The sequence below is a fragment of the Ranitomeya variabilis genome, chromosome 4 (genome assembly GCF_051348905.1).
Source record: "Ranitomeya variabilis isolate aRanVar5 chromosome 4, aRanVar5.hap1, whole genome shotgun sequence".
In the NCBI taxonomy this organism is placed as follows: Eukaryota; Metazoa; Chordata; class Amphibia; order Anura; family Dendrobatidae; genus Ranitomeya; species Ranitomeya variabilis.
In genome coordinates, this window is record NC_135235.1 from 471792694 (window position 1) to 472081051 (window position 288358).

The 288358-nt window shown below is 43.6% G+C and overlaps 4 protein-coding genes across 9 annotated transcripts; 2 read left to right on the plus strand and 2 right to left on the minus strand.

The window, feature by feature from the left end:
• The first annotated feature begins 48844 nt into the window (after positions 1-48844).
• Positions 48845-159080, plus strand: ITGB4 (integrin subunit beta 4). Of its 3 annotated transcripts, XM_077251754.1 has the most exons (42): positions 48845-49160; positions 104707-104784; positions 112536-112618; positions 113404-113505; positions 116806-117010; positions 119687-119783; positions 120669-120840; positions 121264-121527; positions 124231-124320; positions 127636-127758; positions 127861-128028; positions 128253-128329; positions 128528-128739; positions 129233-129336; positions 130406-130504; positions 130983-131112; positions 131519-131641; positions 134937-135043; positions 135235-135268; positions 135745-135930; positions 136040-136143; positions 136734-136792; positions 140345-140368; positions 140983-141131; positions 141217-141396; positions 141804-141952; positions 142065-142272; positions 142361-142512; positions 143050-143230; positions 144241-144378; positions 145888-146070; positions 147434-147565; positions 147824-148015; positions 149707-149868; positions 150107-150247; positions 152949-153065; positions 153153-153302; positions 153458-153646; positions 154821-154976; positions 155080-155244; positions 156699-156815; positions 157805-159080. In XM_077251754.1, the coding sequence occupies exons 1-42, from the start codon at positions 49145-49147 to the stop codon at positions 157942-157944; spliced, it is 5658 nt and encodes a 1885-aa protein (XP_077107869.1). In that variant the 5' UTR covers positions 48845-49144; the 3' UTR covers positions 157945-159080. The 3 variants fall into 3 exon arrangements, with proteins under 3 accessions (XP_077107869.1, XP_077107867.1, XP_077107868.1); XM_077251752.1 differs by lacking the exon at positions 150107-150247 and having other exon boundaries at positions 48847-49160; XM_077251753.1 differs by lacking the exons at positions 147824-148015; positions 150107-150247 and having other exon boundaries at positions 48849-49160.
• A 62-nt stretch (positions 159081-159142) lies between these two features.
• Positions 159143-180476, minus strand: GALK1 (galactokinase 1). Its single transcript, XM_077251755.1, has 8 exons — positions 180249-180476; positions 176103-176292; positions 175594-175713; positions 174838-174973; positions 164306-164487; positions 164079-164229; positions 160364-160526; positions 159143-159273 (listed from the first exon to the last, which is right to left on the minus strand). The coding sequence occupies exons 1-8, from the start codon at positions 180402-180404 to the stop codon at positions 159202-159204; spliced, it is 1170 nt and encodes a 389-aa protein (XP_077107870.1). The 5' UTR covers positions 180405-180476; the 3' UTR covers positions 159143-159201.
• Positions 180477-213313: 32837 nt separating this feature from the next.
• LOC143765273 (uncharacterized) lies at positions 213314-279772 on the plus strand. 4 transcript variants are annotated; one of them, XM_077251759.1, is made up of 16 exons: positions 213376-213657; positions 226982-227092; positions 232179-232254; positions 233457-233613; positions 236708-236753; positions 236901-236959; positions 237263-237298; positions 239827-239879; positions 259153-259285; positions 259714-259910; positions 259989-260034; positions 263975-264040; positions 275678-275737; positions 275849-275931; positions 279512-279603; positions 279682-279772. In XM_077251759.1, exons 1-16 carry the CDS (start codon positions 213621-213623, stop codon positions 279714-279716), a joined length of 1287 nt encoding a protein of 428 aa, XP_077107874.1. In that variant the 5' UTR covers positions 213376-213620; the 3' UTR covers positions 279717-279772. The 4 variants fall into 4 exon arrangements, with proteins under 4 accessions (XP_077107875.1, XP_077107877.1, XP_077107874.1 ...); XM_077251760.1 differs by lacking the exon at positions 237263-237298 and having other exon boundaries at positions 213314-213657; XM_077251762.1 differs by lacking the exon at positions 232179-232254 and having other exon boundaries at positions 213355-213657.
• Positions 279773-279807: 35 nt separating this feature from the next.
• H3-3B (H3.3 histone B) lies at positions 279808-283316 on the minus strand. Its single transcript, XM_077251765.1, has 4 exons — positions 283179-283316; positions 282511-282646; positions 280638-280791; positions 279808-280517 (listed from the first exon to the last, which is right to left on the minus strand). Exons 2-4 carry the CDS (start codon positions 282636-282638, stop codon positions 280389-280391), a joined length of 411 nt encoding a protein of 136 aa, XP_077107880.1. The 5' UTR covers positions 282639-282646; positions 283179-283316; the 3' UTR covers positions 279808-280388.
• Between the last annotated feature and the right edge of the window lie 5042 nt (positions 283317-288358).

Sequence of the window (288358 nt, forward strand, 5' to 3'; positions counted from 1 at the left end):
CGCCATAAGACACAATAGATTTCCCAAATATTAAAAAAATGGGCCCCCTGTAATAAAGAATTCACAACACCATTCACCTAGTCCCCTCTAATCACAGGAGAGAAGGAAAGAGAAAGAAGAAAAAGAAAATTGGTATGAGAAGTTCTCGGGTGGCTGACAAGGATCCCTCCATTGCAATGGGAGAATTAACAACTGCAAAAGAAATGTAGGCTTGGAATACAAGAATGTTTTATTAAATGTAGAATTATTAGAAACGTAATTAGAAGTAAATAGCGTATATTGTGTATTATTGGTGGATATAAAGTTGGTGCAATTGTATTTTCTTTAATAATAGGTAATAGTATGTTTATAACTGTTTAACCAGATAGATATTTTTATTGTTGTTTTTTTTTGTTTTATTTTTTTGAGAAAATGAACTATACAGCATTTACTCCTGTTTTTATCCGAGATTTGGATATACCCATTCATTTACCCTTCTAATCCCTCCCCCGCTTAATAAAAATTGCTGTTGTCCTTCCCCTGCCTATCTCTTCCATTACAATAATGAATATGTCTTACGTTTAGTAAAATATTGAGAGAAGACACTTAAAAGACAGAAGTGATATGCTACATTTATAGCTTATTGGTGGTGTTAAAAAAGTTTTCTTTTTTTTTCTTTTTGAAAAAATAAATAAAAATCTATTGAAACAGAAACATGCTGCTCCATTTCAGTTGCTTGAGATCTGGTTGTTAACCCTTCCTATGAAACCTGGCCAGATCCTCTCTCTTGCAGTGAAATCTCTGCTTCCTTGCTCTTGGAGACGTTGTGCTAAATATTAGTTCCTTGTAGCTATTGGCAATTTGTCTTTCATGTGCTGTGTGCTAAAGCTAAGTGTTTTGGAGATAAGTTGTTGTAGAGGTGTGTTTATCCCCTTGTCCCTTTTCCCCTTATTTTATTCCTCCCGGTCCTTATCCTCCTTCCTATTTAGACATGAGCAAATATCTTCGGCTCCCTCCTTATTCGGCAAGCTATTGCGCTTACCAAAAAAGCTACAGCGGGAACCCGGATACCTGGAGCACTACGATAATCAGCTGTCCGGCGCCGCAGCTGCATGTGCCGTGGCTGTGTGACAGTCACAACACATGCATGGAGAGCCTGGTGATTGTGACCTTCACACAGACACATGCAGCTGCGGCGCCGGACACCTGATTATCGGGAGCTCTCCAGGTATCCGGGTTCCCGATGCAGCTTCTTCGGTAAGTGCTATAGCTGCCGAATAAGCACGGAGCTGAAGATATTCACTCTTGTCTATTCCTATTGTTGGTGGGTGCTTTTGTATGATGAAGAGGGTTCCTGTTATCCCTGTGTTGTCTTGTTCACATTACATTTATGTTTCAGAAAAACCTGCACTGTTATATGGCGCTCCTTCCCTTCTGAGCTTTGCAATGTGTCTTAAAAGTAGTTTTCGACCACTTATGGGGGGGGGTATAGGCAAACTCATGAGAAATGGAGTAACAAATTGTACTGTTCGTTTTCCTATTACCCCTTTTGAAAATTGCAAACTTGGGGTCAAAGCAACATTTTAGTGCAAAAAAAATAGTAATATTTAATTTACTTAGCCCAATGTTATACAAGTTTGTGAATCGCATGAGGGTTAAGAATATTCACTACTCCCCTAGATTAATTCCTTGAGAGGTGTAGTTTATAAAATAAGATCACTTGTGGGGATTTCTGCTGTTTTGGCATGACAGCGGCTGTTCAGATATGACATGATATTTGCAACCTATTACAGCCAAAACAGCGCTAATTCCTTTTCCAGCCCTGCCGTGCATTTGTTATGGAAATATTAGGGTTGGATAAATATATCCATGTGTGTGCTGCGGCCGCTCCCAATTAGACTGAGTATTTTGAGCGCTCATCAAGAATGGACTGTACACAACTGTGACAGAACAACATTCCATCAATACTGAAACTTTATTGTACATACATAGTTTTATATTTTCACATAGAAAGGAGTGGTTAGGGGTTGTCAGGGGTGGTTAGTTAATTACCATATTGTCTAGCTCCTCTGTCATTGGTTATCTAAACATATATGGAATATTGTGATTAATGCTCATATGACTGCTGACTAAGCAACTAAACTTGAGTTCTGTGTCTAGGACAAAGTGGAGACATCTGACACTGTTGGTCTGCCGTTTCAGCAAGATTCAGCTAGATTCTAGGCATTATTTCAGACATCTGACCCGAGTTCCTGTTTTTAGGGATGGAAAACCCCATATGATCTGTCTGGGTTATATTAGTTCGTGTCAGACATTTTAAACCATTGATTATAATGTATATATTAGATGTGAGCATATAAGTATATATTTGATTATACATGCAAGTGAGATCTACATGATATATATATTTCTATCACAAGCCCCCCTTAGATATCACTTGCCCTAATCCTAGCCTCCTGTCCCAAAGCGCTGCAACTCTTTTGTGCTGTCGGCGAACTGACACAAGCCTAACGCCTGTGCCCCACTCCGTACAGACTTTTCGCAAATGGGCGGTCAGGAGATCTGTCCCTAACGGGGGTTCATTGCAATCAGTCTCTTAGTCAATAGCAGGTGTAGTGAGCGATGTGCAGTCTTTATCAGGTAGGTCATCTGTTCGGTCAGGCAGGGCATCCACAACATCATTCTGGCTTGGGTGTCATCTTCTGGTAGGGGAGCTTTCTTGCCATGCGATGAGTGGATCCAAGCGAGTCTTCCCTCCAGTTTCACAGAGTTTGGTGTCATCAGCAGCACTCGAGCAGGACCATCAAATCTGGGATCGAGTGGTGTTCTCCTTACAAACTTTTTCACCAACACCCAGTCTCCTGGCTTCTAGGAGTGCATACCGGACACTGAATCTGGATCTGGCAATGAAGAAAAAACTCGAGAATGGATGTTAGCAAGTTTCTTGGTGATTTCAATTACATAAGCAGACAAAGTATCATATTACATAGTCAGCTGCTGAGGGAAAGGATACCCCTAACCTGGGACTAGACACAAACAAAATTTCATATGGTAACAGCTTTCCTGGGCCTCTGGGAGTGTGCCTGAACACTGAGTAGTGTGATTGGGAGTGTGTAGGCCTAAGTCTGACCCTACTGCTGACTAGATCTCTCATGTGAGGTTTGCTGTGAATGCGGGTCCCTGGTCACTCTCTATCACTTCTGGGACCCCATGGCTGCATATCTCGTCTCTGAGAGTAGCTTCTTTGCAGTAGTCTTTGCTGACTGCTTCCTCACTGGGAAAGCTTCTGGCTGTCATCCTGAGAACATATCCACGACCACAAGGGCATATTCAAATCCTCCACTTGGCGGCATCTGGATGTGGTCTATCTGGATCCTCTGGAAGGGGGTACAGTGGTCTGGCAAGACAATGTGTGGGAACTTTCTTCATTCTTCCAGGGTTGCATTTGCCACAGGTCAGACAGCTGTTTATGAACTTGGCTGTTAGGGTGGAGATTTCTGGAGCGAACCAGTAAGCACCAATCGGAACATTCATCTGTGTCTTTAATCTGTGTGTGGGCCCATGTGCCCACTTGACCACCATAGTGTACATGCTTCGGGGTAAACCGGGTTTGTAGTCCATTTAGTATACCCTTCCTTCTTCGTGTGCTGCTCTTTTCTGCATCCAGCATTCCTTCTTGTCCTTTGGGGCTTGCTCTTGCAGCTTTTTGAGCAGATCACAGGACGTCATTTGGTCAGGTTTCTTGTCTTCAGTTGTCATGTAGTAGCCGTCTGGCTCTGCGACCTCTTCCACTTTTCCATATTGTCTTGCCTTGACTGCTTCTTTGGCTGCCATATCCGCCATGTTGTTGCCTCGTGCCCCTACTGTGTTTAGTTTTCCATGCGCTTTGACTTTTAGTACTGCCACCACTTTTGGAAGTTGAAGTGTGTTCAGCAGGTCCTTAATGGCTCCATTGATGCTTCACGGTTGTTCCGCTGGCTGTTATGAAGTCCCTTGCAGCCCAGATGGGTCCGAAGTCGTGTGCTATGCCATCCAAGTACCTTGAATCGGTATACATTTTCTCAGTCTTGTCTTCTGCCATCTGGTAGGCCTTCATCAGCGCTATCAGTTCTGCTTCCTGGGCTGACAGACAGCCCCACGTGGGGCGCCATTCTGTTATGGAAATATTAGGGTTGGATAAATATATCCCTGTGTGTGCTGCGGCCGCTCCCAATTAGACTGAGTATTTTGAGCGCTCATCAAGAATGGACTGTACACAACTGTGACAGAACAACATTCCATCAATACTGAAACTTTACTGTACATACATAGTTTTATATTTTCACATAGAAAGGAGTGGTTAGGGGTTGTCAGGGGTGGTTAGTTAATTACCATATTGTCTAGCTCCTCTGTCATTGGTTATCTAAACATATATGGAATATTGTGATTAATGCTCATATGACTGCTGACTAAGCAACTAAACTTGAGTTCTGTGTCTAGGACAAAGTGGAGACATCTGACACTGTTGGTCTGCCGTTTCAGCAAGATTCAGCTAGATTCTAGGCATTATTTCAGACATCTGACCCGAGTTCCTGTTTTTAGGGATGGAAAACCCCATATGATCTGTCTGGGTTATATTAGTTCGTGTCAGACATTTTAAACCATTGATTATAATGTATATATTAGATGTGAGCATATAAGTATATATTTGATTATAGAGGAGTATACATGCAAGTGAGATCTACATGATATATATATTTCTATCACACATTCAAGCAGTCATTTTCCAACAAATAAATATAGGGTATCGGCATTCACAGGAAAAATTGCACAGAAAATTTTGTCATCAATTTTCTCCTGTTACCATAGTAAAAAATTAAAAAGTTGGGGCTAAAACATTTTTGTGGGAAAAATGTGATTTTTTTGTTACTATTTTCACGGCTCAACAGTATAAAATTCTGTGAAGCCCATGAGGGTTCAAGGTGCTCACCACACATCTAGATAAATTCCTTGAGGGGACTGATTTCCAAAATGGTGTCACTTGTGGGGGGTTTCCACTGTTTAGGCACATCAGGTGCTCTCCAAACGCAACATAGCATCCTCTATCGATTCCAACCAATTTTGTATTCAAAAGTCAAATGGGGTTACTTCCCTTTTGAGCCCAGTAGTTTTCCTTCACATATGTGGTATTGGCTTACTTGAGAGAAATTGTACTACAAATTTTGGGGTCCATTTTTTTTTTCGTGCTATCTTTGTGAAACTTAAAAAAAATGGGCTAAAATACCATTTGTATGAAAAATGTTTGGTTTTTTAATTTTTACATTTCAACATTATAAAATTCTATGAAGCCCCTGATGGGTCAAGGTGCTCACCACACATGTAGAAGAATTCCTTGAGGGGTTTAGTTTTCAAAATCGGGTCATTTGTGGGGGGTTTCCACTGTTTAGGCATATTAAGAGCCTTTCAAACGCCACATGGCGTTAGCTATCAAGTCCAATTTCACATTCCAAAACTCAAAACTATGCTCCTTCCCTTCTGAGCCCTGCAGTGCAGCAAACAGTAGTTTTTCACCACATATGGTGTATTGGCGCACTCAGAAGAAATCGCAGAACAAATTTTATGGTGCATTTACTCTTGTTCACCTTATAAAAAGGAAAAATTTGGAGCTAAAGTAACATTTTTGTGTGAAAAAGTTAAATGTTCATTTTTCCTTCCACATTTCATTAATTCCTGTGAAGCGCCTTGAATGTGGTTTTGAGCACCTTGAGGCGTACAGTTTTCAGAATGGTGTCACTTTTGAGTATTTTCTGTCATATAGGTGCCTCAAAGAAAGAAAAATGAGAAATCGCTGGTCAACTTTTAACCCTTCTAAGGCCGGCGTCACACTCAGCGTATGTAAATACGGTCCGTTTTTTATGGCCGTAATACGCAGAAAAGTCCCCAAAATAGTGGTCCGTATGTCATCCGTAGGCAGGGTGTGTCAGCGTATTTTGCGCATGGCATCCTCCGTATGTAATCCGTATGGCATCCGTACTGCGATATTTTCTCGCAGGCTTGCAAAACCGACATCTAATGGATTTATGTGCTCAAATGTTCGTTAAAACATATATACAGTATATATATATATATATATATATATATATATATATATATATATATATATGTATGTCATTGAGACACATATATATATTCTGTATTTATATTTAATTCAGCGCGATATGTAGTTACCTTGAGTTGCGGTGAGGCGCCCTCTGCTGGATATCCTCATATGAACTCGAGCGTGGGAACTTTTCCAAGGCTCCAGTTCATGAGGACATCCAGCAGAGGGCGCCTCACCGCGACTCAAGGTAACTGCAGATCACCCAGCTTTCCATTCAGTACCCGGGGTTTTACAGGCACGAGCGAGTGCATTAGCACAGCTCCTGGCTGTAAAATTATTTAACCCCTTCAGATGGATTTACATCGTGGGACATAACGACGGAAGGTATGGGATATTGTTGTTTGTTTTTTAACTTTGTTTCAGGACGATGGTGTTCAGCTGGATTAAGAGTCTAATAAAATATTACAACAACCTGTGTCTTTATTTCATTAAAATACTTTGCAATAATGTGTGTGTGTTTTATTAACCATTTAGTACTATTGGATTAATAATGGATAGGTGTCATAACTGACATCTCTCCATTATTAATCTGGCTTAATGTCACCTTACAAGAGCAAGGTGACATTAACCCTTCATTACCCCATATCCCACCGCTACACGGGAGTGGGAAGAGAGTGGCCAAGTGCCAGAATAGGAGCATCCTCCAGATGTGTCTTTTCTGGGGTGGCTGGGGGCAGATGTTTTTAGCCAGGGGGGCCAATAACCATGGACCCTCTCCTGGCTATTAATATCTGCCCTCAGTCACTGGCTTTACCATTCTGGCGGAGAAAATTGCGCGGGAGCCCACGCCAATTTTTTCCGCCATTTAACCCTTTATTTTAGCAGCTACAGTGCCCAAATTTTGCACATACACACTACTAACATTAGTAGTGTGGAATATGCAAAAAAAAAAAAAAAGAATATGAGATGGTTTACTGTATGTAAACCATGTCTCATATCATGTCAGGTTTGTGAAGGAGAAATGAAAAGCCGGCAATTGAATTACCGGCTTTTCACTAACCCCGCTGTGTATTTCTCGCAAGTCACACTGCTGGTCCGTGTGGAATCCGTATCTTTCTCGCCCCCATAGACTTTCATTGGCGATTTTTTTGCGCAATACGGTGACAAACGCAGCATGCTGCGATTTTCTACGGCCGTACAAGACAGTATAATACGGATCAGTAAAATACGACTGATAGGAGCTGGGACATAGGGAATCATTGGGCCGTGTGTTATGCGTATTTTCCGGGTGTATTTTCTGCGCTCATACGTCCGTAAAACTCGCCAGTGTGACGCCGGCCTAACTACGTATAAAAACATTTTTTCAAAAATTGTGCTGATGTAAAGTAGACAAATGGGAAATGGGAAATGTTATTTATTAAAGAAGTTGTCCACTACTATAACTTTTTTTTTTTCATAAATCTTGCTATTATGTGCCACTGAAAACATCTACTGTGTTTATTTTAGCAATATTACCTTTTATCATGCAGTAGCAGCACATCTTTAGTGCTGGATCCAGCTCTCATGGGGTTAATCGACCACTTCCTTTCTCCTGACTTATTGTGCGCTAATACTACAAGTTCCATGATGCATTGCACTCGCCTGTAACTCTGCACCTGGCACACCCACTCCAAAACACACCCCAACCCCTCCCTCCTCTCCCCCTCTATCTTCAAAAAGATTTGTGATGTCATTTCTGTCCAACCTCCTCTTTTACATTTGTCCAACCCACACTCCATTACACACAGATAGATAGATAGATAGATAGATAGATAACAAATAGATAGATGAATACATACAGATATATCTATATATCTGTCTATTTCCATAGATATGTCCATATCCATGTTTCTAAACCCTTTCACCCCTGGAGCTTTTTTGTTTTTGTTTTTCGCTCCCCTTCTTTCCAGAGCCATAATTTTTCTGTCAATATGGCCATGTGAGGGCTTATTTTTTGCGGGATAAGTTCAACTTTTGAACGACACCATTGGTTTTACCATGTCGTGTAACAGAAAATGTGAAAAAAATTCAAAGTGCGATGAAATTGCAAAAAAAAGTGCAATCCCACACTTGTTTTTTGCTTGGCTTTTTTGCTAGGTTCACTAAATGCTAAGGCTGTGTGCACACATTGCGGATTTGATTGCAGATCCGCAGCGTTTTTTGCCGCACAGAATTGCATCAAATCCGCTGTGTAGTGCACAACCAATGTAAGTCTGTGGGAGCCGCAGACTTGTTGTGCACATGCTGCGGAAAAAGCCGCACCGAAACGCAGCTTTTTTTTCCCGCAGCATGTAATTTATTTTGTGCGGAAATGCAGCGTTTCTGCACCCATAGACTTTCATTGAGTCGGGCACATCCGCAGCAAAACCGCAGATGTAAAAAAGATCTGCAGTTTTGCTGCGGATGTGGGTCCGAGAAACGCTGCAGTTCGGGAGGAGGGAAGTGTGTGGGCGGAATGTGCGCAGTGACTGTGCGTGTATGTGTGTGCTGGGTCTGCGGGCTGTTCGGATGTGTGCAGGACTGTTCGGGTGGGTGCCTGGCTGTTCGGGTGTGTGCGGGACTGTTCGGGTGTGTGCGGGGCTGTGCGGGGGGTGTGTGTGCAGGCATCATCCAATGGGACTACAAGTATGCAGCATCCAATCTGCAGCTCATTCGGATGTAATCCAGACAGTGGACACACACCCTACGCTATCCATACATCTATCAATAGATATATCTATCCAGATATATCTATAGATTGATATATGAATAGATAGATGTATGCATCTATAGATCTATCTATATGTAGATCTGTCTATCCATTTCATCTATCTGTCTATCTGTGTGTGTAATGGAGTGTGGGTTGGACAAATGTAAAAGAGGAGGCTGGACAATAATGACATCACAAATCTTTTTTTTTGTTCAATAATACATTTTTATTTAGCTTTCAAAAACGCACCAAAACGCATAAAAACTGCAAAAAACGCACCAAAAGCTAATTTAAAAATGCTTCAAAACCGCACAAAAAACACACCAAAAACTGCATAAAAAACGCATCAAAACCGCACCAAAAACTGCATCAAAACCGCACCAAAAACTGCATCAAAACCGCACCAAAAACTGCATCAAAACCGCGCAAAAACCGCATCAAAACTGCACCAAAAACTGCATGAAAAACGCACAAAAACCGCACCAAGAACTGCATCAACTGCACAAAAAACTGCATCAAAACCGCACCAAAAACTGCATCAAAACCGCACCAAAAACTGCATCAAAACCGCACCAAAGACTGCATCAAAATTGCATCAAAACTGCACCAAAAACTGCATCAAAACCGCACCAAAAACTGCATCAAAACTGCACCAAAACTACACCAGGTTTTGATACAGTTTTTGGAGCAGTTTTGATGCAGTTTTTGGTGCAGTTTTGATGCTGTTTTAGGTGCGTTATTTTGCGCGGTTTTGATGCAGTTTTTGGAAATAAATAAATAAACGGAAAATGTGCATGATTTGAATGGAAACATGCATGAAAAAACTGATTTGGAGGCCGGATTCATCATTTCACATCTCAGTTTCATACGTTTTTCGCCGGATCCATCGCTGTGGGTTTTTTCGCCAGACAGAAAAAACGTTCCTCTGTATGTGTTTTCCATCCGGCGGAAACAGCTTTTTTGACGGATCCGGCAAAAAACGGATGAAACATGTGGCCATCAGGCACAATCCGGCGCTAATACAACTCTATGAGAAAAAAACGGATCAAGCGGAAAAAAAGGATCCGTTTTTTTCAAAACTCGCCGGATTGTGCCTGACGGCAAAAACCTGATGTGTGAAAGCAGCCAGATTTATGGATAGATACATCTATGTATCTATAGATATATCTATAAATATATCTATAGATAGATATATCCATAGATATATAATAGAAAGGCCGATATTTCTAAGGCTACTTTCACATTTGCGTTTTTAGCAATCCATCGTAATCAGTCTTTTTGGGGAAAAAACGGATCCTTCAAATGTGCTCGCAGGATGCGTTTTTTACCCATAGACTTGTATTAGTGACGGATCGCGACAGATGGCCACACGACACGTCCGTCGTGTTTTGGCGGACCATTGGCACGAAAAAATGTTCAAGTGAACGTTTTTTTGTCCGTCGCGTCCGCCATTTTCTACCGCTCATGCGCAGCCAATACTCCGCCCCCTCCCCCCCCGGATTTCAGAATGGGCAGCGGATGCGTTGAAAAACTGCATCCGCTGCCCACGTCGTGCACAAAATTCACAAAGTGCATAGGTACGCAGGGACGCATAGCGACGGACCCGTACAGACGCAAGTGTTAAAAAGGCCTTAATGAGCATTTAATTTAATAAAAAACAGAAAAAAATGGCCGTGGGCTCCCGCGCAATTTTCTGCACCAGAGGGGGAAAGCCAACGGCCAGGGGCCAATATTTGTAGCCTGCTATGAATATCAGCCCGCAGCTGTCTGCGTAGCCTTTACTGGCTATTAAAATAGGGGGACCCCCAAAAAAATGACGTGGGGTCCCCCTATATTTTATAGCCAGAAAGGCTACGCAGACAGCTGCGGGCTGATATTCATAGCCTAGAGAGGGGCCATGGATATTGGTCCCCCCCGGCTACAAATACCAGTCCGCAGCTGCCCCAAAAATGATGCATCTGTAAGATGCGCCAATTCCGGCACTTAGCCCCTCTCTTCCCACTCCCGTGTAGCGGTGAGATATGGGGTAATAAGGGGTTAATGTCACCTTGCTATTGTAAAGTGACATTTAGCCGGGTTAATAACGGAGAGGCGTCAATAAGACGCCTATCCATTATTAATCCAATACTAATAAAGGGTTAACAAAACACACACACATTATGAAAAATCTTCATTTAACCATACTTACCATACTTCAGCGCCTGCAAAAAACGTAAAATAATAAACGGTATACTACCTGTTCGCCGTAGTCCAATTAATAACGAGTGTCCCACGACGATCTCCCCTATAGAACAGTGACATTGGGTGATGTCACTGCTCTATAGGAGCTTCAGTGACACACTGACAGGAGACAATGGCTCCTGCAGTGCATCACTGAGAGGTTACCTTAGGACAAAGTCTCACTTTATGGCAATTGCTGCCTGGGAAAATTTCTCACACAGCAATGCCATAAGTGAGACTAGGGACTATTTTGTCACAGGGGCGTAGCAATGCATTGTGAGGAATACATTGTGAAAGGATACCTTCCATCATTGTATTCCTGGAGCCCCTGGAGAACGGTCGCATCAGCTGATGCTCCTGCTCTTCACGGGAGATCGTCGAGGGACACTCGTTTTAATTGGATTTCTGTGGATCATGGAGTATAGTGTTTGTTTATTATTTTAATATTTTTTACAGATGACACTGGCTTCGGGGATCAAGGTGACAAGTGATGGTGAGCATGTATTCTATGTTATATGTACTGTATGTCTATATGTATGTTGTATGTATGTATGTAGTGTATGTGGCATGTTGCATGTCACATGTTGCATGTCGTTGCATGTCGTATGTTGCACGTCGCATGGTGCATGTTGTCACATGTTGCATGTCGCATGTCATCGCATGTCGCATGCTGCATGTCATCGCATGTCACATGCTGCATGTCATCGCATGTCGCATGCTGCATGTCATCGCATGTCGCATGCTGCATGTCATCGCATGTTGCATGTCGTCACGTCGCTGCATGTCACATGTTGCATGTCGTCGCATGTTGCATGCTGCATGTCGCATGTCATCGCATGTTGCATGTCATATATTGCATGTCGCATGTCGTCTCATGGTGCATGTCATCGTATGGCGCTTGTCGTCGCATGGTGCATGTCGTCGTATGGTGCATGTCGCATGTCGTCGCATGGTGCATGTCATCGCATGTTGTCACATGTCGCCGCATGTTGTCACATGTCGCATGTCATCGCATGGTGCATGTCACATGTTGCATGTTGCCGCATGTTGCATGTCGTCGCATGGTGCATGTCGCATGGTGAATGTCGCATGGTGCATGTCACATGTTGCATGTTGCCGCATGTTGCATGTCATCGCATGTCACATGCTGCATGTCATCTCATGCTGCATGTTGCATGTCATCGCATGTCACATGTTGCATGATGTCGCATGTGATCGCATGGTGCATGTCGTATGTTGCATGTCCCGCATGTCACATGTTGCATGTTCGTCACATGTTGCATGTCGTCGCATGTTGTCGCATGTCATCGCATGGTACATGTCACATGTTGCATGTTGTTGCATGTCGCCGCATGGTGCATGTCGCATGGTGCATGTCACATGTTGCATGATGCATGCTGCATGTCATCGCATGGTGCATGTCTCATGTTGTCACATGTCGTCGCATGTTATTGCATGTCCTCTGTTGCATGTCGCATGTTGTCACATGTCGCATGTTGTCACATGTCGCATGATGTCACATGTTGAATGATGTCACATGTTACATGTCAAATGGTGTGTGTTGTATGCATGTATGTACTGTATGTGTATGTGTTTTTTTTTTTACATTCAACACATTAGCCGGATGATGGGACTACTACTGTCCCATCATTGTCTAATGTGTCACTCACTGTCACTGTAGCAGGCAGAGCCCGATGGGACTTGTAGTCCCATCCGACGATGCCTGCACACAGAGACACATACACACACACACCAATGACCACCCCCCGCAGCAGACCCACCACAGACCCCAGCACCGCCCGCACATACCGGCGCCAGCACGCAGACCCCCAGCGCCCGCACATACCGATGCTGGCACGCAGACCCCCAGCGCCCGCACATACCGGCGCCGGCACGCAGACCCCCAGCGCCCACAAATACCGGCCCTGGCGCCCACACATACCGGCGCCGGCACGCAGACCCCCGGCGCCCGCACAATCATCCCTGCCTAGCCCCACCCTTTCCCAGCACAGCCCCGCCCACCCCCAGCACAGCCCGCAGGCAGCCCCGCCCACAGCCCAGTCACTCTTGATGAGTGACTGCTGACTGTGAGGCTGGGTCACGCCTGCTGCTGACGTCATGTCAATTTCCAGAGTCTGGAAATTGATGTGACGTTGGCGGAAATAAGCGGCGGCTTATGACCCGGTCACATGACCCGGACTCAGCCGCCGGAATAGCGCCGCTCACAGGCGAAAACGGCAACGGAAGGTATTTGCACAGTTCATTAGGGGCCCCGGGGGATACATTGGGGGGTTAATTGAAAGTAGTGGACAACCCCTTTAACTATTTTATATGCAATAACTCTGGTTCAAGGGCATAAAAATTAAGTTTGAAAGTTGCAACATTTTCACCAAATTTACAATATTTTCAGAACTAAATATAAAGTCATATCGAAGAAATTTTAGCACTATTGTGAAGTTCAATATGTCAGGAGAAAACAGTCTCCGAATCAGTGGGATCCGTTGATGCGTTCCAGAGCTATAACCTCATAAAGTGACAATGGTCAGAACTGAAAAAAAATGGCCTGGTCACGAAGGCGAAAACAGGCTCTGGATGTGCACACTGTTACACACTGAAGGCAAATGTACTGAGATATAGAAAGAGGGACACATTTATGACAGTATTATGTATATATTACCTTTCGCAATCGATCAAACTGTAAAATATTTAGAGCTGTTAACAGAAAGAACCTCGGCCTTCTTAGTCGCAAGGGATGTACAGGCTCCATGGTCTGCCAAATAAATCACGGAGAAAAAAATATGGGTGCTTCAACAGGAAGTTGCATCATGTTTTTTTTCTGGGGGCACTTTATCAGCATTTAGTTCAACCCTATTAGATGGAACTTGCATCCATTGACTTGTGCTTGATCATGGAGTTCCTATTAAAAGTGCTCTGTCGAGACAATGCCACTGTAGTGATATCAGGTATGTAAATGAAGCAGACCTTGCCCTTTTTGCAGGAGAGCCCTAAGGTAGCACAATGTTGAATCATCCTGTACAATTAGACAGTCTTGACGTGTGTCAGACCTGTTCCTCCTACATTCCTCAGAATCTGTCATCTCTGGCAGCTCAAGCCCAGACTCATCCAACATAACATACTGTACATCCCAAGAGGAGGAAGCGTCTGAGTAATGCCCAATGGACACCTTGTTCCAATAAATGAGGGAAATAAAATGCTTTATAGACAAATATAAGTGAGAAATTCCATTTCTTGATCACATTTCAATAGAAATAAATCAACCTTCTAAGACTTTGCAGCTTCCTAGCAATGCTACTATTTTCACCGACTGCATTTGCAGTGGGTCCATGTATAATTGATCTCATGTGTAAGACATTAGTTTTTACAACAATTTTTTTTTAAACGCATTGTCTGAACAACATAATTAGCCTGTTCTATTTGTTCTGTGTATGTACCGGTAATTGGCATATTGACTTACAATTTGAAAGACAGACAACCTACATTAGGAAGCATAAAGATGGCAGCAGCGCTGCAGTCCTGTCACTGTATTTCTCTACACAGCAGCACTCTTGTGCACCCATTATGCTAGGAACTTTAATGCAGAACCATGTACAGTTTCGTCTAAAAATATTTGGACAGTGACACAAATTTTAGCTGTTTACCAAAACAGACTCAGATTTAATTTGAGGGTATTCACATCCCAATAGGAGCAAGAGTTTACTAATTACAGCTTTTTAATATGTAGCTGCCTCTTTTTAAAGGAACCAAACAACCAAAAATATTTGGACAATTATCTAAAAAATGCTTTATGGGCTGCACAGGCTTTTCCCTTGTTAATAAATCATCAGTTAAGCTCTTAAAAAGTCTGGAGCTGATTGCCGGTGTGGCATTTGCATTTGGAAGCTGTTGCTGTGAACACATAACATGCGGACAGTGAAGCTTTCAACTGAAGAGAAACAGTCCATCATTAGGCTAAAAAAAGGAACTCATCAGAGAGATAGAAATGTTAGGAGTGGCCAAATAAACAATATGATACATTCTCAAGCCACATATCCAAGCCCTTGCCTCCTTCTGCCGACTCAAACTCAAAAATATTTCCCGGATCCCCTTGACCATGAAACCACAAAAACGCTAGTGCACACCCTTATCATCTCCAGCCTCGATTACTGCAACCTCCTACTCTCTGGCCTCCACTCTGGCACCACTCCAATCCATCCTACACTCTGCTGCCTGACTAATCCACCTGTCTCCAGGTTATTCTCTAGCCTCTCCTCTCTGCCAAGCACTTCACTGGCTTCCTGTTGTCAGAGGCTCCAGTTCAATCACATACAAAGCCATTCACAACCTGTCTCCTTAGCAAAAAATGAATCCACCAGTCCAAAAAATAGTAAATACAAGCAGGGTGTGACTATAACTAAAATATAACTTTTAATAAATAGGTTTAAAAATGGTGTAGTAAACCAATATAAACACACTAGAACGGACTCACAAGAAAATCACATTCATTGGAATGTAAAACTACAATAATCCCCGAGATCTTACGCCTCTATTTCACTTCATCAATCTCAAAGGGGAAAGAAGATTCTCATAAGTGTGAGAATCACAATAAAAAAGCAATCAACCATCGCATGTCTCATATTCCCAATACCTTTTTGTGGAAAGGAAACACAGTAGTGGTGATTAACATATGCAAATGGCACGATCTCACCTCAAAGTTCTCTTTCTTTGATATGGGAAAGACCGCTTGGCGCTGCATCTGGGAGGGGGGGCACATTCCAGCCGCACATTCATCCACCCACGCTGCCAAAAGGATTTTTGCTTAGCCCCAGAATAAAGAAACCATTTCCCATTTCCTATTTATTAAAAGTTATATTTTAGTTATAGTCACACCCTGCTTGTATTTACCATACATCTGTGACATGGTCTCCCGGTATTACCCACACGCAACCTTCGTTCCTCTCAAGATCTCCTTCTCTACTCTCCTCTTATCTCTTCTTCCCACAACCGCATACAAGACTTCTTCCGTGCTTCCCCATACTCTGGAACTCTCTACCCCATCACATCAGACTCTCGCCCACCACGTAAACCTTCAAAAAGAACCTGGAGACCCACCTCTTCCGACAAGCCTCCAACTGCAGTGATTCTTAGTCTGCTGAACTGCCGCATGACCAGCTCTACCCTCTCCTAGCGTATCCTCACCCATCCCCTGTAGACTGTGAGCCCTCGTGGGCAGGGTCCTCTCCCCTTCTGTACTTGTGTGTACCTTGTATTGCTCATGTTTATTGTGCTTGTCTATATTTGCCCCTTTCACATGTAAAGCGCCATGGAATAAATGGCGCTATATAAATGTATAATAATAATTCTGGGAATAAAAAAGAGCGCACAAGTGAGCTTGAAGTCAAAAAGGCCTGGACGTCCACGGAAGACAACAGTGTTGGATGATCACAAAAAACTTTTTAAGGTGAAGAAAAACACCTTCACAATATCCAACCAAAAGAACACGCCCCAGGAAGTGTCTTAGTATGTACCGTATTTTTTGTACTATAAGACACACCAGACCATAAGATACACCAAGGTTTTAGAGGAGAAAATTAGGGGGCAAAAAATTTGAAGCAAAAAATGTGGTCAATTCTGTACTAATATCCCATATCCTGGTATATATGGTCTCCTCATCCTCATCCTGATAGACATGGCCCCCTCATCCCTATCCTGGTAGGAGGTCCCCTTTAACACCATCCTGGTATGCAGAGCCCCCATCTCATTCTAGTATGCATGGCCCTATCCCTAACCTGGTATGCAGGGGCCCCACCTCATCCTAATATGCATGGCCCCAACCCTATCCTGGTATGCAGGACCCCATCCTTAACCTGGTATGTTTGGCCCCATCCTTATCCTGCACGCTACTGAAAAGCAATGAATACTCACAGCTCTATGTGCACAGCGTCCCGGCGTGCAGAGCAGTGAATATGGAGCAGGATGCTGCAAGGGAGCGCCAGGAAGATAAGTGTAATGTTTTTGTTTTTTTTTATGTTTTACGATGGGGCCATGCATACTAGGATGGGGGTTGGGGGCCAATCATACCAGGATAAGGATGGGGGCCAATCATACTAGGATGCTAAAGAGAAATTAATATTCATTGCCCTCCATGCCCATGGACGTGGAATGCAGTGATTATTAATTTCTCTTTAGCAGTGGGCACAGGATTTAGCAGCCGACTCCTGCCTCTGTGACCCGCTGCTCAGCTGATGCCACTCCCCCACCTCCACACAACAGCCAGAGCCGGTACATCTGGACTATAAGACGCACCCCCATTTTCCTCCACATTTGTGGTAGAAAAAAGTGTGTCTTATAATCCGAAAAATATGGTAAGTCTCCCACAAAGAAAAGACTTCATGAGAGCAAATACAGAGGGATTACCATAAAGTGCAAACCTTAATCAGATTTAAAATTAGAAAGGCCACATTAGATTTTGCAAAAAAAAGTCTAAACGAGCCAGCGCAGTTCTGGAAAAGCATTCTTTGGTACAGGTTGATCGTAGTTTCATGTGTCCAGAGCAATGGAAAGAAAAAAGTATGGAGGGGGCATGGAATGGTTCATGTTCCACATCCTCTGTAAAACATGATGGATGGCAATGTGATGGCATGGGCATGCATGTCTTCCAATAGCACTAGTGTTTTTTCACGATGTGACTGAAAAGAGAAGCAGTTGGATGAATTCTGAAGTGTACAGGGCTATACTTTTGCTCAGATTCAACCAAAGTTGATTGGACGACACTTCACAGTACAGATGGACAATGACCCAAAACATACTGCGAAAGCAACACAGGAGTTTAAGGCAAAGAAGTGGAATGCTTGAAAAAGACCTTTGATAGTTGAAACGTCGCCTTTGGCACAATAAAGGAGTTTTTTTTCACCTGGATTGGATGCTGTCCTTCACTTTGCCTTTAAAGAAGTGGAATATTCTGCAATGGCAGAAGTCAATTACCAGAGATGAACCCCATCGAGCATGCATTTTACATGCTTAAGACAAAACTTAAGGCAGAAAGACACAGAAAACAAGAAACAACTAAAGTAAGCTGCAGTAAAGGCCTGGCAAAGCATCACAAAGGAGGAAACCCAGTGTTTAATGATGTCCATGGCTTCCAGACTTCAGGCAGTCATTGTCTGCAAAGGATTTTCTAAAAAATATTAAACACGAACATTTTATTTAATCCCTTAACCTCCGGAACTTTTTTCAGTTTTGCGCTTTCGTTTTTCGTTCCCCTTCTTCCCAGAACCATAACTTTTTTTTTTTCCATCAAAATGGCCATGTGAGGGCTTATTTTTTGCGGGACGAGTTGTAATTTTGAAACACACCATTGGATTTACTATGTCATGTACTAGAAAATGGGGAAAAAAAATCCAAGTGATGAAATTGCAAAAAAGTGCAATCCCACACTTTTTTTGTTTAACTTTTTTGTTAGGTTCACTAAATGCTAAAACTAACCTGCCTTTATGATTTTCCAGGTCATTACGAGTTCATGGACACCAAACATGACTAGGTTCTTTTTTATCTAAGTGGTGAAAAAAATTCCAAACTTTGCTAAAAAAAAAAAAAAAATGCGCAATTTGCTGATACCCGGTAGCATCTCCACTTCTCATGATCTGGGGTTGGGTGAGGGCTTATTTTTTGAGCACCGAACTGACGATTTGTTTTATTTTGAATGAGGTGAAAGGGGGGTAATTTGAACTTTTATATTTTTTTTTATTATTTTCATATTTAAAAAAAATATATATATATTTTTGACATGCTTCAATAACCTCCATGGGAGGCTAGAAGCTGCCACAACGTGATCGGCTCTGCTACATAGAGGCAATGCTCAGATTGCCACAGGGTGGCGCTGATAGCAATTCGGCATCAACAACCATAGAGGTCTGGTTGTCATGTCGACACAGATCATGTGACGGGGGTCACCGGTGCGCACATTTCTGGCTGGATGGCCGGAAGCGCTTATTAAATGCCGCTGTCAGAGTTTGACAGTGGCATTTAAGTAGTTGATAGGCGCTGGTGGATTGTGATTCCACCCGTGCCTATTAACTACTGTACTGTTCCGTCCGATGGCAGAAAGGGGTTAAATAGTTAATTAGTCCGATTACTTTTGAGCCCCCGACATGAGGAGGCTTTGTAGAAAAATGGTTGCAATTCCTAAACGCTTCACAGGATAGTTTTGTTCAACCTTTTAATTAAACCTGAAAATCTAAACTTCAATGGCATTTCAGGTGTTTCATTTTAAATAAAAAATAGTGTCATGCAGAGCCCAAATCACGAAGATTTGGTCACTGTCCAAATATTTCTGGACCTAACTGTATATGAGCACCTGTGCAGGTGAACCAAAGCACATACTATATGTGCAGTAAAATTTAAAAGGAGACACTGCACTCAACACATGCTGCAACATCTTCAGTGTCAGTGGGGTCCATGACGGTCAGGCCTAGCAATATTCCATTATTGTATATATGGGAATAATTATTAAATGTGAGCTAACGAGTTTACAATTATAATTAAACTGTATAGCTAATCCCTTTTATAGAAAGGAATGGCATTAGGACTTACATTGTCCCCACTTTTCTTTCCTCTCTGGTTCCATCCTTGTCATATCGGAAATGGTGGGTCACCACTGCAGCTACTCAGTAGCGTAGCTACTGGGGGGGCAGAGGGGGCCATCGCCCCGGGCCCTGTCACATGAAGGGGCCCACCGGGAGCCAGGGGGAGGCCAGTGGCCACTTCTGTGAGGAGGCAGAACACCGCATAGGAGCAGAGCAGTATAATGTCTGCTCCCGTCTGACCGGAGACTCTGCACGCTGCTAGCACAGTGGCCGGCTGAAGTCTCCCCCCTGCAGTGAATGGTTTCGCCCGTCTGACCTGATCATGAAGCTTTTCCTGGCTGCAGTTTTCTTCACTTTGTGCACGCTGGGATTGGCTCAGGCACGCTGGGTCCTAGTGCCCACACCTCACATTTCACTTACACTTCCTGGTCTTGCCTGCAAACTTTATCAGTAAGTGCTGGGGATGGAAGATTTTAGGTTTATTAAATTCAGGTATGTCACTGTGAGACCGATGGGGTATTGTGGGGGCTGAAAGTGAGTGAGGGAGACAGGGTACTGGGGGGTGAATGTGAGACCATTTGGGGGTTGTGAGGGCAGAAGGTGGGTGAGGTGGGACAGGGCACTGAGGGGTGGATGTGAGATGATGGGGCTGAAGTGGGGGAGAGGGACAGGTCACTGGGGGCTGAATATTATAATGTTTTGTTATGACATTATATGTGATCCATCATGTAATATTTGCTGTCTGGGGAGGCTGGAGATGCGGGATAGGGGGCTTTTGATATGTACCACCTGGGTCTTTTATGAGTATTAGTATAAGGAGCCCCCATATAGTAACCAAGAGCTGCATCACATTTACAGCACCACTCCGGCATTATTATTTATCTCATTGCTGGAGCGGTGCTGACAATCCACGTCCCCTGCCCTCTGTCTGATACTCACCTTCTGGCGTCTTCATATGTTTTTGTCTCCGCTCGGCTCCGTCTCCTGCAGTTTGTGACCTGTCCGTGGCTCCAGTGTTTCATGGAGCAGCACAGAGGTCACTAATCAGTGTGAGTCTGTGGGAGCCTCGTTCTGGCCTCTTTCTCACTCTCAGGCTATGTGCACACGGTGCGGATTGGCCGCTGCAGATTTGCAGCAGTTTTCCATCTGGTTTACAGTGCCATGTAAACCTATGGAAAACCAAATCCGCAGTGCCCATGGTGCGGAAAATACCTCACAGAAACGCGGCATTGTATTTTCTGCAGCATGTCAATTCTTTTTGCGGATTCCGCAGCGTTTTACACCTGCTCCTGTATAGGATTCCGCAGGTGGTAAAACGCAGGTGAAATCTGCACAAAAAACACAGGAAATCCGAGGTAATTCCGCACACGAATCCGCAACAAGTGCACATAGCCTCATAGTCTTACATTGAGCGCTTGTGACATAGCTTCTAACTTCAGGCCTGTCAGAAACTGCGCTCACAAGTTTGAGCCGTGGGACTGCAGCAGTGCCACAAAATAGTGAATACGCCGGAGGATGAGTAAATGACCGGGACATCCAAATCATGACAGGGAGCTGTGAGTCCATCATACTGTGTATAAGGGAGCTGCGGGCCCATCATACTGTGTATAAGGGAGCTGCGGGCCCATCATACTGTGTATAAGGGAGCTGTGCACACATCATACTGTGTATATGGGAGCTGCGGGCCCATCATACTGTGTATAAGGGAGCTGTGGGCCCATCATACTGTGTATAAGGGAGCTGTGGACACATCATACTGTGTATACGGGAGCTGCGGGCCCATCATACTGTGTATAAGGGAGCTGTGGGCCCATCATACTGTGTATAAGGGAGCTGTAAGTCCATCATACTGTGTATAGGGCAGCTGCGGGCCCATCATACTGTGTATAAGGGAGCTGTAAGTCCATCATACTGTGTATACGGGAGCTGCGGGCCCATCATACTGTGTATAAGGGAGCTGCGGGCCAGTCATACTGTGTATACTGGAGCTGCGGGTCAATCATACTATGTATAAGGGAGCTGCGGGCCAATCATACTGTGTATAAGGGAGCTGTAGGCCCATCATACTATGTATAAGGGATCTGCGGGCCCATCATACTGTGTATAAGGGAGCTGTGGGTCCATCATACTGTGTATACGGGAGCTGCGGGCCAATCATACTGTGTATAAGGGAGCTGGGGGCCAATCACACTGTGTATACGGGAGCTGCGGGCCCATCACACTGTGTATACGGGAGCTGCGGGTCCATCCTACTGTGTATACCAGAGCTGCAGGCCAATCATACTATGTCTAAGGGTGCTGCGGGCCCATCATACTGTGTATAAGGGAGCTGTGGGCCCATCATACTGTGTATACGGGAGCTGCGGGCCAATCACACTGTGTATACGGGAGCTGCGGGCCCATCACACTGTGTATACGGGAGCTGCGGGTCCATCCTACTGTGTATACCGGAGCTGCAGGCCAATCATACTATGTCTAAGGGTGCTGCGGGCCCTTCATACTGTGTATACGGGAGCTGCGGGCCAATCATACTATGTATAAGGGAGCTGCGGGTCCATCATACTGTGTATAAGGGAGCTGTGCACACATCATACTGTGTATAAAGGAGCTGCGGGCCCATCATACTGTGTATAAGGGAGCTGCGGGCCCATCATACTGTGTATAAGGGAGCTGCGGGCCAATCATACTGTGTATATGTGAGCTGCGGGCCAATCATACGTATAAGGAAGCTGTGAGTCCATCATACTGTTTGTACAGGAGCTGCAGGCCCATCAGACAGTGTATAAGGGATCTGCGGGCCCATTACACTGTGTATAAGGGAGCTGCGGGCCAATCACACTGTGTATAAGGGAGCTGTGGGCCCATCATACTGTGTATAAGGGAGCTGTGGGCCCATCATACTGTGTATAAGGGAGCCGTGAGTCCTTCATACTGTGTATAAGGAAGCTGCGGGCCCATCATCCTGTGTATAAGGAAGCTGTGCACACAGCATACTGTGTATATGGGAGCTGCGGGCCCATCATACTGTGTATAAGGGAGCTGCGGGCCCATCATACTGTGTATAAGGAAGCTGCGGGTTCATCATACTGTGTATAAAGGAGCTGTGGCCCATCATACTGTGTACAGGGGAACTGTGGGGGACATCATACTGTTTGACAGGAGCTGCAGGCCCATCATACTGTGTATAGGGAACTGTGAAGGCATATTGTGCATATGGGAGCTGTTGGCCCATTACACTGTATATAGGGGAGCTCTGGGGGCATTATACTTTCTATAGTGGAGTTCTGTTAGCATTATACTGTGTATAGGGGAGCATTGGGCTCATACTATCTATAGGGGAGCAGTGGGATCATACTGTGTAGAGGGGAGCAGTGGGAACATCATACGGTGTATAGGGGAGTTATAGAATCATTATACTGTGTATAGGGGAGCTGTGGGGGTCTTAGACTGTGTATAGGGAAGCTTTAAGCTCACCATACTGTGTATAATGGAGCAGTACATGGGGGAACTTAGGGGACATTATTAAATGTTAAGTGGGCACTTAAGCATCATTGTTATAGGGGCACTCAGAGTATTGTGACCATCAAAGTTGCATATGGTCACAATATGGCGGTAAAGTTAACGTTCGTTTTTGTATATAGATTTATTTTCAATAACAGAGCGGTCATATTCTGAGGTTCCCCTATATTCACAATTAGAGTGCGCAACCGTAGCTGTAATCGGGGTTAGCTGGTTAGGGGCCCACTCAGATGTTTCGCCCCCCCTAAGCTGAAACCCTAGCTACGCCTCTGAGCTACTTATTTGCCTGCACAACATTTACTCTGCATATTAGGGGCAGGAACATGGACCAGAAGGGAACAAGATAGCACCAGAAAGGGACCTGTGGAGGATCAGGAAGGATATCTATTATTTTTGTAAAACTGCTTCAAGGACTTAAGAAGGGTTTTCCGGGAATGTCTTTTCCCTCCCCATTAGCATATTTTCAGGTGTTACTCACACACCCCACAACCAGCACTGTTTCTCGACCACTGCTTAGGTGTTTGTTGATGGGATGCAACGCATGGGACCACACCAGCCAATCATTGGGCTCAACTGCTCATGCTGTTTACATCAGCATCAAATCTATACATTTTTATACGAAATACCTCTGTAAATATTATAAGGATTTACTTTAGTTTTGTGTTAGATATGCATCTTGTCGTCCTGCAGGCACAAACTCCTGGTGCCTCGGGACCCTCTGATCAATGTGGGCACACCTACAACAATATAACTTATTATTTTTTTCAATTTCCTTTTTATTACTTCGTATAATTAATCTAAAATAAAAAATAAGCCACATGACCATCAGTTTAGATAAAAAATCTCCTTCCGATATCTGTATTCAGCTCCTGTTATTGGCACTGCGGTGGCAGTGCAGGTGAGTGTAAACTGCACATACAAGGTAGGAAATATATCAAAGCAACTCTGTACTTTAATTTTCACGCAAAAGGTACAATTTTGGCTGTTTTTTCCTTCAGTTAAATGTACATGTTGGGAAAAGCTCTTGAAGCTAACCTTATGTTTGACATAGCCTTGCATGTGTAAAAAAACAAAGGATGCTGTGCTATCATTTCATAGATCAAAAAAGATGTCTATGGATGTGTTTGACATATGCATACAGAAAGACATACAGTAAATATACACTGCCAACCGAGTGAGAAACCCAGTAAGAATAAGGCCATAAGCGTCATTCATATGTCGGTGAGACATGTATATGTGCAATCCATGTTTTTTCAAGGATGAAACATGTACCCATTATAGTCTATGATGCTGTTCACATATCTGTGTATTTTTGCAGACTGCATGGTCTGCAAAGAAAAACAGAGCATGTTGGTATTTGAAGCAAATCTAGGAACAAAATTACCCATACAAATCTATGGGTTCTAGAAAATCCCTGACAGCACATATTGTCAGTGTGTAATCCGTATGCTGTCCATGGTTAACATTAGGATGGGTAAGAAGATTTGAGGGTCTCCTAGCCCAAACTCACAGCCTCTTTTGCATACTTTAGGTTACGATGAGTATAATGGACATGGCTATGGAGACCTGTTGTTAGTCTAGACATTGAGGTTCATATTATTATTATTTAATGGCCTTCAGCTCGATCTCGAGTTATGGCGACTTGGTGGATGATCGATCTTTTGTAAGTCTAGATAGGTCCACAAGGGTCTTCTCTGCTGTTACCTTGATTATACAAGCCATTGGGTAGCTGGTCTTCCTCTTAACCTTGTTCCTTCTATTCTTCCGACCATGATGTCCTTCTCCAATGATTGCTCTCTTCGTATATGTCCAAAACAGGCAAGTCATAGGGTACTGTCACACAGTCACACTTTGGACGCTACGACGGCACGATCCGTGACATCGCAGCGTCGTATGAGTATCGCTCCAGCGTCGTAGACTGCGGTCACACATTGCAATCACGGCGCTGGAGCGATGCCGAAGTCCCCGGGTAACCAGGGTAAACATCGGGTTACTAAGCGCAGGGCCACGCTTAGTAACCCGATGTTTACCCTGGTTACCAGCGTAAACGTAAAAAAACCAAACCGTACATACTCACATTCCGGTGTCTGTCCCCCGGCGTTCTGCTTCTCTCCACTGTGTAAGCAGCAGAGCCGGAAAGCAGAGCGGTGACGTCACCGCTGTGCTCGCTTTCCGGCTGGCAGGCGCTCACAGTGCAGAGAAGCTGAGACGCCGGAGGACAGACACCGGAATGTGAGTATGTACGGTTTTTTTTTTTTTACTTTTACGCTGGTAACCACGGTAAACATCGGGTTACTAAGCGCGGCCCTGCGCTTAGTTACCCGATGTTTACCCTGGTTACAAGCGAACACATCGCTGGATCGGTGTCACACACAACGATCCAGCGATGTCAGCGGGTGATTAAGCGACGAAAGAAAGTTCCAAACGATCTGCTACGACGTACGATTCTCAGCAGGATCCCTGATCGCTGCTGCGTGTCAGACACAGCGATATCGTATGGATATCGCTGGAACGTCACGGATCGTACCGTCGTAGCGATCAAAGTGTGACTGTGTGACAGTACCCTTAGTTTGGTGATCCTTGCTTCGAATTACTTGTCTGGCTTGATTTCTTCCAAAATTGATTTGTTTGTTCTTCTTGCCATGGTATTGATAACATCATTCTCCAGCATCAAATTTCGAAGGAGTTGATTCTACTTCTGTCTTGTTTCATTATCATCTAGGTTTTGAATCTATGTAAGGAGGTGGCAGGGGACCTCCTTGTCTCCTCTCTTTCCTATGTGCACAGTGCTGGTATCGTGCACTTTATGTAGTACCCGTAGGGTATACCTGTGCATTAATGCCATGTGGTGAAGTGTCTATGTGCATTATTGATGTGCTATGTTTGCATTGTCTTACTGTGTGGAGTTCCCTTTAATAGTCTATGTAATGTGTAATGCATTGTACATCTCCTGTGTATTGCCTATGTTGGCTGTGCAATGTTAGAATAAGGTCAGTAAAAGGTTAAAGGAAGGAAGTTGGGCTAACAGCCCCAAAATGAGCAGGAAGTTCCTGCTCCCCAGTCAGTGCCCAAGCAGGCTTGCCCATGGCGGGTGCTCAGCAACAACTGGGAGCTTGTCAGACCCCAGAGGGGACAGAGAGTGCTGCCCCAGACCCCGGGCAGTGGAAGTGGGCACCTGGACTACGTAAGTGCCCCACCGAGGACTATAAGCGTCCAGACATCGGCTTTTGGACTTTCACTAATACTGTTGTTGCCGCTGTTGCTGCCACTGAAACGGCAGTGAAGGGTACTAGGGAAAGAGCAGAAAGTTACACCAGATTTACTGCATCTACTTTCTCCACTTCTTTTGCTCTACAATAAATTGTTTCCTTGTTGGATTACAACTCTGTTCCTGGATCCTGATTGCTCGTGCTGCAGAGACTGTGGAGAAGAGTTAAATTGCCGGGGGTTGCATCTGTCCTGTCTGTTTATGTGCAAGGGGCTGGGGTGCTTGTAGACTGTTGCTTTGAGTGACCTCGCCTGCAACTACCACCCCATGCCACCTTGTTACATCTATATGCTACTACAGAAATGAAAAGACTATCTACAAACCGGGTCTTCATCGCCAGTTTAATGTTCCTCGATTTGAAGACGTTGTCCAGTGACCTTCTTAATTTGATGTACCCATTGCTATTCTCCTATTGACTTCCGTTGTCATTGCTGCATCTTGAGTGATCATTGATCTAAGTAGGTTGAAGTCCTTTACAACTTCCAGTTCGTCGCCATCCATCTCTAATGTGTCCCGGAAATACCTGACAGTAGTTAATATCTTTGTCTTTGTTTGAGTAGGAGTTCCATGTTTAAGCTTTCCATCTTGACACTCCGTAGTAAGTCCTTCATTCCATCTACGCTTATTACTATCAATCGTCCAGCAATTTTGATTCCTTGTTCTTTTTCATCAAATCAAGTGTTCCTGATCATAGCTTCTGCATATGAATTGAAGAGACATGGTGACAGGATGCAGGATGTGTCTGATGGCTCACTCTACTTTAACCCCTTTCCGACATCGGGTGTAATAGTACACCAATGTCAGACACCATCCCTTTGATGTGGGCTACGGCGGTGAGCCCACATCTTTCCTGGCACATCAGCTGTTTTGAACAGCTGACATTTGTCTGGAACAGCCGCGGGTGGAATCACGATCCATCCGTGGCTATTGACCCGTTAAATGCTGCTGTCAAAAGCTGACAGCGGCATTTAACATGCGCTTCCAGCAATCGCACCGGAAATCTGCCCATCGGTGACCCCCATCACGTGATCGCGGTTCACCAATGGGTTGGCATGACAACCAGAGGTCTCCTGCAGACCTCTATGGTTGTCACTGCCAGATTGCTATGAGCGCTGCCCGGTGGTCAGCGCTCATAGCAAGTGAGTAATTCTGCTACATACAGGCGATCTGATCAACGGGTGATCAAAAGATCATATCTGCACCAAAATGGTATCATTAAAAACATCAGCTTTGCACACAAAAAATAAGCCCTCAACTAACTCGAGATCACTAAAAATGGAGACGTTACGGGTATCTGAAAATAGCTCAATATTTATTTTTTTTTAAACAACGTTTTGGAATTTTTTTTCACCACTTAGATAAAAAATAACCTATACATGTTTGGTGTCCATGAACTCGTAATGAGCTGGAGACTCATATTGGCAGGTCATTTTTAGCATTTAGTGAACATAGTAAAAAAGCAAAACAAATAACTGTGGGATTGCCCTTTTTTTTGCAATTTCACCGCACTTGGAATTTATTTCCCGTTTTCCAGTACACAATATGTTAAATCCAATGGTGTAGTTCAAAAGTACAACTCGTCCTGTAAAAAAAAAGCCCTCACATGGCCATATTAAGGGAAAAAGAAGGGGATCAAAAAACGAAAACGCAAAAAAAATACCTCTGGGGATAAAGGGTTAAGCCATGCTGTGTTCTGTCTGGACTGTTGCTTCTTGGTCGGTGAGACTGATCAAATGGTTTGGTACACCCATATACTGTACTTCACGATATTACAAAGTTACTGGTGATCAATACAGTCGAAGGCTTTGCTGCACTCGATGAAGCAAAAATAGATCTTGTTATATTCTTTGGCCTTTTCCATAGTTGGTAACATCTCCCTTCTTTGGAATCAGAATAAACAATGATTTTGTCCATCCCTTGGGCCATTTACCACTTGTTCATATCTGTTTACACAGACATATGATCACATCAACTGCTGTTTCAGAAGACTTTATTAGCTCTATTGGAAAATTGTCACATCCAGTTGCTTTGTTTTTTGACACAAGCTTTTATCACACAACTTTTTTCCCGTATTACTGAATCATTCTTGTAGAGGTACTCTGTATATTCTTTCCATCTCTCCTTGATCTGTTCTGGCTCAGTTAGTTTGTTCCCATTGGTGTCTTCAACATTCCCACTCTTGGTTGAAACTTACATCGTATCACTTTGATCTTTTTGTATGCCTTCCTGGTCTTGCCCTTCACATGTTCGCTTTTTATCTCTGTACATATTTTTGGGTAATAAAGTCCTTTGTCTGCTCGAATAACTATCTTTAGTCTTTTACTGATGTTGTCTGTATCTTGCTTATTACCTTTTGCTTTTGCCATTCTTTTTTCTTTGATGACCTTTAGAGTCTTTTCTGTCAACCATGGCTGCGGTGGTCTCTTCTGCCTCTTGTTTATTGTCTTTCTGGCTTCTTCAGTAATAATAGTCTTTATATGTGTCCATAATTATGCAGGCTTTCTTTCATCAGTGTACAGTGATATGAATTTTTTGTACACACCGTTCCAAAAAACTTAAGCTATGTTGGTCAAATGAAACTTGGAAACAACCTGTTGTCTAGTCCATTCACTCTTGAATCTTTGCTGTCAAAAGTCCATTACTAATTCAACAGTCAGCTCTTGACCTTCTTTTTGTGGTAATGATTGACGACCTCCATCTTTGGACCATGAAATATATATGGACGATGTATTACATGTGACTGCACCTGGCACACCGCCGGTGCATAAATATTCTTAAATATGCAGGTTACAAATCAAATAAGCAGTTATATTAGCCTGGCTGCATGTAACATCTGTCTTTTTGTGCTAATCTGGATTACATGAGATTGTTAAAGGGGGAAAAGGAGCAGCATACATTTCAGAGGTTGATCCTTTTGACCACCCATATAGGAGCCAAGCAGATTTACAGCAGAACCACTTTCAGATACAGGCCTCCAAAGCATGTAGGCATGGACTTGACAGGTCCTCCATCGATGCTCTTTGACTTACTGTGTCTCAACTAATTAAATTAATAATCAGGTTGACTCTGATCTTTTCCATTCTTCTTGTCAACAGGGTGTGTTGCTATACAGTCTGACACATTGAGTGTTGATTGGACTGTGTAAGAAGTCCAACTAGAGGATTCTGGTTGCTGTTGCTTCACTGGGACAGTTTTGATCCATGAGGCCCAGTGTGTGGCAGCTCTAATCTGGAGAGTATGGGACTGCCTCCTCCATTCAGTGTGGCAGGGAGGAATGCTCGGCTGTGACTCTAAATAACAAATTGGTGACTCAAGGACTGTGAATAAGTGAACGATTCGGTGACTCATATTAGTCCCACCACTGAGAAACACAAACATCTCCTCTTTCCATCTTAAAGCAATAAATATGGGAACTAACAATGTATTGGTGAATATCAGGAAAGGAAGAAAAGCTGCAGTGCCTCCTGTTCCCACACACTTGTCCAATCCCTGCTCAAAGGTCACCGCCTGCTCCACACAATAACTTCAAGGCGCTCAATTATTATTCAAATAAGTATGTCATGTGGGGTTAAATACTGCACCCCCTCTCTCACAAAAGGCCCACCCTAAGAGTGCAGCCAAGTAGTTAACTTCTCTATACATTTTATAGCGAAGTTAGAGTTATTGTTCACCTGCTGAATGTTATTGTAGGTCTGGGAATGTACAGTGGGTACAGAAAGTATTCAGACCCCTTTAAATTTTTCACTCTTTGTTTCTTTGCAGCCATTTGGTAAACTCAAAAAAGTTCATTTGTTTTCTCATTAATGTACACTCTGCACCCCATCTTGACTGAAAAAAAACCAGAAATGTCGACATTTTTGCAAATTTATTTAAAAAGTAAAACTGAAATATCACATGGTCATAAATATTCAGACCCTTTGCTCAGACACTCATATTTAAGTCACATGCTGTTCATTTTCTTGTGATCCTCCTTGAGATGGTTCTACTCCTTCATTGGAGTCCAGCTGTGTTTAATTTAACCCCTTAATGACCGCCAATACGTCTTTTAACTGACCTGAGATATAAGAGAATAGCCTCCCCATACAGGTGACAATCCAGCAGCTGTCGGCTGTACACTATAGCTGACAACTTGCTGTATCAGCCACGATCAGTGCTGGCACCGTACATATCTGTTTAACCCCTTAGATGCTGCTGTCAGTAGTGACTACATCATTATAAATGGTTAACAGAGTGTGGGGGCTTCCTCTTTATCCCAATTGGTGCCCTCAGATCATGATTGTGTGGTCCTGATGTTTGCGATGGCAATTCATGACCAAAAAGCGGCCTTAGAGTCTGTCGGCTGTTGTAACCTGTTCAGAAGTTACCGACATTTAGGTGGTAAAAATACACATTTGCATTAATTCCTGTAAAGCACCTGAAGAGTTAATAAACTACCTAACAGCAGTTTTCAATATGTCAGGGGGTGCTGTTTTTAAAATGGTATCACGTTTGGGGGTTTCCCAATATATGAGACCCCTAAAGTCATTTCAAACATGGATAGGTCCCTAAAAAAATAAATGTTGTAAATTTCCTTGAAAAATGAAAAATTGCTGCTACATTTTTAAACCTCCTAAAATGCTAACAAAATAAAAGAACATTTTACAAATGGTGCTGATGTAAAGCCGACATGAGGGAAATGTTATGTATTAATGTTTTGCTGTGGTATGACCATCTGGATTAAAGGGATAATCATTCAAACTTTGAAAATTGCTAATTTTTTAACATTTTTCTCAAATTTTTGATATTTTTTATAAATAAATAAAAAACTTATTGACCTAAATTTACCATTATCATAAAGTATAATGTGTCACAAAAAAAACAATCTCAAAATCACTGGGATTTGTTGAAGCATTGCAGAGTTATTACCACATAAAGTGACACTGGTCAGATTTCAAAAATTTGGCTCTGTCACTAAGGGGTTGAACTGATAGGACTTGATTTTGAAAGCCACACACCTGTCTATATAAGACCTCACAGTTCACAGTGCATGTCAGACCAAATGAGAATCATGAGGTCAAAGGAACTGGCAAGGAGCTCAGAGAAAGAATTGTTACAAGGCGCAGATCTGGCCAAGGTTGCAATATAATTTCTGCAGTACTCAAGGTTTCTAAGAGCACAGTGGCCTCCATAATCCTTAAATGGAAGACGTTTGGGACCACCAGAAGTCTTCCTATAGACCTGGCCATCCAGCCAAACTGAGCAATCGTAGGAGAAGAGCCTTGGTGAGAGAGGTAAAGAAGAACCCCAAGATCACTGTGGCTGATCTCTAGAGATGCAGTAGGGAGATGGAAGAAAGTTCCACAAAGTCAACTATCACTGCAGCTCTGCACCAGTCGGGCGTTTATGGCAGAGTGGCCAGACGGAAGCCTCTCCTCAGTGCAAGACATATGAAAGCCTGCATAAAGTTTGCTAAAAACACATGAAGGACTCCCAGACTATGAGAAATAAGATTCTCTGCTCTGATGAGACAAAGGTAGACCTTTTTGGTGATAATTCTAAGCGGTATGTGTGGAGAAAACCAAGCACTGCTCATCACCTGCTCAACACAATCCCAGCAGTGAAACGTGGTGGCAGCATCATGCTATGGGGGTGTTTTTCAGCTGCAGGGACAGGACAACTGGTTGCCATTGAAGGAAACATGGATGCGGCCAAGTACAGAGATATCCTGGATAAAAACCTCCTCCAGAGTGCTCTGGACTTCAGACTTGGCCAAAGATTCCCCTTCCAACAAGACAATTACCCTAAGCACACAGCTAAAATAACAAAGGAGTAGATTCAGAACACCTCTGTGACCATTCTTGACTGGCCCAGCCAGAGCCCTGGCCTAAACCCATTTGAGCATCTATGGAGAGACCTGAAAATGGCTGTCCACCAACTTTCACTATCCAACCTGACGGAACTGGAGAGGATCTGCAAGGAAGAATGGCAGAGGGTCCCCAAATCCTGGTGTGAAAAACTTATTGCATCATTCCCAAGAAGACTCATGGCTGTACTAGCTCAAAAGGGTGCTTCTACTCAATACTGAGCAAAGGGTCTGAATACTTATGACCATGTGATATTTCAGTTTGTCTTTTTTAATAAATTTGCAAAAATTACTACATTTCTTTTTTTTTCAGTCAAGATGGGGTGCAGAGTGTACATTAATGAGAAAAAAATTAACTTTTTTACCAAATGGCTGCAATGAAACAAAGAGTGAAAAATTTAAAGGGGTCTGAATACTTTCCATGCCCACTGTATATTTATTGGGGATTCTTTATTTTGTAGAGTGGAAATGTGGCATCACATAGATGCTAGTGCTGGATTTAAAGCTAAATTGTACAGCATTTATCTGTCATACTAATACAGGAGTTCAAAAACTAGTTTTTCAAGCCAGAACTGTTCCATTCCTTGGGGGAGTTTTTATTTTCCTGAAGCGCTTAATGGAACAGTTTTCAAGAGTTTTGGAATAATTTTTTTTTCCTGACACTTTTTTTCTTTTTTCTTTTTTTTTTTGCAGTCTATTGATTTGATACGGCCTAGCTTGGAACTGAGTTCATCAGGATTCGCTTCTGAAAGTGACACCAGGCGGCTTCAAAACACATTCAGGAAAAAAAATATATATAAACGCCAAAATGGATTTCCATTACAAATTAATAGAAAGGGTTTTCCAAGCATGTTTGAAGAGGATTTTGGAACAGTTCAGTTTCAAAATACTCTGTGTGAACATAGCTGATAACTAGCAAATAATCCAAAAATGTCCACCAATCCACAATAGTATAACGAAGCAGGGTGTGATTATTATTAAAAATTAACTTTTAATGTCTAAATTCTAAAATGGTATAAATAACCAAAAAGTGGAACCAATACAAATGACGGACTCACAGAAAAATTCACATAAATAGGAATGTAAAACCACAATATCCCCGAGACTGTGGAAACCAAGATTATACTCCACTCTCCAGGGAGAAAAAATTCTCACAACATGAGAATCATATTACACAATTCGTCACTCACCGCATAACCTATATCGCAAACTGATAGACCGCAGTGATAGTGATTGACATATAAATCAGAACGATCTCACCTCAGGACCTTCTTACTCTAGCGAGGATATGACCACTCCGTATTGGCACCACATTCAGAGGGGGGGGCACATTCCGGCCACGCACACCACTCACGCTGCCAATGATATGCTCAACCCCAGAACAGCGAATACATTTCCCTACGCGATTCATTTCCTTTACTCACCAGGGGAAATCCAGCATTGTCCCTCCAACTCCGTGGGGGACACAAGACGCGGGGGGTAGAAGGCAATCTCTGAAAGAGCAGCGCTCACTGCTATTAAATAGCCCGCCTTGTTCTTACCCATGATCGCGGGCTTACGTCATGTCCTAAGCGCCTGGCGTGAGACGCATCGCTGGACCGCACACGTCACTTCCGGTGATGTGCGCCAGTTAGTTTCCATAGCAACGCGCCAACGTGTTGATCCCTGAGACTATGCGTCTCCCCTTGAGGGGGACCAGGCCTTTGTGAACCTTCGGAAGGCAATAAAAAGTTGCCACCACTGGGTACTGTGGAAACAAGTAATCAAATTCGTTTTTGTCAATCAAACAATCAGCTAGGCCCCTATCCAAAATCTCTTTTAAGTTGTTTTTATATAGGGAAGTTGGATTTGAAGATATTTTTTCATAATTTACTGGATCTTTAAGGATTTTTTTACACATATCAACATAGTCCTCATGATTCATAATGACCGTATTTCCCCCTTTATCTGAGGGTTTAATTACGATTTTAGGGTCCTTCTCTAAGCCCTTCAAAATCTCGATCTCTTTTTTGGACAGGTTATACTTTCCACCCATTGGTTCATAAATTGCAGATCTAAAGAAGTAATTTACAGAGCAGTATGTCCATGTGGATTGGAATATATAGGTAAAACAATACGCGAGTTTAGAAGACGTGTTGGTGAACATCTCAGAGACACTGCTCTAAAAAGAGATACGTCCTTGGCTAGACATATAAATAACGAACACAATGGTGAATGCCGGGGGCTGAAATTTATGGGGATTGATAGGATTGGTGCACCCAAGAGGGGAGGAAATTGGGATCAGATCTTGTTACAGTGTGAGACCAAGTGGATTTTCCGCCTCAAAACTCAAACACCAAGGGGCCTGAATGAAATCCTAACATATAGTTGTTTTCTGGAAGGTTAGACACAAAGGATTTGATATATATTACATTTATTCTATTCTTCCTTCCCCCCTTTTTATCTCTCATTAGGGCCCGATAGGACCGTTAATAGGGTTAGCCTTCGTGGAATGGGGGCGCCATTCTTGCGTTTTTTCTATCCTAGGGTGCCAACCTCCATTGCTAGGTAGGTTATGAGCATTAGGAGTCTGCATAGGGAGAGATCGGATTCGTACACGACACTATCCCTCAGACTATTTTTTCGGTGCACCAATCCCCCTCTTTAAGGTTCAAGCCCTCCCCCCCCCTCCCCCATCTCTCCACAGTGTCCTCCTCCTGGGATCTTAATATCAACCATTATACTCTGAGGCATATATTTGTGACTGGCTTATAAAAAATTTTTAGGATACGGCTAGACTATTAGCCCACCTTTGACTTGCTTTTCTTTCCTTCCTGGTTTAGTTTACCCGCATATGTCTGATGTAAAGATTCTCCCTCTATCAGGAGGTTTAGGTAGAATCAGTGCTAGCAAGATAGGAAATGGCCCTGTAGAATTAGACAGTGAAATACGCTGTTCTTAAACAGTATTAGGGCTAATACATAGCTTTCACTTGAGCGCTTTTTGGATTCCAGGCTATTGATCCATGCGGCGCGATATTTGGACTCCGGAAGTCACCTAGCAACAGAGACGCTTTGACCCGAGGTATGATCTTGTGGCGCGTTGCTATGGAAACTAACTGGCGCACGTCACCGGAAGTGACGTGTGCGGTCCAGCGATGCGTCTCACACCAGGCGCTTAGGACATGACGTAAGCCCGCGATCCTGGGTAAGAACAAGGCGGGCTATTTAATAGCAGTGAGCGCTGCTCTTTCAGAGATTGCCTTCTACCCCCCGCGTCTTGTGTCCCCCATGGAGTTGGAGGGACAATGCTGGATTTCCCCTGATGAGTAAAGGAAACGAAACGCGTAGGGAAATGTATTCGCTGTTCTGGGGTTGAGCATATCATTGGCAGCGTGAGTGGTGTGCGTGGCCGGAATGTGCCCCCCCTCTGAATGCGGTGCCAATACAGAGTGGTCATATCCTCGCTAGAGTAAGAAGGTCCTGAGGTGAGATCGTTCTGATTTATATGTCAATCACTATCACTGCGGTCTATCAGTTTGCGATATAGGTTATGCGGTGAGTGACGAATTGTGTAATATGATTCTCATGTTGTGAGAATTTTTTCTCCCTGGAGAGTGGATTATAATCTTGGTTTCCACAGTCTCGGGGATATTGTGGTTTTACATTCCTATTTATGTGAATTTTTCTGTGAGTCCGTCATTTGTATTGGTTCCACTTTTTGGTTATTTATACCATTTTAGAATTTAGACATTAAAAGTTAATTTTTAATAATAATCACACCCTGCTTCGTTATAGCTGATAACTACTTTACTTCAAGAGAATTTTGGAGAAGGTAAGGCAGAAATAGAAATTAGTTCAATAACTAATACTACAACTAATACTACTTAAAAAATTCAGACATTGATATTGCCATATAATATTCATTATGACAATCCAGACATATAGCTATATTGGAGTCATATACAATAGATCTGGGTTTTATTATTGATTTTCATTGGGCTTAAAGAATATTTTTGTCTGTGGGTGTGTATATATAGATAGATACAGTGGATATAAAATGTCTACATATATCTGTTAACATGCCAGGTTTTATCATGGAAAAAAAATCAAACCAAGAAGAATGATTTCAGAATTTTTTCCACCTTCAATGTTCCCCGTAATCTGTACAATTAAGCTGAAATCTTTTTGGGTGGAAAAAAGAAAAATAGTTAAAATAATGTGATTGCATAAATATGCACACTCTTAAACTAATACTTTGTTGAAGTACCCTTTAGATTTATGACACTAGTCTTCTTGGGTATTAGTCTATCGGCATAGTGCATCTAGAATTGGCAATCTTTGTCCATTCTCTTCCTTGCAGTAGCACTCAAAATCTTTCAAATTGCAAGGACATCTCCTTTGTACAGTGCCCTCTGCAGGTCAACCAACATGTTTTCAATTTTATTCAGGTCTGGACTCTAGCTGGTCCATTCCAAAACTTTGACCTTCTTCTGGATAAGCCATTATTTTGTTGATTTGCCGGTATGCTTAGGGCTGTTGTCATGCCGAAAGGTGAAATCGCTCTTCATCTTCAGCTTTTTAGCAGACGCCTGAAGGTTTTGATGAAAAATTGACTGATATTTGGAACTGTTCATAATTTCCACCTTTTTGACTAAACCTCCAATTACAGCTGCTGAAAAACAGTGCCAAGCATAATGCTACCTTCAACATGCTTTATTGTGCGTATGGTATTCTTTTGGTGATGCACAGTGTTGGCTTTGCTCCAAACATACCCTTTGGAATTATGACCAAAAAGTTCCACCTTGATTTCATGAGACCATAATTAATTTTCCAACATGCTTTTGGCAGACTTGGTGTAGGTTTTGGCAAAACATAGTCTTGGGTGTTTTTCTCTGCACCCCACAGGCCAGACCTATGAAAAATACAGGAGACTGTTGTCGTTTGCAGTACCAAAAGGTTGAATCTTGGTCTCTTCAGTCCACAATAAGTTTCCAAACGTGCTTTTGATAGATTTGATGTAGGTTTTGGCAAAACATAGCCAGACTTGAATGTGTTCCTTTGTAAGAAAAAGCTACCATCTTGCCACTCTACCCCACAGACAAGACATATGAAGAATACGGGAGATGTTTGTCACATGCAGCACACAACCAATACTAGCTAGAAATTCCTGCAGCACTTTTAATGTTGCTGTAGGCATCTTGACCAGTTTTTATGTCTTTTCATCAATTTTTGAGGTATGTCCAGTTCTAGGTAATGTGCCAAATTTGAGCAACTTCTTGATGACCGTCTTCAGTGTTTCATGGTATATCTAATGCCTTAGATATTTTGTACCCTTCTCCTGACTGAAAACTTTCAAAAATAAGATCCCTTTACTGTGTTGTAAGCACTCTACAGACCATGGCTTTTGCAGCAAAATGCAGCTAAGGCTACTTTCACACTTGCATCGTTTGGCCTCCGTCGCAATGCGTCGTTTTGGGAAAAAAACGTATCCTGCAAATGTGCCCGCAGGATGCGTTTTTTTTCCCATTGACTTGTATTGCCGACGGATCGCGACGTATGGCCATACATCGCGTCTATCGTGCACTGGTTGCGTCAGGGAATCCTACTAGAGCAGCTGCTAAACCTTATATGAGGTTAATGTTTAAAATGAGTGTAAATGTGATTGACTAATTCTGAACACAACCACAACCCTTATTATAAGAGGATGTTCACTTTTATGCAACCACATTATTTTAGTTTTGTTATTTCTATTTTCAAATCATTTCGTTTGTTTCTCAGTGGATTTTTACAGATTATGGGTGACATTAAAGGTGGAAAAAAGTTCTGAAAGTTTTCTTCTTGATATGATTGTTTTACATTGTTTTACTGACAGTGGGATTAAACATGTGGCGGCTGGAGGTGCGTCATTAATACCACTCATTGGTGCCCCGTCATGTGATCGTGGGACGCCAATGAGTTATCATAGCTGAAGCATTGCTGTGTATAGTACATGCAATCAGAGGATCACAGCTTCAAGTCTCCTAAGGGAACTATTGAAGTCAGTAAAAAGTGTGAAAAAAGTTTTAAAAAATATAAAAACACAGAACTTCAAATCTTCCTCATTTTACCCCATTGAAAATAAAAAAATAAAAAAAATCAAAGTACATACAGTACAGACCAAACGTTTGGACACCTTCTCATTTAAAGATTTTTCTGTATTTTCATGACTAGGAAAATTGTAAATTCACACTGAAGGCATCAAAACTATGAATTAAAACATGTGGATTAATATATTTAACATAAAAGTGTGAAACAACTGAAAATATGTCTTATTTTCTAGGTTCTTCAAAGTAGCCACCTTTTGCTTTGATGACTGCTTTGCACGCTCTTGGCATTCTCTTGATGAGCTTCAAGAGGTAGTCACCGGGAATGGTTTTCACTTCACAGGTGTGCCCTGTCAGGTTTAATAAGTGGGATTTCTTGCCTTATAAATGGGGTTGGGACCATCAGTTGTGTTGTGCAGAAGTCTGGTGGATACACAGCTGATACTGAATATCTACTGAATAGACTGTTAAAATTTGTATTATTGCAAGAAAAATGCAGCTAAGTAAAGAAAAACGAGTGGCCATCATTACTTTAAGAAATGAAGGTCAGTCAGTCCAAAAAATTGGGTAAACTTTGAGTGTCCCCAAGTGCAGTGGCAAAAACCATGAAGCGCTACAAAGAAACTGGCTCACATGAGGACCGCCCCAGGAAAGGAAGACCAAGAGTCACCTCTGCTTCTGAGGATAAGTCTATCCGAGTCACCAGCCTCAGAAATCGCAGGTTAACAGCAGCTCAGATTAGAGACCAGGTCAATGCCACACAGAGTTTTAGCAGCAGACACATCTCTACAACAACTGTTAAGAGGAGACTTTGTGCAGCAGGCCTTCATGGTAAAATAGCTGCTAGGAAACCACTGCTAAGGACAGGCAACAAGCAGAAGAGACTTGTTTGGGCTAAAGAACACAAGGAATGGACATTAAACCAGTGGAAATCTGAGCTTTGGTCTGATGAGTCCAAATTTTAGATCTTTGGTTCCAACCACCATGTCTTTGTGCGACGCAGAAAAGGTGAACGGATGGACTCTACATGCCTGGTTCCCACGGTGAAGAATGGAGGAGGAGGTGTGATGGTGTGGGGGTGCTTTGCTGGTGACACTGTTGGGGATTTATTCAAAATTGAAGGCATACTGAACCAGCATGGCTACCACAGCATCTTGCAGCGGTATGCTATTCCATCCGGTTTGCGTTTAGTTGGACCATCATTTATTTTTCAACAGGACAATGACCCCAAACACACCTCCAGGCTGTGTAAGGGCTATTTGACCAAGAAGGAGAGTGATGGGGTGCTACACCAGATGACCTGGCCTCCACAGTCACCAGACCTGAACCCAATCGAGATGGTTTGGGGTGAGCTGGACCGCAGAATGAAGGCAAAAGGGCCAACAAGTGCTAAGCATCTCTGGAAACTCCTTCAAGATTGTCGGAAGACCATTCCCGGTGACTACCTCTTGAAGCTCATCAAGAGAATGCCAAGAGTGTGCAAAGCAGTCATCAAAGCAAAAGGTGGCTACTTTGAAGAACCTAGAATATAAGACATAATTTTAGTTGTTTCACACTTTTTTGTTAAGTATATAATTCCACGTGTTAATTCATAGTTTTGATGCCTTCAGTGTGAATGTACAATTTTCATAGTCATTAAAATACAGAAAAATCTTTAAATGAGAAGGTGTGTCCAAACTTTTGGTCTGTACTGTATATTTGGTATTGCTGCGTTCCAAAATGCCCAATCTATCAAAATATAAAAACGATTAATCCGATCAGTAAACACCGTAACAGGAAAAAAAGAACCAAAACTCCAGAATTCCTTTTTTTTTGTTGCCGCAACATTGCAATAAGATGCAATGAAAACATTGTATCTTCCTCAAAATGGTATCAATAAAAACAATAACTCAACCTGCAAAGAATAAGCTCTCACACAGTTCCATGTCCCGGTGAACGAAAACACTATGGGTCTCAGAAAATGGCAATATAAGCAAAAAGTGTTTTTCTTACAAATTTCGGAATTTTTTTATATCACTTAAATAAAAAAAAAGCCTATACATGTTTGTTATGTGCGTACTCATACTGACCTGGGGACTCATATTGCCAGATCAGTTTTACTATATAGTGAACATGGTAAATAAGAAACCTACAAAACCATTTGGGGAACTGCACCTTTTTTTTTGCAATTTCACCGCACTTGGAATTTTTTCCCCATTTTCTAGTACAGTATGTGGTAAAATGAATGGTGTCATTCAAAAGTACAACTCGTCCGGCAAAAAAAAAAAAAGCCCTCATATGGATATGTGGATGGAGAAATAAAACGTTATGGCTTTTGGAAGTAAGGGAAGAAAAAAACGAAAGCACAGAAACTGAAAATCGCAAAGTCATGAAGAGGTTAAATAATTCTTAACGATTATATCTGCATCCCCTTTGTAGTGCGGACATTAGTGTGGTGAAACAATCATGCGACTCTTTATTAAAACACGATGCACACTACCCGATCACAATCTGGTTGTTCATTTGTATGTAAATTATTATTATTATACATTAATAAATATGCCCAAATATCTAGAATTGTAACTTCATAATAAATCTATAAAAAAATGTGGTGCCTTTCATTTCTTATTCTAGCTTTGAACTACATTTTGGATAGATGTGTTCTACATTGCAGGTTAAAAGGTCTACATCAGCGGGGCCACTGAGCTCAGTAATTGGCTGCAGTGGTGAGCTGTAGATGAGGTGAGCTGTAGATGAGGTGGCACTACTGCAGCCAAAACACAGGGACTGGAACAGACACAAGCAGTTGGGGTGGGGCTAGGTGAGTACTATTAGACTTTATTTGTTATTTTAGGTCATTGGAGTTGTTTGAAGTCCACTTTTCTTAAAAGAGAAACCCCTTTAAGTAACCTTATATGCGCATTGCATTATAGTATGAGCTATATTTTAGGCATCTGTCTCAGCTAAAGGGACAGTCTTTGCTCCCTTCCCTTATAGCCGCCACCATTTGCAATGCCCTACATTGTGCTTTAGAAGTTGCCTGGCAAACTCCTGTGACATCACCATTTTTGAGCCGACACATAGAAATGTTAGTATTAAGTACGTTTAGAGTTCAGTTGTGTGCCTTGAAGGTATCTCACCAGTTTCCTTAGTTTGTTATCATCTCAGCAAAGTGTTTATTTCTAGAATCTGAATTTATTTTCTGGCTCAGATCTGCAGCTACTCCTTCATCTGCTGTAAACATAACAAACTCACTTGTGCACTTGTTCACATTACAACACTTCTGCATCAGAGCCTGTTGTCTATACATTCACGTTTGCCTGCTCTTTGCTGCTGCCAGAGGCTACGCATTTGTTTGCTGAGTAACCCTTCATCTGCTTTAAGCATTACGAACTCTTTTCTGGATACGTTCACACTGCAAACAGTGCTACAAGTCCTAAACTGTCTTTACATCATTCGATTCCTTTGTGTACCTGTTGTGAATTAGACTTTTTTGGCTCCCTCTTGTGGTCACTAGTGATATGACTCTGGGATTGTCTTTCCTCAGTTTGGCACCCACCTGGGTCGTTAGTCCAGGGGTGTTGCTATATAAACTTCCTGGTTTCTCAGTCCAGTGCCTGGCATCGTTGTAATCAGTTCCTTTCTGTTTGCTCCTGTCTGCTGGTCTTGGATCTTGCAAAATTAAGCTAAGTCCTGCTTCCTTGTTTTTTGGTTATTTGCTTAGCTCTTATTTTTTGTCCTGCTTGTACTAAATGTGATTCCTGATTTTGCTGGAAGCTCTAGGGGGCTGGTGTTCTCCCCCCGGGCCGTTAGACGGTTCGGGGGTTCTTGAATATCCAGCGTGGAAATTTTGATAGGGTTTTTGCTGACCATATAAGTCATCTTACTATATTCTGCTATTAGTCAGTGGGCCTCTCTTTGCTAAATATCTAGTTCATTCTTACGTTTGTCTTTTCTCCTTACCTCACCGTTATTATTTGTTGGGGGCTTGTATCCAACTTTTGGGGTCTTTTCTCTGGAGGCAAGAAAGGTCTATCTTTTCCCTTCTAGGGTTAGTTAGTTCTCTGGCTGGCGCGAGACGTCTAGAACCAACGTAGGCACGTTCCCCGGCTGCTGCTATTTGTGGTGCTAGGATTAGATATATGGTCAGCCCAGTTACCACTGCCCTGTGAGCTGGTTTTTTGTGTTTGCAGACTTGGTATGTACTTTTGAGACCCTCTGCCATTGGGGTCATAACAGTATGCCAGGCCAAGGTTGAATGTTTAATGCATTGCAGAAGTGGGATTACAAGAAAGGAAAGTCTGAGTTTTTTTTTTTTTTTTTCTTTCCTCTCTTTTTTCCTCCCCTTTACCTCTGAGTGGCTTGTGCTTGCTGCAGACATGAATGTCCAGACTTTGATTACAAGTGTGGATCAGCTTGCTGCTCGTGTGCAGGGCATACAAGATTTTGTTACCAGTAGTCCTATGTCTGAACCTAAAATACCTATTCCTGAACTGTTCTCTGGAGACCGATTTAAGTTTAGGAATTTCAGGAATAATTGTAAATTGTTTCTATCTCTGAGACCCCGTTCATCTGGAGACTCAGCTCAGCAAGTAAAAATTGTTATCTCTTTCTTACGGGGCGACCCTCAGGATTGGGCCTTCTCGCTAGCGCCAGGAGATCCGGCATTGGCAAATATTGATGCGTTTTTTCTGGCGCTCGGATTGCTTTACGAGGAACCCAATCTTGAAATTCAGGCAGAAAAAGCCTTGCTGGCTATTTCTCAGGGTCAGGATGAAGCTGAAGTGTATTGCCAAAAATTTCGGAAATGGTCCGTGCTTACTCAGTGGAATGAGTGTGCTCTGGCCGCAAATTTCAGAAATGGCCTTTCTGAAGCCATTAAGAATGTGATGGTGGGTTTCTCCATTCCTACAGGTCTGAATGATTCCATGGCGCTGGCTATTCAAATTGACCGGCGTTTGCGGGAGCGCAAAGCCGCGAATCCTCTGGTGGTGTTGTCTGAACAAACACCTGATTTAATGCAATGTGGTAGAATTCAGACTAGAAATGAACGGAAAAATCATAGACGTCAGAATGGGTTGTGTTTTTACTGTGGTGATTCTACACATGTTATATCAGCATGCTCTAAACGCCTAACTAGGGTTGTTAGTCCTGTCGCCATTGGTAATTTGCAACCTAAATTTATTTTGTCTGTGACTTTAATTTGCTCATTGTCCTCCTACCCTGTTATGGCGTTTGTGGATTCAGGTGCTGCCCTGAGTCTTATGGATCTGTCGTTTGCCAAGCGCTGTGGTTTTGTTCTTGAGCCGTTGGTAAATCCTATCCCTCTTAGAGGTATTGATGCTACGCCATTGGCGGAAAATAAACCGCAGTTTTGGACACAGGTAACCATGTGCATGACTCCTGAACATCGGGAGGTGATTCGTTTTCTTGTTCTGCATAAAATGCATGATTTGGTCGTTTTGGGTCTGCCATGGTTACAGACCCACAATCCAGTCTTGGATTGGAAGGCAATGTCTGTGTCAAGTTGGGGCTGTCAGGGAATTCATGGTGATTCCCCGCCGGTGTCTATTGCTTCCTCTACTCCTTTGGAAGTTCCTGAGTATTTGTCTGATTACCAGGATGTATTCAGCGAGTCCAGGTCCAGTGCTCTTCCTCCTCATAGGGACTGTGACTGCGCTATAGATTTGATTCCAGGTAGTAAATTTCCTAAGGGAAGATTATTTAATCTGTCTGTACCTGAGCATACCGCAATGCGTTCGTATATCAAGGAATCTCTGGAGAAGGGGCATATCCGTCCATCCTCTTCCCCTCTTGGTGCGGGATTTTTTTTTGTGGCCAAGAAGGACGGATCTTTGAGACCTTGTATTGACTATCGGCTTCTGAATAAAATCACTGTTAAATTTCAGTATCCTTTGCCTCTGTTGTCGGACTTGTTTGCCCGGATTAAAGGTGCCAAGTGGTTCACCAAGATAGATCTTCGTGGTGCGTACAACCTTGTGCGCATTAAGCAAGGAGATGAATGGAAAACTGCATTTAATACGCCCGAAGGTCATTTTGAGTAATTGGTGATGCCTTTCGGGCTCTCTAATGCTCCTTCAGTGTTTCAGTCCTTTATGCATGATATTTTCCGGAAGTATCTGGATAAATTTATGATTGTTTATCTGGATGATATTCTGTTTTTTTCTGATGATTGGGACGCGCATGTAGAGCAGGTCAGGATGGTGTTTCAGGTTTTGCGTGAGAATGCTTTGTTTGTTAAGGGCTCAAAGTGTCTCTTTGGAGTACAGAAGGTTCCCTTTTTGGGTTTTATTTTTTCCCCTTCTGCGGTGGAGATGGACCCAGTCAAGGTCCGAGCTATTCATGATTGGACTCAACCCACGTCAGTTAAGAGTCTTCAGAAGTTCTTGGGTTTTGCTAACTTCTACCGTTGTTTTATCGCTAATTTTTCTAGCGTTGTTAAACCTTTGACGGATATGACCAAGAAAGGTTCTGATGTTGCTAACTGGGCTCCTGCAGCCGTGGAAGCCTTTCAAGAGTTGAAGCGCCGGTTTACTTCGGCGCCTGTTTTGTGCCAGCCTGATGTCTCACTTCCCTTTCAGGTTGAAGTGGATGCTTCTGAGATTGGGGCAGGGGCTGTTTTGTCGCAGAGAGACCCTGGTTGCTCTGTAATGAGACCATGTCCTTTTTTCTCTAGGAAGTTTTCGCCTGCTGAGCGGAATTATGATGTTGGCAATCGGGAGTTGCTGGCCATGAAGTGGGCATTTGAGGAGTGGCGTCATTGGCTCGAGGGTGCTAAGCATCGTGTGGTGGTCTTGACTGATCACAAAAATCTGATGTATCTCGAGTCTGCTAAACGCCTGAATCCTAGACAGGCCCGCTGGTCATTGTTTTTCTCCCGTTTTGACTTTGTGGTCTCGTATTTACCAGGTTCAAAGAATGTGAAGGCTGATGCTCTTTCAAGGAGCTTTGTGCCTGACTCTCCTGGAGTCGCAGAACCAGTTGGTATTCTCAAAGTGGGAGTTATCCTGTCAGCCATTTCTCCGGATTTGCGACGTGTGTTGCAGAGATTTCAGGCTGGTAGACCTGACTCTTGTCCACCTGACAGACTGTTTGTTCCTGATAAGTGGACCAGCAGAGTCATTTCCGAGGTTCATTCCTCGGTGTTGGCAGGGCATCCGGGAATTTTTGGCACCAGAGATCTGGTGGCTAGGTCCTTTTGGTGGCCTTCCTTGTCACGGGATGTGCGGTCATTTGTGCAGTCCTGTGGGACTTGTGCTCGAGCTAAGCCTTGTTGTTCTCGTGCCAGCGGGTTGCTCTTGCCCTTGCCTGTCCCGAAGAGGCCTTGGACACACATTTCCATGGATTTCATTTCAGATCTTCCGGTGTCTCAGGGCATGTCTGTCATCTGGGTGGTATGTGATCGCTTTTCCAAGATGGTCCATTTGGTATCTTTGCCTAAGCTGCCTTCCTCTTCCGATCTGGTTCCTTTGTTCTTTCAGAATGTGGTTCGTTTACACGGCATTCCTGAGAATATTGTGTCTGACAGAGGATCCCAGTTTGTTTCCAGGTTCTGGCGATCCTTTTGTGCTAAGATGGGCATTGATTTGTCGTTTTCGTCTGCCTTTCATCCTCAGACTAATGGACAAACGGAGCGAACTAATCAGACTCTGGAGGCTTATTTGAGGTGTTTTGTTTCTGCAGATCAGGATGATTGGGTGACCTTCTTGCCGTTGGCTGAGTTTGCCCTTAATAATCGGGCTAGTTCCGCTACTTTGGTTTCGCCATTTTTTTGCAACTCTGGTTTCCATCCTCGTTTTTCCTCGGGACATGTGGAGCCTTCTGACTGTCCTGGGGTAGATTCCGTGGTGGATAGGTTGCAGCGGATCTGGAATCATGTGGTGGACAACTTGAAGTTGTCACAGGAGAAGGCTCAGCGTTTTGCCAACCGCCGCCGCGGTGTGGGTCCCCGACTTCGTGTTGGGGATTTGGTATGGCTGTCTTCTCGATTTGTTCCTATGAAGGTCTCCTCTCCTAAATTTAAGCCTCGCTTCATCGGTCCTTACAAGATATTGGAAATCCTTAATCCTGTGTCCTTTCGCTTGGATCTTCCGGTGTCGTTTGCCATTCACAACGTGTTCCATAGGTCTTTGTTGCGGCGGTACGTTGTACCTGTGGTTCCTTCTGTTGAGCCTCCTGCTCCGGTGTTGGTTGAGGGCGAGTTGGAGTACGTGGTGGAGAAGATCTTGGATTCTCGTCTCTCCAGGCGGAGGCTTCAGTATCTGGTCAAGTGGAAGGGCTATGGTCAGGAGGATAATTCCTGGGTGGTTGCCTCTGATGTGCATGCGGCCGATTTAGTTCGTGCCTTTCACGCTGCTCATCCTGATCGCCCTGGTGGTCTTGGTGAGGGTTCGGTGACCCCTCCTTAAAGGGGGGGTACTGTTGTGAATTAGACTTTTTTGGCTCCCTCTTGTGGTCACTAGTGATATGACTCTGGGATTGTCTTTCCTCAGTTTGGCACCCACCTGGGTCGTTAGTCCAGGGGTGTTGCTATATAAACTTCCTGGTTTCTCAGTCCAGTGCCTGGCATCGTTGTAATCAGTTCCTTTCTGTTTGCTCCTGTCTGCTGGTCTTGGATCTTGCAAAATTAAGCTAAGTCCTGCTTCCTTGTTTTTTGGTTATTTGCTTAGCTCTTATTTTTTGTCCTGCTTGTACTAAATGTGATTCCTGATTTTGCTGGAAGCTCTAGGGGGCTGGTGTTCTCCCCCCGGGCCGTTAGACGGTTCGGGGGTTCTTGAATATCCAGCGTGGAAATTTTGATAGGGTTTTTGCTGACCATATAAGTCATCTTACTATATTCTGCTATTAGTCAGTGGGCCTCTCTTTGCTAAATATCTAGTTCATTCTTACGTTTGTCTTTTCTCCTTACCTCACCGTTATTATTTGTTGGGGGCTTGTATCCAACTTTTGGGGTCTTTTCTCTGGAGGCAAGAAAGGTCTATCTTTTCCCTTCTAGGGTTAGTTAGTTCTCCGGCTGGCGCGAGACGTCTAGAACCAACGTAGGCACGTTCCCCGGCTGCTGCTATTTGTGGTGCTAGGATTAGATATATGGTCAGCCCAGTTACCACTGCCCTATGAGCTGTTTTTTTGTGTTTGCAGACTTGGTATGTACTTTTGAGTCCCTCTGCCATTGGGGTCATAACATGTACCACTCCTGGCTATATGTCTTTTGGAGAATCTTGCTCTGCTTGTCTATCGGCTGCCCTGGTTCTCACTCTTACATGTGTCATCCGACAAGTCCGGACCACACTGCCATCTGCTTGAGTCCATGTTGTCCATTTGAACCTGTGACTTGAGGAATTACCCTCACCAGGTCAGCCCAAAACACTATAAGTTACATTGTGAGTATAGTTCAGAGCTGCATTCAAAATTCTGCTGGTTGTTACTGGAAACAGTCATCTTGCTCATCAACACACATCAGTTACATTTATTCTACTGTGCAGGTGCCAAGTGTTGGAGTATACAACAGCTGCAGGCTTATTCTGACCGATTGTGTTAAACAGACAACACATGATGCTGTGTTAACTGCTATAGTTTGCTATTACTGTATTGTGTGACCTTTTTGATTTTTTGGTAGCAGTTCTCACCTGTAATCCTCTGTGTTTTCATAGCGTAGATGAAGGTACATAAAAACCCTCATTCTCCCACAATGTCTAATGATTCTACTGAAAGTTGAGATCTGCAACACCAAAACTCTACTTGTCAGAATGCAAATTACTAAACCAGGCTAACATTAAAGGGAACCTATCAATTAGATTAATTCAGCCCAAACCACATGTAGCATAAATCAGAGCCTGCCTATTAGATTGCAGCCAGGTACGTTTTACTCTGAAACGCAACAGCGTCCAATAAGATCCCTGGCTGGATGGATTGACCGGGGACAACATCAAAGCAGTCAAGCCTTTCTCTAAAGTCACCGGACAGCTTTTAAATGTACCTTTATTGCTGCCCTGGCGTTAAATAAATGTGTAACTCATGATCATCAGTACAAAGTTATGCAAATTTTGGCACAAATACTAAGTGTAAATTATAAAATGTAGAGTATATGTTTTATGACACATTGGTCAATGTGGTCTGACACATTGGTCAATGTGGTCAAATTCCAACAAAATCGCACTGTGTATTAGCTCAGAATGGTTGTAGGGACTTAAGAACACAACTTTTACAGGTCTGCAAAAGCTATCATGTATTGCCCAGCATTCAGTGTTAAGATCAACTCGGCATAGCTGTCCTCTTGATCCAAATACTGCATTCTGGGCAGGGGGAGGATGGTTTCATTCACTGTTTTGCCTTTTGTTCTCTCCATGCCCCCCCCTCATGCCTCCACCTCCCTACTAACAATCATTTTTTTCAGTAACTGTGAACTGAAAGGCTGAGGACTCAGGCTGAAATCTCTGTCACTTCCAGCATTATCTTCCATGGGTGTGCAGAGAAAGTGAGAGGGATCAGAAGAGGGGGAGTTCATGGTTAGGGGGAGGCAGGGTTGTTCCTGCATTGTACCTGCCCTCCAGGTGTGCTCACAAGTCTATGGAATGTCAGGGACAGCAGAGCAAGGTCTGAGTCACGCACAGGCGTCCATAAAACTCCTTTTTCTCTCCCTCTCTCTTGCACTCTCCACAAAAGGGGAGGGAAGGACCTGTCCCTCCTGCAGGAGACTGAACTCCAAATTTTCTCTCTGGACCTTGTTTTGAGTAGGATACCATCAACCGTGAAGGATTACAAAAGGGCAAAGCGGAGAGTTGGCATACCTTTAGTCCTCTTCTGCGCAGGATCACGGTCGCTGGGATATCAAATTAAACCGTTTGGGATTTAATTCTCTACTGGATGAAACTTGTTTCTGGTAAGTCAAATTAAAAAAATAGTTTTAAAACATTTTTTCAAGTTTTTGTTTCAGCAATCTAACTTTATTACGGTATGTGTTAAAAATTAACTACTTCTAGGTAGTTGAGAACAAAGTGCCAGCCTCAAATCTATAGGTAGGCAGTGCCGCAAACATACAAAGCAACTACATAGTCCATAACAATGCTCAAAAAATGGAGGAAATCTAACTACAAAGGTGTCAAGTTCAAAGAGTACAGTCAGTCTGCCCAGGCTGAATGATCAGGAAGAGTCTCTTATCTCAGGTGTTAGGAAAATGAATATGTGCTCCACAAATTGACTTTGTTTTTCATCATTCTGAATTTGCTGTTCTATTATTATTTTTTTCTCACTCTGATGTAATTGCACGAATGTCACTTCTTAGTTTCTTGAAGTGAATGGGTTAACAGAATATACCACCATATTACGGACTTGCACTGTTAGTGATGCAGCGCTTAGTTGTAAAGTTTACGGTCAGTTATTGCACCACTGCAGTAAACACTTAAAGTTTTACTATATTTTCCATAAACTTATGACAGTGGCAGAGAGTAGGGAGAAAGCAGTCCATCCTTATGAATGTTAGGTTCTCCTAATCCAAGATAGGGATAGATACTTTGTATGGACACATTGACTTATGTGGTAAAGATTCTTGTACCTTCTGCAGGACAGAACATACCAGACACTGCTCTATTCTACCTTTTCGCCACAAACCACAGATTTTCCACAAATAAAACTCCTGAAAACTTTTCGGAAAAGTCTTTATGGCACTTTGTTTTAGCAAACATGGTAAAAACAATGTAAATAGTTGTGTGATGGGACAACTGAAGCACGGGGTGAGTTTTGTGAGATTTCTTCTCCTGTTGTTACTTGAAGCTATGAGGGTGTGATCAGGTACATGTCAGCAGAAAACATACCTGGAAGGGATTGCCTTTGAAAGGCGAGTCTGTAAAGCCTGTGGATTGGAGGGTTGGTTGTCTACACACTGCAATGTTCTGTACAATGGAGAGCAGATCCAGGTGTTTGCTTAGATTAAGGCACCGACCGCTATTAACATTAGTAATGGCTGTACTAAGTGCTTTTTTTACAACATACTCCATTAATGGAAAAAGAGTGCTTGGCTACACTAAGGTCAATTTGGAGCAAGCAGGATTACCGCATCTAGATATACCTTAAGATCCATTTACACTGCAAGATTAGTGTGAACGAGCGTTGCCAGGAATGTTTGTTTCCGGTAATGTTGCCATCTAAACAGGCCGCGGATCACCAGATGAACATTGATGTTGATTAGTAAATCGAAGGTGCATAGTAGTGATGAGCGAGTATACTCATTATTCAGGTTTCCCCAAGCACGCTCGGGTTGTCTCCGAGTATTTTGGCGTGTTCAGAGATGTAGTTTCTGTACCAGTAGCTGCACGATTTGCGGCTGTTAGACAGCCTGAACACATGTGGGGGTTGCCTGTTTGTTAGGGAATTCCCACATGTATTCAGGTTGTCTAATCATGAAGCTGCGGTGACGAAAACGAAATCTCCGAGCACGCCAAAATATTGGGAGATCACCCAAGCATGCTCGGGGAAACCCGAATACTCGCTCATCACTAGTGCATAGTCATTTATAATGTAAGATTACAACAAATAAAGCTAAAGGTGCACTTATATTGAAATAACATTATGGTGAGCAAGCGTTTTTATGGACACTCATGATCATCTTTGAGTGTAAACAGGCTGCCGATCCCCTGAGGGACAAGCTAACCGCTCATTCACTGGATGAAATAATCTTTTGTGTTGCACAAAAGATCATCGTTGTTGGCAGCACATCATCCTGTGGAAAGACGACTCGTGCTGTCGAGAACAATGGCAGTCTGTTCGCCCTGTCTGATCTATCACAGATCTATTACTGATCGGTCAGTGCACATCTGCCTTTGTAAACTGCCTTTTAAATGACCGCCGATCAGCAAACAAGTTACTGAACAATGGTCATTTAGTGCTGCCGGAAGGTTGGTGTAAACAAACCTTTAGTCATATATGATAAGAGATTTAATAATACTTCATTATACTTTGTAGACCTTCATATGTACATTCAATTTTACTGAGATAGTATATTAGTGGTGACAATCCAATTGAGAAAAAGAAGGTGTAGTTTAAATGTTGTTTACATATTTATCTGTCACTGGTTTTTTAACTGAGAACCTCCTCCAATTGCCATTGTTATACTGATTCTGGAACATATTTTTCTTTTTCTCCCATGCCCCTCCATTCCAAAGTTGCTTTCCTTGTAAATTAAGATGAAAATTTCTCCTGGGCATTTACATTTTCTCTTTTGATATAGACAACTGATACACAGCCGCACCCATAGAGTAGTTACACGGTATACGCCCAGTTGGCTGAAGGGAATAGTTGTATCTTTGTTTCTGGGGGAGCAGAACTTTGAGATGAAAAAGAAAGCTTTCAGAATCAATGCAGCATCAATTTGAGGAGGTACTAGGTTCAAATAAAAAAAAAATATAATGAAAGGTCCTCCTTAAGAGATCTTCTCTTTAGATACAAAATCACTTTACCCCCACAATAATAATAATAATATATAATAATAAGGAAATGTCTTACAGGCCTGTGACAAGAGACCTGGGTATAGTCAGCATTTAGAACTGATAGTATTTTCCATTATACCCTGTGCGTTATTCTAGCCAGTGACTAACTAATCCCACCTGCAGCTACCACCATGTGAATTGGTTGTTTTGGCCGTAGTATTGATAAGTGTATAATTGCTATTATAGACTGAGGTCACTCACCAATCCAAGGGGTCAACTGGTCAGAGTAACAATAAAGGGTGTGTAGAGCAGGGTGTGAATGAGTTAAGCAATAAAGGTACCTTCACACGAAGCGACGCTGCAGCGATAGCGACAACGATGCCGATCGCTGCAGCGTCGCTGTTTGATCACTGGGGAGCTGTCACACAGACCGCTCTCCAGCGACCAACGATGCCGAGGTCCCCGGGTAACCAGGGTAAACATCGGGTTGCTAAGCGCAGGGCCGCGCTTAGTAACCCGATGTTTACCCTGGTTACCAGTGTAAAAGTAAAAAAAACAAACAGTACATGCTCACCTGCGCGTCCCCCAGCGTCTGCTTCCTGACACTGACTGAGCTCCGGCCCTAACAGCAGAGCGGTGACGTCACCGCTGTGCTTTCACTTTCACTTTAGGGCCGGCGCTCAGTAAGTGTCAGGAAGCAGACGCTGGGGGACGCGCAGGTGAGCATGTAGTGTTTGTTTTTTTTACTTTTACGCTGGTAACCAGGGTAAACATCGGGTTACTAAGCGCGGCCCTGCGCTTGGTAACCCGATGTTTACCCTGGTTACCAGTGTAAAACATCGCTGGTATCGTTGCTTTTGCTTTCAAACACAACGATACACAGCGATCGGACGACCAAATAAAGTTCTGGACTTTATTCAGCGACCAGCGACATCACAGCAGGATCCTGATCGCTGCTGCGTGTCAAACTAAACGATATCGCTAGCGAGGACGCTGCAACGTCACGGATCGCTAGCGATATCGTTACAAAGTCATTTCGTGTGAAGGTACCTTAAGTGAACAAAAACAATAAAGCAAAGGAGGAAAACATAACTCTCTACATAGTTTTCATAGACACTGCCCATCAATAGTATTTTTCATTGGGTAAAATTATTTTTAAACTTGCCTAAAAATTATCCTTCTCAGCAGGACATTAAAGGTACCTTCACACGAAGCGACGCTGCAGCGATAGCGACAACGATGCCGATCGCTGCAGCGTCGCTGTTTGATCGCTGGGGAGCTGTCACACAGACCGCTCTCCAGCGACCAACGATGCCGAGGTCCCCTGGTAACCAGGGTAAACATCGGGTTGCTAAGCGCAGGGCCGTGCTTAGTAACCCGATGTTTACCCTGGTTACCAGCGTAAAAGTAAAAAAAGCAAACAGTACATGCTCACCTGCGCGTCCCCCGGCGTCCGCTTCCTAACACTGACTGAGCTCCGACCCTAACAGCACAGCGGTGACGTCACCGCTGTGCTTTCACTTTCACTTTAGGGCCGGCGCTCAGTAAGTGTCAGGAAGCAGACGCTGGGGGACGCGCAGGTGAGCATGTACTGTTTGTTTTTTTTACTTTTACGCTGGTAACCAGGGTAAACATCGGGTTACTAAGCGCGGCCCTGCGCTTGGTAACCCGATGTTTACCCTGGTTACCAGTGTAAAACATCGCTGGTATCGTTGCTTTTGCTTTCAAACACAACGATACACAGCGATCGGACGACCAAATAAAGTTCTGGACTTTATTCAGCGACCAGCGACATCACAGCAGGATCCTGATCGCTGCTGCGTGTCAAACGAAACGATATCGCTAGCCAGGACGCTGCAACGTCACGGATCGCTAGCGATGTCGTTTCGTGTGAAGGTACCTTAAGTGTAAACCGGTGATGTGCTGCCGAGAATAATGTCTATCCACACAGAACAATCTATTACCGATTGTTCTGTGTGTATTGTAAGTGTGGTCAGCCTATCAAAACTGGCTGCCGACAGGCAAACGTACTTTTAGCCAATCAACAGTCATTTAACACCACGTGTCAGCCAGTATAAACAAGCCCTAAGCAGCTCTGTAATGTTCTTTGGACCTTTCCAGGTTACCTGGTAAAAATGGACAAACAGAATGTTTTAACATTAAGGCCCCGTCACACATAGCGAGATCGCTAGCGAGATCGCTGCTGAGTCACAAGTTTTGTGACGCAACAGCGACCTCAGTAGCGATCTCGCTATGTGTGACACGTACCAGCGACCCGGCCCCTGCTGTGAGATCGCTGGTCGTGTCGGAATGGCCTGGGCCGTTTTTTGGTCGTTGAGGTCCCGCTGACATCGCTGAATCGGTGTGTGTGACACCGATTCAGCGATGTCTTCACTGGTAACCAGGGTAAACATCGGGTTACTAAGCGCAGGGCCGCGCTTAGTAACCCGATGTTTACCCTGGTTACCAGCGTAAATGTAAAAAAAAAAAAAACAGTACATACTCACCATCTGATGTCCGTCAGGTCCCTTGCCGTCTGCTTCCCACACTGACTGAGCGCCGCAAAGTGAAAGTGAAAGTACAGCACAGCGGTGACGTCACCGCTGCGCTCTGCTCTCACTGTACGGCGGCACTCAGTCAGAGCAGGAAGCAGACGGCAAGGGACCTGACGGACATCAGATGGTGAGTATGTACTGTTTGTTTTTTTGGTAACCAGGGTAAACATCGGGTTACTAAGCGCGGCCCTGCGCTTAGTAACCCGATGTTTACCCTGGTTACCCGGGTGCTGCAGGGGGACTTCGGCATCGTTGAAGACAGTTTCAACGATGCCGAAGTCTTTCCCCTGATCGTTGGTCGCTGGAGAGAGCTGTCTGTGTGACAACTCCCCAGCGACCACACAGCGACTTACCAACGATCACGGCCAGGTCGTATCGCTGGTCCTGATCGTTGGTAAATCGCTATGTGTTAAAGGGCCTTTAGTCACTTAGCTATAGTTCCTGATCAGATGGAAGTCTAGAAAACAAGTAGCAGCAAGGGCTTGCATAATGGGATTAAGCAGTAGAAGTAGGTCAGGTAGTGTAGTTAAACCAATCTTAACAACTGAGAAATTATAAAGTTCCAATTTGTGAGGCCAAGGTTTGGTCACAGGATAGCCTTTTAAATCAAATAACAGGCAGACGGGTCTTCTAAGGTCAGGATGTTGGTTAGAGGCAACAAAAGAGGTACCGAAATGTTAGGAAGAAAAATGGTGAAGGGAAATGGGGTTGAAGACTGGTCATATAGGTCATGTCAAATAGTTTAAAGATGAGTTATACACAACTGATATAATGGACATAGTCATTATTAATATATTTTCCAAAAACAGCTATGGTTATGGCCATAATTGTAGCCGTTGTGGTCAGGATATGTTTTACCTGTAAGGCTTCTTTCACACTTCAGTTTTTTGGCGTCAGTCACTTCCGACATAATGACGGATCGACGGATCCGTCACAATAGTTGAAAAAACGGATGTAACGGATCCGTTTTTTTGACGGATCCGTTACTCGGGGGTTGTATATACTTTTTGGAGCATGCGCAATTGAAAAAAATTGAAAAAACGGATTGGGGCGACGGATCCGCCGAAATGACGGTCGCGACGGATCTGTCGCCCATAGGTGGCCATTCTATGAAATGACGGACGCGACGGATCCGTCGCGATCCGCCATTTCAACGCAGACAAAAAACGTTGCAATGACCGTCAATGTCTAGATGACGTCCACCAAATTTTGACGGATCCGTCGCATGACGGATGGAACGGACGACCATCCGTCACAATCCGTCGCTAATGCAAGTCTATGGGGGAAAAAACGGATCCGTCGAAAAAAAAACGGATCCGTTTTTTGAGGAAAATGGCGGATTTAGACTGACGCCAAACAACTGAAGTGTGAAAGAGGCCTAAGCTGACAATACACATGAGAGAACCTGTCGGAGGAGCATTTGTCGGCATATACTATGGGATCATTTACACTGCACATTTACTGTGAAGGGGTGTTCTTAGGAACGCTCGTTTCATGATAATCATGCAGTCTAAGGGTACCGTCTCACAGTGGCACTTTTGTCGCTACGACGGTACGATCCGTGACGTTCCAGCGATATCCATACGATATTGCTGTGTCTGACACGCAACAGCGATCAGGGATCCTGCTGAGAATCGTATGTCGTAGCAGATCGTTTGGAACTTTCTTTCGTCGCTGGATCTCCCCCTGTCATCGTTGGATCGGTGTGTGTGACACTGATCCAACGATGCGTTCGCTTGTAACCAGGGTAAACATCGGGTTACTAAGCGCAGGGCCGCGCTTAGTAACCCGATGTTTACCCTGGTTACCGTCGTAAATGTAAAAAAAAAAAAACAGTACATACTCACATTCCGGTGTCCATCAGGTCCCTTGCCGTCTGCTTCCCACACTGACTGACTCCCGGCCGTAAAGTGAAAGCAGAGCACAGCGGTGACGTCACCGCTGTGCTATGCTTTCACTTTACGGCTGGCACTCAGTCAGTGCGGGAAGCAGACGGCAAGGGACCTGACGGACACCGGAATGTGAGTATGTACTGTTGTTTTTTTTTTACATTTACGACGGTAACCAGGGTAAACATCGGGTTACTAAGCGCGGGCCTGCTCTTAGTAACCCGATGTTTACCCTGGTTACCCGGGGACCTCGGCATCTTTGGTCGCTGGAGAGCTGTCTGTGTGACAGCTCCCCAGCGATCACACAACGACTTACCAACGATCACGGCCAGATCTTATCGCTGGTCGTGATCGTTGGTAAATCGTTTTGTGAGACGGTACCCTAAGTAGGATGCTGATCACTCTGCAAACAAGTAGAACACTTGCTCTTCAGGTGAAATGATCTTTTGATCTGCACTAAAGATGATGATTCTCACCAGCACATTATCCTATGTAAACCACTTTTAATGTGGTCGCTGAGCCCATGTACTGACCAGGTTCTAGTCAAGTGGACAGTGCTTTATCAGAGAACAGTCAAGTTGCTGTGCCAGTAATCATGCCCATCAGGGAATAATTGATGTCATGAAGACTCAAAAGCATAATAGCATTCACTATTCAGGTTTGGATATTCAGGTCTGAAGCATTTTAGGGATTAGGTATTCATAATGCAGACTGCTGACATGTTACTGATCCCTCAGTGACCTGGCCCCTAGTTTGCATAATAAATATATATAAATACTAGCTGAAAAGCCCGGCGTTGCCTGGGCATAGTAAATATCTGTGGTTAGTTATAGCACCTCACTTCTCTTATTTTCCCATCATGCCTCTCATTTTCCCCCTCATATCTCTTTTTGTCCCTTACACCTCTCATTTTCCCCCTCTCTCCTCTTATTTTCTCCCTCACTCCTCTCATCCCCCCCTCACTCCTCTCATTCCCCCCTAACACTTGTCATTTCGACCTCACATCTGTCATTTTCCGATCACTCCACTATTTTCTTCACTCCTCTCATTTTGCACTCACACCTTTTCATTTTCACCTCACACCTCTCATTTTCCCCTCAGTATATACATGTTTGTCATCTCCCTTATATATAGTATACACCTGTATGTCATCTCCTGTATATAGTATATACCTGTTACCTGTATGTCATCTCCCCTGTAAATAGTATATACCTGCTGTATGTCATCTCCTCCTGTATATTGCATATACCTATGTGTCATCTCCTCCTGTATATAGTATATACCTGTATGTCATCTCTTCTGTATATACTATACACCTGTATGTCATCTCCTCCTATATATAGTATATACCTGTATGTCATCTCTGTTATGACCCCAATGGCGAGGGTCTCAGAGGAACGTGGAAGTCTGCAGAATACAAAAATCCAGCTCATAGGGCAGTGGTAACTGGGTTGACCATATATCTACTCCTAACGCCAACACTAGAAGTAGCCGGGGATCATTCCTACGTTGATTCTAGATGACACGCGCCAGCCGGAGAATCTAGCTACCCCTAGTAGAGGAAAACAAAGACCTTTCTTGCCTCCAGAGAAAGGGACCCCAAAGCTGGATAGAAGCCCCCCACAAATAATGACGGTGAGGTAAGAGGAAATGACAAACACAGAAATGAACCAGGTTTAGCACAGAGAGGCCCGCTTACTGATAGCAGAATAAAGAAAGGTAACTTATATGGTCAACAAAAACCCTATCAAAATCCACACTGGAAATTCAAGAACCCCCGAACCGTCTAACGGTCCGGGGGGAGAACACCAGCCCCCTAGAGCTTCCAGCAAAGGTCAGGATATAGATTTGGAACAAGCTGGACAAAAATACAAAACCAAAACAAATAGCAAAAAGCAAAAGGCAGACTTAGCTGATATAACTGGAACCAGGATCAGTAGACAAGAGCACAGCAGACTAGCTCTGATAACTACGTTGCCAGGCATTGAACTGAAGGTCCAGGGAGCTTATATAGCAACACCCCTAACTAACGACCCAGGTGCGGATAAAAGGAATGACAGAAAAACCAGAGTCAAAAAACTAGTAACCACTAGAGGGAGCAAAAAGCAAATTCACAACACATCTCCTGTATATAGTATATACCTGTATGTCATCTCCTGTATATAGTATATACCTGTATGTCATCTCCCATGTATATAGTATATACCTGCTGTATGTCATCTCCTCCTCTATATACCTATGTGTCATCTCCTTTTTTATATAGTATATACCTGTATGTCATCTCCTCCTGTATATAGTATATACGTGTGTCATCTCCTCCTGTATATAGTATATACCTGTGTCATCTGCTCCTGTATATAGTATATAACTGTGTGTCATCTCCTCCTGTATATAGTATGTACCTGTATGTCATCTCCTGTATATAGTATATACCTGTGTGTCATCTCATCCTGTTTATAGTATATACCTGTGTGTCATCTGCTCCTGTATATAGTATATACCTGTGTCATCTGCTCCTGTATATAGTATATACCTGTGTGTCATCTGCTCCTGTATATAGTATATATCTGTGTGTCATCTCCTCCTGTATATAGTATATACCGGTGTGTCATCTCCTCCTGTATATAGTATATACCTGTATGTCATCTGCTCCTGTATATAGTATACATCTGTGTGTCATCTCCTGTATATAGTATATACGTGTGTCATCTCCCCTGTATATAGTATATGCCTGTGTGTCATCTCCTCCTGTATATAGTATATACCTGTGTGTCATCTCCTCCTGTATATAGTATATATCTGTGTGTCATCTCCCCTGTATATAGTATGTACCTGTATGTCAGCTCCTCCTGTATATAGTATGTACCTGTATGTCATCTCCTCCTGTATATAGTATATACCTGTGTCATCTCCTCCTGTATATAGTATATACCTGTGTGTCATCTCCCCTGTATATAGTATATACCTGTGTGTCATCTCCCCTGTATATAGTATATATCTGTGTGTCATCTCCTCCTGTATTAGACCTCGTTCACACGTTATTTGCTCAGTATTTTTATCTCAGTATTTGTAAGCTAAATTGGCAGCCTGATAAATCCCCAGCCAACAGGAAGCCCTCCCCCCTGGCAGTATACAGTGGGGCAAAAAAGTATTTAGTCAGTCAGCAATAGTGCAAGTTCCACCACTTAAAAAGATGAGAGGCGTCTGTAATTTACATCATAGGTAGACCTCAACTATGGGGGACAAACTGAGAAAAAAAATTGCAGAAAATCACATTGTCTGTTTTTTTATCATTTTATTTGCATATTCTGGTGGAAAATAAGTATTTGGTCAGAAACAAACAATCAAGATTTCTGGCTCTCACAGACCTGTAACTTCCTCTTTAAGAGTCTCCTCTTTCCTCCACTCATTACCTGTAGTAATGGCACCTGTTTAAACTTGTTATCAGTATAAAAAGACACCTGTGCACACCCTCAAACAGTCTTGACTCCAAACTCCACTATGGTGAAGACCAAAGAGCTGTCAAAGGACACCAGAAACAAAATTGTAGCCCTGCACCAGGCTGGGAAGACTGAATCTGCAATAGCCAACCAGCTTGGAGTGAAGAAATCAACAGTGGGAGCAATAATTAGAAAATGGAAGACATTCAATACCACTGATAATCTCCCTCGATCTGGGGCTCCACGCAAAATCCCACCCCGTGGGGTCAGAATGATCACAAGAACGGTGAGCAAAAATCCCAGAACCACGCGGGGGGACCTAGTGAATGAACTGCAGAGAGCTGGGACCAATGTAACAAGGCCTACCATAAGTAACACACTACGCCACCATGGACTCAGATCCTGCAGTGCCAGATGTGTCCCACTGCTTAAGCCAGTACATGTCCGGGCCCGTCTGAAGTTTGCTAGAGAGCATTTGGATGATCCAGAGGAGTTTTGGGAGAATGTCCTATGGTCTGATGAAACCAAACTGGAACTGTTTGGTAGAAACACAACTTGTCGTGTTTGGAGGAAAAAGAATACTGAGTTGCATCCATCAAACACCATACCTACTGTAAAGCATGGTGATGGAAACATCATGCTTTGGGGCTGTTTCTCTGCAAAGGGGCCAGGACGACTGATCCGGGTACATGAAAGAATGAATGGGGCCATGTATCGTGAGATTTTGAGTGCAAACCTCCTTCCATCAGCAAGGGCATTGAAGATGAAACGTGGCTGGGTCTTTCAACATGACAATGATCCAAAGCACACCGCCAGGGCAACGAAGGAGTGGCTTCGTAAGAAGCATTTCAAGGTCCTGGAGTGGCCTAGCCAGTCTCCAGATCTCAACCCTATAGAAAACCTTTGGAGGGAGTTGAAAGTCCGTGTTGCCAAGCGAAAACCAAAAACATCACTGCTCTAGAGGAGATCTGCATGGAGGAATGGGCCAACATACCAACAACAGTGTGTGGCAACCTTGTGAAGACTTACAGAAAACGTTTGACCTCTGTCATTGCCAACAAAGGATATATTACAAAGTATTGAGATGAAATTTTGTTTCTGACCAAATACTTATTTTCCACCAGAATATGCAAATAAAATGATAAAAAAAACAGACAATGTGATTTTCTGGATTTTTTTTTCTCAGTTTGTCTCCCACAGTTGAGGTCTACCTATGATGTAAATTACAGACGCCTCTCATCTTTTAAAGTGGTGGAACTTGCACTATTGCTGACTGACTAAATACTTTTTTGCCCCACTGTATATTAGCTCACACATACACATAATAGGCAGGTCATGTGACTGACAGCTGCCGTATTTCCTATATGGTACAGTTGTTGCTCTTGTAGTTTGTCTGCTTATTAATCAGATTTTTCTTTTTGAAGGATAATACCAGACTTGTGTGTGTTTTAGGGTCAAGTTGTGTGTGTTGAGTTGCGTGTGGCGACATGCATGTAGCGACTTTTGTGAGATGAGTTTTGTGTGGCGACATGCGTGTAGCAGCTTTTTGTGTGTCGAGTTGCATGTGACAGGTTAGTGTAGCAAGTTGTGTGCAGCAAGTTTTGCGCATGGCGAGTTTTGCGCATGGCGAGTTTTATGTGTGGTGCGTTTTGAGTATGTGCAAGTTTTGTGTGAGGCAACATTTGCATGTGTTGCAACTTTTGTGCATGTGGCAATTTTTCCGAGTGTGCAAATTTTGCGCGTGTGGCGAGTTTTGCGTGAGCCTAGTTTTGCCTGTGGCGAGTTTTGAGCGGCGACTTTTGTGTTTCGACTTTTATGTGGCGAGGTTGGTGTATGTGTGGTGAAATGTGTGCTGAGGGTGATATGTGTTCAAGCACGTGGTAGTGTGTGGCGCATTTTGTGTGTGTGTTCATATCCCCGTGTGTGGTGAGTATCCCATGTTGGGGCCTCACCTTAGCAACTGTACGGTATATACTCTTTGGCGCCATCGCTCTCACTCTTTAAGTCCCCCTTGTTCACATCTGGCAGCCTCCAACACTTTTCCTTTCACTTTTTCCCCATTATGTAGATAGGGGCAAAATTGTTTGGTGAATTGGAACGCGCGGGGTTAAAATTTCGCCTCACAACATAACCTATGACGCTCTCAGGGTCCAGACGTGTGACTGTGCAAAATTTTGTGGCTGTAGCTGCGGCGGTGCAGATGCCAATCCCGGACATACACACATACACTCAGCTTTATATACTGTATTAGATATACTGTACCTGTAAGTCATCTCCCTTGTATATAGTATATACCTGTATGTCATCTCCCCTGTATATAGTATATACCTGTATGTCATCTCCCCTGTATATAGTATATACATGTATGTCATCTCCTCCTGTATATAATATATAGCTGCATGTCATCTACTCCTGTATATAGTATATACGTGTATGTCATCTCCCCTGTATATAGTATATACCTGTATGTCATCTCCTCCTGTATATAATATATAGCTGTATATCATCTCCCCTGTATATTGTACAGTGGGGCAAAAAAGTATTTGGTCAGTCAGCAATAGTGCAAGTTCCACCACTTAAAAAGATGAGAGGCGTCTGTAATTTACATCATAGGTAGACCTCAACTATGGGAGACAAACTGAGAAAAAAAAATCCAGAAAATCACATTGTCTGTTTTTTTATCATTTTATTTGCATTTTATGGTGGAAAATAAGTATTTGGTCAGAAACAAACAATCAAGATTTCTGGCTCTCACAGACCTGTAACTTCTTCTTTAAGAGTCTCCTCTTTCCTCCACTCATTACCTGTAGTAATGGCACCTGTTTAAACTTGTTATCAGTATAAAAAGACACCTGTGCACACCCTCAAACAGTCTGACTCCAAACTCCACTGTGGTGAAGACCAAAGAGCTGTCAAAGGACACCAGAAACAAAATTGTAGCCCTGCACCAGGCTGGGAAGACTGAATCTGCAATAGCCAACCAGCTTGGAGTGAAGAAATCAACAGTGGGAGCAATAATTAGAAAATGGAAGACATACAAGACCACTGATAATCTTCCTCGATCTGGGGCTCCACGCAAAATCCCACCCCGTGGGGTCAGAATGATCACAAGAACGGTGAGCAAAAATCCCAGAACCACGCGGGGGGACCTAGTGAATGAACTGCAGAGAGCTGGGACCAATGTAACAAGGCCTACCATAAGTAACACACTATGCCAACATGGACTCAGATCCTGCAGTGCCAGACGTGTCCCACTGCTTAAGCCAGTACATGTCCGGGCCCGTCTGAAGTTTGCTAGAGAGCATTTGGATGATCCAGAGGAGTTTTGGGAGAATGTCCTATGGTCTGATGAAACCAAACTGGAACTGTTTGGTAGAAACACAACTTGTCGTGTTTGGAGGAAAAAGAATACTGAGTTGCATCCATCAAACACCATACCTACTGTAAAGCATGGTGGTGGAAACATAATGCTTTGGGGCTGTTTCTCTGCAAAGGGGCCAGGATGACTAATCCGGGTACATGAAAGAATGAATGGGGCCATGTTTAGTGAGATTTTGAGTGCAAACCTCCTTCCATCAGCAAGGGCATTGAAGATGAAACGTGGCTGGGTCTTTCAACATGACAATGATCCAAAGCACACCGCCAGGGCAATGAAGGAGTGGCTTCGTAAGAAGCATTTCAAGGTCCTGGAGTGGCCTAGCCAGTCTCCAGATCTCAACCCTATAGAAAACCTTTGGAGGGAGTTGAAAGTCCGTGTTGCCAAGCGAAAAGCTAAAAACATCACTGCTCTAGAGGAGATCTGCATGGAGGAATGGGCCAACATACCAACAACAGTGTGTGGCAACCTTGTGAAGACTTACAGAAAACGTTTGACCTCTGTCATTGCCAACAAAGGATAGATTACAAAGTATTGAGATGAAATTTTGTTTCTGACCAAATACTTATTTTCCACCATAAAATGCAAATAAAATGATAAAAAAACAGACAATGTGATTTTCTGGATTTTTTTTTCTCAGTTTGTCTCCCATAGTTGAGGTCTACCTATGATGTAAATTGCAGACGCCTCTCATCTTTTTAAGTGGTGGAACTTGCACTATTGCTGACTGACTAAATACTTTTTTGCCCCACTGTATATACCTGTATGCCATCTCCTCCTGGCTGTCAATTTGCCTCCAACACTTTTCCTTTCACTTTTTCCCCATTATGTAGATAGGGGCAAAATTGTTTGGTGAATTGGAATGCGCGGGGTTAAAATTTTGCCTCACAACATAGCCTATGACGCTCTCGGGGTCCAGATGTGTGACTGTGCAAAATTTTGTGGCTGTAGCTGCGACGGTGCAGATGCCAATCCCGGACACACGCATACACACACACACACACACACACACACACACACACACACACACACACACACACACACACACACACACACACACACATTCAGCTTTATATATTAGATATTGAAAAAAAAAACCCTTGTGCAGGCATTCGCCAGCCGTAGCACCTGCTCTGCAGCATAGTCGCATGTGTGCTGTGTATATAATTAATGTGGTTGACATTATCCTGATATTAAAAAAAAAAATTCGCCTCCAAGATGGCGCCCACCGCGCCTGCGCAGTAGCAGCTATCGGATTACCTCTGTATACACAGATAGCTGCTACTGCGCAGGCGCGGCGGGAGCCATTTTGAAATGGATTTTTTTTGTAATATCGAGATAACGTCAACCATAATTATTATATGCACATTACACATGTGATTATGCTGAAGCGCAGGTGGCACGGCTGGCGAATGCCTGCACAAGGGTTTTCTTTTTTCAATATTCACTGGTCACTGAGGCACCACATGCAGACCCCCACAGGCTGCCCCGAAGCATGAACATATCATTAACTCAAAACTGAAAACAAAGATTAAACAACCACAAGACGGATTTCATCAACCAAGGTATCATTGTAATCAGTATATAACGGCGCCGACGTGACACTGTCTGTAGGTTACTGTGCACAATCCTGCTGACAGGTTCCCTTTAATGATTTAGTTTGAGCTACATGGAAACTCAGAAGCAAGTTTTTTGCTTCCCTACAGCTCCATCACAGGGGCGACCCATTAAAATCTAAGGAGATATCTATGAAATTAAAGAATTAGCTGGGTCCTCAGGAGAAGAACGGATGCTCCTTGTAGACTCTCTCGATCTGGTTGCTTGGTGAGTATCCTGAACCAGGTCCAGGTACTCCTGTCTATTAAGAGTATCCTGTGATGAAACTTATGGCCATAACCATAGATGATTATGATTATTATTATTATATTTTTTTATTTATTTATTTTAAACAAACAACCTCTCCTCACATGAGTTCTTATTATGCCTCCTAATTTAAGTGTTCACCTGGACATTAAAAGCCCCCATATGCATTAGAGTAAAGTTGGCCAAACCCGCTAATATCAACGGGATCAGCTGAAAGGCTAACATACATGTGCGCCTCCCTAATCTTTCCAACAAATAATTTAGGAGGAGATAAGAGTCGGGCAGTTTGAATTTTAATGCCCGACCCTTTTGTTTTCCAGGAGAGTTGTCTGGGAGATACTTCTTTCTCCACAACCCTCTTTGAAAACACGTTAACATTCAGTAGGGCTGAACATTCATGTGTGTGTGGGGGTCAGGAAAAGAGCTGTCAGCCGAACAGTCAGCTAACCTCTATGGGGGTCTTAAAGGGGTTCTCCTGTGAATATATATTATCGCCTATCCACAGTATAGATGGGTGAGGGTCCGACTGCAGAGATCTGCACTAAATGGCAGAATGGGGCACTATTAACCCCTTTAGAATGGAGGTAGTGCGCATACCTGACTGCTGCTCCATTCAATCACTATGAGGCTGCGGAAGTGCAGCTTTTTCTGGCAACCCCATAGAAAATGAACAAGGCCGCAGTTGGGCATGTGCACTGCTGCTCGATTCTAAGACTATGGTCACACAAAGTGTTTTTGAAGCGTTTATTTTTATACAAATTTTAAGCTGCGTTTTAGAGCACCAGCACATACTATGAGATTTTAGAAATCTCATGCACACATATTGGGTTTTTTTCCTGTTTTTTTTTTTCAGCAATTTTTCACCCATAGAAAGCACTGGGTAAGTGCAAAAATGCAAGTATCCGGTTTTGGTGCAGAAAACTCAGGAAGTTGCGTCATGTTTTTTGGGGGAACTAAACTTTATCAGCATGCACAATAGGCAAATGTACCTGATAAAAACACAGCAAAACCTGCTTTTTGTAAAAACACAACATGTGAACATAGCCTAATGGGGATAAAAGTGCCCTATTCCGCTGTTCAGTGTGGGTCCCTGAAGTCAGACCCTTATACCAATCTATAATTATTACTTCTCATGTGGATATGTGATAGCTTATCTTCAAGGGACAATTCCAAAAGGGCATCATTTAACAAAGTTGTCTAGTAAGACTTTTCTTGGGGCCTATAGAAAAAATGGAGCTCATTTTTCATTTTTTAAACTGCTCTGGAAAAACTGAGAGCTGAGCTCTGGTTGGCTGCTTGGGGCAAAAAAAGACACTTTTACTATAGCATAGATTTTTTTTTTAAGTGTCCATAGGTAAGTCATATGCAAATTGCCTCTTCAGAGAGAAAGAGGACTTGAACTCTATAGCGCCACCTGTTGGAAGTAGCAATCCTACAAGTCAAAATCAACCCTTTAACAAGTCTTGTAATATGACTTAGGATAAAAGCCAAATCAGTATCTCAATTTGCAGACACGGTGTTTCAGGCTATTGGCCCTCGTCAGTGCAAAGTATGACATCTGATTTGGCTAGGTGAGAGGCTCTGGACTGGGGTCTAAGGGGTAAGGCTTCTCCTTGTGGAGAGTGACATACCAGCTCTAGCTAGTCAAGGTCAGGAGGCTTATTCGACATGCAATGCTCCTCTGGGACATTTTATATGCAAATTGCCTCTTCTGAAAGAAAGAGGACTTGAACTCTATATAGTTAAGTCATGAATTCTCCCGTTAAAGTGGTTATCAAGGACTGACATATTGATGATCTATCAACAGGATAGGCCATCAATTAAAGACCTATGTGAGTCTGATACCTGGCACCCCCACCCGTCAGCTGAAAACCACTACAGCAGTGGCCATAACTAAGCGATGAACAAGCGGAACACAGCAGCCTCCTACATTGCTCAGTGGTTGCTGCCGAGTGCTGCTGTTTGTCTCCCATTCACTTCTGTTTTCAGTTGAAGGAGAAATAAACAGCAGCATGGCCACCATGCAATGTGCAAAGCTGTTGTGTTCTATCATGTGTTAAAAGGGTTGTCCAGGACATTAACACTGATGGCCTGTCTAATATAGTTCATCAATGTCTGATCAGTGGCGGTGCGACATTTGGCACCCCCCAGTGATCAGTTGTTCCCAGTGTTGGCGGGAAACAGAACTGCTCAGTTGCGGAGCTGTACAGCACAGCCGCGCACTGCACATACGACTCCTATTCAAATCAATAAGGGGTGGATGTGCACTGTCCCTCCCAGTCACTATGCTGTGGCTGTGCTGTGCAGCTCCACAACTCAGCAGTTGCTGGCCACCATCAACGACACTGGGAACAGCTGATCGGCAGGGTTCCAGGTGTCGCATCCACACCAATCAGACAGGCCATCAATGTTAAAGTCTCAGACAACCCCTTTGATTCCCGCCGGAGCAGTTTTCTACTGATCGGTGAAGGTGCTTGGTGTCGGACCCCTCAATCTCATATTGATGACCTATCCTACGGAGAGGACCTCAATATGTCATTCCTGGATAACCCATTTAAGCTTACAATAAATCATAAACAAGCCTAGCCTAAGTTTTACACCTACATATATACATAAATATGTTATGTTTTACTTGCCTAAACATATTTAGCTTGATGAATGTTTTCATTGTGCAAAAGTAGCTCTCTGTCTCGACTCCCACACTTCTTCAGTCTGTACTAATAACAGAGCAGTAATCTGAACCTCAGCTTTCTGCCAGTTATGGGATGAGGTTATGAAAGAAGGAGACATCATAAAGTCAGTGCTGGACTACAAGGTCTGATACAGGGGTACAGAGTAATGGAGTATCGGATCTAACATCTAATATGCCAGGGGGTAGAAACTGACTCCGACTGCGCTCGTCATATAACAAAGCTTTAGTCACGTAGGGTTTTATGTAAGCGGAACCATACATCTCTCTCGGGTATCACACTCATCAACAACAAATGAATGTGCCTTACAAAGGTACAAAAGTCTCCCTGGCTACCTAAACATACAAGTTTGCGGATTTCTGAATATGCACAATAATAGAGAGAAATTTGTCATTCTGAGGTGTGTAGCGCGTACATTTCATACATACATTGAACGCCCCACTGGTAGAGCTTTACGCACATCGCAAAGATTAAAGATGTCCATTCACTTTAGATATCAGTCGGCCATAAAGCACACCTTGACCCTTCAATACACATCCACACTCAGCTTGGCGGACCGTGCATGTAATTCAAATGAGAAGCGAAGAATGCTTCCAGTCATTTCTAATGGCAGATATTATCATCGAGAACAAAAGGATTGGGCACTGTAATTCAATATGTCGGATCCTTCACTACCTGACATCATCTACAATCAATCGGTTACAAGAGAAAATATCCACATTTACCTCAATAAATATACAATGAAATGAACGGACACCATTTTCCTTGGAAATAACATGTTTCTCTACAGAATATGTTAGCATAGCACTGTTTATGCAGTTTCAGATGGTGTAGGGACATAACAAGTTGGGTAGAGAAAAAGGGAAAAAAGAGAGAAAAAAAAACACTTAATTATAGTTTATTCATATAGTGAGTTTTAAGAAAAGCAAGACTTTTTTCAAGGGAAAAAAAGCAAATGCTGTTTTTTATGGGCCATACAAATACCGTATTTACTATAATGGACATCAGAAGAGTGGATATAGAGTTCTCCAAGCCTTACATTGATGCATACAATAATGGGCAAGGTACAGTACATACAGTGGGGAAAATAAGTATTTCATACACTGATGATTTTGCAAGTTTTCCCACCTACAAAGAATGGAGAGGTCTGTCATTTTTATTGTAAGTGCACTTCAACAGTGAGAGACAGAATCCCCCAAAAAATCCAGCAAGTCACATTGTATGATTTTTTTACATACCGTATATAAGCTGCGTTTTTCAGCACTTTTTTTTTTGCTCAAAATGCCCCCCCTTGTCTTAAACATGAGTCATTGTCCCAGTTTATGGCGCGGAGCAGCGGGTCACAGGAGGCAGGAGCCGGCAGCTGCGGCTGTAACTGTGCCCGCTGCTAAAGGGAAATGAATATTCACTGCACTGGCAATGAATATTAATTTATCTTATAGCGCGCACAGTTACAGTTGCAGCCGCCGTCTTCCAGCAACTGTAAAAAAAAAAACCTCCTACTTACCTTCCCTGCGCATCCTTGCAGCATCCTGTTCCGGCATCCAGCAGCTCCCGCTGCCGGTCGATCACATGTCCCAGGTGAATGGAGAGAGGTGAATATTCATCACCTTAATGAGCAGGGTCATGTGATCACTCAGCCGCAGGAGCTGCTGGAAGCTGGAACAGGATGCTGCAAGGGCACGCAGGGAAGGTAAGTAGGAGGGTTTTTTTATGCTTTTCTCATGGGGGGCCATGCATTCAAGGATAGAGATGAGGAACCATGCATACAAAGATAGGGATGATGAGCCATGCATACCAGGACAGGATTAAGGGACAATTCATACCCAGATTATACTCGAGTCAATAAATTTTTCGTGACAAAATTAGGTGCCTCGGCTTATACATGGGTCAGCTTATACTCGAGTATATACAGTAATTAATTTGCATTTTATGGCATGAAATAAGTATTTCATACAATAGAAAACATAAATTAATATTTGGTACAAAAACCTTTGTTTGCAATTATAGAGGTCAGACGTTTCCTGTAGTTCTTGACAAAGTTTGCACAGTAGGGATTTTGGCCCACTTCTTGGAACCTTTCAAGTTTCGATCCTGTCACTGGGCAACATTAAGTTTCAGCTCCCTCCAAAGATTTTCGATTCGGTCCAGGTGTGGAGACTGTATAGGCTACTCTAGGACCTTGAAATGCTTCTTTCGGAGCCACTCCTTAGTTGCCCTGGCTGTGTGTTTCAGGTCATTGTCCTGCTGGAAATTCACCCATGACCCATCTTCAATACTCTTACTGAGGGAAGGAGGTTGTTGACCAAAATCTCACAATGCATGACCCTATCCATCCTCCCTTCAAAATGGTGAATTTGTCCTGTCTCCTTTGCAGAAAAGCACTCACAAAGAGTGATGTTTCCCTCACCATGCTTCACAGTTGGGATGGTGTTCTTGGGGTTTCACTCATCCGCCTTCTTCCTCCAAACACGGCGAGTAGAGTTGATACCAAAAAGTTCTGTTTTATTCTCATCTGACCACATGACGTTTCCACATGCCTCCTTTTGATCATCCAGACAGTCATTGGAGAACTTCACAGGGGCCTGGACATGTGTTGGCATGAGCAGGGGGACCTTGGTGCCCTACAGGATTTTAATACATGATGGCGTAGTGTGTTACTAACAGTAATGTTTGAGACTGTGGTCCCAGCTCTCCTGAGGTCATTGACTAGGTCCTTCAGTGTAGTTCTGGGCTGAGTCCTGACCTTTCTCAGAATTATCCTTACCCCTCGAGGTGAGATCTTGCATGGAGACCAAGGAAGAGTGACAGTCATGTTGTGTTTCTTCCATTTTGTTAAAATTGTGCCAACAGTTGTTGCCTTCTCACCAAGCTGCTTGCATATTGTCCTGTAGCCCATCCCAGCCTTGTGCACATCTACAGTTTTGTCCCTGGTGTCCTTAGACAGCACTTTGGTCTTAGCCATGGTGGAGAGGTTGAAGTGTGATTGGTTGATAGTATAGACAGGTGTCTTTTATACAGGTAACAAGTTCAAACAAGTGCAATTAATACAGGTGATGAGTGCAGAGTATGAGGGCTTCTTAAGGAAAAAATAAGAGGTCTGTGAGAGGCAGAATTCTTGCTAGTTGGTAGGTGATCAAATACTTATTTCATGCAATAAAATGCTGTTTAATTATTTAAAAATCATGCAATGTGATTTTATGCTATTTATTTTTAGATTCTGTTTCTCACAGTTAAGTGTACCTATGATGAAAATTACAGCCTCTCCATTCTTTGTAGGTGGGAAAACTTGCAAAATCGGAGTAGTATCAAATACATATTTTCCCCACTGTACCTATCAATTAAAGGAGTTGTCCTGTCAAAACTGATAAGTCTGCAATCACTCTGTGTGACTGAAGACTTTTGAATCCCCCAGAGCACGTACTGTATGCTTAGGTCATTCGCCGCGTTCAGGCAATGGAAAGGAGGGTATGTATGAGTTATAAATACCCTTGGCCAGTGGGCACAGCCTGGCTTCCATACAATTGTATGGAGCAAGGCTATGCCCTTTAGTTGGACATGCCCACTGGCCACCCATGTCACTGGTCGGGGCACGGCCTCTACTCTATACAATTGTATGAAACAAGGCCTCACCCACTGGTCGTGGGTATGTATAACTCATAATTCCTGTTTCTCGGTCTGAAACAGGCAAATCCCCACACTGCACAGTGCATGCGCTGGGGGATTCATAAGTCTGGAGTCACACAGAATGACTGCAGACTTATCAGTTTTGACTGGACAACCCCTTTAATTTTCTGGCTCGGTAGCTTTCCAGATGCTTATAATTTCAAGTACATTTTCTTAATTTATGTGCGTTCAAAAGCTGATAGTTTTGGTTGGGCTTGACGTATCAGGGAACAGGGCCGGACTGGCCATCTGACAAATCTGGCAAATGCCAGAAGGGCCTGTTTAGTCATGGACTGCCTTGTCTGCTACGTTGTTAACAGAATAGGTGTTCTCAAGATACCCATACTGTTAAGAGTTGTGATTTTATAGTAAAATATAATACTTATAATGGAGCTCAAAGTTGCTGACTTCATCACTTACCCCAGCAGGCCACAGGTATCATTAGAAATACTGGTCTTGTAGAAAATCTTCCTTTCCTCCATCCAGGGTAATATTAGTAATATATCCCATCTGGTTCATGGCGACGGGGACAACATGGGCCTGTGTGAGTTCAAATGCCAGGACTGAATTTCTGCCCCAGTCCGTACCTGTCAGGGAAGGTTGGATAATGTTACAGGTTGGGCTAATTATCAGAATTTTCCAAACAATTAACAAAATGTAGGAAATTAGGCCACCACATTCAACCTCACTACTCACGGCGAGAATTCAAATGTAGGAGTTCTGACTAACCTCTTTTAAGAACCTACTGTTTGCCCAGTACATGAGTTGAAAACATAATGTTCTCTGGACAAGGTAAAATCTGAGCGGATCTCAGCTATCTGCTTATCTTTGATTACATTAAACAAGTAGAACAGGTAAAACCACACAGAAATAGAGCCAGAGAAGCTCTTGAAACAGAATCCTTCACAGCATTGCCAGAAATTGCTTGGTAGACTCTACATAAAATTAAAGGGATCATCTCAGAGGAAACGCAAGAAGTCTTAGATAACACGGTAAACTGCAGAGGTCAAAAGAAATATTAGAACATCTTCCAATAAGTTTTAACTGAAGGAATTTCCTGACTTTGTACTTGAGCATGTATGGCAATAAAAGGGATATTCTCATATTCTAAAATTACTATTAGCTTGAAAATAATCAAATTTGCAATTGTCTTGCATTTTCTATCTGCTATAGTTCACCTGCAATAAAAACTTTTGTATTTGATAATTTACAACTTGTTGGAGATCATTGGTTACATTCCTGGCTGCTGAAGAGTTAACTCCTGAGATACCACTCACCTCTATCTATACCATTAATTTCTATACAGAAGTTAAAAAGAATCTGTCAGCATGTTTTTGCTATGTAATCTGTGGACAGCATGAGATAGGGGTTAAAACACTGAATTCTAAGATGTCTCACATTTCAGGCTGTGTGCTTATACTAAAGGTTTTATCACCTGGTGATTATCATTGTCCGGACTACAGCAGAGCATACATGCCAGTCTGACTCAGCCCCTCCTGTGATAAACAGCTCACAGTTTATAGACAATGTACATACAGAGCATGGTGTGGGTGGGGTTAGCTTTCTCAGCTCTACAGCATTGCTAAATTAAAAAACTGGGGTGGAGATAAGGTGGACATCCTCCCACCCTCTCTATGGATGTCCACATAAAAGCTAGCCCATTATAAAAGTTAGCTTAACACCTCACGGCAATTAGTGTGCTGGAGGAAAATACTCTTGATTTGCACATTACTGACGCCATTAAGCGTTGTGACACATACTGTATCTCCCCTCCAGTACTTTACCAGTGACTTTGTCACAGTACATAGGCAAAAACCTGTGAATCACCTGCAACAACGCTGTGAAATGTTGGCCTCATCCCTGGCTATAATCCCCAGTTGAATCTTTAAAATGTGTTTTTTCTGAAACACCAGAGCATTTCAGAGAATAATATACCCAGCTGAAATTGTGAAGCCAGGCTTTGGTTCATGCTGCCTGTGATTTGAGCAGCATGAATCCGAGGATAGGTTCCCTTTAATATAGATGAGTAACAGATTACTTGGTATATGGCAATACCTATTTCTCGTCGGAGTTAAAGAATAAATGTGTTTCTTTGCTGCCATGAGAAACATGGAGCAATATTTTGACCTCTTGCTTGCACAGCCAATATTTGGGAACAAGCATTCTTTTGAGCACTGGTCACCAATTTTTGAGCCAGGTAAATGCACCCTTACTTCACAGGTAAGGTACAATACCTAGTAAGTGAGCAGCAGCATCTCTCCACAACCAAAAAGAAGAGATTGGCAGTTTAGTGGAAAAACTGACCAGTTGATAACATCCAAGCTTCTTTTAGCTGAAATCAATTAGGAAACTGATCTGAGCACTGGCGCGGTGTCGGCAATATGTGAACATATACAGGAAATACCCCATAAAATCACATAAAGTGAGTATTATGGCAAGATTAAAGAGAATCTGTCACCAGGTTTTGCTACCCCATTTGGGAGCAGAATAATGTAGGAACAGAGACCCTGATTACAGTGATGTAGCACATACTAAGCTACTTGCTCCAGTTTTGATTAATAATTGTTTTATCTGCTGCAGGTCTACCAGTTCTCAGAATGCTGAGCTCTGTATAACCTCGCCCACACCTCTGGTTGGCACCTTTCTGTGCACACTGCATAGGCAGAAAACTGCCAATCAGTGGTGGGGTGTGGGGTTATACAAAGCTCTTGAACATGGAGGACTATGTGGCAGCAGATTTACTAGTCCTCTAGTGATAAACTCCTGCTAATATATCATTGTGAATGATGTGTAAAAATAAATAAATAAATATATATAGTATACACACACACAGTATATATATTACATATATATATATATATATATATATATATATATATATATATATATATATATATATATATATATATATATATATATATATATATATACAGTGGGTACGGAGACTCTTTGTTTCATTGCAACCATTTGGTAAATTAAAAAAGTGCAGTACATTTTTTTCACATTAATGTACACTCTGCATCCCTTCCTGACTGAAAAAAATAACAGAAATGTAGTAATTTTTGCAAATTTAATAAAAAAGAAAAACTGAAATATCACATGGTCCTAAGTATTCAGACTCTTAGCTCAGACATTCATATTTAAGTCAGATGCTGTCCATTTCCTTGTGATCCTCCTTGAGATGTTCTACTCCTTCATTGGAGATCAGCTGTGTTTAATTAAACTGATAGGACTTGATTTGGAAAGGCACACACCTGTCTATATAAGACCTCACCACTCACAGTGCATGTCAGACCAAATGAGAATCATGAGGTCAAAGGAACTGGCCAAGGAGCTCAGAGACAGAATTGTGGCAAGGCACAGATGTGGCCAAGGTTACAAAAGAATTTCTGCAGTACTCAAGGTTCCTAAGAGCACAGTAGCCTCCATAATCCTTAAATGGAAGAAGTTTGGGACCACCCGAAGTCTTCCTAGACCTGGCCGTCCAGCCAAACTGAGCAATCGTGGGAGAAGAGCCTTGGTGAGAGAAGTAAAGAAGAACCCCAAGATCACTGTGGTTGAGCTCAGGAGATGCAGTAGGGAGATGGGAGAAAGTTCCACAAAGTCAACTATCACTGCAGCCCTCCACCAGTCGGGCTTTTATGGCAGAGTGGCCCGACGGAAGCCTCTCCTTAGTGCAAGACATATGAAAGCCCACATACAGTTTGCTAAAAAAAAACACCTGAAGGACTCCCAGACTATGAGAAATAAGGTTCTCCGGTATGATGAGACGAAGATAGACCTTTTTGGTGATAATTCTAAGCGATATCTGTGGAGAACACCAGGCACTGCTCATCACCTGCCCAATACAATCCCAACAGTGAAACATGGTGGCAGCATCATGCTATGGGGGTGTTTTTCAGCTGCAGGGACAGGACGACTGGTTGTTACTGAAGGAAACATGAATGCGGCCAAGTACAGAGATATCCTGGATGAAAACCTCTTCCAGAGTGCCCTGGACCTCAGACTTGGCCGAAGGTTCACCTTCCAACAAGACAATGACCCTAACAACACGGCTAAAATAACAAAGGACCATTCTTGACTGGCCCAGCCAGAGCCATGACCTAAACCCAATTGAGCATCTCTGGAGAGACCTGAAAATGGCTGACCACCAACATTCACCAATCACCATCTAACCTGACGGAACTGGAGAGGATCCCCAAATCCAGGTATAAAAAACATGTTCATCATTCCCAAGAAGACTCATGGCTGTACTAGCTCAAAAGGGTGCTTCTACTCAATACTGAGCAAAGGGTCTGAACACTTATGACCATGTGATATTTCAGGTTTTTCTTTTTTAATACATTTGCAAAATTATTACATTTCTGTTTTTTTTCCAGTCAAGATAGGGTGCAAAGTTTACATTAATGAGAAGAAAATAAACTTTTTTGAATTTACCAAATGGCTGCAATGAAGCAAAGAGTGAAAATTTTAAAGGGGTATGAATACTTTCCGTACCCACTGTATATACAGTATATATAAAATATATATGTATAATCACTATTCAGTGATGAGTATTGAGAAAACAGGACTTTTCCAGCGGCAAACGTCCCAGTAAAAACACATGCTAGACAGTTGGTATGCACAAAATTACAGACGTCAGGGTGGAAGCTAGTCCAGACAAGTAAGAAAATGTCTGAGAGTGCTCATATAGTCAAGTTTCTGCCCACTCTTATCACATATAATATCTATACTATTTTAGTTGTTACAGTCAGGCCTTCCTCCTATCTAATTGTTTACACAGGCCTAGATACTAACAATACATATTAGATTCACATATGGTTCTCAGTGTGAAATATCCACTTTTTTCTTGCATTGATATTCTCTTCCATTTTCCTATTGACACAAATACAGAATACCAATATTCACAAGTAGCAAATAACAGTGAATCATAGGTAGTATACCAATTGTAGCTAATATGCACTATTAGAGCACTAATAGGAACGATTTATGCCATAGAAAAATTCTTGGCTCTTACATTTCCTACTTAGCAAGGCTATTTAAAGCACAACTCCAGCGGGTTTTTTTTATTCTACCGCTTGAATGGTGTCACTAATGTAATTTTCATGCACCCAGTATCATACTTACCAGAAGCATCCTTCATCTGTTAACGGCGCTGCTAAGGTCATCTTGTGCAGGTTGTGACATACCAGATCGCTCCAGTGTCACAACTCAATGCAAGTCTACAAGACCCAGAATGAGACTCTCGTAGACTTACATTAAGAACTTGTGACTGTTACCTCTGACTTCCGGTCAAAAGTAGCAGTCACAAGATGGCAGCACGGGACCGGAGCGGCAATAGGAAGAGCTGAAGACGGTGTCTGGTAAATATAAGACTAGGGACAGGGAACATAGATTAATAGCACTAGTCCAGTGCTAAAATAAAAAAAACGAGTGGTGCAGTAACTCCTTTGCAACATTTGACGTGACTTTACGCCATGGTCTGGAAGGGGTTCCCGCAAAATGTAAATTTATGTAATGGTGATCATGCAGGCACAGGAACTTTACCCACATTGTTCTGTTTGATAAATCCTGTCATGAATCACACTCTTTGAGTATCTCCAGGCTCTTTATTCACATCATGTCTCAACCTCCATTACATGAAAATCCAGTGTACAACAATATCCAACAAGTTCCAAACAAAGAATATAGAACACACATAAAAGTAGTGAGACCCCTAGAGGCCACATGAACATATAACATATTGCTACATCCTTTCTCTTTTAACTGGAGGAACAATAAAAGATACTAAACTAAAGTATACTATGACAAACTTAGAAATTAACCTCGTACGTCCAGTTAGATATAATCTTTGAGGTGCGCCGGCTTTTTGCTAATTCTGCCAGCTCTGGTAATATAAGATGTGTCCCTTTCTACATCTGGTATATCTGGTAGTTCTTCTGATATTGTCTGTCTCTGGCCAGAGTCCTCACCCTGATGATCAGCTGTCACTGTTGGTGCCTGACTTGTACTTTCTGCCTCGTTGTCTTGGGTGTCTGGATACTGTTCAAAAGGCCATGAATCATCTCTTTCTCGCGTTTTCCTCAAATATCTCCGATTCCTCCTTAGTCTTCTTCCGTCGTCTGTTAGAATTTCATAGGACCGAGGTCCCAGTTTCTGGACAACCTTTGCCTTTTGCCAGTGTGTGTCAAATGTGCTGCTTGGCTGCAGCCGAATGTTGTCATTTCTCTGGAGCTCAGGCAGATCCTTTGCAGATTTATTGTAATAGAAAGCTTGCCTCGCTTGATTCTTCTGTAATTTAGCTTCGATGTTTCCTAGCAGCTTTGGCTCTAACAGATGACACGTAGTTGGTACGAGTGTCTTTGTACGCCTACTCATGAGCCTCTGTGCCGGACTGCTGTCTAGGCCTTGGGTGGGTGTGTTTCTATGATCCAGTATAGACAGATATACATCAGCACCCGCCTGGTTTGCTTTCTTCATGAGTCTTTTGGCCGTTTTTACTGCTGACTCTGCTTTCCCATTACTCTAAGGATATCTCGGAGAAGACGTCTGGTGTTCAAATTCCCACTTCTTACTGAAAGTTTTGAATTCTTCCGACGTAAACTGTGCCGCATTGTCAGAGAAAACGATATCTGGAATGCCATACTGTCATGATTCTCAATGGCGAGAGAACATAGCCCAGCATATATGAGAACTAGCTCTTGGAAGATGGAAACTATACTGACCATGAACTAAACCTGCCGCACAACTAGAAGTGGCCGGGTAGCATGCCTACGTTTTTTTATCCCTAGATGCCCAGCGCCAGCCGGAGAACTACCTAATCCTAGCAGAGGAAAAGACAGTCCTGGCTCACCTCTAGAGAAATTTTCCCAAAAGGCAGACAGAGGCCCCCACATATATTGGCGGTGATTTTAGATGAAATGACAAACGTAGTATGAAAATAGGTTTAGCAAAAATCGAGGTCCGCTTACTAGATAGCAAGAAGACAGAAAGGGCACTTTCATGGTCAGCAGAAAACTCTATCAAAACACCATCCAGAAATTACTTTAAGACTCTAGCATTAACTCATAACACCAGAGTGGCAATTTCCGCTCACAAGAGCTTTCCAGACACAGTAACGAAACCGCAGCTGTGAACAGGAACAAAATGCAAAAACACACAAGGACAAAAGTCCAACTTAGCTGGGAGTTGTCTAGTAGCAGGAACATGCACAGAAAGGCTTCTGATTACATTGTTGACCGGCATGAAACTGACAGAGGAGCAAGGTTATATAGCGACTCCCACATCCTGATAGGAGCAGGTGAACAGAGGGGATGATGCACACAAGTACAATTCCACAAGTGGCCACCGGGGGAGCCCAGAATCCAATTTCACAACAGTACCCCCCCCTCAAGGAGGGGGCACCGAACCCTCACCAGAACCACCAGGGCGATCAGGATGAGCCCTATGAAAGGCACGGACAAGATCGGAGGCATGAACATCAGAGGCAGTGACCCAAGAATTATCCTCCTGACCGTATCCCTTCCATTTGACCAGATACTGGAGTTTCCGTCTGGAAACACGAGAGTCCAAGATCTTTTCCACAACGTACTCCAACTCACCCTCAACCAACACCAGAGCAGGAGGCTCAACGGAAGGCACAGCCGGTACCTCATACCTGCGCAACAATGACCGATGAAAAACATTATGAATCGAAAAGGATGCAGGGAGGTCCAAACGGAAGGACACAGGGTTAAGAATCTCCAATATCTTGTACGGGCCGATGAACCGAGGCTTAAACTTAGGAGAAGAAACCCTCATAGGGACAAAACGAGAAGACAACCACACCAAGTCCCCAACACAAAGCCGAGGACCAACACGACGACGGCGGTTGGCAAAAAGCTGAGTCTTCTCCTGGGACAACTTCAAATTGTCCACCACCTGCCCCCAAATCTGATGCAACCTCTCCACCACAGCATCCACTCCAGGACAATCCGAAGATTCCACTTGACCGGAGGAAAATCGAGGATGAAACCCCGAATTACAGAAAAACGGGGACACCAAGGTGGCAGAGCTGGCCCGATTATTGAGGGCGAACTCCGCCAAAGGCAAAAAAGCAACCCAATCATCCTGATCCGCAGACACAAAACACCTCAAATATGTCTCCAAGGTCTGATTAGTCCGCTCGGTCTGGCCATTAGTCTGAGGATGGAAAGCAGACGAAAAAGACAAATCTATGCCCATCCTAGCACAGAATGCCCGCCAAAATCTAGACACGAATTGGGTCCCTCTGTCAGAAACGATATTCTCCGGAATACCATGCAAACGAACAACATTTTGAAAAAACAGAGGAACCAACTCGGAAGAAGAAGGCAACTTAGGCAAGGGAACCAGATGGACCATCTTAGAGAAACGGTCACACACCACCCAGATGACAGACATCTTATGAGAAACAGGCAGATCCGAAATAAAATCCATCGAGATGTGCGTCCAAGGCCTCTTCGGGACAGGCAAGGGCAACAACAATCCACTAGCCCGAGAACAACAAGGCTTGGCCCGAGCACAAACGTCACAAGACTGCACAAAGCCTCGCACATCTCGTGACAGGGAAGGCCACCAGAAGGACTTTGCCACCAAATCCCTGGTACCAAAGATTCCAGGATGACCTGCCAACGCAGAAGAATGAACCTCAGAGATGACTCTACTGGTCCAATCATCAGGAACAAACAGTCTACCAGGTGGGCAACGATCAGGTCTATCCGCCTGAAACTCCTGCAAGGCCCGCCGCAGGTCTGGAGAAACGGCAGACAATATCACTCCATCTTTAAGGATACCTGTGGGCTCAGAATTACCAGGGGAGTCAGGCTCAAAACTCCTAGAAAGGGCATCCGCCTTAACATTCTTAGAACCCGGTAGGTAAGACACCACAAAATTAAACCGAGAGAAAAACAACGACCAGCGCGCCTGTCTAGGATTCAGGCGCCTGGCAGACTCAAGGTAAATTAAATTTTTGTGGTCAGTCAATACCACCACCTGATGTCTGGCCCCCTCAAGCCAGTGACGCCACTCCTCAAAAGCCCACTTCATGGCCAAAAGCTCCCGATTCCCAATATCATAATTCCGCTCGGCGGGCGAAAATTTACGGGAAAAAAAAGCACAAGGTCTCATCACGGAGCAGTCGGAACTTCTCTGCGACAACACCGCCCCAGCTCCGATTTCAGAAGCGTCGACCTCAACCTGAAAAGGAAGAGCAACATCAGGCTGACGCAACACTGGGGCGGAAGAAAAGCGGCGCTTGAGCTCCCGAAAGGCCTCCACAGCATCAGGGGACCAATCAGCAACATCCGCACCCTTCTTAGTCAAATCAGTCAATGGTTTTACAACATCAGAAAAACCAGCAATAAATCGACGATAAAAGTTAGCAAAGCCCAAAAATTTCTGAAGACTCTTAAGAGAAGAGGGTTGCGTCCAATCACCAATAGCCTGAACCTTGACAGGATCCATCTCGATGGAAGAGGGGGAAAAAATGTATCCCAAGAAGGAAATCTTCTGAACCCCAAAAACACACTTAGAACCCTTCACACACAAGGAATTAGACCGCAAAACCTGAAAAACCCTCCTGACCTGCTGGACATGAGAGTCCCAGTCATCCGAAAAAATCAGAATATCATCCAGATACACAATCATAAATTTATCCAAATAATCGCGGAAAATGTCATGCATAAAGGACTGGAAGACTGAAGGGGCATTTGAAAGACCAAAATGCATCACCAAATACTCAAAATGGCCCTCGGGCGTATTAAATGCGGTTTTCCACTCATCCCCCTGCTTGATTCGCACCAAATTATACGCCCCACGGAGATCAATCTTAGAGAACCACTTGGCCCCCTTTATACGAGCAAACAAATCAGTAAGCAGTGGTAACGGATATTGATATTTAACCGTGATTTTATTCAAAAGTCGATAATCAATACACGGCCTCAAAGAGCCGTCTTTCTTAGACACAAAGAAAAAACCGGCTCCTAAGGGAGATGACGAAGGACGAATATGTCCCTTTTCCAAGGACTCCTTTATATATTCTCGCATAGCCGCGTGTTCAGGCACAGACAGATTAAATAAACGACCCTTAGGGTATTTACTACCCGGGATCAAGTCTATGGCACAATCGCACTCCCGGTGCGGAGGTAGTGAACCAACCTTGGGTTCTTCAAAAACGTCACGAAAGTCAGACAAGAATTCAGGAATCTCAGAGGGAATAGATGATGAAATGGAAACCAAAGGTACGTCCCCATGAGTTCCTTTACATCCCCAGCTTAACACAGACATAGCTCTCCAGTCGAGGACTGGGTTATGAGATTGCAGCCATGGCAATCCCAGCACCAAAACATCATGTAGATTATACAGCACCAGAAAGCGAATAACCTCCTGGTGATCCGGATTAACACGCATAGTCACTTGTGTCCAGTATTGTGGTTTATTACTAGCCAATGGGGTGGAGTCAATCCCTTTCAGAGGTATCGGAGCCTCCAATGGCTCCAAATCATACCCACAGCGTTTGGCAAAGGACCAATCCATAAGACTCAAAGCAGCGCCAGAGTCGACATAGGCGTCCGCGGTAATAGATGACAAAGAACAAATCAGGGTCACAGATAGAATAAACTTAGACTGTAAAGTGCTAATTGAAACAGACTTGTCAGGCTTCTTAGTACGCTTAAAGCATGCTGATATAACATGAGTTGAATCACCACAATAGAAGCACAACCCATTTTTTCGTCTAAAATTCTGCCGCTCGCTTCTGGACAGAATTCTATCACATTGCATATTTTCTGGCGTTTTCTCAGTAGACACCGCCAAATGGTGCACAGGTTTGCGCTCCCGCAGACGCCTATCGATCTGAATAGCCATCGTCATGGACTCATTCAGACTCGCAGGCACAGGGAACCCCACCATAACATCCTTAATGGCATCAGAGAGACCTTCTCTGAAAATCGCCGCCAGGGCGCACTCATTCCACTGAGTAAGCACAGACCATTTGCGGAATTTTTGGCAGTATATTTCAGCTTCATCTTGCCCCTGAGACAAGGACATCAAGGCCTTTTCCGCCTGAAGCTCTAAATGAGGTTCCTCATAAAGCAACCCCAAGGCCAGAAAAAACGCATCCACATTGAGCAACACAGGATCCCCTGGTGCCAATGCAAAAGCCCAGTCTTGAGGGTCGCCCCGGAGCAAGGAAATTACAATCCTGACCTGCTGTGCAGGGTCTCCGGCAGAGCGAGACTTCAGGGACAAAAACAATTTGCAATTATTTTTAAAATTTTGAAAGTGAGATCTATTCCCCGAGAAGAATTCAGGCAAAGGAATTCTAGGCTCAGACATAGGTGCATGAACAACAAAATCTTGCAAATTTTGTACCTTTGTGGCGAGATTATTCAAACCTGTAGCTACACTCTGAAGATCCATTTGAAACAGGTGAACACAGAGCCATTCAAGGATTAGAAGGAGAGAAAGAGAGGAAGGCTGCAGTATAGGCAGACTAGCAAGTGATTCAATTAAGAGCACACTCAGAACTAGAGGAAAAAAAAAAAAAATTGTAGCAGACTTCTTTTTTCTCTCCTTTCTCAGCCAGTAATTTAACCCTTTTTTTTGGGCCGGTCAAACTGTCATGATTCTCAATGGCGAGAGAACATAGCCCAGCATATATGAGAACTAGCTCTTGGAAGATGGAAACTATACTGACCATGAACTAAACCTGCCGCACAACTAGAAGTGGCCGGGTAGCATGCCTACGTTTTTTTATCCCTAGATGCCCAGCGCCAGCCGGAGAACTACCTAATCCTAGCAGAGGAAAAGACAGTCCTGGCTCACCTCTAGAGAAATTTTCCCAAAAGGCAGACAGAGGCCCCCACATATATTGGCGGTGATTTTAGATGAAATGACAAACGTAGTATGAAAATAGGTTTAGCAAAAATCGAGGTCCGCTTACTAGATAGCAAGAAGACAGAAAGGGCACTTTCATGGTCAGCAGAAAACTCTATCAAAACACCATCCAGAAATTACTTTAAGACTCTAGCATTAACTCATAACACCAGAGTGGCAATTTCCGCTCACAAGAGCTTTCCAGACACAGTAACGAAACAGCAGCTGTGAACAGGAACAAAATGCAAAAACACACAAGGACAAAAGTCCAACTTAGCTGGGAGTTGTCTAGTAGCAGGAACATGCACAGAAAGGCTTCTGATTACATTGTTGACCGGCATGAAACTGACAGAGGAGCAAGGTTATATAGCGACTCCCACATCCTGATAGGAGCAGGTGAACAGAGGGGATGATGCACACAAGTACAATTCCACAAGTGGCCACCGGGGGAGCCCAGAATCCAATTTCACAACACCATACCTGGCAAAATGGGCCTTGAGTTTTTTAATCACTGTTCTCGCCCTTGTGTCCTGCACCAAATCAACCTCCCAGAAGTTAGAGAAATAGTCCACTGTAATCAGGTATTCTTTGTCATTCCATGTGAACAAGTCTGTTCCTATTTTTGACCAAGGCCTATGTGGAATTTCATGAGGTTGCAATGTCTCCTTTGGTTGCTTATCATTGTAGCATGCACATATTTCACATTGTGCTATGTAATTCTTTATGTGGTCATTCATTCCTGGCCAATAAACTGATTCTCGTGCACGACGTAGGCATCCTTCCATGCCTAAGTGAGAAGAGTGCAATGTTTTCAATATGTCTCTTCTGAGAACTTCAGGTATAACAGCCCTGTCTCCTTTAAAGATGATTCCTTGCTGCACTGACAATTCATCTCTTATGTGGAAGAATGGTGAGACTTCCCTCGGAGCCTGCTGCTTGTATTTTGGCCAGCCCTGCAAGATGACAGTTTTTAAACTCTGGAGACTTTTATCCTTCTCTGTAAAAATCTGGATTTGCTTGACCTTTCCTTTTGACACTGCAAGGTAGTTACACATGTTGATGGTTTTAATGTCTTCCTCCTCATCCTTTGTGCTAGGAAGGTAAGCTCTGCTTAGCGTATCTGCAATCAGTAAGTCTCTTCCTGGACAGTACCCGATGTCAACATCATATTTCTGAAGTCGCAACAGCATGCGCTGTAGCCTCTTTGGGGCATTTAGTAATGGTTTCTTTGTAATACTCTCCAATGGTTTGTGATCCGACTGCACTGTTACCCGTCGACCATAGGTGTACTGGTGAAACTTCTCCATCCCAAATACCACAGCCAGTAGTTCCTTCTCAATCTGCGCATATCCCTGCTCTGTTGTTGTAAGGGCTCTGCTTGCAAATGTAATTGGCTGTTTGTTCTGCATTAATGTGGCTCCAAGGCCTTTTTCCGAAGCATCACATTGTACCACCACTTCTCGATCTGGATCGAAATACTTTAGGGTTGCTGTATCTGCAATGGCATTCTTTACTGCTCGGAAAGCAGTCTCCTGGCTTTCTGTCCATTCCCAACGCACATCTTTGTGGGTTAGCTGTCTCAGTGGCTCACACATGTCTGACAGATGTCTGCAACATTTTGAGAGATAATTCACCATGCCCAGAAATCGTTGTACTCCAGAAACATCAGTAGGGGTAGGCAAATCTTGTATTGCTCTCACCTTTTCAGGATCCACTCTGACCCCAGTTGAAGTCAGTCGATGACCAATATAGGCCACTTCTGTCATTTTCAATTTGAATTTGTCCAAATTCAGCTTTATGTTTTTTTCTCTGCATCTGACCAAAAATTGTATCATCTGATCGTGATCCTTGACTGCAGATTCCATATTTTCACCTTCTCCCACTACCAGGATATCATCCGCTATTGTCTTCACTCCAGTAAGTCCTTCCAAAGCCTGCATCAATTTCTGCTGGAATATCTCTGGAGCAGGTTTTAGTCCCATGGGCATTTTCAGCCATTTAAAGAGTCCAAATGGTGAAGAAAATGTTGTCAATAAACTTGAATCTTCAGTCAGGGCCACATGCCAGAATCCATTTTTTACATCACATACAGAAAATATTTTAGCCTTTGATAAATCTGGTAGGACATCATCTAATGTTGGCATTGGGTAATGGTTTCGTTTCAGCGCCTTGTTGAGTGGCTTAGGATCAATACATATTCTTAACTTGCCCGATGGTTTCTGCACTATGACCAAACTGCTGATCCAATCTGTGCTCTTATGGACTGGTGCTATCATGTCTCTTCTCTGTAGATCTTGCAGTTCTACTTTCAGCGGTTGCATTAAAGCTACAGGCACTCTTCTTGTGGGTAATCTGGTGGGCTGCACTGTGTTGTCAATTTCTAGCCTATATTTACCTTCAAAGCACCCATCACCTTCAAATACATCAGCATACTCTGCTTTTATTTTCTGCATGTCCAAGTTGTGCTCTGCATTTAGTTTTGGATTTTGTATATCCTGGGCAACTTCAACAGACATAATGTTCTGAGACTGTACTTTTATTAAGTCCATTGCCTGAACTGCTTTTACTCCCAGTAATGGTACATGGTTACCACCCCGTAACACGGTAAATTCAACTCTATAACTCTTTCTGTTACATGGGTTTCGTATTTTTAGCTTACATGTCCCCATTGGTTTCAGAACACTTTTGTTGTACATCACCAGTACCTTGTCAGTTGGCTCAATAGAAACCTGTTTGTTTAGCAGATCAAATGAAATTACATTGCAGCTTGCTCCACAATCCAGCTGAAATCTAATGGGCTTCTCATCCAACAAGAATGTTGCATAAAGCTGCTTGGCATCCTTCACTACTGACTGCCCGACTACATTGACTTTCTCTGTTGTAGACTGCATTTGTAGCCATGTAATGTCCTCTGCACTGTCAGTGTCTGGTGTCACAGCGTGGAGCTGTCTGTACTGTTTGCCTCTTCCCTGCCTGCAGACAGCAGTGTAATGATTCTTCTTGCCACATGACCTGCAGGTTTCCCCATATGCTGGACACTTGGTTTTGTCTCTCTCATGTCTTTTCCCACAATACTTGCAGTGGACAGTGTTTATAGGGTAGTCTGGTCCTGTCTTTCCTTTCATAGATACTGCATGTACCTTGTCATCATCATTCTCACTGGTGCCTGCCATCATCTTCAGGCTGTGCTGTGTGAGCTCAGCAGCCCTGCAGATTTGCATACATTTCTCTAAAGTCATGCCTTCCTCTCTCAGTAATCTTTCTTTGAGATGACTGTCCTTTATGCCACACACCATTCTGTCCTTGATTAGACTGTCCCTGATCTCTCCAAAGCCACATGTTTCTGCAAGTCTCCTCAGCTCTGTCAGATATCTGTCCACATTTTCACCATCCTCCTGATGTCTTGTGAAAAACTTATATCTTTCCACTGTCTCATTCTTCTTTGGGTCACAGTGTTTATCAAATGTCTGCACAATGTCTGCTAGGAGGAGGTTGTCTGTGTCTGGGAGCAAGGTGTGGGCTAATTCTCTGCCATTTTCCCCAATTAGGTAATAAAACAGCTTTACTTTCCGTTTGTCGTCAGTGGGGCCCACAGTCAGATCCACATACAGTGTAAACTCTTCCTTCCAATGTCTCCAGGTCTGGGACAGATTACATGAAGTGACATCCAGTCTCTGAGGGGGCTTCAGACCAGTCTCCATTTTGCTGTACTGTTAGGGAATCTGTACTTACAGTTGCAGTGATCTGTGCAGTTCCAGCCTCATATAAGCTCTGAGAATTTGCAGGTTCTGTGCCCGGCTGCCACCATGTTCTGTTTGATGAATCCTGTCATGAATCACACTCTTTGAGTATCTCCAGGCTCTTTATTCACATCATGTCTCAACCTCCATTACATGAAAATCCAGTGTACAACAACATCCAACAAGTTCCAAACAAAGAATATAGAACACACATAAAAGTAGTGAGACCCCTAGAGGCCACATGAACATATAACATATTGCTACACACATGATCACTGCAGGGAGCTTGGCGTAAGTTGTAGCCAAGCTCTGGCTGTCATTGCCAGAAGCAGTGCTCGCACCTCCCTTGACCGTTTAGGCCCTTAAATGCTGTGATCGATGGTGATCGCAGCATTTAGTAGGCTGGGAGAGGGAGCCGGGCTCCCTCAACCTTCAGATCGGCACTCCTGCAATGTCATTGCGAGATTATTGCCATGGCAACCCGAGGTCGTCATGACGACCTCCAGGTCAGCCAGCTGTGGCAAGCCTGTTAGACCATGCCAGGATCATGGTCTAAGGGTACCGTTACACTAAACGATTTACCAACGATCACGACCAGTGATACGACCTGGCCGTGATCGTTGGTAAGTCGTTGTGTGGTCACTGGAGAGCTGTCACACAGACAGCTCTCCAGTGACCAACGATGCCGAAGTCCCCGGGTAACCAGGGTAAACATCGGGTTACTAAGCGCAGGGCCGCGCTTAGTAACCCGATGTTTACCCTGGTTACCATTGTAAATGTAAAAAAAAAAAACCCACTACATACTCACATTCCGGTGTCTGTCACGTCCCTCACCGTCAGCTTCCCGCACTGACTGTGTCAGTGCCGGCCGTAAAGCACAGCACAGCGGTGACGTCACCGCTGTGCTCTGCTTTTACTTTACGGCCGGCGCTCACAGTCAGTGCGGGAAGCTGACAGCGAGGGAAGTGACAGACACCAAAATGTGAGTATGTACTGCTTTTTTTTTTTTACATTTACAATGTTAACCAGGGTAAACATCGGGTTACTAAGCGTGGCCCTGCGCTTAGTAACCCGATGTTTACCCTGCTTACAAGCGAACACATCGCTGGATCGGCATCACACACCCCGATCCAGCGATGACAGCGGGTGATCCAGCGACGAAAGAAAGTTTCAAACGATCTGCTACGACGTACGATTCTCAGCGGGGTCCCTGATCGCAGTAGTGTGTTAGACACAGCGAGATCGTAAGTATATCGCTGGAACGTCACGGATCGTGCCGTCGTAGCGACCAAAGTGCCACTGTGAGACGGTACCCTAAGAGTCTTCTGTTAGTTCAGCACTGACAGATATAATGCTGGTGCATTGCATTGCATTGCATTATACTAGGGATCCAACTAATAAGAGTTAAAATGTCAAAGAGGAACTAAGTAAAATTTTTAAAAAAAAAGTAAAAAAAGAAATGTAAAAATATAAACAAATACACATATTTGGTATAGCCACATCCGGAACACCCGATCTATAAAACTGTCACACTATTATACCCCTTTAGTGAACACCATAACAAAAATAATAAAGCATGTGGCAAAAAAAAGCTTTTTCATCATACCGTCAAAAATGGAATAAAATGCAATCAAAATGTCGAATGGAAATAAAAATGGTATTGCTGAAAACAATATTTTGTCCAGCAAAAATCAAGCCACAAAACAGCTCCATCAGCGGAGAAATTAAAACATTATAGCTTTCAGAATATACTGATGCAAAGACAATAAAATAGTTTTGACAGTGGCAAAACATATAAAAAGTGATATAAATGTGGTATCACTGTAATCGTACTGACCCAAAGAATAAAGCCATCTTATCAATTTTACCATATAGTAAACGGCATGAAATTCCACTCCAAAAAAACAATTCCTAAATTGCTGTTTTTTGTTCACTCTGCCTTCCAAAAATTGGAATAGAAAGCGATCACAAAATTTTATGTGTCCAAAAAATTGTACCAATAAAAATATGAACTCGTCCCAAAAAAAACGTGTCCTCACATGACTCTGTCGGCAGAAATATAGAAAAAGTATAGCTCTCAAAATATAGCGATGCAAACATTTTATTTAACAAAAAAAGGCGTCTTTTAGTGTGTGAGAGCTGCCAAACATAAAAACCCGATATAAATCTGGAATCACTGTAATCGCACCGACCGGAAAAATAAAGTTGCCTAATCACTTATACCGCATGAGGAATGGCGTAAAAAATAAATAAAACCAATTTAATGTTGTTGATTTATTTACTCTGCCTCTCAAATTTCAAAGTAAGCCTCAGTTCACATTTATCCTGCGCTCTATGCTGAGCATTTATTCCGGGGCTTCCTTGTGAATGTCTGAAATATGTGATTCAGATGGAAACCCCGGCCGAAGATTGTGGAGCGCCCCCAGACGCAGGGCCGCGGGGTACTCGGTACCGGGCCTCTCTGTCTCGGTCTTGTCACGGTGGCTAGACCCGGTCCATGACCCTGCTAAGGGGCGTCCAATGAAAGATGAGATGATGGTGCATGGTGTAGGTCGCGATGAATAACGAGGACACAGGGTTGCAGTCTCTTTACCTCTTTACTGAAGGCTTCAGGATCCTCAATCCAGAGTACTGCTAACAGGGCTGGCTGAGACCGGCCGGTCTGAAGGCACCTCCAGAGTTCCCTTTGCAGGTGGAAATCTGTGCCTACCTTCTAGCGCCTGTGTGTTGTAGTACTTCCCTGCTGAGCACCACGGGATAGTCCTCACAACTGTTGTGTCTGTTTCTGATGTTCTTTCTCACAACTTGTATCTGTTCTGATGTTCTTCTCCGTCCCCCAGATGATATGGCTAGGACGCACCCGTATGACGGTAGGCCTGGAGTTCTTCCGGGACCCTAGTGTCGCCCCTCTCCCACAGTTGCCCCCTATGTCTGCTTAGGTGATTTAGGTGAGAAAGCCAACCTATAATTAACTGTCCTGCCGTTGGATTGAAGTAATGCTTGGAGCCCAATACTTCCTCGGCGTTCCGGCCACCGGTTACGCGCCTCAGTAGGATGTTGCCTCAATCTTACGGCACGACTCCTGTTATGGACCTGGTGGTTAGGAGCACCCAGAATGACCTGATGAGTAAGTTCAAAATCGGGACAAGCTCTGGGTAAGTGGGAACTCTGCTGACCGCAACCCTATTCCTATCACACACAACTAGAAATAGCCGTGGAGCGTACCTAACTCTCCCTAGACGCCTCTTCACAGCCTGAGAGCTAACTACACCTAAAGATAGAAATAGAAGCCTTACCTTGCCTCAGAGAAATTCCCCAAAGGTAAAGGCAGACCCCCACATATATTGACTGTGAGTTAAGAGGAAAGTCACAAACACAGGAATGAAACAGGTATTAGCAAAGGAGGCCAGATTCCACTAAATAGTCAGAGGAAAGAAAAGGGATCTATGCGGTCAGCACAAAAGACTACAAAAAACCACGCAGAGTAAGCAAAAAGACTCCCCACACCGACTCACGGTGTGGAGGTGCCACTCTGCACCCCAGAGCTTCCAGCTAGCAAGGGAACATCATGATAGCAAGCTGGACTAGAAATAGCAGTAACAACAAATGAACTAGCAAGACTTAGCTTCTGCTGGAGTAGACAGGTCCTCAGAGAAGTCCAAGAGAGATCTGAACCAATACTGAAACAATGACAGCTGGCATGATGTAACTATCTGAGTGGAGTTAAATAGGGAAGCAACATAGCAATAAACGAGAGCAGCTGATAAAGCCAACCTCAGTGACCAGCAGTTCCACTCAAAGCCACCAGAGGGAGTCCAAGAGCAGAACCAACCAAAGTACCATTCATGACCACAGGAGGGAGTCCGAGAACGGAATTCACAACAGTACCTCCCCCTTGAGGAGGGGTCACCGAACCCTCACCAGGGCCCCCAGGCCGATCAGGATGAGCCAAATGAAAGGCACGAACTAAATCGGCAGAATGGACATCGGAGGCAACAACCCAGGAATTATCCTCCTGACCATAGCCCTTCCACTTAACCAGGTACTGAAGCTTCCGTCTCGAAATACGAGAATCCAAAATTTTTTCCACCACATACTCCAACTCCCCCTCAGCCAACACCGGAGCAGGAGGATCAACGGAGGGAACCATAGGCGCCACGTACGTACCTCCGCAACAACGACCTATGGAACACATTATGGATGGCAAAAGAAGCTGGAAGGACCAAACGAAATGACACAGGGTTGAGAATTTCAGAAATCTTATAAGGACCAATGAAAGGAGGCTTAAATTTAGGAGAAGAAACCTTCATAGGGACATAGCGAGAAGACAATCAAACCAAATCCCCAACACGAAGTCAGGGACCAACACAACGACGGTGGTTGGCGAAACGTTGAGCCTTCTCCTGGGACAACGTCAGATTGTCCACTACGTGAGTCCAAATTTGCTGCAACCTGTTCACAGAATCCACACCAGGACAGTCAGAAGGCTCAACCTGCCCCGAAGAGAAACGAGGATGAAAACCAGAATTGCAAAAAAAAAGGCGAAACCAAAGTAGCCGAACTAGCCCGATTATTAAGGGCGAACTCAGCCAATGGCAAGAAGGTCACCCAATCATCCTGATCAGCAGAAACAAAGCATCTCAGATAGGTTTCCAAAGTCTGGTTGGTTCTTCGGTTTGGCCATTTGTTTGAGGATGGAAAGCCGAAGAAAAAGACAAATCAATGCCCATCTTAGCACAAAAGGACCGCCAAAACCTAGAGACAAACTGGGAACCTCTGTCCGACACAATGTTCTCCAGAATGCCATGCAAACGAACCACATGTTGAAAAAATAATGGCACCAAATCAGAGGAAGAAGGTAACTTAGGCAAGGGTACCAAATGGACCATATTAGAAAAGCGATCACAAACCACCCAGATGACAGACATCCTTTGAGAGACAGGAAGATCTGAAATAAAATCCATGGAAACATGCGTCCAAGGCCTTTTCGGGACTGGCAAGGGCAAAAGCAACCCACTGGCACGAGAACAGCAGGGCTTAGCCCGAGCACAAGTCCCACAGGACTGCACAAAAGAACGCACATCCCGTGACAAGGAAGGCCACCAAAAGGACCTAGCCACCAAATCTCTGGTACCAAAAATCCCAGGATGACCAGCCAACACCGAGCAATGAACCTCAGAAATAACTGCTAGTCCATCTATCAGGGACAAACAATTTCTCAGCTGGACAACGGTCAGGTCTATCAGCCTGAAACTCCTGCAGCACCCGCCGCAAATCAGGGGAGATGGCAGACAGAATTACCCCCTCTTTGAGAATACCAGCCGCCTCAAGGACTCCGGGAGAATCAGGCACAAAACTCCTAGAAAGGGCATCCGCCTTCACATTCTTAGAACCTGGAAGGTATGAGACCACAAAATCGAAACGGGAGAAAAACAGCGACCATCGAGCCTGTCTAGGATTCAACTGCTTGGCAGACTCGAGATAAGTCAGATTTTTGTGATCCGTCAAGACCACCACGCGGTGCATGGCTCCCTCAAGCCAATGTCGCCACTCCTCGAATGCCCACTTCATAGCTAGCAGCTACCGATTGCCAACATCATAATTACGCTCAGCAGGCGAAAACTTTCTAGAAAAGAAGGCACATGGCTTCATCACAGAGCCATCAGAACTTCTTTGAGACAAAACAGCCCCTGCTCCAATCTCAGAAGCATCAACCTCGACCTGAAAAGGGAGCGAAACATCTGGCTGACGCAACACAGGGGCCGAAGAAAAACGACGTTTCAGCTCCTGAAAAGCCTCAACGGCCGCAGAGGACCAATTCACCACATCAGCATCTTTCTTTGTCAAATCAGTCAAAGGTTTAACCACACTAGAAAAATTAGCGATGAAGCGACGGTAAAAATTAGCAAAGCCCAGGAGTTTCTGGAGGCTCTTCACAGATGTAGGTTGAGTCCAATCATAAATGGCCTGAACTTTAACAGGATCCATCTCGATAGTAGAAGGGGAAAAAATGAAGCCCAAAAAGGAAACCTTCTGAACACCGAAGAGACATTTAGACCCCTTCACAAACAAGGAATTAGCATGAAGGACCTGGAATACCATTCTGACCTGTTTCACATGAGACTCCCAATCATCCGAAAAGACCAAAATATCATCCAAATATACAATCATGAATCTATCCAGATACTTTCGGAAGATGTCATGCATAAAGGACTGAAACACAGATGGAGCATTTGAAAGCCCGAATGGCATTACCAGGTACTCAAAATGGCCCTCGGGCGTATTAAATGCTGTTTTCCATTCATCGCCCTGTTTAATACGCACAAGGTTATACGCCCCTCGAAGATCTATCTTGGTGAACCAACTAGCCCCCTTAATCCGAGCAAACAAATCAGACAGCAGAGGCAAAGGGTACTGAAATTTGACCGTGATTTTATTGAGAAGGCGGTAATCTATACAGGGTCTCAGAGAACCATCCTTCTTGGCCACAAAAAAGAACCCTGCTCCCAACGATGATGAAGACAGGCGAATATGCCCTTTCTTCAAGGACTCCTTTATATAACTCCACATAGCGGCGTGCTCTGGCACAGATAAATTAAAAAGTCGGCCCTTAGGAAACTTACTACCAGGAATCAAATTTATAGCACAATCACAATCCCTATGAGGGGGTAGGACACTGGATTTGGGCTCATCAAATACATCCTGGTAATCCGACAGAAACTCAGGGACTTCAGAAGGAGTGGAAGCAGAAATTGACACCAATGGAACATCGCCATGTACCCCTTGACAACCCCAACTAGACACAGACATTGATTTCCAATCCAACACTGGATTATGAACCTGTAGCCATGGCAAACCCAACACGACCACATCATGCAAATTATGCAACACCAAAAAGCGAATATCTTCCTGATGTGCAGGAGCCATGCACATGGTCAACTGAGTCCAATACTGCGGTTTATTCTTGGCCAACGGCGTGGCATCAATTCCCCTTAATGGAATAGGATACTGCAAAGGCTCCAAGAAAAAACCACAGCGCCTGGCAAACTCCAAGTCCATCAAATTCAGGGCAGTGCCTGAATCCACAAATGCCATAACCGAGTAGGATGACAAAGAGCAAATCAGAGTAACAGACAAAAGAAATTTAGGCTGTACAGTACCAATGGTGACAGATCTAGCGAACCGCTTGGTGCGCTTAGGACAATCAGAGATAGCATGAGTGGGGTCACCACAGTAAAAACACAGCCTATTCTGACGTCTGTGTTCTTGCCGTTCAGTTCTGGTCAAAGTTCTATCACATTGCATAAGCTCAGGCCTCTGCTCAGAGGACACCGCCAAATGGTGCACAATTTTGCGCTCACGCAAACGCCGATCAATTTGGATGGCCAAGGACATTGATTCATTCAGACCAGCAGGCGTGGGGAATCCCACCATAACATCCTTAAGGGCTTCAGAAAGAGACCCTTTCTAAAAATTGCTGCCAGGGCACACTCATTCCATTGAGTAAGCACAGACCATTTTCTAAACTTCTGATAATATATCTCCGCTTCATCCTGACCCTGACACAAAGCTAGCAAGATTTTCTCTGCCTGATCCACTGAATTCAGTTCATCATAAAGCAATCCAAGCGCCAGAAAAAACGCATCTACATTAAGCAATGCAGGATCTCCTGGCGCAAGGGAGAATGCACAGTCTTGAGGGTCGCCACGCAACAAAGAAATAATAATTTTTACTTGCTGAATGGGGTCACCAGAGGAGCGGGGTTTCAAAGCAAGAAACAGTTTACAATTATTTTTGAAATTCAGAAACTTAGATCTATCCCCAGAAAACAAATCAGGAATTGGAATTCTAGGTTCTAACATCGGATTCTGAACTACATAATCTTGAATGCTTTGTACCCTTGCAGTGAGATGATCCACACAAGAGGACAGACCTTGAATATCCATATCTACAACTGAGTCCTGAACCACCCAGAGGTTAAGGGGAAAAGAGAGACAAAACACACTGCAAAGAAAAAAAAATGGGTTCAGAACTTCTCTTATCCCTCTTTTGAGATGCATTAACACTTTCGGGCCAGCTGTACTGTTATGGACCTGGTGGTTAGGAGCACCCGGAATGACCTGATGAGTAAGTTCAAAATCGGGACAAGCTCTGGGTAAGTGGGAACTCTGCTGACCGCAACCCTACTCCTATCACACACAACTAGAAATAGCCGTGGAGCGTACCTAACTCTCCCTAGACGCCTCTTCACAGCCTGAGAGCTAACTACACCTAAAGATAGAAATAGAAGCCTTACCTTGCCTCAGAGAAATTCCCCAAAGGTAAAGGCAGACCCCCACATATATTGACTGTGAGTTAAGAGGAAAGTCACAAACACAGGAATGAAACAGGTATTAGCAAAGGAGGCCAGATTCCACTAAATAGTCAGAGGAAAGAAAAGGGATCTATGCGGTCAGCACAAAAGACTACAAAAAACCACGCAGAGTAAGCAAAAAGACTCCCCACACCGACTCACGGTGTGGAGGTGCCACTCTGCACCCCAGAGCTTCCAGCTAGCAAGGGAACATCATGATAGCAAGCTGGACTAGAAATAGCAGTAACAACAAATGAACTAGCAAGACTTAGCTTCTGCTGGAGTAGACAGGTCCTCAGAGAAGTCCAAGAGAGATCTGAACCAATACTGAAACAATGACAGCTGGCATGAAGTAACGATCTGAGTGGAGTTAAATAGGGAAGCAACATAGCAATAAACGAGAGCAGCTGATAAAGCCAACCTCAGTGACCAGCAGTTCCGCTCGAAGCCACCAGAGGGAGTCCAAGAGCAGAACCAACCAAAGTACCATTCATGACCACAGGAGGGAGTCCGAGAACGGAATTCACAACAGACTCCTACTGGTATTATCTCCTTTTTGCTGTGATCTCGTTTCTCACTTCTCCACAATAAACATCGCTTCTTGTCCTTTCTTGAGATACCGCGGCAATGTAGTGCAGGCGCGGTTCCTTAACGTTCTGTCTTGTTCGCTAGGCCTCTGTCAGGATCCCACCCCTGACAGGGACCCCCCTGAATCTTTCCCCGCAACACCCTCTGCCACAGGATGTTGCCTGGTTCCAACCCAGTCAGCTTCTCCTCCCACTTTCTATCCAACCCCCAGTTTTACCAGATTGTGAGGAGTGGCCTAATGCATAGTACCCTTAGCTCCCCCTGGAGGCCAGACGGTGAAGTGTATTGGTGTCTGTGATACCTGGTCAGGTGAACTCCTTAAGTGCCATCGGACATACCATCACTCCCCTTAGTGGCGGAGCAACAGTACTGCAACGACCAGGACTCTGGGGCGCTGCAATTGCCTATAAAGATGCAGGTGGACTATGATGCTGCGGTATCCGTCTTTTTAAGCATGAATAAAAGCACAGTAGGCCACAGTTCTGTGCACTTCTGAAAAGAAGGACATCACTGAACAGAGGTCAGACGGAGTCCAGAGTAACCCTACTTCCTCATGATAGTGAATGGACCCATTGGGTGTTTCATCTGAATCATGTCCTTCAGAGATTTAGATGGAAACCCCAATGTAAGTGCTCAGCGTAGAGTGCTGGACAAATGTGATCCCAAACGTTATGTAAAATGCTTCCAATAAAAGCTTAAACTCAAAAAAAGCAAGTTCCCACTCAGGTCCTACATCTGTCAGTGGAAATATAGGGGACTTCCACATTACTGCTACTACAAAGATTCTGGAAAAGCACTATGGCTCCTTGCCCCGCAAATAAAATCCAACAAATTCTGCCAAATTCAAATTCCCTTCTCCCTTCTGAGCCCCAGTGTGCCTTATCTACATTTAGCATCCACCTTTTTGGCATTTCTGTAGCGATGAGAGCCTGCTTAATTTAAGGGTGCATGTTTCCAGAAGAACAAGCGAGGCACAGTGTATGGACACTACAATATACTGGGCACTACACTGGCAGATTTGGAATTTTCACTCGGCAACATCCACTGCTGCTTGTTTCTGGAAAACACCCATGGAGTCAAAATCATCACTACACTTGTAGATAAATTTCTAATGGGGTGTGATTTCCAAAATGTGGTCGCTTGAGAACGGATTTTACTCTTCTGACACTTAGGAGCTCTATATATGGAGTCCGCAAACTATTCTACTGTAAAGTGACCGATGGCAGTAGCTATGGTTGAGCTGCAGCTTCATAAAGCCCTGGTACTTTACAGGAAAATCGTGTCCCAGTCCCAATGTGCTACCAGGTGTGGGGTGCATCACACTCACTTGTAGGCCGAAGGCCTCTGTTTTCTCCAGACCTCCATCTTCATGAGCCGCCGCACATAGTTCAAGGGACACAAAGTTCAATTTAACAAGCAAAGGTTTGTTGAATAGTTCAAGTTCATCAGATTGTAACACGCAATATTGGCCCCAACACTTCTTATTCCCTGTTTCTTTAATACAATGCATCCTCAGCATTACTGTCCGTTCCTCCTGGACTATCCCTATATTCACTGGCTGTGTCAGCCCCAGGGATTTCCCGTTCAGTCATGCAGTGCACTTGGGATCTGTTATCTTCCCTTTACGCGGTTCCACGTCTATCACCCTCTGTATCACAGAGGATAAGGCACTCTTCGTAGCACCTGTACCGAGCCTTGAGCTCTGGACATTGCAAGAATATCCTCAAGAGATTCCAGTAAGGCTTCTCACTGCCTTGAACAATAGATTCTTTCTTGAACTTGACCTTGGTTAATGTAGTTCCCTATCTGATACCTACCAGGAAGCAGTCCCTTTTAACTGGGGCTTCTCCCTCCCATTGGGGTCTAGTCCCAAACTTTAACTATGTATTATACCATTTATCTTTACACCTGGGGTCTAAGGGGTAACGTTTATCCTTGTGAAGAGTGACATATCCTGTCTTATTGCAAGACTCGTTAAAGGGTTGATTGTGACTTTTAGGATCGCTGCTTCCAACAGCTGGCGCTGTAGATATAAATTAGATGTCAGTAATTTCTTTACACATACGGCTACTCGATCACAAAGTTATTTCAACTGGAGAAAAACGAGTCATATTACGCCAGGACATGAAAAAATATCCTTTATTATAAGACTGATGATAATCTTATTTTTTGAAACAATTGTACATATAATATACATAAATTGATAGATTCACAAAGTTACTAAAAAGTGACTACTATGGTGCAACCCATGGATCGGGACACATGGCAGGACATAAATACTAAAAAGTAATATAAATAGTATCCAGTAGGTATCAACAGGGGAGGCCCAATGCTGTAGCATAAAGCAGGGTTCAATGCTCTTTATACGGCTGCTTTGCCACGATAAATACCGCCATTATATGCAACATTGATGAGCCCATACTACCTGTATTAAAAAAGTAAATAGACTAATTACCCATTTGTAAAGAGATGTCCAGACTAGGTCCCGGTCCCATACCCCAACGCGCGTTTCGCGTTCACGTGTGTCGCTTCCTCAGGGGGCGTGGCTAAATCCGGCTCTCCATCCGGTATATATGTGTGTTTAATTAGATCACATGTGAAATTGAAAAGGGAGGCGTGCGCTGCGGTGAACCGCAAGTGACTGTGCTGTGCAGCACCTCAAGCCTCGATCTCGTCAGACACGGCCGGGTCACATGAGCGGGTCGGCGCCACGCCCACTTCACATGACTCCGGACCGCCGGCGAGACAGAGGAAATCAGAGGCGAGTATGATGTGCAATGGGTATAATAATGTGCGAAATAAAGTGCAAAGGTAGATATTACATTGTAAATGCATATGCTTGCATTATAAAAGTGAAAAGTGCATAAAAGTGACTTGTGCAAAATGCTATATAGACCTGGTGAACCACTAAAAAACAATATAACAACTTTATTTCAGCGCTGTAGAGTTCAAGTTCTCTTTCTCCCTGAAGAGGCAATTTGCATATTAAACTTCTCAGAGGAGCATTGCACGGCGAATAAGCCACCTTACCTTGGCATGCTAGAGCCGGTATGTCACTCTCCACAAGAAGAAACATTACCCCTTAGACCTCAGTCCAGAACCTATCACCTAGCCAAATCAGTTCTCATACTTTGCACTGACGAGGGCCAATAGCCCGAAACACCGTGTCTGCAAATTGAGATTCTGATGTGGCTTTTATCCTAAGTCATATTGCAAGACTGGTTAAAGGGTTGATTGTGACTTGCAGGATTGCTGCTTCCAACAGGTGGCGATATAGATTACAAGTCCTCTTTCACTCTGATGAGGCAATTTGCCTATTTAGACCCATAATTCTTACAAAGTCTGTCTTACTCTATAATTACTATCCTATATCCTAAGCCCAACCTATGTCTTACTCTATACTTTACACTAAACATATTAGTTATGCACTACACATTATCATATATACTGTATAAAAGATGCATAACCTTGTTCACACTATATTATAATGTGATTGGTGACTTCAGGGGCAGGAATACAATAGCACAGTCCACCATTCTTACTCTACAATAATTTTTTCTCCAACAGCCAAAGAGCACTCCTTCCATCCCAAGTCTCACTGTACAGCTATGCAGTACTTTACAACCACATTTTGGGGTATTGCCACATTCAGCAGAAATTGTGTGACACATATTGGTGCAATTTTTACCCATTTACTTGTGTAAAAATGGAAGAAAATTTGGGACTAAAACAAATTTTTGTGGTAAAAATGTAATTATTTTTATTTCACTGCCCATTTTTATAAAACTCTGATACACTCGTGGTGTCACTATGATCACTGCACCCTTAGATGAATTTATTGAGAGGTGTGGTTTGTACAATGGGGTCACTGTCCTCCTTCAGTGGGTCATGGCACCCACAAGCCATAACAAAAAATCTGCTCTGTAATATAGCGCTCCTTCCTTTCTGAGCTTTACACTGTGTCTAAAAAGTATTTCCTGAGTTCATGTAGGGTATTGGCACACTCAGGAGAAATTGCACAACTATCTGTCAGATCCATTTTTTCCTATTAGCCCTTAGAAAACTTAAAAACGTGGGGCTATTCTTTCTTTACCACTAGTGATGAGAGAATATACTCGTTACTCGAGATTTCCCGAGCATGCTCAGGTGTCCTCCGAGTATTTTTTAGTGCTCGGAGATTTAGTTTTCTTTGCCGCAGCTGGATGATTTACAGCTACTAGCCTGCTTGATTACATGTGGGGATTCCCTAGCAACCAGGCAACCCCCACATGTACTTAGCCTGGCTAATAGCTGTAAATCATTCAGCTGAGGCGATGAACTAAATCTCCGAGCACTAAAAAATACTCGGAGGACACCCGAGCGTGCTCGGGAAATCTCGAGTAACGAGTATATTCGCTCATCACTATTCACCACCCAATGGTATAAAATTCTGTACATGTGGTGTCAACATACTCACTGCACCTGTAGATTAATTCATTAGGGGGTGTAATTTGTAAAATGAGTTCATATATAGGGGGTTCTGTTGTTCTGGCATCTCAGAGGCTCTGCCAATGTGACATGGCACCCTCAAACCATTCCAGCAAAATCTGAACTCCAATATGGCGCCTCTTCCCTTTGGAGTTTGCAGTGTGCCTCAAAAATAGTTTTGACCACATATGGGGTATTGGCGTACTCAGGAGAAATGGCATAACAAACTTTACCATTAATTTTCTTTTATTTTCGCTTTTAAAAAGTTGGGGCCAAAGCAACATGTTAGTGGCAAAAATGGTAATTTTCCATTTAATCAGCCTAATGTTATACAATTCTGTGAATCAATTCACACTCCCCTTGAGAAAGCACATCCGCGAAACACGTCAGGGCGTCTGTGGTGTTGTGGATGGGCGGGTTACAGCATTATGGGTAAGCTCTACACTTTACCTTTCTCCATGTGGTTGCTTTGTTTGTTTTTTTTACTTTTACTTTTTGCATTCCTGGCCATATGGGTTTATTTATACCACTACTATTACTACTTGCAGACTGACCTTACTCCGCTTCACCACCTATATCACTTGATATTTCCTCCATTTTTTGATCCCTCTTACATGTATCATGTCTACCTTTGATTCATGTGTTTTTTTTAATGTGTATTATTTTTAATAAAAACTGTTTATTTTACCTAAATCTTTACTATTTCTTCTTGTGTGGTGTTTTTTGGATACTTTGTTATTCTCCTTTTGGTTATAATTCTGTGAATCACCTGAAGGTTAAAAATGCTCACTACAGAATAGATAAATTCTGTGACTATACTAGATGAATTCCACAAGGGGTGTAGTTTACAAAATAGGGTAACTTGTGGGGGTTTATGCTGTTTTGGCATGTCATTTTCCCGACTCAAAAATTTGTGAAGCACCTGGGGGTTCAAGATGCTAACCACACCTCTATATAAGTTCCTTGAGGATGTAGTTTTCAAAATAGGGTCATTTGTGGGGGGTTTCCACAGTTTAGGCTCATCAGTTTTCCACCACATATGGGGTTTCGTATTCAGGAGAAATTGCACAACAAATATATGGTCCATTTTCTCCTGTTACAATTGAGAGAATGAAAAATTTGGAGCTAAATAAACATTTTTTTGTGGGAAAAAGTAAAATGTTATTTTTTTTCTTTCCACCTAGCTTTACTTCCTGTGAAGCACTTGAAAGTTTGATAAACTTATTTAATGTGATTTTGAGTACCTTGAGGGGTGCAGTTTTTAGAATGGCGTCACTTTTGGGTATTTTCTGTAATATTGGCCACTCTAAGTCACTTCAAATGTGATGTGGTCCTTAAAAAAAATGGTTTTGTAAATTTTGTTGGAAAATTGAGAAATTGCTGATTAACTTTTAACCCTTCTAAGTTTCTAACCAAAAAGATGATGTTTTAAAAATTCTGCTGATGTATAGTAGACACGTAGTAAGTGTTATTTACTAACTATTTTTTGTGATATAACTATCTGATTTGAGGGCATAAAAAATTTGAAAATTATGACTATTTCACCAGAATTACAATATTTCCACAAATAGATGCAAAAAAATATTGTCCTAAATATATCGCTAGCAAATGAAATAACACTGGTCAGGTTTGTAAAATCTTGCCTGGTCATTAAGGTAAAAACAGGCTCTGGGTGAAGGGGTTAAGATTTATGTGAAGCAGATACAGTATTAACCATCTCCAGTCCTGACTTCTTCAAATTTATCCACAGAGCCTTTCACAGGACTTTCATAACATTTTTCTCTCCAAGCACTAGTGGAAATTTCCTAAAATATTGGATTAGACAGATGGGTGCATGTGATTTTATTCACAATAGCCACATTCTTCTGTCCTCAGATCATCATAAATCAGTATTGACTATGCTAGGAGGAAACAAATAGACCCATAGCCAGTAAAAGCAGAAATCAAACTAAGTGATTCTCCCTTAGAAGCTGCAGGGTATATTGCATAAATAACTCCATAATAATTCCAGTCATTCCGAACTTTTCTTACCTTGAGAGTCACGTTCAGTTCTGAAAAAGGGTTGTGTGCCACATCCAGCCTTGCCTCCCTCACCCACTGAAGCATCACCCAGAGCCCCCCATTACTGGTATAATGACAGCCAAAGCTTCCCCACAGAAAGCACTTCCCTTATGGGCTTTATACTATCCACTTTACCTCTATTCAAAATTCTTTAATGCAGTACTCCCACCTCACTATCGCAGCTAACATCACCCATCTTACATTATTATTCTATCATCAGCTTACCATATTTATTTCCCCCTCTAACTTACCTTTGCTAATGCACCAAGTTAGCAGTCAGCCATTTGCCACATGTAGCTCCTGAGCATCAGGTTTCAGACCCTTGGTGTAATATATAGAATAGATGAACAGTACTGTCAAGATCAAACTGGGTCTCAATTGTGGTATCAGGCCCTGCCATTAAGAATAGAAGGACCTAGTGTTTGTTTCCCCCTTAACACCTTTTTTGGACCCTTAAGATAAGCTCCATCTTCTTATTTGGTATCAACACAGTTCCTCTAAAGAAAGTAGTCTTAAGAGGCATATACATTGCAAGATAATCGTGAACAAGCTTTGTTAAAAACAATCGTTTTACAATTATCTTGCTGTGTAAACAGGCTGCCTATCACCCAATGAACGAAAACGCTCGTTCATCAGCTGAACTGATCTTTGAGCAGCAGAAAAGATCATCGCTTTCTGCAGTGAATCATCCTGTGTACACAGGACTCACACAGCCAAGAACTATGGTAGCCTACATGCGATGAGCGATCTAATATAGTGTGTGCATTGTTTACTATGGTTACTTGTGTAAACAGGCATTCACACGACCACTGATCCATAAAAGTTTACCAATCAGTGTTTGTATTATGCCACTAATCAGTCCGTGTAAATGGGCCTTTACACAGGCTCTTGTCACTCAATAGCAAAGGTAGTAAGTTAAACCATGATTGGCCTTTATTCTCCAAGGTACTCATAGAAACTGCAAGGCATACCTCTATGGTACATACACCCTTGCCTAATATTGTGATCAGAAAAAATCCAAGCAATATAAAAAGCATATACAGGCCTATTAATTTCAAATCAAAGACAAATGCTGTCATTCAACATTGCCATGCAGATCTTCGAATATCTGGAAGTTCTTGGAATGGGCCATCAAAATCAGATCCAACTTCCTGGTCTTTGACCAATCAGCAGACTGAAGGGGCCACAGAGCTCCAATGAGGTCCAAGTCCCTTTCATTTTTTTGCATTGCTCGTACAGCACAACATTGTACTTTTAATAGTGTTTTGCTTGATATTAAAGGACAGTCCCAGTCAATAGAATGGGAAACTGTAAAATGTGGCACAGCCACTGCCATGTGTCCCTGGTATTGTTTACCTGGCTTAACTACCTTTTGTAGTGCCTGGCATTAAATTAAGCTCTGAGTTGCTTTGAATTTTAATGCTCCATAATCTCCATCAGTTTTGTAAACCTCTTTTAATAGAACCTGCCATTAGATTCATGCTGGCGGAATCATGGGCAGTATGAATCAGAGCCTGGATGGGATGATCGTGTGATAATAATAAGGTTAACCATCTAGGTGCCATTGTCACTATTGACAGCTAGGAGTCTAAAAGGCCACGATTGGTGATTAGACAATTCATGACCAAGGCAGGAGGCACCGGGAGCTGACTCCAATCTTATAACATGACTGAGAAGATCTGAGCCAGAAGAACAGGCTAAAGCAGACTGTATTGACAAATCAACTTGCCAAATCTAATGGGCCCCAGGCTGGCAAACTGTGTGTCTCCAGTATCGGGAACTGCAATCTGTCATCTTTCGTGATTTTTGTGTGGTGACAGTATATTGCAATCATGTATATGTACAGTGGGAAGCATAAGGCACTGCATCAACCTGTGTACATATACATGATTTTGAGTTAAAGGATTAAAGGAGTTTTTTAGTTTCAAAGTTTTGTGAGCCATAGGCTAGCAGAGGTATGAAAAAAACAACGAAGCTGTTACCCTTATCGATTTTGCGTCTCCGCCCATCCTATGGTCATTGTTCACAGGCTAAAATGGTGACATCACACCTGCAGAACAAATCACAGCTGCAGGCAATCACTGAGGTCAGCAGCTCTGCTAATGTAGAGAGCGTGAGACTATGAGATTGGTGATTGGCTGCAGTGGTGATGCAAGCTGCAGTTGTGATATCATTGCTCTAGGCTATAAGCAACAGCTAGAGCAGCAATGGAGAGGCAGTGCTGGACCTGGAGAGGGTGAGTAACAGATCAATTTGTTATTTCATTATACCTCTGCTTGCGATTAGAAAAACAAACTTAATTTTTAGCAGTTGTTTCATGATATACAGTTTTTCCTTCTACTCATGCTATACAATGCACTGTATGTGTAATTTTCTTTTTTTATTTGAATATATGATCTAATCCTCGTTTGTGTCTGGCAGGTGGAGAGATGTTCTTCCCTCACATTCTGGGGGCTCTGCTGCTACTTCTGAGTATCTCCGATGTCAACTGCAATAGAGGTATGTACATCCTCTGCTACACAGTATATACAGTATATATACATATGATGCTCTGTAAAGGTGTTATGTAGCTGTGGAGAAAATTCTGCAAAGTAAAAATGTTTTCATAAATAGAGATGCTAATAGTTTATTTTTATCAATTAAGAAAATGAAAAGTGAACGAACAAAAAAGAAATCTAAATTAAAGCAATATTTGCTGAGACCATATTTTGCTTTCAACACAGCATCAGTTCTTCTAGGTACCTAGTACACAGTTTTGAAAAAAAAAACTCCGCAAGAAGGTTGTTCCAAACATCTTAGAGAACTAAGGAAACTAAGAAATGGGAAAAGTTGAGGACTATAGAAGTAGTGTTCAGCCAAGAAAACTTAGTGGCACAGATGAAAGAATTTCTTTTGGAAATGGAAGATGTTCATCAGTGAGATCAGCTCGGAACTGGCAGCAACCAAAGGGACCCAACTGAAACCATCTACTGTTAGGAGAAGTTTGCCCAGAGGTCTTCTTCATGGAAGGAAGAATTGTGGCTATATGTCATACCTTGCAAGAAAACAAGACCAAGTGCCTCAACTATGTACAAGAACATAGGAACTTGGGTGCAGAAAACTGCCAGCAGGTGCTCTGGAGTGATGAGTCAAAACGTGAAATATTTGGCTTTAAAGGGCCACTGTCACCCCCCTCCAGCCGTTATAAACTAAAAGAGCCACCTTGTGCAGCAGTAATGCTGCATTCTAACAAGGTGGCTCTTTTAGTTTTTGGTTCAAGTATTCCCAAAATAAAGCGTTTTGAAAGTTAGCCAAAATACCTGTCGTTAGCCAGGGAGGCGGGTCCTCACTCCCCAGCTTGAACCGCTACTCTGCCGTCACTCAAATCTTCAGGGGCTGGTGGAAGCATGGTGGAGGTTCCTTGCACGTTTGGGACTGCATGTCAGCAAATGGAGTTGGGGGGTTTGGTCAAGATTAATGATATCCTCAGAGCTGTGAAATACTTATTAATAATGCAATACCATCAGGGAGGTGTTTGATTGGCTCCAAATTTATTCTACAGCAGGACATAGGCTCCAGACATAAAGTCAATGTCATAAAAGGTCCTCCAGAAATAGGAAAAAAATAACTAAAAGAAACGTTATTAAAAATGAATTCCTAAACACATTTACTTAGCAAATCACAGTGGTTTTGTCTAGAGAGGTAATAACCATAAAATTAAAATGGTCGCCGCCTTGTTATACTGACAGAAACCTGTCCTAGAATGTTAATAGGACACAAGCCTGTGAGCATGTACTGTAGGAAGCTTTACTGCTGTGACCTGACCTAGGGGTACATATATTGTTACACAGAAGTATGAGTGGCCTCTTTTTACCTCAGCACCTCTGGTATCTCCAGTAGTATTAGCAGAGCCCAGGGATGCCACTAGGAATTTCAGGGCCCCATACTGGCAACATTTTCAGGCCCCCTTGAGACTCCACCCAGGCTTCACCCCAGCTCTGCCGCCACCCCTCGAACCTTCAACAGTCCCACCACCCACTCTTGGAAAAACTAGTTCCCAACAAACACCATATAACATACATAGCCAGTAGCTTTTGTTCTGGCCAAAAGATTGTATAAACCGCCACCACAACGAGGTAGATTATTGGCCGGGCCCTACTCTACTTTAACCTATTAAAAATTTCTTAAAATATCCAATACTCTTTTTAGGTATATTTTTATTCATTTTTTTAAAAGAATGAGTCCACATACAAGGAACAAATACCGCCACACCATGACCAGACCACATATTACCACCTCATACCAACTGAATAATACCACATACGAGGAACAAATACCGCCACACCCTGACCAGACCATATATTATTACCACCACGCAGCGACCAAATACTACAATACTGATCAGAAATAAGAAAACAATAATAAGTGCCATTACACGCAGGAGCTCTGTATTTATGGTCAGTGTACAGGTAATACAGTGATCACCAGTGACATTATACCCAGGAGCTCTGTATGTAGTGTCAGTGTACAGGTAATACATTGATCACCAATGACATTACACCCAGGAGCTCTGTATATAGTGCCAGTGTACAGGTAATACAGGAATCACAAGTGACATTATACACAGGACATTTTTTATATAGTGTATAGTGTACAGGTCATACAGTGATCACCAGTGACATTACACCGAGGAGCTCTGTATATAGTGTCAGTGTACAGGTAATACAGGGATCACCAGTGACATTATACATAGGAGCTCAGTATATAGTGTCAGTGTACAGGTAGTACAGTGATCGCCGGTGACATTATACACAGGAGCTCTGTATACAGTGTATAGTGTCAGTGTAGATGTAACACACTGACTCACCAGTGACGTCTCTAGCTGAAGTTCTTCATCTTTACTTTTCTTTTTCATGCAGCGCAGACAGCTATTCCTTCTTCCAGCCAGGACTCATCTCTGCATAAAATAACACATAGTTACCTAGAGCACCCCTTCCAGAGCACATCCCCCACTTTTTCCCCTTATTCTACACTACACAGCTAATATAGACAAGCACCCACCATTAATATATAATTAGTTATCATGCAGTCCACCATTCCAAATATAAATTATAATCCACCATTTTTCTCCCACTAACTATACATAGCCACTTCCCCCACTTAATAAATATATATATTAATTAGCACCTGTACTCTTACCCCAATTCATTACCAGTCACTGCATCCTCAACGCCCCCACTATGTACCTCCCGCTCCCCCGATTCATTATATTTACATGCCTATTCCACCCTCTATTCATTATCAACTGCTCTCACACACATTCAATATATCATTTACTCCCCCACCCTCAAAGTTCATCATTATTTGCTCTCCCCCAGGTCGTCATTTTCTCTCCCCACCTTCAACTCAATTGCTGTCCTCCATCCCTTACTTCATCATTTGCTGTCCCCCATTTTCCCCTCACTTCAGTTGCAGTCCCCCTCCCCCCACTTCATCATTTGCAGTCATCCTCTCTTCATCATTTGCAGTCCACATCCCCCTCACTTCATCATTTGCACTCCCCGTCACCCATCAGTTCATCATTTTCAGTCCCCCAACTTCATCAATTGCAGACCTCCCTTAAACACACTTCATTATGTGCAGTCCCACTCCCCCCACTTCATCATGTGCACTCCCACTCCCCCCCATTTCATCATGTGCAGTCCCACTCCCCCCACTTCATCATGTGCAGTCCAACTCCCCCCACTTCATCATTTGCAGTCCCACTCCCTCCACTATATCATTTGCAGTCCCTTCTCACACTTCATCATGTGCAGTCCCACTCCCCCACTTCATCATGTGCAGTCCCACCCCCCACTTCATCATGCGCAGTCCCACTCATCCCCAACTTCATCATGTGCAGTACCCCCTCAGACACACTTCATCATGTGCAGCTCCCCCATCAGACACACTTCATCAAGTGCAGTGCCCCTCCCCACACTTCATCATGTGCAGTCCCACTCCCCCCCACTTCATCATGTGCAGTCCCACTCCCCCCACTTCATCATGTGCAGTCCCACTCCCTTCCACTTCATCATGTGCAGTCCCACTCCCCCAACTTCATCATTTGCAATCCTGCTCCCCTCAACTTCATCATGTGCAGTCCGCCTCCCCTACTTCATCATTTCCAGTCCCCCTAAGACACACTTGAACATGAGCAGTTCCACCATCAGTCACACTTCATCATGTGCAGCTCCCCCCATCAGACACTCTTCATCATGTGCAGTTCCCACCCATCAGACACACTTCAACATGTGCAGTTTCCCCCCTCAGACACACCTCAGACGATCCCCTGCAGGCACAGCTCTGCTTGTACATGTTGGCGTGTAAGCAATGACATCATCGTGTATGGCAAGTCACCTGACTGGAAGTACAGAGAAGACGGAGGGAGCTGGAGCTGGGCAGCCGTCAAGGTTAGACGGCCGTGGAGCTCCGAGAAAGCTCCCAGGTCCCAGCGCCGATGTGTGCACAGCACTTTATTTCACAATGGGGTCTGGTGAGCAGAAGCACAAGAGCGGGTCCCCGGACCTGAGGGCCCGCCTCTGTATTGCTGTTCACTGGTCACCATACAGCAGTAAGGGCAGTAATGCCCTGATGGCGGCCCTGGTGGAGCCCATCTTCCTACATATGAAGGAGGGCACAGCTGCCTACTGCACATGGTCACAGGCATCTGTCATAACAATCTTGGACAGGTTTCTCTCTGTGAAATGAGACGGCGGACATTTTAATTCTATAGTGATTACTTCCCTTGGCCAAAGGTATGTGATTTGAAAATGAAATGTATTTAGGAATCTATTTATAATTAAATTTAATTAAGCTATTTTTTCCCTATTCCTGGAGAACCACTTTAATGACATTGAAACAAAGAGAGAGGGGAGCGCACATGAATGGTATCAGCCGGGAAAAGAATGCAGAAAGGTCATAGACCTACTCACCGCAGACAGTTATGCTGGACAAGCATAACAATGTGGACTGGCTCAGAAGGATTCCCAGTCCTGTATGGCAGGTGAACGGCAGCTTCCAGACCTCAATACGGAAGTCGCAGGGCAATGATGGACGGTTGAAGCTCGGAGATGTGCCGGCATGCAGGAGACTCTGAGTAATGCGTCCCACGTGATCAATGACCTGCCGGTCACGTGGTGGAAGGTCCTGGAGCAGTGAAGGGCAATTTGGCTTGTCAGCTGCAGCTCCCACCATGGTCCCTCAAGGAGGGAGCAGCAATGCAAATAAAAAATATAGCGGTCTGGATGGAGCGCTGATGACAGAGGCCACCGGAGCACAGGTTTAGGGTTCAGGTTTAGTGATTAAAGATTTTAAACCCCTAAACCTGTGCTCCGGTGGCCTCTGTCATCAGCGCTCCATCCAGACCGCTATATTTTTTATTTACTTTAATGACATTGGCTGTGTTTCTGGGGCCTATATTGCACTTCAGAATAAATTTGGAGACATTCAGACACCCTCCTGAAGGTATTGCATGATTAATAAGTGTCTCCCTGTATTTCTCAGGATTGAGGACATAATTAATCTTGACCAAACCCCCAACTCTGCTGAAAAGCAACCCCGGTCTGTGGCTCTACATCAGGCTGCCCTCAGACTAGGTGGTAAAAACTGGTGACAGATCACTTTTAACTGAAGTATTTTCCTTTATAATGTGACACTGTCCAATCTGAGGTAATGACCAGTTGCCAATGTATTCATTTATTCCAAGGAGGAATGTCTATGATGGGAAAAGCCCTTTAGGGACTTTGCATGGATAAGATTACACATTTCGTTAATAGCAATCTCTTCTTGGGGAAACATTTTTATGAGTCTTTGTAATAAATAATTTCTATATATTTATCTGTTGATCCCGTGGCACTAAACATTCTGTTGTGAACTTTGGTATAAATATATGTGGCCCCGAAGAGACTAAAGCTGCATCTCAGTAGCAGTTTTCTATCTCTGGCATCATTTCTAGCACACAGTCTTCAAGTGGATTGAAATGTTAAGTACAACAGGGCCTTCTAAATAGCTGATGGGGATGGCGAAGCGTCTGGCCATGTCCAGCTGCATTTAGCTCTTTTGTTGGTTGCCCGGGGAGGCGGTCACATGTCGTATAGCTATGTGTATTACTTTAATGCAAGAGGGGTCTGAAGAAAGGCTAGATTTGAATCAAACTATTATGGAGAATAGAAAACCCTCCGCTTACAGTTCTGTGTGTATGTAAACTAAACACATACAAAGAGGTAGCTATAAATGCTACTCTCTGATTCAGATGATGTTGTCTCAACATCACGAATGGTTAAAATTGCAAAAGTAAAAAAAGTTATTGTAAAACTAACTTTGCACTTTACCTCTTATTAAAAATGCTGTCCGTTCTCAAGAATGGAGTGATTCTTTCATTTCATTGTTTACTGCGTGTTGCCTAAGTTACCAGCCACTGCTGCAGTGTATCAGGTGTGTCTCCGCCAAACATATTTATACTCTTTTTAAAGAAGATTTGGCATTTTCTAAACAAAAATATGTTAAAATGGGAAAATGAGTTGGGTGTCAAATTTTCATTAGAAAAAATAGCGTAATGCAGTTAAAAACTCATATACAAACTCATCCAATGCCAGTTTACACGAATCCTCCTTTAAAAGACTAACGAGGTGGTACTTCACACTAGTGAAACTTCATAAGATCTTCCCAGAACAATTGGAAAAGTGTTGGAGGGAATGGGGACATAAAGGCAACCTTATACATATTTTATGAGATTGTCCAGTAAGCGTTGAATTGTGGAAAGAAGTTTTTGATTTGTTCAAATTAGTCTGTAAGTTGGAAGTTCCCTCTTCACATCAATTAGCATTATTTATCACTGGAAGCAAACAATCTGCCAATCAATGTTTGGTCTATTGTAATGCATATCTTTCTAGTCACAAAAATATTAGACAACTCAAAAAATGTTCAACCCCCAACTATTTCAGATGTAATAGTTAAAGCTTCATCTAATAATGTTTTTGAATATGCATATGCTATTAGAAAGAATTCTACTACAAGAGACGTTATAATAAAGAACATTGACATGTCATCCTGAAAATATTTTGTTTAGAAATTGGTGATAAATATCTATTGTATTGTTAAAAATTGGTACATTAGGTTCAGTTGATTTATTAGTTGAATTTTATCCTACGTCCCTCCATACCCTTCCTCATTATCCATTCCTTCCCTGGTATTATTCTTCCTCCCCTAATTTCAGGTGTGTGGTGTATTGTGTTGTTTTGGGAAAAATTTCCTTTGTGTGTATTATTTCCCCTCCCAAAAAATCTTAATAAATACAAATTTGAAGAGCTTTATCCCCTAGGCAAGGAGCACGCTTACAGGCTCTATGCTATAGACCTTGCAAGCACTGTTCTGAAGCTGCCCAACTTCAATTCCATCATGCTCCTCTGGATGCTGCCTCTGCTTGTAGCATCAGAGAACACACAGTTTGAACTAGATGCACGAGCATGCCGAAGTCTGAACTGTCAATCATCAGGAACACAACGCCTTTCCTCCTCTCTAGTCTTATAAATGTGCCCCTGCTGTGTACTGTGTAATAGCTGTGTCTGACCATACAGGAACATGGTCTGATCATACCACAGCTCCCGGGCAAAGAGGAAGCAAAGGAGAGTAAGCAGACAGGACAGCATGGGATAGAAGCTGATTCCTCCTTTGAGGTAAAACGTTGTTTGAAAACAGAAAGTGAAATGTTTTACCTCACAAAAAGAATCACCTGTGTTTACACGCTGTCCTGTCTGTATCCTCTCTTTTGCTTCCTCCCCTGCCCAGGAGATGTGGTATGATCAAACCATGCTCCTGCACGGTCAGACAGCCATTACACAGTACACAGCAGGGGCACATTTATAAGATTATCTCAGCACAGGAACATTTTATTTAATACTTCCAATTGTGGAACTTAATTTTATTCCAAGATCAATTAAAGTAAAATGTAAATAAAATGAATTAATAATTAAAATGTACAACTCCTTAAATATAAGCATTTTGCATGTTTGAACAGACCTTCCCTGTCACTGTGTCTCACTGCATTAATCCCATTTTTCTTACTGCCACACAGCTAATCTTCAACAAAATGTATATGTATGTTATTTTGGATCCAATGTCAACCAGTATTCTATCGTTACCTTACCACATGGGCAGTCATCAAGCATTTGTGTATTTTTATGCAGCATGCATATATAGCATAGCCTTAATCTGTCTCTTTGCATTCACAGCCAATGTTTGTGTAGCCTCAAGAGCTAAAACCTGCACAGAATGTATTCGCGTACATATGGATTGCTCATATTGTACAGATGAGGTAAGACTGAACCTGGAATTACACACTTTCATACAGTATTTCTCATTTATCTGACAGTTTTTTATATTTTTGGTCACTTTGGATATACATTATTTCTCTAAGCAGAATTGTTTAGATACGTTTATGTACTGGAAGGGACATGCTCACAGTTCTCCTGGGAAATATTTTCTCACTTCTGAAGCAGGTGGGATTCTTTTTGTCCTATTAATATATACCATTACTTTATGCATTTGCTATATGTATTTAGGTAATGAGGCATTTTAGCAAAATGTAAAGCTTCAGTTTCAGCTAGCTCCGCTACTCTTCGCACTTCATCAATAATCACAAGATATACGGTAAATGGCTCCACTCACTGTATGCCTTGTTAAATAGCAGTTCCACCCTAAATCAAAACTTCATATATAAAGCCCATGAGACGTCTTTGTTAACTTGTTAAAAATTCAGATATTTACTGGTATTTCTTAGATTTTTCTGGGGGAAAACTTCATATAAGCCATTATGATTTCCATTACAGAACCCATAAGGGTTGTCATCCTGGTTTTCTAGATTTTTAAATGGAAAAAAAAAATCTTTATTAATATATCTAATATCTCTAAATATGGAATTACAAAATATGATGACTCATCCATTATAAGTTATATCATTTTTTTCAACAGAAAATGAGGAGAAACATAACGTTTTAGAATGGCAAATATAAGTTGTAATAACATACCAAAAATGCACATTCCTCATATGGAGGCAAAACTCTTTTTTACTTTTTTTTTTTTTTTTTTAACTTTTCTTAGAATTTCCATAATATTCGCTGTGATTTGAGTGATAATCTGAAGGAGTATGGATGCAGCAGTGCTGGAATTGTCTACATGAGAAGCGAGATCAAAACAATCATGGTAAGCTTCCCTTCCTAACTAGGCTTTATTCACACTTCACCACTTTACATCCACTACTGATTTCAAAATACTGATGTAAAATGCTAACCGCATCTCCAGTGTGGCCTATTTTCCCATTCTACCTAAAGTAGCAGTCCAGTGATTTTTTTTTCTATTCATTCTGTCACTAGTCCCTAATATAACTGAGCAAGTATTTAGGTATTCCATCTGAAAGTTAATGGATTATTTTTGTTTAGCTAAGCCATGTGATCTAATAGTGGACTAACATCTCATCACGATCTAAATCACCAGAACTTGCTGTAAGATTAAATTGTATTGACTGTACCACAAAAGTTTCCACAGTTGAAAGGAGGAGGCGTTGACAGAAACTTCTATCACAGTTACTGCTGATGAGTAGACAGCTCCTGGGTCATTGTTCAGTCTCCCAGACTGATACTTAGGCTAGGTTCCCATTGCGTTAATGGGATAGCGCTAACGGACAGCGTTGCACGGCGAAATTAACGCCGTGCACCGCGTCCGTTAGCGCTCCCATTGCCGGCAATGTTAGAGCGCATTGCTAGCGCGTGTCATTTTCGGCACGCGCTAGCGATGTGCCGGTCTTTCGTAGCGCGCCTCGGACGCTGCTTGCAGCGTCCGCGGCGTGCCAGAGGTCCGTTCCCCGCTCTCGCAGATCGGGGATCTGCGAGAGCGGGGACGTTAACGCGACCCCTGAACGCGGCCCCGAAAAAGACATTGCGTTAGCGCAATCCGCTAGCGCTCGCGCTAAACGGATTGCACTAACGCAATCTGAACCTAGCCTTAGAGAAAAGTATAATCACAGTGCTACTTCAGCAGGCAGACAGGTGAACTGTAAAAGGAAAAAAAAATGAGGGACTACTTCTTGAAATATGGCATCTCTTGCACTACTTTTCAGTTTGCTGCTGTTATGATAGATGTGCCTTACACCTGCTGGGTCCTGGGTTGCCAACCATCCATACATTTACGGACAGTCCTTAAAAACCCTGTGCTTTTCTCTGTCATCAGTAGCGTCCAGCAGAAAAAAGCACAGTTCGTGATTATTTTAAAATGATCCTGAAGTTTGTACTGCGCATGCGCTACAGAGGATGTCATGCACAGTAAAAGCAGCACGGTAGCACATTGGTTAGCACCGCAGCCTTGCAGCGCTGGGGTCCTGGGTTCAAATCCCACCAAGGACAACATCTGCAAGGAGTTTGCATGTTCTCTCCCTGTTTGCGTGAGTTTCCTCTGGGCTCTCCAGTTTTCTCCTAAACTCCAAAGACATACTGATAGGGAATTTAGATTGTAAGCCCCATTGGTGACAGCGATGATATGATATGTAAAGCGCTGCAGAATAAGGGTACTGTCACACAGTGGCACTTTGGTCGCTACAACGGCACGATCTGTGACGTTCCAGCGATATAGTTACGATATCGTTGTGTCTGACACGCTACTGCGATCAGGATCCCCGCTGAGAATCGTACGTCGTAGTAGATCGTTTGAAACTTTATTTCGTCGTCAAGTGTCCCGCTGTGGCGGCATGATCGCAGCGTGTAACAAAGGTGTGCACGATATTCCCAATGTCCCGTATGACTTCTACATTGCAACTACGTCATGAAATTATCGCTCCAGCGCCGTGCATTGCAAAGTGTGACCGCAGTCTACGACGCTGGAGCGATAACCAAGCGACGCTGCAACGTCACGGATCGTGCCGTCGGAGCGATCAAAGTGCCACTGTGTGACAGTACCCTAAGATAGCGCTATATAAGCAAAGCATAATAAATAAGCAGGATCATATCAGAAAAAGGACGTCACAGGAAAGATCCAATCCCTGCTGAGCTCTGAAGGATGACTTCGAAGAGAAGATCCAGTCACCATTGAGTGCACGGGATCTCCAAATCAATCCTGTCCTCTACCTCTAAAGTGTTGTGGTCAGTGCTGGGTGAGTATAACTGAGTGTGCAGCCACTTCAATGAAAAATAGAAATCCCCTCCACTAACACACCTTTACAATTTTTTTTTATTGTATATTTGCTTCCTAAACGCAAAAGATCAACAACTAAATAGTCTTCATTCCATAAATTTCAACCATTTTGCTGCTGTAGAGAATTTGCAAGTACTTTACCTAGCTGAGCGATCTGCAAAAATGTTACAAATCTGTCAGAGATCATGCTCTCACTTATAATTTCTCTGTTTGCCTTCCTTCTGCCTTTGGTCAGTGTTTGAGATAGCAGAAGAAGTGGAGATCTACTGTCTGCACAACAGAGAAAACAGTCTATAGAAAAGGAGGAAAGCACAAGAGGAGGACTACAGTATTGGTGCTGTGTGTCACAATACTTGTGGTACATGAAACAAGTGGTGACTGTGGGATTTAAGCTATGTGCACACGTTGCGGATTTTGCTGCGGATTCACAGCAGTTTTCCATGCGTTGTACAGTACCATGTAAACCCATGGAAAACCAAATCCGCAGTGCACATGTTGCGGAAAATACCGCGTGGAAACACTGCGTTGTATTTTCCGCAGCATGTCAATTCTCTGTGCGGATTCCGCAGCGTTTTACACCTGCTCCTCAATAGGAACCCGCAGTTGTAAAATCGCAGGTGAAATCTGCACAAAAACCGCAGTAAATCTGGGGTAAATGCAAAAACGGTGCGGAAAAATCGGCACACGAATCCGCAACGTGTGCTCATAGCCTTACACATACCTCATATCCTGTCTATATTACAGACTTGTCATTCTAGAATGGACAACCCCTTTAAGGCTAACTAGTCAGATTTCACTCTTCCATGTACTAATGAGGGGTCAGAACCCTCAAATGTTAGACTACGGATGGGTCTTTCTTGTTTTCTTTTTGGAGGAGAACATGGTTTGCTTAGCATAAGATGCTGTAGTTTGTTTTCTTATGGCAGAGAGCTAATTTGAATAATTTTTCTAAAGAACATCACTTAAAAAGACTCAGACACTTGTTCAGTTTATTAAATAATAAAGATCTAGTTGAGATAGCACACCTCTCAACAAAATCTATAAATTCTATTGAATTCCATTGACCTATAAAGGGGTATGACAAGTTTCTGTGTTTTGATGGCAAAAATAGTTCTGTAGATGAAGCTATCCTTGCCACCAAGAACACTGGAACCCCAATGGAAGACAAGGACAATGTATTCCCGTTTGTCCTAGCAACCAAATATCATATGTTGGTGCTCACATTTAAAAAAACCTGAAAACCTGCCACTTTCTGAGTTTGCATTCAATCAGAACACTATTTTTCATATATGGTTTCTCAGTATGTGTATGTATTCACAGAAAGAAGAGATCGACAGAAGACAAATTAGGACACAAGTTTACCCTCAACAAATGTCCATGCGTCTACGTGCTGGCGAGGAACATACCTTTGAATACCGCGTGTTTGAGCCCCTGGATACACCCGTAGATCTATACATCTTGATGGACTTCTCCTACTCAATGTCTGATGATTTGGAAAATCTTAAAAATATGGGGGATAAATTGGGTAAGAACTTAGCTGTAATATGTTTTCATGGGACCATATCTACAATGTGTGTATGTATAACTAATGTGATAGGGACAAAAGTCAAACATGTTGCACAAGTTGCCAGGTTGCAGTAACTACAGCTGGCACCTTATTTCCAAAGTGACAAAACTGAAGCATGTTTCAAGTTCACAGAAAAGTAAAGCTGTGACAGAGGAAAGTCGTAAAGCGACCATTCACCCTGCGACTGAAAAGTGATTGTACATTTGTCATGTATTTTCACCTAACTGGTGCCCACCATTTGCCTCCTGCTGCCAGCTAAGCTCAGATTGGCATATCACATCTCCTGCTTCCAATGTGTTTGTTACAGTGGAATGGTGACCGCAGTGGTAAATCTAGACTACGCCTCACTTCTCTGTCTTTCCTATCACACAATACAGGGAGGCAAAGTGTGGTGTAGATGCACCATTGAGCTCCCTTAGCACTGCAGTGGCTATCTTAGAAGCAGGAGGAACAGGGTGCCGATCTGAGCAGTGTAGGCAGCGGGAGGAAAACAGAGCGCACCTGGTAGGGTGACTATATAGTGGGGAATGTAAGTATTTGATACACTGATGATTTTGCAAGTTGTCCCACCTACAAAGGTTGGAAAGGTCTGTAATTTTTATCGTAGCTACACTTCAGCTGTGAGAGACAGAATCTAAAAATTAAAAAAAAAACAACAGAAAATCACATTGTATGATTTTTAAATAATGAAGTTTCATTTTATTGCATGAAATAAGTATTTGATCACCTACCAACCAGCAAGAATTCTGGCTCTCACAGACCTGTTACTTTTTCTTTAAGAAGCCCTCCTACTCTGCTCTCATTACCTGTATTAACTGCACATATTTGAACTTGTTACCTGTATAAAAGACACCTGTCCACACACTCAATCAATCAATCAATCAATCAATCACACTCCAACCTCTCCACCATGGCCAAGACCAAAGAGCAGTCTAAGGACACCAGGGACAAAATTGTAGACCTGCACAAGGGTGAGATGGGTTACAGAACAATAGGCAAGCAGTTTGGTGAGAAGGCAACAACTGTTGGTACAATTATTAGAAAATGAAAGAAACACAAGATGACTGTCAATCTTCCTCAGTCTGGGGCTCCATGCAAGATCTCACCTCGTGGGGTAAAGATGATTCTGAGAATGGTTAGGAATCAGCCCTGAACTACATGGGAGGACCTGGTCAATGACCTGAAGAGACCTAAGACCACAGTCTCAAACATTAGTTAGTAAAACACTACACTGTCATAGATTAACATCCTGCAGGGCACGCAAGATCCCCCTGCTCATGCCAACACATGTCTAGGCCTGTTTGAAGTTCATCAATGACCATCTGGATGATCAAGAGAAGGTCATGTGGTCAGATGAGACCAAAATAGAACTTTTTGGTATAAAATCCACTTGCTGTGTTTGGAGGAAGTAGAAGGACGAGTACAACCCCAAGAAAACTGTCCCTTCCGTCAAGCATGGTGGGGGAAACCTCATACTTTTGGGAGTGCAAAGAAGACAGGATGACTGCACCATATTGAAGGGAGGATGGATGGGGTCATGAGATTTTGGCTAACAACCTCCTTCCCTCAGTAAGATGGGTCATGGCTGGGACTTCCAGAAGGACAATGACTCGAAACACAGCCAGGAAAACTAATGAGTGGCTCCGTAAGAAGCATTTCAAAGTCCTAGAGTTGCCTAAAGCACTCCCCCCCTTCACTATTTAAACTCACTTCTGGCTTCCTCATATGGCCAACAATAGGTTTGCTATCCTGTGCTTTACTTACTTGGAATAGCTGTTGTATTCCTGGAGAAGCCAAAGTGTCCTTGGTAAAGTTGTTTGTGTTCCTTTTGATTCCTGTGGATAGCCTTGTGGTGTATTTCCCCTGTCTGTTCCTATCTTTGTGTTGTCCTAATGTAGGAGTAAAACTAGTGTCTTGCTGCCCTGTTCACTATCTAGGGCTAAGACCCATGGTCAGCCAGGGCTTAGGCATGTGATGGCGCATGGGAGGAAGAACCCATCTAGGGCGATGGGGAGCACAGGTGTCAGCATAAGGTGAGTGTTGAGGGGTCACCATCTTCCTTCTCTCCCTACCGTCAGGCCTCTCCTTTATCAGTTCCTTCACCTACTCTCTTTGCGTTGCATGCCGGAAATCTCCCTGCCCTGGCGTGACATCAATGTTGCACAGTGACAGTCCCGAAACATGAAAGATCTGGAGAAGATCTGTATGGAGGAGTGGGCCAAATCCCTGCTGCAGCGTGTGCAAACTTGGTCAAAAACTACAGAAAACGTCTAACCTCTGTAATTGCAAACAAAGGTTTCTGTACCAAATGTTTAGTCCTGTTTTTCTATTGCATCAAATACTTATTTCATGTAATAAAATGCAAATCATTATGTAAAAATCATACAATGTGATTTTCTGGATTTTTTAAAGATTTTGTCTCTTACAATTGAAGTGTACATATGATAAAAATTACAGACCTCTCCATTCTTTGTAGGAAAACTATCAAAATCAGCAGTGTATGACATACTTATTTCCCCCACTCTTTATGTAAAATCTACCATCACTTTTCATTCCCAGGGTGGAAGGTTATTTTAAGGTAAAGGCAGCAGTTAAAAAGACTAATCTTATTTATTATGTTTGTTTGCTTAACAGCTAATGTGGTCAGCTCTCTCTCCACTGATTACACTATTGGCTTTGGGAAATTTGTGGATAAAGTGTCTGTTCCTCAGACAGACATGAGGCCAGAGAAGTGAGTATCAAAATGAATTCGACCATGACGATAGGAATCCTAGAAAGGTTTCTATAGAATGCCATTAGATTTATTTATGTATTTTTTTTACAGGAGCATTTGTATTTCCTGTCTCTAATAGTGCATGTTTTAGAGTTAAACTTCACTTTAATGGAAATGGAACGGAGAAAAAAACAGACCTACCTTTTTCCTAAATCCAGATCACCTCTTAAACTATGGAATATTCTTCTATGAGTTAATAGTGGCAAGATGGTGCTTAGAGTTGTATTTAGCTAGAGGGTATATAAGAATTGGTAAAGGTCCGAATGGCTTCATAGCTGAAACTCCCGCGATGGGCCAACTTTGGCACAATTGTGAAAAAATTTTGTGAGGCTATTGGCTTGCCGTGGGTAAGTTGGGTTTTAGACTGAAGACCAGCAGTTCTGTGTAGCCTCAGCCTAAAATTGTTCTGCTCCAGAGTGTCCTTGAATTTTTGAGTGTTCACCAAGTTGACTAAAGACCCCTATACACACTGGCTTAAAGTAAGCAACAGCAGATTTTGAAAGGAACTGCTGCTTATCTAATATGTATGGGAATATCCTGATTTCCCCTTGACAGTTGATGTTGGGAGATGAGAATGTGGCATCTTAAAGTCAAACATTTCATCTTTTGGTTCTCTTTTACTTCTCCTTATTAAAAACACATGAACGTTTTCCTGAACTGAGAGATCATGTGTACAGGTGAATCAGGAGAGGTGGCTATCGGACAAATGAGGAGCAATCCATTAATAGCAATAGTGGTATTAATAAATTACGTAATGAACACATCAAATAATTTATTAAAATGGGAGGTATATGTCTTGTGAACAAATAACAAGTATATATATCTGCTCTGCTTTATTTTTAGGCTGAAGCAGCCATGGCCTGATAGTACACCACCTTTCTCTTTTAAGAACGTCATCCGCCTCACAAACGACATTGATAAATTTAGAGATGAGCTCAAGAAAGAGAGAATCTCTGGAAATTTGGATGCACCTGAGGGTGGGTTTGATGCTATTCTCCAGAGCGCTGTGTGCACGGTGAGGAGTTTTTCATTTGTAACTGTAATTAATGTGTGCACTAATATATAGCTTTAGTATAACGAAAAGTGTAATTATGGGGGCTCATCATATCAGTGTGAAAATGACGAAGCTGTGTAGTAGTGGTCATATACTCTATAGTCAGTGTGTTAATCTGCACATACCCCACTCTGTTCCTTACCATGTACAAGTAGGTGGTGTCGGGTGCCCACTCCACCCTCTCTATTTAGCAAGCGTGCTCACAAATGGTCAGAGGTGTATTGATGGGAAAACTGACATAAGAACAGTTATAACATTTGTGCATGCCACAGCTCTCCATATGGCAGGTTTTCTTATTTATCTATCTTATGCCCCGTGATGCTATGGGCAGATGTGATATCTGATGTTTTATTAATCTAGTGTTTGTTTCTTTGTTTTACATAGAACCAAATTGGGTGGAGGCAAGGAAGCACCCACATCCTGGTGTTCTCCACTGAATCAGCATTTCACTATGAGGCTGATGGAGTGAATGTCCTTGACGGGATTCTGCCCAGAAATGATGAGCGTTGCCATCTAGACGAAGCTGGATATTACACATATGACACCTTTCAGGACTACCCATCTGTTCCCACTCTTGTGCGACTTATGGCTAAGAATAACATCATTCCAATTTTTGCTGTCACCAACCACTCCTATAGCTACTATGATGTGAGTGATGCATGTAAATGGTGGAGGCTCTTGCTTTTAAATGCTATGCTACAAATCAAAACATTTTTCAGATGTGTTCTTAAATGGCAAAAGCATCTGAAAGACGTTAGCTTGCACAATTCTTACTTCTTGCCCAAAAGTTTTTAGACAGTCTCTTTGCTTCCCCAGTAGCACATAGCAATGGCTAATTTTTGATGGGTGCTAGAATTAGAGTCCAAGGGAAGACATACATTTTGTCAAGAAGCAACAGAGCATCTATCTCAGAGAGCTATGATCTCAGAAAAATCTGAAGTTTCTCTTAGGGTACTGTCACACAGTGGCACTTTGATCGCTACGACGGTACGATCCATACGATATCGCTGTGTCTGACACGCAGCAGCGATCAGGGACCCTGCTGAGAATCGTACGTCGTAGCAGATCGGTTGGAACTTTATTTAGTCGCTGGATCTCCCGCTGTCATCGCTGGATCGTTGTGTGTGACAGCGATCCAGCGATGCGTTCGCTTGTAACCAGGGTAAACATCGGGTTACTAAGTGCAGGGCCGCGCTTAGTAACCCGATGTTTACCGTGGTTACCAGCGTAAAAGTAAAAAAAAAAAAAACGTACATACTCACATTCCGGTGTCCTTCAGGTCCCTAGCCGTCTGCTTCCCGCTCTGACTGAATGCCGACCGGAAAGTAAGAGCAGATCACAGCGGTGACGTCACCGCTGTGATCTGCTTTCACTTTACGGCGGCACTCAGTCAGAGCGGGAAGCAGACGGCAAGGGACCTGAAGGACACCGGAATGTGAGTATGTACGTTTTTTTTTTTTTACTTTTACGCTGGTAACCAGGGTAAACATCGGGTTACTAAGCGCGGCCCTGCGCTTAGTAACCCGATGTTTACCCTGGTTACCCGGGGCCTTCGGCATCGTTGGTCGCTGGAGAGCGGTCTGTGTGACAACTCTCCAGCGACCACACAACGACTTTCCAACGATCACGGCCAGGTCGTATTGCTGGTCGTGATCGTTGGAAAGTTGCAGAGTGTGACAGTACCCTTATACAAGGATTTGGTTTTGTTATCTTCATTGTCTCCCAGTTATCTGTCACAGGGAGAGGGGCCAGAAGATTGTGGGGTCTGGTTACCTGGACTCCTGCACTGGTTTGAAATGCTTCACCATCATGCTAAACAGTGCAGGTTTTCTTTCCTCTGGCATTGCTAGGGTTAATCAGTTCAGTTGATCTCCTGAGCCCTCCATCATTGATAGCCTCAGCTGCTCTGTGTTGGACACTCTCCTCTGGTATATACACTTGCCACTGACATTTGGGAATTGCCAGTGATAGTTCATTCTGCCTGTTTGGAGTTGGTAGGTGTCTGGAGTTGGCATTTGGAGAGCTGTTCTGGCGATTTCTGCATGGAGTTTGAGCACGTATTCATCCTCATTGTCTCCTATTTGATTTTACCTACCTTACCCTCCCCTGTGTTCTACTCTCTTTTTGCATGATTGCACTTTTCATTTATCCCTGTTTGTCTTCCCTTGTCTGACTGGTTAGTGTAATCCTATACGCTTCGGCCTCACACCATCCTGGGAGGGGGAGGGAACAGATAAGGGTTAGTCAGGAGCATAGCAAAGCATCTGACCCCAGACTAGGGTGCCCCCTAGTGTGGGGGATAGGGAAGGAGCCCCTTTCACGAGAAATCCTGCAACAGTACCGAGATAATATCAGCTGTTTTTACTGGGAAAAGTCACGCTCATTTTAAAGGGGTTCTATCAGCAGTTCACTCCCATTTATATGTGCATGTAGCGCTTTCAAAGACAAGTCCAGAGTACCTTTACATTGTCAGTCTGTTCTGCCTTTATTGCAAAATCTGTATTTTAATCAATATGCAAATTAAGCTGAAGTGCTATCGGTTCGTGGATGCTCTTCCCTTCATCACCCCAGCTCTATTCCCTGCCAATGACTGCCTCCTGCTTGACTGACAGCTCCTTTGCTTGAAGTGACTAAACAAAGGAGCCCTTAGTCAAGGAGGAGGCAGCACTGAGCAGGAATAGAGCTAGAGTGACAAAGGGAAGAGCTTCTATGAACCGAAAACACTTCAGCCTCATTTACATATCGGTTCAAACGCAGATTTCGCAATAAAGGAGGAATTGACTGGCCATGTATACAGCACAGGAAAATTGAGACCAATTATTGGCTGCTGCCCTTACATGAGGTATGCAGGACCCGACAGGGAGGACCAGGGATGTGCCATTGTGACAGCAGTGATTATTTATTAACACACATTTGTCTGTTTTTTCATTAATGTATGCTGCAAGCAAGTTTTAATGTGGAAATCTTCTTTAAATTACATTTTTTAATCAATTTTTTCATTACTTTTTGTAATAATTTTTTTACTAATGGACATTTCTATAGGAAACATTTGTCGCAGAAATGTCTTCAACTGTTGTAGGTATCTGAATGGGGTTGACTTGGTGACGTGGAATTCTTCAAGCCCATTTAGACTAATTGAACAGTTGCAGAAATGTCTTCAACAAACCTGCGTCATGTAAATATGCCCAAAACATGATATTAAGTTATATACACATGTACGAAAAGCATTATTATAATGCACAGTTAAAGGGTTTATAGACTCAGTGTGTTTGTTCTACATTCCATATATTAGTAGAATATGTGCAAGGTTGAGTATCATGCTCCAACGTGATTAACAATCTGTCTTTACAGAAACTAAGCAAATACTTTAAGTTATCTGAAATTGGAGAACTGAAGGAGGACTCCTCTAACATTGTGCAGCTTCTGGAGGAGGCTTTTAAGGTACTAGAATTTTTCGAGTACATTGCACATGTATGTAATGGTGGACATTTTTTTTAATATGATACTATGAAATACATGATAACAGTAAGAGGTTACTCCTGAGTAGTTTGAGAGACATTATTTCTATAATCACATTTACAGTGAATTACTTCTGTATCTGTTCAGTCCCGGGTTGTATGATGCGTCGGCTGCAGTATTGTGGCAAGCCTGCACCATTTGCATAGGACGCTGTTAATTCAAAGTGAATGAAAATGACCGAGCTTATGCAAATAACCTAACATACTTGTCTTCAAGTTGGCCACTGTTACATCTGCATGATATTAGAACTAGACAATACAAATCCACCAGGTACATTCTTAAATTACTGATTCAGCCATTAGGTCCGAAAAAAGACTCGTAACTGTTTTCATAGTAACCATTAGCTCCACAAAAGATTTATGCAATAACAAAAGGAGGAGTTTCTAGCTAAAAAATATATTTTTTATTGGATATACATATATAAAAAATATTTAGTAAACCAAAAAACAAAGGATGGCAACACCCAGAATGTTAGCAACAAAGCAATGCATGTAATATTGTAAGGATGGTTACAATAAATATGAATGCACAAAGACCCAAATACTGTAGTAGACACAGTGGTCAAAATGTGCGGTATATTGTACAATTATAGCCAAAAGTATCGGCACCCTTGAAATTGTTCTATTAAAGGAAATATTTCTCCCAAAAAATTATTGCAATTACACATGTTTTATTTTACACACGTTTATTTCCTTTGTATGTGTTGGAACAACACAAAAAAAGAGAAAAAAGGACAAATTGGACATCATTTCACAAAAACACCCCAAAATAATCTGGACAAAATTGTTGGCTTCCTCAAATTAATATTTGGTTGCACACTCTTTTGGAATAAATAACTGCAATCATTTGCTTCCCATAACCATCAACAAGCTTCTTACACCTCTCAACTGGAATTTTGCAAACTGCTCCAGGTTTCTCATACTTGAAGGATGCCTTCTCCCAACAGCAATTTTCAGATCTCTCCCCATATGCTCAATGGTATTTAGACCTAAACTCTTTGCTGACCACCTCAGAACGTTCCAGCGCTTTGTTTCCATCCATTTCTGGGTGCTTCTTGAAGTATGTTTGGGGTCATTGTCCTGCTGGAAGACCCATGACCTAGGGCACAAACCCAGCTTACTGACACTGGGCACTACATTGCGACCCAAAATCCTTTGGTAATCTTCAGATTTCATGATGCCTTCCACACAGTCAAGGCACCCACTGCCAGAAGCAGCAAAACAACCCTAAAACATCTTTGAACCTCCACCATATTTGACTTTAGGTACTGTGTTCTTTTCTTTGTAGGCCTCATTCTGTTTTGGGTAAACAGTAGAATTATGTGCTTTACCAAACAGCTCTATCTTGGTCTGATATGTCCGCAAGATGCTTTTCCAGAATCATTTTGGCTTATTCACATACATTTTGTGAAACTAATGTCTAGCTTTTTTACATCTTTGTGTCAGCAGTGGGGTCCTCCTGGGTCTCCTGCCATGGTGTTTCATATCATTCAAATGTCGACGGATAGTTCACACTGACACTGATGCACCCTGCTGGTGCAGCTTGAATTTCTTTAGAACTTGATTGGGGCTGCTCATCCATTATCCAGACTATCCTGCATTGTAACATTTCATCAATTTTTCTCTGCCGTCCACATTCAGGGAGATTAGCTACAGTGTTATGGGTTGTAAACTTCTTGATTATGTTGCGCACCATGGACAAATGAATATCAAGATTGCTGGAGATAGACTTATAGCCTTGAGATTGTTGATATTGTTCAACAGTTTTGGTTCTCAAGTCCTCAGACAGTTCTGTTCTCATCTTTGTGTTCTCCATGCTCAGTATGGCTCACACAGACACGCAATACAAAGACTGAGTCAACTTTTCCCCTTTTTATCTGGTTTCAGGTGTGATTTTCATATTGCCCACACCTGTTACTTGCCACAGGTGGGTTTGAATGAGCATCACATGCTTGAAACAAAGTTGTTTGCCCACAATTTTGTCTGCTCCATTTTTAGGGTTTTGTGTGAAATTATGTCCAATTTGCCTTTTTGATCAGTTTTTTTGTGTTGTTCCAATACACACAAAGGAAATAAACATATGTATAACAAAACAAGTGTCATTGCAATATTTTTTGGGGATAAATACTCATTTTCTGGAAAAATTTCAAGGGTGCCAAAACTTTCAGCCATGACTGTATATACAAACATGCATGTTCAAATTCATAGGTGTATGGGAAAAGTGTGCCTACTCATGTTGTAATTCAATCTGCAAAGTTACTAGAAGAATAACGTGCATTTCACATGTTTAGATCTCGCTTTCTCAGGAGGTATTAGAAAAGGATCTGTTTTTTTGCTATCATCAGTAATTTGGCTATAGGCTAAAAAACTTATTTTATTCATTGATTTATATTTTTACCATTGTGATATATTTTGGCTTTCTGTTTATATACAGAATTAAACCACATCCGTAATGAAAAATCTAAGAAAAGATTCAAAACTACCATGTATGAAAGATGGTAAAATTTTGCCTGGTCAATAATGGCCTTTATAGGTGTTTTCTCTCAGTGTTATCAGTAAGGGTCCAACTTCCAGGATACCAATCAGTAAGCAAAACGAAGGGACAGAAGACACTTTGGACCTTGAATTGGGCTTAGCTGCAGTACAAGCCACATGTATGGCAGAACCAATGTGCTTCGATGCAGCACTGCAACCCGTTCGGTCTGGTTCCTCTGGATTAAACTTTTTTTTTTCAATATGATGTAATATAATTTATAAAAGGTAACCCTTTGCTTTGAACATGCAGTCCATAGGCAGCAGGTTGTGAGAAAAGATTTGGTATATTGTGAAATGATTTCAATCAATTCCTTCTCGTTCTGGGCCAACGTGAATTCTTAGTAGTGATTGACAACTTTCCTTACACACACAGTGATTGCAGTGATTAGGACCGCCCACTTGACTCCTAAACCCAGAATGAGCAGGAATTAAAATGAATAGAATTACAAATCTTAGCTCCTTCTGTTTTATAACATTCTGCCCACAGATAGAAATGCATGCTTAAAGCAAAAAGTTCCCTTCAATTAACTCTGGACACAAAAAATATTTGTTATGTGGTTCAATTACTATACATCACAATGAGCGGTTTCTGATCATTAACCAAAATATAATATTAGACAAAGGAAAGCTGATGATGCATGTGGTACAGTTTTATGGATTGAAGTTAAAATTATGACACTAACTCGTTACACTTTATTTGTAGCAAATCCGCTCGAGGATGGATATCAGAGATGATAACACGCCTCGCTCCATGAATATTTCAGTTTCATCTGATTCGGCCAAATTGACGGAGGCAGGATCTTTTCAGGTGACCCGTGGTGAAGTGGTGAGTGTCACAAGAGCGGGTAATATTCTGCTATGTGTAACTGTATTTATATAGGTAGAGGAAAATGGCAAAAAGGTTGAATTCACTTTTTTCTTTATTTAGGGGACATTTAAAGTAAAAGTAAAGGCTCTAGAGCAAGTTGGTAATCAGAAAGTTTGTGCGCTGCCCCTTCAAGATCGTTCAGGCAATGTCTTGCTTAAACCATCCACCTTCACAAATGGACTGCAAATTGATGCGTCGGTCATGTGTGATGAGTGCCCTTGTGAATTGGTAAGTGCTATGGACCTAACACTCAAGACTTGAAAGTAGACGTCACAAAGATGTCTCCTGTTATATCACCCTCACCGAGCATGCTACTTACTGTTGTGTCATGATACTTTTTCCATTTTTTAAGATGGCGTTAATAATGCACAAAGCGTGTTTGTATACAATATATGGTACATTGTAGTAGATCCTAAGCTTCATTACTGTTTTTTACTATCCTTCATTTATAGCAAAAAGAAATTGATTCCCCAAAGTGCAACAGAAATGGCCATTTTTCTTGCGGACGCTGTGAATGTAAAGAACCCTGGTAAGTCCTAGGTAGTAGCCGCTATGTAGCTGAAGCTATGTCTACATCTGGTGGGAGCCAAGTTACTACACAAATGCATGTTGGATATTTTTGGCCATCTTGAAAGTATGACATATCTTATAATTTAGTTTTTGGAACAATGATTGCCTATGGGATGTTTGCTATGTGGCTACGTTACTATGTCTACTTTTTTTACAGGAGAGGAGAAATCTGTAACTGTTCATCTTTACAAGCTATAGACAGCCAGTCATGTGTTGCTCCTAATAGCACAGAAATCTGCTCAGGCAGAGGAGAGTGTCTCTGTGGAGTTTGCCAGTGTTCTGGCGAGTCCCCAATCCACCAATATGAAGGAGAATTCTGCCAGTTCAGCAATTTCCAGTGCCCACGAACAGGTGGCTTCATGTGCAATGGTACGAGGCCCTCATCATTTTCTACCTTGTAGCTAATTATATGGATTATGGAACATTACCGTACATAAATTCTTGGCTGTCATTTTGTTGGTGATTGCTATGTTACCTGTTTACTACTGCAGATATTGCCTTAGAAAACCCGATAGTTAACATATACTAACAAAAATTACAGCACCAATTTTACAATTGGTAGAGAAAAAAATAACCAGTTTTCAACCCACAGTTATTTAACTGTTTTAATCAGCATATTTATGTCAATTTTCTGCATCTGATCGTTCTCATACATAAACATATATCTATATCTATATATATGTATCTATATATATTTATTGTAGGGTTCACTTTTTTGGGTAACCACTTGGAACACGAAGCCACAGGGTTTTTATATCACAAACGGAATTTCCCCAGCAAGCAGGAGGCAGAGGAGCGGGGCTCCTGAACAAAGAACATGAGCCTACCTCTTTAAATGACAAATAATGTCTTTCACTTGCAGACAGAGGCAGCTGTTACATGGGAGCCTGCGCTTGTATAAGTGGATGGGAAGGGGTTGCATGTGAGTGCCCAACCAGCAATCAAACCTGCCTGGACAGATACGGGGTAAGTGCTATGCTTAGGCTGGTTTCACACTTGCGTTTTGATCTGCAGCGTTTTAGCGCTAAAAAACGCATGCGTTTTTTTTCTATACTTAACATTAAAAAACGCATGCGTTTTTTAGCATGCGTTTTGACACGTTTTCGGCAACACCTGCGTTTTTTGACGCGTGCGTTTAGTTGCAGAAATGCAACCTGTAGTAATTTCTAGCGGCGTTTTTTTGCCGCAAAAAACCGCATGCGTTTATTCGCGGCAAAAAAATGTATTGCTGTTTATGTAAACGCATGCGTTTTTAAGCACATGCGTTTGCTTGCATTAAAAACGCATGTGTTTTTATAGAAAAACACAAGAAAACACAAGAAAAAACAAGAAAACCCTAACCCTAAACACAAGAAAAAACAAGAAAACCCTAACCCTAACCACAAGAAAAAACAAGAAAACCCTAACCCTAGGGTTACTAGGGATCCTAACCCTAACCCTAAGGTTAGGATCCCTAGTAACCCTAGGGATCCTAACCCTAACCATCCTAACCCTAACCCTTAGGGTTAGGGTTAGGATCCCTAGGGTTACTAGGGATCCTAACCATAACCCTAACCCTAGGGATCCTAACCCTAACCCTTAGGGTTAGGATCCTAACCCTTAGGGTTAGGATCCCTAGGGTTAGGATCCCTAGGGTTACTAGGGATCCTAACCCTAACCCTAGCTATTTCTGTTTATAGTGGGTTTTCTAGTTGATTTTGATGATTGGCAGCTGTCACACACTTCTCAGCATGCGTTTAAAAAACGCAAACGCAGGAAAAAACACATGTAAACGCGGCAAAACACCGCGTTTTTTTTTCTGCATGCAAAAACGCATGGGTCTAAAAAGCGCAGCATTTTGCCGCGTTTACATGCGTTTTTTCACCACATGCGTTTTTTTAAAAAAACGCTGCAGATCAAAACGCAAGTGTGAAACCAGCCTTAGATGTAGTAAACTGCAAAACATTTATTATTGCTTTAGTACAAGGCAATATCGTTAAAGAACATGTCTACATAATATCTGCTGGCGATGCTAAAGCAATTTCTTTTTCTACAGGGCTTGTGCAATGGCCGAGGGAGTTGTGTTTGTGGACGTTGCCAGTGTGACACCGATCCCCAGTTTACAGATGTTCTCTGTGAATTTAGCACCTCCCTGGTATGTATGCTGCCAGTGTAATGATTATGCATGAATTTTACATTATCTTCTCCGATGATGACGGAAAGATAGATTGTAATGAACAATACTACACAACACTGGGAAGAATTTGATGCAAATTGTTTCAAATTTAACAAAATGGTACATGTGGCATTATTAAGCATTTTAGGTACGTTTCCATTCCTTAAGTCATCTTACGCTGGCATGCTAAATATTACATTAGCAGGCTGACATTACACTAAAACTTTGAACCAAAAGTGACAAGTCTGTTGCATTTTACAAGTCATACAAGCTCTGCCCTTTTATCGATCAGAACTATATTAATGACACAAATGCCAAATGGGTCCAAAAACACATAATGTATTTTGCAAATGTTGGGCACAATAGGTGAAACTATAAAAATGAAGGGATATATGGAGAACTTAGTTTTGGGTTTGAACTTTGTGATAAATGTTCTTTTCTTTATCTATCTACATAGCGTCTGTTGGGAGCCTGCGAAGATGTTAGAACATGTGTGCAATGCCAGGCATGGAGTACTGGAGAGAAAAAGGGAGAAAAATGTGAAAACTGTGAAATCAAGATAAAGATGGTGGATGAACTCACAAAAGGTAGATTGCCAAAGTGACATATTTCCATCCAGTGTCGGACTGGGGTGCCATTTACCCTAGGGGCCCAATGTTCAGCATACTGCAAATATTACATTACCCTCATTCACAAATTGTCCTTTCTTGTATATAATAATAAACTGGGTAGTTGTTAAGAGACTGATGAAATGTTGTCTTTATCTATACATAGTAAATCGAGTATATTGTGCAATTACTGTTCGTGTAGGTGGATTAGGGTCTCACTCCTGCAGAGTGGCCCACCAGGGAATTCACCTGTTCTACTGAGGACCAGTCCAAGCCTGTTTCCATGCTGTCTACTATCTGTAACTGGCGCTTTAGCAGTAGGTCTTCTATGATAAGTAAACTATGAGCACGATAACTGACTGGCGTTTCTCAATCTTCTTACTAGCTGATGACAGAACCGAGAAATGCTCATTCCGAGATGAAGAGGATGACTGCACCTATCATTACACTGTGGAAGGATTAAGCTCTGTGTTATCAAACTACACTGTTATGGTACAGAAAAAAAAAGGTGAGTTGCATATAGCAATATGCATCCATGTCTTACTGTCAATTCACATCTTCAGCTGTTATAAAAAGGGAAATAAAAATCTCAGCTAAGCAGTGGGAAAGACGTAGTAGCAAAAGACAAGTATATATTGAAAAGCTGTTATTCAGGCTGTGTCTGCAGCAACTAAAAAAGACAACTCTTTGATGAAATCGTGCTTTAGAAATTTTCTTACTAAAGTAAGTTATGTCCTGTCTCTAATCAATGTCAGCACTATCTGATGGGTGATCTGTAACCACTGACATCTCAACTAATTTCTAGAAGCAAATCAAGTTTCCATTTTGGAGCAACTGCACCTTGTTTATTCACAAATTTCCAGTACCAAGATGTCAACACTATTGGTCCGCCTAGACAAGTTGTTGTTGCCTCATCTGTGTCCTCTCTCCTCCTGTACCAGTCTGTGACTTGTATTGTTCAGAATTATTGTACTTGTTTTTGCTATGTATACCCCTTTTCACATGTAAAGCGCCATGGAATAAATGGCACTATAACAATAAATAATAATCTGCCTACGCTCCCCTTCTAGTTCCATGTGAAAATAATTTAGGAATCTACATAAATAAATGGTCATTGTTGTTTCAACAAACTTTGCATAAATCAATAGTACAAGTGAATATAAGAAACTTTGTAATATATATTATCAGAGAAATCTTCTTCTACCTCGATTTATGAGTCACTTCTTTTTCCCTTCCCCCACCTCTTCAACTCACACTCCACTCCTTTAAAAAAAGAACAGTCTTAAGGCCCCGTCACACACAGCGATGCTGCAGCGATACAGACAACGATGCTGATCGCTGCAGCGTCGCTGTTTTGTCGCTGTGTGGTCGCTGGGGAGCTGTCACACAGACAGCTCTCTCCAGCGACCAACGATCAGGGGAACGACTTCGGCATCGTTGAAACTGTCTTCAACGATGCCGAAGTCCCCCTGCAGCACCCGGGTAACCAGGGTAAACATCGGGTTACTAAGCGCAGGGCCGCGCTTAGTAACCCGATGTTTACCGTGGTTACCAAAAAAAACATACAGTACATACTCACCATCTGATGTCCGTCAGGTCCCTTGCCGTCTGCTTCCTGCTCTGACTGAGTGCCGCCGTACAGTGAGAGCAGAGCGCAGCGGTGACGTCACTGCTGTGCTCTGCTCTCACTGTACGGCCGGATCTCAGTCAGAGCAGGAAGCAGACGGCAAGGGACCTGACGGACATCAGATGGTGAGTATGTACTGTTTGTTTTTTTTACATTTACGCTGGTAACCAGGGTAAACATCGGTTACTAAGCGCGGCCCTGCGCTTAGTAACCCGATGTTTACCCTGGTTACCAGTGAAGACATCGCTGGATCGGTGTCACACACACCGATTCAGCGATGTCAGCGGGACCTCAACGATCAAAAAACGGCCCAGGCCATTCCGACACGACCAGCGATCTCGCAGCAGGGGCCTGATCGCTGGTACGTGTCACACATAGCGAGATCGCTACTGAGGTCGCTGTTGCGTCACAAAACTTGTGACTCAGCAGCGATCTCGCTAGCGATCTCGCTAGCGATCTCGCTATGTGAGACGGGGCCTTAAGACCCCCTTCATGTGTCCATGTTTGCAGTATGTGTGGTATCCGTTTCTTTTACAGATGCCACATGTACCCATTATAACTTATGCTGCCATGCACATGTCCATGATTTTACATGGATCATGTGTCCATGTAAACCACACGGAGACCTGTCCATTTTTACTGGCAGCATAGATGACAAGGGCCAATACAAGTCTATGGGTTTGTGCAAAACATGTACAACACGCGGACGGCCTCCGTATGTTGTACGCATTTAACATTGCAAAATATAGGAACAGCTTGGCAATTTCGTTTTCTTTTGTCATACTGGAAAAAACACTGATGGCACACTGATCCAAAACACTGATGACACTGGTACTGTTTTTTCCAGTACCGGTTTTACACAGACATGTGAAGTGGGCCTTAGTCAAAGCAAGACAGACTGCCAGCACAGTAAGGTGTTGAGTTACATCTCCATTTATATAAAGAGGGGATGTGGGAGGAGTGAGGAGCAGAGTGAGAAAACAAGCAGAGGCAGAAACAGGCAGATTATACTGAGGTTAGTGAGTGATTTAACTTATCCCACAGCTGTATTGACAGCCATGCTGCTGTATAATCTCCCCCATATTGCTGCTATTTTTGAACATGTGCTAAAGAGACAAGGAACAAGAATCCATCTGTTACTATGTACTTGTATAGGAGACATCATGGCTGACAGTCTCTACATGCTAGCTCAGAGACAATGGCAGCCAGTCTCTACATGATAGTGAGTGCAGAGACAATGGCACCTAGTCTCCACATACTAGCTCAGAGACAATGGCAGACAGTCTCTACATGCTAGAGCAGAGACAATGGCAGCTAGTCTCCACATACCAGCTCAGAGACAATGGCAGCCAGTCGTTACATGCTAGCTCAGAGACAATGGCAGCTAGTCTCCACATACTAGCTCAGAGACAATGGCAGACAGTCTCTACATGCTAGAGCAGAGACAATGGAAGCTAGTCTCCACATACCAGCTCAGAGACAATGGCAGCCAGTCTCTACATGCTATCTCAGAGACAATGGAAGCTAGTCTCCACATACCAGCTCAGAGACAATGGCAGCCAGTCGTTACATGCTAGCTCAGAGGCAATGGCAGCTAGTCTCCACATACTAGCTCAGAGACAATGGCAGCCAGTCTCTACATGCTAGCTCAGAGACAATTGAAAACTAAAGATGGAGCCTGCAGACGGGCAAAATTGGTCACAAATAATGTTATTTCTCATGTACACACATAACAGTTTATACTGAAAAGTTACATGAAATGACAGGCATGCTTTAACACCATGATTTATTTGTTATCCCTGCTCCAAGCGTCACCATTAGTGATGAGCGAGTGTCCTCGTTGCTCGGGTTTTCCAGAGCACGCTTGGGTGGTCTCCGAGTATTTATGACTGCTTGGAGATTTAATTTTCATCCTGCAGCTGAATGATTTACTGCTACTTGCCTGCTTGATTACATGTGGGAATTCCCTAGCAACCAACCCCCACATGTACTCAGCCTGGCTAGTAGCTGTAAATCATTCAGCTGTCGGGATGAAAACTAAATCTCCGAGCAGTTACAAATACTCGGAGGTCACCCGAGCGTGCTTGGGAAAACCCGAGCAACGAGTACACTCGCTCATCACTAGTCACCATACTTATTTCATGTTCTGAGCACCGATTCCTTTCTTTCTCCTCAGAGTGCCCTCCAGGTGCCTTTTTATGGCTCATTCCCCTACTCATCTTCCTCATGTTGCTCCTTGGCCTCTTATTGCTTCTCTGCTGGAAATATTGTGCCTGCTGTAAGGTAAGAATACGCCATGGACATTGGTAAAGACATAAAAGGAACCTGTCATTTTGGAAAACGCATTGATTGATAGTCCTCTTCTGCATACTGTACCATATGCAACACTCAGAGTATATAGAAAATATATGTTAAAAAGCACGGTGGGTTGTTACTGTAGTTGGGCAATGAACTTTGACTTCTTTTTTTCATAGGCATGCCTGGCTCTATTGCCCTGCTGTGGACGAGGTAATGGCCATCAATTAAAGAAACAGAACTTGTAGTTTATTTTCTGTATGAAAAAGGACAGGATGCAGAGTATTTCCATTATGGAAAAATATTTTACATTCTTCTTAAATGCTCAATTGTATGTTCTAATGTTATATTGCTCTTACACATATAAGGTGTAACTATTATAAAATACATATTCTAAAGGAAATATGGGAATACATACCGTATACTAGAAGAGAAACAATGTATACAATGTGTAGATATTCATGCAGTAAATGTAGCATAAGTCTATGTAGAATATATTAAGGTATGGTTAATTTAACACAGGTATCTGCATAGTACAAGTAACATAGGTTTACATAGGTTTCATGCATGATTTTTGGTGGTGAATTATTAACCCAGTTTTGATTCACCACCAAAAACGGTGGTGATTAATAATTCTTGTTATACTGAATGAGAGCAGAGCAAATACGTTTTTTGTTTTTTCTCTATAGGTCGCACTGTGGGATTTAAGGAAGACCACTACATGCTACGACAAAGTCTGATGTCATCTGACTACTTGAACACTCCTCTAGTACGAAGCGGTAACCTCAAAGGTGGAGACACTGTAAGATGGAAGATCACAAACAATGTCCACCGTCCTGCTCCAGCACCAGGGGATTTAAATCCTAAAGAGCTAGGTACAAAAAAAGAAATGGAATACTAAGGCTAAAGAAAGTGTACCCATGTACTGTACATAGAGTGTATTGATACATGATTATTTGAAAATTATCTTATCTCATTTTGTAGTCCCATATGGTGTCTCACTACGGTTGGCTCGTCTCTTCACTGAAAACCTGTCCAAGCCTCAGACACGGGAATGTGATCAACTGCGCAGAGAAGTAGAAGATACAGTAAGTTGGCATTGTTAATTGTTATTACCAAAATAATATCCTATTGCATATTGTTAGGAAGGAGGACTTTCAGCAATGCCCAGATTGGGGTTCTGGATTTGTGATCAGAATTCTCCAGCCCTCTCTTGAATGAAGCAGTGGTGCATTCAATCTCCGCTCTTGTTCATTGTTTATCAGACTGCTGGAGAAATACAAGAGCTGTACTCTACTTTCTCTGGCAGCCCTTTAAGACAGTGAAAAAATAGGAGGCCAAGCATGCACATCTCCACTCCATTCAGTATAGGGCTGCGGAGACCTGATTTTGGGATCACTGAAGGTCCCAGTAGACCAAGAGCGATCGACAAGGTATCATAAGGGATAACCTGTTTATTTATTTATTTTTGGAGGGTATCCCATTACTATTACTCCTTAACTCTTTGCTGCTTTTTTGTATTTTGTATTGGTAATAATGACATCTTCTCAGACACTAAGATCTTACCATATTTACCCACTGATTAAGACCCCTAGAAACAGTGGATAATCATACTGCACAGTTTAAGGAGAGAGCACCAGATAATCAGGAGATCTAATACTCATTTTTATTCCTCCAGCTGAACGAGGTTTATAAGGTGATTCCAGGCACTCACAAGGTGAAGCAGACAACATTCAGGTAATACTGTGTTCAACCGTAATACAGAATTGTCACCTGCCACCAGTGGCGTAACTACAAAGTTATGGGCCCCGGTGCGAACTTCCAAATGGGGCCCCCCCCGCCATAAAATTCAATGTAAGCCCCATAGAATACAATGCAGCCCCCCTCATAGTATAATGCAGCCCCTCCATACAGGGGCAGTGACAAAGACACGAGCAAATGGTGACGAGGGGGCAGAGGAGAGGGAACAAGGGGGCAAGGAAGACAGGCACTAGGGGACACATGGGGGCTAGGAGGCAGGGGAGAAGGATACAAGGGGTCTAGTGGGCAAGGGAGACTGACACAAGTGGGCAAGGGAGACTGACACAAAGGGCACACGGGGACTAGTGGACAAGAGAGACTGGCACACGGGGACACGGACTAGTGGGCAAGGGAGACTGACACACGGGGAATAGTGGGCAAGGGAGACTGATACAAGGGGACTAGTGGGCAATGGAGACTGACACACGGGGAATAGTGGGCAAGGGAGACTGATACAAGGGGACTAGTGGGCAATGGAGACTGACACACGGGGAATAGTGGGCAAGGGAGACTGATACAAGGGGACTAGTGGGCAATGGAGACTGACACACGGGGACAAGGACAAGGGAGACAGGCACAAGGGGACACATAGGGACTAGTGAGCAAGAGACTGACACAAGGGGACAAGGGATACAAGCACAAGGGGACACACAGGGACAAGTGGGAAAGGGAGACTGACACACAGGGACTAGTGGGCAAAGGAGACTGACACAAGCACAAGGGGACAAAGGAGACTGACACAAGCACAAGGGGACATAGGAGACAGGCACATGGGGACACACAGGGACTAATGGGCAAGGGAGACTGGCACACGGGGACACAAGCATAAGGGAGACAGGCTCAAGGGGACACACAGGGACTAATGGGCAAGGGAGACTGGCACACGGGGACAAGGGACACAAGCATAAGGGGACAAGGGAGACAGGCACATGGGGACACACAGGGACTAATGGGCAAGGGAGACTGGCACATGGGGACACAAGCATAAGGGAGACAGGCTCAAGGGGACTCACGGCCCCCTGACCTGCCAGAGCCGCTTGCAGCTGCGACCGTAGTAGTTACGCCGCTGCCTCACACACACACATACTACAGATATCACACACACACTACAGATATCACACACACACATCATACTACAGATATCACACACACACACACATCAGTTATTACACACACTACAGATATCACACACACACTACAGTTATCACACACACACACTACAGATATCACACACACACACAGACATACTACAGATATCACACACACACACACAATACTACAGATATCACACACACACACACACACACTACAGATATCACACACACACACACACTACAGATATCACACACACACACACATACACACACTACAGATATCACACACACACACATCATACTACAGATATCACACACATACTACAGTTATCACACACACACTACAGATACCACACACACACACACACACACACACACCAGAGATACCAGCTCATATACACAACTCACAATCTCCTCTCTGGTACAGGGGTGGCTGATGTAAACCGGCTGCAGCTCCTCAGCTTCTCCTGACTAAGGCTAGTTTCACACTAGCGTCGGGAACAACCCGTCGCTGTGCGTCGGGCCGACGTTCCCGACGCTAGTGTGGTCTCCGCCGCACAACGGGGGCAGCGGATGCATTTTTCCCACGCATCCGCTGCCCCATTGTGAGGTGCGGGGAAGTGCGGGGAGGTGGGGGCGGAGTTCCGGCCGCGCATGCGCGGTCGGAAAAAGTGGACCGTCGGGAGCAAAAAACGTTACATGTAAGGTTTTTTTCTCCCGACGGTCCACTACCACACGCCCAAGCGTCGCAAAACGGACGCAACGTTTGGCAATGCGTCGCAAATGCGTCGCTAATGTTAGTCTATGACGAAAAAACGTATCCAGCAAGAACTTTTGCTGGATGCGTATTTTCGGCAAAACGACGCATTTGCGACGTATTGCAGTTAACGCTAGTGTGAAACTAGCCTAAAGCGGCTCTGTCCCGCACCTCCCCCCTGCTCTCGCCTTCTGTCCCGGGGTTATTTTGGCTTTCTCTTAAAGGGAACCTGTCACCCCGTTTTTTCCGTATGAGATAAAAATACTGTTAAATAGGGCCTGAGCTGTGCATTGCAACAGTGTATTTTGTGGACCCCGATTCCCCAACTATGCTGCAGAAATACGTTACCAAAGTAGTCGTTTTCGCCTGTCAATCAGGCTGGTCTGTTCAGATGGGCGTGGTGTCTTCCCCCAGATCTTGCTTAGTTTTCCGTTGGTGGCGTAGTGGTGTGCGCATGCCCAAGGTCCCGAATCCACTGCACAGGGGAGTGAAAATAGCGTGATGTGCGACATTTCATTGGTGATCGGTGGGGGCGGCCATCTTCCTTTGGCCGCGCGTGCGCAGAAGCGGCGCTCTGCTGGCCGCGGCTTCAGGAAAATGGCCGCAGGATGCCGCGCGTGCCCAGATGGAGATCGCGGCGGCCATTTTCCTGAAGCAGAGATGCGACACCTCGTACACACCCGACTCCGCTCCGTACACCCCCGACTCCGCTCCGTACACCTCGTACACACACGGCTCCGCTCCGTACACCTCGTACACACACGGCTCCGCTCCATACACCTCGTACACACACGGCTCCGCTCCGTACACCTCGTACACACACGGCTCCGCTCCGTACACCTCGTACACACACGGCTCCGCTCCGTACACCTCGTACACACACGGCTCCGCTCCGTACACCTCGTACACACCCGGCTCCGCTCCGTACACCTCGTACACACCCGGCTCCGCTCCGTACACCTCATACACACACGGCTCCGCTCTGTACACCTCATACACACACTGCTCTGCTACATCCACCCAAACCCCTCCTGACCTCACACAAAAGCTTACCCTCCTCCAGCATGATGACAAACAGCACTGCACTACTGTCCTGCACTACACGGAAGCCCTTGATCATGTGACTCCAACTCCTCCCCTCCTGTGACCTCATCACAGGTCCTGTGCGCACAGAGCAGTGGCAGCTATAGTAGTGGTGTGCGGCTCTCTGCGGTGGAGGGGCTCTGCTGCGGGTCAAGTGCAGTCCCACCCGTGATCGCGAGTGCACGCGCAGCAGGGCCTGTAAGGAAGAATTATTTAAAGGGCCGGCGGCCCATTTTGTAGCTTAGAGTTCTTAGGAGCCCGCCCAGTCTGCTGGACTGGGTGGGCCCCTAAGCACTGCGGGCCCCGTCGCAATTGCGACCCCTGCGACCGCGGTAGTTACGCCCCTGCCTGCCACAATATATTACCATATACTGCAAAATCTAAACCCAAGTTTAGATTTTAAATGTGCTCACATCATAATATATTGTTGTATATTGGCCTCCTGTTTAATAAGACCACCCCATTAAGACAATTGTTGTAATTTTGAGAGATGTTCTTAACTGTATCATAAATGCTCAATTTTAAATTTACGTTTCTATTTGTTTCTTCCTCCAGGTTGCAGTCCAATGCTGGCAAGAGGTACAAAATAAAAACTGACATTTTATTATGTTTTCATTCATGTCATCAGTCATTTACAACTAGTGTCACTCATAAACCACAAAATGGGTACAAAAAAACATACATTTATGAAGCTGCATAAATATAGATGCATGTATTAAATTAAAATGCAATCATTACAAAATACAATTTCATTTACTATGACATTTCAGTTTTTTGACTCTTGTCTGATGTTTTCTGTTAAAATGTTGTAACATTTTGATGACAAACAAACTTATTATAGGTCATATGTTTTAGGGGAAATTAACTGGTGGTCTGTCCAATATAAAGTATGACCTATGGTCATTCAATTTCCAGGACACCCATAATCCATAGAACGAAAATTTCTTCCTGATTTATTCAGTCTCAGTGCCATACTCACTGTTGTGACTGTGCCTGGTACTGCTGTTCAGTAGGGTGACGATTGTGGAGTACTTAGGAGGAAGGGCTAGCAAAACACCCACTGATTATATTTTAATGGTAAATCAAAAGGATAGGTAATCAGTTTAGGATCCTTTAGACCCCTTTTAACATAAGGCCATTCCATTATTTTGCCTACAAATGCAAATCTGACATCTCTATATCACATCTTACAGACAGGACCATACAATCGCAGACACTGTATTAATGGCTCCAAGAGAAGCAGAACCTGAAATTGTAAAAGTCACAGAGAAGCACGTATCACAAGAGGCATTCCAGGACTTGAAGGTCACCCCAGGATATTACACAGTCACATCTGATAGAGGTAATAACTAATGTCCTCTAGATAAAGCTGAACCGTCATGCCTTCACATTTTCTGATCTTTGGCGCCCCTTTGTGTCTGTTGTAGATGCTCATGGTCTGGTGGAATTCCAGCCAGGGGTGGAAATGGTGGATGTGCGAGTTCCTCTCTTCATCCGACCAGAAGATGATGATGAGAAGCAGCTACTTGTGGAAGCTGTAGAGGTTCCCTCAGGAATTGCCCGCTTGGGACGGAAAAATGTCAACATCACAATCATTAAAGAACAAGGTGGGCTAAGAGAAAGTGGGGCAGATTACATTTGGACCATATTTAGATACTTTTGTCAGCCTTTATGCCATGTCTTGCTTGGCTTACTTGGCTTTTCTGCACTAAAATTTTGTTGCTCCCATGTCAAGAAAGGCTTTCAAAATTTTCTAAAAGCATAATATATCTGGCACAAAGCAGATACGCTAGATTTGTATTTTTTTAGAAAATAGAATCAGAATTGTGACACATTTAGTTTTGTAAAATTGCCCCAGTAAATGCAAACTACCTACACAATATTTTAATATTTAGGGCAACAAAAATGACTCAGTTCATGGGCCTGTATGTAATCTTTATTTAAACTGTTAGTTCACCTTTGAACACTATTATATAAACCTGGGACTCATTAATATCTTCATCTTCTGTCATAGCTAAGAGTGTTGTGACCTTTGTGAAGCCAGCATACACCTACAGCCGCCAGGACCAATTTGCTCGTGTCCCGCTTTCACGTGAAATTCTACAGAATGGCAAGTCTCAGGTGACCTATCGCACTCAGGACCTGACAGCTCGTGATGGCAAGGTAAGTATAAATCTGTGGGAGCACTGGATGATTAGCCTTCTTATGAGGATTAACTAGGTGTTGGGTTTGATCTCTGATTTGTATTGTAATATTTTCCCCTTTATTATTTTAGGATTATGCTTTCTCAGAAGGTGAAGTCACATTCCAAGGAGATGAAACGCAGTCACAAGTCATGGTTCCTCTACTTGATCGATCAGAGATGGACACTTTACTTGGAAACAGGCAGGTTAGACAATTCCTATTGGAGCTGAGCAATCCAAAGTATGGTGCCAAGATTGGCAAGTACCCACAATGTACCATCACCATTGATGACACTGCAGGTGAGCTAATAACTACACATTGTAGGCACTTGTAAAACTTGTATTACTGAACTTTGGTGTTGACCTACCTCTCCAATTCATTTATCAGATATTGTACCAAAAGTAATGTCACAACAGGCTCTCCAGTCTCCTCGTGGAAAGATGGGAGCTCCCGTTAATCTAAATGCTCAGGCTATTAGTGCAAGAAAAATCCGACTCAACTGGGTTCCCCCGCCTGGAGGAAGAGCTGCTGGATATAAAGTAAGGGTCTTTTTTATCATCTTAATGCCAATCTTTGTGTTACCTAAAAACTGTCAGTTATTACTACACACAGTTATGCATATAATGCTTTGCTACAGTTATACATCTGAACATTAGGCAGATATAGGTTGGCATCTGTTTAGTAGACTTCCCATCTAAATTCAGACTGCCCATCACTTGATGAACAAGCGATATGCTTGTTCGTTGGGTAAAGTGATTTTTAAGCGTGAGTTAAAATCATCATTCTCGGCGGCACATCAGCCAGTGTAAACATGTGCTGTCGAGAACAATGACAGATTATGTGCACAGAACAATCCACTACTAATCATTCTGTGCACATCCTAAGTGAGGGTGACCTGTCTGATCAGGCTATTAAAAGACCAAACATGTAGATGATGTGGTTGATTAATGGCATTAGGTCATCTATTAAAATTGCAGGCTGGATTATTCAGCTATAATGAAAGGATGCAACTTTATTTTTTATCATAATTTCTTATTGATTCTGTCACCCTTAAATGCAAGCCATTATTATTTAAGGTCCGTTACTGGATTCAAGGAGACTCAGAGTCTGATGCTACAGTGATAGACACCAAGGTGCCTTCTACAGAGCTAGTCAACTTATATCCATACTGCGACTATGAAATGCGTGTTTGTGCCTATGACATGCAGGAAGAGGGCCCTTATACAGACATTGTGACATGCCAGACCCTTGAGGATGGTGAGTAATAATAATAATAATAATATTTATTTATAGAGCGCCAACATATTCCGCAGCGCTTTACAGTTTAACAGTTTCAAACACAACAGTCATAAGTAACAGCGTTAACAATACAGTAATAAAGCAAAATAAGACAAAATAAGACGACCCTGCTCGTGAGAGCTTACAATCTACAATGAGGTGGGGAGATACAAAGTACAGGTGTGTATTTACAATGATGTATTTACAATGATGGTCCAGCCATCTTCAGGGGGTGGGGGGTAGATGGAGATAGTGAATGGGCTACGCACACACACAAACATAAAATGACTGATTAGGGAACGTGATAGGCCGCTCTGAACAAATGAGTTTTGAGCGAGCGCCTAAAACTATGCAAGTTGTGGATGGTCCTAATATCTTGGGGTAGAGCATTCCAGAGGATTGGCACAGCACGGGAGAAGTCTTGGAGTCGGGAGTGGGAGGTACGGATTAGTGCAGAGTACATTGATGTGGTTTATCCAAGGCTTCGTCCGGCAAACCCAAGTTGTTGGCACCATGTGATAATTGAATGTCTATGCTATTCAATTCTAGATTTATTTTTTTTAAACGCCATATAGAACTGGGTTTAAGAATATAGATATAAAGATTCCTCTGGTCATATTGCAACACTGTCCTTATTATATTTTAGTGTTTTACTTATTCTAAGGTATTATCTGCTGTGACATCTGACCATGCCCTCATGGCTATAGCCTCACACTATTCCCAGTAGGTGGTACAAAGACCTGATGACTAAAGGTCACAAACTAAATATAAAATGGTATATAATAGCCCAGACCAATCATATGATACAAATGAAGTACATCTTATGAAGAAGGTCACATCATTGACTATTAAGCAGTATAGCATTTGCCTTCTTTGGTCTACAATGAAACAGAGAACAGATGGTACAAAAAGCATCATAGTGACCACTGATGACATTTCATTCCTATCTAGACATTATGTGCTACCTTGTCTTTTCTTATTTTCTGTAGTTCCAAGTGAACCTGGTCGTCTTGCCTTTAATGTTATTTCAAGCACAGTGACCCAAGTCAGCTGGGCAGAGCCTGCTGAGACCAATGGCAATATCACTGCTTACGAAGTTAACTATGGCATGGTGAACGAGGATAACCGTAAGTAGGACACCATCTATTCTCCAAGACGTCTAGTTCTTCCACTTTAATGAAGCTCTACCAGGAAATTTGTCCTTCAGTCGATACCCGATTTTAGCAAGCTTCCATGTTAATGAAGGTGGAAATAACAGCCAATTCTAGTTAAAGGGAACCTGTCATCGCATTTTTACATATGGAAGTAGGGGTGGCTGTATGTTGTGCTTGTCCCCCCAATACAAATGTTTATTTTTTTTTATAGATATCCAATGTGCTATGTTTGAGAAATCTAACGTAGAATCTATATGCAAATTAGGCTGGAAGTGCATTGAGGGCATGGGAATATACTTGGAAAACGTAGCTCAAGAGCAGTGACACGTCCCCAGGGCACTTCCAGCCTGATTTGATTATGGTTTCAATGCTAGATTTCTCATAATTTGATATCTATAAAAAAAAGGATCATTTGTATTTAGGGACAAGCACCTATACAGCCACAGCACTACTTTCATTTGTAAAAACATTTTACTAATGTAAATCACAGTCTTCTGCCCAAATAATTTTGAGTGAACTGAGGAGAGAAAAAGTATTTTGCATTAACTCACTCCCATCCAAAATTGAAATTTCCAGCCTATAAAGCTGGAGACAAATAACAGTTTCCTCCATTGTCAACAGAAGATGGTTACAGCTCACTTGTTCCCTCTCCCTGCACAGTACACAGAGCATGTCTAGAACATTCTCTCATAGAAGTCATTGAACTTCTCCATACTAAAGATTTTGATGTCGGTGTGGCTGCTGTAAAGCATATCCCTCAACTTCAGTTAACAGAGCAGAATAGCAGCTAAGGCAAGATGGCTGCCTCTGTAATCATGGACGCAAAAAAATAAAGAATAAAATAAGAAAAACTGATTAGAAAACACATGTTTTGGTATGGGCTAAATTAGTAAAAAAAAAATATCTGGGTAATATTTTCTGAATACTGCACTGTATGCCTTCATGTACAGTGCCTCGATCTGTGTTTTTTTTTTTATTAAATAAACCTTTCATTTTAAGGATGAAAAATAATATCTGAAATATAGATGTTGTATATTATTCTTCTTCTTATTAAATGTATGAACACTGTATCATTCTTGGACAGTGCAAGATTAGACTAGACTAGACAGTCTTAAAACATGCCAGATTTATCATGCTGTTTGATAAATTTGATGACTCTTTAAACTGTATTGTCTAAGCTTACACCACGTATTAACTTATTTTTTTGCCAGAAATTTTCACCAATATTTGCAAAATGCGGCACTTTACATCACTTCTTCACTTCCCCCCCAAAATGCCTATTTTCAGCAAAGTCATACCCCTTTATCAACAAAAAACCGTAATAAATATGGTGCAAGCAATTAATACTGTTTTTGATGGAAATTGTGCCTGAATTCTGGTGCATTTACCTTGATAAATTTCCTCCAATGTATGTAATTGTGTAATATGTAAGCCTTATGTAAGCTGTAAATTAATTAATTAATTTTTTTATCTTTCTGGTAGAACTAATTACTCCTATGAAGAAGGTTTTAATCAATGACCCAAAGAAACGAATGATTCTCATTGAGAATTTGAGGGAATCTCAGCCATACCGGTATACTGTTAAAGCTCGTAATGGAGCAGGCTGGGGCCCAGAGAGAGATGCCACCATGAACTTGGCCACCCAGCCTGCCCGCCCAATGTCCAGTAAGTGTCATCCTAAACTGATGTTACTTAAATGACTCTCTGTAAATTGATTAGAAATATAGGTTGATGGAGCGCCCCCAGACGCAGGGCAATGGGGTACTCGGTACCGGGTCCCTCTGTCTCGGTTCTGGGGATGTCACAGTGGCCCGACCCGGTCCGTGGCCCTGCTAAGGGGTGTCCAATTAAAGGTGTAGGTGAAAGTTTGTCAAGTGTTCGTGACGCCACCTGTGGTGTTCGGTCAGGGTGACCGACGCTGCTAGGGGTCCGCTGGGGTGATGGAATGGCAGCTAGATGGTGTACCTTTCCACAGGTGAAGTATGTCCCCAGGGCTTCCCTTGATGAGTAGATGGTAATGGTGTAGGTCGCAGTAAATAACGAGGACACAGGGTTGCAGTCTCTTTACCTTTTACTGTAGACTTCAGCATCCACAATCCAGAGCACTGCTAACAGGGCTGGCTGAATCCGGCCGGTCCGAAGGCACATCCAGAGTTCCCTTTGTAGGTGGAAATCAGTAGCCTTCCTACTAGCGCCTGTGTGTTGTAGTACCTCCCTGCTGAGCACCACGGGATAGTCCTCACAACTCTTGTATCTGTTTCTGATGTTCTCTCTCCGTCCTCCAGTTGGTATGGATAGGACGCACCCGTATGATGGGGTAGGCCTGGAGTTATTTTATAGGGACCCTAAAGACGCCCCTCTCCCACAATTGCCTCCGTTGTCTGCTTAGGTGAAAAGGTGAGACAGCCAACCTAAAGTTAACTGCCCTGCCGTAGTTCAGAGTAATGCGTAGAGCCAATACTCCCTCGGCGTTCCGGCCACGCGCCTCAGAAGGATGTTGCCACGATCTTAGGGCACGACTCCTCCCGGTATTATCTCCTAGTGCTGTGATCTTGTTTCTCACTTCTCCACAATATACTCCGCTTCTTGTCCTTTCTTAGGATGCTGCCGCAAGGTAGTGCAGGCACGGCTCCGTAACGATCTGTCTCTTGCTAGGCCACTGTCAGGATCCCACCCGACAGGGACCTCCCTGGATCTTCCCAGCAACTCTCTCTCTCTAGATGTTGCCTGGGCAAAACCCAGTCAGCTTCTCCCCTAACTTCCTATCCAACCCTCAGTTTTACCAGAGTGTGAGGAGTGGCCTAGTAAATAGAACCTTTTGCTCCCCCTGGTGGCCGGAGTGTGAAGTGTAATGTGTGACTGTGATACCTGGTCAGGTGAACTCTTTTAGTACAATGAGACGTAACATCACTCCCCTTAGTGGCAGAGCGACAATACTGCACGACCAGGACTCTGGGGCGCTGCAGACACCATCAGGTGACCAGTTCTTCTGGTCTGTAAATCATCCTTCTCTGTTGCTTCCTTGCAGTTCCAATTATCCCGGATGTCCCCATTATTGATGCAGAAGGTGGAGAAGAATATGATAGCTATCTGATGTACAGTACAGATGTCCTTCGATCTCCAGTAGGAAGCAAAAGACCTAGTGTGTCAGATGAATCAGGTAAGGAATAAGACCTTCATATTCTCATTCATGACACCATTCATAGTGGGAAGGGTAGATTCCTAAGACCATCTGATGATGTCTCCACGCATTTCGAAGGCAGACAAGTCAGTATGGACCCACTGGATATTTTACAAGCTTAGTCTGTTGGCTGTTAGCACCAACCACACTGACCCATAAACTGTAAACCCCCATTCCCATTCAACCCTTCTTCCTTAGTATGTACCCCCCCATCTAAGTCACCCCTGTCCCTTGAAGGAAAGCACTGGAAATTCATCCCACTCCTGGGATCGGAAATGGACCTGCGTCGTGTCACATGGAAACTTCCTGTAGAAGTCATCCCACGTCTATCAGTCAGCAGTGCAATTTCCACAGACACTGAAAGTCAGGATCAGATGGACCATTCCAGTTCTCTGAAGAGGAAGGGAACCATTCGGGCAACTGCAGAAGGTGACAACCAGATGGTGGGGGGGTCCACTACTGTATGTTTTCCTCCCTCCCTTCAACCCCCCACCAGTGTAAAGTGCTAACAGCCTTCAGTTGCATGAGTCTCTTCACTCTTATGTTTGTTCATTCGGTGTGGTGGAGCAGTCAGTGGATAGAGGGGCTATTCATTAAACTCTTGTAAAATACTTTTCTAATCATTTTCCTACACATATCATTTTCATCAGTCTGGATTGTTGTGCATAACAAAATACAATAAGCAACTGTGTTAAAAAAATTACAAGTTGAAAAATAGATGTAGTGTTCAAGCCAATCTGGCTACTGGCCACAAATGGGGCACATTTTAGATAAAATGTATTAAGAAATTGCTCTTTCATTCATTCATATGTTTTTCAAATGGATTTAAAAGGGATTGTCTAGTGAAAACAAATGATCACTGCCCATAGGACAGGTGGGGGTCCGACCTCTAGGACCTGCACTGATCGCCATACAGGGAAACTTTAATCCCCATTACAAAACAGCAGACGGCCAACCTATTTTCCATTCATTCACTATGCGGCTGTCAGAAAAAGGCAAGTGCGGAACTTGGCAGCCGCATAAGAAATCAGTGGAGCACAGCTCACGTGTGTGCACTGCTGTTCCACTGCAACAGGGAAAAACAGCCCATTCTGCTGAATGATGCAAGTTCCATCAGTCAGAACCCTCCCGATCCACAAGTTATCACATGTCACATGGATAGGTGATAACTTGTTTTCATTGGACAATCCCTTTAAATACAAAACAAGAAGCAATATGAATAGGAGCCACAAGAGGGCAGCCTGCACCATAATATCCACACCAATGAAAATGTCATGATTTATGCTTATATATGTTGTTGCTTTCAAATGGTGAAAACTATCGCAAGACGCATTTGATTAAACTTTAACACCTAGATCTTTAGATAGCAACTAAGTATAACAGTCAATGTGGGCAAATCTTAATTACCATCAAGGAGTATCTAGAACTGGTGTGCAAAGTGGGATGTGGAAATATTTTCAAATTCATTATCACTTCTCCAAAAGACTATCTTATAATACAATGTCAGGTTGTCAGTTTAAACATACTTTAAGCACATTGGCCAACTTCTTTGCATAGACCACCCGGTAGAAGACCACTAGCATACAACCCATATTATTATCTACAGATATTTCCCCCGATTAGGTTTTCGCACTGTTGCTATTTTTCCTTTGCAGGAATAGGATCACTCTAGTCTATGGGCTGCGTCTGGTACTGAAACTCAGCCCCACAAAAATGAATATCAGACCCAGCCTAAAGATTTCTGGAATGAAGAAAACAACAGATATTTCCTAGTCACATAGTAACACCCAACCAAATTGTCAACTTAAAAATTGCCCTCATTAACAGTACCCCCATTACATTTGCATTCAGAGTGCTTCCCATCAACTCATGTATCCAGCATCAGAATTCCGCAGTAATGGTCCCAACATGCTCAACAGAAAAGTATTCCAAATCCTCGGCATGCCTCATGTAAAATCCCTGTAGGGACTGCTTAAAACAGTTTCCTATTCAGTAGCAGCAGCCTGGGATCCCCCTTATTTCAGAAGACTAGGGAATTGGGAATTGTTTATTACATTTTGTCTAATGATTAGAAACCATTCGGTGTGACGAGATTTCTAATGTATTGAACTTGTTTGTAGAACAACTGCTCAATGGGCGCATGGACTTTTTATTCCCTGGTTCAGGGAACAGTCTTACCCGGACAGTAACAAACTACCAGCAGCTCAGCCCCCACGTTCAGCAGGATTCCTATAGGTTTGGCAGTACGAGCTCCCAGCACACAACCACCATTACAGGACATAGTAAGTATTGGGTTCTTGCTGGTACATAACAAAAGGGCCTAAGTGAATTCTTATCACCTCATGTGGTCAAGGTGGACATAACCTTTCATCAAAAGCCCATTATTACTACTATGTTGATAGTAATCTTGCATTACCCGTCCTGAAACGGTTTTACAATTACTGTTATTCTCTCACTGTGCAATGTTTTGGCCCTCCATTTCTTTCTCACAATCTCCTGCTATCTCTTTTCCCTATCCTTGTGGAGGGGTTCTGCATCCCGTGCAGGAATACCCCGAAAGACGCCTTGCTGGGGCAAAGGTGAAGGGTTACCATGGCAGCTGCACCATCCGGGACACAATAATTATGGCTGACAGTCCTAGAAGGATGCACACGGTGATAGGTACCATGGAAACATGTCACTCATGCTATTTGGTCATTGCTTTCCATGGATGCTTCATCCCATCCTCAGTTTCAAATTCTGGTCCAATGAGATGCAAATAACTGGAAATGATTGTGCTGGATATTAGCGTAAGCCGAAGTATCAGGAACAATAAGGCCACGTGCACACGTTGAGTATTTGGTCAGTTTTTTACCTCAGTATTTGTAAGCCAAAACCGGGAGTGGGTGATACCCGGGTTTTGGCTTACAGATATTGAGGTAAAAAACTCACCAAATACTTAATGTGTACACGTGGCCTTAAAGGTTTATACCAGACGCTGGCAATTTTCATTAATGGCTGACGATGTACTGAGGATTGCTAAATGCCACACAATCTATTTCACCACGTAATGATCGCCATGCATGAATTGCTTTCCCACACCTCATATCAGACTGGTCAGAGTATCATATTTGAAGAGCATTTTCCCCAAAATGTATGAAATCCAGGTATCAAGAATTGTCCTCTTCTGTCAAGTTATAATAATAATAATAATAATAATATTTATTTATATAGCGCCAACATATTCCGCAGCACTTTACAATTAAGCGGGGACATGTACAAACAATAAATTCAATACAGGTTAAGACAATTTAAACAGTGACATTAGGAGTAAGGTCTCTGCTCGCAAGCTTACAATCTACAAGGAAATGGGGGGACACAATAGGTGAAAAGTGCTTGTTATTTCAGGTCTGGCAATTATAATACATAGGGATTTTCATACAAAGCTGCATGATCCGGTCATCAGCCCGTGTGTTTAAGTGCAATAGTCAAGTATCAAGTGCAGTTATCGTGTGCATGGAGGGTGTGGAGACAGATGAATAGTAGGGTGCAGATTCAGAATAATATTTGGAAGGAGGGAACAGGGCAAAGTTAGTTTACTGAGTAGTTGGTGTGGTAGGCTTGTTTGAATAGATGGGTTTTTAAAGCTCGCTTGAATAGGTCGGGGCTAGGTATCAGTCTGATCGTCTGGGGAAGTGCATTCCAGAGAGCTGGCGCAGCACGAGAGAAGTCTTGGAGACGGAGGTGTGAGGTTCGGATTATGGGGGATGCTAGTCTTAGGTCGTTTGTAGAACGGAGGGCACGTGTAGGGCGATAGACAGAGATGAGAGAGGAGATATAAGGCGGTGCAGAACTGTGGAGAGATTTGTGGGTGAGAGAGATGAGTTTATACTGGACCCTGTAGCGAATGGGTAGCCAGTGTAATGACTGGCACAAGATGGAGGCATCGGTGAAGCGGCTGGACAGAAATATGACCCTGGCTGCAGCATTCAAGATGGATTGGAGAGGAGAAAGTTTGGTAAGAGGGAGACCGATCAGAAGAGAATTGCAGTAGTCCAGACAAGAATGAAAAAGAGCGACAAGTTTAGGAAAAGCTGGGCAAGAACCTGTATGACCAGACTCGCAGAGAAAACTATATATATATGAGAAGGATCAGTGGAATTGGGGGGACGATACAACTTCCCTCGACTCCTAACGATCACTGCACAACTTGCTCTATCTTGGCCTATTTGCTGGATAAAGAAAAAAAGATTGGTCTTGCAGGATTTTAGAGCTCTGTTCACATGTCTGTTTGGATATTCTTCTTGTCTGTTCGGTTTAAACAATAAATAGAGTAGATGCTCCATTGCATCAGTTCTGCAAATGTAAGCAGAGGGTCCCTTTGCTTTTTATGAGGTCTGTTTGGCCAGGGCTGTGGAGTCTGAGCCCATTTTGGTGGAGTCGGAGTCATGGAAATTGAGGAGTCGGAGCCCATTTTAGTCGAGTCATTTCATGAAAATTTAGGAGTCGGAGGTTTGGCTTACAGACTCCACAGCCCTGTTTTTAGAACTGAGGAAAGTCCTGTATGCAGAACTTTTTCTTCCTTTCTTAAAAAAACAAACAAAAAAGCATAACCTATCTGTACCCCATAACAATCAATGGGATGTCTCTACTTGTATTTGTATATCTATAGCAAGTTATTCCTAAAACGGAAAAGACAAACAGTGCCTGAACGGAAATGTGAATAGAGCCTTAGAAAGCTTTACAAATTCAGGCAGCTTTCTCAGAATCAGATATAACTAAAATGGGTCAGCTGGATTTTTTTGTTTACAACTGAACATTTTTACAACTGAACAAAAGAGGCCAGCTCATGGACATATATTCACTGTGGATTTTATCCATTTTAGGGGAATGAACATTTAAAAAAAAAAAGTAACATGCCTGTCTGGTTATGAATGGGTTAACCTGCCTGCTGATCTATAACCTTATAATCTTGCATGGCTGACGCCCCTTATTTCATAACCAGAGACCCGATTTATTGTCGGTCTCTGGGCTTGGAGGGGTTAACTCCATGTTGCTGTTAACCATTCATCTTCAAAGCTGGATCCTGACATGCATGAAGATCTAGTGTATGCTCTGCATAAGATGCGGATATTTAAGGTTTGCAGCCCACTGGCTGAAATCAGCAATATTGGAGCCTTATCATACAGACGGATAGGTATACACAGGTTTTTGAAGGTGTCAAAAAAATTCTGGGTAAGTACGTGTGTGCTGCTGTGCTTATGCATTACACTTCTCCTCAGCATGTGGACAAGTGAGCATCAAGATGGGTCTATGTGAATGTCCTAGCTACCAGTATCACATTTCTAGTTCTCCACAATAACACTGACTGGCATCTTTATAGGTACATCAGGACAAAGCAGATTGGGGCTGCCTCCACTTATGATGGGAACTGGAAGAGGACGAACTCACTCAGAAGATGTGCGTGATGCCCTATCCAGCTTAGATGTGGCCATACAAGGTGAGTGTGGGGGGAGCTTTTCCAAGAGAAATAATAATTTTGCTCTTCGAGGCCGCAAAGTAATAAATTTGCTTGTTGCCCAATTAGAGTCACGTCTCTCACCTGGAATCCCAGACACTCCAACCCGCTTAGTGTTCTCAGCACTGGGGCCAACGTCCTTAAAGGTCAGCTGGCAGGAGCCGCAATGTGAACGTGAGGTCCTGGGATACAAGGTGCACTATCAGCTACTCAATGGAGGTAGGCTGTACTTAAAATGTTTTCTAATGATAATGGCATACCATTGCTAGACACGAGGAAGGATAAAACAGGAGTATATGCTTTTTACTTTCACTAAACTAATGCTGAGAACTATAACGTTTGTATCATATGTATGACAACTTCATTCCTTCCAGGAGACTCGCGAACAATCGACATCCCAAATCCTCGAGAAAACTCTGTGGTGGTGGAAGATTTACTCCCCAATCACTCATATATGTTCCGGGTTAAAGCACAGAGTGAAGAAGGATGGGGTCCAGAACGGGAAGGTGTCATCACAATTGAGTCACAAGTTGACCCTCAGAGTCCTCTCAGTCCTGTACCAGGTACCTACTGATCTTCCTAGTCATTATAACTCTGCTTTATAGTTATCAGACGATAAAACATATTTCATATTAAGTAATGAAAGGTGAAAAATAAATTGACAGTTCATTTAACTCTACTAAATCGAATTGGATCCTTATAGAACAGACTGTGGTAGAGGAGCTCACTCAGCTTGACACAGAAGTCTCTTTAAGAATGTACTTGGTTTATTAGAAACAGCATAAACCAAGCTGGAAATATAAACATGGCCCTCTGGGCAAAAAACTGAGAAAACAAAAATGCTGTACACAGTCCATATGTTTGCGGGGAGCTGCACGCTCTGCAGCATCACAGGTTCAGTCTTTCCTCCTCAGGACACAAACCACTGGAAAATCCTCTCTCCAGCATGGCTGAAAAAAGACTGCCTCTGGAGCCCAGTTATCTAGGCCTCAAACCATGTGACTCCTCCCCCATGTGACTGATCACATGACTGACATCACACAGGTCCTGTCAGCATATGGGGTGCTGGCTCAGCAGGTGGAGATAAGGTGGACACCCTCCTACTCACACTATGGGTGTCCACATAAAAACAGCCCATTATGCAACTTAGCTTAAACCTCACAGCATGTAGTGTGCTGGAGGAAAATACGCTGGGTTTTACATCACTGGTTCCAATAGGCGTAGTGACACATATCTCCCCTCCATTACTTTATCAGTGACTTTGTCACAAGACCTAACAGATGTATCTGTGAATCATAAAGCAATTTTTGTAGAATTTTTTATTGTGTTGATTGCTGTCATTCCTCCTGGAAATAAATGAATAGGTGTTACAATTACTTTTAAATTCGGGTGTGTCCAATCAGTGATTCCAATCAATCACGCTACACTGAAAACAAGGAGAACACCCACTTTTGCAGAAAGGATACAAGGTACAACACATAGGTCTAGGATAGATGCTCCAGAAATAATTATTTTATGGAAAATACACTGATTTACTGACATAGATAAGTCAGAAGACTTATAATAGTACTAAAAATCAAGGCCAATTGGTTAAAAAGTTAAGACAGAGGAGATCCTAGCTTCCTTGCTGGTAAAGCGAAACATGGAGACTAGGCCCCCTATTGGTAATGCAGAAGAATGGATGTATATGATACACATGTAATTACGGTAAATTGATTATTTCTCTCTTCTTTGCAGGTTCTCCTTTCACTTTGAGCACCCCAAGTGCACCTGGACCCCTTGTATTTACTGCTCTGACACCAGACTCTCTACAACTCAGCTGGGTAAGGCCGAGAAAACCCAATGGGGCCATCCTGGGATACATGGTCACCTGTGAAATGCTGCATGGTGGAGGTAAGGGGTCAGGACACCCAAACCATATCACATTTGATAAGAAAATACAATGGACATGGGTAAATTAGGAATCTGATATTTATGTGAAATGTATTAATCTCAGGCGAGCCAAGGAATATATATGTGGAAGGTGATATGCCCGAGACAACACTGACCGTGCCCTTCCTGAGTGAGAACCTTCCTTACAAGTTCAAGGTCCAGGCCAAAACCACACAAGGATTTGGGCCAGAGAGAGAAGGGATCATTACCATTGAATCACAGGATGGAGGTAAGTGGGGGATTATGATGAGAACTATATGGCAATACGCGCAAGATTAGAAGCTTTGCATAGGTACAGCCCAGACGTAAGTGGGTCTTAGCTTAAAAACAGGTGCCACACTGCCACACTGCAATCACCATGCCAATGTGGAGACTGTTCTTGCTATACTACAGAAGGTTTAGTGGCACTAATAGGCATCTCTGCCCCCTGCATTTCATAGCTGAATAAAAACAGGCATTAGCCATTATTTTATCATAGGACATTGCAGCGGACCAGGCGGTAACAGTTACAATATTGTCTAAATTGATTGCACAAACATACTGTGCTATTTAACAGGAGATCCATCTTAATATATGGCCCTTAATAGGGCACATTGATGGGTAATTAATGCCCTGGTTACTTGTCCCTACTTCTTACACGTCGCCTTAGCCTAGCTACAGTACTATCAAAAGCTTGAAATACAGATTCACCAACAGGACATACCTACATTTTCTTACAATAGATTGCAACTCACTGATGGCACTTTTTTTTACTGCACCTTTAAAGCAGATTTCACAATACAAACTGCGTAATATATTTAATAGATCTTAGACCTGATGAAGCAGGTGTGCTTAATTTGAAAATGCATCCGAGCTAGACTGTATACTTTTGCACAGAAAAACATTTTTAAAGTAAGCATTTAATTCCATGAGCTGTCACTGGATAGATAAAACGCTCATTTTAAATCTGAGGCATGTACAGCTATTCTGCCATGAATTTTCAAAGTTAGTACACCAATTATATCAGGTAAAGTACATTTATTTATTATGTATTGTGAAATAAGATCTACTTTAAAGGGAATCTGTCACCACATTTTGCCACTTAATCTTAGAGCAGCATATTGAAAGGACTGAGACCCTTATTCCAGCATTTGTCACTCACTTGGCTGATTGCTGTAGTTTTTGATAAAATCACCGATTCATCAGCAGATTATCACTGGAGAATTAGTAAAACGGCTGCCAGGTAGTCTAACATATTTATGAGCTCTGTATAACCCCACCCCAGCACTGATTTACAGCTTTCAGTGTACACTGTGCATAGGCAGAAAACTGCCAATCAGTGGTGAGGGCGGTGTTATAGAGCTCAACATTCAGAAAACTGGTAGCTATGCAGCAGATAAAACAGTGATTTCATCAAAATGACAGCAAGCAGCCCAGTAACACATCACAAGAATCAGGCTACAATAAGCTGCTTGTATATGGGGTAGAAATAACCTGGTGAGCTCCCTCATATACAGTCAGGCAGACAGCCATGATAGCCTTGGGAAATCACAGCTAATGTACGGCATAGCACAGTTACAATATTGTGAGAAATTCCACCACACTCCTTTACTGTGTGTATACGGTAGATTATCAGGAATACACATGCTTCATACCGTCTTTATTTTTATAGTTCTACTCATACGTGACCTGTATTACTTGTAGGAAATTTCTCTCAGTTTGGGACACAGCAGATGACACGTCGTGAAGTCTTTAACCTGCCAACAGAATACAGTCAGACCAATATTACTCACTCTACAATGTCAGAGCCGTTCTTCACAGGTAATGAAAAGGATACCAGTTCTTTTTGTTTCTAAATGTTGTGGATATGACTACTTGTGAAGCAGGCTCACCTCTATTCTTGCGGTAGTTAAGGGTTGAGTGCTACGTTGGCAATAGACTGAATCATTGCAAACACGTACTCAAGAGTAATCACCTTTATTTATTTGACCCACTAATATAGCGCCATTAATTCCACAGCGCTTTACAGACATTATCAGCCCTGTCCCCAATTAGGGCTCACAATGTAGATTCCCCATCAGTATGTCTTTGGAATATGAGAGAAACCAGAGGAAACCCAGGCAAACACGGGGAGAACATACAAACTCCTTGCAGATGTTATCCTTGGTGGGATTTGAACCCAGGACCCCAGCGTTAACCACTGAGCCACCGAGCTCCTTTATCACCTATCTACAGTTTAGGTTATAGCACTTCAATTGGTGGGGACACCATTATGCCCATGCTCAACCGATTCCATGGGGGCTGCCAGAAATAAGAGTACAGAGCTCTGACTGTCCTCTGCAGAATGAATGGATAGTTGAGAATGGAAACTGCTGCTGTAGTCAAATTGGGATGAGTACCCCATTCTGGTGACTGTTGGGGTCCCAGAGATCTAAAAGTAAGCCCTTGTCTTGTGAATAGATGAGAACTTGGAACAAGTGGACAACCCCTTCAAGTGAATTGAAACTGTTGTGTAGCTACAACCTTGTCCCATTAGGAATAGTGTGCATATCCCAAAAGATCTGTAAACATCAATCTGTCATATATGGAATTTTTTTAAAAACTATTTCCTGTAAAATTTGAAACATTTTCAATAAAAATTATAAATTAATAAAAAAAAACAACAACTCTCTAATAGGAATATTTTTTTTCCTTTTGTGTGGATGAAATTGATGGACTTTTTTCAACCGTATGAAATGTTTTAGAGATTTCTTTTGTGTGTTTTTATTACCTAAGACTTACATGGTGATTTCTTATTTTCCTATTACCAGATGGCATGTCTGTTACTTCACACCGGATGGAAAGCTCCGGCACAGTTACTCAGCAGATCACCAAAGAGTACGTAACGCGAACAATGGCGTCAGGAGGATCGCTCAGCAAGCAGGTGGAGCGCCAGTTCTACGATGCCTAATATTCACGACTGCCCTGGACTATGTACCTGCCTAGGTGCCTCAGTGACGCGTCCCCATCCCTGGCACTTTATTACTTTGTGCTGCAGGAGACTCATTTGCGCTTCCCGTAGTCTCTTGCATACAAGACCGTACATCGAGGGATGGGGATATGACCGCAATATTGACGTAGGTGCTACACAAGGTACCAAATGGGATAATTCTCCACTGTCCGCAGCAAGCTTTTCAATGTAATGCTCAGTGGTTGCAATGCTTTGAGGGAAGAGATAGCGCTGACAGTACTATCCCAGCATCCTCCATTTCACTGCATGCTTTAAACCAAACTTTATTTAAACTTTTGATGCTTTGTAAATAACGTAAAAAAAAATTATATGTCAGAAAGGGAGAATTTATATACACTTAAGGTCTTTATTGAGGGATCTTGCTGAAATTGCAAATGGTGAACTGCGACATAAGGGTTTTGTATTGGTGTCTGCTACTTGGTGTTGATATAGGCAATTAAAGGGAATTTGTCAGCAGATTTTTGCTATATTATCTGAGAGCACTATAATGTAGGAGCCGAGACCTGGATTACAATTATGTGTCACTTACTGGGTTGTGGTTTGCTCTTTTAACACAGTCAGTGTTAGATCACTACAGGACAACTGGCCCCGTGCATCCTAGTCCGACCACGCTCCTAGCACTGATTAGCAGCTGTCACTATACAATGTACACAGGAAGCTGTGGCGTGGATGGGGTTATACACAGCTTAACAACTGAGCTCTGCTATATCTACTGCAGAGAAAACTGACTATCACAAGTGCTGCAATCAGTAAACTAAGTGATACATCGCTGGAATCAGGGTCTACATCATGGTGTGGTCAGATTACACTGGAGAAACCAGCTGACTGATTCCCTTTAAGGGAATATATATTATAAGCGACAGAAGATATTCCATAAATCCAGGCGCTGTTCGGTAACTACAGCTTTACTGAAGAGTCCTGACATTTCTGGTAACTGCAATGAGAAGCATGTATCAGTCGGTGAAACCAAAGCAAGTCCTGAATTAGGGGAAATGTATCAAAACTAGTGGCGTAATACCTGATAGGATTTTTCAAAACTAGAGTCATTGCCACTAGCAACCTATCAAATGAAGTTTTTTTAAAAAAAAAAAAACAATCTAATTGCATTAATGGAAGAAAAGAAAACCAACAAATCGAATTTGAGAGACACCTGATCACTTTATTTCCCAAATGGAAAATCATATTTACAATGGAGAGTTAATGTGACAAGACCCCAGATCCAGCCGATGGCTTGGTGATGTAAAATGATGGTGATCCTTGAAATTTATCCTACAGAAAAATACAATACAATGACATGTACAGTAGGCGTTTTCACAACTTTAAGAGGATGTACTTGAAAACATCAGTTATTTCTGGTCATGTCTGCACAAAGGCAATGGGAGAGTATATAACAGATATCATAAGACATTACTTCTATACCATCACATTTTCCTATGAAGTACGACTGTGGTGAAAATAATACAGCCTACCTTGGTTTTGCACAGAGAAGCCTTCATGGTCCGAACCCTTTAAGCCCAGAGATACCTTGTTTGGTATGTAATTGTAGGTATTATGTTAATTGCTAAAGCAAAGTACTATAAGAACTGCAAATCTACCAGATGTGAGAAAGTGAATGAAAGCAATGCACGGCACACAGGAATGGCTATTAGGCCGGGGTCACACAAGCAAATATTCTCTTGTTCTGAAAATCGGGCCCATATGCCAATGACACTTGGATCAAACTCTGTCACCGCTTGATCCGAGTGTCACCTTAGTGTGATCCGATTCTCTCCCATGAAAGAATCGTATCACAGGTGTAGGGAAGATGGAGAACAAAACTTCTCCAGTGACTGCGCCAGGACATCCAAGTGCATAGACTTGAATGGGCGAGTGCAATACGATCAGCCGATGCACTCGCAGCATGCTGCCATTGTTTTATAATGCCAAATCGGTATTAGAAAAAAAATATATATATCGCAGATCTGCAATGCCCCATAGTCTAACATTGGCTGTCCGAATTCTTATTGGATTGTACTCATCAGATTTGTTAGCACTTGTGTGAGCGAAGCCGTAGACTAGTGAGCCGGTCACAGAGGTCTGTAACTTCCATACAAAACCAACGTTACTCAATAAAAAGCTTACAACTGGACGACGCACTTTCATTTTGATAGAGCAAATTATGTGTAAGAATGTTTAGGGCCACTGGTGTACATATTTTATATATATTGAGACAGTTGTCCACATGTTAGTGCACTCCGCTTGTTTACAAACTGTTGCCATCTTTAAACTTTTGTAATAATAAAACCATTTTCATACAATTGTCTTATTGATTCCATTACTTAACCGTTGGGAAGTAGGCCTACATGTCTTTGGCAGTCACCTTAATTTGTTGTTTGGTCCGGTCAGCGACTGACGTCTCCAATAAGGTCACTGTACAACCTCCAAAACCTCCTCCCGTCATGCGGCTGCCGTAAACACCTGGTATTTCCACCACTATTGAAACCAACTCGTCCAGTTCTGGACAACTGACCTCATAATCATCCCTGCAAAAATGGAAAAAAAAAAGTCCTTAAGTGACTTAAGAGACAACAGCCACATCAGGGATAAGGACTCATTGCACACTAAATATAAGACAAGAAGTAGTGGCAAATCATATCATCATGGCTGGTGTACAAAAAATAAAAAATACATACAGTGCCACTTTCCATATTGACCACATGTGGTGGTAGGACTTGAGAAATACTTGCAGTTTTGGAAACATTTGACATCTCTAAGAGTGCTTCACAATGCGCTTTTGTCCATGTTTATTGGTCTCATTGGGGCTTACATACACATCCTGCGCAAAACGAGATTCGGAGGGAACCATGTGTGCCATTTTTGGGTGCAAGTATAAGTAGGTTGCGGGATGCAGTGACGGACAGGAGACAGACCAAGGGTTAACAAGGGGTTTAATAAACATAGTTACTCCTCGCAGGGAGATATGTACACAAGGAGCAAGGTTATACCTAATACAGAGAGAACTAATAGGGGAAGGTTTTTGAGAATAATACAAATAATACTACTAACACTTTGGGCATCAGCCACGGGTGTGTTCCTGCCCGTGACTGAGGAAGCTTAGATTACGTGATAATAAAAATGATCTGTCACAGTTCTGTGTAAAAAATGTTACCCTGGCGTTAACGGTGTCCTCCTGTGGTCCTGATGATGGCGGTGTTCTCTGGTGGTCCTGGCAGTGGCGATGTCCACTGGTGAACCTGGGGATGGCGGTGATAGTCTGTGGTATTATCACGGGCACTGGCCCCAACGGAGGAATAGTCTCCTCCCTCAGCGGTGAGAGTCCCCACACTGCCGGACCCTGTGACACTGTCCCGACACACTCTATAATGGCCAGCTGTGTTGTACCGATGAGCGCCTGTATCCTGTACACAGACCTTGCCTCTCACGGTCAGTACTTCCGTCTGGGGCGGTCTTGTCAGCGTTGTCGGCTGAGTCAGCAGTATCTTAAAGGTCCACGATATAAGCGGGGACAGCGGTATATGTGGTGTCTCAGCGGGTTCCCGTCGGTTGTTTCCCGTCAGTGCGCCCGCTCGTTCCCGGCTCCAGTCCGCGCCGCCCCGTCGCCTCACAGCTGATCTACTCTGACAGGACTCTCGCGCACGTGACGTTTCTGCCCGAACTGTTTGAATTTCTGCACGCGCATTAACCGTCTGCTTAGCCAAGCCCCCTTCTCTCCAGCACACGGACACCCCAAGCTCTCCCCCCTGTATCCTAGGTGACAGACCCGACGGTTCCGGACCCGTTACGGATGAGGCAAACCTGCTTAGTTTCTCCCCCTTACATTTATGCTTGAGTCGGACACCCGGATCACCTCCAGTATGTAATACACCCAAGAGGGCCTATAGTAAACTGGCACTTCCAATACAGAAACAAAAACCTACATGAAAAGAAGTCTATTCAACAAATCTTAGAAAACCATGCTTAACCTTTATTAAAGAATTCAGAGAAAACAAATGAGTATTAAAATAGGGGAAAATAATAGCAGATACTCCACCTACAGAATAAATATTCAGGTACAATTCCTCCAGTATTCATAAATTCAATCCGAAACATAAGCTCCACATAAATTGGTATACATCTCCACACATAGATATTTAGCATATAGTGGCCAACAATCCATGCAGTCTATATTTAGCTCAATACTCTTGTGATGAGCTATAATAAAAGGCATATATAAAACTAGCAGCAATTTCTTCTGGTCACAAATAGACCTAGAGCACACAAATATCTGTGCAATGCTAAAGTGCATAGTACTAATTTGGATCTCATAATGATTAGATTCACACATCAAGAGGTACTGTTAATAGCATGCTAAATAGAGTGCAGACATTTAGTGAACAGCAAATAATGAAGTCATAACCTGTAGGTGAAGTCCAGGCCCCGACGTGCGTTTCGCGGTGCAGCTTCTTCTTTGGGGGTGCTAGCTTCTCATTGGATGGCAGCGGTTTGTGCGGCGCTTCTACCCCAAGAAATCGGAAATCTGGTCACAGCAAGTCAGCGTCACACTCCACACGGCCGCGCCCCCTCCGACGCAATGCACAAAAAGAAATACTCTTATTTGTTTTCTCTGAATTCTTTAATAAAGTTTAAACATGTTTTTCTAAGATTTGTGGCATAGACTTCTTTTCATGTAGGTTTTTGTTTCACCTCCAGTATGTGTATATGCCTGGAAAAGATGCACGTTAGAGCACACGTTCACTCTGTCTGCACCATTATAGTCAGGTTTTGCAAAGTACTGCAGTGCGCTGGCACCGGGAAAGGTCAGAGAGGCCCAGCGCCTGCGCACTGCAGTTCTTTGCTCTGCCCTCAACAGGGCAGACAAAGTACGTCTGCGCCGGAGCGTGAAGACCAGAAGAGGACGTCATTTGATGAAGATAGGAGGCGCCAGATCGGACCGCGACACCAATCGGACCGGGACCACCCTTGGGTGAGTATAATCTAACCTCTTTTTCTCATCTTTTAGGATACATCGGGGGCTTATCTACTGCATCTCAGAATGCTGTAGATAAGCCCCTGATGCCTGTGGGCTTACCTCACCCTCGATTTTGGGGGTGACAGGTTCCCTTTAAACCAAATGCAGCTATGGGATGGAGATTTTTCCAAAATCAGAAAACCACTGTAAGTGAAGTGCTTGATTTTGACTTTACATAGGATCCATCCTGAGTTCTCAGTAAATGAAGATTTTTGGGTACTTACCATATAATCTCTTTCTCATACCCTTCATTGGATGCCACAAAAACCATGCGTTATATCCTGCCACCTAAAGGCTCTTCCCCAACAAGGTACATCTAGGCAGCCGACATCCAGCTGTTCAGTTAGTGCAGAAGGAGAAAAGTCAAGACCACCCCCAAAACACCCACACCCATCGCCTGATAGAATAGAATGCTAAGAGGAAAAAGATTGAAAGGTTACTTCCTAAAGTAACCTATTCAAGGTAAAGAAAGGTCTGAGACTCATGTCTGCCTCCGAGGTGACACTATGCTAAACTGAAAAGCTGGGTGTTGGCTGCCAAGATGTAGCCTGTTGGGTAGGAGTCAGCTTTTTTTCTAAGATGTAATGTTGGCATCAGCCTCCGGATAGCAGCATATAACCAATAGTGATGAGCGATCGTGCTCAGATAACATTATTTATTATTATTTATTATTATAGTGCCATTTATTCCATGGCGCTTTACATGTAAGGAGGGGTATACATAATAAAAACAAGTACAATAATCTTAAACAATACAAGTCATAACTGGTACAGGAGGAGAGAGGACCCTGCCCGCGAGGGCTCACAATCTACAAGGGATGGGTGAGAATACAGTAGGTGAGGATCTCAAACATATTATTCAAGCACGTTATCCGAGCACGATTGCTCATCATTAATAACCAACAACTCCTGTGTCTTCCAATGAAGAGTCTCAGAAATACTTGAATAGGGCTTTTTAATGAAACTTAGGGTAGCGTTCAATACTCCAAAATTGTGCTGTAAGAATAACAAGTATGGAATTGCAACAATAAAACCATAGCTAAACATTCACCTTCGTTGCGTCTTACCTCAATGAGTTGTGACTCTCCACCATTAATTTACCGAACAATTGGTAATCACCGTTCTCTAAAGCTTCGGCCGCCTTAGTTGTGCGCTCTATTTCGGTGATGACATGGCGAGCTCGCCTGAAGCAGACCTCACCAAGACTGTCCTTGTTGGCTAAACCAATACATTATAGGTTATAAACATCATTAAGGTGAGTTTTCTTTCCTCGGCTCTCCATCAACCCACCTACCTTTCAGATCTTCCATGGTGGCATCCCTCAAACTTTCTTTTCCAAGAGCCTTTGCTGCCTCCTCGCACTGTTTCCTGCGTGTGGGGTACTCGCTGCCTGTTAGTTCATGGCGTACATTAGAATTAGTGATGAGAACAGACAACTTGGGATCTGTCAGGGGAAGCAGTTTTACTTCCAAAGACCTAAAAAATACAGGGACCGTAAGGGATTTTTTTTTAATTTACTGTAATTGAAGGATAATTACTAAGTATACAAAACATAAGAAAGAATGCAAACTGCACAAACCTAACCTCAGTGTCACAACAAAGGAAATGAAGTATAATAGTACATAGAAAGCACAATCATTTGCAATGTAAGCTTACAACAAAAGGAATTTAAAAAGGTCCATTTACTCTGCACGATTATCATGAATTAGCGTATCTAGGAAGGATTCTTTCACAATAGTGTGCATTCTAAACAGGCTGTCAATCACCCAATAACCAAAACACTAGGTTGTCAGGTAAAATGCTCTTTTGTGCTGCATAAAAGATCATCATTTTCTGCAGTGAATTGTCCTATTTAAATAGAGCTTGTGCTGCTGAGAAGAATGACCGCATAAAGGCACTGAATGATTATTACAGATCGTTCAGTGCACATCTTAAGCGCAGTCAGCCCGTGTAAACTGAGCATTAAATGACCAATGGTGACCAAGTAAGTTGCCAGTCGGTGGTCATTTAAATGTATCCTTAGGGACTCCATGCACACTAGATTTTAGTCGGCTAAATCTGTTGATAAGATAGGTTCAGCTAATGGTCTAATGTACAGGTGCTTCTCACAAAATTAGAATATCATCAAAAAGGTAATTTATTTCAGTTCAATACAAAAAGTGAAACATACATTATATAGAGTCATTACAAACAGAGTGATCTATTTCAAGTGTTTTTCTGTTAACCCCTTAACTCCCAGAGCTTTTTTTGGTTTTTGGCTCCCCTTCTTCCAAGAGCCATAACTTTTTTATTTTTCCGTCAATATGGCCATGTGAGGGCTTATTTTTTGCAGGAAGAGTTGTACTTTTGAACGATACCATTGCTTTTACCATGTCGTCTGCTCGAAAACGGGAAAAAAAAATTTCCAAGTACGGTGAAATTGCAAAAAAAGTGCACTCCCACATTTGCTTTTTGATTGTCTTTTTTTCTAGGTTCACTAAATGCTAAAACTGACCTGCCATTTTTTGATTCTCCAGGTCAATACAAGTTCATAGACACCAAACATGCCTAGGTTCTCTTTTATCTAAGTGGTGAAAAAAATTCCAAAGTTTGCTAAAAAAAAAAAAAAAAAAATTGTGCAATTTTCCGTTACCCGTAGCGTCTCCACGGGTTAGGTGAGGACTTATTTTTTGAGAGCTGAGCTGACGTTTTTAATATACTACTTTTGTGCAGATACAATCTTTTGATCGCCCGTTATTGCATTTTAATGCAGTGTCGCGGAGACCAAAAAAACCGTAATTCTGGCGTTTTGATTTTTTTTCTCACTACGCTGTTAAGCGATCAGGTTATTCCTTTTCTTAATTGATAGATCGGGCGATTCTGAACACGGCGATACCAAATATATGCACGTTTGATTTTTTTTATTGTTTTACTTTGATTGGGGCTAAAGGGGGATGATTTGAACTTATGTTTTTTTTATATTTTTAAATACTTTTTTTTTTTTTTTTACTTTTGGCATGCTTCAATAGCCTCCATGGGAGTGTAGAAGCTGCCACAACTCGACCGCCTCTGCTACATAGAGGTGATGCACAGATCACCTCTATGTAGCTAAATTAGAGCATTGCTATGAGCGCCGACCACAGGGTGGCGCTCATAGCATTCCATCATAAACAACCATAGATGTCTCCAGGAGACCTGTGATTGTGATGGCAAAGCACCGATGACCCCCGATCACGTGACGGGGGTCAGCGGTGCACGTATTTCCGGCCCCGTGGCCGGAAGCGCTTGTTAAATGCCGCTGTCAGAGTTTGACAGCGGCATTTAACTAGTTGATGAGAGCGAGCGGATCGCGATTCCACTGGCGCCTATTGCAGGCACATGTCAGCTTTTGAAAACAACTGACATGTCGCAGCTTTGAGGTGGGCTCACTGCTGGAGCCCATCTCAAAGCGGGAGATACTATTCCGTCAGCTGGCAGAAAGGGGTTAATGTTGATGATTATGGCTTACAGCCAATGAAAACCCAAAAGTCATTATCTCAGTAAATTAGAATACTTTATAACTCCAGCTTGAAAAATTATTTTAAAATCCGAAATGTTGGCCTACTGAAATGCATGTTCAGTAAATGCACTCAATACTTGGTCGGGGCTCCATTTTCAATTACTGCATCAATAATAATAATAATCTTTATTTTTATATAGCACTAACATATTCCGCAGCGCTTTACAGTTTGCACACATTATCATGCAGCCGTGGCATGGAGGCGATCAGCCTGTGGCACTGCTGAGGTGTTATGGAAGCCCAGGTTGCTTTGATAGCAGCCTTCAGCTCGTCTGCATTGTTGGGTCTGGTGTCTCTCATCTTCCTCTTTACAATACCCCACAGATTCTATATGAGGTTAAGGTCAGGCGAGTTTGCTGGCCAATCAAACACAGTGATACTGTTGTTTTTAAGCCAGGTATTGGTACTTTTGGCAGTGTGGACAGGTGCCAAGTCCTGTTGGAGAATGATATTTCCATCTCCAAAAAGCTTGTCAGCACAGGGAAGCATGAAGTGCTCTAAAATTTCCTGGTAGACGGCTGCGCTGACTTTGGTCTTGATAAAACATAAGTAAGTAATAAGTAGATCACAAAGTGTCACCCTCAAAGACCCTATTAAACAACTATTATCAATGAAAAAACTGACAACAAGTGTTCAATTTCCTTGCAGTAGCACCAAAGGGGAAATTGAACATTACACACAGCGACTATTCAAATACATATGAAATGCAGAACAGGACAAGTCCGCCACACTGAGAAAAGCTTTTTGCAACTATCTTTACTCTGGTGAAGAGATGAGGATCCTGACATTTTTTCTTTTCCACCAGTATGGATCCTTTTCGCACACTGTGCGATCAGGTGATGAATCTGACCCATGTGGTTCTGAATCTGGCCAGGGAGCACCAAAAACTAGAAACATCACAGTCACAGCTGCAGGGTCAGTTTCCTAGCATGATAAGTGCTTCCCATATGACAAGCTATTTTGGTCTCTGGGTTGGATGCATTGTTTATTGCATGATTTGCTTGTGGTTTTTCTTTTTTAAATATTAATACTAGAAATAAAGCACACTAGTAATTTTCCAGGAGAATTGATGCAGGACAGACCATAGTTTAATAGTGAAACTAGTCACTACTCATGGATAAGGCTACGTTCACATTAGCGGCGCCCGCCGCAGCGGCGGGCGCCGCAGCGGCGCCGCATGCATCATGCGCCCCTATATTTAACATGGGGGCGCATGGACATGCGGTGCACTTGCTTTTTGCGCCGCATGCGTCCCTGCGGCGCCCGCGTCGGGTCGCGGAGGACGCAGCAAGTTGCATTTTTGCTGCGTCCAAAATCAATGAAAAAAAGGACGCATGCGGCGCAAAAAGCTGCGTTGTGCATGTGTTCACATTTGCGCTGTGCGTTGCGGCGGCGACGCTGCGGCGCACACCGCAAATGTGAACGTAGCCTAAGCCGTGAGGCTGGGTGGTCAAGAGGTCCGAGGTCAGATACTAAAAGGGGTAAGACAAAGGTGTAGTGAGGTCACAGTCAGAGGTCAGAATTCCAGCAAGGTAGCGCATCAAGACAGAGGTGCTAGGCAAACGGTTGGTCAAAGGCTAAGTCCAAGGTCGGGCAACAAAGCCAAAATACAGGAACACAGAACAGAGAAAGGGCACAAAGCTTGAGCCAAGCTGCAAATGGCACTAATTGGAGGCAGAGATCTAGCTAAATAGCCTGGTAATCACTCGAATAGGAGACACATGGAGGAATCCACGGCAAGCCACAGCCCTGATTGGATAGCTGAACTGTAACTCACCCACACTGTCAGCTCACCACGCACCAACCTCCAACTGGACGGCTAAGCTGTCCATAACCATACTGACAGCTCTGCAAGCCCCTACCTAAGCTGAACAGTTACTCACTGCTTACATGCTTACAGACACACCAATAGGCGGAAATGTGAAAGTACCTGCTCTTCAAGGGGGGGGCCGAACAGATCCCCAGGTTTTCCAGGAAACCTATAATGGAAGGCCCTGACTACACGATCAGCCTTCACAGAATAAGCTGGAACCCAGAATCTCTCTTCGGATCAGTTTCCCTTCCTTCGAAAGAAGAGATATTGGAGAGAATTTTGGACCCTCCGAGAATCCACGATCCTCTGCACCTCGTACTTCAAATTTCCATTAACAGGAACAGGAGACGACGTACACAACATAGATGGGACAAACTCTTTCAACAGCAATCTGTGAAACACATTTGGGATGCGAAGAGTAGGCCAATAAATTTAAGACCCAACTTTGCTGATGATACTTACAGCTTAATATTTTTAAAAGATAAAACCTTATCACCTAGTTTGAAGTTGGGACCTGCCTAATGTTTCCCATCGGCCTTCCATTTTGGCGAAGCTGAGCCATCCCAATATTCTTCTAAACCTCCCTCCAGACATCCCCAAGACTGAGGACTCCCTCGCAGTAAGGACTTGATTATTCCCACCCACTGTGACACCATTCCCTGATGACTGGGATTACAGGGTAAAAAAAAATAGCCTACAGCTCTCCATGAACACCCTAAACTGTTTTTTCGCCCTCGAAAATTTATCAGGAAGAGCCATTACTGGTTTGGGATAAACCAACTGCATATCAAAAGTTACCGGCGTCAAAGCTTTTGCCAGCAGCAGAGGGCTCTGGGAAGCACTTCTCATGCTAGAAAACTGACCCTGCAACTGTGACTGTGATGTTTCTAGTTTCTGGTGCTCCCTGGCCAGATCCAGAACCACATGGGTCAGATTCGTCACCTGATCGCACAGTGTGCGAAAAGGATCCATACTGGTGGAAAAGAAAAAAAAAAAGTGTCAGGCCAGTTGTAATGTGACACTAATCACTACTCATGGACAAACCATGAGGCTGGGTAGTCAAGAGGTCCGGGGTCAAATATGAAGAGGGCACTTCATAAACAGAGGATTAAGGCAAAGGTGTGGTCAGTTCACAGTTCGAGGTCAGTATTCCGGGAGGGTTGCGGATCAAGACACAGGGGCTAGGCAAAACGATGCTCAAAAACTGGGTCCAAGGTCGGGCAGCAAAGATCAAAATACAAGAACACAGAACAAAGCAAATGCACACCACTTGAGCTAAGCTACAACTGGCACCAAATGGAGGCAGAGAGCCAACTAAACAGCCAGGTAATCACTCGAATAGGAAAAACATGGAGGAAGCCCCAGCCCTGATTGCACGGCTGAACTGTCACTCAATACACTGACAGCTCAGCATTGCCCCATGCTCCGACTGGATGGCTGAGCTGACTGTAACCATACTAACAGCTTAGTCCGCCTCTCCTCTACATTGAATGACTGAACCGTTACTCACTGCTTCCAGATACACCGAAGGGAAAATAAAAGAATCAGTAGCAACTCCAAATCTGTCAGATTGTGAAGGCAGCTCCTGTGTATGTTGCACTCTTTAAGTCAACCTACAGATTTTCAATTGGATTCAGGTTTGGGCTTCTGGCTGGGCCATTCCAAAACCTTGATCATCTTTTGGCAAAGCCATACTTTTTTGATGTGGAGGAATGCTTAGAGTCGTTGTCGTTCTGGAAGATGAAATTCCTCTTCATCTTTGACTTTTTAGCTGAGGCCTAAAGGTTTGATGCAAAATTAACTAATATTTGGAACTGTTCAGAATTCTCTCCACCTTGACTACAGCTCAAGTTTTAGCTGCCAAAAAATAACCCCAAAGTTTAATGCTGCCTCCACAATGCTTCACTGTGGGTATGGTGTTCTTTTGGCGATATGCAGTGTTGACTTTGCACCAAGTATACCTTTTGGAATTATGGCCAAAAAGTCTGACCTTGGCCTCATCAGACCATAACAAGGTTTCTCACATGCTTTTGGCAGACTCTATGTAGGTTTTGGGAAAACATAGCCTTGGATGTTTTTCTTTGTAGGAAAAGGCTTTCGTCCTGACAACCTACCCCATAGGCCAAACATATGAAGAATATGGAAGATTGTTGTCACATACAATATACAATAGACATTAAAGCATAACAATAAACACAGATCAAAACAAATAGGCCCTGCTCAAAAGCTTACAATCTATGAGGAAAAAGGGGAGACACAGAAGGTGGATTGTTATGGTTCCCAATGGCAGGGGAACATCAGAAGCATAGAAAAAACGGACAAGCTCTCGGGTGATGGAAACTAGAGCTGACCGCGATGCTAAACCTATACACACACAACTAATAGCCAGGGAACGTACCTACGTTTTCGCTAGACGTCTCGCACCAGCCGGAGAGCTAACTACCCCTAGTAGATGAAACACAGTCCTGGCTTGCCTCCAGAGGAAAATCCCCCACAGGAGATAGTAGCCCCCCACATATAATAACGGTGAGTCAAGATGAAAAGACAAACGTAGTATGAAAGCAGATTTAGCACAGCGAGGCCCACTAACTAGATAGCAGAAGGATACAATAGTGGACTTCGCAGTCAGCTACAAAACCCTATCAAAAACCATCCTGAAATTACCTTAAACTCATGTGCCAACTCATGGCACCGGAGTGGCAATTTCAGCCCACAAGAGCTTCCAGCTGCAGAGAATCACATAAGTGCAAACTGGACAAAAGATACAAAAATAGACAAAGGACAGAAATGTCCAACTTAGCTGGTCAGCAGACTGGGAGCAGGTACATGCAACAGAAAGACTCTGGTTACATTGATGGCCGGCATTGGAATGACTGAGGAACAAGGCTAAATAGGAAACTCCCACATCCTGATAGAAACAGGTGAAAAGCTCAAAGACACCAGTACCACAAGCGACCACTGGGGGAGCCAAATAACCGAATCACAACAGTGGATGGTAACAATTGCTTTCGTTGTTTGGACCAGCCATAGTGTAAGATAAGAATCAGGTATTCATGTAATGCTGCATGAACCAGTTATCAGCCTAAGTATGTAAAAGGAAAGACACAGAAGGCTATTAAAATTCATAAAGCGTATGAGAACATGGTGCAAGGAACCTGATTATGGTTTAAGTTTTTTGAATGGGCCAGGAAAGATATATATCTTGGTACCGTGTTAGCCAGTGTATAGAAAAATATTTAGAATTGAGAGTCCTCAGTGGTTGATACCTTTTTAATGGCTAACTGAAAAGATGGTAACAAATTGCAAGCTTTCGAGACTACTAAGGTCCCTTCATCAGGCAAAGACTAATAGAAATTCTGAAGAATCACATATTTATAAATATGTGATTCTTCAGAATTTCTATTAGTCTATACCTGATGAAGGGACCTGAGTAGTCTCGAAAGCTTGCAATTTGTTACCATCTTTTCAGTTAGCCATTAAAAAGGTATCAACCACTGAGGGCTCAATTCTAAATATTTTTGAATGGGCCACACAGGGATAGTTAGGTTAGTGCGTTGAGGTGGTAGGCCAGTCTGAACAAATGCGTTTTTAGGGCACACTTGAAACTGTGAGAATTGGCGCAGCACGTGAAAAGTCTTGGAGACGGAAGTGGGAGGTTCTGATTACTGAGGATGTTAACCTCAGGTCATTAGCAGAACGGAGAGCACGGGTAGGGTGGTAGGCTGAGACCAGGGAGGAGATATAGGGTGGTGCTGAGCCATGGAGTGCTTTGTGGATGAGGCTAATACGTTTGTACTGGATTCTGGAGTGGATGGGTAACCAGTGTAATGACTGGCACAAGGTAGAGGCATCGGTGTAACGGTTGGTGAGGAATATGATCCTGGCAGCAGCATTCAGGACAGATTGGAGCGGGGAGAGTTTGGTAAGAGGGAGGCCAATTAGTAAAGAGTTACAATAGTCCAGACGAGAATGAAAGAGAGAAACAGTAAGGGTTCATACTCACTTGCGAGAAACTCAGATGAGTCACGCACGGCAATACCCGGCACTCAGGAGCGGAGCGTGCGGCTGCATGTATTGCTATGCGGCCGCATGCTCCGATCTGAGTGCCGGGTGCAGTGCTGGGTATTGCCGTGCGAGACTCATCTGAGTTTCTCAAAAGTGAGTATGAGCCCTTAGAGTTTTTGCAGAGTCGAAAGTAAGAAATGGTCGAATTCTAGAAATGTTTTTGAGGTGCAGATTACAAGAGCGAGACAGAGATCGGATGTGGGACGTGAAAGAAAGCTCGGAATCAAGTATGACCCCAAGGCAGCGGGCATATTGCTTGGGAGTAATGGTGGAACCACACACGGAGATGGCAATGTCAAGCAAAGGCAGGTTAGTAGAGGGAGAAAACACAAGGAGTTCAGTTTTTGACAGGTTCAGTTTCAGATAGAGGGAGGACATGATGTTAGAGACAGCGGTAAGACAATCACTGGTGTTTTCTAAAAAGGTTGGCGTGATATCAGCAAAAGAAGTGTATAATTGGGTGTCATCAGCATAGAGATGGTACTGGAACCCAAATCTACTGATTGTTTGTCCAATAGGGGCGGTATACAATTAGAAGAGGAGGGGGCCTAAGACTGATTATTGAGGAAACCCAATGGTAAGGGGAAGATGAGAGGAGGAAGAACCAGCAAGAGATACAGTGAAAGAGCGGTTAGAGAGATAGGAGGAGAACCAGGAAAGAACGGTGTCCTTGAGGCCGATGGAGTGTAGCATAGTGAGGAGGAGCTGATAATCCACAGTGTCGAATGCTGCAGAGAGATCCAAGAGAATTAGAATGGAGTAGTGAGTGACCATTAGATTTAGCTGTTAGTAGAATCATTAGAGACATTAGTGAGAGCAGTTTCAGTAGAGTGTAAAGAGCGGAAACCAGATTGAAGCGGGTCGAAAAGAAAGTTTTCTGAGAGATAACGGATAAGACGGGTGTGGACCAGGCATTCGAGGAGTTTAGAGATGAAGGAAAGATTAGAGACAGGTCTATAGTTAGCGGCACAGTTTTGCTCAAGGGATGGTTTTTTAAGTAATAGAGGGAAAGATCGGAAGAGAGAGAGGTTGAATATTTTTGTTAGGCGAGAGGTGACAGCAGGGGAAAGGGACTGGAGGAGATGTGACGGAATGGGGTCACTGGTGCAAAGTGGTCGAGCGAGCAGATGCAAGGAGCCCGATTACTTCTTCTGTGACTGGTTCAAAGTCAGAGAGTGAGCTAGATGCAGTGGGGGAGGGAGGACAGTGCATGGTATGAGGGGATTGGGAGATAATTTCCTGTCGGATATGGTCAATTTGTTCTTTGAAGTAATTGGCTGGACCGTCAGCGCGGAGATCCGTGGTTGGGGCCTGCACTCTTGGGTTGAGTAGGGAATGAAAAGTGTCCAAGAAAAGTTTAGGGTTATTGGACAGTGAGGTGATGAGGGTGTTGAAATAGGTTTGTTTGGAGAGGTGAAGGGCACAGTTGTATGTTTTAAGCATAAACTTATAATGGATGAAATCTTCAGGCAGATTAGATTTTCTCCACAGACGTTTAGTGCACCTGGAGCACAGCTGCAGGAAACGCGTTTGCAGCGTGTGCCACGGTTGTCGCCGTCTGTACCGAGTTGTTCTATGTATAGGAGGTGCAATTTCATCCAGGGCACTTTGCAGGGTTTCATTGTAATGCTTCAGTGCAGAATCAGGACATGAGATGGAGGGGATAGGGGCCAATGATGACTGCAATTTCTTCACAAGTTTTTGGGTGTCAATGGCCTGTATGTTTCTATAAATGTGGAAAGTGGGGGTGACCTGAGCGGGATGGCAGTTCTTGATAGAGAATGAAAGAAGGTTGTGGTCAGAGTGGGGAGTTTGAGAAATCATCAACTGAGCAAAGATGAGAGAAGACCAAGTCGAGGGAGTTTCCGTCTTCATGCTTTGGAGAGTTGGCATGCTGCGAGAGGCCGAAAGAGGTTAAAGCTAAAAGGTGAGAAGCAGATGGGGAGAGGGGAAAAGCAATGGGGATGTTGAAATCACCCATGATGAGGGTGGGGAAGTCACAGGAGAGAAAATGCGGAAGCCAGGTGGCAAGAGGTAGATGTTTTTCCTTATACTCCCTTGCCTTTAATGTTCACATCTGCTTTGATTGCTCTATTAAGATAATTTGTAGCAAATACTAACAAAAATGCCAAAGAAAAGTAGCGCAGCCCGTTGTGCTATTTTGTCCAGTAAAATAATGGCCACTCTGACAAAAATCTTACTGATCTCATTATAGTTAATAGGGTTTTCTGTCATACATGGATTCAAGCAATGCCTTTATTTTTGTTTTTCTAATTTTGATAATAGACAAATGGAAATAATATAGCAGATGTGCATAAAGCTTATGATCCACCCCTGGTAATTTCCTAAGAATGAACATACTTAAGAAAAATAAGGTCTTATAGAGGTTTGTATAAAGCCAGAAACTAACCTGCAGTCAAGGAGCAGAGCATGGCCATCTTCTCCCATTACAGATATAAACTGGTCCATGATCCCACAGGGCACTCCAGGAAATGTATGTTCAGCTTTTTGACAGTTAAGCGCCTTCTGAACAAGATCGCCATCATCTGAGCACACAAACCAAGAATGATTGAGGTAGAAAAGTGCAAGACTAAAAAGTGTGAACGTCATCGGTGTGACATCACTTTAATACCAAAGAGACAGTCAGATCCTGAGCAGTAATCTTTACACTCGGGCTACACAGTGAAAAGTGTCATGTGACAGCAATTCTCTGACAAGGTATACTGTATATGGATTTGTTATCCTTTTTACACAGTAACCCTGAATATGTGCTACTAATTGAAGGCCAATTTTTTTATTACGCAAATATTGCATGGCTGTGGGCTTCAGTTTTTGCCTTGACTGTGACAGACACCAAAACTCAATGACTGGGAAGGACGCTCACATACTATAGTGATATAGTGGAAACATACGTCATATTGCAAGTTTCTCACATAGAGTGTCTTTGGAAGCATTCAGATGTTGTGATTTCTTGCTGTGTCAATGGTAAAACTGGAATGTTTTTGGCTTTTTTTAGCAGCAATATTGGAAAATCGCAACAAAAATGCACCATTTCACAGCAGTTTTCACTATCACAGCCAGAGCTACAGTGATTGCAGGAAAGAAATGGCAATGAGGCTGCAACATGTGAATGCAGCCTTTATACACAGAACACGAATGTTCTAACCTTGGCACAGCTGTTGCAGGAATGAATAGACAGCAACTTCTAGAGATGCAGAGCTGGACAGACCTCCGCCCAAAGGCACACTGGTGGCAATCACTGCATTAAATCCAGGAATGGGGCCAGCTGAGAAAACAGAGAAATCTCATCGAGAAACATGTAACAAATGTATTCCAGAGCAGAAGTGGTCAGAAATAGTGTCATAGAGGAAAAATTAAAATCCATTAAGACATCTCCAGAGAGGAGACATATCACCCTCACAATGAACATATGGGATTATTTGTGGCAAGGAAAGAGACAAAAAAAATTTTAACAGGAAAGTAAGAAAGAGTTGACATTTCCATCTCCAATGAAGTAGCTGTCTACTGCTATGAACAGGTAATTACAGTAGGGATATTTGCTGGAATGAAGACACCAAGGCTGAGATTCGTTTATGCAGAGGCAGGGAAGTACGCTTCCAAACCAACGAGTTTCAATCACACTGTCACACTAATTTTCACCTCTAGCTGGCTTACCTGGGTAATGCTGAATAACCCCTTTGACATAGTTAACCCATTTTGGAACTCCAGGGGTTAGAGGACGATCCTCACTTGGAACCTCAAATATCACTTTATGTGGCTCATCAGCGCCCTCTGCTGTAGTAACAATGCAAATCTTTCCATCACTCCGGGGGCTTCCAACTATGACAGTTATGAGAGGCAAGGCCTGCGTAGAAGCACAGTGATCAGCACATATCATGTCCTGCCCAGTTACACCCACCCGTATAATACTCCCGTCACCACTACTACTGTCCATCTACATTCCAATGATTACCTCCAGACTAAGGATCCTTGTGGTTGTCACATGACTCCCTGTCCCCAATCATTATAAGCTACAGATATGACAGCATTTTAAAGCGGAATGGTCATTAGCTATTGTAGGGGCACCATAATATGTATAGTGGAAGGCTGGTGCACTACTAGGCATAGAAAAACAACGAGCCAGGGCTAAGTCAGTGATACGGTCTCTTCATGTCCAGGATCAGTGCGCGTCTGGCAGGAATAACCCTTTAAGAACCAGAATATTTTGGGATTTCATGGCAGAATTTTCCATACTTTTTTTTTTTTAACGCAACATTATGGGAACAATAACTGGTGAAATTCTGACTTCTGGGACAACCACCAAAGTGGATCTCCTGCGGAGACGGACATGCAGCGCCTCTTTCCAGACAGCGAATAAAAAAGAAAAAAAAGAGACATACTTAAACTGGGGAGCACCCAAGAATATCCATATCAAAATGCCTTTAAATCCTAGATATTTATTAAAGTCCAAAACACACACACAATTATAAAAACATTTAAAAACAATAACACACAAACCCCATAAAGAGGTGGACCCCCCCTAGGACTGAACCAACAATGTTGAAAGTATTGCTATATAATAGAAACAATACATGGCAGACCTAATATGGTGAACACCTATAAGCTATAAAGAGAAGGATGCAGCCAATAAAGGCCAGTTTATGATAATACTAGCCCCATTAAACAAGGGAGCACCTATACCTGCAGGCACTGGTAAAATACTGGAAGAGAAATGACAACCGGACTCCTCTAAATAGTATAACAATTTAAACTGCTCCTCAAAAAACTTTTAGCTCAAAAACAAGTTGATAGAAACCGCCATAATAGGAGGATGAAGCAAACAGGCCTGTCCAAGATACAGTTAGGTCCATATATATTTGGACAGAGACAACATTTTTCCGATTTTGGTTATAGACATTACCACAATGAATTTTAAACAAAACAATTCAGATGCAGTTGAAGTTCAGACTTTCAGCTTTCATTTGAGGGTATCCACATTAAAATTGGATGAAGAGTTTAGGAGTTTCAACTCCTTAACATGTGCCATCCTGTTTTTAAAGGGACCAAAAGTAATTGGACAGATTCAATAATAAACACTAGTGACCCAGTGCCACTGGCAGCCATGCATGCCCAAGCCATCACACTGCCTCCGCCGTGTTTTACAGATGATGTGGTATGCTTTGGATCATGAGCTGTACCAAGCCTTCGCCATACTTTTCTCTTTCCATCATTCTGGTAGAGGTTGATCTTGGTTTTATCTGTCCAAAGAATGTTCTTCCAGAACTGTGCTGGCTTTTTTAGATGTTTTTTTAGCAAATTCCAGTCTAGCCTTTTTATTCTTGATGCTTATGAGTGGCTTGCACCGTGCAGTGAACCCTCTGTATTTACTTTCATGCAGTCTTCTCTTTATGGTAGATTTGGATACTGATACGCCGACCTCCTGGAGAGTGTTGTTCACTTGGTTGGCTGTTGTGAAGGGGTTTCTCTTCACCATGGAGATTATTCTGCGATCATCCACCACTGTTGTCTTCCGTGGGCGCCCAGGTCTTTTTGCATTGATGAGTTCACCAGTGCTTTCTTTCTTTCTCAGGATGTACCAAACTGTAGATTTTGACACTCCTAATATTGTAGCAATTTCTCGGATGGTTTTTTTCTGTTTTCGCAGCTTAAGGATGGCTTGATTCACCTGCAAGGAGATCTCCTTGGACCGCATGTTTACTTCACAGCAAAACCTTCCAAATGCAAGCACCACACCTCAAATCAACTCCAGGCCTTTTATGTGCTTGAGAATGACATAACGAAGGGATTGCCCACACCTGTCCATGAAATAGCCTTGGAGTCAATTGTCCAATTACTTTTGGTCCCTTTAAAAACAGGGTGGCACATGTTAAGGAGCTGAAACTCCTAAACCCTTCATCCAATTTTAATGTGGATACCCTCAAATGAAAGCTGAAAGTCTGAACTTCAACTGCATCTGAATTGTTTTGTTTAAAATTCATTGTGGTAATGTCTGTAACCAAAATTAGAAAAATGTTGTCTCTATCTCTGTTCAAATATATATGGACCTAACTGTATATGCAAACCAAGGAATGAAGGTCCTGGGAGGGTCAAAGACCCAACGCGTGTCGCCACAGCAATGGCTTCATCAGGGGTAAGAATGGTAATGGGGGACTTCACAACCTACTTCTCTATATATATACGATACCTAAGTGATCTGGTTGCAAACACCTGGGAACCGCGTGTACCATGCCTGTCGTCATGCCGTCATGCATTGACAAGCAACCGCTACCGCCCCTTCTGCGCAGGCGCTGACTATCACCAGCGGTTCATTGCAATAGACCCGGGTGTACTTGTCTCTTTTCTGGGTCAGTACGTTTTGAGCATGCGCAATGTGACTTCGGCCGTCCATCTTGGTATACCCGTCGTTCCATCTGTACACTGTGATATGACGCCGGCATGGTACACGCGGTTCCCAGGTGTTTGCAACCAGATCACTTAGGTATCGTGTATATATAGAGAAGTAGGTTGTGAAGTCCCCCATTACCATTCTTACCCCTGATGAAGCCACTTCTGAGGCGACACGCGTTGGGTCTTTGACCCTCCCAGGACCTTCATTCCTTGGTTTGCATATATCTTGGACAGGCCTGTTTGCTTCATCCTCCTATTATGGCGGTTTCTATCAACTTGTTTTTGAGCTAAAAGTTTTTTGAGGAGCAGTTTAAATTGTTATACTATTTAGGGGAAGTCCGGTTGGTCATTTCTCTTCCGGTATTTTACCAGTGCCTGCAGGTATAGGTGCTCCCTTGTTTAATGGGGCTAGTATTATCATAAACTGGCCTTTATTGGCTGCATCCTTCTCCTTATAGCTTATAGGTGTTCACCATATTAGGTCTGCCATGTATTGTTTCTATTATATAGCAATACTTTCAACGTTGTTGGTTCAGTCCTAGGGGGGGTCCACCTCTTTATGGGGTTTGTGTGTTATTGTTTTTATAATTGTGTGTGTGTTTTGGACTTTAATAAATATCTAGGATTTAAAGGCATTTTGATATGGATATTCTTGGGTGCTCCCCAGTTTAAGTATGTCTTTTTTCTTCGCATAGAATTTGTGACATACCTTGGGTCGAGCCCCCTTAATCTCTAAATTATTGTGGTTGGTGCCCTCCATACTTTGTTGTGTTTCTTTCCAGACCGCAGCATGGCAATTTCTTCTGCGGGGGTGCTAGTCTCCACAAGAAAAATTACATCAATAGGCATCTATTGGACGGGATGAATCCACATGGTTCAGTGAATACGCTACGTCCATAGTGCTGCTAGTTCTGGATCGTGGCACCCGGCCTTAGGGTCACCATCACAATGATGGTGCTGGGCTTACTGTGTGTGGTGCAGACAAGTCATCCTCCATGCACAGGAGCGCTGCTGGGGGCTGCCTGCCGTCATCAGCACAACTAGGCACTTTTATCCTTATGAGGCCGGGGTCACACTTGTCAGTGTGCTGTCCTGTGGATAGGAGATCATTTATTTTTACTGGACAGCCCCTTTAAGAAAAAGCTCAATGCATAGTAATATGTGCTGCAGTCATAGCCATCATGCATTATTACATGGGTGGAATAGCCCAGACTGCCTATGTACAGCCAGTGCCACGGGTATGGGCGCTCACAGCCATTTCTGGGGGCAGGCACGAGACAAGTACTCACTACTTTCTGTCAGGAGCTGCCGCTGCTCCATTGCGCCCCCTATAGAGCTGCGGGAGAGGAGGCAGCAGTCATGTGACAACGCACTGGTCACGTGACCCAGCACTCACGGTGCCGGAGCTCTCACCATAGGCAGCACGAAGCCTCCGTTGTAGTCCGTGTGCTCCCCGATCAGATTCACCCTGCCGGGGGCAAACACCGCCACCTGGGGCTCGTGCCCTCCGAAGGTCTCCGCGTACACACGCCGGGCTTCGTCCTCAGGAGCTGCCATTGCTGCACACATCCGGGTGTCCGGTTGCTGCTGACCGCGCCCACTTGTAGCACGTGACCTGCACCGCTGTGCGGCTGCCGAGTTGCACTAATGCACTCGTGTCCTGGAGGCTGTGGCGGTTTGTTACCGAGCATTGCGGGCACCTGACTGCTGGGCGCATGGGGGAGAGTACTGCTGCCATCACCCTGACTAGGGCTGGACTATGTAATGGGGAAGTGCCATGTTTAGGAGTTTCCTGTGCTTAAAGGGATTGTCCACTACTTGGAAAACTCCTTCTCAAGTGCCATATTCTGCCATGTAATATCAAAACAGCCTATGCTTACCTAAAGTGTAGGCTTCTTTCACACTTCCGTCGTTCGGCCAACGTCGCAATGCGTCGTTTTGGAGAATAAACGCATCCTGCAAAGTTGCCCGCAGGATGCGTTTTTTCTCCATAGACTTGCATTAGCGACGTATGGCCATACGTTGCATGCGTCGTCCACTGAATTGTCGTCTCGGAAAAACATTCAAGGGATCGTTTTTCCGTACGTAGCATCCAGTGGTTCACTTCATCCATATGTTCTCCCATCCTGCCCTCATGAGTATCCATTCTGCCCCATATGATCTCCCCATCCTGACCCATCTGTCTCCATCGTATCCATCGTATCCATCCTGCCCCATCTGTCTCCAATCATGCCCCCATGTCTTTCATCCTGCCCCGTGTCTCCAATCATGCCCCGTATCTCCATTCTGCCCCCTATGTCTCCAATCATGCCCCATGTCTGCAATCCTGCCCTGTGTCTCCAGTCATGCCAGGGTCTCAGCTACCTATCCTCAGTATTCGAGACCCCAGAGATTTTCCAACGCTGGGGGGGGCGCTATAACCTTATTTCTCAGCGCCGTTCAGAAGCGGCACTGAGGAATAAGTACCCTTGTTTGCCGCCATTAAAAGGAGCATCGGCGGTTGTTAAGGGGATAATGTACCTAGATGTAAATTTCTTTTTGTGATACTGACCATGTCTCACTAGTACTGTGGTTTCTGATGACTGGTAACAACTCATGGCGTCTCCTTACCATTCCTTATCATTGTTAAGGACATACTGGTAGTTGCACTTTCACGTGATACAAGTGTATCATATAAGTGTTACTGCAATTTAATAAAAATCAGACAATTGTATATACACACAATAATAATGTTATTTGGATACACTGCTACACAAAGAAAATAAGATTGCAATTTAAAGGGTAGCCACCAGATGGCAGAATACTACCAAGGTGTAATGATAACAGGTATGTATCTTACTATATAATTGTCTAAGGGTCACTTCCGTCTGTCTGTCTGTCTCGGATATTCATTGGTCGCGGCCTCTGTCTGTCATGGAATCCAAGTCGCTGATTGGTCGTGGCAAAACGCCCACGACCATTGCCATGACCAATCAGCGACGGCCACAGTCCGGCGGCAATATGGCCGCTCTTTCCTCCCCGCAGTCAGTGCCCGCTCCATACTCCCCTCCAGTCATCCAGTCAGCCCTTACACAGGGTTAATGCCAGCGTTACCGGAGCGCGGTGTAACGCACTCCGGTTACGCAGCTATTAACCCTGTGTGACCAAGTTTTTACTATTGATGCTGTGTATGCTGCATCAATAGTAAAACAATCTAATGTTACAAATAATAATAATAATTAAAAAAAACCCTTATTCTCACCCTCCGACGTCGCGTCCTGTCCGCCGGCAGGTTCCGGTGCTAAGGATGCTATGGGAGAAGGACCTGCCATGACGTCACGGGTCAAGTGACCGCGACATCATCACAGGTACTGCGCGCCTGCGCGAGAAGGACCTGCCATGACGTCACGGTCATGTGACCGCGACGTCATCACATGTCCTGCGCGAAAAGGACCTGCCATGACGTCATGGTCATGTGACCGCGACGCGACGTCATCACAGGTCCTGCGCTCGTAGTCATACCAACCCAGGGACCGGAAGCTGCCGCGTGCACCGTACACAGGAGCCAGGACTAAGGTGAGTATATGTTTATTTTATGTCACTGGCCAGTATACTACATTACTGGGCAATATACTACGTGGCTGACTAATATACTACATACTACGTGGCTGTGCAATATACTACGTGGCTGGGCAATATACTACATTGCTGGGCAATATACTACATGGCTGGGCAATATACTACGTAGCTGGGCAATATACTACGTAGCTGGGCAATATGCTATGTGGCTGGGCAATATACAGTACTACGTGGCTGGGCAATATACTACATACGTGGCTGGGCAATATACTACGTGGCTGGGCAATATACTACGTTGCTGGGCAATATACTACGTGGCTGGGCAATATACTACGTAACTGGGCAATATACTACATACTACGTGGCTGGGCAATATACTACGTGGCTGAGCAATATACTTCATACTACGTGGCTGGGCAATATACTACGTCACTGGGCAATATACTACGTCGCTGGGCAATATACTACGTGGCTGGGAAATATACTACGTAACTGGGCAATATACTACGTGGCTGGGCAATATACTACGTGGCTGGGCAATATACTACATACGTGGCTGGGCAATATACTACATACGTGGCTGGGCAATATGCTACGTCACTGGGCAATATACTACGTCGCTGGGCAATATACTACGTGGCTGGGCAATATACTACGTAACTGGGCAATATACTACGTGGCTGGGCAATATACTACATACTACGTGGCTGGGCAATATACTACATACTACGTGGCTGGGCAATATACTACATACTACGTGGCTGGGCAATATACTATGTCACTGGGCAATATACTACGTCGCTGGGCAATATACTACGTGGCTGGACAATATACTGCGTAACTGGGCAATATACGTGGCTGGGCAATATACTACCTTACTGGGCAATATACTACGTGGGCTGTGCAATATACTACGTGAACATGCATATTCTAGAATACCCAATGCGTTAGAATTGGGCCACCATCTAATTGGATAGAGAGATATATATATATATATATATATATATATATATATATATATATACATATATATATACATACACACTAAATGGTGGCACGATTCTAACGTATCGGGTATTCTGGAATATGTAGGTAGTATAAAGCACAGGCTACGTACTATATTGCACAGTGACGTAGTATGTAACACAACCAACATAGTATATAACATAGCTACGTAGTATATAACAGCTACGTAGTATGTAACACAGCGTACGTAGTATATAGCAGAGCTACATAGTATATAACAGCCATGTAGTATATAACAGCCACGTAGTGTATTGCACAGGTATGTAGTATATTGGTCAGCCACGTAGTATATAACAGAGCCACGTAGTATATAACATAGCCACGTAGTATATTGCACAGGCGCGTAGTATATTGCGCAGCCACGTAGTATATAACACAGTCACGTAGTGTATTGCAAAGCTATGTATATTGCACAGCTATGTAGTATATTGGTCAGCCACGTAGTATATAACATAGCTACGTAGTATATTGTAGAGGCACGTAGTATATTGCACAGTCGACGTAGTATATGACAGAACCGACACAGCCACATAGTATATTGCACAGCTACGTAGTATATAACACAGAGCACGTAGTACATTGGACAGTCACATTGTATATTGCCCAGTCACATTGTATATAGCACAGAGATGTAGTATATAACAGAGCCCACGCAGTATGTAACACAGCCCACGTAGTATATAGCAATGTGGGCACTATATGCGTGGTTAAATAAGACTTAAAATAAAAAATAAACATATACTCACTTTCCGAATGCCCCTTGAAGTCCTGGTGCCGGTGTGCGGTGCACGCAGCAGCTTCCAGTCCCAGGGTTGGTATGAGCGCAGGACCTGTGATGACGTCGCGGTCACATGACCGTGGCGTCATGGCAGGTCTTTCTCGCATAGCATCCTTGGCACCGGAACCTGCCGCTTGCACGTCGGAAGGTGAGAATAACCTTTTTTTTTTATTATTTGTAACATTAGATCTTTTTACTATTGATGCTGCATACGCAGCATCAATAGTAAAACGTTGGTCACAGGGTTAATAGCTGCGTTAACGGAGTGCATTACACCGCGGTCCGTTAACGCTGGCATTAACCCTGTGTGAGCGTTCAGCGCTGACTGCAGGGCAGTAAAGCAGCGGCCATTTCGCTGCCACTGCCTGACTATGGCCATCGCTGATTGGTCGTGGGCATTTTGCCATGACCAATCAGCGACTTGGATTTCCATGACAGGCAGAGGCCGCGACCAATGAATATCCGTGACAGACAGAAAGAAAGACAGAAGGACAGACGGAAGTGATCCTTAGACAATTATATAGTAGATATATATATATATATATATATATATATATATATATATATATATATAGCCACAAAGTTAAATAAAAAGAAATTCTGCAAGTTAGAAATATAAATATTTGGTGCAATATAATGCAGAAAAAAAATTAAATCGATAGTGAAAAAATAAGGATGCATTATCAGACATACCCCAAAAAATAATATAATGTGTCACTACATCGGCCTCCACCTCAAACTGGAAAGCACGTTTCGACCCTACTTCATCTGGTGGTCATGTAACAAATACATATGGGGCTGACCTGAAGCTGCAGTTAATCACTGTACCCCTTACATTTTTTTTATGACTCTGGGGATTGGTTCAGTATGACAATGTGTGCCTTGGACAAAAACTGCTATGCATCCTTTCTTTAGGGCAAATAGAAGAAGGCAATTACAAATATACTCTTATTTTTTGCCAATTATATTAGGATTTTCACTTTTGTACAAAACCTGCCCAAATGAATTTTTCCTCATTTTTAGATAAGGATGGGTCTGGGTTCTAATGTAATTTTCCTTACCTATATAATGCTTTGATGACACAGTTTGAGCCGCACATACAGTACAGACCAAAAGTTTGGACACCTTCTCATTTAAAGATTTTTCTGTATTTTCATGACTATGAAAATTGTACACTCACACTGAAGGCATCAAAACTATGAATTAACACATGTGGAATTATATACTTAACAAAAAAGTGTGAAACAACTGAAAATATGTCTTATATTCTAGGTTCTTCAAAGTAGCTACCTTTTGCTTTGATGACTGCTTTGCACACTCTTGGCATTCTATTGTATTGTATTGCATTGTAGAATGCAATCAGAATTGTATCATTTAAATGAATGTATGAAAGCAAAATTGGGCATGTAGAGCTATGTATAAGAAAAACACAGCTCCATCCCGCATAAAGAATTCTGGATCTAGATAGGGCTAGAAAAGGATATCTGAAATAACCCAATATATCTAACCTAGACCACTATAGCAATAACTAGGTATTCATTTCTTATGCAACCTATAACAGGAAAATCTGAGCAATGCTATCACTTGCGTATAACCTTATGTAAAAACTGATGTAGTAAGAACAGGGGGGGCAACAATGATCACTGTGATTGGCTGTTCAATTCTGAACAGCCAACCACAGCATTTTCAGTGTTACAGGCAATTAAATTGCCTGAAACAATGATGTCCAGCCTATGATCGGTGCTATGATGATGACGGCGATCGCACCAATCAGAGTGCACAGAGGTGATCTGACCTCAGTATCACCCATACTGCACTTCCTCATTCTAGCTTCGCACGTTTGCAGGGCAGTCATTCTGTCGTTTTGTCGCACTGTGCTGGGCCTTGTGGTGCCAAAGACTTTCTCAAGCCTGTGCCATCACTGCTGGTGTTGCTGCTGCTATTGAAGAAAGAAGGTGTTCCTGATCCATTCCTGATCCCTGATCTTTCCTAGCCTACGTCAAATCCCGCTTTCCCTACTATTTCCCCCTCTCCCTAACCCCATCCATGCATCATTTCTGAGCGATGATCAGTGCTTGATCACTGATCAGTACTTGATCGCTCGATTTTTAGCAGTTTTTTTTGTTCATGCATCCTTCTACATTCCATTAATTCCTTTGAGGCACCTGAAGGGTTAATAAAGTTCTTGAATGTGGTTTTAAGGACTTTGAGGAGTGCAATTTTTAGAATGGTGTCACTTTTGGGTATTTTCTGTCATATAGACCCCTCAAAGTCACTTCAAATTTACAAAAAAATGGTCTTGTAAATTTTGTTAGAAAAATGAGAAATTGTTGGTCAACTTTTAACCCTTAAAGCTTCCTTAAAAAAATGTTTTGAAAACTGTGCTGATGTAAAGTAGACTTGTGGGAAATGTTGTTTATTATCTATTTTGTGTGACATAACTCTCTGGTATAAGGACATAAGAATTAAAAGTTTGAAGACTGCAAAATTTTCGCAAAATTTCCATTCTTTTGTTTTACAAATAAATGCAAGTCATATCAAACAAATTTTACCACTGTCATGAAGTACAATGTGTCACAAAAAAAACATTCTCAGAGTCAGTGGGATTCATTAAATCGTTCCCGAGTTATTACCACATAAAGTGACACTGGTAAGAAATGTAATGTTTGGCCTGGTTATGAAGGTGAAAACAGGCTTGAGGGGTGAAGGGGTTAATGCATAAAAGTTTCAGTACTTTGAAGCATTATTTTTGTAAATATAAAGATGCGGAATATTTTGTTATTCCTATTTTCTGGTATTTATTTAGATGAAACTTAGCAACAATTCAGATACTGTAACTACTATAAAACATGTCTAAACACTATTGCCAAATATTAACATTTACTGAAATTGCACTACAATTTTTTTTTCTCATTCATTGACAGCTTTTTTTTGCTTGTCTCTTGTACTCCTGCATCGGATCATCTCTTACAATTGTTCAACAGTAATCTGCAAGCATTGATATATTCTACTTTCCTTGATATATTTTCTCCATAGCCACAATATCTTGGTGAAATCTCTCACCATGCTTGTCGATCACTGCTCTGTCGTCTGGTGGAAAAAAAAGGCTAGAAGCGAATGTAAGAATTGAATCTGTAAGGACATGTTACAGCCAAGATCCTTATATGTTTTGAGATTTTCCACCAACTCTTCATAGTTATCAGCTCTTTGAGTTTCCCCAAAAATTAGTTACCACTAATGCGAATACTACCCATGTAGCCTTTTCCTTGCCATGCAACAAACTGAGAAACTCCTCATATTGCAGAAGCTTACAAATCTGCGGTCCCATAAAGACTCCTTCCTTTATCTTTGCTTCACTAAACTTTGGAAATGTATCTATTAGATACTTGAATGCTTTTGCATTTTTATCCATTGCATTTTTGAAAGTTCTTCATTAGGCCCCAACTTCATATGCAATAGTGGTAACAAAATCTTATGAGGGTCAACAAGTGCTGGATGCAGGAGATTTTTACTCCCTGGCAGAAGTGAATGTCTCAGATGCCAGTCTCTTTTATTGTAGTGATATTCTCTTGCACGACTATCACACAGAAAGCAGCAGTACTTTGTGTATCCACCCTGGAGGGCAAGCACCATTAAAGGGACTCTGTCACCCCCTTATAAACTAAAAGAGCCACCTTGTGCAGCAGTAATGCTGCATTCTAACAAGGTGGCTCTTTTAGTTTGTGGTGCAGTTATAGCCAAAATAAAGCGCTTTATAATTTCGCCCAAATACCTCTTTTTAGCCCTGGAGGCAGGTCTTAACCCCTCTGCTGCAATCGCCACACTTCAGTCACTCAAATCTTCTTCGACGCCGGGCGCCACCCCCTCCGCGCTGTTTTCCACTCAAATCCGGCACCTGCGCTGTTTAGTACTGGCTGGGGCAGGCGCAGTGAGCTCTGGCCGTCTGACCTCACATGCAGTCTTGCAGACTGCGCCTGTGCGGCCACTGCGGCCACCCAGCTTGTGAATCCCAGCCCCGCAGTGTGTTATGCACCTGCAGCGCCCCAGAGTCCTGGCTGCTGCAGTAATGTCTGTTATGATCTGGTGGCCTAGGAGCAGCATGGACGAGCTCTGGAGTAGGTGGCCTCTATACTGACCGCAGACCCTGAATTTAACACCGCAACTATAAGTAGCCGTGGGATGTTCCTGTCACTCCCTCGACACCTCGTCACAGCCGGAGGACTAATTACCCCTAAAGAAAGAAACAGGAAAACTATCTTGCCTCAGAGAAAATGCCCAAAGGAAAGACAGCCCCCCACAAATATTGACTGTGAGAGGAGAGGGAAATTACAAACGCAGACTGAAAACAGAATTTAGCAAAGGAGGCCACGCTACCTAGAAAGAAAAGACAGGACAGAGTACTGTGCGGTCAGTATTAAAATACTACAAAAATCCACCACAGAGAATACAAAAATCTCCACACCTAACTAAAGGCATGGAGGGTAACTCTGTGACTCCAGAGCTTCCAGATTGGCTGAATAAATCCTTACACAGACAAAGCTGGACAAGAAAAAACAGCAATTCATTGAACTATAAAGTCCACCGCATGTGGACTGCAAAAACAAAGCCAGGACTTATCTTTGATGATTTGGACAATCCAGCAGGAGAAACCAAGCAGAGATGTGAATCCTCCAGAAAACAATTGACAACTGGCACTCACTAAAGGGTGAAGCCAGACTAAATAGCCCCGTCCAAAGTGGAAGCACCTGATGACTGCTGTGAAGGACAAACAGCAGCACTACCACTTATAACCACCGGAGGGAGCCCAAGAGCAGAACCCACAACAGAATTCACAACAGTACCCCCCCTTGAGGAGGGATCACCGAACCCTCACCAGAGCCCCCAGGCCGATCCGGACGAGCCAAATGGAAGGCACGAACCAAATCGTCAGCATGAACATCGGAGGCAACAACCCAAGAATTATCCTCCTGGCCATAACCCTTCCACTTGACAAGATACTGAAGCCTCCGTCTTGAAAAACGAGAATCCAAGATCTTCTCCACAACATACTCCAACTCCCCATCAATCAACACCGGGGCAGGAGGATCAACAGAGGGAACCACGGGCACCACATATTTCCACAACAAAGATCTATGAAAAACATTATGGATGGAAAAAGAGGCTGGAAGGGCCAAACGAAAAGACACTGGATTGATAATCTCAGAAATCCTATAAGGACCAATAAACCGAGGCTTGAACTTCAGGGAAGAAACCTTCATAGGAACATGACGAGAAGACAACCAGACCAAATCCCCAACCCGAAGCCGGGAACCCACACGCCGACGACGGTTGGCAAAACGCTGAGCCTTCTCCTGAGACAACACCAAATTGTCCACAACATGAGCCCAAATCTGCTGCAACCTGTCAACCACAGAGTCCACCCCAGGACAATCAGAAGACTCAACCTGCCCTGAAGAAAAACGAGGATGAAACCCAGAATTACAAAAGAATGGTGAAACCAAGGTAGCAGAACTAGCCCGATTATTAAGGGCAAACTCGGCCAATGGCAAGAAAGCCACCCAATCATCCTGATCGGCAGACACAAAGCATCTCAAATAAGTTTCCAAAGTCTGGTTAGTTCGCTCGGTTTGGCCGTTTGTCTGAGGATGAAATGCGGAAGAAAAAGACAAATCAATGCCCAGCTTAGCACAAAAGGACCGCCAAAACCTAGAAACAAACTGGGAACCTCTATCGGACACAATATTCTCCGGAATGCCATGCAAACGAACCACATGCTGAAAAAACAACGGAACCAACTCAGAAGAGGAAGGCAATTTAGGCAAAGGTACCAAATGAACCATCTTAGAAAACCGGTCACAGACCACCCAGATAACAGACATCCTCTGGGAAACAGGAAGATCCGAAATAAAATCCATAGAAATATGCGTCCAAGGCCTCTCAGGGACCGGCAAAGGCAAAAGCAACCCACTGGCGCGGGAGCAGCAAGGTTTGGCCCGCGCACAAGTCCCACAGGACTGCACAAAAGAACGCACATCCCGTGACAAAGAAGGCCACCAAAAGGACCTACTAACCAATCTCTGGTACCAAAAATCCCAGGATGGCCAGCCAACACAGAACAGTGAACCTCAGAAATCACTTTACTAGTCCATCTGTCAGGAACAAACAGTTTCCCTGCTGGACAGCGATCAGGTTTATCAGCCTGAAACTCCTGAAGAACCCGTCGCAAATCAGGGGAGATGGCAGAAAGAATCACCCCCTCCTTCAGAATACCAACCGGCTCAAGAATCCCAGGGGAATCAGGCAAAAAACTCCTAGAGAGGGCATCAGCCTTAACATTCTTAGAACCCGGAAGATACGAGACAACAAAATCAAAACGGGAGAAAAACATGGACCATCGGGCCTGTCTAGGATTCAGCCGTTTGGCAGACTCGAGGTAAATCAGATTCTTATGATCGGTCAAGACCACAATACGGTGCTTGGCCCCCTCAAGCCAATGTCGCCACTCCTCAAATGCCCACTTCATAGCCAACAACTCACGATTGCCGACATCATAATTGCGTTCCGCAGGCGAAAACTTTCCAGAAAAGAAGGCACACGGTTTCATCAAGGAACCATCAGAATTCCTCTGAGACAAAACAGCCCCTGCCCCAATCTCAGAAGCGTCAACCTCAACCTGAAAAGGAAGAGAAACATCCGGCTGACGCAACACAAGGGCAGAAGTAAATCGGCGCTTAAGCTCCTGAAAGGCAGAAACAGCCTCAGAGGACCAATTAGCTACATCAGCGCCCTTCCTCATCAAATCGGTCAGGGCTTTAACCACACTGGAGAAGTTGGCAATGAAACGGCGATAAAAATTAGCAAAGCCCAAAAATTTCTGAAGGCTCTTCACGGATGTGGGCTGGATCCAATCATGAATGGCCTGAACCTTAACCGGATCCATTTCTATAGATGATGGAGAAAAAATGAAGCCCAAAAAAGAAACCTTCTGTACTCCAAAGAGGCACTTAGACCCCTTCACAAACAAGGCATTATCACGAAGGACCTGAAATACCATCCTGACTTGTTTCACATGAGACTCCCAATCATCTGAAAAAATCAAAATATCACCCAAATATACAATCATGAATTTATCAAGATAATTCCGAAAAATATCATGCATGAAGGACTGAAACACAGATGGGGCATTAGAGAGTCCGAATGGCATCACAAGATATTCAAAATGGCCCTCGGGCATATTAAACGCAGTTTTCCATTCATCACCCTGCTTAATACGAACAAGATTATATGCCCCTCGAAGGGCAATCTTAGTAAACCAACTAGCCCCCTTAATCCTGGCAAACAAATCAGAAAGCAAAGGCAAAGGGTATTGGAATTTGACCGTGATTTTATTCAAGAGGCGATAATCAATACAGGGTCTCAAGGAGCCATCCTTCTTGGCAACAAAAAAAAAACCTGCTCCCAATGGAGAAGAAGATGGCCGAATATGCCCCTTCTCCAAAGACTCCTTTACATAGCTCCGCATGGCGGCATGTTCAGGCACAGACAGGTTGAAAAGTCGGCCCTTAGGAAACTTACAGCACAATCACAGTCCCTATGCGGTGGAAGGGAACTGGACTTAAGCTCATCAAAAACATCCTGGAAATCTGACAGAAACTCAGGAATTTCAGAAGAGGGGAGGAGGAAATTGACATCAGAGGAACGTCATCATGAACCCCCTGACAACCCCAACTAGTCACAGACATAGATTTCCAATCCAACACCGGATTATGTACCTGTAACCATGGAAACCCCAGCACAATAGCATCATGCAAATTATGCAACACCAGGAAACGACAATCTTCCTGATGGGCTGGCGCCATGCACATGGTTAACTGTGTCCAAAACTGAGGTTTATTTTTAGCCAATGGTGTAGCATCAATACCCCTCAAAGGGATAGGACTCCGCAAAGGCTGTAAGGGAAAACCACAACTATCTTGCCTCAGAGAAAATCCCCAAAGGAAAGACAGCCCTCCACAAATATTGACTGTGAGAGGAGAGGGAAATTACAAACGCAGACTGAAAACAGAATTTAGCAAAGGAGGCCACGCTACCTAGAAAGAAAAGGCAGGACAGAGTACTGTGCGGTCAGTATTAAAATACTACAAAAATCCACCACAGAATACAAAAATCTCCACACCTAACTAAAGGCATGGAGGGTAACTCTGCGACTCCAGAGCTTCCAGATTGGCTGAATAAATCCTTACACAGACAAAGCTGGACAAGAAAAAACAGCAATTCACTGAACTATAAAGTCCACCGCATGTGGACTGCAAAAACAAAGCCAGGACTTATCTTTGATGATTTGGACAATCCAGCAGGAGAAACCAAGCAGAGATGTGAATCCTCCAGAAAACAATTGACAACTGGCACTCACTAAAGGGTGAAGCCAGACTAAATAGCCCCGTCCAAAGTGGAAGCACCTGGTGACTGCTGTGAAGGACAAACAGCAGCACTACCACTTATAACCACCGGAGGGAGACCAAGAGCAGAACCCACAACAGAATTCACAACAAATGTCGCTCTTCCGCATCCTAAGAAAGGACACGAAGCGAAGTGTATTGTGGAGAGTGAGAAACGAAGTCACAGCACAAGGAGAAAATACCGGGAGGAGTTCTGCCCCAAGATCGGCAGCCTCCTTCTGAGGCGTGTAGCCGGTGGCCGGAACACCGAGGGAGTAATTGTCTCTACGCATTACTTCAGAGACCGTCAGGACAGTCAATTCCAAGTTGGCTGCCCGACCTTAATACCTAAGAAGACACGGTGGCAAATTGTGGGGGTCAGGGCGTCTCTAAGGTCCCTACAAACAAGCCCCAGGCTATCCCAGTCATACGGGTTGTCCTATCCATACCATCTGGGGGACAGAGAGAGAGAGAACATCAGAAACATCTACGAAAGTTGTGAGAACTATCCAGTGGTGCTCAGCAGGGAGGTACTACAACACACAGGCGCTAGTAGGAAGGCTACTGATTTCCACCTGGTTAAGAGAACTCTGGATATGCCTTCGGACCAGCCGGACTCTGCCTGCCCTGTGAACGGTACTCTGGACTGTGGACGCTGAAGTCTTCAGTAAAAGGTAAAGAGACTGCAACCTTTGTGTCCTCGTTATTCATTGCGCCTTACATCGTCCACCATCACCACCTACACATCTGGAAAGCCCTGGGGACATACTTCACCTGTGGAAAGGTATACCATCTAGCTGCCATTCCATCACCCCAGCGGACCCCTAAGCAGCGTCTGTCACCCTGACCAAATACCACAGGTGGTGTCACGAACACCAGACAAACTTCACCTTTAATTGGACGCCTCTCAGAAGGGCCACGGACTGGGTCGGGCCACCGTGATATCCCCAGAACCGAGAGAGAGATAGACCCGGTGCCGAGTACCCCATTGCCCTTAACGTGGAGGCGCTCCACACCCCCATAGAATAATGCACCCCATAATATAATGCACTGCTGTAGTATAGTGCACTCCCATAGTATAATGCACCCCCATAGCAGTATAATGCACCCCAATAATATAATGCACCCCCATAGTATAGTGCACCAACATAGTATAATGCACCCCATATGGCGGCTTTATAAAAAAAAAGTTTCCTCACCTGGCTGATCTCCAGCGGTGTCCTCCGGTCGATGCATCTGAGGCGCGCAGCGTCGTTCCGGAGTATGACAGTGACGTCAAGCGTTGGCGACATGCCCGCTGACATCAGCTGCCAGCCTGTGATTGGCCAGCGGCTGTTTTAACTGCCCATGCATCTGAGGGCGCCTGGGCGGTTACTGAGTTGGCAGAATCCTGCCTCTGGGGCCCGATGAGCAGAACAAAGTAAGACAGTTTTTAAGCTTGTTTTGGATGAATTGATGAAGATCCTCCTTTCCTCTGGATTACGACTTATCTTCAGTGCTTCCATTAAACTGTTGATGTTGTTGCATGCCACAAGATCGCCCTCCATGAAGAAGTAGTAGACAAGATCTTTATCACGGTTGCAGAACAAAGAAATCCGAACATCAACCACAAGGAGAGTCCACTACTGTAGCATCGAACAGAAGAGCTCAGCATTACTTGGGTAGATCCAAAGTACTAACAAGATCACAACCGATGGAATATTTGGATACTGTAAAGTCCACTTCTTCTTTGAAACTTCATTTCTAATGAGGTGGGAACCAAGCAGAAATAGCAATTGGTAGTATCGATTGGCTCTCTTCAGACCATTGGGACTACAAAAGGCATAGATTGCCTCTTCTCATGCAACTCCTGGATAAGATGTGATACACATCTATTGCAGCATATGTGTGGAGCCCAACTCTTGTCCTGATCTCCTATTCTGCAGCCAAAATACAGGTTGTAAGTAGTGATGAGCAAGTATACTCGCTGCTCACGTTTCTCCGAGCATGCTCGGGTGGTCTCCGAGTATTTTGGCGTGCTCAGATATTTGGTTTATGTCGACGCAGCTGCATGATTTGTGGCTGCTTGACACCTTGAATACATGTGGGGATTGCCTGTTTGTTAGGAAATCCCCACAGGTATTCAAGCTGTCTAGCAGCCGCAAGTCATGTGTGGCACCCCAGGAGTCCGCTTGCCACAGGGGCATTGCATCCATCACAGGAGGTGATGTTATGCCTGGAAGCAATGAGGGATCCCCTTTCCAGGTACATCAGCATGCAACACCTTTCCTACTCCAGTCCAGAAGGGGAAGCTCTAACACCCGATTTCAGGGGAACTTCCCTATAAGTTCTGGTCTGGAGGCGGGGTTAGTAGGAAGTCTGAGACAGTGAAGGAGTAAGAGGCAAGTGAGGAGAACCTGGGGGACTGGAGCTGCGATTGAGCTCACCCCAGGTTTGAGCGCCAGAAACCGAACACCGGAGTCCGTGGTTGTGTGGGAACTGCAGGCCCAGCAGCTAAAACCGGAGGGCAGGAGATTGCAGGTCTCCTGGCCCAGCAGACACTCAATAGCAGCATATGAGAGCCTGGAGTCACAACGAGGGAGTGACACCTGGAACAGGCTCAAGCTGCCTGCCATGCGGGTAGTGTTCCATTTAATGGACAGACTGAGAGAGGGACTTGAATAGAGCATAAAGCATCAAGAACCCAGAGAACAGTGCAGTAGGGAGGCCTCCAACCCCACCTGGATAGGAGGATTCTGAATTGTTTCCAGACTGCCCAGATCTCCAATACCACCTGTTACCTGTGCTCCGGACTGCACCTTCAACCAGGAATTAAAGGTAAAGAAAACTGCAGCCCTTGTGTCCTCTAGTCCTTTTTCCGCACCCTCAGTCCTGCACCCCAACATCCACGATCCCTGATAGACTGTACTCGTAACCCTGGGCCCTTGCTCCACCTGTGGGGAGCAGAACCATCTCAACTGCGATACCATCGGCCCCAGAGATCCCCTTAAGCAGCTTCAGCTACCTATTGCCGAACACCACAGGTGGCATCAAGTGAAATCCCCTACAAACATTCCCTCATCCCTTTATTGCGCGCCCAGGGCCACGGACTGGGTCCCGCTGCCGTGACCATCCCTTTAAGAATCATCCGACTCGGTTCCGAGTATCCCACGGCCCTAGAGGGTGTCACACATGCAGCTGCATCAAAATAAACTAAATCTCCTAGCACGCCGAAATACTAGGAGACCACCAAAGCATGCTCGGAGAAACTCGAGTAACGAGCATACTCGCTCATCACTAGTTGTAGGCTTTCCTTATCATGGTAGTCAACTTTCACCTTTGTGATGCAAAAGTGACTTGTACGCATATGTAGAAAAACTATGCGCCAAGAACGAGGCATTTCTGAAAAAAAATATATAAACATGTCAATATGCTAAAAACTAAGCTAAGAAATCCTAAAACTGTATACATTACACAAAGAGCATTTATAAAAGTGGATGATGCAACTGTAATTAGGATTACTTAATGAAAGCGGAGTTGTTGTTTTTTTATTGGTCACCCGAAGATGATAGAATACTGAAGGCTCAATAGACTAAATAGATGATGTAATAAATTAGCTACTAACAATGCAATAATGATGTTGAAATATTAAAGACTAGTGTTGAGCATTCCGATACTGCAAGTATCGGGTATCGGCCGATACTTGCTGTATCGGAATTCCGATACCGAGATCCGATACTTTTGTGGTATCGGGTATCGGGTATCGAAACAACATTAATGTAATAATGTGTAAAAGAGAGAATTAAAATAAAAAATATTGCTATACTCACCTCTCCGACGCAGCCCGGACCTCAGCGAGGGAACCGGCAGCGTTGTTTGTTTAAAATTCGCGCGTTTACTTGGTTACGTGAAGTCCCGGCTTGTGATTGGTCGCGGCGGCCATGTTGCCGGGACGCGGACCAATCACAGCAAGCCGTGGCGTAATTTCAGGTCCTTGCAGGATTTTAAAATTACGTTCCGGCGTTGTGATTGGGCGCGTCGTGGTCACATGGGCGACGTAACCAATCACAAGCCGGGACGTCACGGGAGGCTGGACACGCGCACATTTTAAAATGCGCGCGTGTCCAGCCTCCCGTGACGTCCCGGCTTGTGATTGGTCGCGGCGGCCATGTTGCCGGGACGCGGACCAATCACAACGCCGGAACGTAATTTTAAAATCCTGCAGGACCTGAAATTACGTCACGGCTTGCTGTGATTGGTCCGCGTCCCGGCAACATGGCCGCCGCGACCAATCACAAGCCGTGACGTCACGGGAGGCTGGACACGCGCACATTTTAAAATGCGCGCATCCAGCCTCCCGGCTTGTGATTGGTTGACCGCGATGCAACCAATCACAAGCCGGGACGTCACGGGAGGCTGGACACGCGCGCATTTTAAAATGGGCGCGTGTCCAGCCTCCCGTGACGTCCCGGCTTGTGATTGGTTGCGGCGCGGTCAACCAATCACAAGTGTGTACCAAGCTCACAATCAAGACCTGAGCCTCGCAATACATCAAAAAGTGCCAAGCTAAGCCAAACTACAGGGTTGAAAACATCATACTTCTGTATACATATAAATAAGTGTACAATTTGGACACGCGCGCATTTTAAAACGCATTTTAAAATGCGCGCGTGTCCAGCCTCCCGGCTTGTGATTGGTTGACCGCGCCGCAACCAATCACAAGCCGGGACGTCACGGGAGGCTGGACACGCGCCCATTTTAAAATGCGCGCGTGTCCAGCCTCCCATGACGTCACGGCTTGTGATTGGTTAATGGCGGCCATGTTGCCGGGACGCGGACCAATCACAGCAAGCCGTGACGTAATTTCGTCACGGCTTGCTGTGATTGGTCCGCGTCCCGGCAACATGGCCGCCCTGACCAATCACAAGCCGGGACTTCACGTAACCAAGTAAAAGCGCGAATTTTAAACAAACAACGCTGCCGGTTCCCTCGCTGAGGTCCAGGCTGCGTCGGACAGGTGAGTATAGCAATATTTTTTATTTTAATTCTTTATTTTACACATTTATATGGATCCCAGGGTCTGAAGGAGAGTTTCCTCTCCTTCAGACCCTGGGAACCATCAGGAATACCGTCCGATACTTGAGTCCCATTGACTTGTATTGGTATCGGGTATCGGTATCGGATTGGATCCGATACTTTGCCGGTATCGGCCGATACTTTCCGATACCGATACTTTCAAGTATCGGACGGTATCGCTCAACACTATTAAAGACACAATTTTCTTATAAGCCTTAATGAAAGGTGTCATAAGTAATTACAGCCTCCTCTGGAGCAGCAAATGTAAGCATAATATTAGTTTTCAGCACCACAAAATTAGTTCAACTGTTTTCACCTCTGAACCAATTTGACTGTAGAACAGTGTTATCATAAGATTGAATATATGACCATCAAGTCGTTTTATTAAGCTTTTTATCATGCGAGTTACGGAGTTTACCCTTGTGAAAAATACTTTGTGCACATACCGTAATACTATATTTTGTTTCTGATTCTGATTCGTTCATTGACCAATTCTTATTACAGGTAGAAACTACACCCATTTAAGAGAATAAAAAACTGTTTCAAAGAATCTTTGAAGCAGCTTTTTTAATGTGGATTTTAGAGCAGAATCTATTTGGAGCAAAAAACTGTGTAAAACATTATTGTAATCTATCCTGTCATGGATTTTCTGTACAGCAAACAGCAGAACACCCTCCAGTAATAACTTGTGAGGAGCTTGGCATGTCTCTTGAATGGAGTTTGGTATAACTGCCGGTAGCAAGGCGCTTTCTAGCCATTAATAAAGTAGCTGTTGAGGAAATAAAATTGATGTTCATATGTTAAATGTAGGCTGTATTGGCAATGAGCTAGTGATAATAGTAATTACCGCAACAAAAAAAGTCTGATTTTCCATTTAATTTCTCTCTTCTCCGATGTGATTGCACATCAGAGGAGAGAGAAATAGGGTCTCCCAATCGCTCTCCCGGTACCTCTCGTGTCCAGGCATCCACCCAAGAAGTACCCCGGGCTGCCGGCGTCTTTTCCTGGGAGAAAATGGCGGGCGCATGCCGTCTGGCGTCCGGGAACAATAGGAAATTTTTCCTATTGGTTAATTTTGATCACTGTGATAGACCCTATAACAATTATCAAAATAAAAACAAAATAGCAAATGAAACCCCCTTTATCACCCCTTTAGTTAGGGAAAAAGGAAATATAATAAAATAAAAAAAATTATATTTATTTCCATTTTTCCATTAGGGTTAGAGTTGGGCTAAAGTGAGTTGAGTTAAAGTAAGTTGTGCCAAAGTTAGGGTTAGGGCTAGGGCTCATGTTAGGGCTACGGTTAGCGTTAGGATTGGGATTACGGATAGGGTTGGGATTAAGGTTAGGGGTGTGTTGAGGTTAGGGTTGTGGTTAGGGTCAGGGTTGGGATTAGGGATAGGGGTGTGTTGGGGTTAGGTTTGTGGTTAGGGTTATGGTTAGGGTTGGGATTGAGGTTAAGTGTGTGTTTGGGTTAGAGTTTTGGTTAGGGTTATGGTTAGGGTTTAGGGGTGTGTAGTGGTTAGGGTTGGGATTAGGGTTAGGGGTGTGTTGAGGTTAGGGTTATGGTTGGGATTAGGGTTAAGGGTGTGTTGGGGTTAGAGTTGTGGTTAGGGTTATGGTTAGGGTTGGGTTTAGGGTTAGGGGTGTGTTGTGGTTAGGATTATGGTTAGGGTTGGGATTAGGGTTAGGGGTGTGTTCGGGTTAGGGCTGGAGTTAGAATTGGGGGGTTTCCACTGTTTAGGTACATCAGGGGGTCTCCAAACGCAACATGGCGCCACCATTGATTCCAGTCACTTTTGCGTTAAAAAAGTCAAATGGTGCTCCCTCCCTTCTGAGCCCTGCCATCCACCCAAACAGTGGTTTACCCCCACATATGGGGTATCACTATACTCAAGACAAGTTGCACCACAACTTTGGGGTGTCCAATTTCTCCTGTTACCCTTGGGAAAATAAAAATTTTGGGTCAAAAAGATTATAAGTGTGGAAAAAATATGATTTGATTTTTTATTTTCACAGCTCTATGGCTTCTGTGAAGGACTTGGGGGTTAAAAGTGCTCACCACACATCTAGATAAGTTCCTTGGGGGATCTAGTTTCCAAAATGGTGTCACTTGTGGGTGGGGTTCACTGTTTAGGCACATCAGGGGCTCTCCAAAGGCGACATGGCGTCCTATCTCAATTCCAGCCAATTCTGCGTTGAAAAAGTCAAACGGCGCTCCTTCCCTTCCGTGTGCCCAGTGGTTTACACCCCATATGGGATATCGGCCTATTCAGGAGAAATTGCACAACAACTTTTGTGGGTTATTTTCTCTTTTTACACTTGTTAAAATAAAAAAATTGCTTTTGAAGTAAAATGTTTGTGAAAAAAAGTTAAATGTTAATTTTTTCCTTCCACATTGCTTCAGTTTCTGTGAAGGACATAAAGGGTTAAAAAACTTCTTGAATGTGGTTTTGAGCACATTGAGGGGTGCAGTTTTCAGAATGGTGTCACTTTTGGGTATTTTCGGTCATGTACACCCCTCAAAGTGACTTCAAATGTGAGGTGGTCCCTAAAAAAATGGTTTTGTAAATTTTGTTATAAAAATTAGAAATCGCTGGTCAAATTTAACCCTTATAACTTCCTAACAAAAAAAAATTGTTTCCAAAATTGTGCTGATGTAAAGTAGTCATGTAGGAAATGTTATTTATTAAGTACCGTATATACTCGAGTATAAGTCGACCCGAGTATAAGCCGAGGCACCTAATTTTGCCACGGAAAACTGGGTAAGCTTATTGATTCGAGTATGAGCCGGGTATGAATTGTCCCCTCATCCATGTCCTGGTATGTGTGGCTCCCCCTGTTGTGTGCATGGCTCCTCCGTCCTCCCCCTGTTGTGTGCATGGCTCCTCCTTCCTCCCCCTGTTGTGTGCATGGCTCCTCCGTCCTCCCCCTGTTGTGTGCATGGCTCCTCCGTCCTCTACCTGTTGTATGCATGGCTCCTCCATCCTCCCCCTGTTGTGTGCATGGCTCCTCCGTCCTCCCCCTGCTGTGTGCATGGCTCCTCTGTCCTCCCCCTGTTGTGTGCATGGCTCCTCAGTCCTCCCCCTGTTGTATGCATGGCTCCTCCATCCTCCCCCTGTTCTGTGCATGGCTCCTCCGTCCTCCCACTGTTGTGTGCATGGCTCCTCCGTCCTCCCCCTGCTGTGTGCATGGCTCCTCTGTCCTCCCCCTGTTGTGTGCATGGCTCTTCCGTCCTCCCCCTGTTCTGTGCATGGCTCCTCCGTCCTCCCGCCGTTGTATGCATGGCTCCTCCGTCCTCCCCCTGTTGTGTGCATGGCTCCTCCTTCCGCCCCCTGTTGTGTGCATGGCTCCTCCGTCCTCCCCCTGTTGTGTGCATGGCTCCTCCGTCCTCCCCCTGTTGTGTGCATGGCTCATCCGTCCTCCCCCTGCTGTGTGCATGGCTCCTCCGTCATCCCACTGCTGTGTGCATGGTTCCTCTGTCCTCCCCCTGTTGTGTGCATGGCTCCTCCATCCTCCCCCGTTGTATGCATGGCTCCTCCGTCCTCCCCCTGTTGTATGCATGGCTCCTCCGTCCTCCCCCTGTTCTGTGCATGGCTCCTCCATCCTCCCCCTGTTGTATGCATGGCTCCTCCATCCTCCCCATTATATGCATGGCTCCGCTCAGCTCCCCCTGTGCTCCTCCATCCTCCTCACCCTGCTTGCACTATCGCTACATGTCCCTGCCTCTCTGTTGTCCCGGGACCAGAAGCATCTTCCTGTGTTCAGCAGTCATGTGATACCGCTGATTAAAGTAATGAATATGCGCTCCACGCCTATGGGAGTGGAGTCGTGTCCATATTCATTACTTTAATGAGTGGTACCACGTGACCGCTGAACACAGGAAGAAGTTGCCTCACCGGGACAACAGAGTGATGTAGGGAGGACTTGCAGCGATCGCTTGATGAGTGAGTATGATGTGACAGCCGCCGTCTCCTGCCGCTCCCCCTCCCCCGGCCGACCCCCTGGGACAATGACTCACGTTTAAGCCGAGGGGGGCGTTTTCAGCACAAAAAAATGTGCTAAAAATCTTGGCTTATACACGAGTATATACAGTATTTTGTGTGACATGTAACTCTGATTTAAGGGCATAAAAATTAAAAGTTTGATAATTGCTACATTTTCGAAATATTTCCATTTTTTTCATATATAAATGCAAGTTATATTGAAGAAATTTTACTGCTACCATGAAATACAATATGTCATGAAAAAACAGTCTCAGAATCAGTGGGATCTGTTGAAGCGTTCATGAGTTATAACCTCATAAAGGGACAGTGGTCAGAATTGTGAAAATTGGCCTGGTCATTAAGCAGCAAATTGGCTCTGTCACTGAGTGATTAATTGCATGAGTCACTTACAGTTCCTGCAGAGTGGATGGGATTTATAGAAATCTCATGCCTAATGTGCTTTTTTACTCAGTGTAAACTGACCTGCGGTGCGTGTTTCTTTTTTAAACAAGGTTTTTATTGAGTTATAACAGATAATACACGTAATGGCATGTAAAAGATACAAAATAAGCATTACAACAGGTATCGTAGGAATATAGTGAATTACATGACCGTGTAATAATGGTAGAGTGAAATCAAAACAACATAGTTATACCATAAACTTTAGAAACTGAGAATTGAAACTAGCAGGAATTAAACAAAAAAGAGATCATCCATAGCCCGTTTAATGAGATTCCATTTACCCCATCTAGATTGGAACTGCTCCTCTGTTGAGTGGAGTGTAAAATGAATTTTTTCATAAGCTTGTTGATTATCCACAAACATAATCAAGGTTTTGATGTCAGGAGCCTGCTTACTTTTCCAACCCTTCGCTATGTGGAAAGCCGCAGACATCAAAATATTGCATATCAAAAATTTATTATTTTTAAATTGTGTCATGTTGAGGAGGAGCAGTGCCAAGGACGGATCAGGGGCAACAATGCTATCATGAATTAATGAGATTATTTTGAAAATATCTGTCCAGAAGAATGAAAGCTTGGGACAGGACCAGAAAACATGTAAAATATTAGCCTGAAGGTCACAATCTCTCCAACAAACTCCCGATTCTCCCTTGCTAAAGTGCTTAAGCCTGGAGGGTGTCATATAATACCTATGTATCAATTTGAAATGAGTCTCGATGATGTTAGCGCACCTAGAGGATCTGCCTGGGAGCCTAAGTGCTATCTCCCATTGGGATGGGGTAATTGAGGTATTTAAAGCGATCTCCCATCTCTCGAAACAGCCTGTATCATTAAATATCAATTTTTTTGTCAACATGTTATAAAAAATAGCTATGCTGCTTTTGTTGTTAGGCGGGGGATTGTTGAGGAAATTCAAAGTGGATTGGTTTATTAATACTGGTTTAGACGAGGTCCAACCTGTCTTCCTATATTCTTCCTTGAGAAGGTGGAAGAGCATAAAATCTGAATGTGATAGTTTAAATCTTTCTCTAGTTATGTTAAATGGGGCCAATTTATTATTCTCAAACAGATCTTCTACGAATCTTATTTTTTGAGTCGACCAATTTGTAAATAGATGTCTCAATGAAGGCCTCACTGGAAGCAGAAAAGGTGTCTTCAGAACTGACATTGAATGGGGGAAAAGGCTATGTTTTTTGGAACAAAGATATATCCAACTTTTTAGTGAAGCTTGTAGGATGGGATCCGAAATAAGACTAAGATCTCTCGGATTGGAAAGGATGTTTCTTAGAAGCAAGAGAGGTTCACCATTCGGCATCTGTTGTCTCTCAATTTTCGCCCAATCAGGACTATTGTTGATGTTGAACCATTTTTTAGTTTGGTCTAAAAGGGTAGCATGATAATAGGCCAACAGATCTGGAAGGGCCACACCACCTTTTTCTCTTGCCTTTACAAGTGTATTTTTTTTGACCCTAGGCCTCTTTCCATTCCACACAAATCTATTTAACTGTTGGGAAAATCTGGTCAGAATATGAGGGGCAAGAAAGACCGGAATGCAGCGGAAAAAATACAGGACCTTGGGTAAATACAGCATCTTATAAAGTATAATTCTGCCAAGCCAAGAAGGTGACAATGTCGTAGCTTTTTTCATTTTTTCCTCTAAGTCATCAAGAAGCCAGTCCGCGTTGACCAGAGAAATTTTATTTATATTTTTGGTTAAAAGGATGCCTAAATAAGAAACCCTAGAACAATTCCAGTTCAGCGCAAACTGTTGTTTCAACGAGAAGGCCATCAGTGGATTTAATGACATGGAGAGTACGTTAGTTTTACTCATATTTACTTTATAGTATGAGACAAGACCAAACTCGCCCAACAGTCTCCACACTTCCTTAAGGGAGTCGCAGGGATCAGTGAGTGTCAAAATTATATCATCGGCATATAAATTTAATTTAGATTTATTATTACCCCAGGTGATACCCTTTATATTATCCGAGTCTCTAATAGCTTGGGCCAAAGGTTCTATACTGAGAATAAAGATCAGAGGGGACAGGGGACAGCCCTGTCTAGTGCCGTTTGTTATAGTGAATCTGTCCGATTGTGTGTTGTTGACTACGACTGAGGCGGAAGGACAGGAGTATAAGGTCTTAACACCTGTAATAAAAGAGGAGCCAAAGTTCATCCTCTGAAGAACATCGAACGCAAATTCCCAGTTCAATCTGTCGAAAGCTTTCTCTGCATCGAGAGTAACAAAGAGACTGGGGATCCGCATCCGATTACAACGAGACATAAGGTGAATCAATTTTCTAGTACTATCAGCCGTCTGACGGCCTTTTATAAAACCCACTTGATCAGAGTGAACAACTTCCGGTAATATGTCCTGTAACCTATCAGCCATCATCTTAGCATATAGTTTTATATCTGCATTAAGCAGAGAAATGGGTCTATAGTTTTCTAATTTACTTGGGTCTTTATTAGATTTCGGGATAACAGTTATTTGGGCTCTTAGCATATCTTCTCTACATTTTCCATTTTGTCTTATGTACTCTAAAGCCCTAGTTAGATATGGGATAAGTATTTCTTGATAGTGTTGATAATATTCGATGGGGAGACCGTCAGGACCAGGAGTCTTGTTTTTACTAGTTTTTTTTATGGTTCTAGATATTTCCTCCTTTGTGAAAGGGGTATCCAGAAATTCTTTTTGATCTTCAGAAAAAGCTCTAATGTTTATTTTGTCCAAGAAATTTTTGATGTCCAATTTAGTGGGGGCAACAAAGTCATTATGGTCTTTTAGGTTATATAATTTTTTGTAGAAAGTTTCAAATTCTTTGGCTATGTCTTTTGGTTTATAAACCACTTTACCAGAGGGGAGAGCTATTTTATCTATTGATTTCTGGGCACGTATAGGTTTAAATTTGTTTGCCATAATTTTTGAGGGTTTATTGTTATTGGTGAAGTAACCTGCTTTTAAAGTTAGTCTTTTTCTTTCATATTGAGAAATAAGTAGATTTCTCAGTTCTACTCTTGCAAGATTCAATTCATTAAATCTGTTAAAGGTAGGATCTGACTGTGCATTTTCTTCTAGCTTATCAATTTTATCAATAAGTTGTGATTGTTTTGCATTCCTCAGCCTTTTTAGTTTGGCCCCTAGTTGTATCATTGCACCTCTTATCGTGCACTTATGAGCCAACCAGAGTATCTCCGGGCAAATATCATTGGTGTCATTTAATGTGAAATAATCTTTCAAGGCCAGTTCAATCAAGACTGAGTTTTCTTTAGAATTGATAAGAAATTTGTTCATTTTCCAATTGAACATAGAGTTTTCTTTTGTTGGCATATGTAACGTTAATAATATTGGGGCATGGTCTGACCAAGTTATGGGACCTGTGTGAAAGTTTAAATATGAGTCTACTAAAGACAGACTAGTTAGGATATAGTCTATTCTACTGAAAGATTTATGTTGAGGGGAAAAATGCGTGTATTCTCTAGAGGAAGCATTTATTAGTCTACAACTATCATGGAGAGTAGTCCCTTTAAGCCAATGTTTTAGATTTCTTGTTTTGTGAAAAGAAAGTGTTACCGAGCAGTCTAGAAGGGGGTCTACAATTAGATTAAAGTCACCTCCCCATATTACATGTCCAACACTGAAGGATTCTAGTTTTTTTTTGAAGCTATTTAGGAACCCTATCTGTCTAGTATTGGGGACGTAGGTATTGACTAAGGTAATAGAGTTACCTCCGAGAGTACCAGATATAGCCAAATATCTTCCAGCTGGGTCTTGAAGGACAGCAGTTTGTATAAATTGTAAATCCGCGTGAAGGGCAATCGCCACTCCCGCTTTTTTTTTTGTATTGTTGGCAAAGAAAATTGTTGGATATTTCTTATTTTTAAATCTGGCGTTATCTTCACTCAGGAGGTGGGTCTCTTGAAGCATAATAATATCCGCTTTAAGGCCAATAGCCTCTCTCCATACTGTGAATCTCTTGTATGGAAGATTTAGGCCATTTACATTATAGGATAAAATTTTTAAATCCATATACAATTCATTGCAAAGAGATGCATAAAATATACAACATTGACCGGACAAATATGATTACCCAAAACCCGACTGATAGGTATCCATACAGTATTTTGATATCCATTCAATGAGGTCTGGAATATTGACTCATGGAAAAACGAATCCCACAACAATATGAACCGGCGAGGATGATCTCTGTGAATTGGACCTGCATAGAAATAAACATTAATAAACGCATAGAAACTAATATAGAACTGAAGAAGCACACTAAAGAGTGTGGGGCTAAGAGAGCTACAGCTCATTTAGCAAGTGGGGGTAACAAATTGGCCAAGTGATCAGGATGGCCTATGTATTGAATTATACCCTACGAAAGTTATGCACCGTGGAGAGATGTTTTGCAGGCTCCCTAGTATTTTCTCTACGGTCAGGGCCCTGAAGGGGGGGTAAGCCAAGGTCCTGTATAAATCTCTCTGCATTTTTGGCATCTGTAAGGGCGAAGGTAACACCGTCTCTCATTACTAAAAGTTTTGTGGGAAATCCCCATCTGTATAGGACCTTATTCTTTCTTAGGTGGTCTGTTACGCTGAATAAATCTCTTCTTTTTTGTAGAGTGGCCCTGGAGAAGTCTGCAAAAATTTTAACTCTCTCGTATGGTTTAGACAGTGGGGCTTGTCTGCTTCTTTTCAGGATCTCTTCTTTTACAGTAAAATAGTGAAAAAAGGCTATCACGTCTCGTGGGGCTCTTTCCGGGGCATATTTTGATTTTGGGAGACGATGAATTCTCTCGATTAGCAGATCTTCTCCAGAGGCACGCGGAAGTATAGTTTTCAGTATATTGACAGTATGGTCATTTAGATCTTTGTCTTTTATGCTTTCAGGAATTCCACGAAATTTAAGGTTATTTCTGCGGCTCCTATCTTCATGCTCTATTTGTCTGGATTTGAGGAAGACTACCTCTTCTTCTAGAGCATAATGAGAGTCTATAAGTAGATTATGAGACGTGACCAATTCGCCCATTTTCTTTTCCAGGTGATCCACTCTGTCACCCAGATCATCTATATTTTTTTGTAGGGCTTGTCTATCTGAAGAGAGTTTATCTTGGAAGGATTGCGCTAGTATACAAATCATGTCTTTAATAAATTTCTCTGAGGCATTAGCTGAGGAGGCATCCACTGCGTATAACGCTTTTAGCAAATCCGAATTGGATTGTGCATTGGTCGAGGGGGAGGAATTGGGTGACTTAGTTTGTGGGGAAGTGTCATTAGAGGAGAGGATTGGCATGTCTTTATTGCATTCTAATAGTTCCTCATGATGTTTAATGGATGTAGGAGTTTGCAGATTTAATGCCGCTGTAACCGCTGATACGGGCGAAAGCGGCAAATCTGAGATTAAGGACACATTTGGGCAGGAGGATGAGGCTCTGATCGGGGATAGGAGAGAGCTAGGCAGGTTCCGTAGGTGCTCAGATAAAATGGGCACAGTCTTCTTGGCTGAAGAGCGGAGAACGCGTGCGAGACCGCTTCCAATGTCACTATATGATGTATAAGCATTTATCTCCCGGGACCTCGAACGATCGCATGAACGACCGCGCGATCCCGGGCGGGAGTGAGCAGCCCGCGCCGGGCTGATGATTTTAGCCTGGGAAACGGTCATTTTGTCCCTCAGCATCTCGGCGCTCCTATGGGGGGATTCCCCGCTGCCCTTGGCACTGGGAATCGGCTGCTCCCTCGGGGATTTCGCCGTACAGCGAGGGGAGCTTGTGGAGAATTCGGGATTGCCACTGCCGTGCTGGCAGGACTCGTGACCGGCGCTCTTCTCGTGGGAACTCAGGCTAAAGCTCGGGCTGCTTATTTTCTGGACTTTAAAGGTACTTGCCTTAGTTTTATAGTCCTCGCGCTTCTCCCGATCTGCCTCTCTTTTGCTTTTGGCTTTGAAATCTGCATGTCTTTTAGTCTGAGACTGCAGTGGGGAGGAGGGACTTCCTCTTTCTGCGCCTGAGTTCTTCTTCTTCGTGACTAGGTCGGCGCCATCTTGGAGTCTCCGGACTGGGCCAGGCCGAACAGAGTTTCCCGCTTTTGGAGTGGTTTTCCTGGCTTTATACATTTCTGTAATGTAGCTACTGGCTCCACAGAAGTTCCAAAAGCTTTGGTTGTTGAAGTCCGGTGCATAGGCTTATTTTAATCGCTAACATAGGCCACCTGAGGTGGGAGCTCACTGTCCTAACGTCTTCACGGTAGTAGCGCTGGCCACGCCCCTGCGGTGCGTGTTTCAAATCCTCGACATGTCAATTTTTCTTGAGGGCACGTGAAGTTTTATGTGCGGATTTTCCCCCATAGACTTGCATTAGATCAAAAATACATGTAATCTACACATGACTGTATCAAAAAAGTTTTGTCAAAACCAAATGCCGGGAAATATAAAAAACAAAACAGCTTTATTTATAACTAGCTGAAGAGCCCGGCGTTGCCTGGGCATAGTAAATATCTGTGGTTAGTTATAGCACCTCACTTCTCTTATTTTCCCATCACGCCTCTCATTTTCCCCATCACATCTTTCATTTTCCCCCTCACATCTCTCATTTTCTCCCTCACACCTCTCATTTTCCCCCTCACTCCTCTTATTTTCCCCCTCACTCCTCTCATTCCCAACACTTGTCATTTCGACCTCACATCTGTCATTTTCCCTCACTCCTCTCATTTTGCACTCACACCTTTTCATTTTCACCTCACACCTCTCATTTTCACCTCAGTATATACATGTTTGTCATCTCCCTTATATATAGTATACACCTGTATGTCATCTCCTGTATATAGTATATACCTGTATGTCATCTCCCCTGTATATACCTGCTGTGTGTCATCTCCCCTGTATATAGTATATACCTGTATGTAATCTCCTCCTGTATATAGTATATACCTGTGTGTCATCTCACCTATATATAGTATATATCTGTGTGTCATCTCCTCCTGTATATAGTATATACCTGTATGTCATCTCCTCCTATACATAGCATATACCTGTATGTCATCTCCTCCTGTATATACTATATACCTGTAATCTGCTCCTGTATATAGTATATACCTGTGTGTCATCTCCTTCTGTATATAGTATATACCTGTATGTCATCTCCTGCTGTATGTAGTATGTACCTGTATGTCATCTCCTCCTCTATATAGTATATACCTGTGTGTCATCTCTCCTGTATATAGTATATATCTGTGTGTCATCTCCTCCTGCATATAGTACATACCTGTGTCATCTCCCCTGTAAATAGTATATACCTGTGTGTCATCTCCTCCTGTATATAGTATATATCTGTATGTCATCTCCTCCTGTATTAGACCTCGTTCACACGTTATTTGGTCAGTATTTTTACCTCAGTATTTGTAAGCTAAATTGGCAGCCTGATAAATCCCCAGCCAACAGTAAGCCCACCCCCTGGCAGTATATATTAGCTCACACATACACATAATAGACTGGTAATGTGACTGACAGCTGCCGGATTCCTATATGGTACATTTGTTGCTCTTGTAGTTTGTCAGCTTATTAATCAGATTTTTATTTTTGAAGGATAATACCAGACTTGTGTGTGTTTTAGGGCGAGTTTCGTGTGTCAAGTTGTGTGTGTTGAGTTGCGTGTGGCGACATGCATGTAGCGACTTTTGTGAGATGAGTTTTGTGTGGCAACATGCGTGTAGCAACTTTTTGTGTGTCGAGTTGCATGTGACAGGTTAGTGTAGCAAGTTGTGTGCAGCAAGTTTTGCGCATGGCGAGTTTTATGTGTGGTGTCTTTTGAGTATGTGCAAGTTTTGTGTGAGGCAACTTTTGCATGTGTTGCAACTTTTGTGCATGTGGCAATTTTTCCGCGTGTGCAAGTTTTGCATGTGGCGAGTTTTCCATGAGGTGAGTTTTGCACGTGTGGCGAGTTTTTCATGTGGAGAGTTTTACGCGTGGCGCGTTTTGAGCGGCGACTTTTGTGTTTCAACTTTCATGTGGCGAGGTTGGTGTATGTGTGGTGAAATGTGCGCTGAGGGTGGTACATGTGTTTGAGCACGTGGTAGTGTGTGGCGCATTTTGTGTGTGTGTTCATATCCCCATGGTGGTGTGGTGATTATCCCATGTCGGGGCCCCACCTTAGCAACTGTACAGTATATACTCTTTGGCGCCATCGCTCTCATTCTTTAAGTCCCCCTTGTTCACATCTGGCAGCTGTTAATTTGCCTCCAACACTTTTCCTTTCATTTTTTCCCCATTATGTAGATAGGGGCAAAATTGTTTGGTGAATTGGAAAGCGCGGGGTTAAAATTTCACCTCACAACATAGCCTATAACGCTCTCAGGGTCCAGACGTGTGACTGTGCAAAATTTTGTGCCTGTAGCTGCGACGCCTCCAACACTTTTCCTTTCACTTTTTCCCCATTATGTAGATTGGGGCAAAATTGTTTGGTGAATTGGAAAGCGCGGGGTTAAAATTTCACCTCACAATATAGCCTATGACGCTCTCGGGGTCCAGACGTGTGACTGTGCAAAATTTTGTGGCTGTAGCTGCGACGGTTCAGATGCCAATCCCGGACATACATACACACATACATACACACATTCAGCTTTATATATTAGATGACATACCAAAAAGAGACAAAAAAACGCATGTAAAAAAATTAGATGAAAAAGACGCAAGTAACCTAATTTACTTAAGTGCAGAAAATCTGCAATATCAAAATCTCATTGGGGAATCATGCTGTAGTCTAAGGCTACTTTCACACTAGCGTTAACTGCATTCCGTCACAATGCGTCGTTTTGCCGAAAAAACGCATCCTGCAAAAGTGTTTGCAGGATGCGTTTTTTCACCATTGATTAACATTAAGCGACGCATTGTGAGTGTGACGGATTGCCACACGTCGCACCCGTCGTGCGACGGATGCGTCGTGCAGTGGCGGACCGTTGGGAGCAAAAAACGTTGCTTGCAACGTTTTTTGCTCCGTCGTAAACGTCTTTTCCGACCGCGCATGCGTGGCCGGAACTCCGCCCCCACCTCCCCGCACCTCACAATGGGGCAGCGGATGCGCTGGAAAAATGCATCCGCTGCCCCCGTTGTGCGGCGGAGACAACGCTAGCGTTGGGAACGTCGGCCCGACGCACAGCGACGGGCCGAGCCCGACGCTAGTGTGAAAGTAGCCTAAGGCTATGTGCACACGCTGTGGATTTTGCTGTGGATCCGCAGCAGTTTTCCATGCCGTGTACAGGACCATGTAAACCTATGGATAACCATATCCACAGTGCACATGCTGTGGAAAAAAACGCGAGGAAACACAGCAGTTTAAATTCCGCAGCATGTCAATTCTTGGTGCGGATATTCTGCAGCGGTTTACACCTGCTCCTCAATAGGAATCCGCATAAAAACTGCGGTAAATCCGCAGTGCGGTTTTCCTGCGGATTTTCCAGAATCAGTGCAGAAAAATCCGCACACCATTCCGCAGCGTGTGCACATACCCTTAAAGCATATGAAAGGTTCAACTTCTCACTATTTCTTTTTAAAGCAGACAACCCATTAGGCTGTGTTCGCACATTGCAGGATTTTTTTGTGTGCCAGATACCGCTAAAAAAAAAGTTTAAATTTTGTTTCACTTTTTTTAGGGTATGTGCACACGGTAAGCAAACGCTGCGGTTTGGACACTGCATACTTCCGCAACATCCAACCAGCAGTGTCCATATGCTACACAGCATAGTGGATGGGATTTCAAATTCCATGCCCACTATGTGTCCACGGTTCAATGTGCACATGCGGAATCACCTGCGTTCAATAGACGGCGGCGCTTTTTATGCAGCGGACATGTGCTGTGTCCAAAGCGCTGCCGATTCATGACTGTATGCCCCTACCCTCAAACATTGAGGCAAACATGTTACTTAACTAAAGACAAAAAAACGCACCACAGTCCCAACGTGTGGGTGCAGCCATAAGCTACATATACAATTACATAGTTGTGAACCAAATGCTTGTTTGGCCGGCGACAGCTATCCTATGTTCCACATACAGATGTATGTGTTCTGAATTTGGCAGTCTGAACTTGGTCTGAGGGCTCATGCATATGGCAAAGAAGCAATGACCGTAGCATGTTAGTCAATACCCACTGACATATTTTCCATTTTGCTAAAATTGTACCCTATCCACTGTAGTAAATGTACATGCGGCGACAGGACAGACCTAGCACAGTGCTTGTCAGCATTGCAACATTTGCTAATACTGAGAGACGCTTAGCATGAGCCTTCCTTATTACATGGGTCAGCTACTCCTTATTATATCCCAAACTGGGGGTCACAATGCTGTTCTATCCTGTCAGTGTGACTGCAGACTCGTGAATCCCCCGGTGAAAGCACCGTTTTCTGAGCCCTCACGCATCTCTATCCACAGAGAAATACAAAAGTTACACGTCTCAGAAAAAGCCAAAACGAACCAAATTTCTTTGCAAAGTTCTGATTTTTTTTTAAACCGCTAAAATATTAATATAAGAACACAGTTTTGGTATCGCTATAATAGGATTCTCCTGGAGACTCAGATTTCCAGGTCATTTGTTCCTCACAATGAACACAGTAAAAAAAAAAATGGACCCAAGAAACAAAAGGATTAGTGCAAGAAAAGTTGTTACCAGCAACCACAGGAGATATTATTCTTAAAACCTGACGTCTATTTATCATCATATTAAAAAGCACAGCTATGCAGATATGGGCAATCCCAGTGCAAGGAAACAAAAGGTGGAATTTATTTTTTTATCATTATTTCACCCCACTTGGACTATTTTTCCAGTAAGGCCATGTTCTCATGTTCAGTATTTTACCTCAGTATCTGAAAGGTAAAACCAGCAGAGGAAAGTATAATAGAAACACGTCACCACTTCTGTATTATCACCCACTCCTGGTTTTGGCTAACAGATACTGAGGTAAAAAATACTGAGCGTAACATGGCTGAAAGAAAAAGTTCTAAAATGACAAATGACCCAATTCTGAAAGGATTAAAGTTAATTGAAATTCAAGAAGGAAAATAAAGACGTCCCAGTCATTTCCCAGCAGTAGCCACACTCCAGTTTGGAGTCGCCTGTAACACCGCTGTGTCCTGTGTGGGAGCTCCAGGATCAGTCTGCAGGTATACAGTACTGCACTGGCCGTACATACACTACAGGGTTAACCTGACACCTGTGCAGGAATGTAGTTAGCCTCAGTCAGTGGCAGGGCAGGACAGCCTGAGTGCACAGCACACACCTCAGCCTCCCCCCGCACTGCACAGTGATAGCTGCGCCTTCCATTTTATTCTGCCTCACTGGATCAGCTCATTGCTAATACAGGGGGAGCCGCCCCACCCCCGGACCGCTGCTGATGCTGGACCCTAGATGTTCTGGTCGCAGCAGTGTGCAGAGTTTCCCCCAGCAGTGCTCCATTAATCCCGGAGCCCGGTCACTAACGGAAGTGTCAGCGAGAACATGGCAGTAAAGGAGCCTCTGCTGGGTACTCTGAAAGGTTGGTGGAGAGTGACATGGCAATAGTTCTGTGTGTGCAGGCTTGTAAGACTACAAGTCCCAGCGTGCCCTGCTGGCTTGTATGTGGGGAAGCATGCTGCTGTCTGTGCTTTACTGTGGTGGTGATGGGTGGGGAAGACCCCAGGAAGAGGACTGGGCAGCCGGGTAAGATGGTGCTCATTAGTGACCCCCGAGCCCACTTCTGAGCCCCCCGGGTCACTGCAGGTCACACACATTGTCAGAGGACTGTAAAGGGTTATTCCTAAGATTCTGGTAGTAAGGGACCCCATAGGATGTAGGGAAGATGCTGACCATGGGGGTCCTGAGAGCCAATGCCATAATTTCTATTGCACCATTAATAATATCCTGCGGAATTACTGTGGATTTGCCCGTTTTTTTTGTGGATTTCACCTGCGGTTTTACACCTGCAGATTCCTATTATGGAGCAGGTATAAACAGCTGCGGAATCCGCACAAAGAATTGACATGCTGCGGAATAAACAACACAGCGTTTCCGTGCTGTTTTTTTCGCAGCATGCGCACTGCGGATTTTGTTTCCCATAGGTTTACATTGTACTGTAAACGCATGGAAAACTGCTGTGAATCTGCAGCTGCGGATCCGCAGCAAAATCCGCAGCGTGTGCACATAGCCTTAGGCTACTTTCACACTAGCGTTTTTTTGCATGCGTCGCAATGTGTCCTTTTGGCGAAAAAACGCATCCTGCAAAGTCGTCTGCAGGATGCGTTTTTTCCCCATAGACTAACATTAGCGACGCATTGCGACGTATTGACACACGTCGCAACCGTCGTGCGACGGTTGCGTCGTGTTGTGGCGGACCGCCGGCAGCAAAAATCGTTACATGTAACGTTTTTTTGTGCCAACGGTCCGCCATTTCCGACCGCACATGCGCAGCCGGAACTCCGCCCGCACCTCACAATGGGGCATCGGATGCGTGGAAAAACAGCATCCGCTGCCCCCGTTGTGCGGCGCTTGCACAGTATGCGTCGGTACGTCGGGCTGACGCTAGTGTGAAAGTAGCCTTAGGGTGAGAGCGAAACATCGCACTGCACTCGGATGTCACTTGAGTGCAGTGCAGTTCCTTTGGACGCCAGCAATGGAGGTGATGAAGAAATTGCTTTCTCTGTCTTCTGTGCACCCGTGCTGCGATACTCTGATGCAAGAGAATCGGAGCACTGAGAAACTCGCCCATGTTCACCGCAGAGCTGGAGCCGAGGGTCATTAACATCTCGCATTGGATGCTATACCCTTCCGGCCGTAGAAGCAGATCCTGCTTGTGTATCATCTGGATCAGTTATGCAATCTCAGTTTCTGAGCTCACATCAAAGACTGGTACCCCACCTATGACGTAATGGTATATCTCTTGTGAAGGGGTTAATAATGCCAGCGGTGCCCCCTTCCAATTGGACCTGAAAATTGTTTGCTAGAGAGTATACTCCAAAACCTGATCTCTTGGCAGGAAAGAAGCTGCAGGAAAAAATGCAGGTTTTTGATACTTTTTTTTTTTTGCAGCAGTTTTGGCATGCTAGATTTGTCTCTTGTGCATGCTGATAACGTTTAGTGTTGAAAAAATTCCTATTCCATAGAATCAGGATTTGACACAAAAACGCAGCAAAACCTGATTTCTGCATTTTTTCACCACCCATTCAAGTCAATGGATGAAAACGCTGAAAGAATTGTCATGCTCTATGCTAAAGAAAAAACATTCAAAGCACAAAATACTGATGACAAAAAACCAATGTGTGCATGAGATTTCTGAAATTTTATAGGCTTTGCTAGTACTGTCAAAAGCAGCTGAAAATTGGCATAAAAAAGCAGCAAAACGCCCTGTGTGAACTTAGCCTTAGGCCGGTTTCACACGTCAGTGGCTCCGGTACGTGAGGTGACAGTTTCCTCACATACCGGAGACACTGACACACGTAGACACATTAAAATCAATGTGTCTCTGCACATGTCAGCGTGTTTTCGCAGACCGTGTGTCCGTTGGGAAAACACGGAGACATGTCAGTGTTCGTGGGAGCGCACGGATTACACGGACCCATTAAAGTCAATAGGTCCGTGTAAAACACGTACCGCACACGGATGTTTTCCGTGTGCCGTGCTGGAGACAGCGCTTACAGTAAGCGCTGTCCCCCCAGCATGGTGCTGATGCCGCCATTCATCCGTTCTCTCCAGCGCTCGCTGGGGAGAAGGGATGAAAAATCTTTTTTTTTTTTTTTGTGTTTAAAATAAACTGTAGGGCATCCTCCCCCCTCCCACCCCCTGTGCGCCCGGCCGCCGGCATTAAAATACCCGCCTCCCTCGACGCTCTCCGCCCCGCAGCTTTTCCTGTATGAGCGGTCACGTGGTGCCGCCCATTACAGTGATGAATATGCGGCTCCCCCCTATGGGAGGTGGAGCCGCATATTCATCAACTGTAATGAGCGGCACCACGTGACCGCTCATACAGGAAAAGCTGCAGGTCGAAGAGCAAGCGTCGAGGGAGGCGGGTGAGTATTTTAATGCCGGCGGCCGGGCGCACGGGGTGGGACGGGGGAGGATGCCCTACAGTTTATTTTAAACACAAAAAAAAGATTTTTCATCCCTTCTCCCCAGCGAGCGGTGGAGAGAACGGATGAATGGCGGCATCAGCACCATGCTGGGGGGACAGCGCTTACTGTAGCGCTGTCTCTCCTGCACGGTCCGTGTGGTACCCAGGCGGCACACGGCTGCCGCACGTGTGCCACACGGACGGCCTACGTGAGCTCACGGACACACGGACACGGATAACTCCGGTACCGGAATTATCTGGACGTGTGAGACTGGCCTTAGACAGCCTCACCACATGAGGGAATTGCCTATTTGTTAGGAAATCCCTACATGTGTTGCTGCTGTCTAACAGCCTCAAAACATGCTGCCACAGGGACTCAAGCATGTTACCCGAGCAGGCACGGATAACACGTTCGCGCATAAGTTATTGTATTGGACTATAAAGTAGGAACAGCAATATGTCCCGAGATGGTAACATCCACACTACCCCCAATGTGAGCACTCAAATACAGTAAGTCACAGTGGTCCCTGAGCTGATCTCCCCACTGTGTCCCCTGGCTCTGTGCAGAGCCTCTCTGCTGGTTATGCTGCCCCCTGCTGACTGCTCTTGATCATATTGCTCTGTCTGTATGATTACAACACTGTAGTTAAATTTGCCATTGTAGGTCTTTCAAGGGTAACCATACATTCAAGTAACTTTTCAGAATAAGCTGCCCTGTGGAATAACACTATTTATGGCCAATTTGTGACTTGCACTCTGCACTCTGCATGTTCTATATCTAATTTTGGAGTTGACTCTGAGCTGGGGGATGAGACTAGCTGCTACCATGTCTCCCATACACGGCACAGTACACAGAAAGGTATTCCCGCTCGTCATTCCTTAGCACACAGACAGAAGCAGCAGCATGGAGAACAATATATAGAGGTCCTGTGCTATGCATATGTGAATCCAGCTCTGGATAAAAAGCTTGTTAGTTGGTGCCAAAGTTGCTACCTATGCTGTGTCTCCTCTGCTTATTTTCTCACTCCTCCCACTAACTAACCTGACATCTCAACTTTCTGGCAGTCTTGTCTTGAGCAAGACACATTTTTTTCCCCCTGAGTGAATGGTGAGTTTAGTAAGCAGGGGGGAGGAGGAGTGGCTCATAAGTGGGGAAGGAAGCAGATTTCTCTTATAAGATAAATTATAAATTTTCTTAGATTCACCTGTTCTATGGATTTATGCAAAGTTTTGCTAAAAGAAAAGTCATATTGTTGGTTCTGATAACACAGTACTATACAGTGGCATGTACAAATTTGGGCATCTTTGGTCAAAATTACTTTTGACCAAGGCTTCTGACCTTAATCAGCCTGTTAGCGTTATGGCTTGTTCTCTATTATCATTGGGAAAGGCCAGGTGATGCAAAAATCCAGCTTTATAAATACTCAGGCTCCTCTAACTTTGTGCCAAAAAACAGCAGCCATCGGTTCTTCTAAGCAGCTGCTTAGCACTCTGAAAATTAAAATGTTAGAGACCCACAAAGCAAGAGAAGGCTATAAGAAGATAGAAAAGCATTTTCAAGTTGTCCTTTCCTCAGTTTGAAATGTAATTAAGAAATGACAGTTAATAGGAACAGTGGAGGTCAAGACAAGGTCTGAAAGACCAAGCAAAACTTCAGTGAAAGCTGCTCATAGGATTGCTAGAGACGCAAATCGGAACCTTTTTGACTGCAAAAGACCTTCAGAAAGATTTAGCAGACTCTGAAGTTGTGGCACATTGGTCTACTGTTCAGCGACACCTGCACAAATATGGCCTTCATAGAAGAGTCGTGAGAAGAAAACCTCTCCTGCATCTTCACCATAAATTTCAGCGTTAAAGTATGCAAAAGAACATCTAAACAAGCCTGATGCATTGTAGTAACAAGTCCTGTGGACCGATGAGGTATGAAATATCACTCTTTGGCAAAAATGATCAAGGGTATGTTTGGACAGAAAGGGGTGAAGAATATCAGGAAAAGAACATCTCTCCAATCATTAAACATGGAGGTGGATCAATCAAGCTTTGGGGTTGTGTTGCAGCTAATGGCACAGGGAACATTTCATGTGCAGAGGGAAGAATGGATTCAATGAAATTCCAACAAATTGATGCAGACATAACTGCATCTGTAAAAAAGCTGAAGTTGAAAAGAGGATGGCTTCTACAAATGGATAATGATCCTAAACATGCTTCAAAATCCACAAGAGACTACCTCAGAAGGTGCAAGATGAAGGTTTTACAATGGCCCTCACAGTCCCCTGATCTGAACATCATTGGAAATCTGTGACTAGACCCCAAAATAGCAGTGCATGCAAGACGACCGAGGAATCTTAAAGAACTGGAAGAATTTTCCAAGGAAGAATGGATGAAAATCCCTCAACCATGAAAGACTCTTGGCTGGCTACAAAAAGCATTTACAAGCTTTGCCAAATGGGGTGCTACTAGGTACTTGCCATGCAGGGTGCTCAAACTTTTGCATCAGCCCAATTTTCCTTTTTGTAATCATTTAAAATATTTATTTCTCTATCCCCATGATGGCACCACGGAGAGAGGGGTCCGCCCCCAGGGACAGGAAACCTACAGGTGAAAAAGGGCGTACCTCTCTCCCACATCAGTTGGTTTCCTGTCCCTGACGGGGAACTTACAGCACGTACCTGAAGATCCAGGGGCTGATCCAGTTCGGTTGCTGGCAGGGGGCGCCCTGTCACGGCTGGGTTGAGCGGGTTTTTTTCTCCTTCCCTGAAGCACCACCGCTGAAGTCGGCGGACCTGGAGGGTGAGTGAGGAGGTGGAGGCAGTGAAGAGGAATTGAGCCTGCCTTCCCCAAAAAATATAAAAAAAAAAAAAAAAAAGGGGGAGGAAGGAGGAGGTGACGGCCGTCACCGAGATAGCCTCCGTACCGCGGCTACCAACCCATGGAGTCCCAAACTGGCCGGACATGGGACAGCTGGACGCCGGAGCCATCGTCGCCGGAGAGTGTACGGGCGGGCGACGGCAGGAAATTCCTGCCCTAAAGAACACTGCGGCTGGGGCACTGGGGACGGCGGCAGCGGCCGCCGAAAAAATTGCCAGCACATAAACAGCGGCGGCTGCGGTGGCATGTCCGACACCCCGGGAGCCGGTGACCAGCATGGCGCGCATGCCTGACAGCAGGTTAAGGCGCAGGCACGGCGGGGGCACTTCCGGTTCAGCGCAGAAACCGGAAGTGAGGCACTCCGAGCGGGAAATTTAAACAGCTGAGCAGCCTGGATTCGCTGCTCAGCTACCTTCACTAAACAGTGCGGGACCATGAGCGACCAGGAGCAGCAGGAGGCACAGGAGGTTATACAGCTATCTCCTGAGCAAGCGCAAGCACAGCGGCACCAGCGCACACAGCATCAGCGCAAGAGTACTTCCTCTCAGCAGCGCAGCAGCAGCGGACGCTCAGTGTCACAACGCAGCCGAGCTTCTGCAAAAACTATGCGGCCTGTGACGAACCCAGCGGTGGATATAGTTCCCAGGCCCGAGACGGTATCTCTTGTTCACAGGAGGGTGAGTGATCTACGTGAAAGTTCGGATTTTGATATAGGGTCACTTTTTTCTTCTAGGGAAAGAAATGTGTAACCAAATTAAAGCACAGGATATGTGCTATTTACCCGGAAGAGTTACCTTCCTCATGGGAGAAGAAGCTATGCAGCACTTGCATAGAGAAGACAATTCAGGAAGAGTCTCCGGCATTTGCCTCAGACCTAAAGTCATTAATAAAGAGTCAGGTGGAGAGTGCCCTCAAAGGAATAAAAACGTCAAAGAAAAAACGCAAAACAAGTCATAGATCCCCTGAATCTAGTATGGATGAGTCGGAAAGCGAAATTTCCGACTCTGGTGATTCATCAGCCTCTGACACCTCTTCACTATCCTCCGAAGGAGGACACAGTTGCTTCCCTATCGAAGAAACAGACGCCTTAGTAAAGGCCGTCAGGAAAACAGTGGGTCTGGTAGATTAACGTCCTAAAAAAAACGGCGCAGGATATAATGTTCAGCGGGTTGGAACAAAAGAAAAGAATAGCGTTCCCAATAAATGAGAAAATTCACTCTCTAATTAAGAGAGAGTGGAAAAAAACAGACAAAAAAGTTCTCTTGACTCCCAAGAGAAAATACCCCTTCGATGACCCGGCCTGCTCATCCTGGAGTAAGGCACCAAAATTAGATGTGGCCATAGCAAAGGCCTCTAAAAAATTTGCCTTGCCTTTCGAGGACATGGGTACCTTAAAAGACCCAATGGACAAGAAAGCTGAGATTTTCTTGAAAAGCTCCTGGGAAGCGGCAGGGGGAGGACTGAAACCAGCCATTGCGGCCACCTGCACGGCCCGCGCCCTGATGGTATGGCTCGAGCACTTGGATTCTCAATTAAAGGGAAAAGTTGCAAGAGAGACAATTCAAAAATCGGTGTCTGTGATGAAAGGTGCGGCAGCCTTTTTGGCTGACGCATCGGTAGATTCGGCCAGATTAGCAGCCAGGTCAGCCTCCTTCTCGAACGCCGCAAGACGTGCCCTGTGGCTAAAACGTTGGCCAGGGGATTTGCAGACAAAAACGAAACTATGCTCAATACCTTGCGAAGGCGAATTTCTGTTTGGATCAACATTAAATGACATCCTCGACAAGGCCGGGGATAAAAAGAAATCCTTTCCCGGGTTCCCCAACCAGTCTTACAGGCGCCCCTTTCGGAACAGAAAGTTCATGCGGAGGAGACCCCCAAAAGGGAACAAGGAGGCATCGGAAGACAAAAGAACTAAAAACAGAGGATTTTTGTTTAACAAAACTCCCCCCGATTAATAAGAAAACACAATGAAGGTGTTCCCCAGGTCGGAGGGAGACTAGCCGGTTTTCTTCCAGCCTGGGAAAGAATTTCAAACAGTCCCTGGATATTAGGGATAATACGAGAAGGTCTCAAACTAAAATTTTGCATTTCACCTGGCAATTCCTTCATGGTAACACCACAGAGACAAGCACACGAACACTCAGCTCTCCAGGGAGAAATTTTGAACTTAATCCAGAAGGGAGTCTTACAAGAAGTCCCATATCAGGAAAGAGGCATGGGCTTCTACTCGCCCCTCTTCCTTCGGAGGAAACCGGACGGATCGTACAGAACGATCATAAATCTCAAAAGATTAAACAGTTGCCTCGAGATTCCACACTTCAAAATGGAGACAATAAAATCTTGCGTGAAAATACTCTTTCCCTTGTGTTTCATGACTGTTCTAGATTTACGAGATGTATATTACCATGTGCCTATTCACAGGGATCATCAAAAGTATCTCAGACTGGCAGTGAATATCCAGGGGGAAGTAAAACACTACCAATTTCGGGCTCTCCCCTTCGGGTTAGCTATCGCACCTCGGGTGTTCACGAAGATAATGTCAGAAGTGATGGCCCACATACGGGAACAGAATGTTCTAATAGTTCCCTATCTGGACGACCTCCTGGTGGTAGGGACCTCATTCCAACATTGCAAGCAACAGTTGGATTTGGTCATAGCTTCACTGTCGAGTCTAGGTTGGCTACTAAACATGCCCAAATCCAGGGTAGTGCCCACCCGAGTACAGGAGTACTTAGGGATAATCCTGGACTCGACTGCGCAGACGTGCTACCTTCCTCAGGGGAAGATTCAAAAAATGACACAGGCTGTGTCACAGTTGACGATGTCCCCAGTCACCATTCTCAGAAAGGCAATGTCCCTGCTGGGCTCCATGACAGCCTGTATCCCGGCCGTGCAGTGGGCACAGTGTCATACCCGGGACCTACAATGGGAGACTTTAGATTCAAGCCTATCTCTGCGCGGAAATTTAGACGGGCAGTTAAACATTTCATCAAGCACGATACACTCCCTAGGGTGGTGGGCAAACCTGGTCAATTTAAAGGGGTTCCTTGGGCACTACCGACGGAGAAAATCCTGACGACGGATGCAAGCCCCTGGGGGTGGGGAGCACACATAGACGATCAAGTGGCACAAGGGAATTGGAGCAAAAGTCAAGAGCTAGTCTCTTCAAACATGAAAGAACTATTAGCGGTAAAATTGGCCCTAATGCACTTTCTAAATCTCCTTCACTCCCACCACGTAAAAGTCTTTTCAGACAACCAGGTAGTGGTAGCATATCTAAACCACCAAGGAGGCACCAGGTCTCGAGCACTGATGGAGGTGACCCAATCCATCTTCCACACAGCAGAACACAATCTGAAGTCCTTAACAGCTCTCTACATAAAGGGCTCAGAAAACCAAACGGCAGACTTCTTGAGCAGGACACGCTTAAAACAGGGGGAGTGGGAGCTAAAACAAGCGGTATTCAACCAGATCGTAAAACGGGGACAGCCAGAAATAGACTTATTTGCGAACAGTCGAAACCAGAAAGTAAAAACATTCTGCTCAATCGATCCCCGGGGGGGCCCAGTAGCTGTGGATGCTCTTACAATTTCCTGGAACTATCGCCTCACCTACGCGTTCCCTCCGATATCCCTCATTCCCTTAGTACTGAGGAAAATTCGGGAGGAGGGAGCAACAGTGATAGTAATAGATCCATTCTGGCCCCGCAGAATATGGTTTTCTTGGCTAAGAAAAATGTCCATAGCAAGCCCTTGGGTTCTACCAGACACTCCGAATCTTTTATCCAGGGTCCAGTCTTCCATCCCAGTGTAAAGAGCCTACACATGACAGCTTGGCTTTTGAAAGGAAGCTACTAAGGGATAAAGGTTTCTCACCCAACCTAGTGTCTATTACAGAGTAGAAAACTCGTAACCACTAAAATATATGGGAAAGTGTGGAAAAAGTTCATGTCAGTATCGGGCGCAGATCCATCCAGGGAAATTCCAATAGGAAAGATTCTTGAGTTCCTGCAGAAGGGGCTGGAAAAAGGCCTAGCCACAAGTACTCTAAAGGTTCAGGTAGCGGCCTTGGGAGCTTTGTATAATCATGATCTAGCCAAAAATCGCTGGATCATGAGATTCATTAAAGCCTCGGGTAGGTCCAGGCCTATCCCTCTTCATAATGCTCCCCCATGGGATCTAAACCTTGTTTTAAATGCTCTAACCAAACCTCCCTTTGAGCCCCTGGCGGACGTCCCTTTAAAGATCTTATCTCTAAAAACCGCACTCCTAGTGGCCCTAACCTCGGCCCGTCGCGTCAGTGATATACAAGCATTATCTGCATGTCCACCCTTTACTCAAATCCTCGACGATAGTCATTCTTAAAACTGACCCGGCTTACCTCCCTAAAATCGCGTCACAATTTCATAGGACACAAGAGATCTCTCTGCCCTCGTTTTGTCCCAACCCCAAAAATGAGGGGGGAAAAACACTGCATACCCTAGATGTAAAAAGATGTCTAGCCCAGTATCTTTCAGCCACTAGGGAGTGCAGGAAGGATAGGGCTCTGTTTGTCTGCTTCCAGGGTCCACGGAAGGGACAAAAAGCATCGAAAGCCACGTTAGCGAGGTGGATAAGAGATGCCATCGCCCTATCCTAGTCATCTGGCGGGACGGCCATCCCGGAGAATATAAAGGCTCATTCAACCAGAGCAGTGGCATCATCCTGGGCGGAGAGAGCTGGCGCTTCAATAAAACAGATATTTAGAGCGGCCACTTGGTCTTCCCAGTCTACATTTTTCAAACATTATCGTTTAGACCTGACCTCCTCTGATCTCACTTTTGGGCGAAGGGTTCTAGAGGCAGTGGTCTCTCCCTAAGGCCGGGGACACACTTAACGTATAAAAAAACGGTCCGTTTTTCACGGCCGAGAATCGCACAAATGTTTCAAAAACAGTGATCCGTGTGCAGTGCGAGGATGCGATTTCCTCGCATCAAATGATCCGTGTGACATCCGTATAGCATCCGTATGCCGAGATTTTCTCGCAAGCTTGCAAAACCGACATCTAATGGATTTATGTGCTCAAATGTTCGGGAAAACATATATACAGTATATATACATATATATGTCATTGAGACACATATATATATATATATATATATATATATATATATGTATATGTATATGTATATATATATATATATATATATATATATATATATATATATATATATATATATATATATTCTGTATTTATATTCTGTATTTATATTTCATTCAGCGCGATATCTGTGAAAAGCCGGTAATTCAATTGCCGGCTTTGCATTTCTCCTTCACAAACCCGACAGGATATGAGACATGGTTTACATACAGTAAACCATCTCATATCCCCCCTTTTTTTGCATATTCCACACTACTAATGTTAGTAGTGTGTATGTGCAAAATTTGGCCGCTGTAGCTGCTAAAATAAAGGGTTAAATGGCGGAAAAAATTGGCGTGGGCTCCCGCGCAATTTTCTCCGCCAGAATGGTAAAGCCAGTGACTGAGGGCAGATATTAATAGCCAGGAGAGGGTCCATGGTTATTGGCCCCCCTGTGGCTAAAAACATCTGCCCCCAGCCACCCCAGAAAAGGCACATCTGGAAGATGCGCCTATTCTGGCACTTGGCCACTCTCTTCCCACTCCCGTGTAGCGGTGGGATATGGGGTAATGAAGGGTTAATGCCACCTTGCTATTGTAAGGTGACATTAAGCCAGATTAATAATGGAGAGGCGTCAATTATGTCACCTATCCATTATTAATCCAATTGTTTGAAAGGGTTAAAAAAACACACACACACACACACATGATTTAAAAGTATTTTAATGAAATAAACACAGCGGTTGTTTTAATAATTTATTGCTCTCTCAATCCATTTTCAGACCCTCGCTTGGCAAAACAATAAACACACAATATACATACCCTCTCTGATGTCCTATCACGTCCCACGAGGTAATCCATCTGGAGGGGTTAACTAATATTACAGGCACGAGCTGCGATAAACCACTCGCTCGTGTCTGTAATCCCCCGGCGAATGAATGAAATGTAGGTCATTGACCTACATTTCCTTCAGTCGCGGTGATGCGCCCCCTGGTGGATGTCCTCATATGACCTGGAGCGTGGGAAAAAGTTCCCAGGCTGCAGTTCATGAGAACATCCAGCAGGGGCGCATCACCGCGACTGAATAAGTATAGATCACTGCTTTCCTTTCAGCACCCGGGGATTACAGGCACGAGCGAGTGGTTTATCGCAGCTCCTGCCTGTAATATTAGTTAACCCCTTCAGATGGATTACCTCGTGGGACGTGATAGGACATCAGAGAGGGTATGTATATTGTGTGTTTATTGTTTTGCCAAGCGAGGGTCTGAAAATGGATTGAGAGAGCAATAAATAATTAAAACAACCGCTGTGTTTATTTCATTAAAATACTTTTAAATCATGTGTGTGTGTGTGTGTTTTTTAACCCTTTCAAACAATTGGATTAATAATGGATAGGTGACATAATTGACGCCTCTCCATTATTAATCTGGCTTAATGTCACCTTACAATAGCAAGGTGACATTAACCCTTCATTACCCCATATCCCACCGCTACAGGGAGTGGGAAGAGAGTGGCCAAGTGCCAGAATAGGCGCATCTTCCAGATGTGCCTTTTCTGGGGTGGCTGGGGGCAGATGTTTGTAGCCAGGGGGGGCCAATAACCATGGACCCTCTCTAGGCTATTAATATCTGCCCTCAGTCACTGGCTTTACCACTCTGGCAGAGAAAATTGGGGGGGAGCCCACGCCAATTTTTTCTGCCATTTAACCCTTTATTTTAGCAGCTACAGCGGCCAAATTTTGCACATACACACTACTAACATTAGTAGTGTGAAATATGCAAAAAAAAGGGGGATATGAGATGGTTTACTGTATGTAAACCATGTCTCATATCATGTCGGGTTTGTGAAGGAGAAATGCAAAGCCGGCAATTGAATTACCGGCTTTTCTATAGAACACCACTGCGTATTTCTCGCAATGCACACGCATGGTCCGTGTGTAATCCGATTTTTTTCTCGCACCCATAGACTTGCATTGGCGAGTCTCGGCCGAGATACGCTGACAATCGCAGCCTGCTGCGAGTTCCCTCGGATCCGAAATACGGTGGAGAAAATATCGGATGATGGGAGCTGAACCATAGATTAACATTGGGCCGAGTGCTATGCGATTTTTTTATCGCATAGCACTCGTCCGTATTACGGTCTAGTGTGACCCCGGCCTTAGAGTTACAATCTATGCAAATCTCTCCGTGGTGCCATCATGGGGATAGAGAAAATTGTAGTTACTTACCGATAACTGTATTTCTCTGATCCCATGATGGCACCCGTATATTCCCTCCCTTTTCACACACAGGTGTGCACATTATAATGTACTAATAATTAGCTTTAGTCACGGTGCCTCTGTTAAGTTAAATTGGTTAAGTTTAATTTGTGCAAATATTGAGTTGCAGCTGAAGTTCTGTATAAGGCTCTGTAAACCAACTGATGTGGGAGAGAGGTACGCCCTTTTTCACCTGTAGGTTTCCTGTCCCTGGGGGCGGACCCCTCTCTCCGTGGTGCCATCATGGGATCAGAGAAATACCGTTATCGGTAAGTAACTACAATTTTTTTTTGCCTAAAATTCAAAGGAAGTGTCATCTTTAACTTTAGGCCTTTTTAGAGATCATTTCATCTTCAACTTGCTTAATTGTTCACAATAACAGTAATTCTGAAAAGGGGTGCCCAAACTTATACATGCTTCTGTACACTGACATTGCAAGTGAGACTAGTCTGGCAAGGTGGGGATGTCAGAACATATTTGCAGGCTTGTTCCTTGTATTTGTATAACAACCAATAAATGTTTTCTCTTTCAGCTTGTGTACTGGGATTGCAGACAGAGCATGCAGAAACGATCACTGATGACTGTCCTCATGTGACTCCACTATGTGATACTATAGAAATGATCCTACGGAAGGGACTGAAAAGTAAGTACTACAACCCATCCTTTCATCCTTCATGGTAAAGTAAACCAGTGTTTGGGAAGTATGTAAGGTTATATTATACACTGCTCAAAAAAATAAAGGGAACATTAAAATCCCACATTCTAGATATCACTGAATGAAATATTCCAGTTGCAGATATTTGCTCATTACATAGTGGAATGTGTTGAGAACAATAACACAAAAATGATCAATCCAAAACTAATATCCCACAGATGTCTGGATTTGGAATGATCTGCAAAATCTAAGTGGAAAATCAAATTACAGGCTGATCCAACTTCAGTGGGAATGCCTCAAGACAATTAAATTATGCTCTTTAGGGTGTGTTGCCTCCATGTGCCTGTATAACTTCCCTACAAATCTTGGGCATGCTCCTGATGAGGCAGCAGATAGTCTCCTGAGGGATCTCCTCCCATACTTGGATTAAAGCATTAGTCAACTCCTCAAAAGCCTGTGGTGCAACATGGTGTTGTTGGATGGAACGAGACATGATGTCCCAAATGTGCTCGATTGGATTCAGGTCTGGGGAACGGGCGGGTCAGTCCATAGCTTCAATGCCTTCATCTTGCAGGAACACACACTCCAGCCACATGAGGTCTGGCATTGTCCTGCATTAGGAGGAACCCAGGGCCAACCGCGCCAGCATATGGTCTCACAAGGGGTCTGAGGATCTCATCTCGGTGCCTAATGGCAGTCAGGTTACCTCTGGCGAGCACATGGAGGGCTGTGCGGCCCTCCAAAGGAATGCCACTCCACACCATTACTGACTCACTGCCAAACAATTCATGCTGGAGGATGTTGCAGGCAGCAGATCACTCTCCACGCCATCTCGAGACTCACGTGTATCACATGTGCTCAGTGTGAACCTACTCTTTTTGGTGAAGATCATCACAAGGCGCCAATGTCGAATCAGCCAATCCTGGTATTCTCTGGCAAATGCCAATTGCCCTGCACGGTGTTGGGCTGTAAGCAAAACACCCACTTGTGGATGCCGTACCCACATACTACCCTCATGGAGTCTGACAGTTTGAGCATGAATGCTAGTGGCATACTAGGGGTCATTTTGCAGGGCTCTGGCACTGCTCCTCCTGTTCCTTCTTGCACAAAGGAGGAGTGTTGTGAATTCCGTTCTCGAACTCCCTCCTGTGGTCATGAATGGTACTTCGGTGAGTTCTGTCATTGGACTCCCCCTGGTGGCTGTGAGTGGAGCTGCTGGTTCTGAGATTCCTTCCCCAGCTGCCCTCGTTTAGGGCTAGGCTAGGATTCTCTATTTAACTCCACTCAGATCGTTACTCCATGCCAGCTGTCAATGTTCTAGTACTGGTTCAGATCTCTCCTGGATCTTTCTGAGGACCTGTCTACTCCAGCAAAAGCTAAGTTCCGGCTTGTTCATTGTTACTTATGGTTTTTCTTGCTAAGTTCTAGTTCAGCTTGCTATCATGAAACTGCCTGGCTAGCTGAAAGCTCTGGGGGTGCAGAGTGGCACCACCGCACCGTGAGTCGGTGCGGGGGTATTTTTTGCACACTCTGCGTGGTTTTTGTAGTTTGTTGTGTTGACCGCAAAGATCCCTTTCCTATCCTCAATCTGTTTAGTTAGACTGGCCTCTCTTTGCTAAAGCCTATTTCATCCTGTGTTTGTGATTTCCTCTTAACTCAGTCATTACTTGTGGGGGGCTGCTTTTACCTTCGGGGAAATTTCTCTGAGGCAAGTGAGGCTTTGTTTCCTTTCTTTAGGGGTAGTTAGCTCTTAGGCTACGTTCACATTTGCGTTGTGCGCTGCAGCGTCGGCGACGCAACGCACAACGCAAACAAAAACGCAGCAAAACGCATGCACAACGCTGCGTTTTGCGACGCATGCGTCCTTTTTTTGCTTGATTTTGGACGCACAAAAAATGCAACTTGTAGCGTCCTCTGCGCCATGACGCGTGCGCCGCAGGGACGCATGCGTCGCAAAACGCAAGTGCAACGCATGTCCATGCGCCCCCATGTTAAATATAGGGGCGCATGACGCATGCGGCGACGCTGCGGCGCAGGACGCTAATGTGAACGTAGACTTAGGCTGTGAAGAGGCGTCTAGGCAGAGTCAGGCACGCTCCACGGCTATTTCTAGTTGTGTTGATAGGAGTAGGGTTTGCGGTCAGCAGAGTTCCCATTTCCCCAGAGCTTGTCCCGATTCCGTGTTTAACTATCAGGTCATTCCTGGCGCACCTAACCACCAGGTCCATAACAGAGGAGGTAGCAGTCCTGCTGCTGAGTTATTGCCCTCCTACAGCCCCCTCCTGGTGTACCGATCTGTCTCCTGATATCTGTTCCATGCTCTGGACACTGCAGACCGACAGGATTGTAAACCTATTAAAAAAAATAAATAAATAACATTCTGGACACCTGAACTCAAATGCACGGACTGCCTTAAATTTTTATGGACATTTGACATGTCTCCTAAAGACCAAAATAGGAGTGCTCTCCGACAAAGAAAAGAATCTGAGGCGAATATGAAAATCATACCTGACCGGTCTGTGATCCATAGATAACCAATGTAGAAAGGACATTAAATGTGTAAATAAAAGAATCTATCAATAAAAGGCAACATAAAGCACAATTCCAGAACACAAAGACCAACATAAAACACACACCATAGTCTCATTGTGCTCCATACAAAATAATGGGGACCAAATTTTGCTCCATACAGTATAATGGGCCCCATATAGTGATCCATACAGTATAATGGACCGTATATGTTTTTCCATATATAGAATAATGGCTATAGAATGGCTAATAATAGTAATAAAAAAAATATATATTTTTTTTATATTTACTCAAATACCTCTCCCATTCCCTGCTGCCAGTTATCCAGTGTACTCTGCTCAGGTCTGCTCATTGTCATTCTGACTCTGTGATGTATCGCCACAGAGAGTGCACTGTAGTGACCTCTGCACTGAGATGTCAGTCAGAACGACCAGAATGCCACCATTTCGCCAGAACTTTTCTTGTGAGTCTGAAGGGGGAAAATTCATGAACGGTGCTTTTTTTTTGCTAAGAAACGGATTTTTACGGACTGTCCGTAAATGTACGGATGGCTGGCAACTATCTTGATAGACACATCTACCCTTCTTGCTGCAGCTCGCATTGATATGCCATCCTGGATGATCTTCCCTACCTGAGCAAATTCTGTGGGTTGTAGACACCACCTCATGCTACTGTACCTCTAGGGGTGAGAGCAATGACAAAATGCAAAAAATGACCAACACAGCCAAAAAGGATGAGAACAGAGAAATGGTCTGTGGTCATCCCCTGCAGAACCACTCCTTTTTATAGGGGTTGTCTTGCTAATTACCTGTAATTTCTACCTGTTGTCTGTTCAATTTGCACAACAGCAGGAGAAATTGATTCACAATCAGTGAGGCTTCATAACTGGACCAGTTGATTTCAAAGAGGTGTGATTGACTTGGGAGTTATTGTGTTGTTTAAGTGTTTCCTTTATTTTTTTTGAGCAGTGCATTTATAATATAAATATATAGCAGAACCATTATATGTGCTCCATTAGGGCATATGAATGTCATAACTCCAAGGCCAGAATAAACCGCAGTTCACATGGAACCTACTCATTCTGGGGAACCCAGCTTACGCATTTATTACACGGATGGACAGTTGTAACAACCCTGCCGGCATCACTGCATGGCCTTCCATTCCCCACCTGCCTGTTACATCAACTCACTCACCCAGTGCCATGCTGTGAAAGCTGTCTGCTGCCGGCTCCATGCCATGTGCTCCATGGCCGCTTACTCTGTGTACACTTCCTGGCTGTGTGCATAGGGGGGCGGCGCCAGCCACTCCGGATTCTTATTGAGACTGTGTGTACCTTCCTAAGGTGATCCTGGCCATTAGCCTAGAGGCCTCTGATACTTAAGATATCCTCGCCCATTGGAGGATGCCTGAGCAAACTATTTCCCTCAGTTAGCATTTGCTACTGAGCTGTCTGTTTCCTGTCTCTGAGGGCTGCAATACACAGGCCTTTATCTGTGTTCCTTTTCTTCTGTGTCTGTACTCTGGTCTATGTCCGTTCCTGTTCCTTCTTTGTTTGTTTACCATTCTCACTCTGCTGTGTTTACCTCTGCATTACCTCTCTGCTCTGCTTGCCACTATCAGTGGCCCTGCATCTCTCTGCTCTGTTCGCCACTACCTGTGGCTCTGTGCCTCTCAGCTTTGCTCGCCACAATCTGTGGCTCTGCACCCTCTGGCTCTTGGCTTTGCCTCCTGCGGTTCTGGCTCTTGGCTTTGCCTCCTGCGGTTCTGGCTCTTGGCTCTGCCTCCAGCGGCTCCGCTCTTGGCTCTGCCTCCAGCGGCTCCGCTCTTGGCTCTGCCTCCAGCGGCTCCGCTCTTGGCTCTGCCTCTGCCGCCTTCTCCTTCTCTGCTCTTAGCTCCGCCTTTTCCTTCTCTGCTCTTAGCTCCGCCTTCTCCTTCTCTGCTCTTAGCTCCGCCTTCTCCTTCTCTGCTCTTAGCTCCGCCTTCTCCTTCTCTGCTCTTAGCTCCGCCTCCTGCTCTACCTCTGTTCAGCAACTTGCCGTACAGGTCTCTACCTGTTTCTTTATGTTATCCAGTCTGAACAGGTTCTTACCTGTTTCCATACACCCGCCTATATACCAGTTCCTACCAGAATATCAGCCCTGTCTGCCAGAGTGCCCGCCTGTTTCTCCGTCTAGCCAGTCTGCCCGTCAGGGCCTCTGCCGTACCTGTCCGTCAGCCAGTGTCACAGCCGTGTCTGCCTGCCTGTGTCTTGTCCCCGGTGGGATCAGCATCCACAGTCCGACTCCACCCTGGAGTGGTACCTGGTGGCTTCCTATTGCACAAGCCTGACCTCACTATCAGAGGTTCCAGCGAACACCTAGGAAGCTACTTAGTTATGCCCCTTCCAGGGAAGTTTGGTCTGTGGTCCAGTGGGGCCGCACCCCCAGATGCCCGCGCCAACCAGTCTTGGCGCAAGCGTTACAACAGTTAATTGGTTGCAGTTCTCGCCAATTGCCCTCTATAATTTCATTGGTTATTTTAATAAATGTGAGCCATTGTCTTCCAGGTGGAGTGCTAGGTTTGAAGAAAAGAGATTATTGGCATTGGATTGAGGACCTTCCACAACTTGATGCCTGTGGCAGGTGTGAACCAAAAAAATACATGTCTGATTAAAGCTCATGAGCCTGGGAAAGCTGAGCTTCAAAGGATAAGCCATCACTTATACAATTAATGGTATCTGACCATTTGCACCTCCACCGATTCCCGACAATGAAAAGGCTGTAATATTGCATCCCCTAAGTTTTCTCTTCATGGTGCCGACCTGTTCTCTGCCTGTTACAGCAGCTGGTCTCAATGATATGATATTATAAGCCCATAGGTGCAGATTAATAAAATGGCAAACTGAGCCTGTTCTAGCTTTCTCTGTAATGATGCCTCTCTTCTGCTGCTCCTTCCCTTGTCAATGGCTTGCAGCGGTGACGTCAGGACAACCAGGCTGCAGCCAATCACTGGACAAATCAGCCCTGCCTATGTAGATGGCATGAGCTCCTAAGATCTGTGATTGGCTGCAGTGGTGAAGTCAAATCAACAAAGACTGGAGCAGCAGAAGAGAGGCATCCCTGGAGCCAGGGAGGGCGAGTACAAACTCCGTTTACTTTAGGCTCACAGATTGATATTAACTCATAATACTGTATATACTAATAAACTGTGTGTGGTAACCCCTTTAAGCTGTGCTGCCATTCCCCTGAAAAGTGAATGGACACAGTACCGCTGTGCAAAAAGATACTGTAAAGGGGCCTCAGTGCTGTGATCCCTTCATTCTCATATGGGTGTCCCAATTATAAAGTGAATACATATCCTAGATATTTTCACTTTGTGAATTGAAAATCCATGTCAGTAAATGACATGGTTCTTAGCAAAGCTGTTTTCACTGGGATTTAGCCACATGTGAATTGGCACAGAAGATGAAAGCTTTAGGCTTTTGCAAAGCTGTGTATATGTATTATGATCTAGCATTAGTGAAAACTGATAAATTCCAATGTTTTGACCAGTGCAATGGTCTTTTTAAAGGCCTTCTGTATGAGACTGGAGCCGGGTATATGATGATGTGTAGCATCTGCCATAACACCATCATATACCCAGCTCCTTCCTTGTACAGATATCTTTGAGAAAGGCCATTAGCCTGGTCAAATTGTTGAAATTCATCAGTTTTCACTAATTCCGGATTCTAATAATTTTGCAAAGGTGTATGTGTGTATGTGTGTATGTATATGTGTGTATATATATATATATATCTTCCTTTTAGTCTGATGGTGTATCTTCTCTCCTAATTGTCTTATGTTAGACTTCCGCATATTTCAGTGATGATAGAGAAGACCGTGGCTTGCCCCAAGGTTCTAACCCCACAAGGACGAGGAAGATATTTTCTACGCCTGGCTCTCAATAGAAAAACTTTAGCAGCCACTGTCCAACATCTGCAGCACACGCAGAGATTACTTGAGGTGGGTCTTCCTGCAAGTTTGCAGTCACAGCCTTCTCTAAACCAAGGGTGCACAATGTTCTCTGGCATGAAGCGTACCTTGCCCAATTTTGACCTTTATGACAAACCATTTTTTTTGCTTCAGGATGGGTTGTATTTGGCATTTTTTTGGAAGAGGGCTTTAAAATTGTTCACTCCTGGGGGGTGAGAGGTATATATTTGGCGCTGATCATTCTCCTGTGACACAAACTGCTTCTTTAAAGGGAACCTGTCACCCCGTTTTTTGAAGATGAGATAAAAATAGCGTTAAATAGGGGCAGAGCTGGGCGTTACATTAGTGTATTTTGTGTGCCTTTATTACCCACCTATGCTGCCGAAATACCTTTCTAAAGTCGCCGTTTTGGGCTGTCACTCACGCTGGTCTGGTCATATGGGCGTGGTGACAACGCTGTTTCTCCCCCAGATCCTGGTCATCATTCCGTTGGTGGCGTAGTGGTGTGCGCATGCCCAACTGGAGAATCCACTGCCCAGGTGATGAAAAAGAGCGCGATCTGCGCTATTCATCGGTGTATCGGTGGGCGCGGCCAACTTCCTGTGGCTGCGCGTGCGCAGATGGTATTGCTCGGCTTCCCGGGGCTTCAGGAAAATGGCCGCGGGAAGCCGCGCGTGCGCAGATGGAGATCGCGGCTGCCATTTTCCTGAAGCAGAGATGCGAACTTGAAGCACCGGGAAGCCGAGCAATACCATCTGCGCACGCGCGGCCACAGTAAGATGGCCGCGCCCAGCGATAAACCGATGAATAGCGCAGATCGCGCTCTTTTTCATCACCAAATGCAGTGGATTCTCCAGTTGGGCATGCGCACACCACTACGCCACCAACGGAATGATGATCAGGATCTGGGGGAGAAACAGCGCTATCACCACGCCCATAGGACCAGACCAGCGTGAGTGACAGCCCAAAACGGCGACTTTACAAAGGTATTTCGGCAGCATAGGTGGGGAATAAAGGCACACAAAGACACTAATGTAACGCCCAGCTCTGCCCCTATTTAACGCTATTTTTATCTCATCTTCAAAAAACGGGGTGACCGGTTCCCTTTAAGGCCAGTTTCTCAAATCTGTGTATGGAGCGCGATGCCTGTAATGGCCGCAGGCCAGCTGACAAGAACTTCGCGGCCTCATGGCTATCTGACACAGTTGAATTTGGGTCTGCTGCCAGTTTGTGTACTGCTGTCCATTCCAGCTTTAGCCTGAATCCTCAATAGTGGTGTAAACACCCAGAATGCCTAGGGCAGCATAACCTTTAAATAAAGCCCTGGATGGGCTGACCGAGCAGAAGGAGCATTCTCTGTCAGACTCCTCACATGCGGCTGGCACTGTTGACAACGGCATGGAAGAGGTTACAGATAAAGGATTTTCACTACATTTACACTTATTGTGTTTGAACCCTAGGTGGGAAATTTAAAAAAAAAAAAAACTGGACTTGTGCCATTCTTCGGCACTTTCATTACTTCTCAGGACTGGCCACTGTGTTCCCTACTAACTCCTTGTGTAGACAAAATCATGTGATGGCTGCAGCCTTCACATATAGTCCAAACTGAATATTCCTGTTCGGATCGAATGTGAAGACAGCAAAAAAAAAGTCTTGTTTCTCAGAGCTTTGATTGCACATGAACCTTTGCAAGTAATACATATAGGTCTACACCTCAATAGCTGTGCAATGCTATTGTTGTATCCATTGTAGTCGCTCATACTGTGATGTTTAGATCCTATTTTGGTGATTTAACATGATCATCAGAAATGTATGTTTTGATGTTTTTCTTCCTAACAGTATGTTCAAAAATGTGTAATCAGAATATAAATATTGATTTTTTTTTTTTTATGGTCAATGTGTTCTTTATAAATTTTTTTTCTTCCATATCCTTATCTATACGTTTTGAAAGCCTTCCAAATTGTGCTTTGTTTTTTTTTACACTGGCTGTTAAGACTAATAACTAGAGTTAAACTTCCTGGAGCAGCCACATGGAAATGGGTAGTAATAGACCTGCTCTGATGCATTAACTACAAAACAACTTTCTAGGCATGCTGTGATCTGGGCAAACATCATTGTGCAGGGAGGGGGAGCAGGTGAGCTGTGACCATCACATATTGTATTATATACTGTTATTGGAATTCTGCCTGTAATGATAATGACTTCTAAAAAGTCCGAACAGGAAACTTCAGTCTAGTATTCGTCCATACACATTAGACTAAAGGTGGCCAAACATGCTGATGTTGATGAGATTGGCCGACTGTCTAATGTGTATGGGAACCTCGCAACTCTTCCCTTACAAACGATATTGAGGGAGAAAATTCTTCTGTTCCCTGGGAAATAAGCCACTGCCATAGATGTCTGGCAGCAGCCCTCGCATGGAGAATACAGGAGTGCTCAGCTGAGTCAAACATTCCTGTATAGGATGTAGTTGGGGGGGAAAATGGCAGTCAGTCGAGAGATCATTTTGCTTACAGCTAGATAATTTTTATGGGGTCGTCTAGTGACCAGTATATTTAAAAAAAAAAAAAAAAAAAAAAAAAAAAAACTTTTGTAGATGGCTCTATAATAAACAGGTTTTTTTTTTTTTTTTGTTTTTTTTTTTTACAGCAATAAAAATGCATATAAGAAACCTGATTCAATTGGTCAATTTATGATAAGATGCCCCTTTAACTAGCAGCAAAAACTGCTATTTGCTGAAGGTTTTGGGCAGTACACATCACGATCAGCTAAACTGATATTAAAGGGAGGGATGTTTAACACTTTCTATGACTAGTCAGACTGTCACTACACAGTTTGGCTCTGTCCAGTTAGTGCTGGTATGAGACTGTGTAGTTATGACTGTCAAAATACTGTTTATGCATAAATTAAAAAACAACCTGTCCAGTTCACCAGATCATTGTGTAGTTTATTGGAGTCATATACAGAAAATCCCATGGAGCATAATAATAATATTGGGGTTATTTGTAATTGCCCACATCTGATATTAGCATTAAATTGGAGAATGTAATATTAGAATGCTGACATTTCGACACCAAGTTTTCTTTGCTATATTCATCCTTTCGCTTTTGTCCTTTTATTGCAGTGGTACGATCCACTATTCTCTGTACTGGGAAATGAAGAACATTTGGGTAATAGATATATTTTGCAATAATTTACCTACTAATTGACAGTTTAATCAAACACACATATATTCTGCAGAATATAAGTCACGAGTAACAGTAATGTTAGGTGTACCTGTACCCCATGTAACCACCGACTATATGTTCTCCCCACAGAGCCCTTCCTGTCGTTGCTGCTGGTCATATCGCAAAGCACTTTTGATCTAAATCTGCAGGTAAGCCATAATGTAGATGTAGAAGAGTCCTGTACTCTGTAATCACTATAAGGCCACGTTCACACATCAATGTTTGTTCCACTCCTGGTTTTGCCTTCAAGCAGAGGAAAAGTATAATAGAAGCACGTCACCACTTCTGTATTATCACCTTCTCCTGGTTGTGGCTTACACATACTGATGTAAAAAACTCGCCAAATACTGATTATGTGAACGTGGCCTAATTGTCAGTTCAGCAGTTGCCTTTGAATTATTTTAAACTCCCACTATCAATCTGTTGTAATGTGTCTGTTGTAATCTTTTAAGAATTCTAGTTTTCTGGATGAGAGCTGGATTCTACCTGTAAGTATGGATTCATTTTCCTCAAGTTGTTATAAAAATGTTTCTCGCATAGCCAGGGTCCTAATAACACGCAGATTATCAATGGGATTGTCTCATCTTAAACAGGTAAAGCTGTAAAGTGTTTGTAAAAGCAAGCAGTTTACATCTTATTAAAAATACGGTTTTTAAGAATGGAGGGATTTTTAATGCTATAGCTTTTTGCTCGTTGCCTATTTTACCAGTCTAGCAGCCTTGGCCAGTTCTCTGGGTAAGGAGCACAGCGCTTATGATCTCTTTGCTATAGAGCATGCAAGTGCTGCTCTGAAACTGGGTGGATTGCTGCATCAGGCCATTCTCAATGCTCTGGTCATCCTCCGATGCACGGAGGCAAACCTGCTTTTACTTTCAGCATCAGAACGCTCCGTCTGAGCCATTCCGCTGGCCTGGACTGTCAATCAGGAGTAGTACACCGCCCACTGGGAGGCAGAGAGCGGTGCGCTCCTGAAGTTTGCAGATGAGGCAACCCCTTTAAGGTAGATGTGTTTCTTAATACCTTCCCATCTCCTCCTCTCAAGACTTAAATCTTTAATTTTACTGCTAGTCTTGACTTGAAAAGGTGCGTGTTTTTTTATTTTATTTTTTTTTTTCAATCGGCACCATTTACTGGAACATGGAAAAATAAATTATTTCTTTTTGTGGACTCGCAATTGTTTTTGGAGTTTTAGCTTAAAGGCATTCACTGTACGATAACATTATTTTTAACTTTATCGGACAGGGCAAATATAGCATTGAAAATGAAGAAATCTGTAGTTTTTATAGTATTTGCTTAACAATTTGTCCTATGTAGAACTTTGTGATTGCTCTTTTCCTTTTTAAAATGTTTTAATTTGCGGAATGAGAAAAGGGATGAGATTTTAAATGAAAAGAAAATTGTAAAATAAGTTTTAAGAATAATCAAAACAAACAAAAAAAAACAAAGTTTCCCTCAGACACTTGATTGCAGGTACAAAATACTGCCTCGCGTTTGTTTTGCGCTGTCACTTCTTGGCGTGGAGTTGAGGCGTAAATGCTGGGAGGATGTGATCTTTGTCCTCACAGCAAATAATCCGCTGTTCACAGATCATTACTAATGGTTCACTATTATCAGTGATCTGTGCAGAGAGATGCTGGGAGGGAATCGATCGAGCCATCCCATCGTGCCCTGTCCAAAGTCATAAAGAGTAAATAAACCATAAATGAGAATCCGTTAAAAAAATATATGTATATTAGAATAATAACAAATATGTCTAAAAGAATGTAGATGCGTTGTGCTGGAGCATCCCCCATAACATGGATGCACGTTATATGGTCATCTTTCATTCTCTAAATAATGCCTCCCTATAAAGTATAAGGCATAATATGTTACCCCCAAATCCACCAAATAGCTAAGCACTACTATTTTTCTTCTCTCCAGCCCTCCCATATCCGCCCTTAGCACTTAAAATAAAAATGTTAGGGCAAAGGTAGTTTGCCCACACGTACATATCCTATACGGTGAGGGATATGCTGGAATATATGGGGTCCTTTACCCAGCATAGATACTGTAAGGCCCCAGAACAAAGTACACATTTTGTATTGCTATACATATTGCTGTTATGGGATTTTATATTGCTACAAAGGTTTTAAATGCTAATAGGGGAAATATTCCCCCTACATTAATAACTTTGGAAAAAAATACAGAGGTGAAATACTGGTTTGTTTTTGTACCACATTTAAAGGGCATCTGTCAGTAGGATTAACTTTTCTATGCCATCTATCTGGGCATGTAGATCATAGGAAGCTGAATAAAGTAACACCCTGATATCTGCGATACAATGTCTTATTCCAGAGAAATCCACGTTTTCTTTAATATGTAAATGAGCTGTTGAAATCTATGGGCCGTACACTGAGCTGCATGAGAATCTGCCTCCAGGGCTTATTTTGCATGCTCTCCTGATCTACATGTCTCGCACAGATCATGTCCCCTTCTCTTAAGCTTATTTACATATTAAAAAAATGTGGATTTCTTGGGAATAAGACATCAGATCATAGATATCAAGGTGTCATTTTATTTAACTTTCCATAACCTGCTTGCCCATATAGACTGCTTAGGAGGGTTGATCCTATTGACAGGTTCCATTTAAAGCCCTGTGTGTGCCAAAAAAAAAAAAAGAGATTTATCGATCATATAATATAAAAATAGTAAAGAAAATCTATTTAGCTATTTTAATCCTGAAGATGACATTTAGCTGTGGGCATTAAGGCATCGGACTATGCAACCTTCACAATTGGGACTGATGGAAATGGCAAAGTGCTGCACTAGACTCTGTCCATGTAATGGCAGTGTGCACACCCAGCGCTCCGTTCATACAATGTGCTCTGGACCCAGTCTAGAGGGGTTGTGCATAGATCTCTAGAATGTGTAAGCAGGAAAAAACACATTGATTGTATGGATGCAAGTTAGAATATGTCACAACCTATTGAGACTGTCAGAAACAACAATGTGAAAACTTTTTTTTTTTATTCTGTAGGTGTGTGCCACTTATCAGATTGTGCCATGTCGAGAATTGGGGATGGTATTGAGGTAAGAACCTTGAAGACACGTCATAAAATGACTACACCCCTTTAACTGTTATGTTGTTACCAATGGCAACAAATAAAAAAACACACCACAGTACAAGTGTCTCCTGTACACCTGCTTGTCACACTGGCCTCGCCCATGTCCTATAAGATAATGCAGCCGCTCCTCCAAGACGTAGAATGGCATTACTAACTGGTTTAGCTAGTTCTGTCAGGGCAGTGGTTCATTCTCCTTGCATCCTGGCAAACCTTTACCTATTTTTTTCAGGTTTATTTCCCTTTGCTTTGTTCAGTGACTATTTACACTGCTGCCTGTACAGCATATTTAATCACTGACCTATTACATATAAACCATATGGCTTTGTAACCATTGAAACACTCAGGACATACAAGTAATTTTAAATTATGTATTTAGCGCACGCACTGAGGATTCACCAGAAATGGCGGTCATGGGACTGCAGGTCTGCGATTTGCATACTTCAGCCACACTCTGACTAGACGTTTCCGGCCTCGCTCAATGCAAGTGTATTGAGTGAGGCTGTAAACGTTTAGTTGGCACTTGACCGCATGTATGCAAATCACATACTTACCATCTCCCACCCGCCTGCTCCCAGCACCGAAGAATCCGGACAGTGCACACTGTGAGGATTCACAAGACTGCAGTGATGGTGATACTGGATACCCCTTTAATAGAGTTGTCTCATTAGGAATAACCTCTGTCAATATGCCCGTTGGCTCCGATCCGCCTCTATTTGGGCCCCTTCCACGCTTCCAGTTTTCTTGTATGTGTTCAGTCTGGTATCATGCAGATGAGCTAATAAATGAAATACAGTACAGACCAAAAGTTTGGACACACCTTCTCATTTAAAGATTTTTCTGTATTTTCATGACTATGAAAATTATACATTCACACTGAAGGCATCAAAACTATGAATTAAAACATGTGGAATTATATACTTAACAAAAAAGTGTGAAACAACTGAAATTATGTCTTATATTCTAGGTTCTTCAAAGTAGCCACCTTTTGCTTTGATGACTGCTTTGCACACTCTTGGCATTCTCTTGATGAGCTTCAAGAGGTAGTCACCGGGAATGGTTTTCACTTCACAGGTGTGCCCTGTCAGGTTTATTAAGTGGGATTTCCAGTTCACCATCCTGACAGCACCATTGGAGGACGTCTTTCTTACCCTCAGTGGGACAGGAACAACAAGCGGTTAAAAGGACCCTCCCCACTCCACCCACCAGTGTTTTTCCTGTCCCACTGTGGATAGGAACGGCAAGCCTTTCCTCCGACGGTGCTGTGCAGATGGTGGGGATCGGGGGGCCCAGCCTTTCCCTTCCCTGCTGCAAGACATCTGCGGCTGATACCTGTTATGGGGGGGTCCCTCAGCCTCCCCAGTGCAGCGCTGCTCCTGGGGTCGGGTCCGTCTCCTCCACTCAGGGGGCTCTCGGTCCGGGCGCTTTCTGCCGGGGGTGAGTGCGGCGGCCGCTCCCAGCAGTGGCCTGTTTCAGCATGCGGCCGCAGCGTTCCCCAGAGTCCGCTTCCAGGTGGTCACTTCCAGGTGGTCGCTTCCAGGTGGTCGCTTCCAGGTGGTCGCTTCCAGGTGGTCGCTTCCAGGTGGTCACTTCCAGGTGGTCACTTCCAGGTGGTCACTTCCAGGTGGTCACTTCCAGGTGGTCACTTCCAGGTGGTCACTTCCAGGTCCAGCGGCCGCGTCACTTACGGCCGCGTCACTTCCGGTCGCGGCAGCGTGGGAGCATGGCGCCGTCAGCAGCTCCGGCCTCCGGGCATTACAGTACGGTAAACTGCAGCGGCGGTAAGGAGGGCAGGATCAACCAGGTAAATCCTGTGTAAACGTCTTAAGGGGGTCTTAATGCCGCCAGCCATCCTGACAAAGGAGAGCACTCGGCTACATGGTTAAAACTGTCCTCACTATGGAGGAAACAGCCAGACCTGAGGGGACTGTCCAGCTTCAGGGGCATGTGAGTAGGCTATACTAAGCCATACCACAATGCTCACCCCTCCCCCTACTTCCCTATCTACAGGGTGCATCTATGTATTTCTATCTATCCTAGGCAGAGCCTCCTATCCCCGCACCCGAAAGGAAAAAATCAGGGAAAAGTAAATGCCCAATGTGTGCTGCTAAATTTCCGGAAAATTGGCGGAAGCCACTATGCAAGTCGTGCACATCTAAAATTGTGGGTGATGAACAGACTGCATTATTAGCCAGTATGAGGACAATGATTCGTCAAGAAGTTCAGGCATCCATCTCAAGCTTGAATCTTCCCCAGACAAGCCAGTCGGAACCGCAAACATCACGGAAAAGGCCAAGAGAGTCTAGTCCCTCTTCCGAAGGAGAGATTTCGGAGGATTCAGACCAGGAGGAAAGAGACGGATCATTGGGCAGAGGGAAGAGATATCTCTTCTCGGCGGCAGATACAGATGCGCTTCTTCATGCAGTTCGTAACACCATGCAGTTACAGGACACGCCAGAGGAGACCTCGATCCAGGATGAAATGTTTGGCGGATTACATGCCCAGGTCACAAAGGTTTTTCCAGTCAACAATCACATCCGTTCCATGATTCTAGAAGAATGGCAGGAAGCGGAGAAGAGACTAGTAGTACCCAGAGATTTTAGACTCCGTTTTGCCTTACATCGGTAGCCCGGTCAATGCATCTATGGATAGATGATTTGGAGGAACATCTCAAAGCTAAGACTTCCAGAGATGTTATTCTCAAATCTCTACCGCTACTTAACCCCTTCCCAACCTTTGACGCCACGTAGGCGTCATGAAAGTCGGTGCCAATCCGACCCATGACGCCTATGTGGCGTCATGGAATGATCGCGTCCCAGCAGATCGGGTGAAAGGGTTAACTCCTATTTCACCCGATCTGCAGGGAGAGGGGGAGTTGTACTTCAGCCCAGGGGGGGGTGGCTTTGCCCCCACGTGGCTACGATCGCTCTGATTGGCTGTTGAAAGTGCAACAGCCAATCAGAGCAATTTGCAATATTTCACCTATGAAAATGGTGAAATATTGCAATCCAGCCATGGCCGATGCTGCAATAGCATCTGCCATGGCTGGAAATCATGTTCTGCCCCCCCCCCACCGCCCCCGATCTCCTCCCCAGTCCTCCGTTCTGTCCGGTACCCCCCTCCGTCCCCCTGTCCGCTCCCCCGTGCTCCTGTCCGCTCCCCCCGTCCTCCGATCCCCCCCCCTGTGCTCCGATCCACCCCCCCACCACCCCCTCATACTTACCGAGCCTCCCGAAGTCGGTCCGTCTTCTCCCTGGGCGCCGCCATCTTCCAAAATGGCGGGTGCATGCGCAGTACGCCCGCCGAATCTGCCGGCTGGCAGATGCGATCCATGTACATTTTGATCACTGTGGTAAACTTATCACAGTGATCAAAATAAAAAAAATAGTAAATGACCCCCCCCCTTTATCACCCCCATAGGTAGGGACAATAAAAAAATAAAGAAAAATTTTTTTTTTTCCACTAGGGTTAGAACTAGGGTTAGGGTTAGAACTAGGGTTAGGGTTAGGGGTAGAACTAGGGTTAGAACTAGGGTTAGGGTTAGAACTAGGGTTAGGGTTAGGGGTAGGGTTAGGGTTAGAACTAGGGTTAGCGTTAGAATTAGCCTATGTGCACACGGTGCGGATTTGGCTGCGGATCCGCAGCGGATTGGCCGCTGCGGATTCATAGCAGTGTTCCATCAGGTTTACAGTACCATGTAAACCTATAGAAAACCAAATCCGCTGTGCCCATGGTGCGGAAAATACCGCGCGGAAATGCTGCGCTGTATTTTCCGCATCATGTCAATTCTTTGTGCGGATTTCGCAGCGTTTTACAGCTGTTCCTCAATAGGAATCCGCAGGTGAAATCCGCATGAAAAACACTGGAAATCCGCGGTAAATCCGCAGGTAAAACGCAGTGCCTTTTACCTGCGGATTTTTCAAAAATGGTGCGGAAAAATCTCACACGAATCCGCAACGTGGGCACATAGCCTTAGGGTTAGGGTTGGAATTAGAGTTAGGGTTGGAATTAGGGCTAGGGTTGGAAATAGGATTAAGAATAGGCTTGTGGTTAGGGTTGTGGTTAGGGGTGTGTTTGGGTTGGGTTGTGATTAGGGTTATGGCTAGAGTTGGGATTAGGGTTAGGGGTGTGTTGGGGTTAGGGTTGGGATTAGGGTTAGGGGTGTGTTGGGGTTAGTGTTGGAGTTAGAATTGAGGGGTTTCCACTGTTTAGGCACATCAGGGGTCTCCAAACGCAACGTGGCGCCACCATTGATTCCAGCCAATCTTGCGTTCAAAAAGTCAAATGGTGCTCCCTCCCTTCCAAGCCCCGACGTGTGCCCAAACAGTGGTTTACCCCCACATATGGGGTACCAGCATACTCAGGACAAACTGGGCAACAATTATTGAGGTCCAATTTCTCCTGTTACCCTTGCGAAAATAAAACATTGCTTGCTAAAACATAATTTTAGAGGAAAAAAAAATGATTTTTTATTTTCACGGCTCTGCATTGTAAACTTCTGTGAAGCACTTGGGGGTTCAAAGTGCTCACCACATATCTAGATAAGTTTCTTGGGGGGTCTAGTTTCCAAAATGGGGTCACTTGGGGGTTTCTACTGTTTCGGCACATTAGAGGCTCTGCAAATGGAATGTGACGCACGCAGAACACTCCATCAAAGCCTGCATTTCAAAACGTCACTACCTCCCTTCCGAGCCCTGACTTGTGCCCAAACAGTGGTTTACCCCCACATATGGGGTATCAGTGTACTCAGGACAAACTGGGCAACAACTATTGGGGTCCAATTTCTCCTGTTACCCTTGGGAAAATAAAAAATTCTGGGCTAAAAATCATTTTTGAGGAAAGAAAAATTATTTTTTATTTTCACGGCTCTGCGGTATAAACTTCTGTGAAGCACTTGGGGGTTCAATGTGCTCACCACACATCTAGATTAGTTCCTTGGGAGGTCTAGTTTCCAAAATGGGGTCACTTGTGGGGGAGCTCCAATGTTTAGGCACACAGGGGCTCTCCAAACGCGACATGGTGTCCGCTAACGATTGGAGCTAATTTTCCATTCAAAAAGTCAAATGGCGCTCCTTCCCTTCCGAGCCTTGCCGTGCACCCAAACAGTGGTTTACCCCCACATATGAGGCATCGGCATACTCAGGAGAAATTGCCCAACAAATTTTAGGATCCATTTTATCCTGTTGCCCATGTGAAAATGAAAGAATTGAGGCTAAAAGAAATTTTGTGTGAAAAAAAAGTACTTTTTCATTTTTGCGGATCAATTTGTGAAGCACCTGGGGGTTTAAAGTGCTCACTATGCCTCTAGATAAGTTCCTTGGGGGGTCTAGTTTCCAAAATGGGGTCACTTGTGGAGGAGCTCCAATGTTTAGGCACACAGGGGCTCTCCAAACGTGACATGGTGTCCGCCAAATATGGAGATAATTTTTCATTCAAAAAGTCAAATGGCGCTCCTTCCCTTCCGAGCCTTACCATGTGCCCAAACAGTGGTTTACCCCCACGTGTGAGGTATCGGTGTACTCAGGAGAAATTGCCCAACAAAATTTAGGATCCATTTTATCCTGTTGCCCATGTGAAAATGAAAAAATTGAGGCTAAAATAATTTTTTTGTGAAAAAAAAAGTACTTTTTCATTTTTACGGATCAATTTATGAAGCATCTGGGGGTTTAAAGTGCTCACTATGCTTCTAGATAAGTTCCTTGGGGGGTCTAGTTTCCAAAATGGGGTCACTTGTGGGGGAGCTCCAATGTTTAGGCACACGGGGGCTCTCCAAACGCGACATGGTGTCCGCTAAAGATTGGAGCCAATTTTTCATTCAAAAAGTCAAATGGCGCTCCTTCCCTTCCGAGTCCTGCCGTGCGCCCAAACAGTGGTTTACCCCCACATATGAGGTATCAGCGTACTCAGGACAAATTAGACAACAACGTCCGTGGTCCAGTTTCTCCTTTTACCCTTGGGAAAATAAAAAAATTGTTGCTAAAAGATCATTTTTGTGACTAAAAAGTTAAATGTTCATTTTTTACTTCCATGTTGCTTCTGCTGCTGTGAAACACCTGAAGGGTTAATAAACTTCTTGAATGTGGTTTTGAGCACCTTGAGGGGTGCAGTTTTTAGAATGGTGTCACTTTTGGGTATTTTCAGCCATATAGAACCCTCAAAATGACTTCAAATGTGAGGTGGTCCCTAAAAAAAATGGTTTTGTAAATTTTGTTGTAAAAAATGAGAAATCACTGGTCAAATTTTAACCCTTATAACTTCCTAGCAAAAAAAAAATTTGTTTCCAAAATTGTGCTGATGTAAAGTAGACATGTGGGAAACGTTATTTATTAACTATTTTGTGTCACATAACTCTCTGGTTTAACAGAATAAAAATTCAAAATGTGAAAATTGCGAAATTTTCAAAATTTTCGCCAAATTTCTGTTTTTTTTCACAAATAAACTCAGAAATTATCGACCTAAATTTACCACTAACATGAAGCCCAATATGTCACGAAAAAACAATCTCAGAATCGCTAGGATCCGTTGAAGCGTTCCTGAGTTATTACCTCATAAAGGGACACTGGTCAGAATTGCAAAAAACGGCAAGGTCATTAAGGGCCAAAATAGGCTGGGTCATGAAGGGGTTAAGCTCGCAACAGGCTTTATGGCAGACGCTTCAGCAGAATCCGTGCGCTTCACCGCCAGAAGCGAGTCCTTATCCAACGCGGCCAGAAGAGCTATCTGGCTAAAGACTTGGTCGGGGGATATCCAATCAAAAAATAAACTGTGTGGAATCCCATTTTCAGGGAATAAAGTATTTGGGCCTATTCTAGATGACATCTTAGAAAAAGCTTCAGATAAAAAGAAGGGGTTCCCTGAGGAAAATACAAAAAAGTACCAGCCCTTTCGTAGATCCCGACCTGGTCAGAAGACAGACTACAGGGGGAAAGGGAAGACTGGGAGGTGGTCTTATCCCAAGGGTGGAAAGGGTAGAGACTCCATCTTCCCAAGTACAGGTGCAGGAAAGCAGAATAAATTACATCAAGGTGGGTGGTCGGTTACAAAAATTTCTAGGGGGTTGGCAGAAAATATCCCAAAATCCTTGGATTCTGCAGGTAATTGCTCAGGGGTACAAGCTAGAGTTCTCCAGCAGTCCCCCAGAAAGATTTGTTGTAACCCGACCCTGTCCGCTCTCAGACTCCTCTATGTGGACAAACATCCAGGAGTTGATAGTTAGACGCAATAATCCCAGTACCCATCTCAGAAAGAGGCAAGGGCCATTACTCTCACTTATTTTCAATTAAAAAAAAACCTTCGGGAGACTCCCGAACGATCATAAATTTAAAACCCCTAAACAGGTGGGTCCGGTACAAAAGATTCAGGATGGAATCTATAAAGTCCACAACGCCTCTCATAGACAAAGACATGGTGATGTGCACCTTAGATCTAAGCAATGCATACTACCATGTCCCAATACACACTTCCTACCAAAAGTTTCTGAGATTCGCCCTAATGAACAAAGGAATAATGTATCACTTCCAGTTCAGATGTCTCCCCTTCGGGCTTGCTTCGGCGCCCAGAATATTCACCAAACTAATGTCAGAAGTTGTAGCCTATCTAAGGAACCATAATGTGGCCATAGTGCCATATCTGGACGACTTTCTTATAATGGCGAGATCAGAGAAACTTCTCAAAATAGACTGCAGCTTCACACTTTCCATCCTACAGGACCTTGGGGTGGATTGTGAATTGGAAAAAATCTTGCCTGGTCCCAAATTCCAGAATTAAATTTTTGGGGGTCATATTAGACTCCAACGTCAGAACATCTTTTTTACCGGAAGACAGACAGGAGGCCTTGATCAGGCACATACATCAATTCAGAAGGAGTACCCCCTCCATAAGAGAGGCAATGAGGATTCTGGGCTTTATGACGGCATGCATACCCTGTGTGAAATGGAGCCAATTCCACTCGCAGGGATTACAGAGAGAGGTTTTGAAATCTTGGAACAGGAAACGGAGTTCCCTAGACAAGATGATGATTGTGTCTCCGTCAGTAAAGAGATCCCTAACCTGGTGGACCACACCGAAAAACCTAAAAGAGGGAGTTCCATGGATCCTCGATCCCTGTGTTACGGTTACCACAGACGCCAGTCAATTTGGATGGGGCGGACATATAGAAAGGACATATTACCAGGGAGAATGGACTCCTCAGATTGCCGCAAGGTCGTCAAACTTCAGGGAGCTGTATGCGATCTGGAAGGTGTTATACCAGGCCCAGTCACAGGTCAGGGGCAGACACGTAAGGATACTGTCCGACAATGTCACAGCAGAGGCATTTCTAAGACACCAAGGAGGTCCAAAACATCCACCGCTGCAACACCTAGCAGACCAAATTTTCAGATGGGTGGAGAAATCTGTCAAATCCATCTCGGCAGTTCACCTGGAAGGCGCCAAGAATCAAGTAGCAGACTTCTTGAGCAGAACGTCTGTACATCCCGGAGAATGGGAACTGAACCCAGAAATATTCAGCAGTCTGTGCCAGAAATGGGGAACACCTCAGGTGGATCTTTTTGCCACCAGGTCAAATACAAAGACCAGAGCATTTTTCTCTCTCAATCCTCTAGACGGAGCCACTGCAGTAGACGCCTTGTCTCAGTATTGGGGAGAAGGTCTCCTGTACGCATTTCCGCCTCTTCCTCTGATACCGAAGACACTCAGGAAGATTCGAGACGAGAGAGCAACCGTAATCCTGGTGGTTCCTTTTTGGCCAAAAAGGAGCTGGTTCTCTCTACTATCCAGAATGTCAACAGAGAGACCAATCTTATTACCGAACAGACAGGACCTTCTACTACAGGGGCCGGTGTTCCACGAAGACCCAGACTTTCTTCACCTGTCTGCTTGGATCCTGAACGGCGAACCCTAAGATCCAGAGGCCTGTCAGAAGAAGTCATTACCACACTCCAGGCAAGCAGAAAGCCTGTGACTTTAGCGATTTATAACAAAATCTGGAAGCGGTATTGTTTCTTTCTGGAAGAGGTTTCTGTGGATACTTCAAAACCTGACATTCCCAGAATCCTCGACTTCCTGCAACTCGGTTTTGAGAAGGGCCTCCGGCCTAGTACTTTAAAAGTACAGATTGCAGCGCTTAGTGTCTTTTTTGATACGTCACTAGCCTCCCATCCTTGGATAGCAAGATTTTCCAGGGCCACGCAGAGAATGAGACCTCTTGTGAGAAAATCAACTCCTCCTTGGGACCTAAACCTGGGCCTTAATGCCCTGTGTAAAACCCCGTACTTGTTATCAGAAGATATGGGCATAGCCAATCTCTCCTTTAAAACTGCCTTTCTGATTGCCATCACGTCAGCTAAAAGATTGGGGAAGATGCAGGCTCTTTCCACTCAGGACCCACATCTTCAGATCTTTGACGACAGGATAGTCTTAAGACTTAACCCAGCCTTCCTCCCCAAGGTAGTGTCCTCAACAAATATAAATCGGGAGATAATCCTTCCCTCATTCTGCCAACACCCTAGAAACACAAAGGAAGGAGTCTACCATAACCTTGACGTTAGGGAGACTGTTCTAAAATACCTGGGGGCGATGGAAGGTTGGAGACGAGACACTAACTTGTTCATACAGTACGGGGGTCCAAATAGAGGTTCCAAGGCAGCAAAATCAACCATTGCTAGGTGGATCAAAACCATGATAAACCTAGCATATACAGACCAAGGGAAAGATCCCCCGGATATTCTTAGAGCCCATTCAACCCGAGCTATCTCTACATCATGGGCTGAGAATGGGGGAGCCTCAGCTGAGCAAATTTGTAGGACGGCGACTTGGACCAGTCTTTCTTCCTTTGCTAGACACTATAAATTAGATGTCTCATCATATCAGTTAGCTTTTGGTAGAAAAGTATTACATGCAGTAGTCCCACCCTGGTTTAACATCCTTTGGTATTTCTCCAATGGTGCTGTCAGGATGGCGAACTGGAAAATGGTAATTAGTCTTACCGGTAATTGTATTTCCAGGAATCCATCCTGACAGCACTTCTAGTTCCCTCCCACTGCAAGTTTATACTATTGACTAATGTGATGTAACATTGGTATATGACTGTTAATAAACTCTTTTTTGCATCCATCCAGATGTGGTACTTAGAAAATCACTGGTGGGTGGAGTTGGGAGGGTCCTTTTAACCGCTTGTTGTTCCTGTCCCACTGAGGGTAAGAAGGATGTCCTCCAATGGTGCTGTCAGGATGGATTCCTGGAAATACAATTACCGGTAAGACTAATTACTGTTTTCTTGCCTTATAAATGGGGTTGGGACCATCAGTTGTGTTGTGCAGAAGTCTGGTGGATACACAGCTGATAGTCCTACTGAATAGACTGTTAGAATTTGTATTATGGCAAGAAAAAAGCAGCTAAGTAAAGAAAAACGAGTGGCCATCATTACTTTAAGAAATGAAGGTCAGTCAGTCCGAAAAATTGGGATAACTTTGAAAGTGTCCCCAAGTGCAGTGGCAAAAAAAACCATCAAGCGCTACAAAGAAACTGGCTCACATGAGGACCGCCCCAGGGAAGGAAGACCAAGAATCACCTCTGCTTCTGAGGATAAGTTTATTCGAGTCACCAGCCTCAGGAATCACAGGAAAACAGCAGCTCAGATTAGAGACCAGGTCCATGTCACACAGAGTTCTAGCAGGAGACACATCTCTACAACAACTGTTAAGAGGAGACTTTGTGCAGCAGGCCTTCATGGTAAAATAGCTGCTAGGAAACCACTGCTAAGGACAGGCAACAAGCAGAAGAGACTTGTTTGGGCTAAAGAACACAAGGAATGGACATTAGACCAGTGGAAATCTGTGTTTTGGTCTGATGAATCCAAATTTGAGATCTTTGGTTCCAACCACTGTGTCTTTGTGCAACGCAGAAAAGGTGAACGGATGGACTATACATGCCTGGTTCCCACCATGAAGCATGGAGGAGGAGGTGTGATGGTGTGGGGGTGCTTTGCTGGTGACACTGTTGGGGATTTATTCAAAATTGAAGGCATACTGAACCAGCATGGCTACCACAGCATCTTGCAGCGGCATGCTATTCCATCCGTTTTTTTTTTTTAGTTGGACCATCATTTATTTTTCAACAGGACAATGACCTTAAACACATCTCCAGGCTGTGTAAGGGCTATTTGACCAAGAATGAGAGTGATGGGGTGCTACGCCAGATGACCTGGCTTCCACAGTCACCAGACCTGAACCCAATTGAGATGGTTTGGGGTGAGATGGACCGCAGAGTGAAGGCAAAAGGGCCAACAAGTGCTAAGCATCTCTGGGAATTCCTTCAAGATTGTTGGAAGACCATTCCCGGTGACTACCTCTTGAAGCTCATCAAGAGAATGCCAAGAGTGTGCAAAGCAGTCATCAAAGCAAAAGGTGGCTACTTTGAAGAACCTAGAATATAAGGCCGGCGTCACACTAGGGAAATACGGTCCATATTTTACGGCCGTAATACGCAGTAATTTTCACAAAACACTGTTCCGTATTCAACGCGAGGATGTGATTTTTACGGACAAATGTATCCGTGTGGCATCCGTATGGCGATTTTTTTTTTTTTTTTGCGCAGGCTTGCAAAATGGACAAATCATGGATCCATCGGCTAAAATATTCCTAAAAACATATATACGGTGTGTGTGTGTGTATATGTGTGTGTATGTATATATGTATATATATATATATATATATATATATATATATATATATATATATATATATATATATATATATATATATATATATATATATATATATATATATATATATATATATATATATAATTAGAACAGCATCACATTACCACACTTGCAGTGCAAAGCTCTCCAAGCCAGTGTTCAGATGGCTCCAATAATATAAGAAAAAAGGAAAACCGCACAAAAAGAATTGTAGAAAAAGTGGGTTTTAATGCCTGGACGGCGTGGCAACGTTTCGGATTTCCAATCCTTTTTCGATAAAGGATTGGAAATCCGAAACGTTGCCACGCCGTCCAGGCATTAAAACCCACTTTTTCTACAATTCTTTTTGTGCTGTTTTCCTATATATATATATATATATATATATATATATATATATATATATATATATATATATATATATATATATATATATATATATATATCTATTCTATCTATCTATCTATCTATCTATCTATCTATCTATCTATCTATCTATATTCTATCTATCAGTGAGACACATTATATAAACCATCTCATATCCCTTTTTTTATTACATATTCCTCTTTAGTAATGTAACAAGTGTCTGTGTGTAAAACTTTGAAGCTCTAGCTATTAAATTAAAGGGTTAAATCCCGGAAAAAATTGGTTTAGGCTCCCGCGCAATTTTCTCTGCCTGAGTGGGAAAGCCAGTGACTGAGGGCAGATATTAATAGCCTAGGGAGGTACCATGGTTATAGGACCCCCCCTGGCTAAAAACATCTGCCCCCAGCCACCCCAGAAAAGGCACATCTGGAAGATGCACCTATTCAGGCACTTAGCCTTTCTCTTCCCACTCCCGTGTAGCAGTGGGATATGGGGTAATGAAGGGTTAATGTCACCTTGCTATTGTAAAGTGACATTAACCCCTTTCTGTCATTAGAGGTACTATTCCGTCCATGTGGGGTGGGCCCTACTTCCCAAGGACGGAATAGTACGTCATACGCGATCGGCCGCGCTCACGGGGGGGAGCGCGGCCGATCGCGGCCGGGTGTCAGCTGACTATCGCAGCTGACATCCGGCACTATGTGCCAGGAGCGGTCACGGACCGCCCCCGGCACATTAACCCCCGGCACACCGCGATCAAACATGATCGCGGTGTGCCGGCGGTATAGGGAAGCATCGCGCAGGGAGGGGGCTCCCTGCGTGCTTCCCTGAGACCCCCGGAGCAACGCGATGTGATCGCGTTGCTCCGAGGGTCTCCTACCTCCCTCCTCGCCGCAGGTTCCGGATCCAAGATGGCCGCGGCATCCGGGTCCTGCAGGGAGGGAGGTGGCTTACCGAGTGCCTGCTCAGAGCAGACACTTGGTAAGCCTGCAGCCCTGCACAGCAGATCGCAGATCTGGCAGAGTGCTGTGCACACTGCCAGATCATCGATCTGTGATGTCCCCCCCTGGGACAAAGTAAAAAAGTTTACAAAAAAAACGTCCACATGTGTAAAAAAAAAAATAAAAAAAAAATTCCTAAATAAATAAATTAAAAAAAAAAAATTATTCCCATAAATACATTTCTTTATCTAAATAAAAAAAAAAGAAACAATAAAAGTACACATATTTAGTATCGCCGCGTCCGTAACGACCCCACCTATAAAACTATATCACTAGTTAACCCCTTCAGTGAACACCGTAAAAAAAAAAAAAAGAGGCAAAAAACAACGCTTTATTCTCATACCACCAAACAAAAAGTGGAATAACACGCGATCAAAAAGACGGATATAAATAACCATGGTACCGCTGAAAACGTCATCTTGTCCCGCAAAAAACGAGCCGCCATACACCATCATGAGCAAAAAAATAAAAAAGTTATAGTCCTCAGAATAAAGCGATGCCAAAATAATTTTTTCTATAAAATAGCTTTTATCGTATAAAAGCGCCAAAACAAATAAAAATTATATAAATGAGATATCGCTGTAATCGTACTGACCCGACGAATAAAACTGCTTTATCAATTTTACCAAATGTGGAACGGTATAAACGCCTCCCCCAAAAGAAATTCATGAATAGCTGGTTTTTGGTCATTCTGCCTCACAAAAATCGGAATAAAAAGCGATCAAAAAAATATCCCGTGCCCGAACATGTTACCAATAAAAACGTCAACTCGTCCCACAAAAAAAAAGACCTCACATGACTCTGTGGTCTCAAATATGGAAAAATTATAGCTCTCAAAATGTGGTAACGCAAAAAATATTTTTTGCAATAAAAAGCGTCTTTCAGTGTGTGTGATGGCTGCCAATCATAAAAATCCGCTAAATAACCCGCTATAAAAGTAAATCAAACCCCCCTTCATCACCCGCTTAGTTAGGGAAAAATTAAAAAAATGTAAAAAATGTATTTATTTCCATTTTCCCAATAGGGTAAGGGTTAGGATTAGGGCTAGAGTTGGGGCTAAAGTTAGGGTTAGGGTTTGGATTACATTTACGGTTGGGAATAGGGTTGGGATTAGGGTTAGGGGTGTGTCTGGGTTAGAGGTGTGGTTAGGGTTACCGTTGGGATTAGGGTTAGGGGTGTGTTTGGATTAGGGTTTCAGTTATAATTGGGGGTTTCCACTGTTTAGGCACATCAGGGGCTCTCCAAACGTGACATGGCGTCCGATTTCAATTCCAGCCAATTCTGCGTTGAAAAAGTAAAACAGTGCTTCTTCCCTTCCAAGCTCTCCCGTGCGCACAAACAGGGGTTTACCCCAACATATGGGGTATCGCCGTACTCGGAACACATTGGAGAACAACTTTTGGGGTCCAATTTCTCCTGTTACCCTTGGGAAAATACAAAACTAGGGGCTAAAAAATAATTTTTGTGGAAAAAAATTTTTTTTTTATTTGCATGGATCTGCGTTATAAACTGTAGTGAAACACTTGGGGGTTCAAAGCTCTCACAACACATCTAGATGAGTTCCTTAGGGGTTCTACTTTCCAAAATGGGGGGTTTCTACTGTTTAGGTACATTAGGGGCTCTGCAAACGCAATGTGACGCCTGCAGACCATTCCATCTAAGTCTGCATTCCAAATGGCGCTCCTTCCTTTCCGAGCCCTCCCATGCGCCCAAACGGTGGTTCCCCCCCACATATGGGGTATCAGCGTACTCAAGACAAATTGGACAACAACTTTTGGGGTCCAATTTCTCCTGTTACCATTGGGAAAATACAAAACTGGGGGCTAAAAAATAATTTTTTGGGGAAATGTTTTATTTTTTTTATCTTCACCGCTCTGCGTTATAAACTGTAGTGAAACACTTGGGGGTTCAAAGTTCTCACAACACAACTAGATAAGTTCCTTGGGGGGTCTAGTTTCCAATATTGGGTCACTTGCGGGGGGTTTATACTGTTTAGGTACATTAGGGGCTCTGCAAACGCAATGTGACGCCTGTAGACCAATCCATCTAAGTCTGCATTGCAAATGATGATCCTTCCCTTCCGAGCTCTGCCATGCGCTCAAACGGTGGTTCCTCCCCAGATATCCGGTATCAGCGTACTCAGGACAAATTGGACAACAATATATAGGGTCCAATTTCTCCTGTTACCCTTGGAAAAATACAAAACTGGGGGCTAAAAAATAATTTTTGTGGAAAAAAAATATTTTTTATTTGCACGGCTCTGCGTTATAAACTGTAGTGAAACACTTGGGGGTTCAAAGCTCTCACAACACATCTAGATGAGTTCCTTAGGGGGTCTACTTTCCAAAATGGTGTCACTTGTGGGGGGGTTTTACTGTTTAGGTACATTAGGGGCTCTGCAAACGCAATGTGATGCCTGCAGACCATTCCATCTAAGTCTGCATTCCAAATGGCGCTCCATCCCTTCCGAGCCCTCCCATGTGCCCAAACGGTGGTTCCCCCCCACATATGGGGTATCAGCGTACTCAGGACAAATTGGACAACAACTATTGGGGTCCAATTTCTCCTGTTACCCTCGGGAAAATACAAAACTGGCGGCTAAAAAATAATTTTTGTGGGAAAAAAATTTTGTTTTATTTTTACGGCTCTGCATTATAAACTTCTGTGAAGCACTTGGTGGGTCAAAGTGCTCACCACACATCTAGATAAGTTCCTTAGGGGGTCTACTTTCCAAAATGGTGTCACTTGTGGGGGGGCTTCAATGTTTAGGCACATCAGTGGCTCTCCAAACGCAACATGGCGTCCCATCTCAATTCCTGTCAATTTTGCAGTGAAAAGTCAAACGGCGCTCCTTCCCTTCCGAGCTCTCCCATGCGCCCAAACAGTGGTTTACCCCCACATATGGGGTATCAGCGTACTCAGGACAAATTGTACAACAACTTTTGGGGTCCAATTTCTTCTCTTAATCTTTAGAAAATAAAAAATTGGGGGCGAAAAGATCATTTTTGTGAAAAAATATGATTTTTTATTTTTACGGTTCTGCATTATAAACTTCTGTGAAGCACTTGGTGGGTCAAAGTGCTCACCACACATCTAGATAAGTTCCTTAGGGGGTCTACTTTCCAAAATGGTGTCACTTGTGGGGGGTTTCAATGTTTAGGCACATCAGTGGCTCTCCAAACGCAACATGGCGTCCCATCTCAATTCCTGTCAATTTTGCAGTGAAAAGTCAAACGGCGCTCCTTCGCTTCCGAGCTCTGTCATGCGCCCAAACAGTGGTTTACCCCTACATATGGAGTATCGGCGTACTCAGGACAAATTGTATAACATCTTTTGGGGTCCATTTTTTCCTGTTACCCTTGGTAAAATAAAACAAATTGGAGCTGAAGTAAATTTTGTGTGAAAAAAAGTTAAATGTTCATTTTTATTTAAACATTCCAAAAATTCCTGTGAAACACCTGAAGGGTTAATAAACTTTTTGAATGTGGTTTTGAGCACCTTGAGGGGTGTAGTTTTTAGAATGGTGTCACACTTGGGTATTTTCTATCATATAGACCCCTCAAAATGACTTCAAATGAGATGTGGTCCCTAAAAAAAAATGGTGTTGTAAAAATGAGAAATTGCTGGTCAACTTTTAACCCTTATAACTCCCCAACAAAAAAAAATGTTGGTTCCAAAATGGTGCTGATGTAAAGTAGACATGTGGGAAATGTTACTTATTAAGTATTTTGTGTGACATATCACTGTGATTTAATTGCATAAAAATTCAAATTTGGAAAATTGCGAAATTTTCGCCAAATTTCAATTTTTTTCACAAATAAACGCAGGTAATATCAAATAAATTTTACCACTATCATGAAGTACAATATGTCACGAGAAAACAATGTCAGAATCACCAGGATCCGTTGAAGCGTTCCAGAGTTATAACCTCATAAAGGGACAGTGGTCAGAATTGTAAAAATTGGCCCGGTCCATAACGTTCAAACCACCCTTGGGGGTGAAGGGGTTAAGCCAGGTTAATAATGGAGAGGCGTCAATTATGACACCCATCCACTGTTAATCCAATAGTATGAAATGGTTAATAAAACACACACACACACACACACACACACACACACACACACACACACACACACACATATATTATTAAAAAGTATTTAATGAGATAAAGGCACAGGGTGTTTTACTATTTTATTATACTCTCAATCCACCTGAAGACCCTTGGTCACCTGAAATAAAGTTAAACAAAACAAACAACAATATTCCATACTTTCCGTCGATCAGTCTTGTCCCACGCTGTAAATCCATCTGAAGAGGTTAAATCATTTTACACCCAGGAGCTCTGCTAATGCAGCTGTGCTCCTGTCTGTAAAATTTGGTGAATGAAAAACTTTTCAGAAAAGTTCCCACGGTCGAGTTCATATGAGTTCATCCAGCAGAAGGGCGCATCACCGCGACTCGAGGTAACTATAGGACATTCCCCCTGCATTCCATTCATTCACCAAATTTCCTGTCTGGTTTGTGAAGGAGAGAGCAAAAGCCGGCAATTGAATTACCGGCTTTTATGCTATCTTGCGCTAAATTAAATATAAATATATATATAATGTGTCTCACTGATATATATATATATATATATATATATGTGTATATATATATATATATATATATATATATATATATATATTTTATTACACATACGGTACCTATTCTATGTGTAGACATTTATTCTACCTATTCGATTCTGTCAGTGTGATTTTACTGTACACCGCACTGAATTACCGGCTTTTCTAGAGAACACCGGTGCGTATTTCTCGCAAGTCACACGCATGGTCCGTGTGTAATCCGTATTTTTCTCGCCCCCATAGACTTTCATTGGCGGATTTTTTGCGCAATACGCTGAGAAACGCAGCATGCTGCGATTTTCAACGGCCGTACAAGACCGTATAATACCGATCAGTAAAATACGGCAGATAGGAAGTGGGCCATAGAGAATCATTGTACCGTATGCAATCCGTATTTTCTGCACCTCTCATACTTCCGTAAAACTCGCCAGTGTGACTCCGGCCTAAGACATAATTTCAGTTGTTTCACACTTTGTTGTTAAGTATATAATTCCACATGTGTTAATTCATAGTTTTGATGCCTTCAGTGTGAATGTACAATTTTCATAGTCATGAAAATACAGAAAAATCTTTAAATGAGAAGGTGTGTCCAAACTTTTGGTCTGTACTGTATGTGCCATCCGATTGTTTATTGGACAGCACACTGGCCCTTGTTGTTTAATAGATTTTTTTTTTTTTCTCAGTCCGAATAATTGTCCGAAAGGAATTCCGGCATGTACTACTTTGTTTTGCTTCTCGGATAAGACTTAAACATTCAAATCTATAAGTGCAAGAAAAAATCTGATCCCAGACAGACCATCTGAGTGGCATCTGATTTTTACAAATCATTTAATTATAAACAAAGGAAACTGTACGTGATCATTTACATGTTAAAGTAGTTGGATGAAAACGGATGTCACTCGGACATAAATGAACACACGTATGACACATGGTTGAAAATCTGAGGAAAATTAGAAAATAAATTTGAATTTTCTGGATGAAACTTTGGTGATTTTTTTCATAGACTTGTCTGCTGGCACCCTTAAAGGAAACCTGCCATCATGATTTAGTATGTTAACATATGGCCATAATGGCGGTTTTATACTGATTTACTAGGTACTTGTAGAGAAGAAATCTGCATCACGGTTCTTGTGTTCTTGTTTTATTTGCGTTGGACTGTGGGTAGGGTTTTCGGCTCTGTCGTGGCCCCTCTGCATTTGTATGAGCCTCCTCTTTCAAAGTATGCGCTAGCGCTTTTCTTACCGCTGGCGGTGCTTGTGCACATTCATCTCCCAGTGGTCTTCAGCAAAATTGTGCTGCTGGCGGCGCATGCTAAATCGCGTTGACAGGTTCCCTTTAAACCAAGTAACCTGAGACAAGACAAGATGGCCTGAAGATGCTCAATATTTGTCACATTGAACCTTGCTGGATTCCAAATCTGCTGCATCTTTAAGCATAGAGCTAAAATGAATAAGGTGTGCTTCTTTTTTCTAAGCCTCTCCCCTTAGAATGAGGAACAGAGTGTAAAATACCATATATACTGTGCTTGACCTCCCTTGGTATGTTTTCTTCCAGATATCTAGAGGGCCGAGTGTTTGTGGTAGAGGTCCTACCGGACAGCCAAACGGAGGTAGATGAGGTGGTCCTAGCAGGAGATATAATTGATGAAATAAATGGTGTATCACTGAGAAATGCGTATAATGGACAGGTGAGCAGAATGTTAGAACGTCACAATCCAAGCTTTTCTTCTGTAAGAGCCAGGTTTATCTGTCATTCTTTCTTAAGTTTTAGTTTCAATATTTAAAATGCAGTAGGGCTGTTCTCACGCACATAAGGTCTTTTTTTTCAGGCAATTTCCTTGAAAATTCCACCTGAAAGTGCCGCAAAATCACCCATTACATTGAACATGGTGCACAGCAATGTCAAAACGACATCGCTGTGCAAATGTTCTCTCATTTTACTCCTGAAACTGTTAACAGGAATGACATGTCATTAAAGAGGTTATTTTAAGAATTACACTTTTTTTTTTAATTTAAATTAAATCCTGGAGAAACCATTAAGCATGCATGTACTTGTAGACTATTTTGTTATTTTTTGACATGCAAAACAACTCATCAATTTAATAACCTTATTTAGGCAGGTACAGTACTAAGTAAGTTGAAGGGGGAGCCACTAATATTTGGAATCATTCGTTGGCGTTGGAAAGACGGGGAGGTCTTCCGCCCCCTCAAACCGTATCTTAAAGGGGTCAAAGAGCGGGTTCCTGACTTCCAACTACAACAAAACCCCAGAAACCTAGAGAGAAGACAGGACCGTCCCCAACAGGATGGAAGGTGAGGTCATTAAGTGTTTAGGATATTGGGGAATTGTTCATTCTGTCAAGTAATGTCCTTATTGTTCTTGTTCCTTAGACTCCTGTATTCTGCGCAGTATCTGGGACAAACCGATGTTGGAATGGTAAATGGAAATGGCTTTTTATTCTGTCTTTTTACAGGTCATATAAAGTAGAAATGTCATGTCCCTGCTCCAGTTGATTGACAAGTCCCTCGTGTATACTTAGAGAGAGACATGTCAGTTATCTGGAGCAGGGCCGGGGTTTCATAAAACAAACTGCTTTCTCTGAAACTTCATTTCTGATTCATTATCCCTGTGGTTTGAGTAGTATGATGCAGCTGATGGGTTCTCTTTTAAAGCACCTGATCCTGCAACTTTGAAAAGCACTTAATCTGCCTTTGCCGAGACAGCTGGAGACCCAAAAGGCTATGTGCACACGATGAGTACAGGCGAGCCCACCAAGTTTTTCAAGCAGAAGACAGTTTAAAAAAAAAAAAGTTTCCTGGTCCCTGGTCATTTTGGATCACTTTTTTTTTTTTTAGGTTTTCCCATGGTTTTTGTGACGTGTTTTCATTGTCACTGACCATTTAGGAAAATCCGAGAAAAATGTAATTTGCATAATAATTTGGAATATGGTGTAGCAAGTCTGTAATTCTGCTACATAGTGGCGATCCGAGCATTGCCTCTATGTAGCAGAGCCAATCAAGTTGTGGCAGCTTCTAGCCTCCCATGGAGACTATTAAAGCATGCCAAAAGTAAAAAAAAAAAAAAAAAAAAAAGGGATATAAAAATATGAAAAAAATTAAAAAGTTCAAATCACCCCCCTTTCGCCCCACTCAAAATATAACAATAAAAAAATCAAACCTGCATATATTTGGTATCACCACGTTCAGAATTGCGCAATCTAACAATAAAAAAATTAACCTAATCGATAAACTGCGTAGCGATTTAAAAAAAGTCAAAATGCTAGAATTACGTTTCTTTTGTTGCCGCGACACTGCATTAAAATGCAATAACGGCCGATCAAAAGAACGTATCTGCACCAAAATAGTATCTTCAGAAACGCCAGCTCAGCACGCAAAAAATAAGCCCGGCCCCTCACCACTTAGCTATAAATGAACCTAGACCTGTTTGGTGTCTATGAAATCATAATAAGCTGGAAAATCATAATTGCAGGTCAGTTTTAGCATTTAGTGAACAGGGTAAAAAAAATAAAGATTGCACTTTTTTTGGCAATTTCACCGCACTTGGAATTTTTTTCCTGTTTTCCAGTACATGCTATGTTAAAACCAGTGGTGTCCATCAAAAGTACAACTTGTCCTGCAAAAAAAAACAAGCTCTCACATGGCCATATTCACAAAAAAAAAAAAAAAAAAAAATTATGGCTCTGGGAAGAAGGGGAGCAAAAAACGAAAATACCTCTGGGTGTTAAATAATGAAGAAAACGCTAGCTTCTTTTCTTTTTTTTTTCTAATGCAAATAAATCAATGGCAAGACTCTGTAGAAGACGTCCGGGCATCTTTTGAACTTTTTCATTAACTTATATTTTAAAGCAGCATGTCTTCCAAGTGGGGAAACCCTAGGAGAAAGGTGAAGTTCACTTTTTTTTTTAACCTCTTGGTGTTTTTCAGACATGTGATGCAGTGACCCCTGTTACAGCTAGGGGGCGCTGCATGTGCTCCTCAGGATATGCATGGAGGCATATCTGTGGTTATAATGGTTGAACTAGCCACCTCCCACCTACGTATTTTACATAGTTATTAAGGTTGAAGGAAGACTTTAAGTCCATCTAGTTCAACCCATAGCCTAACATGCCCTAACATGTTGATCCAGGGGAAGGCAAAAAAAACCCATGTGGTAAGAGTAAGCTCCACCATGGGGAAAAAAAATTCCTTCCCGACCCCACATACGGCAATCGGACTAGTTCCCTGGATCAACGCCTTATCAAGGAATCTAGTATATATACCCTGTAATATTATACTTTTCCAGAAAGGTATCCAGTCCCCTCTTAAATTTAAGTAATGAATCACTCATTACAACATCATACGGCAGAGAGTTCCATAGTCTCACTGCTCTTACAGTAAAGAATCCGTGTCTGTTATTATGCTTAAACCTTTTTTCCTCCAGACGTAGAGGATGCCCCCTTGTCCCTGTCACCTGTCTATGATTAAAAAGATCATCAGAAAGGTCTTTGTACTGTCCCCTCATATATTTATACATTAACATAAGATCACCCCTTAGCCTTCGTTTTTCCAAACTAAATAGCCCCAAGTGTAATAACCTATCTTGGTATTGCAGACCCCCAGTCCTCTAATAACCTTGGTCGCTCTTCTCTGCACCCGCTATGGTGGAGTGGTTACAAGTATATAATGTGACCATGTGGTCACATGAAAAAAGATGAATGGACCTGAATGGTCTGTGTGCCAGGTCCTGGAGGGCCTCCCTGAAGAGCACATGGGGGAGGCCTTGGACCTGGCGGCCTGTGTGTTGGACGGTCCCAGATGGGGATGGACGTCCTGAATAGCGCAGAGAGAGGACGCGTGTGCAGAGTCCGTGATGGCACTGCGTTTGGGGAAGCTACAGCCCGTCTGAGGATCTGGACTGTCAGGTGGCCTGGTGAGCAAGGCATTGCCCAGGACGGTGATCCCAGTTCGGCAGCTTCCCTGAGAGAGTGAGTACTGACAGGAGTCAGCGTATGGAGCAGGAGCTCCTAGAAGGTAACCCAGCGTATGGGGTGCTGTGCGGTCACCCACGGCAACTGGTCAGATAAGGATCAGTGTGTTTAGAGACTGCGACACCAATGTCATGTGCGCTATATGACTAGGGACATTGATCAACTGTTCGGCGTACGGACACCCATGGTAACTGGTCGAAGTGAGAGGTCCAGCATGTTTAGTGTCCGTAAGATAAAGCCGAATATGAAGTACTATATGATGAACTGTGCATAATCAGGTTTATGATGCCATAATAAACCGCGTGGACTGTTTAAGTAGAAAAACCGTGCCTAAGTGCTTGAATCCCCTGCCCAGCGAGGGTCCCCAATACACTATGTAAGTGCAATCTTAGGCACCTGAAGCTGCTAAGTGAGTCAAAAGCGTGAAAATATGAGCAGCAAGTCTTTTTTACATACAAATGCGTATGTTCATCCTCTTGAGTGTTTCCTGATAGGTTTTTCATATGGTTTCCAAGGCTGAACCCTTAAAAAAAATGTTGTGTGCACATACCCTAGGAGTTTGGTACTCCTGTAGTTCAGCTTACACTGCGCTTAATGGGTGTTGTGCATTGCGTAGAGGCAGTAGCATTGCCATATTTTCATCCCTAGGTGCCCTGCTTGCTTTTAGCTGCCAGTTACCGGTTAGCTTTTGAGGATTTTGAATAATTAAAACACTTCAAGGATTTGACATTTTGTAATCACAGAATCTATTAAAACTGCTCTACAGTTGGACCCTTACTTATTAAAGGGGTGGTCTGGTCTTTGTGACTGCAGACTTGTGAACTCTAGCATTGCACGCAATTGTACACACTGCGGAGCGTGCGGTTATGTGACCATAAGTATGCTATCTGCATAGTCCTGGCCACATTCCGTCTACACTCTTTCCGGCCTTTCTCAACAGACTTGCATTGAGTGAGGATGAGCATACATAGCGCATACTTGCAGTGACATGACTGCTGTTCTTAGTATGGCTGCTAGAGAATCCTTGCAGCTCGCAGTGCACTCTGTGAGGATTTACAAGATGGCAGTCACAGGGTGTGAATTTTTAGTTTATTCAGGCGTATAAAGTCCTGACACTCTTTCCTCAATAGTGGTAGTGATGGCCATGGCAGTAAGACTGGTAGTCCAAAGCTGCTCTCTGTACTTTGCTGTCTTCTTTACCTGCAGAAAAGCAAAGTTGGTGACAAGCATTGTCCTTCTAAATCCAAAAGAGGAGACGTAGGAAGCGGAGGCCCTATCTCTTTATGTAGCCCGTGATCTTATACACCCTCAGCTCTGTGTTTTTATACAATTTTCTATGAAAATGGTTTTGAACCAGTAAATTTTTTTTTTTTTTTTTTTCTCATGTAGTTTGGGGGCAAGGAAATTTTAGATACTGGCATCACCAGGGTGCAAAAGCAGAAATGTCTTCCAAGGGTAAGTGTCATGCTTTTATTGTAAAATTTGAAGGTCTTTGGATCAGTATCTCATTCTAAGGTTCCTCCAAGAATAAATCACTTGCTGATTTCCATACATGAAGTTCTGATCAATATTATTGCCATTCTTGATTGTCTATTATAAAAAAAAAAAAAGTCAATAAGGGGAATTTAATTCCAGAAAACTTCCCTCTGATCAAGTCCTAAATGAAGCAATTATGCCACTTCTGGGCTGTTAAATTTACTATAATGATAAATGATTTTTTTTTTGTGCATGCATAGCAAGTGATGCATCTAATTTGTGAGCTGTGTGCCTTGTAATAAAGTGGGCTTGTTATTAGAAAAAACGCCAGTCTTAATAAATTTCCCCAAATATCTTCAGAAATATGTCGACATGGACCATCTGTGTATCATTAGAATATATTATTAGCTTGTCCAAATGCTGAAAAACCTAGTTCAACAAAAAAGTTGACCTGTCTATATACATGAAGGGCTTTTTCATAAAGAAAAATGGTAAATGACATGGACAGAATTAGTCACCCTCTCCTAATACTTGGTTGTATAATCATTGGCAACAATAACAGACTCCGAGCGGTTCTGTAGCCACCTGTGAACTTCTTGAATAATTTTAGAGTTACTTTTCATATGCAAGCAATTTCACTAAACATTTTGGCCTCAATACATCAACCGTTGTTTTATGCTGTAAGCATGTATCAGACTGTGGCTGTGAGGCTTGTGGGACAGGCGGGTCCGCAGCAGTTTTTCCAACCTGCTTGAGTGACAGAACTTTCCGCCAAGTCTCCTAGGCGGCTCTTAAAGAAAGTGTGTTTATTGGGTCGCCCATGACAGCACCACCGAGAGAGGGGATCTGCCCTTCAGGAACAGGAAACCTACAGATACAAAAGGGCGGCACCTCTCCCACGCATTAGTTGGTTTCCTGTTCCGGAAGAGGATGGGATGCCTACGGATACCTGGAGGATCCCAGGCCCGACCGGTCGGTTTTAGTAGCGGGAGTCTCCTACCTCGGCCGGTGCGGGGTCCCTGGAAGTGCCACTGTCAGTTCTGGTAGGATTCCACAACTGGGAGCGATGCAGGTGGAGCGGTGTCCGGAAGATTCTCTCTCCGGAGGGCCAGCTCCGGCAGGTAAGTATCCCCATGATGGATCCGTCCGTTCCTGTCCTGCGCTCCCCATCGTGCTATGGCGCTTCCGGGTCCGGCGGCGTCAGGGGCGGGCTGAGTGGCACGCCGACTGTAGGCAGGCCAGGGGCTCGGCTGATCTGGGCGGTCCCCTCGCGTGCTCCTGCGGCCTTATTGCCGGTTTCCCTGGTGACACGTCGGGGACGGAGCCCGGGGAGCCATCCCGGAAGTCGGGTGCCGGCATTTTTTCTTGTCTGCCGCTGGGTCGCGTGCGCACGGCTTGTGGAGGGATGGCTGCTGGAGACTGGCGGTGCCGTGGCCAGGGCGGGGGGACGTGGCATCTGGAGGCACGCCGTGTCCAGAGGGGAGGATGATATCCCCTGGCCAGTGACCTGCTGACCTGGATATCTGGGGGGAGGTGCCATAAAAGGCCCTGAACACCAGCAAAACTTTGCTTCTGAAACCATTGCCAGAATGGACGTGGCAGAAGCTTCCTTGGAGCAGCAGGAGGACCTGCAGCATCTGAATAGTGAGCAGCATGCTTCTGTGAGGCCCCATATAAAGTCCCGACAGAAGGCACGGTAAACGGGTAGTGGTTGGGCAAGCGTTCTGTCCAGGCGCAGGAGCTCCTCCAGGGTAGAGGATTCAGCAGCTTCGGCAGAGAAATGTCCCTCGTGATCCGGTACCTACTAATCTGCAACATGGGTAAGAGGACTTTGTGAAAGTACACTCGGTGATGCAGTCTTCCCCTTTTTTTTTCTCTGTCCTGCTAGGGGAAGAAATGTTCTGGAAAATCAAGGCACAGGGAGTGTGCCCTTTGCAGCTGTCCCCTGCCTGACGCCTACCCGAAAAGATTGTCCGCCTTGTGTACGGCAGATAGTAGGGTGCAAAGAGGGGAGGATTAGTCTTTAGTCAGAATGCAGCACCTTATACTTCCCCCTTCTACAGGTAGCGGAGGAAACCCCAGACGTCACCACGAGCCTAAGGGAGATTATTAGGACTGAGGTGAAAGGGACTTTAGGGATTCTATCTCAGGAGAGTTCCAAGAAGAAAGGGAGTGGTGGTAGAATGAAATTTTCAGATTTAGATAACTCTGCTGACCTTAGAAGATGATGATGAAGAAGAAGACCCTGCAGAATCCTAATCCCTTCTGAGGAGGACTCTAGCCGTTCTGTTTTCCTTTGGACCGCATGGAAAAATTGATTAAAGCAGTCAGATCCACCATGGGGGTGGCAGATTCTAGGCCCGAACCTTCTGTACAAGACATAATGTTTGGCGGATTAGATCCTAGAAAACGCATATCTTTTCCGCTTAATAGTAACATTCAAAGCTTGGTGGGCAGGGAATGGAAGAGGCCAGAAAAAAAGGGGTCCCTACCTCCGTCATTTAAACGTAGATATCCCTTTGAGGATCCCATGGTAGATAGATGGGACTAAGCCCCGAAACTAGATGCTGCGGTGGCTAAAGCCTCTAAAAAAACCTTCCCTGCCCTATGAGGACATGGGCTCCCTGAAAGACCCTTTAGATAAAAAAAAAGGCAGACTCCTTCCTAAGGGACCTGGGAGATGTCAGCTGGCTCCCTGAGACCGGCAGTAGCTTCCACCTGTACAGCCAGATCCACGATGGTCTGGCTGGATCAATTAGAATCCCAGTTAAAGGATGGGGCCCCACGGGAATCCATCCTAAAAGCTTTGCCTATAATGCAGTGGGCTGCAGCCTTCCTAGCCGACGCCTCAGCTGACTCTGTAAGGATGGCGGCTAGAGCAGCAGGACTGCCAAATGCGGCTCAAAGGGCTCTATGGCTAAAATGTTGGCCTGGTGTTATCCAGGCCAGATCCCGACTCTGCTCCATCCCATGTGAAGGAGGGTACCTTTTTGGTCCAGTCTTGGACAAACTTTTAGAGAAAGCAGGGGATGACAAAATAGTTTCCTAGTCTACCAGCCATTTCCTACCGACATCCTTTCAGTAGGAGAAGGTTCAATTGTTGGAGGCCTTCCAGGGAGCGTGCTAAATGCGATGATAGGAAGAGGAAAGGTACTGGATTTATGTTTGGAGGCCCCTCCAGAGACCCTAAAAAATCTTCCCAATGACTAGCGGTACCCGTGGGAGGTAGGCTGGCGGCCTTTTACCCGGCCTTGTCCTGATCTCTTAACAGCGGCTGGATTATAAGTCTAATATCATAAGGACTCCAGTTAGAATTCTCCTCTGTGCCTCAGAATAGGTTCAAGCTTACTCCCCTTAGATCCTCTTCTTTAGAACAAGCTGCCCTATAATCAGAAATCCATGATCTATGTCTTAAAAAGGTCCTGGTGGAGGTACCGGAAACAGAGGTGGAGGTTTCTACTCTCCTCTGTTTTTGGTCCGAAAACCAGACGGTTCCTTCAGAACCATAATTAATCTAATGGCCCTCAATAAATACCTGGTAATATGTCCATTTAAAATGGAAACAATCAATTCAACAATAAAATTGTTGTTTGAAAACTGCTTCATGGTGGTGTTAGATCTAAAGGATGCTTATTATCATGTACCCATTCATGTAACCCATCAGCGTTTCGTTAGATTGACAGTTCTTTTAGAAGGATCAGTTCGGCACTTCCAGTATTGCGTTCTACCCTTTGGCCTTGCAGTTGCCCCTCGTGTGTTCACTAAGGTTATAGCTGAGGTCATGCCCCACCTTCATCCAATATCCAATAATCCAATATCCTTGTTGTCCCTTACCTTGACGACTTCCTTATTGTAGGCAAATCAGCGGACCATTGTTTTGGGCAACTAGAAACTACAATGTCCATCCTGGATACTAAATATCAAGAAATCACGCCTACAGCCCCTAAGAGTACAACCGTTTTTGGGCCTAATTTTAGACTCGCAGTCAGGAGTGCCGTTTACTGCCGGACAAGTTAATTCGCCTGCGTCATCAGGTCCAGAACGCCTCTATTAACCCCACCATGTCCCTTAGGAAAGCTATGTTCCTGTTGGGCACTCTCTCATCCTGCATCCCCGTGGTCCAGTGGGCACAGTTTCATACGAGATCACTACAAAGGGATGTGTTGTTGAATGACAGAATTCTCGAGGGTCATTTAGAAGGTCAAGTGACGTTATCCCAGACTGCTGTAAAATCTCTTTAGTGGTGGTTCGACCAGAGAAACCTTTCTAGAAAGGGTTCCCTGGGAGTTTAATATAACCAGAGTGGTCACTACGGATGCAAGCCCTAAGGGATGAGGGGCTCCTATGAGTGAGGTTATGGTCCAGGGCTTATGGTAACCTCATGAGATGGAGGCGTCTTCTAACCTAAGGGAATTAACAGCAGTAGAGCGGGCAGTCAAACAACTTCTTGTATATTTGCAGGGTCATCACGTGCGTCACAGTGGCTTATATCAACCACCAGGGCGGGACTCGTTCGAAACATCTGATGGAAGTAACAGAACGCCTGTTCCAACTTGCAGAACAACATTTTCTATCTTTAACAGCTCTTCATATAAGCGGGAAAGACAATACCGTAGTGGACTTTTTAAGCCGCAACCTTCTGAGACAAGGCGAATGGTCTCTGAAGACTGACGTTTTCAATCTGAATGTTCGGAAGTGTTGTCAGCCGGACGTGGATCTCTTCGCCACCAAAAAGAACAGCAAAGTTCTGTTCACTGGATCCCAAAGAAAACCTGCTAGCAGTGGACGCCTATCTCATAAAATGGGACTTCAGTCTAGCCTATGCCTTCCTTCCCTTAGCTCTCCTACCTCTAGTGGTGAGGAAAATCAGGAAGGACAACACAAGGGTAATGGTAATCGCTCCCTTTTGGCCCAGGAGGGCATGGTTCTCATGCCTCAGGACCATGTCTGTATCCAACCCTTGGGTACTGCCAGACGTTCCAGATCTCCTATCTCAGGGCCCAGTCTACCATCCTCAGGTGGCTGGCCTTCATCTGACGGCATGAAGTTTGAACGGTCATGGCTAAAAAATAAAGGTTTTTCTCCGAACCAAATAAACACCCTTCTTAAAAGCAGAAAAGAAATTACAACCAAGATCTATGCCAGGACCTGGAAAAAGGGGTCCCAATAGCCCAGATCCTAGAATTCCTTCAGAAGGGTCTAGATATGGGCCTTTCCACCAGTACTCTGAAGGTCCAGGTTTCAGCCCTAGGGGCGCTTTTTAGCTATATCACTGGTAACCACTGGGTTAGTAGATTTATTAAAGTGGCAAGTAGGTCCAGGCCCATAGTTAGGGATAGGTTTATGCCATGGGATTTAAACATAGGTCTCTCAACCATGACTGAAGCCCAGTTTGAGCCCGTTTCATCAGCATCAATAAAAACACTCTCCCTCAAAGTAGCCTCCTTGGTAGCACTGACGTCAGCACGGAGGGCGAGTGCCATCCAAGCACTATCTAGACTCCCTCAGTATATACAGTTCCAGAACGATAGTGATACTTAGGCCTGACCCAGCTCCATAGAACACAGGAAATAGTATCCTGCTTTACCCAGCCAGCCAACCATAAAGAGATGAAGCTCCATACCCTAGATGTTAGAAGATGTCTCTTAGAATACTTATCAGTTACTGATTTCTGGAAGCGGGACAATGCCTTGTTTGTCTCTCCTTTCAAGGAACCAAGGGCCTTAGGGTGTCAAAAAGCACATGGGCTGGATAGATTAGGGAAGCTATTTCACTGGCATGCACGTCAAGTGGCAGGCCGGCACCTGAAAAGCTGAGGGCGCACTCCACCCGATCCATGGCAACTTCGTGGGCGGAGAGGTCAGAAGTCTCCATAGACCAAATATGTAAGGCTGCCACTTGGTTCTCTCCAAGCACATTTTTTAATCATTATAGGTTAAACCTGGGTGCTTCCTCAGACCTTTCCTTCGGCATAAGGGTGCTGCAAGCTGTAGTCCCTCTCTAAGTAGTTATTACTCTGTAATTCTCTCGGTGGTGCTGTCATGGGCGACCGAATAAAGTTACTTATCTATAACAGTATTTTTCGGACTCCATGACGGCACCCTTAGAGTTCCGTCCATCTTTCCTTTAGGGTGCGCACTTCTTCCTCTTATAAGGCTCACGTGTAAGAAATATTTAGTGTTAAAGTGGTGTATATAATTTTTGCCATTAACCATGGAGGTCCTCTCGAGCTCTGTAGTCCAACTGATGCGTGGGAGAGGTGCCGTGGCCTTTTGTATCTGTAGGTTTCCTGTTACTGAAGGGCTGATCCCCTCTCTCGGTGGTGCTGTCATGGGCTCCGAAAATTACCGTTATCGGTAAGTAACTAAGACTTTTTTCTCTGAAACATTACAGCATTTCAGAATCGAGCAAATTTGCCTGAAATCATACGTGGATTGGGCAGCATGTATCTACTGTTAGGTTCCCTTTAACTAATCTGTTAGCTGGCCAGGGACTGGAGTATATTTCTGTTTGTAATGTTCACCATTCTTACGGCGAAAAATATGATGAAATTGAAGTCCGCGCCCCATCAATCTAAGTTGGCTTACACTGGCATCAAAAGTTTTGCTTTTGCAACAATTTTCAAAAATTTTGCAACATTTCAAATGACTTTATGCCAGTGTTCTGGCAAAAAAAAGTGAAGAATCAGCTCCTTATTTAACCCCTTAGTGACAGCCAATTTTGACGTTAATGATCAGGCCAAATTTTAAAAACCTGACCAGAGCCACTTTGTGTTAATAACTGTGGAACACTTTAATGCATCCCACTGACGAGGGTCAATACCCCCGAAACACAGTGTCTGCAAATAGAGGTTCTGGTTTGGCTTTTGTCCTAAGTCATATGACAAGACTTGTATTGAAAGGGAACCTGTCAGCAGGATTGTGCACAGAAACCTACAGACAGTGTCAGTTTGGCACTGTTATACTGATTAAAATGATACCTTGGTTGATAAAATCCGTCTAGTGGTTGTTTAACCTTTATTTTTAGTTAATGGTATGCTCGTGCTCCGGGGCAGCCTGTGTGGGGCATCATGTGATGCTCTGCTTACATATGCATCTGTATGGCTTATGACTAGGGATGATAGCCTGTTTGTTGGGCTCTCCATGCATGTTATGACTGTCACACAGCCACGATATATGTGCAGCGCCCCCACTGCCGCAGGGCCGAGGGGTACCCGATACCGGGCCTCTGGGTCTATACTCTGGGGTTGTCACGGTGGCTAGGCCCGGTCCGTGACCCTGCTGAGGGGCGCCCAATGAAAGGTGTGGATGATGGTGGTAGTGCGGTGCAGTGCTGGTCACAGTAAATAACGAGGACACCAGGTTGCAGTCTCTTTACCTCTTTACTGAAGGCTTCAGGATCCTCAGTCCGGAATACGGTTAACCAGGCTGCGCAAGTCCGGCCGGTCCGATGGCACCTCCAGAGTTCCCTTTGCAGGTGGAAATCTGTGCCTACCTTCTAGCGCTTGTGTGTTGCGGTCCTCCCCTGCTGTGCTCACGGGATAGTCCCCACAACTGTTGTCTGTTTCTCGTGTTCCCTCACAACTCGATTCTGATGTTCTTCTTCGTCCCCCAGATGATTTGGCTAGGACGCACCCGTATGACGGGTAGGCTCGGAGCTCTTCCTGGACCCTAGTGTCGCCCTTCTCCTATTGTTGCCCCCTGTGTCTTCGTAGGTGATTTGTGTGAGACAGCCCGCCTATAGCTGACTGTCCTGCCGTAGGTTTGAAGTATTGCTTGGAGCCTAGTACTTCCTCGGCGTTCCGGCCACCGGCTGAGCGCCTCAGTAGGATGTTGCCTCATCTTACAGCACGACTCCTACTGGTGTTTCTCCTTGTTGCGTTGATCTCGTTTCTCACTCAGCACAATATACCTCGCTTCTTGTCCTTTCTTAGGGCACCGCCGCTATCTAGTGCAGGCGCGGTCCCGTAACGTTCTCTCTGTTCGCTAGGTCTCTGCCAGGATTCCACCCCTGACAGGGACCCCCCTGAGTCTCTCCCCGCAACACCCTCTGCCACAGGGTGTTGCCTGTTCGATTCCCAGTCAGCTTCTCTCTGACTTCCTATCCAACCCCCGGTTTTACCAGATTGTGAGGAGTGGCCTAATACATAGTACCCTTAGCTCCCCCTGGAGGCCAGACTGTGAAGTGTATTGGTGTCTGTGATACCTGGTCAGGTGAACTCCTTCAGTGCCATCAGATGTACCATAGCCCCCCTTAGCGGCAGGGCATCAGTACTGCAACGACCAGGACTCTGGGGCGCTGCATATGCAGCTGAGGCGCCGAACAGCTGATTATCAGGAGCGCTCCAGGTATCCGGGTTCCCGGTGCAGCTATTTGGTAAGCGCTATAGCTATTCGGATAAGGAGTTATCCGAAGCTTTTCACTTATCCCTACTTATGACGGTTCAATGACCTGCCCCCTATTTTAAATACTTGCTCAGTTCATCTTGTGGTCTATGGGCCTTTTTTTTTTTTTTTACTCCAGCACAATGGCAGTGGCGCATGCGCAGTAGTGTCTATTGCTTACTGGCAACATTTTGTTGGAGGAAAAAAAAATTGGCTTCGGCAGAATGGCCCTTGTGCCGCCCGTAAGGATGAAAATGTATGCAGAGCACCACGTGTCTGCTTTACATCTGCATCATTTTTTAAACTTTTTTTTTTGTTATGATGATGAGAGGGGTTAAAAGTTGAGCAGCAATTTCTAGTTTTTTTTTTTTTTTTTTTTTTTTTAAATCTTGGGGTATAGCTCCACGTTCAGGATTGCATCAGGATTTGGTCAGGATTTTCCATCAGTATTTGTAAGCCAAAACCAGGAGTGGAACAATCAGAGGAAAAGTATAATAGAAACATATGCTCCACTTCTGCATTTATCACCCACTCCTGGTTTTGGCTTACAAATACTGATGGAAAATCCTGACCAAATCCTGATGCAATCCTGAACGTGGAGCTATACCCTTACCCTTTTAAAAAACGCACCCCTCAAATACTTCAAAACTGTTGTCTGGAAACCTTTTAATTAGGGCTAAAGCAACTTTTTAGAGGTGACACATAATTTTTATCTCTTTTGCAAGAGGCAACACCAAAAAGTGGAAAACCCAGTTTACCCACTTTCTTACAAGCATGCCGATATCCCACATGTAGTCAAAAAGTTCTGTTTGTACAAAGGTCAGGGCTTGGAAAGATATCAGAATTTTGGAACCCTAATTTGTCTCTATTTGGAATTGTCAAATTTGCAGAGCCCGTGTGGTTTAAGAAGAGAAATCCCCCATAAATGTTGTTTTTTTTGTAAATTATACTCTCTAATGCATTTTATCTAGGGAGGAAGTGAGTAGTTTGATACCATTTTTTTTATGCAGTTGATGCCACACAAACGTGGTAGCCTTGGTGAAGAAATGGTGTCATTAGCTCCCAAACAATTATACCCGTGATGCCAAGTGCCTGGGGGCAGTTTGCTGGGTTAATTTGGCAGTCCCTACCTTCGTAAATTATAAACGTGGATGTGTACCCTGTAGTGTTCTCTCATATTTTGTATAATTTTACACCATATTTGGCGCACTTGGAGGGGGATAAATTGGCAAAACGACAGACGACCCATGACGCTCATCAGGGAATCGTCAACTGCAACATTTTGCTGAGGGGTATATGAATTTAAAAATGAATTTTGTAGTAGGGAAATTAGGGGTCTCCATTTGTTAAGGCGATTGTAGTTGGAGTCATTTCTTGGGGGGCTTGGTAATTGTTATTAAAGTGAAGGAATCTCATTATTGTTTCATAACTGGCTTGGGTCATAGCAGCTGCAAATACAGGAGTGTTCTGGACAGATTTTGTTGCCCAGTATGAGCAGAGTTTTTTTTTTTTTTTTTAATTAGACCTGTAGAGGGTAATGCCCAAAAATCCATGAACAGGAATGAAAGGATATGGGTTTTGGGCAAATATGAAATATGTTGTCGGGCATATAAATTAGTTTGGTGGGCAAGTAATTGTAGGACTTCTGGGGTGACACAAATTTGGAAAAATTCAAAGGGGCTAAAATTGGTGACATCCAATTTTATTTCAGGGGCTGCTGAAATAGTGGCATTTGAGGAGAAAATGCATTGTCTGGATACCACAGAGGTGGGGGGACAGCGGTACTTGGTCCTGGCTCTGACTATTCAGCAGTGACGACTGACTCCACTACCGTGGGATCCTGCGGAGGAAGAGGAGTCGTTGCTGTCTGAAAACTGTTCTTCTTTAGAAGCAGATACTGTATCACTCCAGGAATTGCCGGAGCAAAACAGGGTGTACGCCTGATCTATGGTGAACATTCTGCCGGCCATTATTTTATACGAATGCCTAACAAAATAAAATCCTAACCAAATCTAACACTAGGAAAACGTAACAGTAGTAATATTTATTAGATTTTTCTTCTTCTTTTGAAGAAACTATAACCCTAGCTAAAGGCAAAGAAAGAAAGGAAAAATTGTAAAAGAAAAAATTTGACAAGTGGGATGATCAAGGGGGCGATTAAGAGATTGGGGAAGAATTTATTGGATCTGAGCTAGAAATTTGACAGCACTTGTACATAGTGAATTTCTCTCCCACAACAACTACAAGGCGGAGAGGGCACAGCGCTAGTGCTGCCATTTTTACTAAATATTGAGCTTTTGATCACTCTGATAGGGTCTATCACAGTGATCAAAAGTCAGGAACCAACTGGAGTAATGCCTGTGGTTGCTGGCTGGCAAATCTCTGCAGGCGCACTGCACATGCGACCACCATTTTGCTTTGGGAAAAGGAGGGACCGGGGGATGTCAGTTTCGGTACTAGGGCACCAGGGGCCATCATTTCTCTCTCTTCTGACATATTAGATCATGTTAGAGAAGTGATTTTTAAATGAGACTTCATATTTTTAAAAAATTTTGTATGTCATCGCCGTTATTTGTTGAATAACGGTGATCACGTAATTGGGGATTAAAAAAAGGCCCTGATCGTGTTCTCCATGGTTTCAGCCCCCCGGTAGCTGAATCCCCATAGATTTTCTGACACTGGGGGGCACTATCCACTTATTTCTCAGCACTGAGGAATAAGGCCCCTTAAATACCGTTGATACGCATTTTAACAGCAGTGGTTAAGGGGTTAAGATATTTTACATGGTTTATTTCAAGTTCAGGGGAGTCAATGTTGATAACTGTATCACATGTGATTATAGTAGTGAGATATTTATTTTACTCGCTTCTATAGCATCGTTAATTCCACAGTGCTTTACAGACATTATTGGCACTGTCCCCATTGGGGCTCACAATCCAAATTCCCTATCAGTATGTCTTTGGAATGTGGGAGGAAACCGGAGTACCTAGAGGAAACCCGCACAAACACGGGCAGAACATACAAACTCCTTGCAGATGTTGTCCTTGGTGGAATTTAAACTCAGGACCCCAGCGGTGCAAAGATTTAGTCCTAACCACTGAGCCACCATGCTATACATGGAAACATGCGGTCTCCCCTTCTTATTATTGCTTCACTGTAGCATTAGGCCTCATTTGAACTGTAAATGACCATCCTAGCAGGTTGGTGAGCGCTCACCTGTTATCTCCCACAGGATGTATTGCTGGACATCAGAGAGACAGAAGTTGCAGTAAAGGACAAGGAATCCTCTGAGGTAAGTGATAGGCATTATGAATGGTCTTATTACCACACTGGCCACAGCAGCATTTGCTGGTTTTGATGGCCTAGGTTGCTTGGTCCTGTCTCACCCTGTGTATCCCTGCAGGTCCTGTTTCGCTACTCGTACCCTGAGATTTCCAGTGTTGGACGAAGGCTGGATAACAGGAGAGTGTTTGCATTATGTGCGGTGTGAGTATGACTGTCGCGTAGATGTTGATACTGGCCATGTTTTTTTTGGGGGGGTATCCGCTCAAGAGGGATACTAGATATAACTGGGTAAAAGTTTAAAGGGGTATTCCAGGGATTGTTTGTTGTAGTCAGAGAGTTGAGAAATCACCAAAATGGGGGACTTTACCAAATGCTACTACATCCAAATGGGGCACATGGTTACCTCTGGAGTACTCTGAGAGTGAATGGAGCCACGGCACACATTCACTACAAAACTCAAGGGCTAGTCAGTCCTCCACATCGCAGATGGTGCAGGAGCTATGAGCACAATCAGTGACATTGGTCTCTATGAGGAACTTGCCCAATGACTTGAGGTGCTTTCTCACTGCGAAGCAGGATTTGGACGTGTAGTTCGATGAGTTCATAGACTATAATGGTGCTGACAGTGACCATGTGCTGTGTTGTGCATCTTTTTTGGAGTGTACGCTTACAGCAGACAGTCTACTACTACAACTAGCTGTTGGCAAGCATGCCCATACATGTTAGCGTTGGTCAAACCATCCAATATTACTCTGTATGAGGGCGGTGGGGCTGAAGGTTCATGCACACAGCAGAGCGGTTATTGCTCTGTAAGTGCTTTCATATTGTGTTGTGTCCCAGTTGGGGTATATGTCCAAAATTCCCCCGCAAAAGGGTCTGCATGTACTGTATATGCCGACGGGGCCATAAACTGATAGGATGCAGACAAAGTGAACGTGTCGTGTTGTTTTCGAAGGTGTCCACCTACTGTGGGCAGACACCCAGATGCAGTCTATTACGTCTGTGTCTGCCTCTAATAGATGTATACTCCCGAAAATGATGTACGTTAAAGCACATGTTCGCTCTGTCTGCATCAATAGTCTACGGCCCCGTCAGCACATACGTCCGGATCCAGTTTTGCAGGGGATTTTGGATGTATGGCACGATGGAAACACAGAACGCAGTGTGAAAGCACCAAGCACCCCCCAATACATGGCTCCTTGTGGGCCATCGTATGGTCAAAGCTCTATTCTACACTAGAACAAATGTTTCTCAATGGGGAAAACGTCAAAATCAGAAAAGAAAACTAAGCTATGAAATTTAAGTTTCTTGCAGCAGCGTACACGAGCTAGCAAGAAAAATAAAAGCTAGGTTTTTTCTAACGGAAGAAAGCAGTTTCTGTAATGCCACCTAGTGGCTGTATCCATAAACAAGTGTGCACAACTTTTTTCTTTAACGTAATAAAAGTTAAAGGGAACCTGTCAGCAGGATTGTGCACAGTAACCTACAGACAGTGGCAGGTCAGGGCAGTTATACTGATTAAAATGATACCTTGGTTGATGAAATCTTATTTTCAGTTTGATATGCTTGTGCTTCGGGGGTGGCATGTGAGGGGTCTTCATGTGGTGTTCTGATTAGGTATTCATCATTATGGCTTCTGACAGGTCACTGATCCCTCACTTACCTGCCCCTTAGTTTACATACTGAATATAATATTCATCATGCTGGGGCTTGTGCTGTAGCATGATGCGGAGGATAATATGCATATTTTCCTTTTAACAACCTGACGCCGGCAGCCGCATCTATCATGTTCTGATAAATGCTACTGTACAAGAGCTATTTTGACAGCGGGAAAAAAAAAAAAATATCGGCTTCATCAAGCTGTCACCTGCTCAGTAGCATCTATCAGAACATGATCATGTTGCAGCGCAGGCCTGATTTTTTTTAACCCCTTTATGCCCAAAGGTGGTTTGCACATTGACCAGGCCAAGTTTTACAATTCTTACCACTGTCACTTTGAGATTAACTCTGGAATGTTTCAACAGATCCACTGATTCTGACAGTTTTTTTCGTGACATATTGCACTTCATAATAGTGGTAAAATTTCTTTGATACAACTCGAGTGTGAATGTGTAAAAAAAAAAAAAAAAGTCACACAAAATAGTTAACATTTCCCTCATATCTACCGTGTATATACTTTAGTATAAGCTGATTCTTCTCCCCCCATATCCCCTCCCCCCCCCAATTTTGCCACAAAAAAAAAAAAAAATAGGGAAACTTAATGACTTGAGTATAAGCCTAGGGTGGAAAATGCAGCAGCTATCGGTAAATGTCAAAAATAAAAATAGATACCAATAAAAGTCAAATTAATTGAGACATCAGTAGGTTAAGTGTTTTTGATATCCATATTGAATCAGGAGCCCCATATAGTTCATAATGGGCCCCATAAGATGCTCCGTATTAAAATATGCCCCATATGCTGTTGCTGCGATAAAAAAAACAAACAAAAAAAAAACACACTCACCTCTTGTTGCTTCGGCCACCGGCACTTGCTATATTCACCTTGCCCGTTCCACCGCTGAGCGCCGCTTTGTCTTCAGCGTCCTCTGCACTGACTGTTCAGAGGGCGGCACGCACACTAATCGCGTCCTCTGACCTGAGCGTCACTGTAGAGGAAAGACGACGCAGAAGACGGAGCGGCGCCGACAGTGGAACAGGTAAATATGCCTGTTATACAGTAATTAATATGCGGCTCCACCCCTATGGGAGTCCATATTCATTACTGTAATAAGCGGTACCATGTGACCGCTCAATACAGGAAGAAGCTGTCAGTGCCTGGAGAACCAGGGACCGTGCCAGGAGCAGTTGAGTATTATTAGACAGCTGCTGGTCCCCCGCCGACCCCTGGGAATGACTCAAAGTATAAGCCAAGAGGGGCAATTTTAGCCCCCAAAAAAATATATGGGCTGAAAATCTCAGCTTATACGGTACTTTCCATCACACTATTTTTGAAACCTCTTTTTTTCCCCCCATTAGGAAGTTTTAGGGTTAAGATTACCAGTGATTTCTCTTTTTTTTTTTACTATCAAAATATACATAACTTTTTTTAGGGACCATCTCACATTTGAAGTCACTTTGAGGGGGCCTATATGACAAAAAATACCCAAAAGTGACACCATTATGAAAACTGCACCCCTCAAGTTGATCAAAACCAAATTCCAGACGTTTATTAACCCTTCACAGGAATCAATGGAATGTGAAAAAAAAAAATGAACATTAACTTTTTCACTAAAATTTAACGTGACTTTTTTTTCTTCACAAGGGTAACGGGAAAAAATGAACCCCAAAATTTGTAATGCAATTGATATTCCATATATGGGGGGAAAAAAAAAAACCAACTGTATATGCGCACGGAAGAGAAGGAGCGCTGTTTGACTTTCTTACAACAAGAAAAAATTTTTTTTAGCCAGCTCACCGTCCTCGTCTCACTCCAGGGGTCCGTCCATCTTTGTCTGGCCTTACTCAATACACTTGCATTGAGAGAGGCTGTTGCCATCAAGTTAGCACATGACCAGCAGCACAATGCTTAGTGGAAGTCAAGGATTTTAAGAACCCTTGTATGTTCTGCAGCTTTAGAAAAATTACATATCATACCCCTGGATTGCTTCCTGCAAAGCAGCGTTCACCCACCATTCCATACTGCAGAATGGGAGGTGAGGAAAATAGGAGTGCTTTTAATTGCATCTTCTGATGTAGAAGTAGCTGCAGCATTTTAATATACTTTCTCCCTCCCCCCACCTAGTGAAAGAGGAGACTCCAACATGGCATCATTCACCTGCTTTGTGTTTGAAGCCCTTGGGCACAAGGAGTGTGAAGAGCTCATAAAGCGCATTGGTGAGTGCATCTCAGTCTGTCTGGTGGTATATGTTCAACAGTTTATTAATATTAACTTCATGCACTTCCTTTTTACAGCAACAGGCTTCAAGCATACCGAATGGTTTGTGTGACAATACTGATTTCTACAGAACTTTGTACCAAATCTAAAATAAATTTATTTTTGTAATTGTGAAGTTAAGTAATTACACAAAAGCAATTGGGTTGAACAATAAACATTTAATTTAAAATACTGACACTACAATATATAAAATAGCTCTCAAATGCACATTGTGTCTGTAGCTGCCTTGTTAACACATCAGTCTGCACTGTACAAAGCACCAAGTCACCTCATGTTGGGCAAGCTGCACAGACCCCCCAATTCTGAGTTACAATGAAAGGGAGGGGGAGATGACAAGTCACCATTACTCTAGGCAGGAACACTTACAGAACTGACCCCGTTTACTAGCTGCACACATAAGATACAAGGTGAGTGTCCTCATGCCTGGTTCTCCTCCACACAGACTTATTCTAGCATCAGAGTACACAGACTGAAGTAGGTCTTACTGACAGGTTATTGCATTGGCGCAGAGCATAGTGGAACAGGGCCATGGTCATGCAGAAGCATAAGCACCTGCTGCTCATCAGTCTACATCCTGGACTAGGACGCTGAAGGACAGCTAGAATCAGAAGCATTCACCCTGAGTGGCAGATGGAATGGTTGGTAAATTACAAAAAGGAAACAATTCATACAAAAAAAAAAAAAAAGTATAATACAATCTCACTATAAAAACTCCACAAGTGCACTATGCCCGCTCTCCTCGTATCCTGCGAGCAAGCTGGATGTCCTTGGGCATGATGGTCACTCTTTTTGCATGAATGGCACACAGGTTAGTGTCCTCAAACAGGCCGACAAGGTAGGCTTCACTGGCCTCCTGCAAAACAACGTACAAGAGTTAGTGAGATCCCATCATGGGCACAGTGTTTAGGAATATGATCAGGGCGTTAAATGCTTACTAGGTAAGTAGTCTCTGCTTATCTGCAACTACACCTACCTGCAATGCACCAATAGCAGCACTCTGGAAGCGGAGATCAGTCTTAAAGTCCTGGGCGATCTCTCTCACCAGCCTCTGGAAAGGGAGTTTACGAATCAGGAGCTCAGTTGACTTCTGGTAACGACGGATCTCACGCAGTGCGACAGTGCCAGGCCTAGATAATATAAAAAGTCACTTAAGGTAAGGTACCGCGTTTGTAGATCATTAATAAATCACTGTAATGTAGCATAACATGCTGCTATAACCAAGTTTTAAATGCATGTGATACAGATTTCGTGTGTTATATGTGTTTAAAGAAGGAACTGGGGGCTGACATCTTGGTTTTGCAGCAGTAGCAGGGCACTAACTGTCATTTTACAGCACCCCATGGACATAGGAGATAATAGACCGGCGCTGACCCTATCTTTAACATTGGAGAGGCGTTAGCAGTGAGCTGGGCACGCCTCTGTGGGCTGCACAACTCACTGCTGTAGGTGTGACTAGCAGCCATTTTATTATAGCCCAGTGCTCTCTGCCCAGCTCCACTTACTCTATCACAGGAGCTCCATTCCCAGCCTGCAGAGAGCGGTGACACCTGACACCTCTCAGCCATACAATGTATCTCTCCCCTCCCTCCACAATGCCTGGCCATTCACTGCAGACCTGGAGCTCCTGAGTCACAGACAGCTCTGCACAGACAATGCTGCTCCATACATAAACACCACATAAACTAACTGTGCTTCTGATGCAGTAACTGCTGGTGATAGCAGATCACAGGGCAGTCACACACAAAATGGCGCTGCCCTGTGATGCTGCTCTTCATTCTGCCCCAGGGATGTTAGACCACCCAAAAGGGGAGGGAAATGCTGATGTCAGCAGTTACTGCCCAGATTTTCCAGCTAACAGTAAAGCTGGTAAGTCTTACTATAGCTGCTTGAGGTCTAAAGTGGAAAATGCTCCCCCTAGTGGTCAATATATATATTTGTAAGAAAATATATATTTTTCATATAGAAATGTTTGCAAACATTGCATTAATACATTTTATTTACTATTTTAAGCTTAATTTCACAAAAAAAAAAAAAAAAAAACACTACAAGAAAACTGGTGGCACCTTCCCTTTAAGGCCTGCCTCAATAGAAACCGCAGACTGACAGAATTGACTAGCCAGGGGACATTACTGCAAGATAGCCAGTCAGATGAGTGTCCAAACCCAATGCCATCTGACTTGTATAGGGAATCCCTTTAACACATCCATCTTAATGACAAAGACCTTCAAATGTTACTTAAAGGCAGCATCTCATGCCAATATGTGAAGTTCATACACAGGCGCTGAAGACTGGGGAGGTTTTACTCTATAGATGCCACTTCTATGTACAGAAAAAAAAAAAAAAAAAAAGAAACAGACTGACAAATTATGTTGATTCACTGGCCTGATGTGATGTCAACTACCAAGATTTCCTCATACCAAGTGTGTTGGAAAGACTGGAACTTCCCAGAAACACAAGTAATCCAGCAAATATTTGCTTGGTTACAGAGCACAACTGACTTTTTCAGCATAAGTGTAAGTAGTGACATGGATGCAATTGTCAAATCAGTCAGAAATATATAACCAAGTGTGCATGCGATTTCTGGCTTAGCTGGTACTGTCAATGGCAGCTGAAAATAGCATAAAAAAAGAAAATGTGAATGTAGCGTTAAATCAGTTTTTGTAAAAGTATGATCTAGATGCAAAACAACCTTGCTGTGGAAACCTGGCGTATACAGGGCAGTTTGTCAGCACCCAGAGACAGATGCCTGATGAGGGCCAATCTATAATGGGGTCTGCCAGCAGCGGCCATTTCTAGCGCACAGTATTGCGGATGCAGTAAGGTGCCTGACACATTAGGGCACATACCTGTAACGATGGGGCTTCTTCACACCACCAGTAGAGGGAGCACTCTTCCTGGCAGCTTTTGTGGCCAGCTGCTTACGTGGAGCCTTGCCACCAGTGGACTTACGAGCGGTCTGCTTGGTACGGGCCATATTCTAACCTAAGAGACACAGATTCCGTCAGAATAAGTCCTTAGTCACACTAGGCCTTTACCAGTGTGGCGTCAGACATTAGTGTCCAGGTCAGGCATAGGTATATAACGCGTATTCCAGTCCCGAGTCGGTAGGAGCGACAGCCGGCATCGCCTCCCAGTCACTGGAGTTACCCGCACAGGAAACTGTTGGAGTGACGTCACAGGAGAAAGCGCGGCAAAGCAAGTTCAAACTCAGTCACGTGCTCTCCAGCCAATCAGCCTCGCCAAGCCCATGAACCGGATAACTCCCAGCGGGAAGCCCCGACTCCCAGCCGGTATGATATTACCGTGAACCCGCGGTACCCTAACCCCGCCGATACCGGAACGCCGCTGCATGTTACCCAAGCAGGCAGACCAGGAGCCGGGTTATAGCCAGTACATAACCGGAGCCAGAACCAATATTACCCAGCGGGACTAAACACCTCCGCTCCCGCAACGGTAACCTGGAAGAACCCGCATCACAGCCCCAAATCCACGAGCCTCGTACAGAAACACTTACTTGATACAGCTGCGGTTTCCTCTCCTAATCCTTGTGCTTTCTCCTATCAAGCTGGAAGTCGTCTATGCGTAAGACGGCGGAGTACGCGCTTTATATAGCAGGCCGAACTCGTGCGTCTGACGTCAGAGCTCAGCGCATCGTCCCTGCAGCTTGAATACAACGCGCGCTTATGATTGGTTGTTGTTATTACTGGAAACTTACGTAACCATCACAAGCTCTGCCCCAAAGCGTGCCTGCGCTGATTGGTTACAATAGTCTCCTGTGATTGGTTCTAAACGTAAGGCTTCTATTGGCTGGCTGAAGAGAGGACTAAACCAATAAGAATTGAGACCATGCCTTGGGTTCTGATTGGCTGAATCCAGTAAGTTTCTATCCTACTCTTGTCTCGAAGCTCTAGCATGGAGGTGACTGGAGCTGGGACTGGGCTGCACGGCCATGTGACACCAGTGCGAGCCGGGCTGTGAGGAGGCTGGCGGGCACAGAGAGCCCTGCCTCATACAGGGACAGGACAGGAAACCGTGACATTACAGCGCATACTGACCCAGCGAAGGCACAAGTGTCGCTGTCTGTGCCTGGTCACACCACAGTTCTGCCCTTATTTCCATAGAAGTAATGTCAGCTTGGCATCCGTTCATCTCCTGGCACTCCTCATACAGGGCAGGGAAACAATGGTGCAATGTGAGCGCTAACGCTATGTGCCCACGTTGCGTTTTTAAGCGTTTCCGCGTTTTTCCGCTTAAAAAGCGATAACAAAACGCATCCCATTAATTTTCATTGCATTCCGCAGTTTCTGTGCCCATGCTGCGTATTTTTCCGCAGCGGAAACGCATGGCGGTAAAATACGCAGCATGTTCATTTATTTTGCAGAATCACGGCGATTCCGCAGACGAGTATAGGAAAAAGCGCATGTAAAACGAGTCAAAAACGCATCAAAATCCGCACGTGTATTTCTGACAAGTGTATGCGGCTTTGATGAGGAAAAATCTTCTATTCTGCAACGTGGGCACATAGCCAAAGAGTTTATGCTTAATGTAAATACAGAGAGAATGAACAAAAGAGAAATCGAAATCCCCACAGTATTTGCTTGTACCGCCATTTACCAAGAAATACAGGCAGACACTTACCCATCTTGCAGTACCATCAGGGAGGCGTCTGATTGGCTCCAAATTGATTCTGCAGCAGGAAAACGACCCCAAACATACGGCCAATGTCATTAAGGACGTCTCCAGTGTAAGGGTCATGGAGACGGCGTATACATTAGACATGTGCCGTCCATCCTTCCATCGGACCCATATTGTGCCATAGTTCTGTTCATATGAACCATTTTTCTCTCAGCCTGTCTGTGAGGAAAAAAATCGTAGCATCCGAGTCTTGGCTGAGACGCTCCCATTCAAGTCTATGGATCTCACACAGGACGCCCAAGTGGCATCTGTTCTTACAGATCTGTTTCTGTTGTGAACCTGGGAAACTGTGGTTATGGACATTTTTAGTGCAGATGTAGGAAAATTAATGTAAAAAATGGACACATGGATGACAAATAGGTGAAAAAGAGAACATTGTCTAAGCTTTCTGGATGTAACACAAACAATTTCTCATACACTCGTGCGACGGATGCGTCGTGTTTTGGGCGGCCGCGATGCACAAAAAAAAGTTCAATGTAACGTTTTTTGTCCGTCGGGTCCTCTTTTTCCGACCGCGCATGTGCGGTCGGAACTCCGCCCCCTCCTCCCCACTCATCACACTGGGCAGCAGATGCATCGTAAGACTGCTTCTGCTGCCCACGTTGTGCTAAATTTAGCACAACGTCCGTCGGGCCGACAGTTTGCGACGGCCCCGTACCGACGGATGTGTGAAAGTAGCCTAATTAGTCGGGCAGCAGAGTTAAAGACGAACTGGAGGGGTGCGAGAGTTTTAGAAGGTAGGCCACAAAGGAGGATGTTGCAGTAAAATGTAATGGCATGTAAAATAAAATGCGTGTCTACCAGAACTTTAGATTCCTAAAAGCATATAAAAGCACAATGTCTATGTAGAAATATATAACATGGAAATAAAGGAAAGGAGAATGTGACTGTACATTGAACCAAAATTTTTATTGTGACTTCATTAAAATGTCTTTCTGTTACAGTAATTTGTAATGTCTGTTGTGCTTTGTTTTGCATTTATGAATTATGCACCAAGTCCTGACCATTTATCAGAGTACTGAGGTCCCTTATTAACCCCTTAATCCCATATGACGTACTATCCCGTCGAGGTGACCTGGGACTTAATTCCCAGTGACGGGATAGTACGTCATATGCAATCGGCCGAGCTCACAGGGGGAGCGCGGCCGATCGCGGCCGGATGTCAGCTGGCTATCGCAACTGACATCCTCACTATGTGCCAGGAGCGGAAACGGACCGACCCTGGCACATTAACCCTCGAGACACTGCGATCAAACATGATCGCAGCGTTCTGGCGGTACAGGTAAGCATCGCGCAGGGAGGGGGCTCCCTGTGTGCTTCCCTGAGACCCTCGGTACAAGGTGATGTGCTCACCTTGTATCGAGCGTCTCCTCCCTGCAGGCCCCAGTTCCAAAATGGCCGCGGGGCTACATCCGGGTCCTGCAGGGAGGTGGCTTACCAGCGCCTGCTCAGAGCAAGCGCTGGTAAGCCGGCAGCCCTACATGTCAGATCGCTGATCTGACACAGTGCTCTGCAAAGTGTCAGATCAGCGATCTGACCCTATAACATGATGCCTCCCCCTGGGGCAATGTTATAAAGTAAAAAAAAAAAACATATTCACATGTGTAAAAAAAAATAAAAATCCCTAAATAAAGAAAAATATATATATATATTGTTCCCATACATACATTTCTTTATCTAAATAATAAAAAAACAATAAAAGTGCACATATTTAGTATTGCCGCGTCTGTAACGACCCCACCTTTAAAACTGTCCCGCTAGTTAACCCCTTCAGTGAACGCGGTAAAAAAAAAAAAAAAAAGAGGCAAAAAACAACGCTTTGTTATCATACCGCCGAACAAAAAGTGGAATAACGCGATCAAAAAGACGGATATAAATAACCATGGTACTGCTGAAAACGTCATCTTGTCCTGCAAAAAATGAGCTGCAATACAGCATCATCAGCGATAAAATAAAAAAGTTATAGTCTTCAGAATAAAGCGATGCAAAAATAATTATTTTTTCTATAAAATAGTTATTGTCGTATAAAAGCGCCAAAACATAAAAAAATGATATAAATGAGGTATCGCTGTAATCGTACTGACCCGAAGAATAAAACTGCTTTATCCATTTTACCAAACGTGGAACGGTATAAACGCCCCCCAAAAAGAAATTCATGAATTGCTGGCTTTTGGTCATTCTGCCTCACAAAAATCGGAATAAAAAGTGATCAAAAAATGTCACGTGCCCGAAAATGTTACCAATAAAAATATCAACTCATCCAGCAAAAAACAAGACCTCACATGGCTCTGTGGACCAAAATATGGAAAAATGATAGCTCTCAAAATGTGGAGACGCAAAAACTATTTTTTGCAATAAAAAGCGTCTTTTAGTCTGTGACGGCTGTCAATCATAAAAATCCGCTAAAAAAACACTATAAATAGTAAATCAAACCCCCCTTCATCACCCCCTTAGTTGGGGAAAAATAATAAAATTAAATAAATGTATTTATTTCCATTTTCCCATTAGGGTTAGGGCTAGGGTTAGCGCTAGGGTTAGGGCTAGGGTTAGGATTAGGGTTAGGGCTAGGGTTGGGGCTAGGGTTAGAGTTAGGGCTAGGGTTAGGGTTTCAGTTAGAATTGAGGGTTTCCACTGTTTAGGCACATCAGGGCCTCTACAAACGTGACATGGCGTCCGATCTCAATTCCAGCCAATTCTGCGTTGAAAAAGTAAAACAGTGCTCTTTCCCTTCCGAGCTCTCCCGTGTGCCCAAACGGGTTTACCCCAACATATGGGGTATCATCGTACCCAGGACAAATTGGACAATAACTTTTGGGGTCCAATTTCTCTTGTTACCCTTGGGAAAATAAAAATTTGGGGGGCTAAAAAACCATTTTTGTGGGAAAAAAATGATTTTTTACTTTCACGGCTCTGCGTTATAAACTGCAGTGAAACACTTGGGGGTTCAAAGCTCGCAAAACACATTTAGATAAGTTCCTTGGGGGGTCTAGTTTCTAATATGGGGTCACTTGTGGGGGGTTTCTACTGTTTAGGTACATCAGGTGCTCTGCAAACGCAATGTGACACCTGCAGACCAATCCATCTAAGTCTGCATTCCAAATGGCGCTCCTTCACTTCCGAGCTCTGCCATGTGCCCAAACGGTGGTTCCCCCCCACATGTGGGGTATCAGCGCACTCAGGACAAATTGGACAACAAATTTTGGGGTCCAATTTCTCCTGTTACCCTTGGGAAAATAGAAAACTGGGGGCTAAAAAATAATTTTTGTTTGAAAAAAATAATTGTTATTTTCAAGGCTCTGCGTTATAAACTGTAGTGAAACACTTGGGGGTTCAAAGCTCTCACAACACATCTAGATAAGTTCCTTAGGGGGTCTACTTTCCAAAATTGTGTTACTTTTGGGGGGTTTCAATGTTTAGGAACATCAGTGGCTCTCCAAACGCAACATGGCGTCCCATCTCAATTCCAGTCAATTTTGCATTGAAAAGTCAAACGGCGCTCCTTCCCTTCCGAGCTCTGCCATGCGCCCAAACAGTGGTTTACCATTGGGAAAATAAAAAATTTGGGGCGAAAAGATCATTTTTGTGAAAAAATATGATTTTTTATTTTTACGGCTCTGCATTATAAACTTCTGTGAAGCACTTGGTGGGTCAAAGTGCTCACCACACATCTAGATAAATTCCTTAGGGGGTCTACTTTCTAAAATGGTGTCACTTGTGGGGGGTTTCAATGTTTAGGCACATCAGTGGCTCTCCAAACGCAACATGGCGTCCCATCTCAATTCCTGTAAATTTTGCATTGAAAAGTCAAATAGCGCTCCTTCCCTTCCGAGCTCTGTCATGCGCCCAAACAATGGTTTGCCCCCACACATGGGGTATCAGCATACTCACGACAAATTGCACAACAACTTTTGGGGTCCACATTCTTCTCTTACCCTTGGGAAAATAAAAAATTGGGGGCGAAAAGATCATTTTTGTGAAAAAATATGATTTTTATTTTTA

Bases quoted from the DNA above. Each gene is read 5' to 3' on its own strand.
- LOC143765273 (XM_077251759.1), top strand. From the start codon at position 213,621: ATGGCAGTAAAGGAGCCTCTGCTGGGTACTCTGAAAG. The intron at 233,614-236,707 runs GTGGGTCTTCCT...CTTTTATTGCAG, and splicing joins ACACGCAGAGATTACTTGAG to TGGTACGATCCACTATTCTC. The intron at 236,960-237,262 runs GTAAGCCATAAT...TAATCTTTTAAG, and splicing joins CTTTTGATCTAAATCTGCAG to AATTCTAGTTTTCTGGATGA.
- ITGB4 (XM_077251754.1), top strand. The intron at 135,269-135,744 runs GTAATGGCCATC...TTTTCTCTATAG, and splicing joins ATTGCCCTGCTGTGGACGAG to GTCGCACTGTGGGATTTAAG. The intron at 153,066-153,152 runs GTGAGTGTGGGG...TTGCCCAATTAG, and splicing joins CTTAGATGTGGCCATACAAG to AGTCACGTCTCTCACCTGGA.
- H3-3B (XM_077251765.1), bottom strand. From the start codon at position 282,638: ATGGCCCGTACCAAGCAGACCGCTCGTAAGTCCACTGGTGGCAAGGCT. The intron at 280,792-282,510 runs GTATGTGCCCTA...TATATTATCTAG, and splicing joins AAGAAGCCCCATCGTTACAG to GCCTGGCACTGTCGCACTGC. The intron at 280,518-280,637 runs GTAGGTGTAGTT...GTTGTTTTGCAG, and splicing joins CTGCTATTGGTGCATTGCAG to GAGGCCAGTGAAGCCTACCT.
- GALK1 (XM_077251755.1), bottom strand. From the start codon at position 180,404: ATGTGTGCAGCAATGGCAGCTCCTGAGGACGAAGCCCGGCGTGTGTAC. The intron at 175,714-176,102 runs GTAAGCCAGCTA...CTGTTTTCTCAG, and splicing joins GGTTATTCAGCATTACCCAG to CTGGCCCCATTCCTGGATTT. The intron at 159,274-160,363 runs GTGACTGCCAAA...ATTTTTCTGTAG, and splicing joins GGACCAAACAACAAATTAAG to GATAAATTTCAAGGATCACC.